Genomic DNA, 254,790 nt, shown 5'->3' with positions numbered 1-254,790 from the left:
CTTTGGAAGGAATGATGCTAAGGCTGAAACTCCAGTACTTTGGCCACATCATGCAAAGAGTTGACTCATTGGAAAAGACTCTGATGCTGGGAGGGATTAGGGGCAGGAGGAGAAGGGGACGACAGAGGATGAGATGGCTGGATGGCATCACTGACTGGATGGACGTGAGTCTGAGTGAACTCTGGGAGTTGGTGATGGACAGGGAGGCCTGGCGTGCTGAGATTCATGGGGTCGCAAAGAGTCAGACACAACTGAGCGACTGAACTGAACTGAAATACAGTTACTTCTTTTCTTGTCCCCACATGTAGGTAAATAAACCTTTCTCTGTGGTCAGTCTTTTGTCAGTTGAACTCATAGACCCCAGCATAAGAACCTAAGAGGAGAGAGAGGAAGTCTTTCCTCTCCAACAGTGGCAGCTCATGATGTGGACAGTGACAGCCAGCAGCCTAGACTCTGGACCCAGGGTCAGATCCTCGGTCGGCAGTGAGGGTCCTTTCAGGGACCACCACCCCCCCCATCTTCCCATGGGAACCCCATTCAGCTTCTCTGGAAAACTGCAGAGAATTTTAACTTAGAAGGCACAATTTTCTGCTGCCCATTACCCCAGTCCCCAAAGTGAACATGTTAAGCCTTCATCTGAGGTGGTTTACAGAGGGGGACTGATATAATAATCATAATAATAAGCAACTTTTTGCTTCACAGTCTTTACACACAACAATCCATACTCATCACTTTTTACAGCACCCTTGACCTGGAAGTACAGCTGTTAAAATCAAAGGGAAAGTGTCAGTGGCTCAGTCATGTCTGGCTCTTTGAGACCCCATGGACTGTAGCCCACCTGACTTCTCTTGTCCATGGAAATCTCCAGGCAAGAATATCGGAGTGGATTGCCACGCCCTCCTCCAAGGGATCTTCCCAACCCAAGGATCGATCCAGCATTGCAGGTGGATTCTTTGCCGTAACCTCCAGCAAATGAGTTTGTCACCGAGTCGCTGTCTTATCAATTGCTTGCTTCTCATTAAAACTTTGTAGAGCTTCCAGCCATGTAAACAGACAGTTACAACGAAGCATCACACTTCCAGGGAAGGTCAAGGCCTGGCCCCGAGGAGTAATTATGTCCTTGGGGAGGGGAGATGCTGGGGAGAGCTGGCTTCTAGCTCCTTCCTCTCTTGCCATCGCTCTCGCCTTTGGTTCCAGGAAGACCATTTGCTGTCCTGAGAAGGGGCCAGGGAGGTGGAACTGCCTTGGGGTTACTCCAGGGCTGGTTATCTAATAAATAAATTTCCTCGAATGGAAACCCCTTCAGGGTGCCTGGATTCTCAGTCACGCCTATGGTGTCTGTCCTTGGTCCTTTCCCTCCTTGTAAGCCGTCACTAAGTCAGATGGTGGGAGCTCTGGTCCCTGGGGCACGTCACCCTATCTGGGTACTAGCGGAGGTGTGCAGGTGGGGCTGAGTCCTGCTGGACAGACCATAGGATCAAGCTGGCGATTAGAGCAGGGAATTCTGAGCTTGATTCTGATCTGTCAGCCCGGGCTCCCCAGGAATCCTCCCCCTAGAGGGGTCCATTCCTGAGATCCCAGGTCATGCATGTTGATGACCAATCTGTCCTCCCATTGGTTTGTGCGAAAGAAACGTGTCTCTCAGGCTGGACAGCAGCAGGTGAGGGAGTAAGTGATGGGGAGACTCTGAAGCGATTGATCTGGGCCAGCAGCCTCCGCAGAGGGCGTGACAAGAGAAAGGAAAACAAAAGTTATACAGAGCTCCTAGGAGGTTTTCCCTCGCACCCGGCTGGAGGTGTTAACGGTGAGATTCTCTGCTCCAAACTGCTCTGGGCTTGGAGGCCCGGCTCCTGCCTTGCCTCTCCAGGCAAAGGGGCGTGGGGGGAACCTGAGGAAGGTGGGAACAGCTGGGAACAGCTGGCAGGCTGTGAGATGATGGCCACCCCACGTACAATCCAACCCCAGGGTCCTAAACTTGAATGGCGACTTCACAGAGCCCAATGCCACAACCTAGCAGGATGTCCCCCTCCCTCTTTGAAGCCAGTAGGTATTTTTTCTAGAAGAGAAGAGCCAAAGAAGTGACCCACTTCTCACCTGCACAATAGGGATGCTGGCCTGAGCCCCAGAGCGCAGACGGGCCTGGCCCAGTCAGAGGCGGGTGGGGAGGCCCTGCTGGGGTCGGTTTACCTCAGGGGGCTGAGCTTCCCGCCTCCCTCTGTCCGACCGGAGCCCTGAAGCAGCAGGAAGAGGCAGGGAAAGACAGAATGGAATCATGAGAGGCTCTGGCTTCCACGGGAAGGGACCCTGAGGAGGGCTTCACGTAGCTTCCCTGTACCTACTGCCTCGGTGACGTGAGTCCCAGGGGCCTCCCAGGAAATATGGCCCCTCAGAGCCTGAGCTGAGGGGGTGACGTGGTAGGTCGCCCTCACAGGGCGGCTGAGGGGGCTTCTTCAGGGCACAGAAGAGACTGGCTACGGCTGGGAGTCCTGCAGGATCCAGCCAGAGAAGAGACGAGAAGCGCCACTCCAGCGCTGTTGCTGCCACAGGCCGGCTGAACTGTCTGACTACTCGGCCTGGGGAACATGGCAGTTATCGTCTCTCAGAGGAGAAATGGTCCGCTTGGGCTTCACTACCATGGAGAGACCCACTACAGGGCTTCAGGGTAGTAACCAGGCCAGCCCAGAAGGCAGCATTTGAAATACTGAAGGCTCCCAATGTGGAAGGAGAGAAGGCCAAGTACTGGGGCCCCACGTTTCCAGGGCTTTCTGATCTGAGAGCTCCTCCTCCGAAATCCCCATCCTATTAGAGTCACTCTAGGTCTGACCTGGCTCGCCCTCTTCTGTGACAGATTATGGAGACTTTGTCCAGAAAATCTTCCCCCAGAGGCTCTTACCTCTGCTGGTGGAAATTCCCCTTCATTCTCAGCCCAGCTCAGCCTCCATCATCAGGTGCCCATTCTTCCTTCTGGTTTCCATCTTTCTTCCCTTGAACAGAGGTCTTGTAGGAGGGGCTAAACTTCACCTCTAAGCATCTTAGGTTTACATTTGGGACTCTAATAAAAGACTAACAGGAGAAAAACTGTTTATTAACATGCAGTGCACATCACATGCGAGAGACCCAAAATGATGATTCAACTGTGAAGAACTACGCAGAGATTCCTTAAAAAGCTGGGACTAGAACTGCCATATGACCCAGCAATCCCACTGCTGGCACACGCCCCGAGGAAACTAGAATTGAAAGAGCCACATGCACCCTAATGTTCTTTGCAGCACTATTTACAATAGCTGGGACATGAAAGCAAAACCTAGATGCCCATCGGCAGATGAATGGATAAGGAAGTTGTGGTACATATACACAATGGGATATTACTCGGCTATAAAAAGGAATGCATTCGAGTCAGTTCTAATGAGGTGGATGAACCTGGAGCCTATTATACAGAGTGAAGTAAGTCAGAATGAGAAAGACAAATACTGTACATTAATACATATATTGGAGAAGGGAATGTCAGCCCACTCCAGTACTCTTGCCTGGATAGAGGAGCCTGGTAGGCTACAGTCCATGGGGTCACTAAGAGTCAGACACGACTGAGTGACTTCACTTTCACTTTTCATTTTCACGCATTGGAAAAGGAAATGGCAACCCACTCCAGTGTTCTTGCCTGGAGAATCCCAGGGACGGGGAGCCTGGTGGGCTGCCGTCTATGTGGTCGCATAGAGTCGGACACGACTGAAGTGACTTAGCAAGCAATGCATATATATGAAACTTAGAAAGATGATACCGATGATCCTACATACAGGGCAGCAAAGGAGACACAGAGGCAAAGAACAGACTTTTGAACTCAGCGGGAGAAGATGAGGGTGGGATGATTTGAGAGAATAGCATTGAAATATGTACATTACCATATGTGAAACAGATGACCAGTGCAAGTTCGGTGCATGAAGCCAGGTACCCAAAGCTGCTGCTCTAGGACAACCCAGAGGGATAGGATGGGGAGGGAGTGGGGGCGGGGGTTCAGGATGTGGGAGGAACACATGTATACCTGTGGCCGATGCATGCTGGTGTGTGGCAAAAATCATCACAATACTGCAATCACCCTCCGATTAAAATAAATAGATCAATTGGAAAAAATGGTGGCTCAGATCTCTGATTTATATAGCATCTTCAACAGACGACAACGCATTTTAGAGAAATAACAGTCAGAGGAAGCAGTTTCAGGCTTCCAAGGGTGGCAAGTGGCAGGAAGGTAAACGAATGGGAGGAAATAGAGTGAGGTTTGTTTGTAGAATCCTCTGGTGCCTTCTCTGGGCTGTTAAGAGTCTGTCTCCAATAAAGGGAAAATTTACATCTTCTCTCTAGGCAGAAGGAGGACAGATAGGGAGAGCTTTCTTACACTTGCTGCTTCTTAATTGCCTTCAGTTCAATATAATTTTGAGGCCAATGTGGCTTATTTTGGCATGGTATATTCTGCTACCCTTCATTCCATCAGAGGCTGAGACTTTTCTGCTCATCTCACCCAAACTGCTCAGACCTCTCTCCCTTTCTCTTGGGCTTTGCTCTCAATCTAGCTGGCAAATGTGTTTCACCAGCTAGTGGTGAATTTAGCTGGTGCAACGTGTTTTTCCTTCCAGGTAACGTGGTGCATGGGAGAACGCAAGGACTGAGATGGGAGATGTTGGCTCTGGGACAGGCTGGAGTAGCAGGGTCAGTGAGGGGGGTTCTTCACTGCGGGGCTTTGTTCAGTCCATTCGGGGAACATCTGGCACGCTAGTGAGAGGTCTAGCCTTGACCGCCTTTTATGTATGACCAGGTCCCATTAGGGTTTTAAGGGATGACTTTCTGTTTCTATAGTCTTTGACATATGCAGATCTTCGTAATAAAGAGCTATCGTAATGAGTTCCCTTCCCTTTTGACCTAATTTTGCAAGCTCCTTGATGGCAAGGAGGTTTGCTCCCCCCATTACTTGGCACGTGGATGTGCCAAGTGGCTATCCTTGGCACAGTGCCTTCTGTTTTCTGATTCAGACTGAAATTTCCTCTATATGCACAAGGCAGACTCATCTCATTGTCAAGTCTAATAAATAAATCACAGCTCAGAGTGACGGGATCCAAATGTAAAATGCAGCGTCTGGCACCACTGGAGATAAAATAAATTACCTGTAATCTGGTAAGCAGGTCATTTTGATCCTCTGCTTTGTTCTGGTGACTTCCGTGATTGATTTTGCTAAACTCAGAAGAAGCAGAAAGACATTCAGATTCAGGACGTTGAGTGAAATGAAAGTGGTTGGGCCAAGAGATGAGATAATAACACTTTTGCAAAGGGAAGTAAAGAGAGAAGAGCTTTGATTCTCAGCTTCTTCAGGGCTTCTGTCTAGTCCTTCCTGAGGCTCAACTCTGCTTCCGGCCTTCAGATTTTGAGAAACACTATTGTACCTCTTTTTGCTGTTGTTCAGTCATTAAGTTGTGTCTGACTCTGCAACCCCATGAACCGCAGCACGCCAGGCGATAAATGCTATTTTTGTTTGTTTGTTTGTTTAGGGCAGTTTAAGTGGGTTTGCAAACAATCTTTAAGAGGCCAACACTTTTATAATTTGATTTGATTTGAAAGAGACCTGCCCCACACAGACTGAATGGTGTTTGGAGTTCTGCTAGAGAGTCATCTTTTTTAGTTTGAAAAGAGGAAGACCTCACTGAAATGAAATATTATTGTAAAAGAATTAAGGCCATAATCAGCTCATAGCATTCTAGAACTGTGCTGTCCAACAGAAGTATATAATTGAAAATTTTGCATTAGCCAGCTACTTTAAAAGAAGTAAAAAGAGAGGTGAAATTAGTTTAATATATTTTATTTAGTATGATTTCAAAATGTTATAATTTTAATATGTAATCAATGGAAATAGTTATGAATGAGATAGTCTACATTCTTTTGAAGGAGATACTAAGTCTTGGAGATCTGGTGTGTATTTGACACTTACAGCAGAGTCCCCAGCCTTTCTGGGACCAGGGACCAGTTTTGTGGAAGGCAATTTTTCCACAGATGGCTGGAGGAGATGGTTTCGGGATGATTCAAGCACATTACATTTATTTCTATTATTATTACATCAGCTCAGATCATCAAGCATTAGATCCTGGAGGTTGCGGAACCCTGACTCACAGCACATGGCAGCTAGGATGAGCTACATTTTAAGGGCTCAGTAGCCACATGTGGCCAGTGTCTACTGAATTGGATAGTGGCTGGAAATCATGCAGGAATAGGGCTTGCAGATGGGTGCTTCTCTGGATCAATGTCTGTTTTCTCCCAGGAAGAGTAAAGGTGATTGTGCAAAGGAGATAGGAGCAGATATGAAACCTGGGGCGGGGGGGGGGGGTCTAGAAAAGAGGGGACTGCAGGTATTTCTGAGAGCAGCTAACGTGTCCAGTAAACATCTCAGGAAATAAGTTAGAGGGACAGGATGACTAGAAAACTATAAGTTAAGAACACAATAAATAATGCAAGAAGGTTTCCCAGGGTGGCAGGAGTAGGTGAGGGTAATATATGGCTGTATCTACAAGAAAGCCCAAACTCTGTGGTTTGAAACTTTTGCTTGTATGTTCTCGGAAAAGTCAGATTCTTTGCAATAAAAGGCATAACCTTGAACAGAAATATGCCGCTGGGATCAGCCAAGAGTTTATCAAGCTACAGCAGCCCAGACTGCAACAGTGAGAGGAATGAAGCAGAATAAGATATGGAGGAATTAGGGACCTTCAAACAAGGCTTTATTCACTGGGATGCGTTCAGCGTCCACTGGGTGGATTCTAAGTCTTGTAACTGAAAACTAATTGGCTTAATCATAAGGATATTGTTTCCTTAACAAAAAGTCTGAAAGCAGGCAGTTCTAGGGCTGGTTCGGTAACCTAATGACATTATTATGAACTTGGGCTCTTTCTATTCCTCTTTTTCACCTCTACAGTCTGTTTGATCTTTTGTCCTTGGGTTTGTTGCCTCATGATCTTAAGATGGCTGTGGCAGCTCCAGGATTGCATCCAAAAATCAAAAAATAGGAAGCAGAGGTAAAAGGTTTTTGTCTCATATGTATTGAGAAGGTTCTCAAGAAATACCCTTTTATATCTCATTGACCAGCACTGGGTCAAATGGCCAAGGATTGCTTCCAGGAAGGTTGGAAAAGCAAAGTTCTCTGCCTCTAGGGACAGAGACAAAAGGAAAGGGTTTTGGAAGTGACTGTTGGGTAGCCAACAGTGAATGCCTCAAGCCCCAAGATAAGGCACCATGCTATAGAAGGAAGAGCAATGGATTATGAGCCAGGAGCCACCATCTTGCTATATGACCTTCCTTGGGTCAGCTGGCCTCTCTCATCCTACAACTTTATCTCTAGGGTAAGATTCGGTAGACGATCTCTTTCTGCCCTAACGCTATTGATTTTATTAAAACTCCTGGAGGGCCTTGAATGGGCTATCCAGTGCTAATGTAATTAATTTAATGAGATCCATTTGGTGAAAAACAGCTGTGGCTCTTTTCCTTCTTGTGGTCAGAGGACATTTGTTGGCTGGATAAACTCTCATGCTCACAGATTTTGATGAAACTGTAATTATAACAACATCTTAGTGTCCTTGATCTCTTGAAGTTTGTTCCTGATGAGAGTGGCAGAGAATGCTGTTCAACAGAAGTAAAATGTAGGGCACTTATGAAGTTTAAAACTTTTGTATTAGCCTAGTCAAGTTTTTTTTTTTTTTTTAACAAAGGAGATAGATGAAGTTAGTTTTAATGTATTTTATTTAATACAACATCAAAAATGTTACGGGGGCTTCCCAGGTGGCTCAGTGGGTAAAGAATCCACCTGCCAATGGAGGAGATACAGAAGATGGGGGCTTGATCCCTGGGTTGGGAAGATCCCCAGGAGGAGGGCATGGCAACTCACTTCAGTATTCTTCCTTGGAGAATCCCATGGACAGAGGAGACTGGTGGGCTACAGTCCATAGGGTCGCAAAGAGTCAGACTTGACTGAAGCGACTGAACAAGCATTCACGCACACACAAAACTGTTATGACTTTAATATGTAATCAATAGAAATATTTATGAACGAGATATTTTACATTCTTTGCAGGGAGAGGTACAAAGTCTGTGAAATCTGAATGTATTTGGCACTCACAGCACATCTCGATTCAAACTAGCTACATTTCAAGGGTTCAGCAGCCGCCTGCGGCCAGTGGCTAACAACCTGGACAGTGGCTGAAATCATGAGAGTAGAGCTTGCAGGTGGGAGCTTCTCTTGCCACTGACTGGCTGCTGCCCTGCTCAGGTCAGGGCAGCCTGAGGCAGAAGTCTGGAGGAGATAAAATTAGCCCTGAGGTCCTGCCAGAACTTCCCCTCCCACCCATGGTTTTCAGCATGCGTGCTAAGCTGCTTCAGGCATGTTCAACTCTGTGTACAGACCTTATGGGCCATAGCCCGCTAGGCTCCTCTGTCCATGGGATTCTCCAGGCAAAATACTGGAGTGCATTGCTGTACTCTCCTCCAGGGGATCTTCCCAATCCAGGAATCAAACCCGCATTTTTCATGGCCACCTGCTTTGGCAGGTGGGTTCTTTACGACAGCGCCCCCTGGGTTGGGTTCATCCAGTTCTGGCCCAAGGTGAAGGCTTTATCTAAATGCTTCCTAGACCCTCTCACCTGAAAGTCTATAGAGTTTCCTTCCTTTTGAGCAAAGCACTGCTCGCAGGAGACTGCTGTAATGAGCTTCCTGTGCCAAAACGTGAATGCATACTGGGGGGACAAGTCTCCCCCACATTCAGGTCAGGTGTGGGGGTTCAGCACGGGGCTTGGACAGGAAGACAGCTGAGTCAAGGCTTCTCAGCTGTGAGAGTCCACTCAAGGGAGACGCACATAAAGGGGTGTCATTCTCAGGTCACGGGGTAACCTAAGGGGACCAGGGACCGGAGGGTAGGCAGGGCCCCGAGAGCGACTGAAACTGGCAGAAACCAGCACTAGGGCAGTTCACTTTCTCTCTCCCTCCCTCCTCTATTGCTGCTGCTCTATTCCTCTCCTTCTGTGATTAAAGACTCATGGTGAACTTGTCATCTCACAGTTCTGAGGCTGCTTTGTCCTCAGTTCAAGCCACTCTGACAAAATGTCTCTGCATCTTAAATCTACATTCCCAGGAGAGAGAACACGGTTGGTCCAGTTTGGTTTGGGGGTGTGTACCCTGGTCCAGTCACCAGGACGGGGGTGGGAAGGGAGAGGGCAGAAGGTCACCATAGCTCCAACTTGAACGGAGTGGCCTCTCCTGTGAACGGGGGAGCGGGAGTACACTTCTCAGAGAGGGGAGGTTGTGGGCTGAGCAAATACTTCAAAGGGTGGGGTTTTGCGGCTGATTTTTGTTTTTTTTTTTTTGTTGTTGTTGTTGTTTTTTGTTATTATTTATTTATTTATTTTTACTTTTTATTTTTACTTTATTTTACTTTTACAATACTGTATTGGTTTTGCCATACATTGACATGAATCCACCATGGGTGTACATGCGTTCCCAAACATGAACCCCCTCCCACTTCCCTCCCCACAACATCCCTCTGGGTCATCCCCGTGCACCAGCCCCAAGCATGCTGTATCCTGCATCGGACATAGACTGGCAATTCAATTCTTACATGATAATATACATGTTTCAATGCCATTCTCCCAAATCATCCCACACTCTCCCTCTCCCTCGGAGTCCAAAAGTCCGCTATACACATCTGTGTCTTTTTTGCTGTCTTGCATACAGGGTCATCATTGCCATCTTTCTAAATTCCATATATATGTGTTAGTATACCGTATTGGTGTTTTTCTTTCTGGCTTACTTCACTCTGTATAATCGGCTCCAGTTTCATCCATCTCATCAGAACTGATTCAAATGTATTCTTTTTGATTTTTGTTTTTGATGGAGATGTGGATTTTCTACCTGTTTAATGTAGAGCAATATAAAAATCCCAGACAACAAAGAAAATTGAAAGTATCATTTATTAGGTACAAATTTTGGATCTGCCATTTAATAATCTTGTTTCTTTTAATTTACTCACCAAACACATATAAAACACTTTCGACATGTCAAACGCTGTATTGTACAAACACTAAGCGCTTTACGTATTTTAACATCTTAAATGTTTGCAATGATTCTATGAGACAGGTATTTATAATTATCCCCATTTTACAGATGAGGAAATGGAGGCATAGAAAGATGAACTTGAGTAAGTGATGAAAATGAAAAGATGAAAGTGAGTAAGTGATAGTGCTGGAATTCCAGCCCAGGCTGTCTGGCTCGATTATTCCTGGCTGAAATCCTTTGTTACACTGACCTTGGGTAAGTTACTTAACTTCTCTGCCCCTTGGTCTCCACGCTTGTAAAATGGGTTTGATGACATCTGCCTCCTCAGTTGTGGTGAGGATTAAAATGGATGGTGCCTGTCAAGCCCTGTGCGCTCACTAGTCAGGGCTCTCCAGAGAAACAGGCCAATAAGATCTGTGAGTGTGTGTGTGTGGGGGTGTGGGTGCATGGGCTTGGGGATCCCCAACACAGTCACTTGGCTGACAGTTCCATGGTAGGGGGTGGTGGTGGAGAGGGAGCGTTTAGGCAAGTGAACAGCACGAAGTTAATAATGAAAGGGCTGGACCTGGGCCTTGGCATGCCCACCAGGTGGGGAACTTGGAAGGTCTCTTATATGCACCTCAGAGGGTTTATATATTAGCCCCACTTATCCACTCAAACAATACAAATCTGCTGGGCCGGCCCCTTTCTGCCTCCTTATCCTCTCCAGCGCCTAGCAGAGGGCTCTGTGATGCGGATGGGACCCTGCCCAGACCCCCTTCAGCAGGGAGTCTGCCCACTGTCCCATGGCTGTGGGTTTGACCGCTGAGTGGCTCACAGCTGCTCCTAGAACTTCTTGATGAATAGGTCCTGCCCTTCACCACCAATCCCCACAGCCTGCAACCAAAGACTGGCTGACATGGAGGCACAAAAGGCTGTCCTCTCCTCTTCAAGGTGGGGCCAATTCCACAGTGCAATCTGCGCTGCAGAGCTCTCCGTGGGGTCAAGCTGAAGCTGGTTTCTCGCCTGAACCGTGTGCTTGCTGAGTACTCGTCCCCAGCCCTCCTCTGTGTCCCATACCCTCCTTCATCTTCCGGTATCTCCTCCATCAATCACTTGCTAAGGAATCCCCATCTTAAGATTCCCAAGAACGAAGCCAGGACAGTAGTGACCAAACTCTGATGGCCACTGGGACCCCCACAACCATATTTTGACGCATCTCTGCACAGCTCGCGGTGTCTTTGTGTCTGCAAAGGAATTTCTCAGTCATTTAAAGCTCTATCTTAGTACTGAGCCCATGAATTAAAGTGGAGAAGATGTTAAGTCTTGCTTTGATCCAGAGTTCTGAAAGACAGGATGGAACAATAGTTGAATATGCGGTTTGCCTCTCAGACACAAACTTCTCATTCACATGTTTTTTTTCTCCCACAGCAGAGCCTATTTTCGACAAGCCAGTCAACTAAGCTTGATGGAAGGGACTGGGGTGGGGTAGGTGCTCCAAGGGCCAATCTGATCCCACAGTAAGGACCTTGAGACTGATAATCACTCTAATGCTGCGAGTAGAAACAAAGCCAATCGCTATTCATGAAATAGAATGACCCAGAATATAGCTGAGTTGCCCAGCCAAAGCATTGTACCAAGGAGACTGCACCTGCAGGTGTCTGGTGGGCTGGGCTCTGTTTCCTGACCACGATTGTACTCAGAACCCTGCCATATTTCATTTCCGTGGGAATTAGCCACTGGGTGCTAAAAGGTGTCAACGTGTAAAGAGTGTTAACATACCTGTTAGTCAAGAACGTGCAGAGCAAGAAAGAGACATCAGCGGAAACCAAGGAACTTGAACTTTGAATGTTTTTCATGATCTTCGTGAAGTTCTTAGCAAAATTCACATCTCAAGGGTCAAAGCGGCCCTATGCACAACTCTTGAACGGACACCATAGGCTCTGCCAGTAGGGTCTGACACAAGGACCCCCACTGGTCTGACACTGAAACTTCTCAACAGTGACAGGGATTGCTGATCCCAGAGTTGGATTAGTGGGACTCGTGGCGGGGACACAGATGCTGGGCTTGGGGTGTTTAGGAGATTGAAATGAAAAGCCATGGGTAGCTTAGGTAGCAGTCACCTTAGGACCTCCAGCCTCTTTCACCTCGACGTACTGGAGTTTTACCTGCAGCTTCCTGCCCTGTGACCGGTTTTAATTCTTGGAGGCAGTCAAGAGGGGATAGGAGGGGTTGAGAAACCCGGAGTGTATTGCCAACACTAACAGGTGTTGTGAACCCTCTTCGCGTTAAATCCGGCTGCTGACGCCTGCACGTGTTGGTGCTTTACCAAGATCTACTTGGTCCTTGTCTTTCTGCGCTTGTCACCCCAACTTTCCCCTGCCAGCACCTGTGTCCTCATGTCTGTGGCCTTTCCTTGGCTGCTGGAACTGGTTCTGCTGCAGTGCAGGACAGGCCAGGAGTGCTGGGAAGTAACAGACCAAGAATGTGGTCCTCCTCCAAGGCTGCGCAGGGTGGCGAGGTGGATGTTCCTCTCTAATCGAGCGCCCCACTGGGATCGAGCTGCTTTGCCCACAGTGGTGGCATGCACCCTTGTTGGCCTCTTTTCCCTCCCCATCACTTCCCTATCACCTATCTGGGTCTCCTGAAGTCATTTCTCCCGCCCCTTAATTACTTGCACTTGACTCTCTGTCTCTGAGTTTGCTTTTGAAGGAAACTAAGCCAGTGCTTCATCTAGGAGGAAGCTGTGGGACTACCAACCAACCTCGGTCAGAAGATTTGGAGTTGGCTCCAAGAGATGGTTTGAGACATACAAGGTGGACACTGGGCCTGACCCAGGTGATTGTGGAATGTCTTCCCCTTTTACCAATCTTTGTAGATTCTCTCCTCACCTCCCCTTCAACTTGCAACCCCTCAAAACACCTTGCCTTCACAGGTACAGGGAGAATCCAGCCACGTTCCAATGACTCAACTGCTGTTAAAGACGGGATCAGATAACATGCAAATGAATAAGACTAAGTAGACGAACAAATGAATCTATGTTCCAATAAAACTTTATTTGGCCCATCCCGATCAAGTTTAATAATGTTTAATAGATATTTTTAAAACATGAGTAATAGCAATTCCTCTGTAATAACAATTATATATGAACTCCTTGTCAAGATCAGCAGCTTGTTCCTTTACCAAAAAAGTAAAGCCGCCCTCTGAGGACAAATGGCACGTGAGAGCGGTGAACATCTCCTTTTCTTAAAAAAAAAAAAAAGAAACCCCAACACTTCATATTTACATATTTCCCAGGTAAAAATCGGTCAGTACGGTTAACTGGTTTTAAATACAAGTTTCTAATGTGCTGTAGGTTTCAATGTACAGATCCTAGTTAGCTGATTAGACTTCAGGTGCTGTTGAGGTGAGGGTGAACACAGCCTACGATCAACACTGGGGGATCCTCTGTTTACAGATTGGCTCCTATGGGCATCTCTGGGGGGAGCTGAACGCCAGTGGTGGAAACGGAAGAGCGTTTGCTGGGGACTGGACTCCATGCCTCTGCAGAGGGCCTGCCATGCTACACACCATCCCCTGAGGCTCTGTGAACGCGTGCACATCTGGTTTGCTAAGTTACTTCAGTTGTGTCCGACTCTGTGCGACCCCATAGACGGCAGCCCACCAGGCTCCCCCGTCCCTGGGATTCTCCAGGCAAGAACACTGGAGTGGGTTGCCATTTCCTTCTCCAATGCATGAAAGTGAAAAGTGAAATTGAAGTCACTCAGTCGTGTCCGACTCTTCACGACCCCATGGACTGCAGCCTACCAGGCTCCTCCGTCCGTGGGGTTTTCCAGGCAAGAGCACTGGAGTGGGGTGCCATCGCCTTCTCCAGCACCTTTGGTTTGGCATGCTCCAAGTTCATCCTGGCCTAAGCTAGGGAGGACATGGTGGTCTCGAGTCCTTTCTTTTGTCATGGGGCCCCCATGCTGGTACCTGACCCCTGCGGACCCTTGATGTCAGCACCCCACTTTTCAGACCTTCCTGCCTTTCTGGATTCCTTGTCCCCAAGGCCCCTCGCTCTCCAGTACATTTCTTCAGGGCCTGCTGTTTGCTGGGGCTAAATGGATGATCAAACCAAGGGCAGAATTAATGAAGGTCAATGGGTCCTGTGTGAGAGCTTTTCTCCCAGCACATCAGCTCTGTTGCAGGCACTTCACTGCTTTCCTCCAAAGGGGCAATTTGGGCTGAGAAAACAAGCTCCCAAGGTAGGCTTGGAGTGGGGCTGTGTGTACTACGGGTGCGGGGCAGGCTGCAGGGATTCTTGGAATTGCTGTCTTCAAACTCACCAGGGTACGGCATTCCCTGGGGAACAAGAGCTGTCACTGTGTCTGTGCGTGTGTCAGGAAAATGCATAGGAAGTTCTGGAAAAGGTGTGTGCACAGGCCTGGGAGGATGGGTGATTTTACCCACAGATCCCAAACTGGTCTGATCTGAAGCCGAGAGTTCAGATCACACTGGGGTGAGGCAAATGGGAATATTCAGTACTTGAGGAGCCGGGAAAAGAAAATACACTTATTGACAACGGGAAAGAAGCTGGCTCAATGTCCAGTTTCAGAATTCACAGGACACGGCTCTGAGTAAAAGCACACAGATGGGTAAGCTGGTAATGGACAGGGAAGAAACATCTTGAACCAAGTTTTCTGAGAAAAAGGCCAGAGTGACCCCAGCAGAGGAAGACATTGTTTAGTGGACAGATGGACAGACACTGGCCTGGGGGCCAGGAGACTGGGATTCAAGGCTTGCCCTGACACCGACTAGGCCCCGATCCTATTAGCAAGTCACTTGGCTTCTCTGGACTTCACTGTGTTTCTCATCTGTCAGCTGAGGCTGCTTGGACTAGAGAGTTCCAACCCTCTCTGCCAGGTTCCTCTCCAGACAGCCACCCAGGTGGGGCCTGTTGACTGCTAAGACCTTTCTGCCCTGCGCACCACCACTGATAAAAACACAAGGGCCTCCTCTTTGCTGGGAAAGTGATCAACCCCGCCCCCCCCCCAAAAAAAAAACTAGACTCCTGTTCAAACACGCTCCCAGAGGTTAAAGGCTAGTTATTAAGGCAGTTTAAGAAATGGACATTCCTCTCGCTCCTCGGATCCTTCCTGTTCCGCTAACCCCAGGGCAGCAGAGATGGGGTGGAAGGGCTGGTGGAGGTGCCAGGGGGGCGGTCCCCTCTGGCCAGGGCTGGCTTTCCCCGGATGGTTTCCGGGGGCACGGCCTGGAGCGCCCCTCCACCCTCACCACCTTTCTTTGGAGAAGGCCTCGGTCTGCACGAGGTCGCCGGGGTGCTCGGAGATGCACGCGCCGTTGAGGTCGCCCAGTTTATTGTCCGGCAGGTCCTCGGGCTTGGTGCAGAGCTTCAGGGCGCGGGAGATGAACACGTCCAGGTCGAACTGCGGGCTGGCGCCCCCGTCGATGGGGGCCGGGCGGCCAGGTGGGGACAGGCGGCGTTCTGGGCCGTCGGGGGGCGGGCTGGCGCCGCGCTCGGGGCCGCCCTGCGTGCTCTTGACCCACTGCGCGATCTCCAGGAAGAGGCTGGCCGGCTCGTCGTCACGCGGCCCGGGGTCCGCAGTCACCGCGGCCACGCCGGCCACCCCGGCGGCGGGGGGCGCGCCGGCGGCCTGCTTCCAGTGCGACAGGTCCAAGATGAGCTTGGGCTCCGAGTAGTGGTGCGGCTTGCTGTCGCGCCACAGCAGCTTGTCCAGGTAGGACGGCGAGCCCACCTTGTAGTCGCAGGAGTGCCCGTAGTCGGCCTCGAAGGCGCGCTCCATGGACGAGTGCGACTGCTCCAGGAAGCGCTCTGAGCTGCTCTGCGAGTCCTTGCGCGGGTCCACCTGCACGTCCTCCACAAGTGGCGCCGACCCCGCGCGCGGGTCGCGCTGCCCCTCGCTCGCGTCCTGGCCCCGGTCGGGCCGCCACTCCAGGTCCGACGACAGGCTCACGGGGTACCTGCAGGGTAAGACGGGATGGCCGTTTGACACCCCTCTCTTCCCCGCCCCTCCAGCTGGGGTGGCTTTGCGGAGGGAGCCACCTCCTCATCACTGTCTGCCCCTCAGCAGCCAGGCTTTCCATTCCTTCCCAGTACCCCCCCCCACCCCCCGCAGCTCCTGCTGTCCCCCACCTCCAAGGTGGGAGGGACATGGGACAAAGGAACAGTAATGGTGAGGTCCCCAGAGCGCAAGTGGAGGGACTGATTGTTTCCTCTTGTATTCAAGGGGCTTCCCTCAGAGCTCAGTTGGTAAAGAATTCGCCTGCAGGAGAGCCCAGTTTGATTCCTGGGTCGGGAAGATCCGCTGCAGAAGGGATAGGCTACCCACTCCAGGCTCCAGCTACAAGGGATAGGCTTCCCTTGTAGCTCAGCTGGTAAACAATCTGCCCTCAATGTGGGAGACCTAGGTGCGATCCTTGGGTTGGGAAGATCCCCTGGAGAAGGGAAAGGCTACCCATTTCAGTATTCTGGCCTGGAGAATTTCATGGAATATATGTATAGTATTCATTCATTGTGTGCGCATGGTGAGTCACTTCATTCGTGTCCCACTGCTTGTAACCCTATGGACTGTAGCCCACCAGGCTCCTCTGTCCATGGGATTCTCCAGGCAAGAAGACTGGAGTGGGTTGCCATGCCCTCCTCCAGGGGCTCTTCTTGACCCAGGGATCAAACCTGCATTATCGGGCCCTTTACCACTGGGGCCTCTTTGGAAGCCAATTCATTCAATACCCTATAAATATTTCTTGAGCACCTCCCCTGTGCCAGGTGCTGAACTGGGCGTTACCAGACACAGCAGGGAACAAAATCCTTGTCACCTTGGAATGCATTTTCTAGTGGATCCACCTATGTAGTGCTCCTCAAACTGTGATGTCCACACAAATCACCTGGGGACCTTGTAGAACACAGATCTTGATCCAGTAGATGAGGTGGGGTCTGAGAATCTGCGTGTCTAACAGGCTCCCAGGTGACGTGATGCTGCTGGTCCACGGCCCACACTGAGTAGCAGGGCTCAGATTAGAATCACTTGTGTGTGTATGTGTCTGTGCGCGTGTATGTGTGCGTGCGTGTGTGTCGGGGGGGGGGGATTAAAAATAAAGTTCCATGCCCGCCCTGTACCTCCAATGATGATTCAGTATGTCTAGGTAAAGGCCCTGCAGCTTTGTGTTCGTCAGACCTCTCCAGGTGTTTCTAAGTTCCAACCAGAGCTAAGAACCCTGCCCTAGTGGTTCTGGTTGGAGGCTCTGCAGGACTTTGTGCAGATGTGAGCAGGTGGGGCGTACCAAAAGATTACAGGCACCCTCAAGAGAGGCCAAGAATCCTTGGAATTCTGCCCTCTGTTGACTGTCCTGGGGCCTTGGAGAGCAGCTACCCAGTGAAGGGCAGGTGGGTAGGCCATCAGCTTGGGCTGAGCCCTCTCCATGTCAGGTGTTCTATGCGGAATTTAGGGGACGGGGAGGCAGGGAGCCCAGAGGAAGCCTCTTGGAACAGGAGGCGGAGTGCTCACACAGGAAAAACCAAGGGCAGGCTAGTTTGGCTGTGTAACCGGGCGGGCAGGCAGCTGCGGTCCATGCCTTGTGGTTTGTGAAGCACAGGAAGGTACCAGTTCTGCCTGTTGATGCCATCAGGGCAGGAGTCACTCCTCGAGGTGAACACTGTCCCCTCCCATGACGGTCCTTGAAACGGCAGAGATTTCAGGAGGAAGAACTTGTGAAGAGCGTCACTTTTGGACGCTCTGTTAGTTCTATTAGAAAGAAAGTTCTATTAGTTTGAGGTTTCAGAACTCCCTCAAACCAGGACCAGTACCTTGGTAAAGGTTAGGCTGGGACCCTGGCCCACTATGAGTGTGTGCGGATGGCATTCCTGAGGATTCAGAGCTTCAGTGAACTGTGAGTGCTCCAGCTGCGTAACTCTCTGAACTGTCTTGCCAGTTTCTACACTGGCTGGACTGGGCATAATTCAAAAAGGAAAAGCTCATATTCATCCCATTCTTCTGCAGCTCTGTGATAGCATTTAATAACACCCCAATGGGATGTCGTCTGCTTTTGGCTGCTACATTGCTAAGGGCCAAGTGTACTGGGTTGGCCAAAAAATTTGTTCGGGCTTGGAAATGGAAAGCCCTAACAAACTTTTCAGCCAACCCGATAAGTTGTCTGCAGTCTCCAGAGCAACCCCGTGGAGTATTATCACCTCCTCCATAGGTGAGGACACAAGCGTTCAGAAGTCAACAGCTTTCCCAAAGCAGCAGGGCCTGTGGGCAGGGGTTTGTCACCGCCTTTATCATGCAGGTGTGATGGGGAAAGTCAGAGCAGAGGTGCCCCAGGTTTAGAAGTGGTCAGAGTTGATGGGCAGGGGTCAAAGAAACCCTGCTACAGTTTTCCTGGCGCCAGCCTCAGGCCATAGCCGTGCTGAGCATGGATGAACCCTGCCACGCAATGCGCTGTGCCCTAAACCCTGTGGAGTGGAGGCGGCGGGGCTGCAGGGAGCACAGTCAAGGGCAGGCCTAGCATGGGAGCAGCAGAGAGGGTCTTTGTTAATCTCTGTTTGCTGGCAACACTTGATAACAACCATCGACAACAACCAGCCTGTCCCAAAATAGCAAGGTGGCCCTGACCCTCCATCGCAGCCTCCTTAATCTGAAACCCATCATCTGTCAAATGACCAAAAAGGAGACACTGCTCATCTGTCACTTCTGTAACCAGCTGTCACTTTCTCGCAGCAGCAGGGCTCCCACTTCAGCCCCCTCAGAGTCCTAGCTGCTAAGCCCTCGAGTTCTGTTTCTAAACGGAGCAGCCACCATCACTCCCCTCCCAGAATTAGCAGGTGGTGATGCCTAAACGTTTAGCTGCCTGATCTAGAACATCAGAACGGGAAGGGCCCTGAGAGATCACTGTGTGCTTATGTGGAGTTTGTAAAACAAAAAACAAAAAAACGTATCTCCTCCCCAGCTGTGACTCATTGGTAGTGACTTCTGGGCACACTGGGTTGAGAAGGATTCTGAGGCCCGGCCCAGCTTAGGAGAGAAGGGTTCTGCGAGTGTTAGCGGTGTCTGATATGAGACAGGGGACTGCCCCTCATGGCCAGGTGTTAGCCCTGTGACACTACACCAGTCTCTAACCTCTCTGAGCTGTGGCTTCCTCGTGTATCAGTGGGCAATAATGATAATGGTGCCTCCTTTACTGGCTTCGCAGGAGACGCAAAGGATGTGAAGAGCAGGAAGGTGGTGTGTGATGGGGAATTGCACCTTGTTTTCTTACATTGCTGTGCTTTGCTTTTCTGGGGCAAATTCCCAGCCTGCAAGACGTGAGCTCCGGCCGTGGGTACGCATGAAATGCTTGCCCGACTCTGTGTTGAACCCAGGGTGTGCGGTGCACCTGGGGTGGGGAGAGAGGGTGCGGTGGCTGGGTGGCACAAAGGCAGGCCCTGACCACACGCGCAGGACGCGTCTGTTCATCTACAACGAGCATCTAGGGACAAGGAGAGAAGGGCAGGAAGCCGAGCTGGGGAAAGCGCCCCATGGACTTTAGAACTCAGGAGACAGAAGGAGAGTCACGGAGGATCAGAGGCAGGTAGAGATGGGGGGATGAGGTCGTGGGCCCCAACCTCCAGGGCCGGGGCCCCTGGAGCCGCACCTGTCCCAGTTGGAGAGCTGGCTCTGGCTGGCGGCCATCAGCAGGATGTCGTCAATCTCATCCTCGATGCGGAAGGGGTGCTGTGAGGTGGGCTCGTCCTCCGGGCAAGAGTACGGGCTCATGTAGGGGTGCTGCAGCCCCATCTCGGCGGTCAGGCGATCCATGGGGTTAAAGGTCAGGATCTTCTCCAGAAAGTCGATGGCTGTGGGGAGCAGAGCAGGACAGGATGGTCATTGGTGCCCTTGGCACAGTGAGAATGAGACTCCTCAGCCTGGGGATGCCCCCGAGTGTCTGTACTTTTCCATTTGTGAAAGGGCTTCTTACCCGTTCCCTTTCTCATGACCCTCACCACAGTCTAGGGATAAATTCAGAGCAGATGCTGCTTTCTGACTCCACAAAAGAATTAACGGAGGTCCAGAGGGCTTACCCTGGTAGCTGAGCTGGTAAAGAATCCACCTGCAGTGCAGGAGACCCCGGTTTGATCCCTGGGTTGGGAAGATCCCCTGGAGAAGGGATAGGCTACCCACTCCAGTATTCTGATCTGGAGAATTCCATGGGCTGTATAGTCCATGGGGTCGCAGAGAGTCGGGCATGACTGAGAGACTTTCACTTTCAGAGGGTTTACGGTCTTCCCAGGGGGTGCTTGTGGTAAAGAATCTGCCTGTCCGTGCAGGGGACGCAAAAGATGTGGGCTCAATCCCTGGGTCAGGAAAATCCCCTGGAGCAGGAAATGGCAACCCACTCCAATATTCCTGCCTGGAAAATTCCATGGACAAGAGGAGCCTGGCGGGCTACAGTCCATGAGGTCGCAGAGTCGGACATGACTGAGTGCCCACATACATACAATACACACAGAGGGATTGCAGTGACTTGTAAGATAAGGTCACCATTGGTTACCGGAGGTCAGGGCTAGAACTTTGCCTTTGGCTGGATTTCTGCAGAGACAAGGAATGGGGTGGAGGCACTTTATGTGGCAGCGACCCCAGGAAGCACTGGTGGGGGGTGGGTGGGGGGAGAAGCCAGCCAAGGACGTGCCAGTGAGCAGTTCCTCCTGAAGGCACTTGGGGCTCCGTTCCACTGGGTCCTCCAAGAGACAGCATGGGACGCATCTCAGAGGTGGTCCCACCTGGAGGGGGGAAGCAGGGACATCTCCATCCCCACCGTCAGGTGTCGTGAGTTGAGTGCAGCTGTGGGGGGAGCTGGTGGAGGACCCTCCTCCTATAGGACTCAGCAGTAGAAAGCCTGAGTGAGAGTGGTCACCATGGAGGAGGGCGGGGGGACAGAGCCTGCCAGCCCGGGGATCCTGGGTCCAGAGCTCTTTCTCCCACAAGCTGCCCCTGGAGGTTTGGCAGATCAAGGCCACCTTCTTCAAAACCTCCTGCACATGTGTCTGCTCTCTTTCCCGCCTCTGGCTTCAGCTGGAAGTTGGTGCCCGGGGGAGCCTTGGAAGCTCTCATTGAAGATGGCAGAAGGCCCGTGTCCTGGGCAGAAGCCCCCCTCTGTCTGGACTTGAGTTGATCGGTGCCTACATCGCTAGCAGGTAGGCCATGGAGATTTCAGGTCTATTGGCTATAGCACCGGCTTCCCCTTAACTCATAACCACCACCCTCACTCCCCAACTCTTTCTTCAAGTTCAACCTCCCACACGTTTTTGTGGGGTTTTTGGTGCTTCTGATATACTGAGGCTTCTGTGCAATCATGTGACTTTTATGTGGCCCCACTGGATTCCCAGCTGGGCTTCTCAGACCCCCAGGGTTTCTGGAAGGATTCTCAGGGAGGGGCGTCTCTGGTGATTGAGAGGCGGGGTGGGGACAGGGCCCCTCACCCCTGCTGCACCCAGAGCGCTCCTCTCCCTGTTTTGGGTAGAGGCTTCCTCATCGGCTCTGTCCCCTGCGGTGTAGTTGCTTCTTGTCAGCGGAGCTCAGGACTGAACGCCCTGTGGGTGAGGTCTCGGGGCTGCTCCCTTGTCCTTCAGCTGTGCAGTGGCGGCTGCTTGGGGGACACAGTCCACCCAGACTGTGTCCTTCGTGCCTCCGAGGGGGATAGTTAGAGAGACAGCCTCTTCTCAGGCCTGCAGGCCCTCAGAGGGACAGCCCCAGGTGAGCCGAGGGACAGCAGCTGGCTCTTTGGGGCAGGCGGGTGTGACACCCTTTCCCTACTGAAGTTTCGTTTCAACCGTACCCCTCTCCCCTGAGGCCAGGCTGACTGGGGTCACTTTTCAAGCCCAGAGACGGACAAGAGAACTGTGGTTGAAGCCGGCACACTGGGAGGGTGAAGCCAGCCCGGCTTTCATGAACCTCTGTTTGGCTCCACGATCCAGTCCACACACGTCGCCTGGGCATTCAGGGCCTTGTGGCCTCTTGGCCTCGCTCACCCCTCCGGCTTCCCTTCAGACAATCAGATCCTGCTGATCCCAGTCCTCACCAGCTCTCCAGGTCGGCTCTCTGTCCCTCTCTGTGCCCAGTGGCTCTCACGCCCTCCCCAAAGCCCCAGGGCTCTCGCTGACTCCTTAGGATGTGTTCCTTCATCTGCTCATCTCTGACAGGTGTCCGTCTTCCCGGGGAGACCATCTATCATCTCTCTGGTTTCTCTGAGGCAGGCCCACAGTGTTCAGAGGGGCTGCTGTGTGTGTGGTGGTTTGGGAAGAGACACGGATGACTCATCCCTGATCCAGAATTCCTGAGAATTCTGAACCTCCTGTCACATGGCAGGATTTCTACAGAGGCCCAAGAATCAAAGAAAATGTGGACGGGCTGAGACTTAATTTGTGGGGAATCAAATTGCCTCTCTCCCTTGATGACGAGGAAGCTAAGACAGTTTATTGATTGACAGGGGATCATGGCCAAAGACACTGTTAGTCCAAGTTCTTGGTTTCTTGATGGGGAGGAGTGTGGCAGAGACAGTAGCTGGTACCCATGTCTGTTCTCCTCTTCCATAGTAATGGACGTGGACACACAGTGGCAGTGGGGTAAGTTTCCATTTCATAGCCTCACTGCAGTGAGGTGGGGCCAGGTGGCTTATGCTCTGGCCAACAGGACATGAATGGAGGTGAGGTGTCCAAATCCTGGCTCATGACATTAAAGGCAAGGGGCTGCCCTCCTCCCCCACCTTCCTCCAAGGGGTAAGGGCAACACCCTAAGGTGGTAGAGATATAAGACAGAAGGGGCTTGGACCCCTGGATGACTGTAGACCAGGTCTACCTCAGTGGCCCTGGACTGTCTGCTTTAGATTCTTATATGAGAGAAATAAACTCTTTTTTTTTTTCTTAAATAAGAAATAAATGTTATTTAAGTTGTTGAGAATCTGGGTTTCTCTTACAATTGGCCAAACCTATATCCTGTCTGATATAGGAATTTCTTCAAGCAGAGGATGAGATGGTTAGATAGCATCACTGACTCACTGGACATGAATCTGAGTAAACCCTGGGGGAAAGTGGAGGACAGAGGAGCCTGGCATTACTGCAGTCCAGGCGGTGGCAAAGAGTCAGACACAACTTAGCAACTGAAGAGCAACAAGGAAGCCTCTAGCAAGTATGAGACTGGTGATATTCTAAAATCTCAGATAATGGAGAAACTATCCTATGTCAAGGACTTCACAAACTCTATTTTATGTACTCGTCACAATGACCCTATGTGGCATGTATTATTATATCCATTTTACAGTTAGGGAAACTGAGATGCAGAGAAGTTAAGAAGCTTGCGCAAAGCCAAACAGCTAGTCACTGGTGGAACGGGGAGCTGAGCCTGGATCAGACTTCGAAGCTGATGAAACCGTACCATGCCTTCCAGAGAGGAAAAAGTAAAGGGAGGTGGAGGAGAGGGAGGGAGGCAAGTGAGAAAGAAGGAAAAGGAAGCAAAATCAGGGTTGAGTGTGGAGGACCAGCAGTGACTGCCTTGAGGGTGGCCTGATGGCTGAACTCGGTCTGGAAGGAGCGAGGGCGAAGACCCGCTGCCAGGGGGTCCCCCGCTTCTGTGTCTAGGGACTCTGGTCCTTTTGGAAAAGACTGCCTGCCCCCTGGGCCCCAGGGTGAAGCCAGGGCGCAGAGCGCAGCCTCCAGACGCCGGCCCTTGCAGTCAGGCGGTGGTACCTTCACTGTTCACTTCCGGGAGCAGCTTGCGCAGCGGCCGCTTCACCTCCCAGGTACTGCTGACGAAGGAAGGCATCACCTTGAGCAGCTCGTCCTTGTCCTCCTCCCGGATCACGGGGACGGTCTCCAGGATGAGCTGCATCTGCTCCAGCTCGTGAGCCCCTGGGGAGGCAAATGCCAGATGGTTACGCGTACCACCCACCCGGCTGGTGGATGTGGAACCGCCAGCGCCTAGGACAGTGGGAGCCCGGGGACTTGGGTTCATTCTGCTGCTAACTGCTGGGTGACTGTGGGCAAGTTGCTTGCCGTCTCTGGGGCTTGGTCAAATGCAGAAAGAAGGGGTAGACTCTGGGGCCCCGTCCATTCTCGTAGCATTCTGTGCCTCTGGAATGGTCCAGCCTCATACAGCCTGAGTCAGCCCACGCTAAAATGATGGGAGCAGCCCTACCCGAGGCTTTCCAAGCGTTCCTTCCTATGCACCTCTGTGCATTTCCTTTACCAGGCTGGGGGAGGAAGAGATTTTAAGGCTAAAAATGAGTCTTACCTTTTGGGTTCCCATTAGGAGGAGAACAAAAAAATCAGGAATAGCAAATGAAGTTTGGGACATGTCATGAGTGCGCTGACTGGTGATCCTCCAGGCAGAGGGAGGAAGACAGGGCTGCCAGGTCTGTGGGACAGGACGGAATGGCTCATCCAAGCCCTCATTCACTCACTCATTCGTTCATTCAACAAAGATTTATGGAGTGTCCTCTCCCTGCCAAGGATCATGCTAGATGCTGGGAATGAATAGCATCTTCACCCATAAGAAGCTTCAGGCTTCTGGTTCTCGGAAACTCAAGTCCTCTTCCACACCCAGGCCATCGCTGATGCTGTTTCAGAGCTTTGATGCTGCTGGGATGGGTCAGGTCTGAATCTTTGCTGCCCTCTCTGGTGTCTGGGCCATCCTATTCCTTTTGTTTTCCCTTTTGGCATGAGTAGCCTTGCCATTCACCTCTACTGGGTTGAATCCAACCCAGCCTGGTCTTCCTTCCTGACTCATCCAGCTGCACAGAGCAACCCCCGCCATCACTGAGTCCCGTGGGGTCCCAGTCTTCCAGAAGCTGGAGGCCAAGGGCAGGGGTCTCCCGTGTTCCCCTGGCGATGCCTTGTATGGCACTAAGCTCATGCGAATGCTGTGAATGCTGACCCAGAAAGTGCCGAAGCATCAGCGTCTGCTCTGAAGGAGTCACTTGGCTTCTCCCTGCAGTGGACTCAGGTAGGGTCAGTTCAGGGGCTCTGGGAGCCTGGTTGGGTCCCCTCTCTGAATGAGCACTCCTGATTGACCTCTCACAGTGGCAGGGAGAGGGGAGAAAGGAGCTGAAAAGGTAGGATGGGTGTTTTCACGGGTTAATCTCCAGGTGTTTGAAGAGACATGATTTCTTGATTTTGGAAGTTTAGTGCTCAAGAAGTTTTTTTTCTTTCTTTTTTTTTTTTGCCTCTCCAGAATTTTGCCTGAAATAGTTGATAACAAGTTGCCTCCAAGTAGTGCCGTCAAAGTCAGAGGCAACCTCAAAGAGGAGAATAGCAGGTTTTGTGATTAGCGTGTTCCCCACCCCCCTTTTATTGAGCTGCAGCAGAGGGGCAGGAGGGTGGCCCGGGTAGCAGCTTACCAGCAAAGAGCATCCTGCCCGTGAGCATCTCAGCCAGGATGCAGCCGGCAGCCCACATGTCGATGGCTTTGGTGTAGTTGTTAGGGGAGAGGAGTAGGCGTGGTGAGCGGTACCACTTCGTTACCAGCCCTTCTGACAGGTAACCCTGGAAGACAAAACCCCAGCTTCCAATGATCAGTCATTTATGGACACCCTCCCTCCCACAGAGCTTCCCTGGTGGCTCAGCTGGTAAAGAATCACCTGCAGTGCAGGAGACCTGGGTTCGATCCCTGGGTTGGGAAAATTGCCTGGAGAAGGGAAAGGCTACCCACTCCAGTATTCTGGCCTGGAGAATTCCATGAACTGGTCCATGGGATCTCAAAGAGTCTGACATGACTGAGCATCACTCCCTCCCACACCTTTCTTCTTGTCCCTTTTCAGGGAGAAAAGACCTCTTTCACTCTCCATCCTTCCTGTTGATAACCTGTTTAGAGGGGTTCAGGCAGGTTTGAGGGGCTCAAAGAGTTTGGTGGGGGAATCTTATGAGCCCCTGGAGTTCTGTTCTGTGGAATGGGATCCAGGTTGCCACTATTTAAGGAGCAACGCTTTCCTAGCCCATCTTGATGTGACAACACATAACACTCTACCCTCATCTAGTAAGAAGATGGATAAACAGGAGCCGTACTCGAGTTCATTATCACCATCAACAGAGTAATGATGAGAAACTGGAATTTCATTTATTCAGTGGGCTGAATCTCAGAAATAGCTGGAAAATTGAAATCAAGCCAGTTGCTTTGGTGCTGATGATTAAATTATTTCTGTTACAATGCCAGACACCAGTCTTCTGCTGGGAATGGACGAAGCCAGCTTCATCATGGGTATGAGTGAAGGGCTTTGGGGAGCAGCCCTAAAAGGCAGACTGGACACAGCTTTGGTTGGCCCAGAGGGTTCTGGGAATTCTACAGAGTGTGGGGTGGGTGTTCTAGCTGGTTTCAGCCACTGCTCAGTGTGTGGCCTGGGGTGGAAGCCCTTCCTATGGGAAATAATGACGTCATAGGTGCTTTAGGGAAATATAGCCAGGCCATGTGGAAATTGTTCTCTGTGTAATTCAGAAAGCATGTGCAACAGTGAAATCTGCAAAATGTCTCTTTGCATTACCTGGAACAGTCTCTCTAAAGTGAAAAAGCAGACCTATTTGGTGGTCGAGTTCAGACAGCACCAGGGGTATCCAGTCAGGGAGTCTAGGGAACATTTTGTTATTTGCTGTTGTAATTTCCAATTTGGCATCTAGTTTTCCTTTTTTGCTAAAGTAGAAAGTATCACAGACCCAGGTTAAAACAGAGGAAAAGTTAGGAAGCGCAAGTCCCCAGGAGCTTTTAATCAGTTAATCTGAAATCTCTTCACTTGTTGAGCAAAGATTTATTGTGTTTAAAACCCGAGAGCCCTCCATTATGGCAGTTTCCTCTCCTTGGTGACACATGTTTCTTCCGAGCGGGACCTCAAACTGGCGGAAGAAAGGAACAAAAGACTAGAGCACCCCACTCCCCAGCCTCAAGGCTCCTAAATGAGCTCCTCGTAATTTTTAAAACGTGCCTCCTTCCTCTGTCCTTTGGGCCTTTGCGTGTGCACCTTCCAGGGATGGGTGTCTCCACACCCGCTGTCCTTCCTGGCTAACTTACTCAGGCCTGCTTCCTCTCAGAAGCTCCCCGGCTCCCTGGGGTGAAGTTGAATGCCCCCTGCCAGGAGCTCCACCATCCCTGTTTCGTCACTGTTTCTTTACTTCTCTGGGGCTTCCCTGGTGGCTCAGTGGTAAAAGACTGTCTGCAATTCAGGGGATGTGGGTTTGATTTCTGGGTAGGGAATATCCCCTGGAGGAGGAAGTGGCAACCCACTCCAGTATTCTTGCCTGGAAAATCCCATGGTCAGGGGAGTCTGGGGGGGGGGGAGGCGCTGCAGTCCCTGGGGTGGCAAAGAGTGGGACATGACTGAGCACTTTACTTCTCTGCAGTTCCCATCCCACCTGCCTCATCCATCCAACCCCCGGGACCACTGGACGATTCCCCTTTCATGGGCAGAGGCTGTATCTTGTTTCACAGCCATTTCTGCCTTGCTCGTTTCTGTCCCAGGTCTCCCTCCTAGGAAATGTCCAGTGAACACTGTCGAGTGGATGGACGGATGAATGAGTAAGCAAAGTCTTGCATGGTCTGAGCCCTTTCAAAATGGGGCACCTACTGGAGGAACCGCTGATCCCTTTCTTTAACAGACCTGATTTTACAAGCAGATCCAGTTCCCACTTTCAGCAGTGGGTGAGGAGTTTACAAAAGTTGATGGCTTTTGGCTTACGCTTTGCCTTGTTCCGGAAAGGATTGGCAAGTGTAATTTTTTTAAAAGCCAGGTTTATTGATGTATAATTTATAAACAGTAAAATTCACTTTTTAGTGTATAGCTCCATGAGTTTTGACAAAGTATAGAATTGTGTAACCACCGTCACAATCAAGATGTCTAACAATTCTATTATCTCACACAATTCCTTTCTGCCAGTTTCGGGTCACCCCCCAGCCCCAGTTCCTTAGAGAGCACTCTTTTCCATCCCATTAGTTTTGCCTTGTACAGAATGCATATAAATGGAGTCACAGTGTGTGGCCTTTTGAGTTGAAATTCCTTTGCTTAGCCTAATGCACCTGGACCATCCCTGTGGTTGTATGGAGAGTAGTTCGTGAGGAGTTTAAGTCTGAGTCTCAAAATGAGAGACAAGCCCAAATGCAGGTGCGCACATCTGGGCGGGTGGATTATAAATAAAGAATGGCCCAATGTTATTCTCCAGCCAGAAGGTAGGAGTGTCAGAGGAAGGCTAAAGTAGAGTGCTCATTGGGGGAGCTACTGAGGGGCGTTTACTCTGATGTGTCGGTGAGCAGGCTGTTATGAAATTCCCTATAATTAACACCTGTCTATCCGCAGATTCTGGGGCTGAAGTGGATGCAGGGGGGCTTCCTTCTGAAGCACCTGCCCTGAACGTAAAAGATGTTTGCAGAGGCAAGGCTGCCCCTGATGTGTTTTAGGAGCCGTAGGACAGAGGTAAAGAATCTGCCTGCAATGCAGGAGATGTGGGTTCGATTCCTGGGACAGGAAGATGCCCTGGAGAAGGGAATGGCTACCCACTCCAGCATTTCTGCCTAGGAAATCTCGTGGAGAGAGGAGTCTGGCGGGCTACCATCCATGGGGTGGCAAAGAGTTGGACATGACTAAGCGACTCACTCACTTTCTTTTGGTGGCTTCTGCCAGGCTCTGGAGCAAAAGGAGCCCTGGGGAAGGAGGGATGGGAACAGAGGGGTGCAGGCACTTCTGGGTCAGGGCAGACCTGGGGGTGGGGTTGGGATGGGAGGGGAGGTGGGTAGGACAGGGATTTCTGTGGAAGGTCCTGGGGAGGCCGGTGCCTGTGGTAGGGTTCCTGCAGACTCACTAGAGGGAGGGCCGTTCGTGGAGCCCTGGCAGTGGCTGCAGGAAGCCTGGAGAGGCTTGCAACTCAGGTGCTCTCTGCGTAGCCGGGGGTTAACAGGTTCAGGAAGGCCCCTGGGCACCACGCTTCCCTGGAAGAGGGGAGGAATGCACACATGGATCCCGTCTGGTCTAGAAGAAACTGGGTCAAGGGAAAGAGTTGTCAGGCTACAGAGAAGTAAGAACTTTTGAGCTTGAGGGGGTCAACAGGGCTGTGGCACGGATGCTGTGATTTTGTGGAGGTGCAAGTTCTCAGAAGAGCTCCTGGCGGATGTGCTGCAGAAATTAAAGGCAAATCACCCAAGGAATGGGAAAGACGGGGCGCTTAGAGCCTGGGGAACATTGCAGAGGGCATGAGAGCTGCCTCTGGACATACACAGGGCTGTCATACGGATGGGGAGTTAAGCTTGTTCTCTGAGGCTCTAGGGACAGACGTGAGCCATGGCATGAGGCAGAAAATCCAGGCAGTATAATAGCTCACGCTTACTGAGATAGTCAAACTTCTCTCATGCTTCCTAGGGATTAACTCTTTTAATCCCTGTGACAACTCCATGAGTTAGGGACTCTTATGACAGTCATTTGATAGGGAGGAATTGGAGGCACAGAGAGGGTAAGCAACCTATCCATGGTCATCCAGGCTGCAAGCAGCACAGCTGGGATGCAACGCCAGTTTGGGACGATGTAGTCCCTGTGATCCCAATAGATGGCTGAACTGCCTTTCGAAGAAAGAGAGCCCTCGAATCCACCAGGTTGTCCCAGGGTGGGGCTGGGCTCCTAGGCAGACAGGGATGGACAAGCTCATGAGAGATGAGCCAGCAGCAACCTGTGGGCCGCAGATCCTCGGACTCTGGCTCACATTTGAATTCTTGGGGACCTGGGCTGAACGTGCAGATTTCATTTCATCAGGCCAACAAAGTAGTACCGATGCTGCAGGTTGGAGGACCGCATTTGGACCAGCAAAACCCTGGATGATCTTTAATATCCTGCCCTGCCCAAGGGATTAGTGCCTTGCTCACAGGCCAGGCAGATTTCTCTAACTGAGCAGCAGACTGACCTGTAATAGGGGTTAATTCTTTGTGTTACCAGCACTCATCAAAAGATCATTTAGAAAAACACCACCTTCTCAGAGGCCCAGTTTAAGCAGAAATACACGGCCTCCCTCTCCACAGCCTCCTTCCTCCAAAGGTATAATTCTTATTTGTGCCAATATCCATATCAGGCATGTTAGAGGCCTTTTAAAGCAGAAAGAACACCACAGCGGAATCGCCTTTCTTCTTGCTGACTCCAAACTCACTCTGTTAAAACTCATTTCCATTAAGATATGCAGCAGGGACTCTCTCAAGCTGAGGGAAGGAACGCACAGTCTTACAAGCCCAGTGTACAACACAATCATTGGCAAGTAACCGGGTACGTTCTGTTTACAGCTTTCCTGGTGGTCCAGCGGTGGAGAATCTGCCTGCTAATGCAGGAGACGTGGGTTCCACCTCTGGATTTGGAAGATCCCCTGGAGAAGGAAGTGGCAGCCCACTCTAGCGTTCTTGCCTGGAAAATTCCATGGACAGAGAAGCCTGGTGGGCTACAGCCCATGGGGTTGCAAAGAGTCGGACACCACTGAGCAGCTGAGCATGCATGCACATTCTGTTTATGCAGCTGAAATACACACGGTGAACAGTGTGGTTAAATCAGCTGCCCTGAGTTTTCATTAACTTCTCAAGTGAAAGCGTTAGTCGCTCAGTCGTGTCCGACTCTTTGTGACCCCATGGACTGTAGCCCGCCAGGCTCCTCTGTCCATGGGATTCTTCAGGCAAGAATATTGGAGTGGGTAAGTCATTACTTTCTGCAGGGGATCTTTCCAACCCAGGGATTGAACCTGTGTCTCCTGCATTGCGGGCAGATTCTTTACCGTCCAAGCCATCATTAACCTCTAAAGTGGATGCCCCTTAAGTGCTGATCTGATGGCCTCTTTTCTCAGGGCTGCCCCCTCCCCACTCCCTGCTTTGGATCCTCTCCAGTGAAATTCATCTCTCCCTCGGTTTCCATGGAAATAACCAAAAGCCCAGGTAAGTTCCTATAGGCCTGCAGCCCCCATGTGGTCCTTCCTTTTACACTAAAAAAAAAAAAAAAAAAAAAATCAGAATTGCTTTAAAAAATGACTTATTTTTGCGTGGTAAAATACACATAAAATTCACCATTTTAACTGTTTTTAAGCACAAAATTCAGAGTATTGAGTACATTCATATTGTTGTCCCAGCAGCACCACCATGTGCAAAACCAAGTCAGGCATATTAAATAACAGCTCTCCATACTCCAGCCCCCAAAGCCCCCGTTGACCAGCACTCTTTCTGGCACTATTGAATGTGACTATTCATATAAGCGGGATCATACAGTATCTGTCTGTCTGCGACTGGCTTCTTTCACTCAGCATAATGTACTTCTCCCTGCTTGAAACAGCAGGAAGGTGGGAGCAATGGAGCTGAGCTTCTTTTTAAAAACCACTTTCTCAAAATGTGGTTGTCTTCTCACTCAACTAGAGCTCGCGTCACAGATAAAAGCTTTGCATGTTATCCCTCTGGGATCCTAATCATCAGCTCTGAGTTCTGTTACAGTGCAAGACATGGCAAAATGTTTCGTTTGTTTGGATCGCCAGTTCTAATACTGCCATCCTTGCCAGGACCAGGGCTGGACTGGGTGGACGAAGGCTTGGTGCAGCTGCTCCAGCCTCAGTTTCCCCATTTGCTTGTGCTGCTGGCCTCCAGGATTTCCTCTGCGGGGCACTAGAGTCCTAGAAATCTGTACCACAGTCACCAGCAATCTCTAAGTGAGGGGACCCTGCAGGGCCAAAGTGATTAATTCTTAATGGGCTGGACTGTGAGCGAATGGCCCCTTTTAGGAAGATGCATTAACCAGCAGGCCATAATTAGACACTTGTCTCTCGCTGACTTTCAAGGGGGAGATCTGGCAGCAGTCTGGAGCAGTGGCTCTCAAACCTGATACACATTAGAAGCACTTGGGCAACTTAAGACAAATCCCGATGCTTAGGCCACCAACCATGCTGATGACATTAGAGTCTCTGGCGGAGCACCCAGGCATCAGTCATTTTTAAAACTCTCCAGGTGACCCCAGTGTGCAGCCATATTTGAGAACCAGCATCCTAGGGATCCCTGGCTCATTGGCTTTGGAAAGGTAAGCAGTATTTTCACGGTTCCCCAATTAGCGCAGGCTTCTATTTCTAGCTCTACTCGAGATGAATTCCTGAGTGGCCACAGCAGTCTTCTCCAGACGGCTGACCCACAGGAAGGAAAATTTTACTGGAAAACAACCAATAATAACAACACCTGCCATTTATTGGGAACTTAGGATGTGCTCGGCACTGTGCCAAGTGCTGCTTTATTATCAGTGCATTTAATCATCAACATGACCCTATGAAGACAGCACAGAGAAGGAAATAGTTTGACCAAGGCCAAATTAGGTCTGAACTGGCAATGCTGAGATTCCATCCTGGCAGGGAGCAAAACAAAGTCCTTGTAGACATGCATTTGGTAGGAAAGACAGCTGAGGGAGTGTAAGAAATAAAAAAGCAGACTGAGGAGATACAGTGAGGGACGGGTGGGTGGTCTAGGAAGGCCTCTGTGATCGAGGGACAAGTGAACAGGGATCAGAGTGAATCAAAGGAGTCGCCCCAAGGCCTCCCTTTCTGTCTCCCCGTCCTGTCCCCAAACAGAAACACTCTCACCTTCACCCTCCCACCCAGCAAGCCCTCTTCTCAGGCCCTCGTTAACCCCAGGCGTAAACCACTGACAACAGGTTAGGAGGAGAAGGGAACGAATGTTTGCTGAGTCCCCGTTGGGCACAAGGGAGTTTGGCAGCATTAACTCAGCTGACCTCCTGACAACCCTGGAAGGTATTTATTTTTTTCATTTTCTCTCTGGGGAAATTCTTGCAGGTCCCTCCCCTCTGCTTGGCTTAGCTGGTAAGCCTTTGTGATCCTGGACCTCTTTATCTCCAGATCACAGCTCCATGGAAGGGGAGGCCCTGAAGGCTGTTTTTTCTAGGGTAGATGCTCACTTTCAACCCGATGACTGAATTGGATAAAAATCTAAGCCAAAGGAATGACTGATACGCCTGTGGTGGAATTTCAGACAGTGATCACCAGTCAAGGGGAGATTATTTTGAAGTTTGTGGGCCATGTTTGAATTGCGGGACAAAGGTAGCTGCCACGTTCAAGTCCAGCCCCCTGAAATCTAGGGGCTCCCTCAGATGTGAGGTGTGGCTGTGGATTTCTGTTTGATGTGACCTTGATGCTGGGAGCTGGGCCCTTGGGGGCCAACCTAGAGGTCAGATTCAGGGCTTTAGTGCAATCCCTTCTAATTCACTCTCAAAAAAGAAAGAGAATATTCACCCCCCAAAGCACTACTGAGTGATGCAGACAATAATCATGTTTGCCAGGAGCTGACCACGTCCTAGGTCCCACCTGAGTGCTGCGTCCTTTCATTTGATAATCAGTTTCATAATGGGGGGGCTTCCCAGGTGGCGCTAGTTGGTAGGCGCCCCTGCCTGCCAGCGCAGGAGACATGAGAAATGCGGTTTCTTCCCTGGGCCGGGAAGATCCCCCAGAGGAGGAAATGGCATCCTACTCCAGTATTCTTGCCTGGAAAATCCCCATGGACAGAGGAGCCTGGCGAGCTACTGTCCATAGGGTCGCACAGAGTCGGAGATGACCGAAGCAGCTTAGCACACACGTATACTCACAAGGTGGGTGTTGTTACTGTTCCTGATGGGAGGGGGTGGGAAGCTGGGGCAGAAGGTCGGGGACACAGTGCCAGGGTCACCAAGTCCCCCAGAGGACAGTTCAGTCTCCGAAGTCCCTCTCCTGCTCCCAGCCTCCCCCCCGCAACCTCATTTCTGCTCACTCATCCCCTCTTGGAAGGTTAAAATTCCCCCTTGTTCAGCTTGTGGGGAGGGCATACTCAGAAGAATGAAAGGCACTTCGTTGGGCAACTCCCCTTCTCTGAAGGCTCTGGGTGTAAACCACCACCTTTATTGCAGGTAACAAAGATGGAGTCAACCAGCCAAGAAAAGGAAGAGAGAGCCCTCGTGGTCTTGCTTGTTTCCATCCAGGATCAGGTGGAACTTAGAAGGCAGACTTGAGAGCATCTAGGTGGCTTCATTCCACAGATGACAGTGGAGGGGTCAGGCCTTGGGCTGCAGGTGTTAGAAATCCTCTCCTGGGTCCTGAGAAGGGGAGGAGTCAGGGGGAGGAGGTGGTGGTCATTCAGGGCTCCTGATGCAGGAAGGCCCCTGACCAGGGGAAGGAAGCCTGTGTGTCAGAAGGAAGTCGCTGCTGGTAGAAGTTGGTAGAAGGAGCCAGGAATGCCCCACGACTGCTGAATTTGACTACCTGCCTGTCCTGGTGAGTCTCGCCCACAGTTGCTGCTTGTAGTAAAGGCAGTATTTCCCCAGATGGGTCCACACCCCAAAGAGGCTACTAGGGGCAGGTAAGGCGTGTGGACAAACACCCTGGGACAGGTTGGCAGCGGCTAGGAAGTTTTTTTTACCGTCTCAGGGGCTAAGGATGCAGTCTTTGGCACTTCTCTTTGTCCATGTAACCACTGCTCTTTTCTAGGTGCATCTTAGGGACTAATCGTTCGCAGGATGTGCTGTGGGAAGTCCCAGGTAGGGTCCTTGTTAATGCGTTTACCTGGGAGAGGAAACACACTGGCCCATCTGCTGTCTTCTAGGGTTGCCATGGCCGCTGCTGAGTGTGCTGTGTGTGGATGGAAACGCACTTCCTCCCCGCTTATCTCTGAGCCTCTGAGGGCCGGGGCCATTGGACTTGCTGAGCCAAGGCAAGGGGGCTGCCTGTTACAAAAGCCATCAGAGGTGTGGGGAGTGCAGGCACTGAGCCAGCCCACTGCCCAGGGCACGCACAGGCGGCAGGGTGGAGGGGAGGTCGCAGACTCCAGCTCTTTTCCGCTGTTGCTTCTGGCAGGGTCTGAATGCAGGCTCAGTAACCCTGCCCAACCCTGACCTCGAGAAGGGTCTTCTCTCCTTGCCGACCAGGCAACCAGCTGGCTCATGTTATCCATCAGGGGCCACATCCTCTCTGCGGAAACCCTTCTCTTCCTACGAAAGCTGTAGGTCCCCGGCATGGGCCTTCTTTAGAAGTGTCCCAATGCTGAGAGGCTGCCCGGGTCACCTGCGCCAGGGAACACCAGTCCCATTTCAGACAGGTATTTTGACAGCATTGCTTCAGTGTTTCTGGTGGTGCTGGCCCTGGGCGTGATGCTCTAAGCTAGGGGACTATCCTCAAGGAGCTTACAGCCCAATTCTAGACAGTGGGTTTGCTGGCTTAACTGCAAAGACAGTCATTAAACCAGCAACAAGTCAACACTGGGCAAGGGAGGGAGAGGGGAGGAGGCAGTCACTGAGTGAAGAATGGAGCAGAAAGGGGGCAGGGTGGATCCATGCTCGGAGGTTGGTCCTTAGAAATTATGAACACAAAATTGGGTATGAAAGTGAATATTTTTGAATCAGAAAAGTGCAGCAAATTAAAAATTCTGAAAAGCTGGCAAATAGCACAAACATCACAACTTTCATAAAAATAACATTTTTACTAATTAGCTGCTTGGCAAACTGCAGGTAGCAAACATGTGAATGGATTTCATAATCTCTGATCTTGTCTATGACAGTTTTGTAATATTTTTTACAGGCAGAATTTAAAGCTAATTCAGTGTTTGAAAGATAATTGAAAAGATAACTCAGTCTTTCCTCTAATACAGTTGATTCTTTGGTTGGGTTGATAGTCTAGAAGTTTCTTTTACCTTCAAATCTAGTTATCAGCAATGTCATATAAAATTTCAAGATTATTGTCAAATTTGGGAAAAACCTTACTTAGGTATTCTTTTGCTTATGAGCTGTAAGATTTGGGGGGGCATTTCCAGTTTTCTTACATGGTGACTAAACATCTGTTCTTCGAATCCATGACGCTCATCAACCCAGCTGTCTGTGATGTCCTACTTGTTGTTATGTACTATGAGCTATAGGGTGGGCCCTGCTGTGCATGAGTTGATTTAGTGAGCCACAGAGGTATTCCTAGAAGTTATTCCTACACCAAGATGCTGGCACTCACTTAACTCTATGTAGAAGTAGCTGCAAACCATGTAAACATATCCACAGTTAAAACCCTGGACACTGAAAGTTAAGTAAGTGTCCCTGGTTGGTGATACACATCAATTGGCTGAGAGGCTGACCAAGAAGCTTCACATTTGGGACCCTCCTAGACCTTGCCCCAGAGAAGGCAATGGCACCCCACTCCAGTACTCTTGCCTGACAAATTCCATGGACAGAGGAGCCTGGTAGGCTGCAGTCCATGGGGTCCCTAGGAGTCGGACACGACTGAGCGACTTCACTTTCACTTTTCACTTTCATGCATTGGAGAAGGAAATGGCAACCCACTCCAGTGTACTTGCCTGGAGAATCCCAGGGACGGGGAGCCTCGTGGGCTGCCGTCTATGGAGTCGCACAGAGTCGGACATGACTGAAGCGACTTAGCAGCAGCAGACCTTGCCCCACGGGCCTCGTCTTTTGGCTGGTTGTGGTCTATATCTGAAGTTTATTGGATTAGCTTTAAAAAGTCCTATTTTAAGTATAGGGCTTTCCCGAGTTTTGTGAATTGTTCAAGCGAGGGGATATGGGAGTCCTCAAATTTGTAGCTAGTTGGTTATTTTTGCAAGTGGCCTGGGAAACCTTGAGTTTGTGGTTGAAGTGTAGGTAGTTCTGCGGGGGGAATGCCCTTAAACTGTGAGGTTTGTTCTAACTCCGGGTACAAACTGAATCACCAAGTTACCACATATTGTTTGATTGCTATATATATAATGCTATAATTAATATAGCAATTATATAATTGCTGTATATAATATATATACCATATGTATATATAATTATATATAATATAATGGTATATTATTTAAGATTATGTTTTCTGACTTCCCTGGTGGCTCAGACGATAAAGCATCTGCCTACAATGCAGGAGACCAGGGTTCAATCCCTGGGTCGGGAAGGTCACTTGGAGAAGGAAATAGCAACCCGTTCCAGTATTCTTGCCTGGAAAATCCCATGGGTGGAGGAATTTGGTAGGCTACAGTTCATGGCGTTGCAAAGAGTCGGACACGACTGAGCGACTTCACTTTCTGCTTTCAGCCAGTGTATAGAAATGAAGTTGAATTTTATATATTGATTTTATATTCAGTAACACTACTAAAGTCTTTTTATTAAATCTATTAATTTGGCTGTAGATTGAGGCTTTATTTACACAGTCAAATCATCTGTGAATAATAACAGTTTTGCCTTATTTTGCTTGCCAGGACTAGTGCAATGAGGAACAGTAAGTGACAACCTTAGCATGTTCCTAGCTTTTAAAAAAGGTTTTTTAACATTTCATTGTTAAATAAAACATTGTTGAGATTTTTGGCAGAAACAATTTTTCAGTGAAGGAAATCATTTTCTTCCTAGTTAGTATGAATTTTTATCATTCACAGATACTGAATCTTTTAGAATGTTTCTCGTATCTGTAGAAATGATCATGTGATCTTTTTTTTTTACTCTCTTAATTTGTTTCTGACTTTGGTAGCAAGGTTTTAATGTAGCAGGGTATTTCCTCTTTTTACGTTCACTGTAAGAGTTTGATAAAACTTATGTTATTTGAAAGTTTGCCTGTAAACTATAAGGCCTGAGGTTTTTGTTGTGAGCTTTTTAACTCCTGATTTAGTTTCTTTAATGGTTATTGCATTGTCTAGGTGTTCTTTTTGAGTCAAATTTTTATAAAATTATATTTTTCTAAGAACTTATTCACTTCATATTACTATTTAATAAGTATATGTATTTAATAAATGAACATTTATGGGCATAGGGTTCATAGTATACTCTTAATTTAGAATCTGTGGTTCTATTCTTTGCTATTTAGGGCTGTTGGGATGGTCTGACCCTGGAAGCCACTGGCCACTCTGTGGAAGGCTGACACTGAAACTTGCCAACCTGTTGCCCAATTTGATTTTATTTCCTGTTGATCTGAGATGTGCCACCCACAGGAGTGTCTGTGGGCAAGGCCCAGTAATGTAACCTAGGCCCTGACTAGGTTTCTGCCTTCAGGAGAATGAAACCATGATCAGCTGTCATTTTGATTCCCAGAGGGAAAGAGCATTATCGTCCTTTAAGGAGCTCTTGCTGTGGTTTAGCACTTCGTTGTGGTCTTGCTGTGGTTAGCACTTTTCAGGGTGACAGAGGAATATGGACGAGCTCCTGTAACTAAGTTAATTGGTCCGGACAAGCCCATCCCACAAAGCAGCTCTGAGAAACTGCTCACGGGGCAGGGCCCATGAACGCTGTACCTGTGGGCTGTCTGCCAACAGGGGTCCTCCCGTCGAGGAGTTAGGACCCAGACTCATCTGGAAACCTCCAAGCTGCTCAGGGGCCCTTGAGAACTCTCTAGCTGGCTGAGTTACGCTCTGTACTTGCTGGGCCCAAGACCCAGAGGTGACCAACGTTGTCCTTCTGTTCCCCTCTGTGGACGAAATGGCAGCCTACCAACCTCCTTTCTCCTCTGCATTTAGAGATTTTGGTGCACAGTTAGAACCCTCAGAGGCTGTGGACCTGATCTTCTGACTCCTCTCTAAAAGGGATGATGTAGGTCATTTCAACCAAGCCTCTCATTTTGCAGAAGGGGAACTCCTAACCATCACCATCATCTGTGTCTATAACCCGCACGATCATGAAGCACTTACTAGATGCCTGCCAAGCGTTGCATCAATACTTTACATGTGGAACTTCAACAAATACCTCACCACAGTCGTGTTGCATCACCAGTGTAGCAACTATCTACTGAGCTGTTATGTTTCAGCTCTGAGTCCTGGGGCAGAGCAGCGAACAAGGCAGAGAAGTTCCCACCTCTGCGGTCCACTTGCTGTGCCCATAGGGGAGGTGTTTTTATTCCTATTTTATAAATAAGTAAACTATGGCTTGGGCTTCCTTGGTGGCTCAGGGGTAAAGAATCCACCTGTGATGCAGAAGATACAGGAGACCTGGGTTTGATCCCTGGGTCGGGAAGATCCCCTGGAAGAGGCCATGGTAATCCACTCGAGTATACATGCCTGGGGAATCCCATGGACAGAGAAGCCTGGCAGGGACTACAGTCCATAGGGTCTCAAAGAGTCAGACAGGACTAAAGCGTCTAAGCAGCACAAAGTAAGGCTTTGATAAAGATACGGTGACCCAGCTAGTTAAGTGCTGAAGCTGTGAATGAGCCCTGTCTTGTTTTGAACAGCTTCGCGATGCTCTACATCAGCAATTCTCAAACTGAAGCAGGTATCAGAATCACCTGGAGGGCTTGTTAAACTCAGACTCCTGGCTCCACCCTCAGAGTTTCAGAGTCAGTGAGTCTGCAGCAGGGCCAGAGGATGCGCCTGTCTAAAAAGTTCCCAGGTGATGCTGACACTATTGGTCTGGGGGCCAGCCTTTGAGAACCACTGTTCTGTATACAGAACCAGAACTCTTGAGCTTCTCGTTGGTTCTTCCACACCCCACTTCTTCTCCTCCTCACCACGCCTCTCTTCCAAGCATGTGCCAGGGCTCCACGCCAGGCTGACTGCCTACACGTTCCCAGGACCTCAGCCTCATTGCGGCCAGCCAGTGCTGCCGTCACTGTCTGTGTCTATGTGGATAATCACCCCAATTAAACATGTTCTCGGTTACACTCCGTGTAAACAAGTTACACTGGAAAAAGGGGCTGTTCCTGCCCCTGACTTCCCAGGCTGCGTTATGGGCAACACACAGCTCACAGCAGCTGATGCTGGCTGCTCTGGCCCTCGGCCAAATGGGGAGGAGGGTTCCTGGACCCAGAAGAGACCCCAGTTTGGAACCTCATAGTCTTTCCCAGGGTGTACGGTTAGGCCACTTGAGATGCCTGTTCTCTTGCACGCCCTGCTCGGCCAGTCCCTGCTTCACGCGCATGACCGTCCGGTCCTCTTAATTATAAGGCTTAATAATCACCCTTGGTAACTGACCAGCCCACCTGACATCACTTCCCCCTATAAATGGTAGCCTCCTTCTCCCCGGAGTAGTCACGACGGCTACCATGCCCTGCTCCTCACACGGTGCTGTGTGGCTCCGGGACCCTTTGCCTCTGACTTGTAAGATCCGCGGTCTCTGTTGCTGTCTCTGGGCTCCTTCTTTGGTCTTGAGGCCGGGCAACTACAAGGCCTGCAGGCCCACATAGTACAGCCCAACATGCAGTGAGTGCAGGATAGCCACCGTATAATCCAACATACTGCTCTCTTGGACCTGCAGTTTCTGCAGGATGACTGTTGCTGCTCTCCCAGGGAAGCCCACAATGGCCCCGCGCAGGCTTTGAGGTCGGACTGTGGGGTTCAATGCCAGGGTGCGCTGTCTCATGCTATCCTCTTGACTCAAGTACCCAAGCCTTGTCCCACCACAAGGCCAGGACTTCATGGTCTGTTCTCACCACACTGCTCTGCTCATGGGGTCCCCCAGGCCAGGAAGAGAGCTATAGAGGCCCTTATGGCTGATCTAGCCTGGTGCTCCTTTCCTGTAGGTAATTCAAATAAAATCTACAGAAACTATAAATGTAAGGAAGCCTGTTGTAGGGTAAATTGTGTCCTCCAAGATTTGCATCTTGAAGTCCCGACCTCCAGCACCTCAAAAGGTGACCTTATTTGGAAATCGGGTCACTGCAGATGTAACTAATTAAGATGACATCATTAAGGTGGGTCTTAATCCAATATAGGAATATAGGTCTTCCCTGGTGGCTCAGACAGTCAAGAATGTCCCTGCAATGCAGGAGACCTGGGTTTGATCCCTGGATCAGGAAGATCCCCTGGAGAAGGTAATGGCAACCCACTCCAGTATTCTTTCATGGAGAATTCCATGAACAGAGCCTGGCAGGCTACAGTCTATGGGACTGCACAGAGTCAGACATGACTGAGAGACTAACACTTTCACTAATCCAATATGGCCAGTCTTTCTACAAAGGGGAAATCTGGCCATGCATGCATGCAGGGAGAAGATGAAGGCAGATGTTGGGGTGATGCTCCCACAAGCCAAGGAATGCCAGAGATCGCCAGCAACTAGAGGAGGGGCAGAGGGCAGATTCTCCTTCACAGCGCTAGGAGAAACCAAACCAAAGCTCCTTGATCTTGGACTTCCAGCCTCCAGGACTGTGAGACATTAGATTTCTGTCGTTCAAATTTGTGATGCTTCATTGCAGCAGGCCTAGCAAACTAATAGAGTGTCCCGTGAAGTTGCTCAGTCGTGTCTGACTGCGATCCCACAGACTGTAGCCTACCAGGCTCCTCCATCCATGGAATTTTCCAGGCAAGAGTGCTGGAGTGGGTTGCCATTTCCTTCTCCAGGGGATCTTCCCAACCTGGGGATCGAACCCAGGTCTCCTGCATTGCAGGCAGACTCTTTACCATCTGAGCTACCAAGGAAGCCCAATACACTGTCCAACGAGAGTCTAATTTTCTTCCCACAATGATGACTTCGATTTTCTTTTTTTTGCTTGTTGTTTTTAATAGCAAAAGTAAAATTCTTTACAAATCCTCCTAGGTGTTTCTGCCCTGCTGGGGCCCTGACTCTTGCACTGAAGTATCTTTGGGCTTTCTTAGCAGGAGAACCTGACTCCTCATCCAGGGCAGCCGGCACTGCCCCTCCAGACAAAGATTTCTCCAATGCTGGGTATCTGTGTTGAGAATGTGAGCCTGGGTTCAAATCTCGGGCCAGTGATGTACTTGTTGGTGATTCGCAGTAACTTTCTTAACCTCTCTGAGCTACAGATTCCTCATCTGCAAGACAGAGCTCACACTTGACCAGGTTGCCGTCAGGGCTCAACAGGAACACTGCAGAAGCTCCTCAGCTTTCCCTCTGTCAGTCTCCATGGTGAGAGGGACTTTAAAGGGTCTTTTTCTCTTGCGTTGTCTTCATACTCTATCAGCGTGCTTGGGTTCTTCCTGCCCTTCCCCTAGTCTCTCTACTCCCCTGGAAAGGCTCCTCCCTCCCTTCCTATTTACATCCTAACAACCCATAGGGCTCACTTCACACCCTACCCCCACCTCAAAACACCCTCTTTGACCCCTTCAGTTCTAAGTTCAGTTCAGTTGCTCAGTCGTGTCTGACTCTTTGTGACCCCATGGACTACAGCATGCCAAGGCCTCCCTGTCCATCGATAATTTCTGGAGCTTACTCAAACTCATGTCCATTGAGTTTGTGATGCCATCCAACCATCTCATCCTCTGTCCTCCCCTTCTCTTCCCACCTTCAATCTTTCCCAGCATCAGGGTCTTTTCAAATGAGTCAGCTCTTCACATCAGGTGGCCAAAGTATTGGAGTTTCAGCATCAGTCCTTCCAATGAATATTCAGGACTGATTTCCTTTAGAATGGACTGGTTGGATCTCCTTGCTGTCCAAGGGACTCTCAAGAGTCTTCTCCAACACCACAGTTCAAAAATGTCAATTCTTTGGTGCTCAGCTTTCTTTATCGGAGAAGGCTATGGCACTCCACTCTAGTACTCTTGCCTGGAAAATCCCATGGACAGAGGAGCCTGGTAGGCTGCAGTCCATGGGGTTGCAAAGAGTCAGACACAACTGAGCAACTTCCCTTTCACTTTTCACTTTCATGCATTGGAGAAGGAAATGGCAACCCACTCCAGTGTTCTTGCCTGGAGAATCCTAGGGATGGGGGAGCCTGGTGGGCTGCCATCTATGGGGTTGCACAGAGTTGGACACAACTGAAGCGACTTAGCAGCAGCAGCAGCTTTCTTTATAGTCCAACTCTCTTCATCCATACATTTTCTTCTGATACATTTCCCAACCCAGGGATCGAACCCAGGTCTCCCGCATTGCAAGCGGATTCTTTACCAGTTGAGTCACCAGGGAAGCCCTTCAGCTCCAAAACGACCTCTAATTGAGAGGGAGAGGAAATGGGGCCAGAAAGGGAGGCGGGGAAAGGAAAGTTTTCAACAAAGGATGCCATCTGTGTCACTCTCTCCACACTGGCTAGATGCCACCTTGTCTGTTTTGCTAAGATTTTAGTCTGTGTTGTTTTTCCCCTTGGATCGTCGGCTCTAGTCATAGTCCACACTGCTATTTATCAAGCACTTACAATTCAGACCAATTTCTGAGAGCGGCCAGGTGTAGGAGGAGTCATATAATTTCCCTCTTAAAACACCCAGCCCAGACTGTCCGCATTCAGCAAGGGTCTGCCTGTGGTCACGGTGGTGACACCGGAATGACCTGGGTGTCTCTCACGCTCATTCCTCCTCTCGGTGAGGTGGCTGTGGGTGACAAAGTGAGCTGGGCCAGCTCTTCCCAGGTGACTTAGTGGCCACCAGTATGGTGTCACAGAAGCCCTCTCTCTGCAGATAACGCTCCCAGGGACCTGTCGTGGGGCCCAATCGTCTTACCCTCAGATAAATGACATGACACGGCGGTACTCTGGGGGACGTGAGGCCACTGTTCACACACAGAAAGATAACTGTCCTTCATTCAACAAGTACTGCTGCTAAGTCACTTCAGTCGTGTCCAACTCTATGCGACCCCATAGATGGCAGCCCACCAGGCTCCCCCATCCCTGGGATTCTCCAGGCAAGAACACTGGAGTGGGCTGTCATTTCCTTCTCCAATGCATGAAAGTGAAACGTGAAAGTGAAGTTGCTCAGTCGTGTCTGACTGTTAGCGACCCCATGGAGTGCAGCCTTCCAGGCTCCTCTGTCCATGGGATTTTCCAGGCAAGAGTACTGGAGTGGGGTGCCACTGCCTTCTCCTCAACAAGTACTAAGTTGTTGAGATACAACGGGCGTGAGCCCCTATGAAAGAATTTAGGAGTGGCTTTGTTGGGCAGAGAGGACACCACGTGAAGTGATGGTGCTGGGTCAGCTGAGTATCATTGAGGAGTTTGCCAGATGTCGCCTTGAGGTGGGGAGGAAGAACTCGTGTGGCCCATGAGAGGGGCTGTAAAGATCCGTGATGGCCTTGGGTGGCCTGGGGACCCTGTGTGCATGCGTAGGGGATGGAGGAGGGGCGTGGAGAGTGCAGGCTGAGATCTCTCCATCTAAGGTCAGCGGCTGAGCCCACCTGGGTCAGCCCTCAGGGAACCTGCCTCCAGCAGGACTGGACATCCCCAGAAAAAGCCCTTCTGGCCGGCTGAGATTTCTGGAGAGCAGCAGGTCTCCCCTGTGTGCACACAGCCCCGTGACTTTCTTTTGATTTTAATTGGATAGAAATGTTCCCCAAATATTTTTGGCAGCATTTCACAGTGTTTGTTTCTTCCATTCTTTTTCTCCCCCAGGCAGCAGGATCATTTTAAATTTTTCATCTTAAGACTCCTGCAGACAAATTCTGAGCATCCTGCACTTGCATCCAAGGGCAGTGTTTCAATGTCTGTCTTTCTAGTTTTCTGTCTCCTTAACATGCACTGACTGGAACATGATCACATTGGACTCTAATTCTGAATTCTGTCTTCACGGTTGTGACAATTCCTGTCTTTTCTGGTCTTGTTGGCCTCTCAGTCTCACCCCTGGTTTGTTGCCTCTCATCCATGGTGGCCTTGAGAACCAGACAATGAATTTTGTGAAAACCACATGTAAAGTGAAGGCACACAGGCTCAGGTAAAGTGTATGATAGGCGTCACACACCAGCTATGTACCATCTGCTCAGCAGCTAACAATCCTTTTAGCTTCTGTCTTGCCTGTGCCTCAGATGAGAGAGGCTACATAACAGAAGGACTGCCGCCCTGAGCTTTCCTTACTTACAAGCCATCATTTCCAATCTTGTGCTGGGCTTGGGAGCCACCAGCCAACCCTCATGCACACTCTCTCGCTGCACAACCCATAGGAGGCCCTGGATCAAAGCAGTTGACAGCAATAGGTGTCCTTGTGCCAAGTTCTCACCACCTTTGGGATTTTTGGTTTTCTTTCCTCCCCTGTGCCTAGCTTTGTTCCACCAAGTAAGCACTCAGATTTCCTGAGGGCTTCCGGCCTGCCAGGCCTCGTGCCGAGCACTTTGCCTTCCTGATCACAATCCATCCTTAATACAACACAAGAAAAGAGAAGCCATTATGTCCTTCTTCCAGGTAAGAAAACTGAGCTGGGAGAGAATGACTAGGCTTCTCAGGGTCACACAACTTTTTAAATTAATTAATTTGGCTGTGTTGGGTCTTAGTTGTGGCATGCAGGGTCTTTCGCTGCAGCACGTGGACTCTCTAGTTCTGGCGTGCGGGCTTGGTGGTTCCGTGGCATGTGGGATTTCAGCTCTCTGACCAGGGATCGAACCCACGTCCCCTGCATTTCAAGGCAGGTTCTTAACCACTGCACCACCAGGGAAGTCCCAAGGTCACACAGTGCTCTTCAGAGTTCCCTCTCCTGGGCTCTCAACAGTGAATCCCAGGCCCTGCTGGGTCCTGGGTGTCCAGATTCTTTCCTACAAAACGTGAGTGGTCTGAGCCATAGACCTGACACGCCCTATTTAGAGAATAATGAAAGGAGAAAAATGAACAATGTGGAGAACAATGAAAAGTATCCTCCGGAGAGCAGAGGGGGCCCCCAGGACTAGGGGAGGCCCTGTACTGAGCCTCTGGGCAGGAAGACCCAAGACCGGGCAGCAGTCAGGTGGTGTGCTTTCTGGAGAAGGCACTGGCACCCCACTCCAGTACTCTTGCCTGGAAAATCCCATGGTGGGCTGCCGTCCATGGGGTCGCACAGAGTCGGACACGACTGAAGCGACTTAGCAGCAGCAGTAGCAGCAGTAGCAGCAGAAAGGTTGCTTGAAAAATACTGCCTCCACCTGCTAGCTGTTGCCTGGAAATTCCTTTCCCTGGGATTCAACCTTCCATTTCACAGTCAAGAGTAAAACTTAAGATATAAAGACCTCCTGTTTCTCTGGTGATATGTTAACATTCATACTAAAATGTAAATGACTGATACCAGCCCCCTTTAAGATCCGTGGAGGGTTTCCAGAGAAGGAAGAAGCACCCAGCGGTGCTCCTGTGGGTATAAGGAAGGATGGGAAAGGAGATGGGGCATCGCAAAGTGAGGAGGGAAGCTCTAATGTGAGTCAAGGGATGCAGAGAGGACACTAAGAGATACAGACCCTACTAGCTCTGCAGTTTTGGCTAAAACTAGTCCTGGTTCCACACACTCACTCTCTGAGACCATCAGAGGTGTCCTCTGCACAAAGGTACATGGGGCAAGAGCCTCAGTTGGAAAACTTTCAGTAGTAAATCCTGAGAGTGATAAAACCTATTGTGAAAAAAAAAAAAAAAAAATTAGCCAGGCTTAATCTTTTTTAATACTTTGACCTGAAGATTGGTTCCGGAAAACTGCCTCTACTGAATGCCACATGGGCATTTAAATGACCATGTGTGGGTGGGCAGGAAACCCCATACATACATAGAGGAGGCTCTTACACAGAATATGCTCCAGGATTTGTTAAGTTCAATAACACAGGCCTCCATCAGAAGGCAGAAAAAATGTTAAATTTCAACTGACCACGAATCCTCTCTTTACAAGTGAGAGTCAAATTCTCGCTCCTTCCTACCTCTCAGTTGCCCTGCCCTTCCTGAAGATGCTTTGCCTTCCTGGCAGATTCATTTCTGGAGCTTCCATTTTGCTGTCTTGCAAGACAGATTTTTGTTTTATTCTTTAATCACAAATTGATATAGATTTCACTTTAAAAATCTCAGCCGCTAAAGAAATAATCTTTCAAAGTGAGTTATTCCTTGATTCTCAAGGTACCACCCCCCCAACCCCATTCCCTAAAGGGAATCACTGCTGCTGCTAAGTCACTTCAGTCGTGTCTGACTCTGTGCGACCCCACCAGGCTCCTCTGTCCCTGGGATTCTCCAGGCAAGAACACTGGAGTTCATTGCCATTTTCTTCTCCAATGCATGAAAGTGGAAAGTGAAGTCGCTCAGTCGTGTCCAACTCTTCGCGACCCCATGGACTGCAGCCTACCAGGCTCCTCCGTCCATAGGAGTTTCCAGGCAAGAGTACTGGAGTGGGTTGCTAGCATAATTCTCATTTTTTCCTTTCCTCTCTCCATCCACACACATATATACTTTCTTTTCAGAAATGAAATTATTATACTTTCCCTTTGCCTGATTTCTTCACCTCAATTACAGATGACTTCTCTTTAAGATAAAAGGAGCTTTTTAAGTGGTTACATAGTGAGTGCCAAATTCTTTTGTCATTTACAATCTCTATTCAGAGCTCTTTAAATTTTTGTTCTGAATGTCTTGTTCTCATTGTGCATTTGGGTGCTCTGTAATATGTCAGCGAGGTTAACTCACTGTGTCAAGGGTTGTTAGCAGCAAGATGCTTTTCTGGAAGGAAATGAGGATAATTTATATATCAACTCACACCTGGATCTAAAAGAGTAGGAGTGGGAGAGGCTTAGAAATGTGAAAGCCCAACCTGAACAGTATCACTTTAAAACAGGAGTTCAGCGATTACTTTCCTTCTCTACTGCCTGTTATTAAGGGGCCCTGGAGGGAAGCAAGGTCACAGCTGCCCGGTTGCATAGGTCACTGAAACAGCAAGGCAGGCGAAGCAGAAGAGTTAGCTTGGGAGAAATGAGCCTTCAGGGGCTCTGACTCAGGCCTTGCATTTCTCCTTTCTGGGCTTTCCCAGTCTAGGCTTTGTGGAGAAGGCTGGGAGCTAGGGGGTCCTGAGTCTAAGGTGGGTTTGCCAGGGATCTCACATCCATCCTGTCTGGCTTCCTTGGTCTCGCTGCTCAAAATCTGTGACCTCAGTCCTGATTCTGCTCCTCTCTCCTCCTGTCAACCAGACTGGAGTTGACAAAAGCAGTACCCCTTTCTGGGATGGCTGTGGGCACCCACATCGCCAAACAACTGAGAAAGATGTCAAGGAAGTCTCATTGCACAGAGCAGACGTGTCCCAGAAAACCTGGGCCCACGCTGGCTGCAGGAAGGCCTCTACCTGCTTACCATGTACAAGCTTAAAGGGAAGCATGTTTGCAAAATGAACTTTGGGTTTGGAGTATGAGCAAACACGCCTTGCATTAGCTCTCCAACAGCACAGAGTAGGGTGGTTTGGTTTGCATAAATCAGGAGCCACTTCTGAGAAGAAAATCCATTGTTCAGGAAGGAAGCAGAGTGTTGAACATCATGCAGAAGTTTCAGTGCTTTTGTGGAGATGATTTGGTGTTCTGGCTAAAAGAGAGTTAAGCAGAAAAGGCTTTTTGTTTCCACCTCGGTGTCTGGAAATATCTCTGAAATGTCCCCATTCGATTTCCGGCCTCAGTGCCTAGCACCTAGGGAACAGAATTCCGTTTTTGATGACTGAGTGACATTCTTCGCTTCTGGGTCTTTCTGAATTTTCGTTCATTATGGCATCAGGCACCAGAGAGAAGCGTAGAAAATGTGGAAGACATATGGCATTTGGTCTACAGAGTATTCAGACTCGGAACCAATGGGAAGTTGATGGTCCAAAGGGTAAGGGAACTCATGATGCAACTTGCATTTGTTTTGTGGTTATCTGCTCTTCAGAGTCAAGTCTAGACTTTACCATCATCTCAGGCAAGACACTTGTGGGAGGGCCTCCCTGCATAGTGAGAGGAGCTGAAATCTAGGCTCTTACGTGGCCCTCACGTCTGTGTCCCTGAGAACCATGCCACTCTGGTTGCTTGAGCATTCCTGTTAATTGCTATTTTGCTGAGTGCCGCCTGCCCCGAGCTGGTTGGGAAATTCGTCAAGCATGGACACGCTGGCTCCAGCTGCAGGACTCCCTGTGAAAGCAGCAGGCATACATCACTGTAACAACAGAGCCCACGGCGGGGCTGGACACGCTGAGGGTCATCATCTGGCACCCCTCAGGATGATGACAGTCTTTAAACCCGGCTGCTTCTCCTGAACGCAGTCTGGGGGTGATGTGAACACAACTGACCTTCTTGGAGGAGCAGGGCAGAGACCCGATGATCAGGGATGAAGGTTGCTTTGATCCCATGCAGTCTCGCGGTTAGAATTCTGGGGTCTTTGTCTTGAGATGGACTGAGGGTAAGGCCCTGGGACGGGTGGGGGAGTCCTTGACTGCCTTGATCATCAGTCTCACCACTGGCGCTCTGTGGCCGCTGTGCCTCCTCATTCACACGTGGCATGTCCGCGTCTCTGAGTGTGTCCTCCTCTTTGAACTCTAATCTTCCCCACGGCAGCGTGCGGGAAGCGGGGACGCTCTGTCATTTGACAGCGAGGAGGCTGAGCCCTGTGGGGTGGGGTAACTTGCTCAGGGTCACACTGGTAACATGGGGAAGCTGGGCTGGGACTGGGGACCCTGACGCCTGTCCCTTGGTCTTTCTTCTGGTCCCTGAAAGCAGCCCACATTGCTTTCAATTCTAATCGTGCCTTTGTGTCCTCCGAAGAGTGGTCACTGTTCCCGTTTCCAGATGGGGAAACCAGTGCTATTTGCTCCTGGTCACTTGGTGAGCTGGGAGTGAAAGGAAGCCTAGAAACCAGACTGTCTGAATCTCAGGCCAGGGTTTTGCTCCCAAGTGAGCAACTTCCTTAGTCCTGTGCATTCCTGATGGGCTGTGGGATGCCCACCGCAAGCGTCCTGAGCAAGGAGCCTCCACAAAGGAATCCAGAAGGTGTGATGGGGAGGGGACCCACTGGTGAGCACAGGTGGGCTGGGACCACCTCCAGGGAGCCAGGCCTGCACATGTGACAACCCCGTGGGTCACCACTCATAGTGGTCCTGTCCCGTTGTCCCCAGTCCTGCCCAGAACCTGCTTCTCGATCCCTGCAACAGCTTCCACCCTATTCAGCTTCCTCCCAGGACCTCTCTGCTGATGGTCTCTAGAGCCCCCGGGGTGGGGGGGTCCTCCTCGGGACAGACCTTCCTCTCCTGCGTGGCCACCCTGAGGACGTGGAGCTGCTCTAAGGAACCGATCCAGCCCTACCTGGTGAGGGCAGAGAGCCGTTTCCCCTCCACGCCTCGTCTCCAGCTCTCCCAAAGACAGAGGCCACCCAAAGGAATGATAGGACTCAGAGCTTGTCTGAGTCGCAATGACAGAGCCAGTGAAAGGAGTTTAAGCAAAAAGAGAGGCTCCTTCAAGGGTGTTTGATGGAGGTTAGGGTGAGGAGAAGGTTCCCCAAAGACAGGAGGGACCACCAGGCCTAACCCCCTTCCTGCTGGTCAGGGTAGGAGCATGTATGGTGACCCAGAGGCCTAAAGGGGAACCCCCCGAGAGAAGGGAGAAAACCCAACCATAGTTCTTCCGGGGCTAAAGCCCAGCTCCATGCAGCCCTGTATCCAGCCCTCCTGCACTTCTGGGAGGGAGGGGACGACTCCACCTGGGGCTGAGAGGATTGTGTGGCTGAACTCAGGGACTATTATGAAACAGCTAGTCTACCTAAGCTTCACACTTAAATATAAACGCCATGAAGGCAGAGCCCTTGTCTACAGTCTTGTGTTTCAGTCTTGTATCCCTAGCACCCAGCCCATGGTTAGCATTCAAATATTTGTTGATAGTTGATACGTAAGTTACAGGTATATAACAGTGATTCACAATTTTTAAAGGTTATACTCCATTTGTAGTTATTATAAAATGTTGGTTATATTCCCCCTGTGGTACAATACATCCTTGTAGTTTATTTTATACACAGTAGTTTGTACCTTTTAGTCACCTGCCTCTATCTTGCCCCTTGCTCCTTCCTTCCCCGCACTCAACCACTAGCTTTTTCTCTGTACCTGTGAGTCTGTTTTCTTTTGTTGTTATGTTCACTAGTTTTATGGTTTAGAGTCCATGTGTAAGTGATGTACGTGTCTTTCTGTGACCTGTTTCACTTAGCATAATACACTCCAAGTCTGTTCATGTTGTTGCAAATGGCAAAATGTCGTTCTTTTTATGGCTGAGTAGTATTCCAATAGTATTCTTCTTTATTCATCTGTTGATAGACGCTTAGATTGCTTCCATATCTTGGCTATTGTAAATAATGCTTCCATGAACACTTGGGTGCATGTACCTTTTCGAATTAGTATTTTCATTTTTTCTGGATATATAGCCAGGAGTGGGATTGCTGGGTCAGGTGGTAGTTCTATTTTTAATTTTTTGAGAAACTTCCATGCTATTTTCCATAGTGACTGCACCAGTTTCCTTTCCCACCAACAGTGTACTGGATCCCCTTTTTTCCACATTTTGCCAACACTTTTTATTTGTGGTCTTTTTGATGGCATTCTGATAGGTGTTCCTCTGATAATTAACGATGTTGCATATCTTTTCATGTGCCTCTTGACTATCAATATGTCTTCTCTGGAAAAATAGAAAAGACTTTTCTATTCAAGTCTTTGGCCCATTTTTAAATTGCATTTTTTTCCCGATGTTGAGTTGTATGAGCCATTTATATATTTTGGATATTAATCCCTTATTGGTTGTATCATTTGCAAATATTTTCTCCCATTCAGTAGGTTGTCTTTTCACAGGGGTTTACTTGGGTGTGCAATAGCTTTTAAGTTTAATTAGGCCCCATTTGTTTATTTTTGCTTTGTTTCCTTTGCCTTAGGAAACGGATTCAAAAAAATATTGCCACATTTATGTCAAGGTGCGTCTGGCCATGTTTTCTTCTAGGAGTTTCATAGTTTCCTGTCTAACATTCAGATTTCTAATAATTTTGAGTTTATTTCTGCATATCGTGTTAGAAAATGCTTTAATTTCATTCTTTTGCATGTAGCTGTCCAGTTTCCCTGGCACTGTTTAATGAAGAGAATGTCTCTTCTCTTTGTATATTCTTGCCTCTTTTGCTATACATTGACCTTAAGGGTGTGGGTCTATTTCTGGTTTCTCTAGTCTGTTCCATTGATCTATATGCCTGTTTTTGTGCTAACACCATTAATATTTTGATTATTGTAGCTTGGTAGTATAGTCTAAAGGCAGGGAGCATGATACCTTCAGCTATGTTTTTTCTCAAGATTGTTTTGGCTATTTGCGGGCTTTTGTGTTTCCATATAAATTTAAAAATTATTTGTCCTGTTTCTGTGGAAAATGCCTTTGGTATTTTAATAGGGGTTACATTGAACCTGGAGATTCCTTTGGGTAAGTATGGTCATTTTAACAATATTGACTCTTAGTTCAAAAACAGCGTATCTTTCCATCTATCTTATCTTCAGTTTCTTTCATCAGTGTCTTAAGAGTGCTGAGTTCAGCTCTTTTATTTTCTTAGGTAGGCATATTCCTAGGTATTTTATTGTTATTGATGCAGTGGTAAATGGGATTGTTTGCTTAATTTCTATGATAGCTTGTTAGTATATAGAAATGTAACAGATTTCTGTATATTAATTCTGTATTCTGAAATTTTACCAAATTCATTGATGAGCTCTAGTAGTTTTCTGGTGGTGACTTTAGGATTTACTATGTATATTATCATGTCATCTGCAAACAGAGACAGTTTTACTTCTTCCTTTCCAATTTGGATTCATTTATTGTTTGATTTTGGGGGCTACGACTTCCGGTATTATGTTGAATAAAAGTGGTGACAGTGGACATCCAGGTCTTATTTCTGACTGTAGGCTTTTCACCATTTAGTAAGATGTTAGCTATAGGTTTGTCATATATGGCCTCTGTTATGTTGAGGTTCAGTTCAGTTCAGTCGCTCAGTCGTGTCCAACTCTGCGATCCCATGAATCGCAGCACGCCAGGCCTCCCTGTCCATCACCAACTCCCGGAGTTCACTCAGACTCACGTCCATCAAGTCAGTGATGCCATCCAGCCATCTCATTCTCTGTCATCCCCTTCTCCTCCTGCCCCCAATCTCTCCCAGCATCAGAGTCTTTTCCAATGAGTCAACTCTTCGCATGAGGTGGCCAAAGTACTGGAGCTTCAGCTTTAGCATCATTCCTTCCAAAGACATCCCAGGGCTGATCTCCTTCAGAATGGACTGGTTGGATCTCTTTGCAGTCCAAGGGACTCTCAAGAGTCTTCTCCAACATCACAGTTCAAAAGCATCAATTCTTTGGCGCTCAGCCTTCTTCACAGTCCAACTCTCACATCCATACATGACCACTGGAAAAACCATAGCCTTGACTAGATGGACCTTAGTGGGCAAAGTAATGTCTCTGCTTTTGAATATACTGTCTAGGTTGGTCATAACTTTTCTTGCAAGGAGTAAGCGTCTTTTAATTTCATGGCTGCAGTCACCATCTGCAGTGATTTTGGAGCCCCCCAAAATAAAGTCTGACACTGTTTCCCCATCTATTTGCCATGAAGTGATGGGACCAGATGCCATGATCTTCGTTTTCTGAATGTTGAGCTTTAGGCCAACTTTTTCACTCTCCACTTTCACTTTCATCAAGAGGCTTTTTAGTTCCTCTTCACTTTCTGCCATAAGGGTGGTGTCATCTGCATATCTGAGGTTATTGATATTTCTCCTGGCAATCTTGATTCCAGCTTGTGTTTCTTCCAGTCCAGCATTTCTCATGATGTACTCTGCATATAAGTTAAATAAGCAGGGTGACAATATACAGCCTTGACGTACTCCTTTTCCTATTTGGAACCAGTCTGTTGTTCCATGTCCAGTTCTAACTGCTGCTTCCTGACCTGCATACAGATTTCTCAAGTAGGTTCCCTCTATACCCACTTTCTGGAGAGGTTTTTTTTTTTTTTTTTATCATAAATGGATATTGATTTTATCGAAAGCTTTTTCCAAACTTAGGTAATCATATGCATTTTCTTCTTCAGTTTGTTAATATGGGGCCTCCGAGATGGCACAGTGATAAAGGATCTGCCTGCCAGTGCAGGAGACATAGAAGATGTGGGTTTGATCCTTGGGTTGGGAAGATGCCCTGGAGGAGGAAATGGCAAACCGGTTTTCTTGCCTGTAGAATCCCACGGACAGGGCAGCCTGGCAGGCTACAGTCTGTGGGGTCGCAAAGAGCTGGACACAACTGATGACTGAGCATGCATGCACTTGTTAATGTGGCATGTCACATTAATTTTGCAGATATTGAAAAATCCTTACACCTCTGAGATAAATCCCACTTGATCATGGTGTATGATCCTTTTTATGTATAATTGCATTTGGTTTGCCAATATTGTGTTGAGAATTTTTGCATCTTTGTTCATCAATGATATTGGCCTGTAATTTTCTTTTTTTGTGGTATCTATGTCTGATCAGAATGATGCAGGCCTTGTAGAATGAGTTTGGAAGCACTTCTTTGGTGCTTTTTTGGGGGGGAATAGTTTGAGAAGAAGCCATGTTAACTCTTCTAAATGTTTAGTAGAATTCACCTGTGTAGTCATTTGGTTGTGGACTTTTGTTTGTTGGGAGTTCATTTTTTTTAAAATCACTGATTCAATTTCATTACTGATAACTGGTGTGTTCATAGTTTCTCTTTCTTTCTGATTCAGTGTTGGGAAGCTGCACATTTCTAAGACTTTGTTCCTTTCTTCTAGGTTGTCCATTCTATTGGCCTATAGTTGTCTGTGGTAGTCTCTTATGATCTTTTGTATTTTGTTGCTATCAATTGTAACGTCTCCTTTTACATTTCTGGTTTGATCGATTTGGGTCCTCTCTTTTTTTTCTTTTGATCTCTCCAGCAAATCTGAATGAGAACCTTGCTCTCATTCAGGTAGAATTCTACTCAGGTAGAATATTCTTGGTTGTAGGTTTTTCTTTCATTTGCTGAAATATATCATGCCATTCCCTTCTGGCCTACAGAATTTCTGCTGAAAAGTCAGCTGATAGCCTTATGGGAGTTCCCTCGTATGTTATTTGTTGTTTTTCCCTTGTTGCTTTTAATACTCTATTTTTTGCCATTGACAGTGAGTCTTGTGTTTCTCTTTGCGTTAATTCTGTTTGGGACTCTTTTCTTCTGGACTTGGCTGTGTGTTTTCTTTCCCAGGTTAGGGAAGGTTTGCAGCTATTATGTCTTCAAGCATGTTCTCAGCTCCTCCCTCTCTCCCCTCCCTCTGGGACCCCTGTGCCATGAATGTTAGTGTGCTTGATGATGTCGCCGAGCTCTCTCACACCATCCTCATTTCTCTTCTGTTTTCTGTCCAGGTTTGGTGATTTCCACTACTGTGTTCCAGCCTGCGAATCCATCCTCCTATATCATTTGGTTTACTACTGATTCTTTCTAGTGTATTTTTCATTTCAGTTACTATATTCTTCATCTCTGTTTGTTCTTTATATTTTCTCTTTGTTTAAATCTTCTAATTTCTTGCTCTGTACATCAATTCTCTTGAGTTCCTTGATCATCTTTACAATCCTTACCCTGAACTCCTCCTTGGGTAGATTGTGTATCTCTACTTCACTTGGTTATTTTTCTGGGCTTTAAAAAATCTTATTTCTTAATCTGGAACATGTTCTTCCACTGCCTAATTTCACCTAAATTGCTGGGGTTTTTTTATTGTTTATTTTTATATATATGATAGGGTGGGATCTTTCTCGACCGTGGAGAAGTGGCCTTTTGTAGAAGGTATCCTATGATCTCAGCAGTCCAGCCCCCTCTGGTTACCCTATGAAGGCTGAATAGGACCCAGTTTGTTCACATGGATGTTGATGGATCTGGGTGGCTTCTAGTTTTTCTCTGTGAAAAGAAAGCTGCTATAAAAATGTATACACAAGTCTTTGTATGCACATATGCTTTCATTTCTCTTGGGTAAATATATAGAAGTGCAATGTCTGAATCATGGTAGATTCAGATTTAACTTTTAAAGAAACTGCCATATCATTTTCCAAAATGGTTATAACATTGATTTTCAAATATAAAGCCAAACTTGCTTTCCGGAGATAAAACATACTTGACTGATGCGCATTTTCCTTTTTATATGTTGCTAAATTCAATTTGCCAGTTTTGTTTAGAAATTTTCTACCAGTGTTAATGGGAGATATTAATCTGTTGTTTTCCTCTAATGGTTTTATCAGGTTTTTCTTCACAGTAATGCTTAGAATGAATTGGAAAGTGGTCCATTCTCTTCAATAGTTTGAAAGAGCTTATAGAATTGGTACTTACTTCCTTAAATATTTGGTAACATTCACCTATGAAGTTATTTGGGCCTGGGGTTTTCTTTGTGGGGTAGTTTTTAACTACACATTTAATTTCTTTAATAGATACAGTGATATTCAAATAGTCTGTTTTATTTTTTGAGATATAATTCATGTATCATAAAATTCACTATTTGAGAATCCAGTGGTTTTCAGTACATTGGCAAGATTATATAAACATCATTACTACCTAATTCCAGAATGTTTTTGTCACCCCAACATAAAACCGCATTCTTATTGGAAGTCACACTCCATTTTTCCCCAACCTCTAGCCCCTAACACCACAAATTTATTTTCTGTCTCTATGAACTTCCTTATTTTGTATATTTCATATAATGCATATGAAATGAACTCAAATATAAATGGACTCATACAGTATGTGGCCTTTTGTAACTGACTGCTTTCACTTAGCATTAACAGTTTCAAGATTCATCCTTATTATAGAACGTATCCTTTTTATGCCCTAAACAGACAAAACAATCTTGAAAAAGAACAATGTTGTCAGACTCACACTCCTGATTTCAAAACTTATGACAAAAATCTCACATCTTATATAAAAGTTAACTCAAAATGCCTCAAAGACCCAAATGTAAGAACTAAAACCATAAACCTTTTAAGAAATGATGGGTTAAATCTTCATGACTTTGGATTAGGCAATGGTTTCTTAGTTTTGACACCAAAAGCAAGAGCAAGAAAAGAAAAAGTACATCAACTGGGTATCATCAAAAAGAAACACTTTTGTGCTTCAAAGGGTAACACCAAGACAGTAAAAAGAATAACCCAAAGAACGGAAGAAATTTTTTTTGCAAACTGTTTATATGATGAGAGATTTGCATCTAGAATATGTAAGGAACTTGTACAATTCTATAAAAAAATTTTAAATGGATGGGCAGAGGATATGAACAGACAGTCCCCCAAAGAAGATATACAAATGGCCAAGACACACATGGAAAGATACTCAACATCATCAGACATCAGGAAAATGGAAATCAAGCCCACAAAGACACACCACTTCACACCCACTGGGATGGCAGAATAAAAACAAAATCTCAAGTGTGTGTGAATATTTAGAGAAATTGAACCCTCATACATTGCTGGTGAGAATGTTAAATAGTGCTGCCATTTTGGAAAACATCCTGGTAATTCCTCCAACGGTACCATATGACCCAATAATTCAACTCCTATGTATATAATTGAAGAGAAAGGAAAAGCTCTGTAAACACAAAAACTTGCACATGAATGTTCATGGCAGCATTAATCCAAAACCCCAAAGTGGAAACAGCTGACATATCCATCAGCTAAGGAATAGATAAGCAAAATGTTGTATATACGGTGGAAGGTAATTCAGCAGTAAAAAGAAGTACTAAAATCTTCCACCATGTGGATGAACCTTGAAAACACTAAGTAAAAGAAGTCAGTCACAAAGAATCACATATTGCACGATTCTATTTATGTGAAATGCCCAGAATAAGCAAATCTATAAAGAAAGTAGATTTCTTGCTTGCCAAGGATGGTGGGGAGGTGTGGAGACTTTGGGGGATGGTGACTAAGGTGGGTGAGATCTTTTTGGAATACGTTTGAGGATGTTTTAAAATTGATTCTGGTGTTTCATGCATGACTCTGAATATGCTAAAAGCCATTGGATTGTACACTTTAAGTGGGTGAATTGTTTATTTCAGCCGAATTGTTTTTAAAAGAGTTTAAAGGCAAATATAAGCCAGTATTCTACTGAAAAGGGATACCCTAGCTGGTAGCACTTTTGCAACTGGCTGAATGCTGGGGTAGCGAGCTCTGGTCCCTTGGTGGGAGTCTGTGTTCCCAAGAAGCAGGCCCTTGGCCTCAGTAAGTTTCCAGTGGGGAGAGATGGAAGAAGAGGGCCTGTGGGAGTGCTGGAGGACAGCAGGAGGGATGTGGGAAGGTGGGAAGAGACCCGCAGAGAGGAGGGCGGGCCGAGGACACAGGGACCGTCAGTTCCTGTCTTGGTTCCCTCTCTGCTCACCGTGGGGTGCGGAGGTCACAGAACTGCTCTGTTTGCCTTGTGTCCTCTTGGGAAAGCAGAATCAAGGGCCCCCTGTCTTATGACTCTTCCCTCATCATGGAAGGCAGCAGGGGAGATCTTGAGTTCTGAAGCTGAGCCCAGTTGCATCAGCCGCTCCTCATCCCCAGAGGCAGGCCTGGTCTACCACTGCTATTTATTAGCAGTGGGTCTTAGATGAACCTCTCAACCCCTGGGGCTCCCTAGTCCTCAGCTGTCAAGTGAGAACAGTAAGTAATGTGACGTGCCTCCCTCAGAGGAAGTGGGAGGATCCTCTGGTGGGAGGATCCAGAGTTATCAAGGATGGTAAAGAACTTCCAGGGTTCACTATTGCGAACTGCAGGAAAATTTTCAGGTTTGAAATGACAATATTGGTCCCCTAGCTATAGTAGCTGGAGAAGGCAATGGCACCCCACTCCAGTACTCTTGCCTGGAAAATCCCATGGACGGAGGAGCCTGGTAGGCTTCAGTCCATGGGGCCGCTAGGAGTTGGACACGACTGAGCGACTTCCCTTTCACTTTTCACTTTCATGCATTGGAGAAGGAAATGGCAACCCACTCCAGTGTTCTTGCCTGGAGAATCCCAGGGATGGCGGAGCCTGGTGGGCTGCCGTCTATGGGGTCGCACAATGACTGAAGCGACTTAGCAGCTGCAGCAGCAGCTATAGTAGCTATCACCTGTTTACTCTCTCATTAGCATCTGACCCACCCACCATATGCAAATTGGTTGGGGTCAGGATTGAGGATTGGTGACCACAGAGCCGAGCTCATATAAAAAGTCAAGACAACCAGACTTACAAGCTTAGTCTTCTGGCTTCAGACTCCTCTGCCTTCATCACGCAATGTACAGACAACCTCCTTCCTCCAGGGTGCTGGCCTGTGGAGCCAGGCCAGGACGGTCACTCTGGGCTCACTCTCTTACACAGGGAATTGTGACTCCAAATCCAAAATAAACAGTGTAGGGATGTAAAATGGGAAATATTGATCTCCAAGAAGATGAGTCCTGCAGATCACAACTGTTTAACTGAGATCACCTCCACGAGAACTCATGGTTTCTGCAGATGGCAGCAGTTCTGCGTAGCAGGTGCAACACAGAATAAAATCTTCATGGCCATACTCCAGAGGCCCCGACATCTTGGAAACCTGCCGTCCAGGTCTTCTGGGGACACAGGAGGGGCCAGCGTGGCCCAGCAGGGAGACTAAGGAACAGCTCCCCCCATGCCTGCTGTCAGAGGTGTGGTGGAGAGCGGAGGGCAAACACGGTGTCATCGACAAGAGAAGGAAGCAAGAGTGAGAACACAGGGCAGCTCTGGGGCCAGGGCTTGGCTCTCCATTACTGCTCTGCATGCCCAGGTGTGGAGTCGCTGGCAGATGTCTAAAGGAGCATCTCTGGGGAGGCAGGGCTCTGCCCTCCAGGCTTTGTAGGGTGAGGTGTGCAGAGGTAGGGATTTGGGTGCTCATAGCAACCAGGATCCATGCTGATTGGTCATTAGGTAAGGTGAAGTCACTCAGTCGTGTCCGACTCTTTGCGACTCTGTGGACTGTAACCTACTAGGCTTCTCCGTCCATGGGATTCTCCAGGCAAGAATACTGGAGTGGATTGCCATTTCCTTCTCTAGGGGATCTTCCTGACCCAGGGATCGAACCCGGGTCTCCAGCATTATCTATTTTGATTGGTTGGTCCTAAATCTTAGCAATTAAGTGTTTTGACTATCACTCAGTGTATAACCTCCGTACTAGAATCACTTTGGCTAAATGGCCAAAGTGTCAAAACTAAGGCAGGTGGCTCCCTATTCTCATCCCTCTTTGGGTTAAATACACTTCCCACAGTGCACTGCTTCCTAATCCATCCATTTTGACAAGTTCACTCAAATAAAGGCTTTCTGAACTTTTCCTCTTCTTCACTCCTTCAATTTGTATCTTAGAAGAGAAAATAAAACATGGTCAACTGTCTTAATAAACTTTACTGTTAGTGAAACTGAACAGGACCCTGTGGGGTTCCTGGCAGTGGAAGCCATTCTGTGTCTCCCATTTCTTATTTGTAGGAAATGGGCTTCAGCCTCCATGGCCTTCTTTGAGTTCTAAAGGGCAGGTTCAAAGAGTTGCTAATAGGGATGGGATGCAGAGACAAGAGAGTTGCAGTCAAGAAACACTAGTGCAGGCTTGGGGCAGGGTCCCGGTTCTGCCTCAAAGGACACACATGATATCTTTGAACTTGTCTACAGAACTGAAACTTCCAACAAGTGGAAGATGTAACTTGATGAAGCACTCTTCATTCCAGAAAGAAGGTCACAGTTTGATAACCTCAAGAACCAGAGACGTTTATCAGGAGACCACCTGAGGTCAGATTAAAGAAATGCAGTGAAAGTCAAAGTCGCTCTGTCCTGTCTGACTCTTTGCGACCCCATAGACTGTAGCCTGCCAGGCTCTTCTGTCCATGGAATTCTCCAGGCAAGAATACTGGAGTGGGTGGCCATTCCCTTCTGCAGGGGATCTTCCCAACCCAGGTCTTCTGCATTGCAGGTGGATTATTTACCATCTGAGCCACCAGACCCCACACAAACCCTGACCCTTATTGGCAACCTCCTCCCACCCCAACCACTGCTATAAAACTCCTCACCAAATCCCCCCTAGCCTGGGACACATAGATTTGAGAGCGTGAGCCTGCATGTTGCCGTTTGCCTGGCAAAGCAATAAAGCTTTTCTACTTCACCTAAAACTCTGAGAATCGATTCGGCACTGGTGCACAGAGGCTGAGTTTTGGCATCATTAGTGGTCAAATTTCAGGTATCTGAATTCCCTCCAATGGTGATTCATAATCATAGTTTAAAAAAAAGCCACTGTTTACTGAGTCCTTCCAAGATAGCTGACACACACATTACATGCATCATCTTCTCGACTCATGCATGGCCCTGAGAAGTAGAATCGATCATGAGAGGATGGAGTTAGCCATCAGAGGCTTGTGAGGAAGCTGAAGTAACTTGCTCAGGGTTCCATGGCAGCAGTTAGCATCTGGCCACCCTGCCTCTGAGGGGAGAGGTCCTGCTTCCCAGGGGATGGCACACCTAGAAGAGCCTGCCCCATGTTCCTGTGGAGCCAGTGGCCAAGGCTCAGCTGCCACCCTGGGTGGGGAGGTAGGATTTACACACTCGACAGCACAGGCACCTCCAGGCAGAATGCAGCCGAGGGTCAGCATGTCCAGCCTCCTGGGCCGGATGCCACGGTGCTTGACCCGGCTCTCTTAGAGGCCAAGTGATCTCAGTTTACCTATTTTTGCAATAAACATTTTTTGCAAGCTTACTCTTCCCACCCAGCAAACAAAGAGATCACTGGGACAAAATTATGCATGTTCAGGCTTTCCTGGTGACTCGGTGGTAAAGAATCTGTCTGCCAAGGCAGGAGACACAGGTTCAATCCCTGGTCCGGGAAGATCCCACATGCTGCAGAGCTACTAAGCCTGTGCTCTAGAACCTGGGAGCCACCACTGCTGAGCCCTTGCGCCACAGTTACAGAGGCCCGCAGGCTCTAGATCCCATGCTCCACAGCGAGAGAAGCCACTGCGGTGAGAAGCCTGCATGCTGCAGCTATCACTGTTGCAGCGAGCCCCTGCTCACTGCTGCTGCTGAGTCGCTTCAGGCGTGTCCGACTCTGCAACTCCATAGATGGCAGCCCACCGGGCTCCCCGTCCCTGGGATTCTCCAGGCAAGAACACTGGAGTGGGTTGCCATTGCCTTCTCCACCCTGCTCACTGCAACTGGAGGAAAGCCCTCGCAGCAACGAAGACCCAGCATAGCCACAAATAAATAAAGTATTTTTTAAAAGTGTGTGTGTATAAAATTAAAAAAATAAATAGTTCAATCAAATGAAAAAAAAAGTGTGCGTGTTTACACTGTACTTTTGGAATGACTGGGGAAAAAAACACAAAACCGCCATGTATAGTCCAGTGGTTAGCATTTTGGAGTTTTTACTTCTCGTCTGTTTTTTATATATCATTCTTCTCTCCTTGCTTTAAACTGTTACGATCATACCATCCATCCAATTCTGTATCTTCCTTTTTAAACCTAATCCTTATTACATATACAGTTTCTATGTTATTCTAAACGCTTCAAAATCACCATTGAAAATGGTTGTATATCTTTCTATTTAGTGGATGAACATAGTGTACTTAACCATGCCTTAACCTCCAACATAAATTTGTTAAGTTTAAATTTTCATGTCTCAGGTTTTCTTTAAGTAAAGAGGTAGTGTTTGCCAAGATCTGAGTTCCATGTATCTAGGAATCATAGTTGGTTACGCAGCTTGAATTGGGATTTTTTACTTGGGGATGAATTTGAAATTGTACTGAGGTAGAATGAGAGGATACTATAGACAATGTCCCTGAATTTCAATAAAGCATTTAACTCAAACTCTCAGGACATCTTTGTGGACAATGAAGAAACATGGGTCAGACCACTAAAAAATTATGTAAATTCACAACTGGTTGGACAGCTAAACCCAAAGAATTCTGGGTTAGGGTCATGTCACCCTGGAAGGAAGTAGCTGGTGACCATGAGACTAAGCCTTTCACCTAATCTCTTCACACATTTTAAAATCAGTGATATGGGTGAAGTCATAGAAAATTGGCTTTCGAATTATGAAGCTGTATGGGATAAGATTATGGGATAGAGCAAAAAGCCGAAAGATCTTGTCAAGCTGAAATATTTGCCGAAAGCCAAAGATGAGACTTCTTAGGGAGAAGGGTAAAGTTTTATACTTGGGTAAAAATCAATGATACGAATGTGAATAAACAAACAAACAAACATGTTGCTTAGTTGTGGCTCTTTGCGACCCCGTGGACTGTAACCTACCAGGCTCCTCTGTCCATGGGAGTTTCCAGGCAAGAGTACTGGAGTGGGTTGCCATTTCCTTCTCCAGGGGATCTTCCCAACCCTGGGATCGAACCCGGGTCTCCCGCACTGCAGGCAGACGCTTTACCCTCTAAGCCACCAGGGAAGCCCATGAATGTGAATGAAAGTGAAAGAAAGTGAAGGCGCTCAGTCGTGTCCGACTCTTTGTGACCCCGTGGATTGTAGCCCACCAGGCTCCTCTGTCCATGGGATTCTCCAGGCAAGAATGTTGGAGTGGTTTGCCATTTCCTTCTCCAGGGGATCTTCCCAACCCCGGGATCGAACCCAGGTCTCTTGCATTGCAGGCAGACACTTTAACCTCTGAGCCACCTGGGAACCCCTGAACGTGAGTAGGGAATACCAAACTTAACAGTTAGTTGGCTATAACCTCAATATGAGCCGATAGAGTAACATGGCTGCCCTGCAAAATATCAGCACAACTACTTCTGCTTCATTGACTAAAGCCTTTGACTGTGTGGATCACAACAAACTGTGGACAATTCTTAAAGAGATGGGGATACCAGACCATCTTACCTGCCTCCTGAGAAACCTGTATGCAGGTCAAGAAGCAACAGTTAGAACCAGACATGGAACGACGGACTGGTTCAAAACTGGGAAAGGAGTACGGCAAGGCTGTATATTGTCACCCTGTTTATTTAGCTTATATACAGAGTACATCATGCAAAATGCCAGGCTGGAGGAAGCACAAGCTGGAATCAAGATTGCTGGGAGAAATATCAATAACCTCAGATATGCAAATGACACCACTCTAATGGCAGAAAGAGAAGAGGAGCTAAGGAGCCTCTTGGTGAAGGTGAAAGAGGAGAGTAAAGAAGCTGGCTTAAAACCGACATTCAAAAAACTAAGATCATGGCATCCAGTCCCATCACTTCATGGCAAATAAAGGGGAAACAACTGAAACAGTGACAGACTTTATTATTTGGCTCCAAAATAACTGCAGATGCTGACTGCAGCCATGAAATTAAAAGATGCTTGCTCCTTAGAAGAAAAGCTATGACCAACCTAGACAGCATATTAAAAAGCAGAGACATTACTTTGCCAACAAAGTTCTGTCTAATCAAAGCTATGATTTTTCCAGTAGTCATGTTGGATATGAGAGTTGGACTATAAAGAAAGCTGAGTGCTGAAGAATTGATGCTTTTTAGACTCTTGAGAGTCCCTTGGACTGCAAGGAGATCCAACCAGTCCTAAAGGAAATCAGTCCTGAATATTCACTGGAAGGACTGATGCTGAAGCTCCAGTACTTTGGCCACCTGATGTGAAGAGCTGACTCACTGGAAAAGACCCTGATTCTGGGAAAGACTGAAGGCCGGAGGAGAAGGGGACGACAGAGGATGAGATGGTTGGATGGCATCACTGACTCAATGGACATGAATTCGAGCCAACTCCAGGAGATGGTGATGGACAGGGAGGCGTGGCATGCTGCAGTCCACGCGGTCGCAGAGTCGGACACGACCGAGCGACGGAACAGCAACAGAATACCAACAACGTAAACGGAGAGTCATTTATGGAGCAGAGATTCACGTTTCCACTGACTCCACAAGGTATCTGTTCTGGAAGACTTTAGGTCAGTCAGTGAAAGGACAGTCAGAATATGTGACCTCTGGAAACACTGTCATCTAAGTAGCCAATAAGGCAGTATGCTCAGTGGATAAAGCATGACCTCTGAAGGCACCATGAGGTGGTTATTCTATTAGGCTTTGAAACTTTGAACCCCAATTCTGCCATTTACCAGCTGGGGGACCTGGCACAAGTTACTGTCTGTGCCTCACTGTATTCATCTGATGAATGAGATACCCTTTCCTAAGGGTCCTACTATCTACTGGGGTAGAGGCATCATCATAAACATTTTAGATAAATAATCACAATGGCATGGGGTTAACTGTTATGGACAACCAGAGGAAGGTGTGATTAACTCCCTGAAGAGCTTTTCAGAATTGGGGCTTTTGAGTGGAGTTTGCAGGGATAATTAGGTGTGTTTGTGGGAGCAGAGGGAACAGTGTGGGGGACTAGACCCATCACCAAGTATTTTCCAGCAAATGGTGAGAAGTCAGTGATACAGCACAAGACGATTGGGTGGCAGCAAATGAAGCTACAGATAAAGGTGGTTCTCTCCCAGCTCCAAGTGTAGTACTGATCGAGAAGCTACCCATGAAAGTAAGGATAAACATAGCAATCTGATGTTCCCCTTGAGCCTTCTGTTTCTATACTGCTGTCTTTTCAATAGACTACTACGGTAAAGGATGAAGGAAGAAATCACATTTCAGGAGAAAATGAAAAAGGATTTGATCCAATTTTCTAATCCTTCTTCAGTATAAACATAGACATAGCTGCCTATAGAATAAGACAGTGTGTCATGTTCCTGAGACATTTATAACCTTGGAGTCCCTAAGTAGAGAGGCTGGAGTCAGTACTGGAGCAATTGGGATGCTTCCCACCCAGACTGAAGGGATAGAAGATGCTATCTGGAAGGATTTCCCTTCCCAGCACATCTCCTAGGCAAAATGAAGGAGGAACACGTTATTCAACACTGATCTCCCAGACTCTCCATTTCATTATATGTAATAATATTCATTAAGCATGCTACAGGGATGTAGACATAAGTCATCAACACTTCCTCCAAGGTGCTTGTGTGCCAGCATTAAAAGATTCACAGCCACACAGAGCCTTGCATCACTAAATGTCAGGGCTGGCCATTTCTGATCATGATGGAGCAACCAGTGCTGGATTTGCCCTCCTGCTGAAATCAAGTATAAAACAAAACAAATACACACAGCAGTTTTTAGGGATTCAACAAGAGAGTCCCTTGGACTGCAAGGAGATCCAAACAGTCCATCCTAAAGGAAATTAGTCCTGAATATTCATTGGAAGGACTGATGCTAAAGCTGAAACTCCAATACTTCGACTACCTGATGGGAAGAATGGATTCACTGGAAAAGACCCTGATGCTGGGAACGATTGAGGGCAGGAGGAGAGGGGACGACAGAGGATGAGATGGTTGGATGGCATCACCTACTCAATGGACATGAGTTTGAGTAAACTCCGGGAGTTAGTGATGGACGGGGAGGCCTGGCATGCTGCAGTCCATGAGGTCACAGAGAGCCAGACACGACTGAGTAACTGAACTGAATAGGCTGTACAGGATCCTTGAGAGAAGGGAAAGAAACACATCAGGTGAGCTTTGTGTTCACCTGGCACTCTGCCTGAGTAGATTTCCAACCACCACACAGGAAGGTGGAACAAAGCAGAGTACGGTTGTCCTACTGAGTTGAGAAATTAGAGGCTGGGGTCTGCAGCTGCAGAAGCACTGGAGCCCTTGGGGCAGGATTCTGGAGAGGAAGCAGCTTCATAGGGTACATGCTCAGGAGTTTGTAGAGGGGGGAGATCCCTCCAGATCTCTGGCAGAAGGCTGGTCTGCACATACACAGGGTGAGATCCAGCAAAGAGTAGTTACTTTGGAACTTACAGCAGAACACAGAGAGTAGAGGTTGCAGAAACCCTGGACACGTAGGCGTTTCAATCCAGCCAGAGGGGGAAACTCCTTATTCACATTCCAGACATTCAGGTGAGACAACAGCAAGGTCATACCACAGGAGTAAGGATCACGCTCTGGAGTCGGGTCCACTCTAGGCCTGCCCTGTCGAAGCGTGAAAGCAAGCTTCAACAGGATCAAGGATCCTGTAATTTACTACGGGTGAATCAACTCTCCGTCGGAACAAAATTCAACACTTATTAAAGGAAGACAATATAATTCAAGCTCCTTTCAGGGTAGCAACTCTAATACCCACAAACAACCACAAATTATTAGAAGTGTGGAGAAGCAGGAAGAGTCACCCAAATTCAAGGAAAACAAAGTCAATTGGAAACAGATGCCAAGATGTCCCAGATGTTCAAATTAGTAAAGACTTTAAAGCAGGTATTATATGTTCAAGAATGTAAAGAAAAATATCTCAGTGAGTGAAAAGATGGAGAAATCTCAGTATATAAGTGGAAACTATGAAAAAGAACCAAATAGAAATTCTAGGAAAGTGCAGCATCCAAAATGAAAACTTCATCCAATGAGCTTAACAGCAAATTAAAGAAGAAGAGGTCAAGGAAGTTGAAGACAGAAACATAGACATTATCCATTCTGAAAAAGAGGGAAAAGATTGGAGGACAAACTTTTGCAACACACCAGGCTGAGTAACATACATATAATCAGAGCCTGGAAGGAGAAGAGAAAATGGGAACAGGAAAAAATGATTGCAGAAAACATCCCAAATATGATGGGGGAAAAGACGCATATCTGAGAAATTCAATGAATTATCTAAATCGGATAAGTACAAAGAAACCCATACCTGGGCACACCACAGTCAAGCTTTTGGAAGTTAAAGATCAAGAAAGAATCTTGAAAGCAGTTAAGAGAGAAAAAGACATTACATATGGAGGAGCAATGATCCATATGAAGACCTTCTCTTGAGAAACATTAGGGATAAAGCATGGACATTTTTAAGTTCTGAAAGAGAAAAACACAGATTCAGAGCTTTCTGTCCTGGGAAAACAAACTTTTTAAATGAGAGTGAAATAAAGACACTTTCTAGATAAAAGAATTTGTCCCCAGCAAGCCTGAACTACATAAAATACTAGCCACTCTCTAGCATTCCTAGCAAGAAGGCTGACTTCCTGCTTCTTGAATTCTTCTGAAGCTTTGGAGCTCACCATAGGAGATGGCAGCTCTAAATGTGAGTAGGTGAGTGAGTAGGCTGGTGTTGACAGGAAGGAGGGAGGTGGTGATCTCTGCGCTATTTAATCAACCATTCACCCCCCAGTGGAGAACTGGACCTACAGGTGTATGGGAAGGACAAACTTTGACATTCAGAGAAAGGCAGAAAAGGATGACAGGTACCACTGGTACAGTTAGTCCAGCTGTCAGTAATGAAATACCCGCAGACTGGTTGGGAAGTGATCACCTTGGCCTCATTCCCAGATACTCCCATAAGTCCCTATGATCGAGCAGTGAAGGGTCAACTTCTGGCAAGCAGGGCACCTCCAGGACTCTGCCAGCTTCCTTTCAAATTGGTTGGTGCCTGGGCCATGCCAGTTATTAAAGGTTTATAATGTCACCACTGGAGCTAAGTGGGGTTGCTTCCCTGTGTGTAGCGTTCTGGCAGTGGGTAGAGAAGGACCCCAGGAGGCCTAGGGACAGAATGAAGACTCTGCTCCTGGGGCGGGGGGCAGTAGGAACCAGGGAAACTCTGAAAGCCACCAAAATGAGCTTTCCCAGGTCAGCCTGAGGGTTCAGGGACACTTGGCTCTAGAACAACCTGTTCTAATCCCCCAGGTCATAGTTTTCCATTTTAAAATGAGATATTTCATAGCCTTTTAAATAAACCTTTTCACCTCCACTGACTGAGAATAATGTTCTTAGCAGCTTAAGAACTTCTAGCTGAGGCCCCAGCAAGTTGTCCTTCAACGAGTCCACTCTCTCATGAAACCTTGGACCTCAGGAGTGGCAGGGCCCCTCCCAGTGCCTGCACTGTGGACCCCAGTCCTTTTCTGGGATGCCAGGCAAGCCCCTCCTCCCTTCCTGCGCCTACTTATCTGCATCTGCAAGGTGGAGGCCATACAAAATACAGGCACAGAGAACAACAAATGGACAGTGTCTTGATCAGCGACAAAGACTCTATTTCAGCCACAGAAATGGACATTCCTCCTCCTAGGTTCAGGTTCAAAGGAATCTGTGTCTGCCTAGGCAGGCAGAGGAGGGTTATCTTGGCCTAGACAGACAAGAAGCCATCAAAGGCAGGCAGAGTGACCCAGAGGAAGAGGAGGTGGGGTGGGTCAACACAATTTCACCAGCAAAAACACAGCTAATCAAAGCTCTGTGCACAGCCTTTGAAAGCTGGCTGATACATTTTCCATCATGTACCTCTTTGCCTCCTTTGGGACCTTGAACCACAAGTCTTAACAAACTGCAGTAATTTGCTGAGCCCTCAATCAAACAGTCTCACTGAATTGTGAAAGCCATGTCTTGTCTTTAAATAACATCTAGTGAGGTAGTTTACACAGGATAAAAAGCATGTTTTCTAAAATCATTTCTCGTATCTCCTTGGTTTTTTTTGCGAGTCTGTCTGACTCTTTGTGACCCTATGGACTGTAGCCAGACAGGCTCCTCTGTCCCTGGGATTTCCCGGGAAAGAATATTGGAGTGTCATACCACTTCCTTCTCTAGGAGATCTTCCTGACCCAAGGATCAAACCCATGTCTCCTGCTTGGCAGGCAGATTCTTTACCATTGAGCCACCTGGGAAGCTCCAGTATCACCTAACGCTCGTTAAAGTCAAACCTAAACAGAACCAGCACTCCTGATGGACTGTGTTTGTGCAGTTTTCCACCAAGGTCAAGGGATGGTGGACCAGGCGGTTTCCAAGTGATGTGACTGAAGCCTTAAAAGTCATCCTGCCTAAAACCATCTTCATAATTCCCCATCACAGTGCCTGATATCACCACCATTAAGTACCCCTTTTGGTTAAGGTACCTACTTCAAACACACCTATGTTACCTGGGAGGAGTTCTTAGCCTTCTTCATTGAGCTCAAGTCTGAGAACCTCAGCTGCAAGCATCAGCAGATACACCAGGAGTGTCCACTTTCTGGGGACTTCCTTGGTGGTCCAGTGGTTAAAAATCCACCTTGCAATGGAGGGGACATGGGTTCGATCCCTGGTTGGGGAAATAAGATCGCACGTGCCTCGGAGCAACTAAACTCTCGCGTCACAACTACTGAGCTCAAGTCCTCAACTGGAATTGGTGAAGCGGAACAAGAGACCCCACATGATACAATGATGATCCCGCGCCCCAACCGAGACTCGACATAACCAAATAAATAGCAAGTATTTAAGAAGAAACTAAAAGGAACGCTCGCAAGATAAAAGCAGCTTGCTCACAGACTAGCTACTCCACATCTTCAGATCAGTGATGCTTTAAAGTTCACCCACATGAGAATCACCTGGAGGCGTGTTGAACCGCAGCTTGCTGGGCCCCCACGCTGAGTTTCTGATCCAGCAGGTCTGAGATGGAAACTGAGAACCTGTATCTCTAACAAGTGCCCAGGTAAGGCTGATGCTGCTGGTCCACAGCCACGCTTTGAGAACGATGGTACTAGTTGATCTCTAAAGAAATCTTCATGAGATATGGAGGCAGAGTGTGAGAGCATTCCGACCATGAATTGTAAGGTAAGAAGACGGATGGTTCTGAAGTATTGGGTTGGCCTTTGAAAGCCCAGGTTTTTCCATAACGTCCTATGGAACTGTCTGGATCTTAAGAACCTTCTGGCCAAACCAACAGAAAGGGGTCAGGACCCAAAGGCAGGCCAGCCTGGCAGAAATCTTGGACTTGCTTGAATGACCCACCAAGATATATACTGCTGTTGCTGCTGCTAAGTCGCTTCAGTCATGTCCAACTCTGTGTGACCCCAGAGACGGCAGCCCACCAGGCTCCCCCGTCCCTGGGATTCTCCAGGCAAGAACACTGGAGTGGGTTGCCATTTCCTTCTCCAGTGCATTAAAATGAAAAGTGAAGGTGAAGTCGCTCAGTCGTGTCCGACTCTTAGTGAACCCAATGGACTGCAGCTTGCCAGGCTCCTCCGTCCATGGGATTTTCCAGGCAAGAGTACCGGAATGGGGTGCCATGGCCTTCTCTGAGACATATGCTATGGGCCTCTTACTCTTGCTTTCTTTCCTTTGCAGCTTTCTCTGCTTACTGCTCCCAGGAAAGGCAGGTCCGCTGGCAGCCTCCGGCAAGGACAAAAGATGGTTCCCTCTCCCAGGCCCTTGCCTGGAGGGACGTGTTCACACAGCTAATCAGGCTGTCAACGCCCTGTTCAGCCTTCAGCACCCTCTCCTGGGGGCTCCTGACATTTCTCAGAATTTACACAGAACTTAGTGAAGTCTTAAACTACATTTTTTCCCCTCTTTTGAGCTCATCTACTCCCTAATAGGATAAATTCAAAGGGAAACATGCCCTTCCAGCTGCCTCCTCTTGACACACACACAAGGAACTAATTAGCGGGCTTGCCGAGGAGGCGGGCAGAAGAGGGTTCATGACAAGAACACAGGCCGGCAGCCGCCCTCAGGAGGTGGGGGCTCCTGACTCGCCCTTCGGCCATCACGTCAGGTTGTTCAGTGGCTCGGTCATGTCCGACTCTTTGCCACCCCGTGGACTGCAGCATGCCAGGCCCCCCGTCCCTGGGTCCATATGTCGGAGGAGGGGAAACTGACATCAGGGTTTCTGCCTGGTGTTACCACGGCATCTACTGGGCAAGTGGTTGTGTTAGTGATTTAGCCTTTCGCTCATCAGGAAAGCCTTTGACAGCCCTGCTTTCACTGATGCTATCAAGGATCCTATGAAATAAGCAGAAGGGGAATGATGGCCCCATTTGACAGATCAGACAGTTGAGAAGGAGCTCAGAAAAAAACAGCGGACATGGTACTCTAGGCTCAGCCAGTCCTTGTATGGTCTTAAACAGATCTCTTTCCTAGGCCTCAGTATTACCATTTGTGAGATGAAAGAAACGGACCAGGTGATTGGGAGGTCTCCTTACAGATCTCTTATTCTGGGAATGACCTACACAATACAGGAATTGAAGTCACATGGTGAATGACAGAGAAACCAGGGGTCCCCCATGCCATGCCTGATGAGTGAGAGCTGCCAGAATACCCTCATTGCTACCCACTGCCACATTCTACGGTCAGTGTAGGTCAACCAGGGCCTCTAGTTGCCCTCTGCCTTGCAAAATCAAAGACCCTTGGGGTGGTGTGGGAGGGGGTCATGTGCCCATAATGTTGCCTGACTGAAACTTGATGCTCCAAAGCTGTCAGCTACTCATTAGAGAAGAGGAGGCCTTTTCCTCCGTGAGACAAACACAATGGACACCTACCCTGGGCCAGGCCCTGTACTAGATGTGGGGGATGTGGACGGGAAGGAGACTTGCTGTCCACTCAGGACAAAGCTACAACGAGGACAAGGAGCACCAGCTGGTGCATCCATGTCCAGCTCCTCCCCCCGCCCCCTCCCCCGCCATCAGATCACAAAGCCTGTCCCTGACCCTGGGCTGTAACCCACACAAAGGCACTGGCTGCAGGCCAGATGCGCAAGAGCTTCTTCGGGGCAAGCGTAGGATCCTTGAAGCTTTCAGAGGGGTCAAGTTTAGAGCTGCTCCAGTGAAGGCAATTGTCCTCCAAACACACCGGGGAGAGCAGGTGCATACTTCTGACTTCCGTTGGCTGGAAGAATGCCACGCTGTCTCTCTGAGAGTCAAACCTTCTAAGCACATGGAATCAGTGACCCCAACTAGCTTGCCACCTGCAATGTGCTGGCCCATGACAATGCTTCCATTTGTTCACGACAGTCCACACAATCAGCTGGGCCATATCTCGGGTACAGGATTAGACTCCCTGGAGGAAACCGATGTGAACGTGATACAGCCGTCAAGAACCACAGAGCTCTTAGCCTAAGAGAACACAGAAGACAGCGGCAGAAATACCGCAAAGCAGACAACGGTGGGTGCTAGAAGATCCAGGTTATGGGGGGCGGGGAATTCGAAGGAAGGAAAGACCCAGACAGCCTCCATGGAGGAAATGGCGCATGGAAAGACCATTCATCAAGATGCTAGAAGGCCAAATTCTTATGCCCCTTCTGCCGCAGTCAGCCAAGTAATCTTGAGAAAGCCAGTTCTCTCCATCTTAAAATGGACCATTTGCCCAAAGTGCCTCACGGCATTATGAGAATTAAATGAGAACTGATTTAAATGCAATCAGATAAAGGCACCCAATATAAAGCTTTCGTCATCACTTGGTGAAGAGTAGGGAGGAAGCTAAAAGCAGAGAGCATACGAGGGAGGAGGCAGGTGGGGGTGGGGGACGCCTGCCAAACCCAGGGCTGATGTAAGCACCTACTGGGCCTGTCACTGGCTCCAGTGATTTTTTTTTTCTTTTAAACCTCCCACAGTTAATTTTATTGAAGAGAGCCCACAAAAGTGTAAGTCAGAGCATCTAAATTCCTCTGCATCAGGAAAATCAAAGTCCCGACCAGAGAGACGGTGTCTTCCCACCCCTGAGGGACAGGCGCACAGCAACCGTTGGTGGTCAGTGAACCTGGGGCTCCTCCGTGGCCCCCAGCGTAGCTCCTGGGCCCCGTGTACTCAGCCAGCACTCTGAACAGGGCTGGGTTGGGGGGGGGGGGCTTCCTTACTACTTTCTAAGGGGCTTTGCTTTTATGTTCCATTTTGATTCATAACCACGAGCCGGGGGGCAGGCAGGGCACATACGATCACCGTTATCAAAGATGGGGAAATAGAGGCTCCCGGGGGTGACTGTGTCCCAGGCGACATCCCCAGAAGGGAGCCTGGGTCTCCGTCTCCATCACAGCATCACCTCCTCACACCTCCTTCAGAATCACTGCCACAGACATTGCTTGCGCCAACAACCCCCTGCCTTCATTTTCCTGAAAGCCCCCACCACGTGCTGTTCTGCGCCCGTTCCCATGATAGCACTTCACTTGCATCGAAGAAAAGCTCCTTTTATTATTTCCAAACGTCCTGGTTTATTCCAATTCAGAAGGTGGTTTTGTGCATCCAGAAATAACAGTGTCATGGATTCTCTGGTCCTTTTACCAAATAAGGGCAAATTTGGGTTAAAATTTTCAGTTCAATTGTTTGGAATCACTGCTCCTTTGAAAAAAAGAGAACCAGCACAGGGAATTAGGAAGACAGAAGGGCACGGGATTTTTTTTTTTTTTTTTTTTTTTACTGTGGACATTCCTCCCTACAGACTTGGCTGTCAGGTTTGACAGATGGTCTGGCTGCAGGAGTGGGGACAGAGGGCAAGCTCATGGTTCAGGCGGCACCAGGCAACAAGAGCCAGCTGGGCTGATGCAAGGTCTGAAATCTGAGCTGGAGCCCAGGTTCCAGCCAGGGAGGGTGGGACAGGGAGCCCTACCCCCCAGCTCCCTCCCCATGCCACCCCACTGCCACTGCGCCAGGCAGGTTGGCACCTTTTCTCAGTGTCTGTGACCTTCTGGCTAGAGGCAGATAGGGTGGCAAGGGAGAGCAGAGGAACAGGGCCTCAGAGAGAAGGCTGAACATGTTCAAGGTCAGAGATGCCCTCCCCACTCATTGCCCACCCCAGCCCTGTGGCTGGTAACAGGGCTGATGCACCCACTTCCTGAGGAATGCACTTATTCTCTTGGGTCGGCCAGAAAGTTCATTTGGGTGTTTCTGTCTGATGTTACAGGAAAATCGGGATGAACTTTTTGGCTAATCCAGTAGTAAAAATTCATGATTGACAAGTTTTGGCAGGAGGCCAGAAGTCACAGCCACCCCACAGCTCTGTTGAGGGGTGGCTGCCTGAGATGCTTAGAGGCTCCCCTAAAGTCAGAGAAACTGGGGTAAGGAGAACAGAACTTCAGAGAACTAGCTCCTGAAGGGCCCAGTGCCTTGAAAACGAGTGTCAGTGTGGCCGGGGCTGCTCTGATCTCTGCAGCTGCTGGGTGTTTAGCTGACCACCATGTGAGGTTTCAGCACCAACCAGACCCTGTGGCTTCAACATCACACTGCAGGCCCAGGGCATCATGGGACCTGGGAGAGCTGAGCCCTTAGCTGGATAAGGTACGCCGAGAATGAGTTTATCAGATTCCCCGTTCGTGCCTCTGTCCACAGACAGAGAATGGAACGCAGAGTGGGGCAACTTTGATGGAAGGAGGAGGCAAGATGAGCCAGAGAGTAAGACTCAAATCCTGGGAGGCCTCCTGGGGAGTCCTGAATAGAGGGTAGAGAGGGGAGGAGGTTAGGCAGACGGCGGGGATAATACGGTGCTAGAGGCAAATTCACCAGCAGCTCATTTGTTTTTTTTTTTGGCTGTGCTACACGGCTTACGGGATCCTAGTTCCCCCACCAGGGACTGAACCCAGGCTGTGGCAGTAAAAGCCCAGAATCCTAACCGCTAGACCACCGGGGGAGCTCCCCAGCTGCAGAATCATAAAGCCACGGAGTTTAGAGCTGGATCATCTAATCCAACCGCCTCCTGTAGACCAATCACTGGTCATGGCCACGTGGCAGAGGCAAGACTAAGAACTGGACTGCCCCTCTTTCTCGCACCCTCCAGCTTCCCCCTAAATACTGAGCCCAGTCCTCTGATTCCACTGGAGCTAGGAATACTCTCTCGAACACTGAGTGTTCTTGAGGATTCCACGGACCGCCCTTCTCAGCCGTTCCAGCCAGACATACCTTATGTGAATAATGCTGATCAACGATCCTCGCCAACCCAAAATCCCCAATCTTGAGCACGAGGTCCTCAGTGCTGATGAAGATGTTGGCGGGCTTCAGGTCTCGGTGCAGCACGTTGGCAGAGTGGATGTACTTGAGCCCCCGGAGCAGCTGGTACATGAACAGCTTGGCGTGCTCCTCGGTCAGCGTGCCCTGCTCCAGCAGGCGTGCCAGGTCGGTCTCCATGTACTCCTGGACGATGTAGGCCACGCTGAACTTGAACAGCTCGCCCTGCAGGTCGGTGCCCTGGGGCCCCAGCACCTCGTACACCTTCACGATGTTGTCGTGGTCCAGGCGCTGGATAATCTTGATCTCCCGGAGTGCGTGCTTCCTGCTGCGGGCGTCACTCAAGGTGATCTTCTTCACTGCCACCTTCCGGCGGGCCCTGCTGTCCACGGCCGACAGCACCAGCCCGTTGACGCCAAAACCCAGGGGCTGGAAGTCAACAAAGCGCCCGCCCAGGTCATACCCGTAGACACTGGCGAGGCAGCCGCCCTTCTCGGCCATGGTTGGCTCAGTGGTCAGGCGCTGCCCGTGGGACAGAGGGGCAGTTAGGAAAGACCGAGTCCCAGCTCCTGGTTTCCCCAGCCCTCCTCATTCTGTCAAGTCCCAAGGCTGAAGGATGCCTTTTCTCCTGGTGATGTTACTGCCACCAGCTCTCTGGAGACAAGAGTGGCATCTGTCCACACCTGCTGAGCTGCAGAAGTTGGAGGCTCAGGCTGTCCCCTTAGCCTCGCCCTGGGAAGGCTGTCCACCAACTCCTATATGCTTTGAGCCTCCCTGGAAGCTTAGAATGGCTCATGATTCTTTCAAATACAGTATCTTGGAAAGAAAATCCAGTCCCAGTATCTATGTGAATGGAAAGTTTTCTCTCATGATGGACCACAAAGTAAAGATGCAGAAACTCTCCCCTTTAAATCCTGTGTTATAAGAGGTTACTACTTCTGGCTTAAATGTGGAGCCGTCGCTGAGCTATGTTCCTTTCCTTTCGATGGTCCAAAGTCTAGTGGTATCGCAGCCTCTGGCAGCCTGGGAGCTGCCCTCCAGGTCCCAAGCAGTATGAAGGGATCCCAACAGTGGATTTGAGAGGCTTGTAGGGACTTCTCTGTACCTCTGCCAGCTTTCCTTTCTACTAGCTTCTCTCAGATTCTGAAACCCAAACCAGTCTGTTGAATGCTGGTGAAGAAAGCTGGAGAAATTCAAGCACCTTTCATGAGCTCTACACCAAGCTGCACCTGAAGTCCCAGACCTGGGTCTCACCTGCCTGGCCTGGATCCTCCGGAGACTTCAGAGGCGGGCAGCGTCCTCTGTCACCCCCTCATCCACGTCACCGTGAAGGAGACTGTGTTCTGCTGGACCCAGAGAGGCTGGCGGAATGCAGCATCTTTCAGACCGAGTCTCCTTCCCTGTCAAAGAGACAATGTTGGGTAAATTTCCACACTTCGGCTTCCAACACCTTCCCACTTGGGTGCCTTTTGTTAACCAGCCCAAGTGTTATTTGATCTGTCCAGCCAGCTGAAACATTGCTTGCTCAGGGGATTCCAGGCTTTGCACTGCCCAAGCCACCCAGCCTGCTGTGTGCAACGCTCCCCTGGAAGAGAGAGAAGATGGATTGATTTGATAAGATCATCAGCTAGTGTGCCTTTAATGTAAATGCCTTCTCCCTGAAGGTTAACATGCACAAGCTGTGGGTGGCAGTGATCAGCTCTGACTTTTGCAGAAATCATTCTTTATGCCCTCCAAACACACAGCAGCAGCACTAGTGGAGAAGGGTAACAGTAAAAAGAAACTCATCGCAGAGGGAAAATAAGGGACCAATAAATTTGTTTTTCTACTTGGACCCCTTTGCTTCCTTCTTTTGCAAATGTCTTTGAATATTTTGAGAGAATTTGCTAAACACCGGTTTAATTATTTGTATCTCTTGCTTTCCATGTAATAGCACGAGAATGCACACACACAAACTATAAGGAGATTTTATTGCCACCCTAGAAAAGGGACTTTCTGCACAGCAAAGCAGGACATAGGCTTCTTAGCAGGACAGTGGGATTGGCAGATGAATTGTATCCTTTTGATAATGGGGACCTAGCGGAACCAGAGATCAAATTGCCAACATCCGCTGGATCATGGAAAAAGCAAGAGAGTTCCAGAAAAACATCTATTTCTGCTTTATTGACTATGCCAAAGCCTTTGACTGTGTGGATCACAATAAACTGTGGAAAATTCTGAGAGAGATGGGAATACCAGACCACCTCACCTGCCTCTTGAGAAATCTGTATGCAGGTCAGGAAGCAACAGTTAGAACTGGACATGGAACAACAGACTGGTTCCAAATAGGAAAAGGAGTATATCACGGCTGTATATTGTCACCCTGTTTATTTAACTTATATGCAGAGTACATCATGAGAAACGCTGGACTGGAAGAAACATAAGCTATAATCAAGATTGCCGGGAGAAATATCAATAACGTCAGATATGCAGATGACACCACCCTTATGGCAGAAAGTGAAGAGGAGCTAAAAAGCTCTTGATGAAAGTGAAAGAGGAGAGTGAAAAAGCTGGCTTAAAGCTCAACATTCAGAAAACGAAGATCATGGCATCTGGTCCCATCACTTCATGGGAAATAGATGGGGAAACAGTAGAAACAGTGTCAGACTTTATTTTGGGGGGCTCCAAAATCACTGCAGATGGTGACTGCAGCCATGAAATTAAAAGACGCTTACTCCTTGCAAGAAAAGTTATGACCAATCTAGATAGTATATTCAAAAGTAGAGACATTACTTTGCCGACTAAGGTCCGTCTAGTCAAGGCTATGGTTTTTCCTGCGGTCATGTATGGAATGTGAGAGTTGGACTGTGAAGAAGGCTGAGCGCCAAAGAATTGATGCGTTTGAACTGTGGTGTTGGAGAAGACTCTTGAGAGTCCCTTGGACTGCAAGGAGATCCAACCAGTCCATTTTGAAGGAGATCAACCCTGGGATTTCTTTGGAAGGAATGATGCTAAAGCTGAAGCTCCAGTACTTTGGCCACCTCACGCGAAGAGTTGACTCATTGGAAAGCACTCTGATGCTGGGAGGGATTGGGGGCAGGAGGAGAAGGGGACGACCGAGGATGAGATGGCTGGATGGCATCACGGACTCGATGGACGTGAGTCTGAGTGAACTCCGGGAGATGGTGATGGACAGGGAGGCCTGGCGTGCTGCAATTCATGGGGTCGCAAAGAGTCGGACACGACTGAGCGACTGAACTGAACTGAACTGAGCTCTTGAAAGCAATGAGTCAGATCATATCCTGATTGCCCCCTGGTGGTTCCTGACTCAAATTACAGGCAAAGGACTTCAGTGGGGAGAAAAAAGAAATGGCAAAAATAGCAATTCACATCTCTGTTCAGTTCAGTTCAGTCGCTCAGTTGTGTCCGACTCTTTGAAACCCTATGAATTGCAGCACACCAGGCCTCCCTGTCCATCACCAACTCCCGGAGTTCACTCAAACTCACGTCCATCGAGTCAGTGATGCCATCCAGCCATCTCATCCTCTGTCGTACCCTTTTCCTCCTGCCCCCAATCCCTCCCAAGTAAAGGCAATATTATAGCTTCTTAGGGAGTGACAGATTTCATACATTTGTTAAGTCTGCATGTATACAGAGAACAAATACTGCATCCTGTGCAGAGGAGTGAATCTAGCCAGGGCTGCTTCTTCATTCTCTTCATATGTAGGGTCCCCTATAGGGCTACGTACACATCTGAACTTTGCAAATGGTAAATGAAGCAAGACAATTGTCAACTCAATGCTCTAAAATTAAGGGGACAAATTAGAGGACACAAGTGATCTGAAATGGGAAACAATCAGATGCTCTCTAAAGACTTCTAATGAAAGGAATTTGCCAAGAATCTGAAACATAATAATTGCTCAACAGGTATTACCTGTTGTTGCTACTCTTAAAAATTCCCTTTGCTTGAATAAGATGTACCTGCTATTCTGATGTTTCATCAACCTTCAGTAATTCTACTGTACATGTTTTTATTGGGCCTAGCCACAAAATAATCAGAACTTCAGATTGGGAAGCAATTGTAGCAAACAAGTCCAGTGGTCCTTAACTGAGGGTGGTCCTGCCTTCTTTGGCTACTCTGACAAGGAGTCACCACAGGCCTTTAATGGGCAGAGCTGGATTTGCTAACCATCCTGACGAGCATCTCCATCAATGAATAATGCCAGCATCTCCACTGAGAGACTGCAATTCTAGTCCGAGTTCCCACTTTGCAGATAAGGGCACTGGGGCTCAAAGAACACCAGCTTAGTGCTTCTAGCACAGACAGGGTCAATAAACACTTGCTGCTGCTGCTGCTGCTAAGTCGCTTCAGTCGTGTCCGACTCTGTGTGACCCTATAGATGGCAGCCCACCAGGCTCCGCCGTCCCTGGGATTCTCCAAGCAAGAACACTGGAGTGGGTTGCCATTGCCTTCTCCGCAATAAACACTTGAGGAATTGATAAATACCATTCACTTTGAAGATTCCAAGCCAGTTAGAGACCACCCACTGAGTCAGTCTGTGGCCTGTGCAGTGAAGTCCACTTGGTCACCTAATTCAGGGGAACAAAAGAACCACCTGGGGCCCCATTCCATCCCTCCTCCAATTCCTGCTGCCCAAGTCAGGGAATAGAAACTAAACTGGAACTCCTTTCACTTTCCACCCATATACTTGGCCTGGTTCTCAAGGGCACAGCAAACAGAGGCGATTGTATATTTTGCTTTATGAGGGGAGATGCTGAAGGCTTCTTCCCTTTCCGGCTCCCACTGGGCGGTAAACAGAGATGGGAATGAGCACCTAAACAGGGAGATGACATCACCAGCAAGCTGCAGGCAGGATTTGTTCCAGATCAGCTGCAGTGCAGATAATCTGTGGATAATTAAGAGGGACTTTATTTATTTTTAAAACTCTTTCATCTTCCTCTCACAGGCAGAGGGGCTATCATGTGCGTGTGTGTGGTTGTGCGTGAGTGGTCTGCTCAACAAACTATTGGCAGGTACCTCTTCACCTTGGGAAGGCTCTATTCCAGCTACTGCCTTGTTCTCATGGCCTGTAAACACACTCTTAACTCCTGCCTTGCTTCTCTGCTTGCATCTTCCCTGTTCCCGAAATGTTCTGCTTCCTGCCCACTTGTTGAAACCCTGTCCGTCATTCTGAATCCAGATGGAGTCTCACTTCCTCCCTGAAGTTTCTTCAGTGACATTCCAATCTTTTCTGAACTCCTGTACATCCGTGTGTATATACTTTATTTGACATTTGCCATATACTAATCTGGGCTGTTATTTAACTTTTTATACATGTCCATCTCTCAACTTGACTTTAAGCTTCAAGTCCAGGACACAAAGCCGCACTTAGAACATAACGGTGGATTGGAGTTACCTTCGGTCCATTTGTTACGTCTACAAAACCGCAACGGCCAACTTCCTGAGACGGTCTGCCTGCCCCTCCCTTCCGTCGCTGCCCCAGTGCAACGTGTTCACTGCAACAGGGCTCTTCACACAAGCCTCAGCTGCTCAGACAAACCAATATTTCTGAACTTAGATGCTGCCTCTCTCAGCATTTCAACACAAACCAGGCAGCCCTCGTCTGACCATTTCTCTGTTCCCATTTGAGTTTACTGTGATTCATCCCTTCTCAAACCTCCTATTTTCTAAGTTTTCCCATATCATTCCCCTATAATTTCTACCATAAATCCTTTGCCTTTCCCCACAGGTGGACTTATTATGAAACACTGATTACCTAAGCAGTCTCGGATTAGTGGTTCTTTTCTGGCGTGGGCCCATCAGCCCTGGGGAGTCCCAGACCCCACACCTGGATGTGCCCTCCTGGGCAGAGGGTGGATGGCAGCTCTCGACGTGATGAAGCTTCTAGAGCAAAGCACAGCTGTTCCCCATTTGGAGGTGGTGGCTCAGAGCTGCTCTGAATCACAGGTGTGATTTAGAACTAGGGAGCTGGCATTCACCTTGAGAGGTGGAAAGGTCATGGCCCAGTTGTGCTCAAATGACACTCAGGGAGAAGAATGCATGTAATTCTTCCAAGGGCAGCAAGGCTCCCATGATTCCATGGGGAGCGTTTTAATAAAACACACAAATGGAAATCTCTACCCCCGGACTCCGTCCAGAGGAGCCTCTCCTCTCCACTGATTTCTCACCAACTTTCCACCAATCCCTTATTTGAGGCCAATTAATTATCCTCTCATACATTCAGCTTTTAACATGTAGAGGCAAACCAGAGACGAGCTGGTGCGTGCCAACTGCCCCTTTCGAGGACTCCTGGGGCTCTGGTTTACAAAGTGGCTTTGGAAAGTCTAAATTTAGACTCACCTCCTCTGATCCTCCCCAACCTCACATTGGCAGCTTTCAGCAGAAACTATGGCCCCCAGCGAGGTGCTGACATTTCCCAGACACTGCTTTTTTCCCACTCCTGAGCATCTAAAATCTTACAGGAAAGCCTCCCCCAGCGGGGCTGATGTTTACCATTGAACAGGCTATCCACTGCACAATTCCAGGTGCTATCATTCATATCACAGTCGAGTCTGCCTGACTCAGAATTTGGTGATCCTAACTGCTATAGTCTATGTGAATGAAGTGCCCTAGCAGAGACTGACAATTTTTTTTTTTTCCCTATAAAAGGTCAAGAATAAATATCTTAGGCTTTATAGCACTGTCCCTGGTACAACTACTCAACCCTGTCTTTGTATCAAAAGAGCAGCCACAGGCAATACCTAAATGAATGGCATGGCTGCATTTCAGGAACACTTTATTTACACAAATAGGTGGGGGGGCTGGGTTTGGCCAGGAGGTAAGTTGCTGACCCCTGTTCTGAATCATGTAGGAACATCTTCTAGCTTGTTCCCAAGGAGGCACTGAAGTATGCCATAACCAGGCCCTTCCTACCCTACCTCATTGCCCCTCGGAGGTGCCCTAGGCCCCAAGCCTGCCCTCCCTAGGAGGTTCCCTGGGCTCTGGACTCCATCAGGCTTAGTTCAGCTCATCTATAGGTTGCATGCTCTCAGGACCCAGCTTTCCAACAAACTACCTACCAACCCTTTGATGATTCTACAGTGCTGTGGATGGGCCTCACTCCCAAATCCACATGCATTTTCACAGAGGCTTTCTGGGGAAGCGGCGAATACAACATGAAGAAGACGGGGTACTTACACACAGGGAGGGTTCACGCTGGGCCAAGGGGCTGACATTAGTTGGTTGGGTCTCACAAGAGACCCTTGGGATTGATATCATTCTCCCACGAAGCCCCCGAGGGAAATAATTTTCCCAAAGCCACATGAGCAGCCAGTGGCGAATCTGGGGGCATAAACACAAGTCTGCCTGCCACCAAAGTCCACACTTTTCGTCCCTGAAACATATTAGCTGAGTCCAAGTAAGTGATTCCCACCAAGAACTATCTAGACCCAGTGTGACTTTCCAGGATTAGTGAAGGACAAGTTTGGGGGAGGCACACCTTGTGGTTCTTAAAGCATAAAGCAGCCCCCTTTTCAGCATGTGTTCAGCTCCAGTATGGAGACCACAGGTAATCAGCCCACTTGGTAAAAAGAAAAATGGAGAAGTAAAACATTAAAATGAGATTGGGTGAAAGAAAACCAAACCAAACACAAAGCCAAACCAATAAATTAACAAAACTTCTGCTAAGTTCAAACAACCATAACCCTGCCTTCCAACCAGTACCTGACCTCTTCTCTAACTGTAAACCTCAGATGCCAGAGCCCCTGGCTGCCGAGATTGGCCATCCTAGAGGGAAGCTGAGCTGAGCATCCTCCCAGCTGGTCTCATAGCTGCCACTGGCCCCCTGCCCAGGAACCACTCCCACTTCCTCCAAAGGAACAGAGACCAAGTCTGGGTCAGCCACTGAGCGGCTGAGCCCAACTCAGGGATGACCCATGGTTGGATGGGGGTCTACAACAGAGCTTCTCAACATCAGCACAATTATGATTAAGTCATTCTTGGGGCTTCCCTGAAGGCTCAGAGGGTAAAGAATCTGCCTGTAACGCAGGAGACCCAGGTTCAATCCCTGGGTCGGGAAGATCCCCTGGAGTAAGGGAATGGCAACCCACTCCCGTATTCTTGCCTGGCAGACCACAGTCGCCAAGAGTCAGACACGACTGAGCAACTCACATTTGCTCTTTCATTCTTGGCTGCAGGCCTGGCCTGTGCATTGTAGGATATTTAGCCCCCTCCCTGGCCTCTACCCACTAGATGCCAGTAGTGCCCCCTAGTTGTTGCAACCAAAATACCTCTAATCATTGAAAACCATCACCAGTGGAGGAGGCACAAAATCACATCCAGTAGAGAACCACTGGTCCAAAGCAGCACTTTCTAGCAGAGACAGCATTGTCAATTTCACAGTAGAGTTATTTGTTTCACGGAGCTCGGGGGGCCTCCCAGGTGGTGTTCAGTGGTAAAGAACCTGCCTGCAAATGCAGGAGACATAAGAGATTTGAGTTCAACGCCTGGACCAGGAAGATCCCTTGGAGAAGCACATGGCAACCCACTCCAGTATCCTTGCCTGGGAAATCCTTTGGACAGAGGAGCCTGGCAGGCTCACAAAGACATGACTGAAGCGACTTAGTGCAACAACATGGTACAGTATTACCAAAAATTTAGCAACCCTAGCTGTGCCCTACTAAGTGCCAACAGCACCCCTGGTTCCTATGACAGCCTCACTGCCAAAATCCCAGAGGGTGATGACATCTCCCACACCCATCCCCACCGAGAGCCATAAGTCTAAGTCAATCATGCTAATTCAACTCCCATTTGACAGTGGGTGGTTTAGAGGTGTCATATGATCTAGTTCTGGAGAATAGCCTTATAGGAAAGATCACTGGAGGGACTTCATTGAAAAAGTTTTCTCTCCTTACTCCCTGTCCTTAGATGCAGTTGTGGGATATAGTTGTGGTGTTGGTGCCACAGCAGCTATCTTGAGACCATGTGGGGACAAGGCTGGGCACAAAGCCAGCACACTGGAGTTGGCAGACGAGCATGGGGCCTTGCAGACATCGCTGAGCAGCTAAGCTAAGACTGGAAATGCTTGCCTCCAGCTTTCCTGCCAAGTGAGACGGTCAAGTTCTATTTTTGTTTAAGACATTTTTTACTGGCTTGTTTTTAACCTGAAATACCTGATAGAAAGTATATGGTTGGTCTAAGTGGGAAATAAAGAAATGTGCAACAAATCGCTCCTGACCTCAAGGAGCTTATATTCCTACAGGGAGAGCAGGCCCACATCACAATTACAGAAACGGTGCGAAAATACTCGGGGGCCAACTTGGGGCTTCTCCTACAAGGGGAGTAGGAGGTAGGACCAGGCGGGTCAGCCAGAGAAGCCTCCTGCAGGAGGGGAAGGTCCCCACCTCTCGGCTTCAGGCCCTGTGCAATCCCCTCCCCTAAACGCGTATGGACTTAGTGGCTCACTTTAAAAAAAAAATTATTTTTTGGCCACAACAAGGCATGTGGGATTGAACCCCAATGTTCCCCAACCAGGGATTGAACCCGCATCACCCTGCAGTGGAAGCACGGAGTCTTAACCACTGGACCAACAGGGACGCCCCCTGACTCATTTCTACGGAGTATGGTGGGAGTAACAGGATGTTACTTCTGAGATCAGGATACAGGAAGACTGTGGCTTCCAGCCCAGGTGAAGCCAGAGGCTGCCTCGTGAGGCGGCCCCGAGCAGGGGCCCAGGTGCGATCTTACAGTGGGATCTTCTGAGGCCTGCCAGCTGTCACATGAGTGAGATGGGAGATGGATCTTCCCCCCGGTGAGCTTGAGGGGACTGCAGCCCTCCCCGGAGGCCACGGCCCCACTGAAGTCTCACCCAGACCTTACACCACAGGCGCCAGCTAAAAGCTGGGCCCAGATTCCTGACCCAGAGAAACCGTGTGATGTCAAGTGCTGCTTAAGTTCGTGAAATGTGGGCGTGTTTACTACAGGCAGTAGGTGACCAACGGAGGGGAGGGAGCTGGAGGCCTCAGTTTTTGACATGGCCAAGCCGGAAAAGGGGCAGACTTGGCCTGAGACTGTCTACTGGGCAGGGTTTCCTGGGTCAGAGCTGGCTTAGATCCCGTAAGATTCCAGAGCCAGACAGGACCCTGGAGAGGCAGGGTTGCTGGGGAAACTTACCTTTCTTTATTCACTGACACAACCCCACGGGTGAGTCCAGTGTCTGACACACAGTAAGGATTCCAGAAATAAATGCCAGTTGACATAGGGATGGCTACCTGCTTGCAGTAAGATTAGGGTTAAGACAAAGTATAACCCATATGGAAAGACCACTGCCCCTGAGCCCAGATTAGAAACCTTTTTGAATCCCTCCAGGGAGGAGTGGGCAGAGTAAGCTGGTTAGGGCTAGGGTTAGGGCGAGCCACAGTCCATGGGGTCACAAAGAGTCGGACACGACTGAGTGACTCACACACACACACACACACACACACACACAGAGGTGGTGAGCTAGGGATAGAGGCGGGGCTCAAGCAAGGATGCCACACAGACCTCAGAAAAGAGGAGACCACATGGCCTCACAAAGGAAGGGCTGCTGATCCCGAGGCAGTGACCACTGGGTTCTCTCTGGTTTTTAGCACTAAGCCTCTATGCGTCTTGCATCAGGCAGCAGCCGCGGAGTGCCCGGGAATCAAGGGGAACCACTCTTCCTGGTCTTTTCATTCTTGAAGTACCACACCCTCGACCCAGGAGTTGAACAGGCTAGGAAGCGTTCACGGGTAGAAAGGTGTCCGAGCCTGGAAGCCCTTTCTGTTTGTGGGAACCCACGTGCAGGGGCAGCTGGCTCTCCCCAGGGTCGACACCCATGATGTGGACTCAGGCTGCAGGTCCTACGCCCCAAACCTCTCTCACCCCCAGGACCTCTCCAGCCAAGGTCTTCGGTTACCCCTTCACACACTAGCCAGCAGTTCAGCCACCAACCCCAGGCCCAAAGCATTGCCTGGCCTAAAATACATGTATGTCCCAAGCGGGGAGCCACTTGACAGGCACTGGTCCCCAGGCCAGGCCCTAGTGAGCATCCTCCCCTGAGATGTGCAAACACCTTCACGTCCCTGCGAGGCAGTGATGCCACCAGCCCTGGCTGGTTCCCTGTTTACAGCTTCCTCCAGAACATGCCAGTGGGGATGCCAAGTAAAAGAAACAGGAGGGGAACCTGTTTCATCATCATCTCCTTGAGGGGGGATGGGAGGAGAGCTCCAGAGGGGCTGGAAGGATAAAAGGAGTGGAGGGGACATCAGATTCTGGGGTTACCGCCTCCCCCAGAAGCAGACTCTGGAAGCATTCAGTTCAGTCTTTCCTCTGCCTTTTCTCTTGAAAATTATGTAACCAGTCAGGGAGAACAAAGGCTTCCCAAGCCTCCCAACAATACTGAAATAGCTCGGAGAGAAATTCCAGCGACCTCATTGGAGCTCCAAAGCCCACATCGGTGCAGAACTGGGGGTGGGCAGTCTGGGTCCTCGAGTTGTGGGGAGTGGGTGCTGGTCACCACGGGAACAGCATGGCGGTAGGAGCTACAACTGCCCAGGCTCGAGGCTGCAAGTGTGATTTTCGGATCACAAGTGTGTGAGGCTGTGTGTGTGTGCCAGCACTGAAATCCTTCTGATTTGACACAACTCCTCCATTTGACCTTTATCGACGCAAAGGAAAAACTTCTCATTTTTTTTTTTTCCTAAGGAAGAAAACCTGGGATCACAGAAGATGTTGGCCTCTTTCAAAATCTAAATCAGGACAGCTATGACTTCAGTGGCTAAATAAGGTGAGCCCTTTGGGGCTTGCTTTGTTTGGACTGTGTTCTAAAGGGCAGAGATCCCAGCCAGGGTCTCAGCCTCTCCAAAGCAGAGCCTGCCTCTTTCATTTCTCCCACACTCACACTAGCACCCACTGCACGGTGCCCACGGGCCACTGTGCTTTCCTGAATTCTGGGACTACTCTCTCTGAGCCCAGATTTCATGAGCTGTTCAGTTCTGATTGTTCCTGCCAAACGTTGGGGCCCATACGGGGAGCCACTTACTCCCTATCTGTAGGGTCAGTGCATGGCAAGGATGCTGAAAGATCCCTGGTTTGTAGCTAATGGATACAGCATTAAGTCATCTTGACTTTAGATCAGAAATAGCAACTTGGTCACGTGTACTACTATCAACCCCTTTTTGCACCCACAGCAGACACTGATAACCAGTGATCACCCCTCTTTCCTGATGAGCCAGGAAGACGAGAACCCTTCTCCATCAGCATTCTGAGAGGCCCTGTCGACGGCCCACAGCTGGTGCTCAGGGCAGAACCTAGCTGCGTGGACGGGCAGGCTGTCTCTGAGCTCCTGCCCCCACTGGGATCAAGCCCCCATTGTGTTCCCCAGGCACACAGTCTGATTGCTGGTGTTTATTGAGGACCTACTAGGTGCTGGGCACCATCACACACGTTCAACAATGTTTGAGGCTCCATGGCACATGGCGGGGAAGGCATAATTATTCTCGATGTGAATGAACACGGCGCCAATGATTTGTGCAGGGCAGGCACCTGTCCCCTCCCCTCCCTTCCGTGTTGAGAGAAGTGAACTGACTTGCTCAAGATCACACACTAGATGGGGTTGACCCCACTTCCTGATCCAGGCTTGGTTGCAACCCAAGTGCATTCTCTCATCTCCTATGAGGGCTCCTGCCATGAAGTTTCCACCGCCATCCCTCTCACATTTGAGGGCTCACTTTTGTTTCTTTCGTCTCCCCACTTCCTTGGAGGAGAAGCATTTGCCTTGCTCCTTTAAATCACCTTGGAAACTGGCATCCCTTCTAACGGTCTCAGACTCTGACCTCATAGCTTCCTCGATTCTACTCACCGGCCATCCAATGAATACGTCATCTTCTCTCTTGCCTCTGGGCCTCCATGCATGCCGTTTCCTCTCTTCCTCTGGCTAATTCTTACTTCTCCTCTGGGTCTAAGCTTAAATGCCCCTTCATCCAGGAAGCCTTCCCTGATGCTTTGTTCCCTCTCCAGCCTAGCTTATCTGTCAGGCTGTATTCTCCCTCTCATACTACTTTCTGCCTTTTAGTCTGAGCTTTAACCCCTTGTCTTCAGTGTTTGATTGGAAGCTTGGAGAGGCAGTGGCCCGTGTGCATCATTCTGGCCCCAGTGCCTAATTCTTAACTTACTTAAATAATATTTGGGCAGAACAATCCACCTGCAATGCAGGAGATCCCGCTTTGATTCCTGGGTCGGGAAGATCCCCTAGAGAAGGGACAGTCTACCCACTCCAGTATTCTTGGGCTTCCCTGGTGGTTCAGATGGTCAAGAATCCTCCTGCGATGCAGGAAGATTTGATCCCCGAGTTGGAAAGATCCCCTGGAGGAGGGCATGGCAACCTTCTCCAGTATTCCTGCCTGGAGAATTCCGATGGACAGAGGAACCTGGTGGGCTACAGTTCATGGGGTTGCAAAGAATCAGACATGACTGAGCAGCTAAGCACCACACAGGGCAGAACAAATGGATTCTGAGTACCATTTACAAATTCATATTTGTGATACTCACTTTTTTCCTCCTCATGAGAGATGCCATCCAGATGCAAGAATTTCACAGGTTTTCTCCTGATTTGAATCCTGTGTGCGGTACAGTCCCTTTAATAATTTCTTTGAGTTCTGACTTCCTTTCACTGCTCTGCTTCCCACCCAGGCACCTGGCCCATTGTCCAGTGGATGTGCCACAGGCTACCCCTACCTATTCCCATGGAGGCTAATCATTTCCAGGGGTTGTGCTCAAAGGTACAAAGAAATCATTCATAGCGCAGAGTGTTCTCTCTCCTGGTGATTGCATCCCCATGTCCACAAGTGACAGAAGAGCTGGATCTTGACAGCCCAGATGACAGCAACAATCGCCGCCCCACACAGCACTGTCGCAGCGAGGAGGAGAGCTGTGGGCTGGGAGCCGGGAGCCTGGCTTCAAGTCCACTCTCTGCCTGGGAGCTCTCCAGCAAGGAGCTGCTAATCTGTGAAACGGGGAGACCAGACTTCCCCACCTTCAGATCGCAAGAGACAAACCTCAGGTATTTATAAGCTACTCAGCCTACGGTACTTTGTTTTAGGAGCCCAAACAGACTAAGACAGCTCAGTTCAGTTGCTCAGTCATGTCCAGTTCTTTGCAACCCCATGGACTGCAGCACACCAAGGCCTCCCTGTCCTTAAGCATCTGCCAGAGCTTGCTCAAACTCATGTCCACTGAATTGGCGATGCCATCCCACCATCTCATCCTCTGTCATCCCCTTCTCTTCCTGCCTTCAATCTTTCCCAGCATCGGGGTCGTTTTCAATGAGTTGGCTCTTTGCATCAGGTGGTCAAAGAATTGGAGCTTCAGCTTCAGCACCAGCATCAGTCCTTCCAATAAATATTCAGGACTGATTTCCTATAGGATTGACTGGTTGGATCTCCTTGCAGTCCAAGGGACTCTCAAGAATCTTCTCCAGCACCACAGTTCAAAAGCATGAATTCTTCAGTGCTCAGCTTTCTTTATAGTTCAACTCTCACATCCATACATAACTACTGGAAAAACCATAGCTTTGACTATACGGACCTTTTGTCGGCAAAGTGATGTCTCTGCTTCTTAACACCAGGGGGCTAACCTGGCCCATCACGGGGAGGCCCCATGCGCTCAGTGACCTCCATGTGTCCATTGCGCTCTCCTCCACTCTCCCTGTGAACACCTCCTTCACGGAAAGGTTATGAGACTCCAAGACTCAGAATCTCATGCCACAGAGATCGCATTGTAGGAATGTGACCCACTGGAAGGGAAACGTGCTGATGGGTGCTTCCTTTTTCATTTTCCTCCTCACTCTAGCAGGATACATACCAGCGAGTGTCACTGGCCTCTTAGAAGCAATGAGGCCCCGCAAGCCTGTGAGAGATTCTATATACAAATAGGCCTCTTATGTTTGATGGCCAAGGTCATTAAAACCTACTGGACAAGGAAGCAGGAGGGAAGGAAGTGATCAGCCTTTCGATTGTGAGAACTCCCTGGAGAAGAACGGTTCCACTGCCTGAGAAGGGAGCAGAGGAGACTGGGGGGAAAGGGACGGGAGCAAGAGAGCAAGAGGAAGCAGGGAGGTCGGCAGGGGACCACCCCCCACTCCCCCGCAACTGCCCCTCTCCAACCCTGGGGTCCTCAAGGTAACTGAGGCAAAGAACAAGAGCCCAGATGGTGATACTGGGTTTTCCAGCTGGCACGTGTGTTCTTACCTGGCTTCAGTTTCATTTGGAGAAAGGTGTACATCCTGGGTGTCAGAACACTGCCAGTTCAGCTCATACTAATTGCCCTCACCCTTGCCAGGTGGCTTAGCCGGCAAAGAATCTGCCTGTAATGAGGGAGACGTGGGTTTGATCCCTGGGTCAGGAAGATCCCCTGGGGGAGGAAATGACAGCCCACTCCAGTATTCTTGCCTGGGGAATCCCTTGGACAGAGGAGCCTGGTGGGTTACAGGGTTACAGTTCATGGGGTCACAAAAGAGCAACTGATACCTTCACTTTGCCAGATGAGGAGACTGGGACCCAGAAAAAGGAAATGAGTCTTCAGGTCACTTGGAGAGGTGGGAACCAGGCCTTGTAGGGTGCCCCAGGCTGCCGGTTTGGGGCACAGGCATCTCCAGTGGTTTCTTGGGCCCCAGGACCACCATGCAAATGGACAGGACAGCCTCCATCAAAAGAATGGTGTTCTGACCAGGCTGCCAGAGAGCAGCCCGCGGCCAGGACTGGCGGGCTGGGAAGGAGCAGCCCCGCCTCCTCAAATCATTAAGTAATTATTCAGCAACGGGGAAAAGCGTCGCATATGGACTGCGTGGCAGCAGCTGTCAGCCTTCCAGACTGGAATCCTCTCCCCTCACCGACACCAGTGCTGGGAGCCAGGCCGGGCTGGGGGAGGAGGAAGGAGGAGGGGATGGTGACTTGGTCCCTGTCCCCACCGAGGATGCTCAGAGCTGGTGCCCAGCACGGTGCTGGAGGGACCCTGGAGGGACAGAGCCAGTATCTGTGGCGTTGGGAAGGCTCCAAGTCCATTTTGGACCAGGGAGAGCTGAGCCCCCATAGGCCAGGAGCAAGAGCCCCCTCTGTCTGTTCACGTGAAACCAAGACCAGGAAGGAAACACAGGGATGTGCGTGGTCTTAAGCCTCAAGGTACCAGTGAGACAGTGGGCACTCAGAATCCTGAATAGAGGCAAGGTGGGGCCCAAGCTGGCCCAGCTCCTCTGAGCAGGGCTGAAGAGGAGGAACAAGGTGAAGGAGGAGACCAGGGAGAAGTGAGGAGAGAGAGAAGGGGGGTAAGGGAAAAAAGAGGGACCCCCGCCCCACCTCACCCACAGACGCCACTTCTGCCTCCTAATTGAGTCGCTGGGTGGTTGTGAGCACTTGGCACCCAGACCGTCCTCGTTGCCCAGGAGCCTCAGACACGCAGATCATTAAAAGTCCTCACTGCAGAAAGTGCTGGAACCTCGAAAAGGGCAGCAGCATGACCAACACAATATAGACATAATCGCGCCTCGGCCACCAACTCCACGGCTCTCGCAGGTACAGGGTGTCCCGGGAAGGGACGGATTTTTTTTTTACCTGCTGGGCATCGTTAGCTGGAAACCTGGATCAGGCTGGTAGCTGGGCCAAGGTGGCCTGAGTGCCTGGGCGGAGCAGGGATGCAGGGAAGCATTCCTTCATCTGCCCTTTCTCTATAGCTTCCAGATACACCAACCTCAGGATTTAATGATTCTGAGCACCAGCACAAACCAGGCTCTGTGTCCTCATCATGCTGGAGTTCTCCGGTGCAGGGAACAAGGCAAGGGTGTGGGCGGGGAGCTGCCTAGGGAAGCGCCCAGCCACTCCCAGGCTTAAAGGCAGATCCAGTCTCCAAGCTGCATCTTGGGAGGAAGGCTACTGGGTAGATGTTGCCCTCAATACCTATAATGCTCTGAGGCCAGAGCAAACTGGGGCTCAAAGGGGTAGGTAAGGCAGTTGACTGGTGTGTATCATAGACAGAGCTGCCTTCCAGAACAGCTTCTAGAAGGGGTGGGCTGGAAGGAGCTGTCCTCTCCAGCACTGGTCACCTCTCACTTGGAGTAGGCAGAGAGAGATGACCATCATCCCCCAGGGTCTGTGGTCCAGGAAGTCCTGTGGATACCAAAATCTAAGGGTACTCAAGTGCCTTATATAAAATGGGACAGTATCCGCAAGTAACCTGCACACATCCTCCCATATACTTCAAATCTTGAGACTATGTACAACCCCTAATACAATAAGGGCTTCCCAGGTGGAGTTAGTGGTAAAGAACCTGCCTGCCAGTGCTCGGAGATATAAGAGACACGGGTTTGATCCCTGGGTTGGGAAGATCCCCTGGAGGAGGGGATTCTTGCCTGGAGAATCCCATGGACAGAGGAGCCTGGCAGGCTATTGTCCAAAGGGTTGCACAGACTCAGACAGGACTGAATGACTTAGCACTAATAAAATAAAAATTGCTACGTTACTAGGTGCTGGGACATGACAAATTCAAGTTTTGCTTTTTGAAACTTTCTGGAAATTTTTTTCAAGCAGTTTTGACCTGCAGCTGTTTCAATCTGCAGATGTGGAACCTACAGATACAGAGGACTGACGCCCCTACTCACTGAGGGTGGTGGGAGCAACCCCTACCATCAGTGAGAACCTTCTAGATGGGAAGGAGTTTGCTGTTAGAGTAAGACTTTATATTACCAATGACAAAATCATTTTCTGTTTTTGAGCAACGATGTGACTTGTTTTTGGTTTAGAATCTGTTTTAACTACCAAAACTGCAAATTAGGATCCCAAGTGTAGGTGGCTAGAGAGTCTTGTGACGTAGTGCCTGTGCCCACGAGGCGGGGCCCCAGGAAGTCTGGAGAGACAGTGGGGTGGGTTTTGTCAGGCTGGAGCCAAGGGGCTGTGCAAGAGTCCTGACCAACTGGAACTGAGGCGGAGGGCCCGGGACCCACGGTCCTCTCATACCCCTTTGTTCAGTTTTATATTATTAAAGTGAGCTTTTCTCAGAAATAAAGCAAAATGCAAAGCAAACACTGACTTTGATCATCCTCTTTTTGACCCGTGGATCGATCTGTTCCATCGCTCTTCAACACCACTGCAGACAGGAATGGGCTGTCGGCTTCTACCCCACGCCCACAGGCTCCAAAGAGGCTCTGATTTCTTTTGGGTTGTCAGAAACGGCAACTGGGACAAAGGCCTGGAAAAACCTCAGCGCCCTCCCACCGCCTGTGCCCAGGCTCAGGGTGTTTTCTGAGCCTGGACTTGCCTTTCTCTTCCCACTCCCTGCCGGGTTCTCCAGTGGGATCACCTCCCAGGGGAAGCTGGTGAGGGCTGTGACCGGAGAGAATAGGGGTGAGGGGGAGATGTGGGGGAGATGACTTTTTCTTGGAAATATTGCCACTTGTCCCCTTTTTTTCAGCCACACAGCCTCAGCTTAGGTCCTGGATATCCTGACACGTTCAGAGCCTGCATTGGACCTCCTCTAGCTTTCGCCCCGCTGCAGCAGCCGGGCACGAGGGCCATTCACACTGGCTTCCCTGCATCTGAGAGCTCTGTAGCACTGTGGCTTCTTTCATGAGCAGGATTAGAGTGAGTGAATGAATGAAGCCTCAACAGCCTCCAGATGCTCTCTCCACCACCTTCCTGCATCCTCTCCAAGCCATCTTCCTTTCTTCTTCCAGTGATCTCTGAAATGCATCTGATCATTTCATTCTCATTTCATAAAAGATTTTCAATAGCTCCCCACTGTTCAGAGATTGAAACTCAAGCTTCTCCCACAGCCCCCACATTGGAGCTGATCTATTTTCCTGCCTCACGTCCAACCACTCCCCAAACTGCACCCCATGACACAGAGACTAGGGCAGTAGTCCCTGACTCGCCATTTTCCCAGCACACACAGCCTTTATGTCAGTGATCTTGTCCTCTTAGGGTCCTTGGAGCAGTGCCACCAAATGTCTACCCTGCCATCCTCAGAGTAAGCTCTCCCTTCTCCAGGATGGTGGCGCACAATGCCTATACCCAAGGCGTCATCTCATGGGGCTGCACCTCCCTGTGGGTCATCCTTCCCACTTCCAGATGTCCCGAGAGCCAGAGCACGGTGGGTCCTCCTTATATCCCCGATCGTGTACAGTTTCTGATATGTAGCAGGTACTCAATAAAAAGTTGATGAACAGATGGGTGGCAACAGAGCAAGGGACTTGAGAGCGGAAACTGTTCGGAAGGGGCACTTGGGGAAGTGATTCATAACGGCGACTTGCCTGGAGGGGCGGTGTGCTGGTGGAAGCCAGATCAGCTCTCTGGACAACAGGATGTTCATGGGGAACAAGGGGGCGGCTGAACAGTGAGTGCTGAAGATCAGGCTGGGCTTACAGATTGCGCTGGGACAACACCCACCAAGGTGTGAGGGACAGTGAGGTCTGTGGGAGCTGATCGGAGGTATGGAGGCAGATAGCCGATTTAGTGGGAGTGTTGCAGAGAGTCCGGCAGAACTGAAAGAAGCTGGGACCAGAGCATGGCTTCTGCTAGCTGGTTCCTAGTAACTGCTTTCGGGCATCATCGGCATGGTAGGAACAGACCAGCTCAAGCAAAAATAAACCCAGACAGCGACTGCAAGCCATTCCCTTAGGTGTTCATTTTTTTCCTTCTCCCAACTTAGAGATCATCACACTGACAAACTCAGGATGCTAAATTCGGGTTGTTTACCAAGACTCCCTCCTCCGGCTCACTTGTCTACTTTCCTTCTTCAGAAGCAGACATGCCAAATAGCAGGGACTTCCTACGAACTGTCCTGCCTGATTTATCTGGGAGCCTCAGCTGCGGCAGACCACTCTCTCCTTGCGTGGTTGCCCCACAGACAGCAGTAAAATGAAGATGAGAACACATTTGCAAAGCAACTTTCCATTGTCCAAAGCATTTGTGTGTATTTTTAAATATTTAATACTTCCATGGAATATTTATTGCATCGTTTTGTGCCGGGCAGTGGGTGGGGAGGGGCCCAGGGCGAATTAAGCAGACACGATCCCTGGCCCCAAGGAACTTACAGTCTGGGGTAGAGAGGCACGTATGACACAGATACTGGCACAAATAGAGCCTACGCTCATTGTGATGAGCGTGTGATGGGCCGGGGGGGACAAGGAGACTTTGATGAAAATGGCAGATTCTCTGAAGAAGAGACATCTAAGCTGAGACCTGAGGAGTGAGCAGAGGCTCTCCAGCTGGGGGAGTGGAGATGGGAGGGCTCTGGGCTGGATGTCCTGGGGACAGTGGCCATCACAGGCCCTCCGAGAGTCCTGGTGTACGCCCCTGGCTCTCGGGTCCCCCTTGACTATGCTTGGGCGCTCTGAGAGGGGTGGGGGATTTGCTGAGGTGCTCAGGCTCCATCTCCTGTTCCCAGAAGCCTCCTACTCTGACCAGCTCTAGGTGTGTTCCCAGGTGCAGAAGATGCAGGTGAAGAACCAAACATCACCCGACTCTCAGGAAACAGCCAAGGGAGACGTACTCCTGTGATGTCCCTTTTCTTTTTATGCAAAGCTTCACATGGATTTTTGGGGACTGCCTGGAGGAGGCAGCATCTCCCCTGGAGAAGGTGCCTGTCAGGTGCAGTGGAGTGGCGAGCCTCTGACTTATGAAAGAACTCTGGGTTCACGTCCGACCTCTGCCACTCACAGAAGACGTGACCTTGAGCCTCAGTTTCCACATCTACTAACCGGAATATTAACACCTTCCATATTATATCTCACAGGGCTTTTGTGAGAGTTAAAAGCAGTAGCCCTGAAGGCAGCGTGAAAAGTAAATACCACATTAAAATACGGCCCCATAAATACTATTCACCTCCCCACACCAAATGACAACTGATAACGATGTACCCCATCTCATTTAAACTTCACAAGGATGTTCCCAGGTACGTATCAGTGTTGACTCCATCTTACAAATGGGAAAGCGAGGCACAGACTGGTGAAGGAACTTGCCCAAGCTTACCCAGCTGGGAAGTGGCAGGGAAGGACTTCAAACCCCCAGCAGTCCGCCTCCAGACCCCACGCCCTTACCATGAGGCTATTCGACCCCATGGACTGCAGCACTCCAGGCTTCCTTGTCCATCACGAACTCCCAGAACTCACTCAAACTCATGTCCATTGAGTTGGTGATGCCATCCAACCATCTCATCCTCTGTCATCCCTTTCTCCTCTTGCCCTCAATCTTTCCCAGCGACAGGGTCTTTTCAAATGAGTCAGCTCTTTGCACCAGGTGACCGAAGTATTGGAGTTTCAGCTTCAGCATCTGTCCTTCCAGTGAATATTCAGGACCGATTTCCTTTAGGGATGGACTGGTTGGATCTCCTTGCAGTCCAAGGGACTCTCAAGAGTCTTCTCCAGCACCACAGTTCAAAAGCATCAATTCTTTGGCACTCAGCTTTCTTTATAGTCCAACTCTCCCATTCCATACATGACTGCTGGAAAACTCAAAGCTTTGACTAGACAGATCTTTGTTGGCAAAGTATTGTCTCTGCTTTGACACGACTGAGCGACTGGACTGATGCTGTCGAGTGAATTAAATGCCGCAGGGCACTGAGTGCTGAGAGCCGTCCCAGTAAACAGCCTATGGAGCCAGTGTGGAAAGCAACACCACAAAATTGCCACTAACGTGCTATGTGCCCCTTGACAAGGGACTGTCTTTCTCTTGCTTCCCTTTCCTTTTGTGACCAGGGACAGCAATCACATTAATGGGCTCATGGTAGGAAACCCCAAGAAAGGTGCCTAGCTCCTGTTGCGAGTATCAGGTAGCTATATATAGCGTCTAATAATCACTGGGCAGCAAGATCCTACACAGACTCTCACAAGCCCATCCTTCTTCCAGCCGCAGGCTGGTTAGTCTCTGCCGCATTGGAGAGCCTGTGGTGCTCTGCCAAGTTCTAGGGCCATTTTGGATGGCTTGTCAGCATTCACCACTCATCTTTAATCCCATAGCTTGAAATGTGTGGCAGAAGGCTCCTTGGCCTTCCGTCTTCGCTCTCTGCACTCTTTCCCGGCCATCCCCTTGATGAACACTGCTCTCTCCTGCTGCCCCATCTTCCATCTAGAGCATTCTCCCCTGCCCGTCCTCATCCCACCCCATATTCTGCACTCCGACTCTGATCAATATCCCCTCAGAACAGCCACTTGGGAGTTGAGAAAAGAGGATGGGGGGCAGGTACGAGCGGGATGGGAGGATAGGGAACATCCAATCACAGGCAAGCGGTGAGGCAGCATCTACCTGGATGATTCCAAGGTCACTTCCTGTTCTTTTCTTCCTCTGCAGTGTCCTGTCTACTGCTTTTTTTCAAACACCCAGACCCCTCCCCGTTCTCAAATCCTCCAGAAGAATTTGAGTCTAGCCATCTAGTCTTCTCCGTAACTAAGATACCAGGTTCCCTCTCCCAGGGGATCTATATTTTAAGCCTTAAAACTAACTATGGAATGAAAACCTGTGTCCTGGTTAGGAAAGGTTAGACATCACCTTGGCTATTTAGGGGAATGGTAAACTGACATCACAGAGGTCATTTCCTCAGGTGCCAAGAAAAAGGAGAAGAGAGGGTCATGGAGCCTCTTTGAGGAGACGGGTAATGATGTAGTCTTGTCACCCCAAAACACTGCTGCCTTTTGTCCCTGTTCAAACAGCTCCTGAGTCTTTCGCTTACACGACTGAACAGGTTTGGGGCCTTCCAGATACCAGCGACAGCTGTTACTCAGTTCTCAGTCATCTAGCTGATTTTAGCCACTGAGTGGCTCCAATCTGGTGATTCCCTTCCCTTCTCTCAACCCCGTCAATCTGCAGACACCAGCTCTCCCCTCCTCCCTCAGCCTCCCAAGCATTATTTACAGAGGGAGGCTGTTACCAAGGCAACCGAATGTGGACATTATTTTACACTATCATATTCTGTTTTTCCCTTCACTCTTCCCTCCCCTCCACCCACCCAAATGAACAGTAATCTAAGCAAGGTCTCCTTTCCAAAGCAGAAATCCCAAATCTTCTTGTATTTCAGTCCTGCTGGGAGGCAGCTGCAGAGAGAACAGACAGCACCTCAGATGCTGCTCTTGATGTGGGCCAAGCAGGCATTTGATGTCTCCCTTTCCACTGAGATGGCATTAAAATGCTCGGAAGGAAGTCTTTAAATCAACTGTTGTTGTTTAGCCACTAAGTCATGTCCAACTCTTTTGCAACCCCATGGACTGTAGCCCTCCAGGCGCCTCTGTCAACAGGATTTCCCAAACAAGGATACTGGAGTGGGTTGCCATTCCCTTCTCCAGGGGATCTTTTTGACCCAAGGATCGAAATCAGGTCTCCTGCATTGGCAGGTGGATTCTTTACCACTGAGCCGCCAGGGAAGCCCTTTGAATCAATATAAACCCTTAAAAGTGGAGACAGCAGGAGCATAAAAATCACAAGACAAGTGGTTTCACCACATTTCTGAAAGGGTGGGACTTTGGAAGTCTCTGCTCAGGAGGCATGTTGACGGCGGGGCAGGGGCAACAGAGGAGGGTGCTCTCCAGTTCCACCGACATCTGGACTAAGGGTAACAGGCAGGTGGGAAGTAATTCCCGAAACTGGAATTCTGTGAAGGTTTGCATGGGAAACCACTGGATGCCCTTCCGTATCACCCCAGGGCTCCCCCTCCCCTTCCCGCTCTCTTCTTAAACCCCAAGTTCTGGGAACATGGTTGTCACTCGCAGTGGATCAGAGTTACTGGGGAAGGGGACATTATTTTCACAAATCCATAATGCAAATGAATTTGACATCTTACTGGTTTTCAATTTTTAGAAGTCAATCTATAGGTGCGTATGTCACAAACAAAAGGTAAATATCATCACATTTGACATGTACAAGAAAAGATTCAGTAGCAAATAAAATTTGGAAGGTGGAAGGGAAGAAGGAGGGAAGGAAAATAAATACATTCTCAAACCAAGTTGAAAGCTAGTGCTGAACTCTAATGGTAAGAGAAAGGAAGTTATAGTGACTATAAGGACTGGAAGTTAAAGGATAAAATATAAGCTCTTTAAAAAGTGATAATTACTATCAAAGTCAAGTATCACAATGCTTATTTTCTAGTGAGAGAGGAATTAAGGATTCACCAAAGAATAAATAGTACCCTAACAATATCAGGTTATTTCATAGGCAGACAAGCAGATTTTCACTCTCTAAATTACTCCCTTTGTTCTTTTTTTCTAACAACAAAAGTGAGCAAAACCAGAAAAGCCACAGAAGAGCAAGTAAAGTATATTCTTTAAAAGATATAACACTAAACAACAAAACAACTAAAACAAGAAACGCTTGAGAATTTGCAGTCAGAGATGGGGAAGGCCATGGTAGCTTTTCATTATGAATCCCTTCTGAACTTTTTAAAAAACCATGGCTTGCAAAGTGAGAAAGACTTGCAAGTCATCACTTACGGTCAACCTCACGGTCACCAGGGCAAAGCAGAAAGGATGTTCTGAAGATGGAAAGTTGCTTTGGTTCCGTGGGACAAGATGTTGAGATGAAGAGAGGGCTTTGAGAGCTGCCTAGAGAACCATCTCTCGAGAGCGTGGGTCTCTTGTCAGTGACTTGGCTTCTCCCTCACTGCCCACCCTATCTTTCTCCTCACCTTCATCAGGTGCCTTGACATTTAACCCACTGATTCTCAAACTCAGCAGCATATTAGAACCACCTGGGAAGTTTTTAAGCTCCCGATGCCTGGAGAGGATAAGAAGATAAGCCCAAGGCTGGGAAAAAATATTTGCAGAAGACATATCTGATAAAGGACTATTATTTAAAATATTCAAAGAACTCATAAAGCTCAACAATAAGAAAACAAATAACCCGATTAAAAAATGGACCGAAGATTTAAATAGACATCTCGCCAAAGAAGAGACACAGATGGCAAATAAGGATAAGAAAATATGTTTCACATCAGCATACAGCCAAGAGGAGCTAGTTTTTCACCGCTACAGACAGTTGTAGAGTGCTGTAGGGTAGATGCGTGTGTGTCCACGTGTGTGAAAGCAGCCGCCATTCCTGCTGCTTCAGCAAGCCCATCCACATACCATTTTCTGTCAGCAAGAAGACGACTGTCCAGAACCAAAGCCAAATGAATACTTAGGGCATAAGCCCAAGCTTCCTCTCAGGTCAGTTGGTATGACGACAACAGAAGTCCCCAGACCCAACTCCGGAATGCCACCCTGCCTGGGTGAGCCATGACCCAGAGCAGCGGTGCTTAAACTTGAATGAGACTCAGAAAGACCTGGAAGGATCCTTCAAACCCAGATGACTGACCCCACCCCAGAGTGTCTCATTCAGGAGGTCTGGGATGGGGTGAGACTGGAGAAGCTGCCTTTCTAGCAAGTTCCCAGGTGATGCTGATGTTACTGGTCTCAAGACCAGCCTTTGAGAACCACTGGCAAAGGGGAGACTTGGAAGATGGAGGGAAGGGGCAGAAACCTTTTTCCCAAGGCAATACGAAGCCATCAAGAAAATGATGGCACAGTAGCTGATCTGGTCTCACTTGAAGGCTCAAGACTGAGGCTGATTGGTTACCAGCCACCCCCTGCAGGGTGCTAATCACAGAGGAGCATCTGAGCTTTGAACAACTGATGTACCTGGCTATGCTGTTCTCTGTCCGCATATGCCATGGTAGATCTCATGCCCAGCACCATTTAACCCCTTACAACATCAATAGCAATCACATGAGGGGCATCCGTTCTGTCCAGGGATATCAGCCGTAAAAAGGAGTTCTATTTAATACTTCACTGAATTTATATTATACGGCAAAGCTGCCCCTGAAAATAACTTCCCAATAGTCCTGCCTACTCGAGTTTAGGCAATTTCTTGGACTCTACTTATAAAATAAAGGAAGGAAGATGGAATGCATATACCAGCAAGTTTTCTCTAAACCACATTTGGAGTCAGTACTTAGTAATTTAATTTAGAATAATCAATTGAACAGTTGTCCAAAACCTATTCCTTAAAGTCCCCTGGGATGGAATTCTTTAGCACTGGTGCATAGGCTAGTCTTTGCAATCTCCAAGTAAATTTCCTCTTCCCCAAAACACAATAATGCGTTTCAGCTGACAACCAAACAGCAGCCAAGCAGTTGGGAAAATAATTTGCAAATTCACTGATTATGATTCTGCTTACAGTTCCTTTATAATGGTTATCATTTACTTAATTTAATTAGTTATTTTAATCCCCTTTCACTAAAACCGTTTAAGGACATTAGTGTATACTACAATGTTTGGAAGGCCACAAATACATTTTGTTTTACATATAAAAATGTAATTTATATAGAATGTCAGGTCTGAGGGGTTCTCAGAGGTAATGTTGCAGAACATTTTTTTAAAAAAAGATCTCACAGAAAACCAAACACAAATGATGGAGAAACACTAACATTCTAAGTAACTACTAACAATATCTATAAGACAGACTCTGAACTATACTGTTTAATTTATTACATTTTCAGTATAAATTCTACTCATTATAAAGACAATGAGAACATTGAACCTGACTCTTATGTAATACTTGTTCAGTTTATGTCTAAATTTTATTAAATTTATATTATTGAAAAAATCCTGATTCACAGAGATGTTATAGTAATTGTGTAAATGGCTTTTTGAAAGAGAATATAGTTCACTCTGACAATCTCAAATTATTTTTAAGTTAAAAAGAGATGGCAGAATAAACTTTCAGGTGAGCTAAAATCAAATTAACACATTGAGTATGCTATACACAACATATGTGAATGTGACTGGGGGTTATAATTCTTAAAAGAAATTTAAAATACATTTTAAAAGAAGTTCAATGCAAATATCTATGCAACACCAAAGTACCTTCAAACACAAAAGATAAAATCTATATGAATTTTCTTTTTTTTTTTTTTACAGATGAGGCAATCAGGGGGAAGACAGACGGGGAGACTTGCCCAAACCCTACAGAGGGATTTAGTGACCAGGTTAGGTTTGGACCAACTTTTCCTGACAACACGGTCAGGCTGCTTTTGGTGTCCCATGTTTCAGAGAGAGAGAACACTTGAAAGAGATTATTTGCAGAAAGTGACTCCTCCAGGGTCCTCAGTGACTAGTGAAAAGACAAAGAATGGATGCCGATTTTGTGCTACCAACTGGGCTTCTTTTTCAATGAACAATTTTTCCAGGTGGCAAATCATATGATCCTCCTGAAATTGACAAATAATAATCTCGGGCAATAGCAAAGTGAAAAAACAACACCAATTTGTCAATTTGTAAATAATTTTTGTTTGCTGTCAGACATTCATCTTCTCCTTTTCTAGATACATTCACAGAAGCTGGCTCCATCTGCAGGTCTGTAAGACGTTCCCTCTCTTCCTCCCCTGGCTGCTCAGCTACAAACACACAGGCGCGTGTAGGGTGTGTGTGTGTGTGTGTGTGGATGTGTGGGTGTGTGTGAAGGCCAACAGAAGGGTTGGAAGCAGTCACAATTCCTGTTCCTATGCCCAAGATCATTCCTAATTTGAGACTGGGGTATAAACCTGTTTCCTTGGTGTGATCCCCCAGGTGGCCAAGCATGGCTTCTGAACAGCCATGCTGCTGATGGGAACCCAAGAGGGCTGCTGCTGCTAAGTCGCTTCAGTCGTATCTGACTCTGTGCGACCCTATAGACAGCAGCCCACCAGGCTCCCCCATCTCTGGGATTCTCCAGGCAAGAATACTGGAGAGGGTTGCCATTTCCTTCTCCAATGCATGAAAGTGAAAAGTGAAAGTGAAGTAACCCAGTTGTGTCCGACTCTTAGCGACCCCATGGACTGCAGCCCACCAGCCCTGTCCATGGGATTTTCCAGGCAAGAGTACTGGAGTGGGGTGCCATTGCCTTCTCTGACCCAAGAGGGCAAAAAGTCCATTTTGTAATATGTCTTTGATTGTCAGTCTCCTTCAAACCATCTCATATCTCATTGTAATAGGAACTTTCCTATTCCCAATATGGTGGTCTTTGCCAGTTGCCCTTTGCTTTTATGTATGTGTATATATAAAGATCAGGCTTACCCAGTGGCTCAGGGGTAAAGAATTCACCTGCAGTGCAGGAGATGCAGGAGACGCAGATTCAGTCCTTGGGTTGGGAAGATCCCCTGGAGGAGGGCATGGCAACCCACTCCAGTATTCTTGCCTGAAAACTCCCATGCACAGAGGAGCCTGGTGGGCTACAGTCCATGGGGTTGCAAAGAGTTGAACACGACTGAAGTGCCTGAGCATATATAAAGGTCACATATGTGAGTGGACGTATATAATGAACACTGGGTTGTGCCCACACTGCCCAAGATGAATCATCTTTCAGAATTAAAGCTTCGTGACACATTCGAACTGTTCCTATTAGGAGGACAAAAGAATGTGAAGTGGCTAAAAACAGCAGATACTGACACTAGTTCAGACCTCTGTTAGTTGATATTAGAGATAATTACTAGAGAAACTGTATATAAATAGCATTGATTTTCCAAAATAGACACTTTGTCCTGCTATTGGGAGGTCCCTAATGGTCATCTACCAGGTGAGCTAATCAAGGGAAGAAACTCTCAATGAACAAAAGGACTTAATTAGATTATGGTACATCACCCATTAGGGAGAAAAACTTCCATTCAAAGAGAACAACATTTAAAGAGATTAGAAAATGTGCAGGATATAGTGCTAAGTGATAAAGGGTTAAAAGTATGATCCTTTTTTGGGTTTTAAAATTATATAGAAAAGAGATTGGAAAGGTGGTCTTTAAAATTTTTGATTGTTATCTGAAAGCAGTAGATTATAGAAACTTTTTCTCCTTATAATTTCCTGTGTTATTCACACTAATTTCCTGCAATAACCATAATTTTACAACTAGAAAAAAATCGGTAAAGGAAAGGTGGTTTGACATTGAGAGTACAGTTCTTTCCCATTCTTCCCAACCTCTCTTAATGAAACACAAAACTTTCAGAGGTCACTCAAATCAGCAACCAGGGAATAAAGTCCTTTTGGTGTGTGAACTAGTCACCTCTCCATCTGCACAGGGCCTACCTCCATAGATACCAAGAGCCAACTATAGGACTTAAGCACCTGGGGATTTTGGTATCCGCAGTCTCCCACAGACACCGAGAAAATGCAGATGACAAGTTGCTGTCTTGGAATTTAGCTAATTTGGCTCGACTGTAAGAGTTTCTGCTTTCCAGGTTCACTCCCTTTCCAGTCATCAAGCTTGGCATCCACCCTGAAGGAATTACTTTCGTTTCTTCAAGACAGCTTGCTTACTCTCCCCGTAGGCAGAGGTTAAGCTGTATTTTTGCTGTGATTTTCTCCATCCCCTGGATATCTGAAGGGGCGAGTTCATTTTAGCTCTGGGCACTAGGCGCTCCTCTGTGACTTCAGAGGCAGCTCTTCTGCACCATCTATCTGGCCACCCACGTGATGGTCCCGGGCCGTGCCCTGGGAGCCCCTGAGCAGGTTCCCTCCTCTGGCTTTGGACATTGGCTCTGCTGCTTAGGAGCTAAGACACCGTGGGTGAGTTGTTTAGCCTCCCCAAGCCTCAGTGCCATGTTTGAAGAAAGGGGATCATCAAATCTACTCTGAGGGCTGAGATAACATACCTATGGGGTTTTGCTTGGTGCTTGGCATAACAGGCTCTCAGCCCATCAACAGCAGTTGCTATTTTTCAATGATGCTGATGTTTCTGCTTCTTGGTTCTTCCTTCCAGGGAAGAATCTGGTCTGTCTCTAAAGGCTCCCACATCTCTTTTTTTAAAAAACCATATTAAACTTTTAACAGAAATGCTAATTATAGAGACTATCAATCAGGCATTTCAAAAAATTAAAAAAATTTTTTAAATTTTATATTGGTGTATAGCTTATACATCACTGTGATAGTTTCAGGGGACAGCAAAGGGACTCAGCCATACACATACATGTATCCATTCTCCCTTAAACACCCCTCCCATCCAGGCTGCCACATAAACACTGAGCAGGGTTCTCCATGCTATACAGTAAGTAGGTCCATGTTGGTTATTAATTTTAAATACAGCAGTGTGTACATGTCCATCCCAAACTCCCTAACTATCCCTTCCCTCCATCATTCCCCCCGTCCAGTCCCCCCTCCCCTGCAACCATAAGTTTGTTCTCAAAGTCTGTTTTGTAGATAAGTCCATTTGTATCATTTCTTCTTAGATTCCGCATGGAAGGGATGTCTTTCATGCCCACGTCACCATGCTAGCGCATCTTCAGTAACTCAGCAGCACTAAACTAATGTTTCTGTTCTCCTGGCTCCTCCTCTTGGCCAGCTCACCTCCTACCTTCTGTGACTTCAGAAAGGTAAGCTCCCCAGAGGAAAAGGAGGCCAGAAGCAAACACAGGAAGGGCCAGGGTACAGCAGTGGGGAGCTCCAAGATTCCTCTTGTTTGTATGCGAAGTGTTAATACCTCAGTTATTCACCTGCAAGAGGAGGGAGGCACTGCCTTACTGGAGGCAGAAGGAGAAATTAACAGATGAAAGGCCAGCTACCACCCTTGGATGAAGTACGTCATGCAAGTTGGAAGGCTTGTGACTTATCATAATATTTTTCTAAGACTTCAAGGCCTCCAGTGTTAATTCAAGGACTGTAAACTCTGCCATAAGTGATCTAAAATGAGGGAAAGATTTTTTTTTTTCCACTCTAGAAATAGCTGCCAAAGAGACAGATTCCAACCCAATGCTCACTCACATGCTGCCAACAGAGCGTCAAGTCTCATCATTACCCTGGGATGAAAAGATGGACGTGGAGTCAGAACCGGCAGGGAGAGAAGAAGGTCCGGCATTAACTGAGTGTTTAACTGAGGTACTCTATCCGACACGATGTCCTTGAAGCTTCACAAAACTCTCTTTGGGGCTGTTTTGGGCTGGATTGTGTACCTGTAAATTCACATGTTGAAACCCTAACTGCCAGGATCACAGAATGTGACTGTATCAAGTAAAATGAAATCATATAGGTAGGTCCTAATCTTGAGAGTCCCTTGGACTGCAAGGAGATCCAACCAGTCCATTCTAAAGGAGATCAGTCCTGGGTATTCTTTGGAAAGAATGATGCTCAAGCTGAAACTCCAGTACTTTGGCCGCCTCATGTGAAGAGTTGACTCATTGGAAAAGACTCTGATGCTGGGAGGGATTGGGAGCAGGAGGAAAAGGGGACGACAGAGGATGAGATGGCTGGATGGCATCACCGATTCGATGGATGTGGGTTTGAGTGAACTCTGGGAGTTGGTGATGGACAGGGAGGCCTGGCATGCTGCGATTCATGGGGTCGCAAAGAGTAGGACACGATTGAGCAACTGAACTGAACTGAACTGAATGGACACCAATACAGCTGGTATCCTTATTAGAAGAGGAGATCAGGACACAGACACGCAGGAATACAGAGGTTAGACCACGTGAGCACACAGTGAGAAGTGCCTGCAAGCCAAGGGGAGAGGCCTCAGCAGAAACCAAAGCTGCTGACACCTTGATCTTGGACTTCTAGCCTCCAGACTGTGAGAAAATAAATGTCTAGAGTATTTTGTTATAGCAGCCCAAGAGACCTGGGCTGCTATAGACCTACTACAGGTACTATCCCCATTTTCTACATAGGGGAAAACAGGTGTACAGAAGAGCCCATGCTGGAATCAGACAGCTGATAACTGGCAGAGTCAGTCCTCAAACCAGGTCAGTTTAACCCAAAGCCTGGTAAGCTTTACTTTAGTGATTTCTACCTTAGCTGGTGAAGAGTGAGGGCTTTGAAGCCAATGATCCTGGGTGGTTTGAATCCTAGCTCTGCCATTTCCTGGTTCTGTGGCATTGAGCAAGTTACTTAACTTCACCGTGTCTGAGTTTCAACATCTGTAAAACTGAGCCACAGAAAGAGCCCTACTTGGTTGTTTGTAGAGGGGATTAAAGAATCTAAAACGTGTGAAACAAAAGGGAATATATATATATATATATGTCTCTGCATTTGGCACCTGCTAATATTTAGTCTTTGATCTTGCTTCCTGAGATAGAACTTTTATACTCTTTGGAATTGCTTGAGTGATAAGAGCATCTTTTGTTCTATTGAGATGACTCTTGGTGGGCTCCTGGATGGAGGCTGATCATCAGAAAGACTAACCCATGATAAGATGCTTGGAACTTTCAGCTCCACTTCTCATTTTCCAGAGAGGAGACAGGGGCTACAAGTTAATAATCGATTACTCCTCCATATGGTGAAGCCTCCATAAATCCTTAAAATATGGGTTTGAAAAGCTTCCAAGTTGGTGAATAAGAATGCATCCAAGTGTTAGAAGGTGGTGCACCCCAAACTCCACAGAGACAGAAGCTCCTGTGTTCAGGACCCTTCTGGACCTCACCTTATGTATCCTTTAATATCCTCTGTGATATACCAGAAACCTAGAACATAAACTTTTCCTGGGTTTTTTGAGCCATTCTAGCAAATTCACCGAATCTAAGTAGGCAGTCCTGGGAACCTCTGATGGATAGCCCATCGCTCAGAAGCACAGGTGACAATCTGGACTTGCAGTTGGTGTCTGAAGTGGAGACAGTCTTGCAGGACCAAGCCCTTCACCTGCAGAATCTGATGTTAACTCTAGGTAGACAGTGTCAAAACTGAATTGCAGGACACCCAGCTGGTGTCACAGAACTGGTCAGTGTCAGAGAAAAGCCCACACAATCTGGTGTCAGAAGTGTTGTAAGAAAGAACAAACGAAAAACACAGCATTTTCCCAAGACAATGTAAAATACTGACACATAGTGCTTGACACATGGTAAGTGTCCAATAAATACTAGCTAATATTATTACTACAATTTTGACTGTAGTATTACTATTACCATTATTATGACTGAAGGATGCTTAATAATCTTGTCTTAACTTTTCATTTCATGAAATCAGTAAAGTGAGCTCCAGAAATGGGAAATGTCTTAGGTCACAATAACCAGTAATCAGGATCGAGGCTAATGTTCTATCCATTGATGTTCAAAGAAACAACTGTTTGGAGGCAGGCCTTAGTTTCTAGTGGTTTTTAAAGTGGGGCGGGGGTGGGGGGGTTGTGCAGTGGATTAAAGACAACCAGGAGGCTGTGATGGGAACACAGAGACTGCAGTCCTGGACCCTGTGTTTCTCTTCTATAAACACAGATCCTCTGAGCATCACTATGAAGCCACAAACACATGTAAAAGCACACGGATGATGTAAGACGCTCTGGCATGGGCTCTAAAATAAAAAAAGAGCAACTCCTGAAATCCCTTGCGGCCCAAAGGGCAAGACAGAAGATACACCTTAAGCCCAAAGAATTAAGATTTGGGAAAGTTCTAAGGAGATTCAGAAACATCAAAAGATTCCCATAGAAAAGCAATTGAGGGAAAAAAAAAAAAAAGCAATTGATGGACGTGGATATTAATAGATCTTTAGGAGACTGCTGAAAATAGGGCAAAGCAGATGCATCACATGGAATCTTTCATACGACTGTGCAGCTAGTAACCAGCATAGGGTCTCAGGCAGGAGAAGCAGCCACTGCCTAACAGAAGAGGAGGCAAGGGATGCCGCAGCTGCTCCCGGGCACGGAGCTCTGGGACAAAAGAGGCCACGCACGTTCAGTCCACAGGGGCGTACTGAGCACATTCTAGGTGTTCTGCCCTTTGCAGAGGGGAGAGAATGAGCAAAATCAGACACAGCCCTGCCTTCACGTGGCTGCAGTCAGGCGGGTCAGAAAATCACTCAGATGGAAGGTGAGCTACACACTGAGATAAAACCACTCATGGAGAAGTGAGCCTGAGGCCATAGGACCATGAGAAAGGAGTTTTTAACAGGTTTAAGAAGGGATAAGGGTGCTTAAGCTGAGAACTGAAGGAGCAGCAGCAATTAACAAGGCAAAGAGGGAGGGGCATGTGGGGAGAGCCTTCTTTTAAATGTAGAGGCCCCAAGACTGGAAGGAATGGAAGACTCAAGGAAGGAAAAGAAAGCGAGAGTGGCTGGAGAGCAAAGATGTGGCAGAGTGTGGACTAAACCGAGACTGCGAAAGTGGGTCAGACCCTGGGGTCTAGTGGACAGGCCACAGGGACGCGAGGACCAGACTATGGGGTCTTGTCCACAGGATTAAAGAGTTTGGTCCCTAACCGCAGTAGCACGTCACTGAAGCGCTTCAATCAACAGGCCACACAACCATATTTGTGCTTGGTAAAGATGATTCTGACTGGTGTGGGCAGTGGATTGGTGAGGCTGGGCTGCATGCAGACAGCTGGCTGGGCAGTTCTGAGCTAGTTCAAGGGACTGAGGGTGGGACCACGGATGAGGGTGTGGGTGAGGATGGAAACAAACGCGTAATTGTGAGGCAGATTTAGTGTAAAATCCCCATAGTAGCGCTAGTGGTAAAGAGACCGCCTGCCAACGTAGGCGACATAAGAGACATGGGTTCGATCCCTGGGCCCCGAAGACCCCCCTGGAGAAGGAAATGGCAACCCACTCCAGTATTTTTGCTTGGAGAATCCCATGGACAGAGGAGCCTGATGGGCCATAGTCCCTGGAATTGCAGAGAGTGGGACACAACTGAAGCGACTCAGCTTGCGCATCTCATTAATGAAGGGCTGGGAAGCTGGGGAGGGCTGGGAAGGGCATCAGAGATGGACCTCAAGCTCTAGCTTGTGCTACTAGACAGATGGGGATGCAAATGCTGAGATGGGGAAGCCCTGGAAGAGGGACGGGCGGGTCTTAGAATCACACTGTTTGAAGTTATGTGACACCCGTGAGGAGATGGTGAAACAGGAGGCACTGACACGTGCTGAATACTCTCTCTGTGCCAAGCATTCTAGGAGACCCCGGAGATAAAACAATGAATAGATTCCCCTCCTTCAAACGCCTCATGCTCAGCTTGGCCTCACGCTGGAATCACCTGCAAGTGTGACAGCCACTGATGCTTAGGTCGCACCTGGGGGGTCTCAGCTACTTGGGCATCAGGGTTTTGGGGAGTGGTCCTGGGTGACACTGTGGTGGAGTCAGGGTTGAGAAACACTACTGCAGAGCATGCAAGACCCAGCACAGCCTGAATCTAGTCACACAGGAACGAGAAGCAGCAAAATGACTCAAGATCTTAGGCCTCAGAGATTTAGAACAGAAAAACTAAAACACATGGGTATAATAGGGATAATAGTCTTTGGATATTGAACCAATACATTTTCATCCTTAGTAATTGCTGGTTCCTAGATGCTCCCTGGCTCCCTCATTAAGAACCGGGCTTGGCTCTCTTGGATCACAGAGCTTCTCCCAAGACACAGAGAAACACGTCTCATGGTTATGGGAGAAACAAAGATGGACGACAGATGATCCCTTCTCTGAAAGAGCTGATCCTATAACACAAGGTGGAAGTCAAGGGTAACGTAAGGCGGGGTGTGACCCATGCCAACACCTAGGACAAAGTAAACGCCAAGGGACATCAGCCTGCTCGTGTTGTACTCCTCTTTCCAAATCACTACAATGGACCACTCAGATTCCTCACTTCTGGAACCGAACTCACCTTGCCCTTGAACTCACTCTCAAAGCAGACATTCCTCAATTTTCCTTGAAAGAAAAGAAACGGGCAGCCAGGCTGAAAAGAAGAAGCATGTGCCAGGCAAACCCCATGTCAGCCACAGAGCCCAGAGCTCGCATCCTGCCGCCTCCAGGAGCAGTGCCCAGAACAGCTCAGAACCTTCCCACTCACCTTTGCTTTGGGCTGATGGGAAGGGAGGGCCCAGGTTTCATCAGGCCTGCTTGAAAAGGAGAAAAATGAGGTACCTGGGAGATATGAAACTGTGGGAGTGGCAAGGACTCAAAAATACATAAACCTGAACTTCAACCTCCAACAAAACTAGTGTTCCCCACTCTGCCCTGACCTCACACTGCTCAGTGCCCAGTGCTCCCCGAATTCTTCCTGATGCCTCCTGACTAGAAGCAAAGTAACAGCCCACAGTGAGACCCTGACAGTGCCGGACTGTGCTTTCTCTGAATACCTTAGGATGGAGAGTCAGCTGACAGACAGAACTCTCTAGAGTCCTGCCATTCTCCAGAAGTGACCGCAGATAAAATCAAACCAACACTCAGCATTTTATCACTGTCCATCTCCACTGTTCTGAGGACACTGGTAAGGAGTATCAGAGGGAGGCCCGGACCTCAGGGATTTCACAGTAAGGAGTTACGGTTTTATCCCTTCTGCAGTGTGAGGTCACTGAGGGTTGAGAGGATCAAGGTGTTTAAGTGAGATAGATCTAGCTGCGCAAGTGGCTTGGCCTGGTGAGTCATTAAATAAAGGGAGGAGGTGAGAAGAATCACACCTTCAGAAGCTCAGTGTCCTCAACTATCCTAGAGATGCACTAGAACATTCTCTAAGCCAGTACATGTGACAGTATTTCAGTCAACTAGGGCCCCTGCTCACCGCTCCGGAAGCAGGACTCCTGGGCCCTCTGGCCACCAGGGCTCAGGCCACTGGACCCGGCCCCAGCTGCCTGGGAATAGCTGTCCCTTCCCAGGCAGCTCCTTGTTTCCAGGCAACCATTTTCAGAAAGAAGGATGTCATTTTTCCCTAAAGATCCCCCATGAAAGGGATTCCTCAGTGTCCTTCTCATCTTGACCAGGACTTCCTTGTGTCCCTCCCACCTCTCTCAATCAGCCCCTCCCTCACCACGAGGTAGAGAAGAGCTAAGCTGACGCTTCCCAGGCACAGACACCCTGGGACAGCTGAGAACCTGACTTAGTCCATTTCCTTATTGCCCCAGGGACCCAGGTATAAAACTGTAGTCTCTGTTAAGGTTTCAGTAAATGACTCCATCCGTTCAGTAGATAATTTATGACTTTCTCAGTATTGTACTCAGCACAGTTCAGTCCAGTCGCTCAGTCGTGTCTGACTCTTTGCGACCCCATGGACTACAGCACACCAGGCTTCCCTGTCATTCATCAACTCCCAGAGCCCACTGACACTCATGTCCATCAGCACAGTAGTATGTTTAAAAACAAAAATCAGATCCAATCTCTGTCCTCAAGGAAGATTAAAGACCAGAAGATGCTTAATATTATTCACAAATGTCCATAAAGAGAGTAAGCACGCGACAGAATGTGAAAGAATCCAAGAGAAGCAGTTGAGGGAAATACAAGACAGAGGGCACCCGTGAGCGGATGCTTCGAAATCAAAAGATTAGGACAGCAGATTGTGACAAACCACAGAGAAAACCCCCACAAATCTAACTATGTGGAAGTCAAGGCAATGGCACCCCACTCTAGTTTTCTTGCCTGGAAACTCTCACGGACGGAGGAGCCTGGTAGGATACAGTCCATGGGGTTGCGAAGAGTCAGACACGACTGAGCAACTTCACTTTCACTTTTCACTTTCATGCATTGAAGAAGGAAATGGCAACCCACTCCAGTGTTCTTGCCTGGAGAATCCCAGGGATGGGGGAGCCTGGTGGGCTGCCGTCTATAGGGTCGCACAGAGTCGGACACGACTGAAGTGACTTAGCAGCAGCAGCAGCAAGCAACAAGAAGAAAAACTGACTTCTCTCAAATGAATAGAAGAAACACGGGCTGATGTACCACCCACCACAGCAGCCACGGGCTCTGGAGAATCCCCGCAGCCCGGGGACAGGGTGGCCGAGCCCCAGAGGTAACCACTCCAGGCCACGTGAAGGTGGACAGGGATGACGTGACCTCCAGAGAGCAGGTGGCACTTCCGGTAGGCAGCAGCCTGGGAACATCCACCCCGGGCCATCTGAAATCCCACTTTCTCCCCTCAGCAGCACGACGTCCCTGGCAGGTTGGACACGGTGGGGTCCTGGCTGGGATAGCACCAAGTCAGGCTCTTCAGGCTATGCGGGTGCCCCACTGGCCTGGAGTTCAGGCAGCCCACGACCCCCAGGGGTCCCTCCCTATAGCCACCCACGATGCCAACAGCAAAGAACACTCGCATGGCACTTCCAAAGCTCACTTTGTGCTTTTCACTAATATCTCTGATTCTGCCACAGCCCTAGGGGGCAGACGCTCTGCGGTTTTTCTTGCAGCTCCTGATTCTGTTGAATCATTCCCCGCTGGGTCTAGCATCTCTCTGGAAGCACAAGCCACTCTAACAATTTTTCCACCTTTGGCTTCAGGACATCTTCACTGGGAAGGACAATGTGAGGGCCAATGGTTTTCTGCCCTCAAGGGACTTAGTGTCCATTTGGGGGTCACAACTGGAGGGTCAATACTGAGGGGGCACCAGAAGGCAGGGTTTGGGTGAGTACTCAACAAAATGCACAGACCCTGATGCAAAATCAGCTCACAGGACAGAGAAAGAGCTGGTCTGGATCAAGCAGGAAGCGACAAAGTACCAGAGGGGTTTGAATGATCTCTGACACTTAGTAGAAACCCAAGGTTTTTGTGGCGGGCAGGGGCAAGGTTGATTCTCATTCTCCATTGTTGATTCTCCGTGGTAGTTATGTCCTTTATGGGCTCCCCAGGTGGCGCTAGTGGTAAGAACCTGCCTGCCAGTGCAGGAGATATAACAGACAGTTTCGATCCCTGGGTCAGGAAGATCCCCTGGAGGCGGGCATGACAACCCATTCCAGTGTTCTTGCCTGGAGAATCCCATGGACAGAGGAGCCTTGGTCTCTATAATCACTGAATTAGTTACCTCGGAACCACTGCTCCCAGGGCAAATAGAGGGTCAGGCTCCTCGGAGCCTCCCTTGGTCAAAACAGTGGAGCCACTTGACATACACTTTGCTGAATTTCCTCTTCCTTTTTCTGGATGTACCATATTGTGGATTCATTAACACTGAACCCTGGGTCGGCAGCACCATAACACACATCTGAAGGATGCTTATCAAATGTGTGCTACACGCATATTCTCCTGAGGGCACATCACAGTCTTCTTGTCCTTAGGAAAGCTAGACAGCCCTTCAGCTCTCCACTCAGGAGCATTTTAAACAATGAAGTCACCGACAAAATGCACAAAGGTGGCACTAAAGAGACACAGAAAGGATGCTTGTTTAGCCTCTGAGAGCTGAAACAAGAAGCCAGTGTTACCTTTGTTGGATCTCAGCTGGGAATGTGAGCAACTCAAAATTTTGCCTTTCTGCTCTGACCATGAACAGCAGTGAAAGCCGCAGAAGTCCTGAGCTGGGGGCTTACAAATCAGTGTTGGTGGGTAGGAGTGTTGGCAAACTCAGACTCCATGAACAACGAGAATCAGTTGCACTCTGTTACAGAAGGGCTGTGAGGAGAGACACTCGGTCCCCACCTGCGGATTGAATCTGACTGTAAACACAGATGAAGGAGGCTCTCAGGTGGGGGAAATGATCGAGGCTGATAAAGCGAGGGTGGGAAGCTGGTTCTGGGGTAATGTGGTGATGGGAGGGGGCGTGGCCAGCAAGACAGTGGTGGTCAGATAGGGGGAGGGCTTTGACGATTGGGACAAGGGATCAAACTTTACCCAGCAGATCACAGAGAACCTGGCAAGGGCAGGACTGGAAAAGAGCATAATTTTAGGACCTTGTAGGATAGGTCAGGAGAGGATGCTCTGGTCACAGAGACCACGTGAGGTCAGCACCGGGCCACCCCTGGATCCTTAGAATGGCGCTGAGAGGCTGGTCTAGAGTGAGTGAGAAGAGGAAATAGCTCTGTGGTGTCAGACTCTCAAGTCTCGGTATCCATCCAAAAGGAACAAGCCAGGATCCAGGCAGGCCGAACGCCCAGAGGGCGGCCTTCCCCGACCCCATCCGCCGTCTCCTTCTTGCACGTGCCCAGGGCTCTCCATCACACATCACAGCTGTTTACCTGCCTGTCATCTTTGCTGACATCCGTTAAAACCCTTGAGGTGTCCAGACACTTGCAGATGATAACTCGTGATGAGCATGGTCCTCACGTCAGAGGTGGGTGTTATTACCATTCAGCCCATTTACAGATGGGAAATGCACAAGGTTAGTGGAGCTCTTAAAACTCTCTGAGCTGACAGGCTGACACCAGAGCCCGCAGCTGTAACCACACACCCAGCAGCTCTTGCTTGCTTACGGCTGAATCCCCGCAGCTTAAAAGTGACTTGGGGCATCCAAGTGACTCCAGAAATATAATCTGAAAGCCTTTCATCTCTGACCTTTCAGGCAGCGCCACTTGGTACACAGACCCCTCCTTAGCCCAGAGCTTATAACCTCCCTTCTCTGGGGCTTCAAGGGCTTCCAGCCTCTGCGACCTCACGGGTCCCACCCAGGCTCAGAAGGACCTTGCACTTGGTTTAATGCGCTGCTGTGGCCGTCTTGAAAATTCTTAATTTTCAAGCAAGGGGCCCCATCTTCCTATCGCACTGGGCGCCTCAGATTCCACAGCCAGTACCGCCCCTGACTCCCCCATCTCCTCTCCCACAAGTCACTGCATGCGGCCTCCACTTTGTTGAAAACTTTCCATCCCAGATTAACATGTACATTTCTATTCTGGTTATGGAGCCAACTAATGCGTGTAACTTAATCACACTGTTGTTTGTTCAGTCTGGCTGTAAACCATGTAAACTCCATCCTCCCGGGAGCTTTCGCTGCCGCTTGGGGAATTAACAACACACGTCAAGCTCGTTACATGACTCTCCCAGGGTTCTGCTCCGATGTCTGCTCTCAGAATTTCTAACCCTGAGCAGGCTGCATTTCAGCCCTGAGAGATGCCTGCCCTTCAATTACTGAATGTGAGCTCCTACCCTTGAAGTCCCCTCAGATCAGAAAGAACAAACCCAAACAAAGAAACTCTAACCACGTACTGTTTCTATCTCTGCTCACAGGTAAATGATAAGACTTAAGACCTGAAATCTGTCTCCATAAAGTGTTTCCAGAAAGATAAGAAAAGTGGATCCTTTTCTCCTCCCTGCTCTAATCTGGATATAAAATGAAATTTAAATCAACAAATAGGTGACTGTGCCTGAGCCTTAGTTTATTAATCAAACAAGTGGGTTGAGCAACTTATCTAAATTTAATACCTTGGCCAAACAGAACTGCATTCAGCTCTCAGCCGTGAGAATCATAAGATAGAAATATCCAGCACTGCTGAGCAGCTCATCTGAGCCGGCTTCCCTGGTGGCTCACATGGGCTGAGAGACACAGGAGGTTCCAAAGGAAGAAGTGCATGGGAGAGGGAAAGGTTGGTGGGGTTACCAGGAGACCCTGGATCTGGCCCCAGGTTCTGCTACTGGCTAGCTCTTGGAGTTGGGTTGATAGCATTTCACTCGCTGGACTTTGATTTCCTACTCTAAATATTTTAGAGTAATTGTCAGTATTTTACTGACATAAAAACATTTGGTGATAGTGAGATTAAATATGACCATCAATCCGAAAACCACTTTGTGAAACCTTAGAGTTTTATTCTAAAATATGAGATGCTCTTGGGACAAGATCTTGCATGTCCTAAAGGGCCTTCACAAGGTGCACATTTGACTCAAGCAGGTCCCAGAGCCACTGCCTGGACCCCGAAAGGGTTTCAAGAAACCCAGGCTCCAAGGAGGCCAGATGAGAATGCAATGGAAAGAATTTTACTCCCCTGGCCTCCTAAAGCGATCAGCTGCTGGATTTGGAAACAGTCAACCTGATAGAATTCTTCACACTTCTAATTACTTCATGATTTGTACACATTTTGGCGGTCGCTTCAAGGCTGTTTTATTAATTCACAGATTTTCACTATTTTTGCTTCTCCTTCTCTTGCCAATTAGCTGAGCTGGCTGCAACTTGGCATCTGGGGAGCGCTTCAATGGGAACCAGCCTCCCCGCCCCCCGTCCCCCGGACCCCACCCCCTGGAACTGCAGCTCAGCGTGAGAGTCACAAGTCACCATGGGGCCCAGATGGGTGGGGGTGGCCTGGGGGAGCTAATTCCCTGGTGACTAAACCTCCGCTTTGGAGAGAAGAACCTGTGTCAGCTCACCCACTCCCCAGCCCCGTGGCTCCACTCAGAACCTAACACCGCTGGGGGACGCGGCCGTCACCAGGCTTGTCTCACTGACCTCATGAAGATGCTTCCTCCAGGCCCCAGGAAACCACGAGAGAGCACCCCATGCAGCCAGGTCTCTGGGGTGGCCTGTAAACACCCTCCAAAGGCATGGCCACAGGAGACCCTGCCCTCTGCGCCATTCCTGGGTAGGCCGTACGGGGCTCAGGATCTGGTTCAAGTCCTGCCACTCAGGGGCCTCGCCTGACCTCACAGAACAGGGGTGATCACATGTCGTGTCCTCCTCATCCGGGTGCCGTGAGGGACAGAATGCTCTCAGTGCCAAATGCCGCCGAGGGGCCATCACCACCAGCCCAACCTGCTTTGAATGCACCCTGGTGGTGCGGTGCTCTGGTTCCACTTTTCAAATCATTTTCAGGTCAGAAAGATCTCATTGCTGACTTCTGGAAGGAGGAGAAAGCGTGGTTGAAGCCTCTCCTTTCCCCGGACCCCAGGCCGACGCCAAAGCAGGTGGCAAGGAGCAGGAAGGAATGTTCTGGAAGGTGCTGTTTTCTGCTTCCTCACTGCTATCCACTGGACCCTCCTGGATGATTTTTGTCAGCTTTGTGCTTCTAGAGCCCCACCCAGGGAGGTCCATGCAGGATCTAACTGAGGAAACACAAAGGGAGATGAAATTGAAGACACTTGGCCAAGACTTAAGGGGGGAATGAGAAAGTGCATTGGAAAGAAAAGTTGGAATGCTCTACCCTCCTGTAGGTACAGGGCCGAATGAAAACACCCATCTGTCCTGCAGATTGATGGCGGGCTGGGGAGAGCAAGGAAGCTGGTTTCTCTGTGCAGGGAACATGCAGAGGCTCCCTTAAATTACACCTACGTGATAAATGACATCACACACCAATTAACACCCGCAAAGAGCCACTTGGGCACCAGGTGTGGGAATACCAACAACAAAGGCTTTCTCTGAACATCACAGAAGCCTGGGTGTGTGAGTGACACCATGGACCGAGGCTGTGGCTCATTCTGAGAATTTGGAATGAAGCTCCCTTGGTCAAGCTTCTTGTGACCACTGGTGAGCCAGACGGGCCTTGTCCTGTCTGAGGTTTAACCTGAGAGAGGACAGCAAGAAAGATAGGAAGGCAAAATGGAGGAGAAAGAGGACAAGTAAAAGGAAAAACAGGTTCTCATGGTGGGACGGTATGGGGGCAAGTAGGCCACAAGAAATGGCCTTGACGACTCCTTGAGGCAAAGGTCACCAACCCCTTTAGCCAAGCCAGCATCCTTGCAGCCTCTAGTGAGATGCCACCCCAAGCCCCTCCTGTGGCTTAATATTCAAGGACAGTGGGCCCCGTGAAGCCCAAGGATGGTCCACCCTCACCTCTCCCAAGGAGCTTTCTCTGCCCGCTCTGTCCACACCGATCCTTTCCTCTGTTGACCTCACATCCAGAGATGGATATACCAGGTGAGATGGGTAGTTTTATATGCTAACTTGGCTGGGCCATGATGCAAGATATTAGGTCAAATAATAATCAGGAAGTTTTAGTAGGGGTGTTTTGGGGTAGGATTTACGTTTAAATCAGGACACTGAGTAAGGCAGATCACCCTCCATAGTATGGGTGGGTCTCATCCAACAGAACAAAATGCTGGCCTCTTCCAAGCGAGAGAGGATCCTGCCAGCAGACACCCTTTGGAGTTCAGCTCCAACATCGGCTCTTCCTGGGTATCCAGGCTATTGGCCCACCTGCAGATTTTGAACTTGCCAGTCTCCACAATCAAGTGAGCCAATTCCTTACAATAAATCATGCATTTCTCTCTCTCTCTAAAGATATATGAAATCTGTGTGTGTGTGTGTGTGTGTGTGTGTGTGTGTGTGTGTGTACACACATCCTATTGGTTCTGTTTCTCTGGAGAACTCTACCACACCAGGAAACTAACAAACCTTAAGCCAAGGCCTCCTCACTTGCAGGGCCCCTTTCAGAGTCCTGGGAGGGGGCCTAGTAGGTTCATCTCTCTCGTTTTTTGAGAAGGCCTCCAATGTGGCACAATTTTTTGGCCTCTCCAGGATCCGGCCTAGCCTTTGAACTGGGCACTTACTCCTCACGTCCACCCTGGCGTCCACATCTTCACTCTGCCCTGCCCACATGAGCATGTCCACCCTCTCTCCTTCTAGTGGAAGCTCCACGATGGGGAGACAGTTCTGCCCCTTGGCCTCTGCTGTGTGTGTCACGGTCCTGGCGCCTGCTAAGTGCCTGATGCACATTCATTTGCAGAATGTTGGTCCTTGACTTTGGTGGGTCTATGGAAGGAAGAGGCCAGACAGGGGCTCTCAGAGAGGAAACAGGGCCTGGGAGAGGAAACAGAGGCAGGGTGAAGGGAGGCAGGATCAGGGGCAAGATCAGGGGCAGGGTGAAGCGAGGAAGGAGAAAAATCTCACCATTTCAAGCCCAGCACCCTTGCTCTCCCTTAGCATCCCAGGACTCTGGTCACCAGAGGCTCAGTCTCCTGAGGTCAAGACCCCAGGCCTCCCCGATGTGGACCCTTTCCGAGGCCGGTCTCAGCTCCCCCTGACCTGCACCCACTCCACACCTTCCTCTGCACTCCAGTCCACTCAGGGAAGCACAAAGCCGGCTGAGTGTGTAGGGTGGCCTGAGCTTCAGCCGCTCATGCTGGTTCCCTGGGGAGGGAATCAGAACGGAATTGGACAAAGCTCTGGCTCAGCTGTGAGCTCTGACAAAACCTACAGCTGACTCAGTACTCCTTCGGCAAGCTGTTCTCAAGAGTCATTTTCTGAACACAACAGGTTCTCTGGAGACCCCGAGGCAGTCACAACTTCCCGGGAGGCCGCACCAGGAGAGTGTAGCAGACGAGGCCCTCCAGGAAGGGATTTTTCTTAAAACAAGATTGTCAATAATGATATCACTTCCACCACCTCCGCAAAACTCCTGTCATAGCTGATTCATGAAAAGCAAGTAAAACCAAGGTATGAAAAGTTGGATTTAGGTTAAAAAAAAAACCAAACCTGATGCTCATTCTTTATTCCATGAAAGGATTCACCATTAGTATGTTTAAGAAGAAAAACAACAAAAGCAGTTGCTGCTTTTAAAAGAATGACAGGATTTCCCTGCTGGTACAGTGGATAAGAGTCTGTCCACCAATGCAGGGGACACAGGTTCGACCCCGGAGCTGGGAAGATTCCTCATGCCTCGGAGCAACTATACCTGTGTGCCACAACTGCTGAAGACCGTGAGCCCTGGAGCCTGTGCTCTGAAACAAGAGAAACTACCACAGGAGAAGCCTGAGCACCTCACCGAAGAAGAGACCCTGCTCACTGCAACTAGAGAAAGCCCACACACAGCAATGAAGACCCAGTGCGATGAAAACTAAATCAACAATGAAAAAAAATTTACAAATTCACCACATAAAAATCAGATAATAAAAATAAGAAAAACAAAGAATGACTTTAACACTCTGGATAATCCTGGCTAACACTTCGATAATACCCTTCTAACCTTTGCTGTATAGTTACAGTAATATTTTTTAAAATTTATTTACTTTTAATTAAAGGATAATTGCTTTAGAGCACTGTGTTGGTTTCTGCCAAACATCATTATGAATCAGCCATAGGTATACACATGTCCCCTCCCTCTTGAACCTTCCTCCCCCCCTCCCTCCCCATCCCACCCCTCTAAGTTATAAATAGATATAGTAACATTTTTTAAAGGAAAAACGGATCATATAGTATGGGCTGTCTTATAAGCAATGTACTATGAAAACATCCTAAAAGGAGACACTGCATCATCTAAGAGCTCTGGGCATCATCACACAGAGTACTACCATTTACTCCTGTGTTGGTTTCCTATAGATAGCGTATCCTCCTTTAATAAAATATTTGCAAATTATAGCTTCATGTACAAACCGCAAGGAATATCATTAGGAAATCATCATTTGGCTGGTGCTCTTGTATTCTGCTTCCATTTGTACATCAGGCCCTGGAAAACTTATACGTTTGCCTGTTCATTCATTCTTTCACCATACGCTGATTATGTGCCTTCTGCGTTCCCATCATTGTGTCAGCAATGAGATATAACAGTAAACCAGTAAACTAAAGCTTCCTGCTCTAATGGAACTTACATTGCAGTGAGAGAAGACAGATAATTTTTTTTTAAAATAGTGATTTTTAACAAAAACAGATTGTGATAAGGGCCATGAATGAAAAAAATAGAGAGAGACAGGTGATGTAACAACTATCTCAGGAAAGAGGGTTATTTTAGCTAGAAGGCCTTTCTGAAAAGATACTGTTTGGGTTGAGGCAATGCAAAAGAATGCTCAAACTACCACACAATTGCACTCATCTCACATGCTAGTAAAGTAATGCTCAAAATTCTCCAAGCCAGGCTTCAGCAATACGTGAACCGTGAACTCCCTGATGTTCAAGCTGGTTTTAGAAAAGGCAGAGGAACCAGAGATCAAATTGCCAACATCCGCTGGATCATGGAAAAAGCAAGCGAGTTCCAGAAAAACACCTATTTCTGCTTTATTGACTATGCCAAGGCCTTTGACTGCGTGGATCACAATAAGCGGTGGAAAATTCTGAAAGAGATGGGAATACCAGACCACCTCACCTGCCTCTTGAGAAATCTGTATGCAGGTCAGGAAGCAACAGTTAGAACTGGACATGGAACAACAGACTGGTTCCAAATAGGAAAAGGAGTACATCACGGCTGAATATTGTCACCCTGCTTATTTAACTTCTATGCAGAGTACATCATGAGAAACACTGGACTGGAAGAAACACAAGCTATAATCAAGATTGCCGGGAGAAATATCAATCACTTCAGATATGCAGATGACACCACCCTTATGGCAGAAAGTGAAGAGGAGCTAAAAGCCTCTTGATGAAAGTGAAAGAGGAGAGCGAAAAAGTTGGCTTAAAGCTCAACATTCAGAAAACAAAGATCATGGCATCTGGTCCCATCACTTCATGGCAAATAGATGGGGAAACAGTAGAAACAGTGTCAGACTCTATTTTGGGGGGCTCCAAAATCACTCCAGATGGTGACTGCAGCCATGAAATTAAAAGACACTTACTCCTTGGAAGAAAAGTTATGACCAACCTAGACTGCACATTCAAAAGCAGAGACATTACTTTGCCAACTAAGGTCTGTCTAGTCAAGGCTATGGTTTTTCCTGTGGTCATGTATGGATGTGAGAGTTGGACTGTGAAGAAGGCTGAGCGCCAAATATTTGAACTGTGGTGTTGGAGAAGACTCTTGAGAGTCCCTTGGACTGCAAGGAGATCCAACCAGTCCATTTTGAAGGAGATCAACCCTGGGATTTCTTTGGAAGGAAGGATGCTAAAGCTGAAGCTCCAGTACTTCGGCCACCTCATGCAAAGAGTTGACTCATTGGAAAAGACTCTGATGCTGGGAGGGATTGGGGGCAGGAAGAGAAGGGGACGACTCAGGATGAGATGGCTGGATGGCATCACGGACTCGATGGACATGAGTCTGAGTGAACTCCAGGAGTTGGTGATGAACAGGGAGGCCTGGCGTGCTGCAATTCATGGGGTCGCAAAGAGTCGGACACGACTGAGTGACTGAACTGAACTGAACTGAAAGAGAAGGAGTCATCCATATGAACAGCTGAAGGAAGAGTAAGCAATGCAGGGAAAACAGCAAGTGCAAATTCCCTGGGGCAGGAAGGAGGCTGGTATATTCAGGAAGGAGGCTGGTAGGGCTGAAGCAACAAGAACAGTGTGGGACAAGGTTGAAGAGCAGGGTCCCACAGGGTCTTATACGTCATAAGAAGCAGTTTTAATTTCATTCCATTGTACCAGGAAGCCATGAAGTGCTCAGGTAGGGCAGCGATATGATCTAATTTGCACGTTTATAAGCTCCCTCTGGCTGATTCCTGAAATGCAAGGAATATATTCAAGGGAAGTAAGCATGAAGACAGGGATACCAGTAAGGAGGTCCAGGTGGGCAAGGATGCTGACTTGGATGTCAAGGTCAAGGAGGAAGGGTTGAGAGAGATGCAAAGTGAATTCTAGAAGTGGAACCAATATGTGCTACTAGGTGAGCTATAACGAATGAGGACAGGGAGAACTAAAGTAAGATTCCTCATGATTTTGCTTCACTGACCAGGGGCAATCATTTACATGAATTAGAAAGTCTAGGGGACATGCAGATTTGGGAGGAGTCTAAATGAACTGGTAGAAAACTACACTGCTGTACAATGTTTATAAATCTTCTGTGATCCAAGGACTCTCCAAGGAACTTGGTGTTTCAAGCACTGAGACCCAGGTGGTCCAGGTTCTTCAGGGAATTTTCCTTACTTTATGGAGATTCCCCATCTTAACAAAATATATAGAATAAGTGTTTCCTTCCTAACTCCTATGGCTCTTTTAAAGGCTGAGAAATTATACCCAAAGTATTTCAACTGGAAAGGATGCTTACCATAAATTATTTTGTTTTTTAGGCTGGCTCCTGAATTAACTAATAGTTGTGTACACAGAGATATTTATCTTACTCCAAGGGCTCTCTGTCTCTGAAAACATATCTTTGGGGGACAGTATCTGAAATAATACCATTTATTTGACTGTACAAGTCACTAATTCCTCCCCAACCATCACTAATTGGCTTGGGAACACTGCCTTCCCTCCCATTACAAATGAGGCTGGTATTTTTTTTTTTAATTTTTATTATTTAGTTAGTTAGTTAGTTAGTTAGTTTTTTATTTTTTAAATTTTAAAATCTTTAATTCTTACATGCGTTCCCAAACATGAACCCCCCTCCCACCTCCCTCTCCACAACATCTCTCTGGGTCATCCCCATGCACCAGAGGCTGGTATTTTAAAGCCCAAAACCTATACACTAGGCCATTTGTGGTGGCTGCTATTCAACCCTTCACAAAATGGTCTTTCTTGGTCTGGAAAATTATTATTTTTTAAACAAATGTTGCAATTCCAACCCTACTCTGTCTGCGTTACAGCCACAAGCCAGGGACCCAGTGCCATGGAGACAGCTGCTCTCAGTCAACATGTCCATTGCACATGGACCTGCCCTACTGCTCGGCGCCCCCTTCAGGTAAGGAGGACTCACTGCACCAGCACCAGGGACTGCAGCCCCGACTCAGAACGGCCTCCTCTGTTTTCCTCCAGAATACAGCTGAGGCCAGGCTCCCTCCCTGGGGCAGCCTACATCCGGGGACAAACTGACAGGTGAGCAGAAAGGCCTCTGAGTCAGGGCAACTCTGAAGACCATTTCAGCTACACAAGTCCCCAGAGTGTCAGACGAGGCTGTCACTGGGATGGCTTCACAGCCCAACTTATCCTCAACTCTGCTTCCCTCTTTCTTCTTAACAAACTCCCTTTACACAAATCTGTGTCACAGAGCCTGCCTCCCAACAGCCACCACCTCTGACGTGGAATGCAAGGGGCAGCTCCCCCAGGGAAGACGTGGTGGAACCCCACGCCTGTCGCAGGTGCTATGGTCTGGGCAGGGAGATAGACCTGCTGGAAGGACCCTCACTAAAGCCTCCTGCGTAACTCCAGGCCTTCCACAGAGCCCCCTTTGAGGCCTGCCTTCTCCAGAAGACAAGCCCCTTATGAACCCCAGCCCACGCCAGGCCTCATAACCTCTCCTGCCTCCTATTCTTTGGCTCACTTTGGGTCTGTCCTCTTAACTTGTGGCCTCCATCTTCCTCCTTTTATAATAAAGTCCACTGAGATCACAGTGAACGCTAAGGGCTGTTGATTGGTATCATGAATGGGTCCTGTCTCCCCAGACAGGCCGCAAACACCCAACGGCAGGGCCTTAACCTGCTTTGCATGCCTAGCACAGGGCAGTGCACAAGAGGGTAACTGTCACACGTGAAAAGATGCTCAACATCACGAACTCTTCAGGCAAATGCAATCACCTCACACCTGTCACAATGGCTATTATCAAAAAGACAACAAATAGCAAATGTTGGTGAGGATGTGAAGAAAAGGGAAGCTTTGCACACTGTTGGTGGGAATGTAAAATTAGTGCAGTCGCTGCAGAAAACAATGTGGTGTTTCCTCAAAATATTAAACCCACTGGTGGTGGGTTAGCCGCTAAGCGGCGTCCAACTCTTGAGACCCCCATAGACTGTAGCCTGCCAGGCTCCTGTGTCCCTGGGATTGTCCAGGCAAGAATACAGGAGTGGGTGGCCATTTCCTTCTCCATGGGATCTTCCCAACCCAGGGATCGAACCAGGGTCTCCTGCATTGCAGGCAGATTCTTTACTGACTGAGCTACAAGGGAAGCCCATATAAATCACCAATTCCACTTCCGGGTATTTTTCTGAAGAAAACAGAAACGCTAATTTGAATAGATATATGCACCCCTGTGTTAACTGCAGCATTATTAAAACTGCAGCCAAGATACGGAAGCAAGTTAAATGTCCATCAAGAAATCAATGGATAAAGAAGACGGGAGATACACACACACACACACACACACACAGGAATATTATTCATCCATATAAAAGAACGAAATCTTGTTGCTTGTGAAAACGTGGATGGACCTGGAGGGTATTCTGCTTAGTAAAATATGTCAGAAGAGAAAGACAAATACTGTATGGTTTCAGTTATATGTGGAGTCTAAAAAACAAAACAAACAAAACAAAACAGAAACAGACAGAGGTTGCCGGAGGGAAAGGGTAAAAGGGAGTGAAGCAGGTAAAGCGAACCAAGAGCTACAAACTTGCAGTTACAGAATAAATAAGTCACAGGGATGAAACGTGCAGCATGAGGAATATAGTCAATAATACTGTAACGGTGGCGACATGGTAAGCAGATTTATCGTGGTGATTATTTTATAATTTATAAATGTATCAAACCACTATGTTGTACACCTGAAACTAATATAATATTGTAAGTGAATTATACCTCAAGTTTTAAAGAGACAGTAAATGCCAGTTGATGCCACTGACAGTGGTGAGTAGTACATGAAACGATGGCGTGTCTAATGCTAAAGTCAAATGAAAGCACTGTGGAGAGTTGGGGAAGAAAGAAACTGGAAGAAACTCCAGGGAAATCACAAGAAAACTTTTCTAATAACTAGCTCACTGGGTACAATGGAGATTTCATTTCTGGGAAGAACCCTGCTCCTGGTAGCTCCTATACCCTGAATTATTAAGAATGTAATCCTCCAGCTTGTCATCCCTTTTCCCTCTCATTTGGGGTCCTGTCTGTGCTGATTAACAAACAGCTCTGCAGAGAGAAAGTGAAAGTGAAGTCGCTCAGTCATGCCCGACTCTGCGACCCCAAGGACAGTAGCCTGCACCAAGCTCCTCTGTCCATGGGACTGAGTCAAATCCCAAATCTGTAGTGGCTCTGGCAAAGGCTCTACTTGGGGAGTCAGCCGAAATGGATGGCTTTGAGCAGACTGGGGCTGGCTGTGACTTTTCATTTCACTGAGTTGCTCCCTTGCCCCCAAATCTACAATAGCAGCTTCCACCATCAAGATAAAGTGTCTTTTTCCTCCCTTGCATTCAGAAGCTTCCAATCCAGTCAATATTTCCCTATACTTCCTCCCTACAGCACCATGTATCTCTGGCACACGTTTTAGAAATTAAATACACTTGTTATTGTGGTCCCCTGGTTGTTTTCTGTTTAGGAATGTCTCCTTTCTTCACAGAGACGAGAACCTGAAGTTCAGGCATCTGTCTTTTGTCTGCACGTTTGGAAAGCAGTGTGGTGAGGAAGAGCATGGGCTTTGGAGTAGGAGGGTTTGAATCTCAGCTTTGCTTCTTAACCAGAAAACTTGATACAAGCCATTTAGCCTTTCTAAGCCTCAGTATTCTTATCTGGAAAATGGGGACGATAGAACTTTCTTCATAAGGTCAATGTGATTAAATGAGTGAATTTGTGTAAAATACTGAGTACGGTGCCCAGTAATGTACCAGATGCTCAATAAAATTCATACTATTTTTCTACTTTAATAGCTCTGGAGAGCCTCATTTCTTACGGAGTCAAATAACAAAGCCTATGGCTCAAAAGAAGTAAAATTGACATAACAGAATTATTAGGTTGATAGATAACCTCTCCCAAGATGACAGGGTAGGTAGGTAGATAGGCTGATGGGGAGCTTGACTATGGGTGGATTTCTTCTACTTTCTATGTTACTTCAATGATTTTATCATGTTCTTTGTGCTGTAATTTTTTAATGAGTAAGGGTATATGACAGTCTTCATATTTAACTGAGTAGCTTCACTAGGTGAATGGAAGTAGAAGGTAAAGGTTGATAAGCCACACAAGACATTTTAGATCACAGAGATGCACATTCAACAGGCAGATTCCACATCAGAATTTCTAAAGAGGGAAAACCAAGACTGCATTTTATTAAATAAGTTCCTCAGGTGCTTATTGGAAAAGACCCTGATGCTAGGAAAGAGTGCAGGAGGAGAAGGGGATGACAGAGGATGAGATGGCTGGATGGCATCACCGACTCGATGGACATGAGTTTGAGCAAATTCCAGGAGACGGTGGAGGACAGGGAAGCCTGGCGTGCTGCCATCCATGGGGTTGCAAAGAGTTGGACATGACTGAATGACTGAACAACAGCAACTGCAGCTGCTTATGTTATTAAATAAGTCCCTCAGGGGCTTACGTGCTCCCCAAAGTTTGAGAGGTTCTAGAAAGACCTCTGGATTTGGAATCAGAAGATCCAAGCTCTAATCTTAGCCTGGCGGCTAACTGTAGACACAGTCATGTGTCTTCCCGGGTCCCTTTTTGCTTTTCTGCTCTAATGCTGCCAAGTCAATGAGCAATAAGGCCCCTTCTGAAGGGAGAAGGGGGTCAATCACATTCCCCTCTGGGAACTTATGCCAAAGGAGAAAAGCTGGCTAGAGAGTCTGGATTCCTGAGGAAAACTAAATAATCTTGGGGACAAATAAATATTCAGCAAGCGATAGGGCCCCAGCAAAAAAGTGAAGCACATGACTTGTGTTGCCAACCCAAACAGAGAAGCTGCACGGCCTGCGTGTCCTCAGAGAGTCAGGCCCCTGGTTCTGTTCCATGGCCAGCAACCCCGCAGCACAGACCAGCACCCTACCCATGCCAAGCCCCCTGTGGACTGGCAAAGGCTGTGCTTCCTCTCTCACCAATGCTGCAGAGAGAAAGGCCTGCAGAGGAGAAGGAAAGCAACATCAACTTGGTTCATGGTACTCAGGTTTGGTAAAAATGACCAAGAGGTTAAAAATAAAGCCTAGGAGATTTCCATGGTGTAAGCGCGCTCCCTGCTTGGGGAAGGAAAGATGATGGCAGGTGAGAGGCAGTCGTCAACGATAATTCAGATCTGCTTGTCTCATTGGGTAAGTCAAGGGTTCTAGGTCTAGTTTAATGTAAACTCCTGAATTTTGATAAGGCAGTTCATATGACTGGGTAAATATGTAATGACTCATAGGAAAGCACACCATGGCTGATCATTTCATTTTTTCTGATGAATATTTTCATCACTTTTTCAGACAGCATAATTAAAATGATACATTTTTCATATCTCAGTTTCCATTCTCCTTCTTTTTCTTTTTTTTTTTTTAATATAGTATGTAATGACTTTGAGCCACATGTCTTTAGACGTGCTATAGAGAGGCTGTTACATAAGCCAGGAGCCTGAATCTTGGAAGTGTCAAATGCCCAACACAGTGACACTCAGACAGTATTCTGCAGAGCAAAGTGCATTTTCTCTCCAGGTGTGGGATGGTCTTGTTTACCCTGATCCATCCCTTCAAATGAGAAGACCCACTCCATTATGATGAAGACACTGTTATCAACAGAGCAAATGCTTTCTCATCAGCCTTGCAGATGGTGCCTAAATGCTAGTGATCTCTAACATTTCTAAAGACAGATTTTTAAAGTACCTTAATACATTTTAGAGGTAATTAAAAAACACAAGCACAGGTATCCTCAAAGCCAAGGGCAATGTAGTAAATGAATAAAAGATGCAGCACTTACCCTCCAGGTTGACTATGAAGGTCCGAAGTACAGGAATGGCCACTGGAAAAGGTCTGAGAGACTTGGTAGACCTCAGGTTTACATCTGACTCCTTATGACAAAACCATTTTTAGAGCCCATCTTGTTGCAGAGATATATGCAGAGAAATAGAACTTAAGGGCCCATATATATTCCTCCTCTTATTTTCTCCAACATTAATCAAGTCATTATGGGGGGTATCACGTACAGCTTCTAAAGTGAAGTGGGGAGGGACTTCCCTGGTTGTCCAGTGGCGAAGACTCCATGCTCCCAATGTAAGGGGCTGGGGTTCAATCCCCGGTCAGGGAACTAGATCTCATATGCAAACGAAGAGTCTGCATAGCTGCAACTAAAGATCCTGCATGCTGAAACTAAGACCCAGCACAGCCAAATAAACAAATATTTTTTTAAAAAAATAAAGTGAAATGGGGGAAAATGGAAAAAGGAGGAGTGAGAGTTGGCACAGGGTATGGTAACTGGTTTGGTTCAGTCACTTTAACAAACACACTTTCATCAAAACCAAGGAAGCCTGGAGGGTATGATCAGGTGGTCAGAGGCATCAACATATGAGGGATACTGAGAGCATATGAAGGTTGGAGATGGAAGTGGATTGGCTTCATATATTTGAAAGACCCACCTGCAAAGAGGGATCAATTTTAAATGGGGTTGATCTGGAAGGTGAAAAAGGCTGTCAGATATATGCATACATATACAATACACATATACCAGAAAAGCAAGCTTCAGGGCAAAAGAAAAATTTTCAAGTAAGTTGGCTCTTTCCTCCAAAGGAGTGGCTGCCTCCTAACAAAGCTGTGAGCTCCTCGTCATGGGGACACAGTCAGGAAGGAGCAGTAACAATCTGTCAAAGATGATATGAAGAAGACTCTGGCATTGCATAAACTCTGAGCATCACTTCAGTGCTCAGATTTTCAGGTTCTATAAACAAGAATCGTTACAGAGCTAGAAAACAAGTTGGCTGGGGTGTAATCAAAGGCCTTACGGTTATAAGTCAGAGGAAAGATTTAACAGTCCCCAACCTTGGCTCCCTGGTGGCTCAGATGGTAATGAATCTGCCTGCAATGCAGGAGACCCTGGGTTGCAGGTTCAATCCCTGGGTTGGGAAGATTCCCTGGAGAAGGGTATGGCAACCCACTCCAGTATTCTTGCCTGGAGAATCCCCATGGACAGAGGAGCCTGGCGGGCTACAGTTCATGGGGTTGCAAAGAGTGGACATGACTGAGCGACTAAACACCACACAGCATTCATCTTAAGATTTAAAATCCTCTCTCGCACATTCCTGTTAAATCTTTTGAAGGTGAAGTGTTAGTCGCTTAGTTGTGTCTGACTCTTTGTGACCCCATGGACTGTAGTTCCCAGTTTTCTCTGTCCATGGAATTCTCCAGACAAGAATATTGGAGTGGGTTGCCATTCCCTTCTCCAGGGGATCTTCCCCACCCAGGGATCAAACCCAGGTCTCCTGCATTGCAGATGGATTTTTACCATCTGAGCCACCATAAGATGACTGGGTGGATCCAAAGACCCATTACATTTCTTCCACTTGATTCTGGGTACAACATCAGTTGGCCCACAAGGATGGCTGCAGTCCATGACCTCCAAGTCTCAGCTCCAGGATCACACGGTTCTGCACTGTTGCTTCATCAGCTCTGAAATGTGGAGACTGTAATGTGACCCCCTCATGTGGAACTGCTGAGTGGAACACACTGGAGTTTGTCAAGGGTTTAACAAACTGGAATAAGCAGTGGTCTAAACTCAAAAGCAGCTTTAATCCCTAGAAAGTCAAGATTGACAAAAAGTCATATCATGGGATTTTTCCTGCTTATCCTTCTGGTTAACTATTTAAAGTGCTAGAAGCTCTGCATTTTATTTCCTGCCATGTGCGGACTTGATTCATTTTCTCCTTGAATTAAAAGGCTGAAATTGTTTTTCTCTGTTGAAAAAAATTATTTAAATATTGCCTCTGAAAAGACAGAACTCTACATCTTACTTATGTCTAAATTGTTTTACCCAGGATGGGCTAACTCTAGTGTGCCTCATTTAGAGAAAACCTGCAAAAATCCAGGTGTAAAGAGAAAAACCCGTGGGTAGCCATTTATTTCATAGAAAGGTCCTTCATTATGTGCATCAATTCACAGAAACACAAAGCTTTAGAGCCCAAAGCTGAAGCCTTGGAGATGAGGTCGGTGACGGTGACAGTGATAACAACGGTTCCCATTCATTAGACGCATCTGTTACCCCAGATCCTCTAAAGTAAGCCCTCTCAGATATATTACCTCACTTAAGCTTCAAGACAGTCCCAAGAGGTAAATAATAGTAACGCTATTTTATAGATGAGGAAGCAATACTTGAGACTCAGGAAAGGGGAAGACCTCAGTGTAAGGTATCAGAGAAAGTGTCAAAGTTGAGGTTGAAATGCAGGTAGTCTGACCCTTCAGTTGTTCAGTAGAGAAGTCATGTCTGATTTCCCGTGACCCCATGAACTGCAGCACGCCAGGCTTCCCTGTCCTTCACTATCTTCCTGAGTTTGCTAAAACTCATATCCATTGAGTCCAACCCCTCTATCCTACTATATCCACTAGGCACCCCAGTGTGTAGGCATTTTCAAACTTTCATTTTGGCAATAGAAGCTCCCTTTTTTAAATCACACAACCAATACAAATTAATACATAGGAAATTAAATTAATTAGAATTAATACATAGGGAGGAAAGGTTCAGGGCCAATCCCTAGCTTCTGAAGTGACTCTGAGGATCTCTCAGGTTCCATGGTACCCAGTTCGTAAACCAGTAGTCTAATACAAAGCCCTCATTTTACTGAAAAGTAAACTGGGGCCAACAGATGTAACTGGCTCAAGGTCACCTTAGTTGTTTGTGGCTGCTTTTGGATCTGAACCCAGTTCAGTTTTCCACCGACTCAGCTTAACATTTCAGGCAGCCTCCAGCCTGCAATGTGCTTAAAACCATCCAAAGCTCTTTCCTAGAAGTCTGTTGTTTTGTGAAATACAACTGAACTTGGGCAACCTTGTATCTGTGATTCTAAATGATCATCCTTCCAAACTTACATAAAAAAATACATACTTGTGACAGAGATTACTGGCTGTCACCCAAACTGTGTTCTCCCCTTCGCTCACAGAAGACTAATTTTTAGCTGGACATGAGATCATCCAAGAGAAGACCACATTTCTGAGTCGTCTGTCGACAGTGGGATGTGTGCAGAATTGGTGTGTGCATCTTCAGGGTCAGACTCTTAAAAAGAGGGACAAGCCCTGCTTCTCGTCTTCTTCCTTCTGGCTGAATTAGAAATACAGTGGGAACCATTTTGAGCCATGTTGATGAGGGCAACAACCTAGGGAAAAGGGAACAGCCAGAGAGAAAGAGCCTGGGTCCTGGAGACAGTGAAGCCGCTGAGCTGCCATCGCATCAAGAACTATTATTTGTTGCTGTTCACTTGCTAAGTTGTGTGCGACTCATTGTGACCCCATGGACTATGGCATGCCAGGCTCCCCTGTCCTTCACTATCTCCTGGAGTTTGCCCAAATTCATGTTCATCGAGTCAGTGATGCTATCTAACCATCTCATCTTTTGCCACCCCCCCCTCTCCTTTTGCCTTCAGTCTTTCCTAGCATCAAGGTGTTTCCAGTGAGTCAGCTCTTCATATCAAATGGCCAAAGTCTAGAGCTCAAGACTACTACGCTTGCAAACTATTGTGAGAAGGAAGGCAAGTGTTATACTGATTAAAAAACTAATATTTGGGGCAGCAAACACAACCTTGGACTCAAACAAGAAAGATGCGTGTACGGGGAGCCACACTTCTGAAGCAATGGGTCTCTCTCTCTCTCTCTCTCTCTCTCTCTCTCTCTCTCACACACACACACACACACACACACTTATTAAAGAACATGTAGGTGCTCCAATCACTTGGGACCCAGCGCTGACACGGCGTGATCAGCACCCGAAGCATCCGCTTGCATGATGAACATCACTCAAGCCCCAGGGAAACATTTCTCCACATCTCTTGCCTTAGTCCTCGAAACAAAAGGCCACTGTGTCCAAGGGCTGTGAAAGACTGGGGACTTCGCCACTGCCAGGATCGGGGACAGATGCAGCCACGGAGGATGGAGAATTTGATCAGTGCCAGCATGGGGGGATTAACTCATCAAATCTTTCTTCACAGAGCATCAGTGCAACAGATTTCTGCATAATGAAGAGGTATTGTTTCCCAGAAGGCCAGAATATCTGTGGGTTTGGGGGTTTTTTTTTTTTGCTTCTCTTCTAGTTCTTGATTTCATCAGTACCACTGGATTGGTATGCAACAAGAGTTGCATATAGAAAGTGGAGCGATAGTTTGCAATAATAATCTGAGACTAGAAAAAATATACATGAAATGTGACCCTGATTCTTTACATTGGTCCCTAGGCGAACTTTAAAAGCTACAATTACAAGTGGTTTTCTTTTTAAAAGAATATTTAATAAGACCTTAAACTAAATGTTTAAGAAACTGAAAATTCAGCTGTATTTACAAAGCTAAGTTTTTTTATAATTTATAACTGGTGTCTTTGCTTTTTAGTTTTCATAGATTTGTGAATACTTTGGAAAAAATTATTTGAAAACTTTCACTTAAATTTTAAATTATTCACTACTTTAAATTTATATTTTGATAAAAATAAAACATTCAAATTTGGCAGAAAATCTATTTTTTAATCCTTTAGAGTCTTACTGTCAATTGAACATCCACTATACTAAACAAAATAATTAGTGACCTTTTCTTGAAATGGAACCAAGAAAACATATTTTATGGAAAATACAATAATATATGAATTAAACATTTTGTTACTCTGTTCAAATATTTTCCAACAGCTGAATAGCCAAGAATGCAAAATAATAATTATATTTCATTATCTTTAATGTTTTGCCATTCTTCAGTGATATAAAGACCTTGACACATATATTATTATTACAATACATATTTGTCACCATAGCAGAACATATTACATATAACAGTGATTTATAACTTTTCGTTCTTTAGACATATGGTATGCCATCCATTTGCATTCTTGCCCCAGACCCTACAAATGTTAGAAAAGGGGCTGGTTGATATGGGGTCTCTCTCAGAACAACTAAACTTATGTCCTATACAATGCCCTTATTTACTTCTTAGAGAAGTCAAAACCCACAACAGTGTGAAAGTAAAATGCTGTTATAAACAACAATCCTTAAAGGAATTCATCGGCCACTTCTATATTCACTGACTCAGTGGACAGGAGTTTGAGTAAACTCCACGAGTTGGTGATGCACAGGGAGGCCGGGCGTGCTGCAGTCCATGGAGTTACGAAGAGCTGGACGCGCCTGAGCAACTGAACTGAACTGAACATCCTCTTTAGGGCATGCAGGACTCAGTATCTGCAGAGCCATGTGTCCACTGAGGGGTTATTTTGATACAACAAATACTTGCAGATAAGTATGTGTATTAGTTATCTATTACCATGTAACAAATTACCACAAAGTTATCAGCTTAAAGTAACACATGTTTATCATCTCACAGTTTCTGTGGGTCAGGCGTCTACTCTGCTCAGGCCTCAAGGTGTTGAATGGGCTGCATTCTCATCTGGAGGCTTGACCAGGGAAGAATCCAAGCTCATTCATGTTGTTAGTAGAACTCATTTCCTTGCAGCTCTAAGCCTTGGAGCCCCAGCTTCTTACCAGCAGTTGGTTGGAGGCCACTCAGGTCCTTGAGGCCACCTACAGTCACCTGTCATGTGGCCCTCTGCACAGACCTTCTCACAATCTGGCTGTACCCTTTTTTCAAGGCCAACAGGAGGCTCCGTCTCTAGTCTGCTAAGGCAGAGTCTTATGTAACATAATTATGACAGTGACATACTATCATCTTTCCCACATAATGTAGCCTAATTAAGAGAATGACCCCACCACATCCCCGTCACTTTTGCCATATTCTGTTGGTTAGAAGCCAAGTCATAGGTTCCATCATGCTCAGGAGGAGGGGGTTATACCGGGTATTATAAAGGGGTTATACTCATTGAGGGTCACCTGATGACGTCTCCCAATGTGTATTCTTATGTCCTGACAGAAGGGAGAGAGCTTGGAAAAGTTCCTACCTATCTAGAGAAGCAAGCTGATGAACATAATTTCCAGAAATTCATATAGGGCCCTATGTTTACCCGAGCTAGAAAGTCCCACTCCAGGAACTCTGCTGAAACTGTCACTGTGGTTTACCATGGATCTTTCGGTGTCTAATCAAATCAGGGAAGTAACCCATTGCTTTCTGCTTTCTGCCTACTTAGAAAGTTCTAGGTGTGCTAGTCACACTCTTAGAGAAGACATGTTGTAATGTTTGGAGAGTTTTGGGTCACGAATGCCTGTTAGCTCTATGAATGCAATATCCTATAAGCGATACACAGATGATGACCCCAACCCTACCTGTCTTCTTAAATTCTGCAGCCCTGTTGATAAGAAAACAAGAAAGATGAAATTCTGTTCTAATGCCATTTCCTCCTTCCTGAGCCCTCCAGGCCTAGTCACTGCCTCTTCCTCATCTGCCTCTGCCTCTCCATTCTCCTCCAGGTATCTGCATAAAGACACAGCTCCCGGTCTACACCCTCTACACCTTAATTATCCGCCTGAAATATTTCACTCCCATTACAGTGGGAGATCTTTGAAGGCAGGGTGATTTTACTCATATCTACATGTCCAGCACCTGGCACCATCCCTGACATAGAGTCATCTTTCAACATGAGTTTGCAAGGATGCATGGAAAGACAGATGGATGCATGGTTGCAGGGTAAAAAGCTGTGCAATGGTAAAAAGTACAGGACTGCAGATGTCAAACCGGCTTCAAGCTATGCCACTTCTCTGAACTGTTTCAACTTTGCCCAATAGTAAAAAAAAATTAGAATTGTACAATACTTAGCAAAAGAAAAAGACAAAACTGAATATATTTTCCATGATTCCATTTATAGAAGAGTCAAAGCCAGACAAAGCTAATATTTAGTGGAGAGAACTGCCTGGGAGTGAGGGCATGAAGAATTTTAGGGAACTAGAAATAGTCTATAGTCTTATCTGCTTGTATAGTGTAGACATATGGAAAAAAAAAATCCATCAAGCTGTACGTTTAAGATTCATAAGCTTTACCCTATGCAACATACTTCAATATGTAAAAATTTAAATGAAAAAGAGGAGAGTGTGCCTGAGGGCTCTGTGTGAAGAACACAGCCCCATTCCTGCACAAGAAGTCGGGCAAAGTGGGGTCAACAGTGTGATCATCTCGAAGGAATCCAGCATCAGAGAGTCCTCCTCAGTCGTTTCATCCAGTGCCCATCCCCACGTCGTGCTGACGTGGACAGGGGCCTCTGAAGGAATGCTACCTTCTCCTCTGGGCCACTTTATCCTTCTCTGCAGACCTTGAAGATCAAGCGCTGCTTCATTAAATGAGTCCCTGAAGCCTTCCCTTGAGGCCAGGGAACACTGCCCCAACTGTCAGCTCTCCCTGGGGTGACATCCGCAAGGTAACACTCTGGGCCAGGCCCGGATGAGGAGCTCCGAGAGGTCTTCCAGCCAAAAGTCCTCTCTGCTCACTCATTTGGTGGAGCTTTGCAGGGATGCATCCAGGGCTGCTCCCGAGGGAATCCCTCTGAGGCAGATTTTCTGTGCTGAACGTTCTCCTGGCGTCTCAAACATTCATTTTTCTAATGTAGGATGTTGCAACTATTGTGCTCACTGTGGGATGGTGATGCGGAGGAAAAGCTCAGTACCAGCAATGCCAGATGCTAGAGGCGGCAGAATCAGTAGCTTCTCCCAACACACATGTCTTTGGAGTAATTGTGTCTCCAGGCGAGTACACGAGAGATGGGTAAGAAACCAGATCCTCTTGAAAACCTCCTGCTCCAAGCAATGAGGATCTCTATCCGTTCCCTGGACTCAAACTCCCCCTGAATCTACTAAAACTTGAGACTTTTCATTGGGGCTTCCCTGGTAGCTCAGAGACAGTAAAGAATCCACCTGCCATGCAGAAGACCTAGGTTCAACTCCTAGGTCGGGAAGATCCCCTGGAGAAGGAAATGGCAACCCACTCCAGTATTCTTGTCATCATAAAGGTAAAAACCTGCTCTGTGCTTACTGGGTTTATCTCACTTTATAACAAGACTATAAGCTCATTCACCACCAGGCCATGCCTCCTGCACAGTCTGCTTCCCTGGCCCTGCGCTGGATATAGTTATTGACTTGGTGACTTGCATATATTAAAAATCCAATAATTAAATATCTCAAGCATACAATGAGTGTCCCCTATAAGCACTGTCCTTGGCACTAGGCAAGAACTGGGAGCAGGGGAGGCATATGAGGCCTCAGAATGCTTACTCACCACTGAACGCAGACAGGGGAGGAGCGAACTTGACTGGCTACATCTTTTGCTGTGACTGAAGCCCAAGAGAGGGTCGAGTGCCATTCGCCACCCTGCACATCGTGTGCTCGATCTCATCACTTCATAAAGAAAGAAGTGGGGGCAGAGAGGGTGCACCTGTTGTGAAGCGCTTATCTCTCAGCTCTGAACCACCTGTCAGTTCTCTGCACAGTGCTGTTGGGGTGAGAACCAGCAAAATGAGATTCACAAGGCTTCTTTGAGAACTGGCACCCTGTCAGTTTCTGCCAACAGTGGGCACTAGAGGGAAACTAAAACTAAACGGCAAGGTGGGAGGAGAGCTGTTCCTGGCAGCACGACCCCAGCAAAGGCCCTTTGCCTAGGAGTTATCACTGTAGAAAAGGAAGGGAACCTGCCCAATCTCAAGTTCTGATTGAGCACAGTCTTAGATGAAACACAACAAGAACCTCCTCCTAGGATGGGGCCATCAGGGGCTCTCAGTTTCACTCTCTGGCTTGCCACAATATGGGCACGTGAAGTCTTCATTATAACTTAAATCTCATCTACTTCCAAGAAGGATTTTCAGTAACCTACAACAGCATGTTACACGATTTAAAACTTAAAGTCAGAAACAGCGATCTGGACTCAGAGGTGAAGGAGGAGGGGGGAATCGGTAGATAATCTACTCTGATCCTGAGTCCAAATGGGTATTATCTCCAAGTATCAAATAAATCCTGCTTCCCAACAGCCAAGGTAAAAAGGGAAACATAATCGCTTATGTAATTCTCACTGGTGATTAGGACAAGGGATCATTTTAACGAGAGAAAATTTTCCATGACACTAAATAGAGAAATTTAATTAAGTGAGACTTTAAATAAGAAATATTGAATAACAGAATGGATAGCGTCTTCAGTGGTAGTTCTTCAGAAGTTATAAGAACTCATTACGTGGCTTCTTATTACTTGATCAAATAGAGCTAGGCCTTTGTAACACCAGATTGGAAAATTATCTGCCAAACCATTAAAGATGGCAGTCAGAGCTTGATAGCTTTGTCAGGCCAGGAAGGGGAGTAACACAATTTCTCAAGACTGTTTCGGAATATAATTTTTTTTAATTGCTTCAAAGAAAGATAAGAACGTGGCTGAGCGAGGAAACAGGACAGCGTGCCTGGGAGATGACTGACAGAAATACAGGAAATACAGTACTGACAGCCACTGCTCAGAGCTGCCAGTCCCCAAAGCGGTCCTCCTCCTGGGAGCATCTGAGGTGCCAACCTGATCCATCCCTCTGGTTAAGTCCATCTACCTCCTCCACTGCTCAGACCAGCGCTTTTCTGGAAGCAAGGGTCTTTCTTCCCTTCTCCGCCTGCTGCTAGAGCCACCGCAGGTCCTGTCCAAACAGGATAGATTGCCAGGAGCAGTGATCAAAGAGGTGAAGGGATAAAAGAAAAGAATAAATCATAATCCAAAGACCTGAACCCGAGGCGGGATACATCGAAATTAAGAATTTAGAATTTAGAAGAGCTAGGCTCAAACCCCAGTTCCCATACTTAACCATTTGTGAGACAGCGGGCAAGTTATTTCACCTCTCTGAACGTCCCTTTCTTGTTCCTGTGAAAGGTGGCGCATGGGAAGGAATTACTGAAACCAAGTTGGCACAGTCCCCCAGGTAGGGCTTGCAGACACCAGCTGTGACAGTGAGGACCCTGAGGAGGAGGATGTTGATGGATGATGGTGACACTGTGTACGCAGGGAAGATGCCGGATCACTCATCATTCATCACAGACACAGGTTATGCTACAGTAAGAACACCACCAGTCTCCACCGCTTCACACTGCCAAGTTTATGTCTCATTCATGCCATGTGCTCACTTAGGGTCCCGGACTGGAAGAGGCTGCACTTCCACATGTGCTTCCGATCAGAGCTTTTCTCACTCACAATGGATTGGTTCAGGGGTTGAGAACTACAGCCCTCGGGCCAGCTGCCTGTCCTTGTACCTCAAGTTCCACGGGAATACGGCGGCATCTGCTCCCATGCACGCCCTCTGCTTCCACACCACGGCAGCAGAGCTGAGCAGGCGCGGCAGTGACTGCAGGACCCAGGGGCTGAAAACACGTATTCACTGTCTGGTCCTTCAAGAGAAAGCTCACTGACCCCAGCCCGGGTCTCAGCAAGTCACTCAGCCACACCCAACTTTGAAGCAGGAAAATGTACGCCTGCTACGGTCCCAGAAAACAGAACTGGAACCACTTGGAGCGCAGCACTAACGTCTATCATAGTGACACACCAGACCACCAACGGGGCAGCATTTCCGAGATGGCTGCAAGCTTTCTCCAGGAGCAGATTTGAATGGGAACTAATACTGCGGAGCTCATCTCACTGGAGCACTATTTCATCGGGTGACATCCCTGCTCAGGAAACTTGACTGGATCCCTAATATATAAAATTCCGACCCCTCTGCCTGACACTCAAGACTTTCAAAAATCTGGTGTACACACACACACACACACACACACACGCAGTCAGTCGTGTCTGGCTCTTTGCAACCCTGTGGACCGTAGATTTTTCAGGCAAGAATGCCAGGGTGGGTAGCCATCTCCTTCTCCAGGCAATCTTCCTGACCCAGGAATCAAACCTGCATCTACTCACGTCTCCTACACTACAGGCAGATTCTTTACCACTGAGCCATTAGCGAAGCCCATGTGTGTATGTAAACTATTATCCACCCTGTAACATTTTCCACTATTCTTAACAGGGATTCCTTGGCCTCTGTCTATCTAATCGCCCTCAGAAATCAAGGAAACGTCCACGGCTACACAGTCAGGGAGACATGGCATCCCCATGTCCGTCTGACACCAGGGCAGAGGCCAGTCCTCTGCCAGCGCTCTTCTGTTACCAGGAAACCTGTTCCTTGCTTCCCCCATGAGAAACACAAGCCCTCATTTCACACCGCAGCCCAGAAAGCCCTGTGTTTCGGGACACTTGCAGAGCACCGGGACGAAGCAGTGGTCTGCCGCACCTCTCCTGCCCTTTGAGGTCATGGCCCTTTCCCTGACCTTTCCCTCTGACCGCCGCTCACGAATGGACAAGAGGATCCGGAGGAACTGGGTTCAGGCTGAGCCCACGGACAGAAGCTGCCATGTTCCCTGGGGAAGCAGGGGGGCAGTCGAGTCAGCTAGAGAGAAGAGGAACAGAGGGCTGGACCCCAGGAAAGCAGGCATCCTGCCTGACGGCCCAGCCTCCGGAAGGAAGCTTGCGGGGCTGGTTCTCTTCCTCTCTACCTCCTGGGAGACATCCCCCATGAAAACAAGGCGAGGTCTGAACTGAAAACCTAAGGAGATCAGCAATGAAGCTGCCCCATTAGAGGTGACCCTGAACAAGCCCCTGAGTCGGGGCGCATTGGCTGTGGGAGCGGGGGCACAGAAAGCGTCCTCCAGGCGGCGGGCGGGACACTCCTGGCAGTTCCTGTGCATTGCTCTGGCCCTAGAACAGACGGCCCACTCCACAAGGAGGGTTCAGACCAGGCAGTGAGCCTGAGGCCCCATCTGAATGGCTGCGTATCTTCATCCCTGGCATTTCTCTCTTAGAGCAGAACGTACATCCTCCCAGGAGCCCTCTCCTGGCCCCTCTCTGTACACCAAGACCAAGGTCGGGCTGGTCCTGGGGGAGGGGGTGTGCCCAGGTGCTCACCTCGTGGTTAAAAGCACAGCCCTGCCATCTGTCCAGAGGCAGACAGATCTGGAGCTCAACTTTGGTTCCTCCTCTTCTGGGCTGTGTGACTTTGGCTAAGACACTAAGCCTCCCTGAGTCTCAGACTCCTCACTCTACAAAGTTCCGACCCTATGGGGTTGACAGCAGCTGAGTTGAAGCGTGGATTTGTGCGTGGTGCCCGGCACGCAGTAAGAGCTCCATACAAGGTAATGGCCATGGCAATGATGTCAGAAAGTAATTACCATCCTCTTTCTTAATGGGGAGCAGGTTCAGCAATTTCAAGCTCTGTCTCTTTCCATATCATCCGTCACAGACCTTCAAATCCCTTACCTATTTAACCCGAGTATTTAGCCCAGACTGGGTCAGGTCTGAGTCACTGCTGGGGCAAAACCCCCACTCTGGGCCCTCTACCCTTGAGAAAAGCTGCTCCCAAAAGGCCAAGGCAAAACTTGGTGACGAGGAAAGTCTTTGCAGCCAAAGCAAAATATTCCACAGGCCTTTCCCTGGTACCTCTAAAATACATCTGGTCCCAACTTAGCAAAACATAACAGTGGATAAGGCCTTCTAGGGCAAGACAGAAAGCAGAAGTTAAAAATAGAAATTAGGAAAGGGCTGCTTTATTTACAGGCTTCAGTCTCTTCCTCAGATCTATGATCCTCCACACACTGTGTGTTCTCACGTGTGTCTATAAAACTGCAGATCTGGAAGGAGTCAGATTTGGGGTTGTTTCTCTAATAGAGTAACTGAGCTTGTGTCTCATGAATTAGGGGATATTTTAATAAACATTAACAGCCATAACTACGTAAAGTGATGCCTCATTTATCCAGCACGATCGGGGCCCTGGGTATGTTAATACAAATCGCCTTAACAAATAAAATGATGATTTATCACTCTCATTTACCCCTTTGCTGGAAGTTCTGAAGCTTGTCACATACTTTTTGGCCTCTTTAAACAAAGCATGCTAAAAATCATTAAATCATCTCATCATTCAGGGCCATCATTACAAGCATCAACCATTCCAGTGGGCTTTTAAAACAATGACACTATTCAAGAACTACTGAGGTATGGGGCTATTCTGGGTTTGTTTCTACCCCCAAAGATTCCAGAATTTAAAAGTTCTTTTGTCTGATTTTATATTTATATGCCTCTTCCTTCATTCTCAGCAGTCTTTTCTTGCTGCTTTGAGGACGCCAGCCACAGATTCCTTCTAATGGGCCTTTTCTAATCTTCTATGAAGTTGGAAAGTAAATCAAGCTTATTAGAACTCCATGCAAACCAAGAGCAAATAACCATAAGTAAGGGCCGACCAAAAGGACTCTTTTCTGAGTAAAGAACTGAACGTTAGTACAAGGTCTTGGTGACATATATCTTGTTTCATAGATAGATGTTTAGTAGAAGTCTGATCCAAACTTCCATGGAGGAATACAGCTCATTCATTCCTCACTAGGGTGACAAGTCCAAGTGTTAAGAAAAAGTTTTAATAATTAAGAATAAAGAAGGAAAGGAGGAAGGAAGAAAAGGCAAGTGGAGTGAGGGAGAAAAGGGGAGAGGAAGAAAAAGTGAGAGAGAGGGGAAAGAAGCAAGGGAGGGAAGGGAAAGGAAGGATGAGCAGGCATGGTGTACAGTGAGCTGGGCAGTGAGTGCTCCAGGACCTGTGCCTGTGTGAGCTAGTTTCCCTGCAACAGGCCCACCAAGGGGACCCTATTATTATACCCATTTTCCTGGTATAGACTCTGAGGCACAGCGATGATAAGACTAACACAGGAGCCTGGGGGTGAAGGACTGGGTTCTGGGAGGAGTGACAGCGTGCCATCTGCTGGTACAGGCTCCTACCAGAACCCTCAGAATGTTGGGGGGTGGAGCAGGAAGACACGGAACACAGGGCACCTGCAGGACCTAGTGAGTGAGTGTCTGGTGCAAAGGTCCCCTTTTTGTGGTCACGAGGGGGCAGGAGATGTCGGTGTCCAGGTTTAGAGGTCCCTGATGCAGCTGCATTCACTAAGGGGGACAAAGGAGATGTGCGAAACACACACATCACTGCAAAGCTTGGGGCGGCTGATGACTCCTTGCCCGGCTCAGCATCACGTCCAGTACCAGCACCAGAGGGGTGGGGGTGGGGGTCTGAGCTTGCTGTCACCTGTGGGGACTGACCCCTCTGCTGACTGCCCAAACTGTCTGCGAGACTCTTCTGGGAACTCAGCAGATGGCATCACTGACTCGATGGACATGAGTCTGAGCAAACTTCAGGAGATGGTGAAGGACAGGGAAGCCTGGCAAGCTGCATCCATGGGGTCACAAAGAATTGGACACAACTGAGCGACTGAACTGATCTGAACTAAAGGGCCCCTCTCCACCACCACCTCCCTACCAGCTAGTATGATACAACTGAAGCAAGTCTTTGGTGAAATTCAGCTGACTGGTTAACACTTCTTAGCTGGCCTGCAAACCCAGCCACAGGAATAGTGCCGACAGCTCAGGAAAGGCCCCAGCTTGGCCCTCCGACGCTGAGGCCAGCACCTTGCTTCTCAGGAGGCTGTTTCGAACACAGGCAGCCAGGGTCCTCCACGGAGCAGGGATCTAATTAGCTAATTAGCCCCCAGGGATAGACACCAGGTATGCCTGGGATGCTGGGTAACTATCTCTAGAATGTTGGTTCCTGATTAGGGTATCTCAGATATTACACACTTAGCCCGAGCAGGCGGACTGGAGTTAAACTGCGTCTACACTCCTGCTGCAACTTTTATATGGAAATATTTGAGAGTAAGCTATCACATAGACACTCCTGCGCACCAGGCTCTGGGGGTAGGGTGGGGGGCATCCTACCGCAGAGATCGGGAGGGAGGGTATTCTGGGTAAGGAAGCCCCAGAGCTGGGAATTACAGGTGGCAGAGCTCAAACGGGTTCAGGGAATTCTAAGTTCTCCTCAGTGGGATCCACAGGCCACTTAATAAACTGGGGAGGGGAGGTACCAAGGGGAAAGGGGGTTGAGGGCTGTTACAGTCATATAAGTTCAGCAGTTGCTTTTAGTCTTTATACAGGATCATTGGGATCTATACTGTATGGGACCAGGGCTCCCTGGAGGCTCAGATGGTTAAGAATCCACCTGCAGTGCGGGAGACTTGGGTTTGTTCCTGGGTCAGAAAGATCTCCTGGAGAAGGGAATGGCTACCCACTCCAGTATTCTTGCCTGGAGAATCCCATGGGCAGAGGAACCTGGTGGGCTACAGTCCATGGGGTTGCAAAGAGTTGGACACGACTGGGTCCAACAGCTTCTTTCCTAATGTATGGGGTCTCACTGAGAAGGTCTGTGAAATTTCTCAAGTTACTTAGTCTATGGAACCATTTTTCTACAGAGCATTTTAAGGGACTATATTCCAAGGAAGATAATGTAAGAAACATGGTATAAAAATACAGGGGCTAGAGCTGAATCATACCAGCTGGGAAATACTGGGCTGCTGGCTGGAGAGAAAAAAGAAATTTACTTACTGGGCTAAGGCTTAAGATACCAAATTAATGGCTCTTTTCCAGAGGATGGAGGGAAAACAAACTGATGGGTCTGTGGAGGTGGAGAGAACTTTCGTCGTAAACCCTCACAGCGAGCTACTGCGGAGGCAGCAGGCAAGACCAAGGATGAGTAGAGTGGAGAAGTGCCTTGTGACCAAGCAACTATAGGAAAAGGTGAGGAACAATAGTCCTGGGCTTGAATTCCAGGAAAAGACTCTGATGCTGGGACAGACTGAAGGCAGGAGGAGAAGGGGAAGACAGACGATGAGATGCTTGGATGGCATCACCAGCTTGATGGACATGAGTTTGAGCAAACTCCAATTGGTGTTGACGATGGACAGGGGAGCCTGGTGTGCTGCAGCCCATGGGGTCACAAAGAATAGGACACGACTGAGCGACTGAACTGAACTGAATTCCTATGGGTGTCAGCTTGCAGAGCCTGATGAATAAAAGTTAACGCCATGAAACAGCAAACAGGATCTCCAAGAAATCATGGGGGAAGCCCAAGGGTGGACAGTAGTGAAGGGCGTGTCCTATTCCCAAGACAGGGAGGCTGAAACTAACCCTGCCTCCAGGAAAGCAGTTCTGTGGACCCCTGCCCGCAACAGCATGGCCTGAGGAGAGAGGAGGGATGCCACGTGGGAGGGCGGAAGGGACTGAGAGCAAACAGCTTTTGGAGGAGAGAGCTGCAGGAGTTTCGGAGGAGGTGACGAATCAAGATTACTTCACAACACCAGCTCCACGCTCCAGGCACACTAGCACAGGACAGATCGGTCCACTCCACCCCAAATATTTTATTTCATAGCATCAAACATGAACAATGTCAAGTTTGTACTATCATGTAATGAATAAGTTTACGGGGGAACAAAAAAACTGACTAGGACCAAATACTACATATTCTTTAAAAATTTCTAACTGGTTTGAAATGACTTTCCCAAAGTGAACTAGTGTTTCTTGTTCAATCATAATCTCCTTTTCCAAAGAGGACCTGTGTCACTAAAATCAATCAGGAAAAAATATTTATGGATAATTCTGCATTATCCATAAACACATGATGTATTTAGGATTATTATATACATTATTATATTAATACATTATATTAATTATATATTATATAATTAATTATATTAATACATTATTATATATTATTCAGGATGCCTTTAGCTGCAAGTAATGAGAAACTTGGAGAAGGCAATGGCACCCCACTCCAGTACTCTTGCCTGGAAAATCCCAGGGACGGAGGAGCCTGATGGGCTGCAGTCCATGGGGTCGCTAAGAGTCGGACACGACTGAGCAACTTCACTTTCACTTTTCACTTTCATGCATTGCAGAAGGAAATGGCAACCCACTCCAGTGTTCTCGCCTGGAGAATCCCAGTGACGGGGAGCCTGGTGGGCTGCCATCTATGGGGTCACACAGAGTTGGACACGACTGAAGTGACTCAGCAGCAGCAGCGGCAGCTGTAGACAATCAACACCAACTACAAAGGCGAGAAGCCAATCCCTGCAAGAGACAAAGCCATACGTCACAGAGTACACCTTTAAAACATTTAGGGTATGACTGGGGAAATGCACAGATGCACATACATGGAAAATAATTATAATAGACGAGGCGATACATTTAAGGACCAAATACAATACCCTCTACTGGATAGAATCCAAGACAGATTCATCCTAAACCAAACTGTGTTCTATTAGAAACCAAGTCATAAAGAGACTGGGTTGTTTTGAGAGTGAAGATATTACATAATTAATGGCATAATCGGCTTTGCACTCCTTAGAAAAAGGTGCTCCATTTTGAGTTCGTAATATAATAAACAGATTAAAATCCAAGGCTATTTTCATGAACATATTCTTTGAAATGACTTAGGATAATGCTTTACAGGAAAGCAGAAAATAATGAGTAAAATATCTGCGGAGAGTTATTCATGCTGAGACTCTGTAGATAAGCCCTTTAGAAACTCACTTATAGACACAGACTTCCTTGACATACATCTAGGCTTAGAAGTGAAGACAGATGGGTTTTTAGAAAAATTGTTCTATGTACAGATCAGTGAAATGAGAATTAGTGAGATTCTGCTATAATGGCTAATTAGGATTAATTAGCCAATGTTCTCAAAGCACAGAGCAAGGATGAAACGTAGTGCAAGGTTGAATTGTACTGTGGTAAAGGCTGAAAAATAATTCTGTTCAAGAAACCTTCACCCAATAGGGAGACTGGGACTGATACATATACATTATTGGTAACTATGTAAAATAGATAACTAATGAGAGCCTGCTATATAGCACAGAGAACTCTAGTCAGTGTTCTACGGCAACCAAAATGGGAAGGAAATCCAAAAAAGAGGGCATATATGTATTGTTGTTGTTGTTCCGTCACTCAGTCGTGTTGGACTCTTTGCGACCCCATAAATCGCAGCACGCCAGGCCTCCCTGTCCATCACCAACTCCCGGAGTTTACTCATGTCCATCGAATCGGTGATGCCATCCAGCCATCTCATTCTCTGTCGTCCCCTTCTCCTCCTGCCCTCAATCTTTCCCAGCATCAGGGTCTTTTCTAATGAGTCAGCTCTTTGCATCAGGTGGCCAAAGTAGTGTAGCTTCAGCATCAGCCCTTCCAATGAATATTCAGGATTGATTTCCTTTAGAATTGACTGGTTTGATCTCCTTGCTGTCCAAGGAACTCTCGAGAGTCTTCTCCAACACCACAGTTCAAAAGCATCAATTCTTTGATGCTCAGCCTTCTTTATGGTCCAGCTCTCACATCTGTATATGACTACTGGAAAAACCATAGCTTTGACTAGACCTTTGTTGGCAAAGTAATGTCTCTGCTTTTTAATATCCTGTCTAGGTTTGTCATAGCTTTTCTTCCAGGGAGCAAGCGTCTTTTAATTTCATGGCTGCAGTCACCGTCTGCAGTGATTTCTACCAAGGAAATAAAAGTCTGTCCCTGTTTCCACTGTTTCCCCGTCTATTTCCCATGAAGTGATATATGTATACATAAAGCTGATTCCCTTTGCTGCACAGTAGAAACTAACATGACATTGTAAAGCAACTATACTCCAAAAAATTTTTTTAAAAAACAAACAAAAAATTCACCCAAATAATATACGTAGATACTCTGCTGCAGCAGGTAACTCTTATAGTGTGCCAGAGTGAATGGCCCACTTCCAAAGAAGAGAACATATGAAGGGGAAAAGAGTAGCTTTCTATGGCAGAAGAAACTGTGGGAAACACCTCCTCAATCAAGGTTAACATCATCAGTGCTGTCTGTGAATGTCCTGCACCTCAAGATGATGTGACAAGAAGGTCACTTCATCTCTGTAGTGTTCTTTCCAAAAACGTACAGCCCTAGACTGGCCATGAGAAGAATGTCAGATAAACCCAGACTGGGGGACAGGATACTGAACCAGTACTTCTCAAGACTGCCAAGGTCACGAATAAACATGGGATGATGGAGAAGTTATCACAGACCAGGAGAGACTGGAAATACATAACAACTAAGTGTGATGCCTTACTCTAGACTGGCTCCTGGAACAAGAGAGAACATTAATGGACAAGCTGGTGAAATGCAAATAAAGTGTGGCATTTAGTTAAAAAAAGAGAGAGAGAGAGAGAGAGACCTCGGGACATGAATGATGAAGATAAAGGTATGTGGAAACTTTTAAAACAAAAACCATCCATAAATTGAGAACACAATAACCACAAGTTTATTTATGTCTCTTTCAATAGATAAGAGTAATTTATTTTGGTCCTGTCTTAGAAGTCCAGGAAAGGATTTTTTTCCTTGGCTAGGCCATTCTTCATTGCAGAAAGGAAACTCAGGAATCATTTAATGTATGAAAAAGCAGAGACTCGGACAGATCAAGATGAGCTAGAAAGAAGACCGGTAGTGTTAGTTAGTGAATAAAACAGAGAGGCATGACTTGCTTGAGATTCTTCGCCTCATGTAAGGGATTTGACCAAGCTGTAAATTCCTGGAAGGCAGGAGCTATTTCTTACTCATTCTTATAACCTTCACAGTGCTTGGCATACAGTAAATATTTAACATTAAAGTCAGTTGACTCGATTTAGATAGAGTTTCAGAGTCTAACATTTCTCAGGGTTTTGGCTGTGAGGGGAGGGAGTCTTAAAGGATGAATGACTAAGGGTGAATTTTCAAATACCCAGGGGCTGAAAAAGTTGTTTTACAGCCCCAAGCCCAACTATTGAATTGCTTTGGTTTTCCACTAGCTCAGCTTCTTCAAGGAGTCATAGTGATGCTTCGACAGACCAAGCTCCTGAATGTCACACGGCTTTTACACATTTTCAGACCCCTAACGGCTTCATATCTCACTTATCCTTTACCTATAATCTTGAGATAGAGACACCACATTAATCCCGATTTTCAGTTGAGGACTTTGCAGTGCAAAGAAACTAAGTGTATTTGCAGAGCTGACCTATGATGAATTTCATAGGAAAACTGAGGTCTGCCTCCTTTATCAAGCATATGCACTAGGCCAGCAGTCCCCAACCTTTTAGGCACCAGGCATCAGTTTCATGGAAGAAATTTTTTCCACAAGTTAGGGTGGCGGGGGGTGTTTAGGGACGATTCTCATAAGGAGCGTGCCACCTGGATGACCCCAGGTCAGGGTGGCGGGGGGTGTTTAGGGGCGATTCTCATAAGGAGCGTGCCACCTGGATGACCCCTTGCCTCACGGTTCATGGTAGGCTTTGCACCCATAGGAGAATCTGACGCCACTGCTGATCAGACAGGAGGTGGAGTTCAGGCGGTAACACAAGTGAGGGGGAGCGGTTGTAAATACAGATGAAGCTTCACTCACCCGCCAGCCACTCACATCCTGCTGTGAAGCCCAGTTCCTAGCAGACCGTGGACCTGAACCAGTCCTGCACTGGGCTGTGGCCCAGGGGTTGGGGAGCCCTGCCTACGCATCTCTCCCAAACACATCACCCTGTGTCCTGTGGGTGCCTCCTGGCCCAACATATTCTCATGTCTTCTTTCTGACTGAGTTTAAGGCCAATTTGACATAGCCTATTAAGAAAGCAGATCATTAAAAGGTCTAAATAAGACTTGTATCTCACCACCTGGAACTTTCTAGGTAATTCAGTGCTTCCTTTGGCATGAAAAACCAGAAACCTATGCTTTCATCTAGCAGGACTCCCTGGGACCTGGTCTAGGAGGAAAATGAGCCAGACAGAATCATGATTTTAGCACAGGTGAGTGTCCTCCAAGACTGGCTGTGAGTTGTGGACAGCAGCGTTCCCAGCTGGTAAGATCAAATCCGCCCCTGCAACAAGCCTTCTAGCCTATGACACCTCTTTCCAAGGGACGCTTCCTCTGGGTCTGTGACCATAAAGTGCTTGGTAAATGTTAGTAAACAAAAATTCCAATCTGGTCCAGAAGACCTCTGCTGTCTGGATCAAAATATGCTTTTGGTGAGGATGAGTGGGAATGGACTTAGAGAGGGAAATGAGGAAACTTTGGGGGTAACAGGAATATCCTGTATCTTGATTGTGATGATGGTTATATGGGTGGACATAGTCATTAAGCTGAGTTCAATGATCCCTGAGTCAGGAAGAGAAAAGCATGGCAACCCACTCCAGTATTCTTGCCTGGAAAATCCCATGGACAGAGGAGCCTAGCAGGCTACAGTGCATAGGGTCGCAAAGAGTCGGACATGATTGAAGTGACTTAGCTCATTGATTAACCTAAACACTTGATGTCTGTGTAAAATCTTCCTAAATGTTAAAATGTAATAATAATGACATCTGAAGTTGAACATGTTAAGATTTATTCTAAACTGGGACAAGTGCTTTGGGACTATTATTCCGTATTTTGAACGTGTGTGCCTGCTCAGTCACTCAGTTGTGTCTGACTTTTTGCCATTCTATTAATGTGGCTTGAGTTTGATTCCACTTTAATTTTTTGGTAAGCAGCATCATCACACTCTTGCCATTTATGGAATTTGTGGCTAATGATAACTGCCAAGACTCTCTTCCTTTCAGGCATGACTTGCTACCCGGCAGTGTGTCCCAATCTGACTTTATGAAATTGATGTCTATTTGGTTAGATATGTAGAAAGCAGCATGCACCTTCAAGGCTAATTGACGGTATTTAAGGAATTCTTTGAACTTGGGTGTGTGGAGAAAGACTTCAAAGGCTGGGCTTGGAATAAGGTCTGGAGATCACAAGGGACATCGTGTTCAGCTGATCACCGTGTTCAGCTGATCACCGTGTTCAGCTGCCCCTTCACAGACAGGTTCTCATGTAAGAGTCATGTAAGGAATTCATGAGGTGCTCAGGGTATGATGTTCCTTAGGGAAGTAAACCTAGATTGAGCTATTCCAAGAAGACTAACCAGAGACAGAACAGGTCAAAGTATCAAAATATCAAGCAGACCCAAACCAGGGGTCAGGCAGAGTGCTCTTAGCCCAGGGGCTAAAAGCAGAGTTTGGGGCATCAGAGCTACCAGGATGTGAATTCCAGCTCCATCCCTTACTGACCACGTGACCTTGGACCAGAAGTGGTTTACTCCCACTGTGTCTCAGATCACCTCATCCCATGAAACGGGCATAATAATAACATCTCTCCCAGAGAGGGGCTTCCCTGGTGGTTCAGACAGTAATGAATCCACCTTCAACGCAGGAGACTCAGGTTCAATACCTGGGAGAAGGGAGTGGCTACCCACTCCAGTATTCTTGCCTGGAGAATTCCACGGACAGAGGAGCCTGGCAGGCTACAGTCCATGGGGGCACACAAAGTTGGACATGACTGAGGGATTAACACTTTCACTTTCTCCCACAGAGCTGTTCTGAGAGTTAAATTGACAAACGTGTGTAGAGCCCCAGAGAGTGCCCAGCAGTCAGCAGGACCTCATTTTAAGTCATTGTTATGATTTACAACATTACTCCATCTTCTGAAATATCTCCTTTGTTTATCTAAGTTCAATTTACTCCTTCAAGGGCTACCTGTAGACCCACTTAGATAAACAAAAAAGGCATTTCAGAAAGGAGCACTGCTTGGTAGAGATTCTTGCTGAACAGAAAGAGAGACTTGGCAGTTTTCATTAGCCACAAATTCCATAAATGGCAAGAGTATAATGAAGTTGCTGCTTAAAAAGAAAAAAGTAAATACAATCTCAGGCCACATTAATAGAAGTAGAAAGTTTAAATCATAGAAATAAAAGCACTTGCTACTCTTTAAATCATTAACATATTCAATTTCAGATAGCATTATTGTTCTTAAATGTTTAGGTAGAATTTATACAGCTCTTAAGTATATAACACGTCGTCATGACTATGTCCACCTATATAACCATCACCCCAAGCAAGAAACAAAATGTTTCTGTCCCCCTGGAAAATTTCCTCTCAGCCTCTTCCAGTCAATTGCCACCCACTCCTGATAAAGGCAAACACTCTTCTAATTCCTATCACAGGTTATTAGTTTTATCTGTTCCTGAACTTCACATCAATTATTTAGGAAGTACTCTTTTTTTTCTGGCTTTTCCCTCCACTCACTATGTTGTTTTCGAGACTCTGTTGTGTGTATCAGTATTTCCCTCTTTCTTATTGCTGAGTATTATTCCCTTTTCCATGATCATAGCACAGTTTATTCATTCATTCCCTGTTGATGAGCTCTTAGGTTGATTCCAGTTTGGGGCTAATATGAACAAAGCTGCTACAAACATTCTCATATAAGTCTTTTTATGGACATATGTTTTCATTTCTCCTGTGTAAAGATCTATTGATAAGAGTGAAACAGCTGGGCCATAGATGTATTTTGACTTTATAACAACTTACAAATAGTTCTCCAAGTGATTATATCATTTAACACACCCAGCAGTATTGTACAAGCATCTCAGTTGCTCCATTTTCTTCCCAACATTTGATATTCCCAGCTTTTCTGATTTTTGTTATTCTAGCAATCATGAATAGCATCTCATTTAATTTGCAGTTCCCTTATGACAAATGATGCAAGCTCTTCACTGGGTTTTGCATATCTTCTGTTCAAGTCTTTTGTGCATGTTTTTCATTGGGTTATTTGTCTCCTTATTATTGATTTGCAGCCTGGACAATCCCATGGGCGAAGGAGTCTGGTAGGCTTCAGTCCATGGGGTCGCTCAGAGTCAGACACAACTGAGCGACTTCACTTTTACTTTCACTTTCATGCATTGGAGAAGGAAATGGCAACCCACTCCACTGTTCTTGCCTGGAGAATCCCAGGGATGGGGGAGCCTGGTGGGCTGCCATCTATGGGGTCGCACAGAGTCGGACACAACTGAAGCGACTTAGCAGCAGCAGCAGCAGCAGGAGTTGTTTATTACACTTTCAGTTCAGTTCAGTTCAGTCGCTCAGTCATGTCCGACTCTTTGCAGCCCCATGAATTGCAGCACGCCAGGCCTCCCTATCCATCACCAACTCCCGGAGTTCACTCATGGCCATCGAGTCAGTGATGCCATCCAGCCATCTCATCCTGTCGTCCCCTTCTCCTCCTGCCCCCAATCCCTCCCAGAATCTGGGTCTTTTCCAATGAATCAACCCTTCAAGTAAGTCTTATTTATATGGGTTTCCTAGGTGGCGCAATGGAAAAGAATCTGCCTGCCAATGCAGGGGATGCAGGAGACGTGGGTTTGACCCCTGGGTCAGGAATATCCCCTGGAGAAGGGAATGGCAACCCTCTGCAGTATCCTTACCTGGAAAAGCCAGAGGTCGCAAAGAGTCAGACATGATGGAACAGCTAAGCATGCACGCACTTATTTATAAGTGTTGTAAATAGTTCTTCCCAGTCATAAGATAGTCTGTTCATTTTATTAATAATATTTCTTCAGGAATAAAAATATCCAATTTTGATGAAGTCCAATATATCCTTTTTTTTCCTTTTATGGTTAATGTTTCTTGTGTCTCAATCTCTGACTAACCACAGTTCTTAATCTCCTGCATTGTCTTCTTGAAATTTTATGTCTAGCCTTCACATTAAGTCTATGATCTAACATGCGTTTCAATGTGTACACTGGAGTCGGGGTCAAGGTTCATTTTATTTAGAGACAGATACCCATTTTTTTCTGGGCTACCCCAGTGGCTCAGCGGGTAAAGGATCCAGCTGAAAGGTAGGATACACAGGAGACACGGTTTGATCCCTGGGTCAGTTCGATCCCCTGGAGAAGGAAATGGCAACCCACTCCACTGTTCTTGCCTGGGAAATCTCATGGACAGAGGAGCCTGGCAGACTACAGTCCAAAGGGTCACAAAGAGTCAGCCATGACTGAGCGGCTAAGCACACGCACACACACCCATTTTTTCCAACACCATCTGTTAAACAGCCCTTTTTGACTTACCTCTTTGTTAAAAAAAAAAAAAAATCAATTAATTGTAGATATGTGAGCCTATTTCTAGACTCTATTCTGCTTCATTGATCTATGTTTTTCCTATGTCAGAATTATACTATCTTTGATACTATAGCTTTATAGTAAATCTTGAAATCAAATGGAGTCCTCCAACTTTGTCCTTCTTTTTCACTATTGCTTAGCATTTTCATATAAATTTAGATTGGCCTATCAGTTTCTTCAAATGAGCCAGCTAAGGTTTTGATTGAGATTGTTTGACTCTACAGGTCAATTTTAGATGAATGAATACAGATGTCATTATTATAGTTGGACAGTTACAACAAAGCAACATGTCTTTTATAGAGCTCACACTGTGAGTCCTACCCCTGCTCATCTTTACAATGACCCAGGAAGCTTATGTAGTCTAATTTCACAAACGAAGGGCTCTTTGCTGAGAAAAACTGACAAAATATCTGCTCAAGTTTATATAGGCAGTAAGTAAGGAGGCTGAGATTTCAGCCTAAGTCAGTCTCATCTTAAATCTCAGGTGCTTTTCACCAATCCACCTGCAACCAGAGGAAGGACCAAGAGCACACGAATCATATGAAAGGCCCTGGAACAGAAAATGCAAGGGACCAATTTGATGCAAAATAAGAAACAAACAGTAATTACTCAAAACAAACAGTGATTACTCTGATAAGTAACTGCTTATCAGAGAGGTAGCTAAGTTGGTGGTTAAGTGTACAGACTATGGAGTCAGACTGCCTGGGTTCCAGTCCTATCTATCTCTGTCACTTACTTGCTGTGTGACCTTAGGTAAGTTACTTAACCTCTCTGTTTCTCAATTTCTTCATTTATAAAATAGGGATAAAAGTTGTGTTAGCCCCATGACTAAGCAAGGACCCACACCAGTCAGTGTCTGGCACATGGCAGATGCTATGTCAACATCAACAGGTTAAAAAATGAGACGGAAGGGGCCGTCTCCTGAAACAGTACAGGCATAGACTGGAGATATTGCAGGTTCAGTTCCAGACCACAGCAATAAAGTGAACATTGCAAAAAAGTATCGATTTTTCTTTTGGTTTCTCAGTGCATACACAAGTTGCATTCAACTATACGGTAGCCTACAAAGTGTGCAATATCGTTATGACTAAAAAAAAAAGTATACGCCCTAATTAAAAAAGACTTTATTGCGTAGAATGCTAACCATCATTTGACTATGCTGGATTGTCACCAACCTTCAATCTATAAAAACTGCAATATCAGCAAAGTGCAATAAAGCGTAATAAAATGAGGTATGCCTAGAAATTCTGACCTCTGAAAAGAGTTCCCAAAATTTCTGAATTGCCATCAATTTATGTAGTTGCAGAAAAGTTGAATGTACCTGCATTTGATGAAAAGTTGAACTACCCAGTTTCCAGGGTTCCTTTTTTGAGTTCTAACATCCAGTGATTCTAAGTCAGCTCCTTCCAGAGTTAGGAACTGCACAAAAGGCATGACAATTCCCTCCTCTCATTCAATCAGCTCTTCTCCCTTCACTCCATCAGTAACTCCCAGCTTACTTGTAGACAAAGCCTCTAAACTGGTATGAGGAAATCTGTATCAGTCAGTGCCCTCCATCACGCAAAGGAAACAGAAAATAGAACGGAAAAACTAGAACAGCAGAGAAATAAGATGAAAAGAAAGCAAAAGGAGGAGCTACAATGAGTTTGCTCCCAACATGAGCTGGTTGCTTTCTCTGGTGCGGCCTTGACTCTCTTACTGAGGTCTTTCAAAGTCCATGGCAAGGGGCAAAGGCATGATTCTAACTCAGAGCAAGTGAGTATTTTGGCCCTCAGTTTCTTCTCTAGCTATGGTCTTTATAGATTTGCACAATATTTGTCTAAAATTCCTTGCCCCTTGAGTCCTCCCTGATCCATATGAGAAACCAAACACAATTTCCCTATGGAAGGAGCCACTGGCCTATCTTGAATCCTTTTCTGGGCCTTTAAAAAAAATCTTCTCCAACCTTTGTGGGCCTCCAGCATTTTCCCATTTCTCCCTCATGACAGGCAGGGTCTGCAAGCCTTAAAAACTCTCTCCTTCCTAAGTCCTTTGCCTTCTCTGCTTACCTTCTGTTCACTTGGCTTCATTTGAAAATGAGCTGCTTTAATTCACTTCTCACCAGTGTGGCATCAAGAAACCAAGCTTGTCCTTCTTCGTAGAGGAGACTCCACCTCAGCCTCTCACGAGGTGCTCATTCAGAGCCCTGAGGCCCCGGAGTCAAACCATCTCTCCCGAGTTTAACCACATGCTCCAAAATCTCCACGAAATCAGGAATGCGAGGCCAGGAGGGGGGTCAACTGTCAGAAATACTTGAGCTCTGAGCCAAGCACTGCCTTTTACTTGCTCTGTCTCCTTGAGCAATCCACTTGATCTTGTTGAGCCTCCCCCCTCCTCTGTTAGGGAAAAATGATGATCGTAAGACCTCTCACCTGTGCTTTACGCTTCTGATGCATCAAACGGATGCTGCAAACAGGGCAAGAAAATTACCTTGCAAACCATAAAAGCTCTAAACAAATAGAAGGCTTGTTTAATGACAGTGCCCCTTGGCCACACGAGATGAGTAAACTAGCAACAACGCACGTTCCAGAGTAACCCATTCCTTGCTGTCACCTAGGCCAGCATGTTCCAACTTCACTCATTTCCCTGGGTCTTCAGCTTTCCTGGGCATTAAGAGAAACATCTTAAGCCAACATGGCCAAATATAGCCATTGGGAGCCTCTGCGAAAGGCAGGATTAAGACAAGGTGGGAAAAGTCTCAGTTCCGGTTTCTGCAGTATTATTCAGTTGTGGGATTCTCTCTATAACTCTAGTTCCACTGAAGAGGGCTGCTGTGAGATACAGCATGCATGAGAAACAGTTTACTAAGTTATCAATACAGTGGATGATATTATTACAAGAATATAACTGATTCCTCTATGAAGAACCAGAGACACTTTTTCTACGTGCTCAACAGAATCCAAAGCCAGCAGAGGTCAAGCCTATTACTGTGCCAAAAGGAATTCAAATAAGCGTTTTCACTTTTAAGAAGAGGTCAATCAAGGGAAAAGCCCTTGTTTCAACTTCTAGTGTCAAGAAGCGGAGAAGGCGATGGCACCCCACTCCAGTACTCTTGCCTGGAAAATCCCATGGAAGGAGGAGCCTGGTAGGCTGCAGTCCATGGGGTCGTGAAGCATCAGACACGACTGAGCGACTTCCCCTTCACTTTTCACTTTCATCCATTGGAGAAGGCAATGGCAACCCACTCCAGTGTTCTTGCCTGGAGAATCCCAGGGACGGGGAGCCTGATGGGCTGCCGTCTATGGGGTCGCACAGAGTCGGACACGACTGAAGTGACTTAGTAGCAGCAGCAGCAGCAGTGTCAAGAAGAACAGGTTCATTAAAAGCACAAAATAAAGCTGGGGGTAGGAGGTGGGGGGAGTGTGTAGGATCAACTGGGAGATTGGGATTGACATAGATATTCTATTGATACTATTCCCAGGTGGCGCCAGTGGTAAAGAATCCAACTGCCAATGCAGGAGACACAAGAGACGTGGGTTCAATCCCTGGTTCGGGAAGATCCCCTGCAGTAGGAAATGGCAACCCACTCCAGTATTGTTGCCTGGAGAATTCCATGGACAGGGGAGTCTAGTGGGCTACAGCCCATGGGGTCGCAAAGAGTCGGACATGATTGAGTGCACACACACACACACACACAAAATAGACAACGCATGAGAACCTACCATAGAGCACAGGGAAATACTCAGTGCTCGGTGGAGACCTAAATTGGAAGGAAATTCAAAAAAGAAGGGATATATGTATACATGTAGCTGATTCACTCTGCTGTACAGCAGAAGCTAGCACGGTGCTGTAAGGCAACTATACTCCAATATAGATTAATTAAAAATAAAATAAAAAGCACAAAATACACACCGTGTGGTCACTTCCCTGCATACGTTACTGGCTTGGCAAGGAAAGGGACTAACCTTCCCTGGGTGCCTACTCAGTGCTGAGCTTCATGCTTCAGGGGGCTATATAATTATCACCCAAACAGAACAGTTCTGAGACTAAAAGGAAACATACCACATAATAATTACGTGAGGATAAGAAAATGTACTGAGACTATCTCGCTGGTCAACCAGAATGCACGCACCCCCCCCCCCCAATCTCTGCACAGCTCATAACACAGTCTTGAAGAACTCCAAAGACAATAGGCCCACTAACCCACCCTGGCCTTTCTGCATATGGCAGAACATCATTATTCCACGCCAGTGATATACCTGTGTTTATCTTTCAGCTCTAATTTTAGCACAGCAGAAAAGCCCATTCACTGCTATCGAGAAAGTTTCCTCTTGAATCTGCATGTGGGGCTCTGAGCTGGCTTGGTGGCTCCACAGGGGAGCCAACTCCTGGGCAGTAAAGATCCGAGTGGGCACCGTGGAAGCGCTTCAGCCCCTGATGAGCACCCTGCCCTTATTCCTGTCCTGTGTGACGCTCAGGTCTGTGAGGGAATGAATGAGCTCAAATCCCCCTCCAAAGAGAAAGCCACCATCAGGGCCGGCTAACACGTTTCTGCTGTTCCCTTCACTGGCTGCAAAAAGCAAGTTTTTACACCATAACTGAAATTCTACTTAAAGATGCATATGTTTACATCTTAACTTCAAGACCAAGGCTGTTGTAAAGCTTCTACCAAATGTTTTAGTCTAAGAACTATTCTTTCATCATGACTGGTCACCATGCCCTGGGCATTAGGGTAAGACAGATTATAAGCTGGATATGTGGAATAGAGGAGAAAACACTGAAAAAAGGACATAAATCTGGCTTTGCCACTTCTTGACCAAATTTGTAACAATGTATTCACCAGAGACATATTAGTACATTTTTTGTTACCTGAATGTTATTGACTGGAGTGTTTCAATATGCATTTATATAACAAATCATCAGCCACAGGCATTAGTTTCTGCAAAAATCCACCGCCCCCACCCCGCCCCCTGCCATTCAATAATGCGTTAATATCATTGGACTTCTTTTTCCTTCTTTCTGCCAGGGAGCAATCTTACTCAGTGTTATCTTAGGGTATTGCCATGAAAATTAAAATGTAATAATGCATCTGAAAGCTCTCTGAAAAAATAAAGAGCTCTACAAATACATTGGCAATGCAAATTTGCAGGTGAGAGGACAACCACACAGAACAATAGAAGCTCCAGCTGGGAATTCTGTTAATTGCAATTTGAACGCCTGCATCCTATTCTCTCAATGCAGTTAAGAGCTAACAAAAAAGCTTGCTCAGGAACGAAGACTGTGGTTGGGTGGATGGAGGGAAAGACAGTGAAAGAGAGGGACCATTTTCTAGACATAAACAATTGGAGAAGTACGTATTTGAGCATATTTGAATGTGAACCATAATTCAAATCCAAATAAAAGGGTTTGGATATACCATTATCATGACATGAAGAGTTCATATTTTTCTACCATCCAACAAGCCAACTTTTAAGGCCATATTTTCAAGCTTTTTCCTCTATTTATAAATATCTACCTGAACTGAGTTTGGGTTAGATGCATAAACGTTTTTTAAAAAATTTATTTATTTTAATCGGAGGCTAATTACTTTACAGTATTGTAGAGGTTTTTGCCACACATTGACATGAATCAGCCATGGGTGTACATGTGTCCCCTATCCTGAACCCCCCTCCCACCTCCCTCCCCATCCCATCCCTCAGGGTTATCCCAGTGCTCTGGCCCTGAGCACCCTGTCTCATACCTCAAACCTGGACTGGTGATCTATTTCATATATGGTAACATACATGTTTCAGGGCTAGAACAGACTTTTGGATTCTGTGGGAGAAGGTGAGGGTGGGATGATTTGAGAGAATAGCGTTCAAACATAAAGTAATCTTTAAGACCAAGGCCATGATTCCTGGAACTACCTGCAATCCCAGAAAAGAGCCCCTACGAGAGCCTGGTCTGCCAATAGGCAAAGAGAGGACCCATACCCCAGGGCTGTTCCTCCATCTAATCTTCACATTGTGCTGAACTTTTATTCCTGAATTTTCACAAATGCCTTATGCACACTTCGTGGCTTTAACAGATAGTTTTCCCTCGTGCTTGCGGATGGTGGGTTTTCCTTAGCAAGTGGACACACGAATGTTTTTGTAGTAGACAGAGGCCTAATTTGGCCACCAGCATCTCCTCCCACCATTGTCTGCATGCCACCCTGCACACCAAGAAGTGGAGTCCGTTTCTCCTCCCTGTGAGTCTGGGTTGACCTTGTGACTAACTCTGACCAGCAGAGGGTGATGGGAATGATGTTCACTCTGGGACTCTGGAGCCTGGGTCTCAAGAGAACCATCAACTGCTGCTTGCTCCCTCAGGAGCCAGCCTCTCCGTAAGAAGTCTGGCTACCCTGAGACAACCATGCTGTGAGGAAGCCCAAGCCAGATGCGGAGAGGGATCACAATGGAAGAACACGAGCTGTGAGGCCTGTGAGGGAAGCCTTCTTGGACCTTCTGGGCCAACCCAACCCAGTCAGCAGCTGACAGCAGCGAAACCAATAGTCCCATTTGATGCCGCATGAAGCAGAATCATCACCCAGCCAAGCACTGCCCAAACCACACAATCATGAGAAATAACAATAAGTCACTATTGTGTGAAGACATCAAGTTTTGGGGTGGGTTTATTGTGCTGTGCGCTCAATTGTGTCCAGTTCTTTGCGACGCCATGAACTGTAGCCCACCAGGCTTCTCTGCCCATGGAATTTTCCAGGCAAGAATACCACAGTGGGTTGCCATTCCTTCTCCAGGGGAGCTTCCCTACCCAGGGATCAAACCTGCATCTCTTGGGTCTCCTGCATTGGCCAGCGGAGTCTTTACCACTGCACCTCCAAGGAAGCCTACAGGGTGGGTTTGTTAGGCTGCAGTAGAACAGAAGCAGCAAGGTCTCTTCATTCCACCACGAAAAAAGAACACTCAGCAATACTGACATAAAAGACATCATCAGCCACGTAGACAGAGAACTGCAAACCCTTCTGTGAAGCCAACAGCTGGAATCTTGTGTTCAGCAGCAGTCTTGGGGAGTGAAATGTCTTCCATGTGCCCCTCCTTCCCCCTTTACTTAACAAACCCTCTTCCGAAGCATCTGCCACCCGCTCTGCTGGTGTAGACTTGGAGGCCTAAGTTCCGGCCCTCGCTCTTGCTCTACTGACTTACTCCAAGCTTTGGGCAACGCTTCAGTCTCTACCGCCTGTTTCCCATCTACAACGTAGAGATGATAACTCCTGCTCCATTTACTCTACAGAATTTTTGTTGTAACTAAGTGAGGTAGAGTTTGTTAAATGAGCTTTGAAAGGTATGATGGAAATTTTCTCCCAGCTGTCATTTCATAACTATCTTTTCAAATTGAAAGTATTTTAAAAGATATAAAGGGAAAGTGTCACTCAGTTGGGTTTGACTCGTTGCGACCCCATGGACTAGCCCACCAGGCTCCTCTGTCCATTGAATTCTTCAGGCAAGAATACTGCAGTGGGTAGCCATTCCCTTCTCCAAGGGATCTTCCCAACCCAGAGACAGAACCTGGGTCTCCTGTAGGGCAGGCAGATTCTTTACCATCTGAGCCACCAGGGTGCATGTCTCAAAACACCCTGAAATTTACAGGTGTCACCACCAGGTAGCAATCCCATCCCAAAAGTAAAGATTTAAATGAAAAATGAGCTTCATATTCCCAGGAATGTATAGAAGCACTTGCCTGCAGTGATTGTACTGATATGCCTGCTAGTCAATAACTGTTGTCAGAGTAACTCTAAATTCTGTAACTGGGTATCCCAACCATTTTTCACCCTCAACAGCTCATGGGAGTTCCCTAGAGCAGGCTCCAAGGCACCCACCCGAAGAAGTGAGCTCTTAGCAGAGAATGGATTCAGCCACCCCTGCTCATCCCCTTGGTCAGACCCAGGAACCCACACACTTCACGTGGTTTAAAGTATGTTCAAAGGGAGGAACTGAGGCCTCTAGGCAACAGCCAAACATGAACTTGACCCCTCCTTCTCCCACCCAGGGCAAGTCTCCAGATGTCTGCGACCCCAGCCAACATCTTGACTACAACCTCACCAGAGATCCTAAACTAGATACACTCAGCCAAGCCACTTCCAAATTCTGGACCCATAACCACTATAAGATAATAAATGCTTGCCATTTTAAGCTTTCAAATTGTGGGATCATTTGTTGCACAGCAACAGACAATTAATACATCCTGTTTCCTCACTTTTTAAGTAAAAACACTAGAGCATCTTGGTATATTGAGAAGACCCAGAATGAATATGCAGACCACGACCCTTATTACTCACAGAGTGGAGGAGGAATAAACGCATCAAGCATTCCTATCGAGCCAGTATAAGGCAAAAGGCCCCATGAGCAGCATAAAGGCAGACACATTCCGATAACACATTGACTCGGAGCCAAAGGGAACCCAGGCACCTAGATCAAGCATACAGGTAGACAAAAGCTGCTGTGTGATGGAAAATGGAAAGCAAGAGGGCGGCAGGAAAGGTCAGTAATATGTTTATGTTCCTGACTTGAAGATTTATTAAGCCTCTGACTAGCACAGTCAATGTCATTAGAGAATTAAACAATTTGTATTCTAGCACTGGTCCACTGGGGCCTCCCAGGTGGCACTGGTGGATAAGGACCCATCTGCAGCAGACGCAAGAGATGTGGGTTCGATCCCTGGGTTGGGAAGATCCCCTGGAGGAGGAAATGGCAACCCACTCCAGTATTCTTGCCTGGAGAATCCCATGGACAGAGGAGCCTGGTGGGCTATGATCCATAGGGTGGCAAGGAGACACAACTGAATCGACTTAGCACGCACACAGGTCCATTGGGCAGGGCCGACAGTAAACACCATGAAAGAGAGAGAAAGCAGAGCCCCCTCAAGTGGCCTAAGTACAGACTTCCAAGATGGTAGCCACTATATGGTGAGTTTCCTTCAGAGACAAACAGCAGATGGAATCAGGAAAAAAGCAGCTCTGCCTTAACTAGCCAAGAGTCAAGGAAAATCTGCTTGGACATTCGGCAAGCCTTTTTAGCAGCCCTCCAGCAAGAAGAACCCCAGTTGGCCATGTCACCAGCAAAAAGCCTGGGACAGCCCTCATTGAGGAATTCAGGCTGTGCCTCTTTGGACAGCATCCAGTGGCCAGAGCAAACACCAACCGAGGGTCACGCCAGTCCTTTCTGCTCTTACTCTTGCAATCTGAGGCAGGCTGCCAGCAACTCATTCTGCAATCAAGTCTCACATCTACCGTGCTGGTGTGAAGCAGCAAAGCCACCTCGGCATTGATGACCTGTAAATCTTGATGCTATTACCTCAGAGAACAGACTGCTCACTGACGCTGGTCATCAGTCTACTTAAGGGGACCGCTGCCTCCCCAGCAGCAGCCCACTCAGAGCTTCTGAGGGAGCCCCTCACTCAGCCGATGGTAAAACCCCACAACCTGCAGGAGGAAGGGGTGCAAAGGGGAGAAGGAGCCTCCAACATCCCTGGCAGGCTCTCTGGGTCCTGACGAGACTTGTAGGAATTGATTTCCTCAAGAGCCACTTGTTGGAGGTGGATCAATTACGCTGAGTTGAAGAGCCCTATGAGAGGAAACCACAAATCAAACTTTCATTACCAGATGAAGTATGAAGGACCACAAGCAGAATCCACCAGTGTTGTTTTTTTTTTTTTAAGATGGGTCAGGGACAGATGAGAGCGTGCTCTCTACCCAAGCACTCACTGCAGCCCTCTTTGGGGTTTCCTTCATGCACAATTCCTTAACTACTGCAGGGGGCATGCGTGGGTCTTATCGCTCTGAACATCTCTTTTCCTCCATGATGCCCAGCACTCAAGCCATCTCCAGGGTACTAGGAATTTAGGAAACTGCCCTGGGTAAGTCCCCAAACCGAAGGGCAGAGAGGTGGAGGAAAACAGCTGACAGCAGGTGGCTGGACTAAGACTCGGATTCAGAATCTGTTCTCAAGGTAGGAGCAAGAGAGGGAAGGGTGACTCCCAGTTAGAACCAAAAAGGAAAAACTTGGACCACAACAGACAGACAACATGCAGAGACCATCCCTCCCTGACCTCATCCAGACTAAACAGTTGGAAATGTCTGATCCCTTCCACACAGGCCCTTCATGTGGGGCTCAACTGTTGCCCTTGACGTTCATTTTAACTTAATTTTCCTTGAAACACAGCATCTCCATAGGGGAGGCCTAAGACTGATTGCCTGGTTCCACTCTAAAAGCACACACAGCAGACACTCAAGAAATCAGCTAATACACCCACTGGAAATGACTTTGAGTGTCTGAAATACTGAGCAGAGGCAGAGGGTGATGCAAGGACAGGTGATGTAAAGGTCACGTCCCCTGTGGCCTCATCACTTCCCAGGGGGACTGCCGTGACGGTCTCTTGTGCCTCCTGCAGGCGCTTGCTCCCTGCAGCCCGTTTTTCAACTTGCAGGTTAAGCTGATGGTGTTACTCACCTACCTAAAACCCCTCAATGACCGTCCTGGCTTTTGGATCAGCCCAGACTCTTCCATGTGGAAAACAGGCACCCCCGGGATCCAGCCCCTGCCTGTCTGTCCAGACTAAGCTCTCTGCTCCCCATCAATCACCCTAAACCACGTGGGGCTCCCCACACCAGGCGTGCTCATCTTCCTGCTCATCTTTGCTCATGCTGCCCCTGCAACTCTGCCCCACATTCTTCACCTGGCAGTCCCCTAGTCATCCCCCAGGATCCCACCCCAGAATCACCTACTCCTGGAAGCCAACCCTGAGCCACACTCCTCCTGCTCACATGTGCCCCAACGGAGCCCAGGCACTCCCTCCACTAAGTGGTCAGTATTGTGCTTGTCCTTTACTGCCGCGTCACGTACCCCCCAAGACAAGCTGCTCAGTGAGGAACCACATCCTCCTCTTCCTTGTAGCAACAAGGCTTGAACAACACCTAGCATGTAGACATAATTTTTAAAAATCAATTAACCTATCAATCTTATAGTTGGAGGTCATTTCAATTGATCCTGTGACCATTAGGTAAATTTGCAGCAATCAAGTAATGTCCTTTTGCTAAATCACACAGGTGCCATCTGGGTCCTTCCTCCTATATCACACATGCAAGTTCTTGGCCCCATGCCTGCCCGACCGAATCAGAAAATCTGGGAGCTGCCCCAGTGATCTGTAGTTTAACACGACTCCAGGGGATTCTGATCCACTCGAGTTTCAGCATCAGTGCCCTAGAGCCTTCAAAGACCAACAGGAGGGAGGGTTCAGATTTTGCCCTGTAAGCAGCTGCAGTGAACTCCCTGCCTGGCAGTCTCCCCCTTTCCAGGGTGGTGGAGCCTCTCCACGGCTGAAAGCAGCTGCATTTACCGGGGCCAGATGCGGAAATACTTCCCCTCCCAGTACCCCTTGGACTAATCAAGAATCACCTAGGGAACAAAGGAAACCAGGCAACTCTGTGCTCTGGGCTCCAGAGAGCTCTCCCCAGCCCTGGGCTGGGAGGGCCCTCGCAGATGCTGGCTGCCCGGGACAGAGTTCACCTCAGGCTGAATCCAGGGCTGGAGCACTGAGATCTGACAGAAGCCAGTTTCTGGTTGTTTTTCTTTAAAACACAACGTGGGACACATCAGGAGTGTGACAGGCAGATCGCCCCGCCCATCACAAGCAGATATAATGGAGTAGAGCAATTAGGAAGATCTTGGCTGTCAGCTTCAGCTGGAAGTTTCACTGGCGGCCACAACAAAGGCTATGGTTGTGAGCTGAATTGATGAGGTTTTTGACACCCCACTCTCCCCCCAAATCACTGCATCATATATTCAGGCCTCCAGAAAGGCCCGAGGAACAAGGAATGCACAATTTTTCAGCACTGACTTTTCTTACAAATTCTTCTATGTCGTTTTCATTTCAGAGTGAACCATTTTTCTTGAGAACCTACTATGCACAAGGTAGCCAGGTCTCGCTCACTAACCCAGTAGATTGCAGCCTTGACTGCATATTAGAATCGCATGGCAGGGAGAAGGGGGTTGAAAAGATTCTGATGATTAGACAAGACCCCAGACCAATTAAACCAGAGTGTCTGGAGTCAGACCTAGGCGTCAGCAATTTGGTGAACCATGACTTTAAATAATATGGATGTCTGGACTCCACCTCAAACCACGTAAATCAGAATCTCAAGAGCTGGAGCCTGGGCATGTATGTATAAGGGCTAACAAAGTGCCAGTCACTCAGCTGTGTTCAACTGTTTGCAACCCCACTGGCTGTAGCCCACCATGCTCCTCTGTCCCTGGGATTCTCCAGGCAGGAATACAGGAGTGGGTAGCCATTCCCATCTCCAGGGGGTCTTCCTGGCCCAGGGACCAAACCCGGGTCTCCTGCTTTGTAGGCAGATTCTTTACCATCTGAGCCACCACAGAAGCCCTGTATGTATATTATGCATGTGGGTATATGACCATGCATACACATGCTTATACACACATGCATTTGTATACACGTGTGCATATGCTTATGGTTATATACACGTGCATACACATACACATACATATGTACAGACAGACATATATAGTCCAGGTGATTCTAATATAGTCAGTCAAGGCTGAAAACCACTCCACAGACCACTAATTCCCAAATTTGACTCCACTTTTAGAATTCTCTTTTCAACTGTTCCAAACCTTAGGCCACATCCCAAACCAGCTGGATCACAAGCTCGATCGGGGGTGGTAGACTGGACACAGACCTCAGTGATTTTTGAGGGTCCTTAGATGATTCCCACATGCAGACAAGTTTGGAGAGCACAGACTCCAATCTCCAGAAAAGCTGGGCTGGTCTTCTGCGATTTTTACCGTAACTCTCCTACAGCACCTACCGTAAATATTTGTTGAACTGAAATGAATTTTTAAAGATGTCTGTTCCCCTGATGTCTTTCACAACGAGACCTTCTGGAGCTGGTGCCTTTGAGGACTGTATGAATCCAATAGGAGGTGGCATGAAAAAGAACGTACGTCATAAAAAGGCATTTTGTCTCATTAGTGAATCCGACGCCCAGGGCTCCCCCGGTCTTCACACTTTTGATACTGTCGCCCTATTTGGAATTTATCCTCCTGTTTCTCCTCTGCATAGCTTCAGACAAAAAAAAAAAAGTCTTTCCAGCTCCCTTCTCAGCATATTTGAAAACTGGGAATCACTTTCGAGCACTCAGGAACCCAGAGATGAATTTAGGAACTGGAGGACATGTCACTCCTCATTTAAGAGGAGAACAGGTGGCTTATTCACCAAGCCAGGAATGGCTCGCATTTTAAAAAGTCAACAAGACAGAAAACACTATTAATTCCTCATTCACAACTTTGATGCTATGCACCCAGACTGGCCCACAAGCGAGGGTGATTTGACTCTATTGTAAATGCTCAAGGTGGGAATTACTTACCATCTAAAAGATTCCTACTCCCAATCCTTTTGTGGAAATGCTGGCATGTATACACCAAGTTTGCTTGAAAAGGAAGTAAACTGCAAAATCATTCACTAAAACATGGAAAAATCAGCTCAAAACCTCATCTTCTTTTTGCAGTTGCCACTTCATGGTTACTGCTTCAAGTGTGACCTCTCTTTTGCCGGCACTGACCATTCATCTAAATGCCTGATGACGAGAAGAATACGTGTCTGTAATGATTGCTGCAGCAGGAGCCAGGCTGGGCTGAAAAAGAACCGTCCTCTGATACCAAGTCACCTCTCACTCCTGTGTGATCTTGAGCCACTTATTTGATCTTCAGGTTCCTCATTTCTAAAACAAAATAAATACTCACAAAGATGGTTTTCTTCCAGCCAAACATTATGTGGCTTGAATTCTCTTGTGGACAATGATATAAGTCTTGTGGAAATGGCTTTTACTATTTTGTTTTCCTAAAAATGGATTATTATGTAGGAGAAAGTACCTTGAGTATCCAATTCCATAAAACAAAGATTAAAAACTAATATATGCATCAAATGGACCAGACACAGAAAGGCTAGGGGAAAAAGACAGACAGCCTAGGGTGATAAAAATTAATGAGGAAAACAATTACACATCTAACCATGATATAAGACAGAATGAAATAGATGCTATGGCATGAAACCGGAGAGGAAAGAGCTTAGAATATTTTTTAATGTCCAAAATAAATGGCCAAGTTCTTTCTACGAGGGTAAAAGGCACACTGAACTTGACTTCTAGTTCTGAACTTCATGGGTAGTGAACATGTCACCTCTGATAAGTCACCTATCTTTCTTAAGCTTCAGTCTTTTCACCTGTAAAATGGGAATCATATAACACCAGTCCAACATACTGGACAGTGCCATTGTGAAGCTCAAAGGAAACACAGGCATGAGAGGGACTGAAAATATGCTACATTAAGATAAGTTACACAAAACCATGGAGGATGACATAACTGAGTTGATATAGACTCATAAAAGCTAGAGTTTCTACTGAGAAAGGAATCCAGAGGTTAAATTCAGAGCTGCAGGATCTCACATACAGTGGCTTATTTTCTGTTTTGTACTTTCTTAATTTTCCCCCATATTTACTTATTAAATAAAAATATAGGTTCATGGTAAAAATTAAATAGTATGGAAAACTATAAAATTTAAAAATCCCTTCCCTCACCTCTACTTCTGCTTCACTGACTACGCTCAAGCTTTTGACTGCGTGGATCACAACAAACTATGGAAAATTCTTCAAGAGATGGGAATACTGACCACCTTACCTGCCTCCTGTGAAATCTGTATGCAGGTCAAGAAGCAACAGTTAGAACTGGACATGGAACAACGGATTGATTCTAAATTGGGAAAGGAGTATGTTAAGGCTGTATATTGTCACCTTGCTTATTTAACTTATTTGCAGAGTATATCATGTGAAATGCCAGGCTGGATGAAGCTCAAGCCAGAATCAAGATTGCAGGGAGAAATATAAATAACCTCAGATATGTAGATGACACCACCTTTAAGGCAGAAAGTGAAGAGGAACTAAAGAGCCTCTTGATGAAGGTGAGAGAGGAGAGTGAAAAAGCTGGCTTAAAACTCAACATGTAAGATTACGGCATCCAGTCCCATCACTTCATGGGAAATAGATGTGGAAACAATGGAAACAGTGAACAGACTTTATTTCCTTGGGCTCCAAAATCACTGCAGATGGTAATTGCAGCCCTGAAATTAAAAGATGCTTACTCCTTGGAAGAAAAGCTAAGACCAACCTAGACAGCATATTAAAAAGCAGAGACATTACTTGGCCAACAAAGGTCTGTCTAGTCGAAGCTATGGTTTTTCCAGTAGTCATGTATGGATGTGAGAGCTGAACATAAAGAACACTGAGCGCCTAAGAATTGATGCTCTTGAACTGTGGTGTTGGAGAAGAATCTTGAGAGTCCCTTGGACTGCAAGGAGATCCAACTAGTCCATCCTAAAGGAGATCAGTCCTGGGTGTTCACTGGAAGGACTGATGCTGAAGCTGAAGTTCCAATGCTTTGGCCATGTGATGCAAAGAGCTGACTCACTGGAAAAGACCCTGATGCTGGGAAAGATTGAAGGCAGGTGGAGAAGGGGACGATAGAGGATGAGATGGTTGGATGGCATCACCTACTCAATGGACGTAAGTTTGAGCAAGCTCTGGGAGATGGTGAAGGACAGGGAAGCCTGGCATGCTGCAGTCCACGGGGTCGCAAAGAGTCGGACGTGACTGATCAACTGAACACCACCACCTGTGTGACCAGTTACTTCTTCCTTTGCCACTACTCACAATGTCTCATGTGTCCTTCCAGAAGCAAAGCTTATGATTACCCCATAGTCAAAACTATGTATGTATATATTCCTGATTCGACTCCCGGTATCTGTAACTATCCACCTCCTTTTCTAGGTATCCATTACTGGACAGGAAAGATCTTATTTCAAACAATCTCAGGTTAAGACGATATAGTTTTAGATTACTGAAATCTGACATAGCTTCGAGTGGTGATAATTAAATAATAATGCTCTTATTATTTCTTACCAATAGGAAAGGTGGAACAGAAGACGAGAAGGTTATTTAATATATTGTGGTGGTTTAGTTGCTAAATCCTCAACTAAGGAGTGCAGAGCAAAACAGTATTGTTTGTTGGTGAAATAAAATTCAGCTGCTAAGGGACCTATACATAGATCTTTGGTTCTGGGGATCTGTTTCTGAATAAATCAGAGAGAGAAGTCAAAGGATTTTTTTTTTACCTTCTCTTATTCTTTAAATGCATTTCAGGTTCAAAGACTGCTCATAAAAAGGGGGTTTTCAGGATTAACAAATTCAGCGAATGACTCCTGAAGAATGAATGCACGCACAAAAATTTAGAAATAAGACAGCAAGCTTATAACTAAAATAATAAACTATAAGCATTTTCCTGCTGGACTCCTACTCCTTACTGCCCTTCATCTAGAGACCTAACAAAATTAGTTAAGGATCTAAGCCTTCTATTTGTCTGTAATTTCCATTCAGCTCAAGAAAACGGTAAAGTATAGGAAAATTTTTACAGTTATTTAGGCCATGACATGCCCAGAACTATTTACTAGACAAATTCCCACAGTGCAGAAAAAGAAAATTCTCTCTCTCTCTTTACTCTGTACACCCTAAAGTTCTCCCTGTCCATTTGATGGGCCGTATTTCACTGGCTTTATTACACAGCAGATGTGTGGGTTGTTAGAGTAATTGGTCAAGACATTTTTCATTTTCGCTCCTTCTTTCCAGAAAGCTCAAAACAGTCAGTGTGGTTATTCTATTGTTAACATACTTCTCATCTCTTCTAAGTGGTTTACTGCAATCATCTTCCTTATTCTCTTCTTACCAATAAAATCATTGCAGATTTCTGAATTTCTCTGTCCCTTTTATTTCTGTTGAAAGAGCTATCACATTTTACTGTTCTGAGTCTTCTAAAAGTTCTATTTGGTAAAAAGTTTGGTAAAAGGTACTATGGCTGCCGGGGCTTCCCAGGTGGCACTAGTGGTAAAGAACCCACCTGCCAATGCTGGAGACATAAGAGATGCAGGTTCGATCCCTGGGTCAGGAAGGTGCCCTGGAGGTGGGTAGGGCAACCCACTCCAGTGTTCTTGCCTGGAGAATCCCACGGACAGAGGAGACTACAGTCCATAGGGTCGCAAAGAATTGGACACAACTGAAGCGACGTAGCTCTCATGCACGCTACCACAGACACATTCTGAAGGCAGTGTGCAGCTCTCTATGACAAGTACAGAAATTTGCTCAGCTGACTCTATCTGAACTTCCTGTGGTTCTCACACATGTTATTGAAATCACAGCATATTATCTCTTATTAGCAGACAAAACGGTCTCAAAATGGCTGGGAAAAACCTCAGCTTCAAATAAATGGAAAATCTGATGTTAGAGATATAGAATATGGCCTTGATGCCAAAATAATTATACCTATTTAGAAAAATCAGCTTAAGAGTCTAAGTTACTGGTAAATAAAGGAAGCTGGCTTGTACCTAAAATGAATCATGCCAGAGGAATTAATTCATTTCCTTTCAGGCTGAAGAGTTTTCAGACGTCTTGGTTCATAAGTTCTTATGGTTGGTGGGGTTTTCTAGCAGTTCTGCCTCCAAAAATAATCATGGGGGGCACATTTTCTGGGAGAATAGAAAATTTGCTTCTTCAAAATTAATTAAGTCATTTATCATTTCTTCCAAAGGGATCAGTTACAATCTAGAATTACTTAGGAGTGGAATGACAGACTTATTGCTTAAGGACAGTTATTCTTTTAATTATCTTTTTAAAAATATTTGTGTATTTATCAGTTTATCTGTTTGGCTGCTCTGGGTCTTAGTTGCAGCATGCAAACTCTTAGTTGCAATGTGTGGAATCTAGTTACCTTACCAGGGGTCGAACCCAAGCCTCCTGCATTGGGAGTGCAGAGTCTGAGCCACTGGACCACTAGGGAAGTCCCTAAGGACAGTTATTAAAAGCTAATTGGAGGGTTTCCATCTCTAGCAATATGCATAGTTATATGCAATATGTTACAATAGTTATACGTAATCTTTCCTATGTGTGAAATATTGTAAAAGTAAATGAAAATCCAAATAAGCTGAATAAATCATCATGGAATACACAAAAGGTAAAAAGAGATGGTCTCCAAACAGGTGGTGGGGATACCCTCCCCTCCCCACAAACAAGCCTTTCTAGAAAGACAGATCCCTGATAACATACCTTTCATCATTACACCCAATGGCTACACTCCTGACCTGCAGTCCCCTGGGCAGAAGCAATTTTATGAGAGGACAGTTCTAAGGTTTTCAGGGGAAAAAAAAAAAAAGATCCCCAAATAAACACAAGAGCCCTCTCCCTTCAAAAAAGCCAGTGGAGGCTCTGGTTTGGTGGGAGGGAGGGCTTCCTGCCATTCTGTGCTCCTTCACCCAATCTTTCCAAACTCAATACCATGAGTTTGAAACTCATGGTAAATTTCTCTGGCTTCATGAAAGCTGCTGGGAAAACCTCTATAAGAGTTGGACTGAGGCAGGGGGAAAATACAATTGGCAGCTGATTTTGAGAAAACATAGGTAACCATATGCCTTTGAGAAGCCAGAAGGGAACACAGAGCTTCTTTTGAAAAATAAGATTTAAGAAGAGTCCTCTGGAAAGGCCACCCTGAGCCTTGTGGACACAACAGGTCAGTTTCTGCAAGGAATAGCCTCGGCCAGGGGTGAGAAATTCCGCTCTCCAAATGGAAATGCCTGGGCCCATGCTGAAAGGAAGAAACCTCACCTAGCTCAAATATGGTATAGTTTTTTGTTTTACTTCCTAACAGTTGCTGGAACACAAAGCATCTTGCTCCCTCATCGGGGTCCTTGGTCCTAAACCCCATGTCTCTGCAGGACAGTATAAACGAGAAGGAAGAAGCCGGATGGAAACTGACGACTGATGGGGATCCAGAAGCAACTCCTAGAACTGCTTTCTCTGCCAAGTCACCCACCTTATTAAGAAAAGCCTGCGGAATTCGTCTCTTTTATATAGGGAAATAGATCTATATTTAGCTATGTCCAGTTTGTGGAAATGTATTCATCCCAACCCCCACTTTCCAGTTACAATCCGGATGACAAACTAGGAGTGGAGGGAGGAAGCTCCCTAACCATGAGCTAGCAAAGAGCAGCTGGTATTCTAAGCTCTTCTGTCAGTCTCTGAGACAGATGAGATTCACTACTGCCTCCTCCGGACAGTGATAAACTGCATAATTAGAACCAGCCTTCCCAGTGCCACAACAAAGAAACCCAGATGAAATGCCTTAATTATTCCTAGAAGTTTCCCAGGTGGCGCTGCGGTTAAAGAATCCACCTGCCAATGCAGGGAGTGTCAGAGACTGGGATTTGATCCCTGGGTCAGGAAGATCCCCTGGAAGAGGACACGGCAGCCCACTGCAGCATCCTTGCCTGGAGAATCCCATGGACGGGGAGCCTGGCGGGCTACAGTCCAGGGGGTTGCAGAGGGTCGGACACAACTGAGCATCTGAGCACACAACACACAAAAGTATCAAAGAGCTTTCAAGAGAGAGGGGGATTCAGGCTTCAGATCTGGAATATGAGCCTGAGATGTGGCCCTAGGTCTTAGAAGCCACTCTTAGCGAGTTGGGGAGAATCTGTCTAGCAGGAAGAGAGAGCTGGAAAGCTGAGCATCACCTTCACAGCCTCACAGGGTCAGGGACCCAGAGCATCCGCAAGGTTAAAGCCTGACAAGCCACTTCACGCCTGTGGTTGGGACCTCAATGACTAAGCCCTACAAGTAAGACAAAACAAAAAGTAAATTTTCAGTCATCTGGATGGCCTAGAAAATCTCAAGTGCCGGAATGATCTGGGATTGCTGGTACCCGGAAAGCCAGCAGAGGTTGTTTAAAAGGCTCTCTAGAACCCTTGTCACATTTATCATCATTCAAAGTCTCAGATTATTCCACTTCATCAACAACCTTCAGTCCTGCTAATTATATGATGCTCTATTTTTTTTACAAGAGCCAATGAAAAAGGGGAAAATGCTTACCAATCATAAACGTACATCTTGATCAACTGTAAATTACATCTGAATTTCAGAGATTAAAATCTGAAAAAATGTACTTAATTGATTGAAGTACATCAATTGTACTTAATTGAAATATGGTATTTATACAAATATTTTTGTATTATTTATACAAATTTTTTTTTCAAAACCACATCTAATACACATTCAAAGGTAACAAGGCACACGAGGAGGTACAATGACATAAATACGAACCAACATGAGAATTAGGACAAACACCAAACAGAAGAGACAGACATATCCCAGATGGAAAAATTACCAGACACAGAATGTAAGACAACGATACAGTACATAACTATGCTCATGGTGATAGAAACTGGGCTTAAAAATTTCAGAACAAGGAACCAGGACTATATAAAGTAACATTAAAGATCTGAAAAAGAGCTAAAAATTCTAGAACTGAAATTCAGTAACTGAAATTAAGAATGCAACAGATGGATTTAACTGCAGATTAGACCCAGCTGAAGAGACACGGTGAGACTTAGAAGATAGGTCAGAAGAACTACCAGATGTAGCTAGGAGATATAAAAAGGATGGAGAAGCAGAAGAGAGGCTAAGAGACATAAAAGTTAAGAAGATGTTTAAGGTAGCAAATTTACCTTACACCACAAAGTTCTCCTAGTAATCGGCAATGGAGTTCAGAAAAAGTTGCTAGTTTTCCTAAGCCCAGCTTTCTCAAAGACTAACGGAGGCAGGTCACTGCGGGGAAGACTCAGAGGCTGGAAACAATGGTTGAAAGTTGTAATGCTGTGGATTTCCCTGGTGGCCCAGTGCTTTAGAATCCACCGCCAATGGAGGGGATACATGTTCGATCCCTGGTCCAGGAAGATTCCATATGCCATGCGGCAACTAAGCCCGTGTGCCACAACTATTGAGCCCGTACGCCCTAGAGCCTGTGCTCCTCCACAAGAGAAGCAACAAGAAGTCCATGCACTGCAACTAGAGAAAGTCGACACACAGACCCAGCACGGCCAAAAATAAATAGATTCAATGTTGTGATTTACAAGGAACATGTATCTGCCTGTTCAGATGAACAAAATATGTTTTCCATATATATGGTCTTCCTATCAATGGTTCCTGGCTCACAGCTCCCCAAACCCTTGGAATTTCCTGAGCCATATATGCAATGGGAATATCTTTTGTTACAATATTGTCCTTTGTCCTCAGATCCTGACATTGCTTCAGAGCCACAAAGGTGAAATGGGTATCTCTGTATTCATAATAAACCCCATTCCAGCACACCTGGGTTTATATTCATGATGCGATTTTGGAAAGTACCTAGGGATGGGGGCTGGTTGTCAAGAAAACCAACCGTGGAAAAAGAGATGGAACTTTCAGTTCCACTCCCTGATTTCCAGGTTGGGGCAAGGAGCTGGAGATTGAATCAACCGCCAGTGGCTGGTGATTTGACCAATAATGCCTTTGTAATGCAGCCTCCATAAAAATCCAAAAGGTTTGGAGAGCTTCCAAGTTGGAGAACAAGAATGCTTCCACATGCCACCATCCTGGGCCCCAAACTCCACGAGGACAGAACCTCCCATGTTAAGGCCCTCACCCTGGCTAGCTCTTCATCTGGCTATTGATTTGCATACTTTAATATCCTTCATAATAAACCAGTAATCTAGAGAGTAAATGGCTTTTCCTATCTTTGCGACCACTCTAGCAAATTAATTGAACTCAAGGAGGGAGTCATGAGAACCTCTGATTTAACTTCCCTGGTGGCTCAGACAGTTAAGAGTCTGCCTGCAAAGTGGGAGACCCAGGTTCAACCCCTGGGTTGGGAAGATTCCCATGGAGAAAGAAATGGCAACCCATTCCAGTATTCTTGCCTGGAGAATTCCATGGACAGAGGAGCCTGGTAGGCCACAGTCTGTGGGGTCACAAAGAGTCGGACACAACTAAGCGGCTAACACTTTTCATTTTTGTCAGAGACACAGGTGACAACCAGGCCTGAGACTGGAGCTGGAGGGCAGTCTTGTGGGGCTGAGCTCAAAACGCATCAGATCTGATGCTATCTCGGGTAGAGGGTTAGAATCAAGTTGAACCGCAGGACACCCAGCTGGTGTCACAGAGGATTTATCAGATGGTGTGGCAAAAACCCCATGTGTGCTGGAATTGGTGATCAGAACCCTTTAAAAGGTGTATGGGACCATGGTTATTTCACCTCTCTGTGCATCACTCTCCTCGTATCTAAATGGATACAGTAAAACAGTACCCACTTCACAAAGCAAGGATTGAGAATTCAGTACCTGAGAAGCACTGAATAAGTGCTCACTGCCTGCTGGCTGGATGATGGAGCTCCCTGTCCACCCGAGCTTGCTTCAGGAATGGAACAGGCAGCTCCATCACTGTGACAAAAAGAGTTCAGCCTGAAATACAGCCCGTGAAGTATTGCAACTGTGGAACATTAGGGTTAGATGGAACCCTTCATAATATTCATGCAATCAGAGGTTTATTGTTTTCCTCTTTAAAAATGGGTTTTCTACAAGCAGATCAATTTTTTTGGTAAAGCACTAAACCCAAATAGAAAAGTAGACAATTAACAAAAAATACAAATAGGTAACAATTCTTACAGAGAAATGTTTAGCCATGTTGGTAACCAAAATGCAAATGAAAGCAACATATTTTTTACCTTAAATAAATAGTTGAAAAAATAAAAGACCCTATGTTGTCAATGATGTGGTAAAATCATTTCCAGTTCTAGAAAGCAAGGTATTAACATGGTGCTTTCCCCTGGCTGACTAATTTCACTATCTGGAAATATTTACTAAGAAAACACTCCTAATTGTAGAAAAGTATAAGTGCAAAAGTATAAGTGATCAGAATTGGGAGAAAATAATGCCCACTAATAACAAAATATTGTAGTAAGTTAACAGGGTTCCAAAGCACTGAATTACATAGTCATTAAAAATATGTTTACAAAGCATTTGTAATAACATGGAAATTGCTTATTACAATACTAGCTGAGAAAAAGCAAGATAAAAAATTAAAATTATATGCATGGGCTTCCCAGGTGGCGCTAGGGGTAAAGAACTCGCCTGCCAATGTAAGACACTTAAGAGATGCAGGTTGGATCCCTGGGTCTGGAAGATTCCCTGAAGGAAGTGACAACCCATTCCAGTATTCCTACTGAAAGAATCCCATGGACAGAGGAGCCTGGTGGGCTACAGTTCATTGAGTCGGACATGACTAAAGCAACTTAGCACAACACAACACAGTGTCATCTCAATTGTGTTTAAAAATGAGCTGAGGAAAAAACACTAGAAATAAACATAGCACAATATGACCAGATCAGTCTATCATAGGTAGAAGGGTCATCTTCATTCACCTTGCTACTTTCCATAATGAATCCGTATTCCTTTCCCCAATAGGGAAATAAATGTTTCATTCTATTTACTGTAAAGACAATATAAAACAACATTAAAGAAAGTTAAATTTTTTTTTCAAAAATTTTATTGAGATGTAATTGACATGTAACATTATATTAGTTTCAGATGTAAAACAATGATCCAAAATTTGTATATATACCAGGAATGTTCACCACAATAATTCATCACCATGCAAAGCCGCTTACTCCTTGGAAGAAAAGTTATGACCAACCTAGATAGCGTATTCAAAAGCGGAGATATTACTTTGCCGACTAAGGTCTGTCTAGTCAAGGCTATGGTTTTTCCTGTGTTTATGTATGGATGTGAGAGTTGGACTTGAAGAAGGCTGAGCGCCGAAGAATTGATGCTTTTGAACTGTGGTGTTGGAGAAGACTCTTGAAAGTCCCTTGGACTGCAAGGAGATCCAACCAGTCCATTCTGAAGGAGATCAACCCTGGGATTTCTTTGGAAGGAATCATGCTAAAGCTGCAACTCCAGTACTTTGGCCACCTCATGCAAAGAGTTGACTCATTGGAAAAGACTCTGATGCTGGGAGGGATTGAGGGCAGGAGGAGAAGGGGACGACAGAGGATGAAATGGCTGGATGGCATCACGGACTCGATGGACGTGAGTCTGAGTGAACTCCGAGAGATGGTGATGGACAGGGAGGCCTGGTATGCTGTGATTCATGGGGTCGCAAAGAGTCAGACACGACTGAGCAACTGAACTGAACTGATGCAAAGCTACAGTTTTTTTCTTGTGATGAGAACGTTAAAGATCTACTCTATTCAGTTCAGTTTAGTTGCTCAGTCGTGTCTGATTCTTTGCGACCCCATGAACTGCAGCACGCCAGGCCTCTCTGTCCATCACCAACTCCCGGAGTTCACCCAGACTCATGTCCATCAAGTTGGTGATGTCATCCAGCCATCTCATCCTCTGTTGTCCCCTTCTCCTCCTGTCCCAATCCCTCCCACCATCAGAGTCTTTTCCAATGAGTCAACTCTTTTCATGAGGTGGCCAAAATACTGGAGTTTCAGCTTTAGCATCAGCCCTTCCAATGAACACCCAGGACTGATCTCCTTTATGATGGACTGGTTGGATCTCCCTGCAGTCCAATGGACTCTCAAGAGTCTTCTCCAACACCGCAGTTCAAAAGTATCAGTTCTTCGGCACTCAGCTTTCTTCACAGTCCAACTCTCATATCCATACATGACCACTGGAAAAACCATAGCCTTGACTAGACAGACCTTCGTTGGCAAAGTAATATCTCTACTTTTCAATATGTTATCTAGGTTTGTCATAACTTTCCTTCCAAGGAGTAAGCACCTTTTTATTTCATGGCTACAGTCACCATCTGCAGTGATTTTAGAGCCCCCCAAAATAAAGTCTGACACTGTTTCCACTGTTTCCCCATCTATTTGCCATGAAGTGATGGGATCAGATGCCATGATCTTAGTTTTCTGAATGTTGAGCTTTAAGCCAACTTTTTCACTCTCCTCTTTCACCTTCATCAAGAGGCTTTTAGTTCCTCTTTACTTTCTGCCATAAGGGTGGTGTTATATGCATATGTGAGGTTATTGATATTTCTCCCGCAATCCTGATTCCAGCTTGTGCTTCTTCCAGCCCAGCGTTTCTCATGATGTACTCTGTATATAAGTTAAATAAGCAGGGTGACAATATACAGCCTTGACAAATTCCTTTTCCTATTTGGTACTCTATTAGCAACTTTCAAACATATGATACAGCATTGTTAACTATAATCACTGTGCTGTACATAGGAAGTTTTATGAAACAATCTTGTTCCACTAATCCAACTCTTTCAGTTTTTATTCAGCGAGACCTGTAGGTGCACACACCTTTGGGCAGATGTAATCAGTCTGAATCAGTGATTAGTTTTATCAGGATTAGGCGACACGGAAATGAGACAAGTTATCAAGCTCTTTTCCTTCCTGGCTCTTCCTCCACCAACATTCACCTGGAAAGATGGAAAGCCTGAAATATAGAGGGGTTTTATTTGTTTATTAAGTTTTTAAGTACTCGAGTTATTTCCCCAGTGGTACTGAGTGTCCAAGAAAATGGGACGAACTCCTGACTCCTTGCCCAGCCATGGCCCTGACCTCTGCGTGACCTTGGCAAACCACCTAACGTCTCTCAGCCTCAGTTTCCCCATTTACACAGTGGGGCAAGGAGAGCTGGTCACTGACCCCCAAGATCCCTTGCAAGTCTATGTTCTTCGATACTGTGTAAATTTGACCCCAAATCTCCAAACTGATCTTGATTCTTGAAAAGTTTTATAAAACTTGAATCACTTCAAACAGAAACAGAAAAACTACTAATTTTTCAAAGAATCCCTCCTACATCAAATTTTCTAATAAGAGTCTTTATTTTTGTTAAATGTAGACAATGGCAGTATTGGCAGATCAGTTTCATGCACATTTAAATAAAAATCATAGCACTTTCTCTTCCTCCTTGAAAACAGGTCAGTTTAGATTAAGGAAAAACACTGTAGGTGAATGAAAAGCCTGAAATATAGAGGGGTTTTATTTGTTTGTTTTATTAAGTATTTAAGGACTCGAGTTATTTTCCCACCTTGCCCCCAGAAGGTATTTCCTATCTGGCCTGTTTCAATGACAGGAAAAGTCTCACCTCACACTGGGGTGGTCCAAAATAGAAGTCTGAATCCAAATCTTACTGTAAACTTTTCAAATACGATTATAGTGACCCCAAAAAGAGTTTCAGTCACTTTCGGGAGCAATAACTTGGGCAGCAGACCAATCTCACTTACCAGGTCCATTAAGTTACTTTCATTCACTGGACAGAACTCAAGAATCTTGCTTCTAAACTTGAACTAGCCACTCCCCTTCTTCCATCCTACAAAGATGCAGTTGCTGCTAATGCTGTGGAAGTTCTACTTTTGAAGGCAGATAGGAACAGAAGTGAGAGTTGGACTATGAAGAAAGCTGAGCGTCAAAGAATTGATGCTTTTGAACTGTGGTGTTGGAGAAGACTCTTGAGAGTCCCTTGGACTGCAAGGAGATCCAACCAATCTGTTCTAAAGGAGATCAGTCCTGGGATTTCTTTGGAAGGAATGATGCTAAAGCTGCAACTCCAGTACTTTGGCCACCTCATGCAAAGAGTTGACTCATTGGAAAAGACTCTGATGCTGGGAGGGATTGGGGGCAGGAGGAGAAGGGGACGACCGAGGATGAGATGGCTGGATGGCATCACCGACTCAGTGGACGTTGAGTTTGAGTGAACTCCGGGAGTTGGTGATGGACAGGGAGGCCTGGTGTGCTGCAATTTATGAGGTCGCAAAGAATCGGACACGACTGAGCGACTGGACTGACTGAGGAACAGAAGTACTGGCTACTCTGTGCTCAACCATCCTGTTTTGATCCCTGTGCTCTCCTGAAGTCAAGTCTTTGAGAAGCTTCTCTCAGTTCCTGACAGTCACGGGTAGCACCAAGCCTCTACGTTCCTGTTTGTGCAGCCACTGCCATCAACGATGCCCAGAGCCAGCTTCACCTGAAGCAAATGAAACTGAAAACTCAGAGCGCCATCCAGGGCCAGTGAAGGGCCCCAGCACACACTCACATGGTCATTGTCTTTCGTAAACAGGACTGCTCAGCTTACACAAGCATCCTATCCCACCAGAACTGGATCCTCGCCCACTGCTTCCCACCTCCACTACCACCCACCAGCCACTGTCCGAGCAGTGGGCTGGGAGGACCCTGTAGGCAATTGTAGTTCCCAACAGTGGTTCTACTACTTGAATTTCTGCTATATAAATCAAACACATGCTTGGGGAAGAAGCTGAGAGGTGTTTTGTGGGGGTTTTTTTTGGGGGGGGAAGGATGGTTGTTGTTGCTTTGTCTCAAAAGATTGACTGATGACCAGATTAGGATATGTGACCTGCAAAGGATGTTTATTCTGATTTAGGAAATTATTCACATGGAAAATGCCACAATGTACATTACACACTTGTGGGCCTCCCAGGTGGCTCTAATGGCTAAAGAACCGGCCTGCTGATGCAGGAGATGTAAGAGACCCAAGTTCGATCCCTGCATCAGGAAGATCCCACGGAGGAGGGCATGGCAACAAACCCCAGTATTCTTGTCTGGAGAATCCCCCGGGCAGCGGAGCCTGGTGGGCTACAGTCCATAGGGTCACAAAGAGTCAGACATGACTGAAGTAACTCTGCACACACACACCTTATATTTACCAAGTCTCCTATCTTGAAAACCAAGTTACAAAAAAGGAGACCTCTTCCAAAAAGTGGGAATGGTTATATAAGCACTGCACAGAGTAACCAGTACCCCTCAGAACAGCTGCTCACAACAGGGGGTGATTCTGCTCCCCAGGGGACATCTGATAATGACTGGGGACTTTTCATTGTCACAACTTGGGGAGGGGATGTGGGGTGCTACTGGCATCTAGTGGGTAGAGGCCAGGGCTGCTGCTAAACATTCTACAATGCACAGGACAGGCCCCACAGCGAATGTTCCAGCTCACGACACCAAGAGTGCTCAGGCTGAGAATCCCAGCCTTAGAATAAGGGCACATGTGGGGAAGGAAGAAAGAATCCTGTCTGGAAAAGGATTAACCTGTAAAGAACAGAGCGAGTAAAGGCCGGGATAGCACATGCAGGACTGCTCTCTGACCTCGGCCACCACGCCAGCCACCAAGCAACGAAGGCTCCAGACTTTTGTGGATCGTGGGCCCACAGGGACCTTTGCCAAGACTGGCTACATGAGGAGGTGGTAGCAGCATCATTTCAGAAGCAACAGGAAAGGCACTTCGCCTCCCCAATTACCTCCAACAGCCACTTGTCTATGCCTGAAATCTCATGGTGGATAAAGCCTTTCGTTCTATAATGAGGTACAAGGACCCCTGGAAGACAGAACAGTGACCTACACTCCAAGTCAAGAGAAAGGGGTTGATGGCAGGTTGGTTTTGTCCTGAGTTTTCATACAGTGAAAGGCTCTGAGGAGCTGAAAGTGGTAGAGAGGGAGAAAGGTCAGGCCCTGAGGAAGTAGGGAAAGGTGGAAGGAATGGAAAACCCAGGGTTCTGGAATAAAAGTCACCTACCCTGCAGACTACGCCCGAGCCTCCAGGGAGGGAAGGATGTAGAGAAAAGACCAAGTCACAGTCTTGGCTTTGAAGATTACAATCAAGTTCGGCTCAGGTGAAAAAAACCCTAGGAATGTTGGAAAGAATGGTAGGGATGAAGTGCTCCCTGCAGCTGGAACAGGAGACAAGGGTCCTCACCAGCCACCAGCCATGGGAATTAAAGTGAACGCCAGGCCGGGCTGGGTGAAGCCCCCGCCTGACACCGCGCAAAAAACTGGGCACAGAGCCAAACGATCAGGCAGCGCTTCAAACCTCTTCCAGATGAAGAGCTATCAGATTTCTAAAGTGCTCAAAAGATGGTTGGTTTCCATCACCCTTAGGCTGACATCCTTTCCCTCAGTTTAGAAGGGAGGTCTTTGTTCATCTTCTTTGCCTATCTAAATCACACTCTGTCTTTCAAGGCCAGTTTATATTTTTCCCTGTAATTCCTGATTTTGACTTTTTTTTTTCAATTAGAGGATAATTGCTTTACAGTGTTGCGTTGGTTTCTGCCATACAGCAGTATGAATCAGTCGTAAGTATACACATGTTCCCTCCCTCGCGCCCCTCCTTCCCCACCCCAGCCCAGATCTCTAGGTGGTCACAGAGCGCCAGTCGAGCTCCCAGTGCTCCGCAGCGACTTCCACTGTCTGTTCACATATGACAGTGTATGTTTCAGTGCTGCTCTCTCAGTCCACCCCAGCCTCTCCTTCCCCCGCTCCCAGGTCCACAAGTCTGTGCTCTGCGGCAATGTCTCTACTCATGCCCTGAAAATAGACTGATTTTGACCTTTTTTCCCTCCCTCCTCTTATAAGTACAGGGCCTCCAAGTCATTCATCTAGTGCTTACTATATTTCCTAGGTATCTTTCATAATGGGGCTACTTCCAGAAAAGATCTGAAGGGGGCTTTCAAGTTCATAACAAAAAATTAATAACTTGTAGTTTAAAAAAAAAAAAATTTTTTTTTCCCCCAAGGGCGACTGGAAATGATTTGGGAAGAAAAAGATCAACCTACCAAGAAGCTAGGGAAAAGCAGTTACCAGAAACTGCTGGAGGCCAAGTTAAAAAGACTTAGGTCACCTGATGCGAAGAACTCACTCAGCAGAAAAGACCTTGATGCTGGGAAAGATTGAAGGCAGGAGAAGGGGATGACAGAGGATGAGAGAGCTGGATGGCATTACCAACTCAATGGACATGAATTTGAGAAAGCTCCAGGAGTTGGCGATGGACAGGGAAGCCTGGCGAGCTGCAGTCCATGGGGCCGCAGAGTCGGACACGACTGAGCGGCTGAACTGAGCTGAAGTTAAAAAGACAACCATACTAGACACAGAGAATTTCTCACTGTCTCATAAAAGGAAAGGCACAATTCCATGAGCATAGAATTTTGTTTTTGACATTAAATTCAAGGAAGACTTTGCTGCTAGCTTTCCAGGTATGCTGCCCAAACAGCCCGTTTATGTGTTCATCACAAGAACTCCTACTAGACTACATCATACCTACTAGTCCACATTTTCCTGATAACAGCCTATATACAACAACTCTATGCCAAGAGGCTGAAGACCCATGGTTTTCTTCCCAATCTTGATATTCCAGTGTGTCTCAAGACCCTTTCAGAGTAACAGACTCATCTAATCTCTTAGTAGGTAGGGCCCTCAGACCATTTGATTCTGCCTCTACGTCCCCAGCCACCAGAAAGATAGAATTTTAAAGCCACTCTCAACAGGGTCGCGGTTTGGAGCCAGCGGCTGGTGGGGTCTATCTTGGCCCTCTCTTCATGCCCCACCCCACAAGCTTCCTGGCTTGATTGTCTTTTGTCTTTCTGTCCCCACCATAGACTTCCCCCCTCTAAGTGTCAATGCTTTGCCTCATTAACCTTTGATTCCCTGCAATAACTACCACCGTGCTTTGCACAAAGGGAACCACCTCCTCCCTCCTTTCTAAAGTGAGGAAACTGAATTGCAAAGAGGTCCTTTTCATTATTCTGCCCTGCCCCCGTCTGATAAACCCCTCAAGCTGGAGTGTACAGACCAGCTCTTCCTACACCACACAGCAAGCAGTCCGGGAAAGTTAAAGGCAGGTTATCAAAAGAATTGAAGGGTTCGAAGACATATTTTGGCTTCCTTGCCTCCACGTGTCCCCCGCCCCCAAAGACACACTGGGCAGCCCTTCAGAAACAAAACAAACAAAAACGACCTTGTACGCGTAGTAGCTCAGTAAATACCTATTAAGATACGGTCAGAGCATCGGTAACGTGAATACAGCAAGTACTCAATAAACTCCGCTAAAACGAAAAGTTAGTAACACACCTGCTTTGCACACAGTAGGCGCTCCATTAAGTATCTCTTAGGATAATCGTAGGGCTGCTGCCTTGCACACCGTAGGCCCCTATAAAAGGCTATTAAACTGAATAGAAGCAGACGCTCCCTCCTCAGAGAACCCGGGCAGAGGTGACATTAATCAAGTCCCAGACACAGATCCGTGGATGGCGATGCGCGTTTCGAGGAAGCGTTTCCGAGAGTGCGGGAGCGGCGCGTGACGCCGCGCGGCAGCGACGGACATCCCACTCTTAGGCAGGCGGCCGACCCACTGCCTGCTCCCGAGCATTGATCAGTGATCGGGATCTCTTTCCCACTCGCGGGCGGGAGACAGCTGCTGCCTCCTATTGTCACTTTGGGCTTGCACCTGGAGCTTCCTCCAAGGTCCCCCTCCCGGGGGTATCGGCCCGCCCCGGCTTCTCCCCGGATTCCGAAGAGTTCCCGGCAGAACAAAAGCAAAAAAAAAAAAAAAAAAAAGGCAGCCGGGATTCCTTTTCTGACTGAGGGCAGCCCGGGAAGAGGCTGGGGGAGCCGCCGGGGACCACGCTGTGATGTCAAACCTCCTTCTCCGCCTGCGGTCGCCCGCCCTCCCGCCGCAGATACGCGTTTGGGGTTCCCCCAGCCGGGAACGCGGCGGGGCTTCCTCCTTCCCAGACGTCCGGAGCCCCCGCCCTGGGGCCGCGAAGGGGCAGAGTGGGCGCTTCGGTGGGGTGGGGCGTAGGGGGCGCTATATTAACCATGAACAAGACAGGGAGAAGGCTGGAAAGCAGGGTGCGAGGGGACTGGGGCAGACCCCATAACCGAGATCCAAATCTGAACTTGCAGTGCGAACCGCCCCTCGGCGCTCCAGAACGCGCCGAGCAGTCCTTGGAGATGAGGGTCCCCTCGCGGCAACCGGTCCGCACGACCTCCTTCCTTACACCCCCCGCCCCTCCGCCCCGGGGGAGCCCAGCGTCCACTTTCACGTCTAAACCGCCGATCCAGGGTCTACACTCGCGCGCTCAGTCGGCGGAGCAAGGGGTCACAGAGGGCGGCCGCGCCGATCCCACGGGAGACGTCCCACCGCTCGGAAACTCGCGAGTGTGAAATCGGCTAGGGTTTTTGTTCAGGAATTTTTTTTCAGGTGTAATGAGGACTGCAGAGAGAGCCGAGAAGTCTCATTTCTTCCTTTCTCTGCGGCTCCTCGGGAGCCCGTGGAACTCCGAGAGGAGCAGGCAGCCGGGAGAAGAAAGAAGGCGCAGGGGGGAGCCACTTACCCAAGGCAGAGCCCGAGAGCGCGGCGGCCCGGGAGCGAGCGGCGTCTTTGTCTGCGGCCGCGGCGCCGGCGCGCTCTGCCCAGCCGGTCCCAGCCCCGGCGCGCGGCGAGCTCCCGCGGGCGCCCGGACAGCGCGGCGCGCGGCTCCGGCTCCGGCTGCCTCTCTGGCCCCGGCCCGGGTCCTCGCCGCCCCGCGCTCTCAGCCGCGGCTCCGCCCCGAGCCGGGCCCCGCCCCCGACCCGCCGGGCCCCCACCTGCTGCGGCTGCGGGCGCGCGGGGGAGACCGGCCTTGGGCGGCAGGGGGCGGCTGCCTCCCCCGCGCGCCCGGCGCCCTCCTCCCGCAAGCCCCGGGGCCGCTCCGCCGCGCTGTTCCGGGGCGGAGCGCGCGCAGTGTAGACCGGCCTTCTCTGACCCAGCCCTCTCGGAGGCAACCTCACCTGGAGGGCCGGGGACCCGCGTTCTCTGAGTCGAACCCAGCTCCCCGGGGTAGCCTGCCTTTCCTGCCTGGGAACACGCTCCCCAGAATCCTCCATCACCTTTGGAGCTTGTCCTCACTCCTCCCCGGGGGAGGGGACCCCATTGAGCTCTGCCCGCGAGGGATGGGGCGGCGGGAAGCGGAGTGCTTCTGCGCTCGGCCGAAACCCTGGCCTCTCTACCGCGTCCGCCCTGCTCTGATGCAGCGGCCGGAGGCGGGGGCGCCTGGGAGGAGAAGGGGCCAGCCCGGACTGGGTGGCGCGGGAGAGGGGACCCCGCCGAAGGTTGAGGGGGCACCGATCGCACGTGCACCGGTCCAGAGCCTGGCACCGGGGCTGTGAATCTGTGCTCCTTTGCACGGCCGGGATAAAACTAACAGAAGGGAAGCAACACTTAAGAAGCCAGAGAAAAGGAAAGCAGAAGTCACTAGACCCATAAACTAGTAATAATTAGCGTTTAGGTGGTGCCTTCGGGCAAATCCAAAGTGGTCCACACTGATTAGGGGCGTCGCTTAATGCGTGCGCCGCAGTGGGATGATCGAGAAGCCGCTTTTCTAGGCAGAGAAAAATACGATAACCTAAATATTGTATAATGAGGTCACTAGTGGCTTTAGCTGCCTTGAGTGCTCTCTTCTCCCAACTTCCAAAGCAATCAGTGCGGGAACCTCACTTCAACACTCTGGAGGGTCTGCCATGTACTCTGGTTCTGCTTCACGTCCCCCTCAGCCTCCAGGGCCTCGTACAATTCCAGGTGTGTAATAGGCGCTGGATAACTGTTGAAAGAATTACTGTGTGAATCATATAACTGTGCTAATTGTAACATGGGCAAAAACAAAAAAATTTAAATTATGAGATTATATTAGAAAAATGCATTAAGTGGTTAGAATAGTGATGTCCATGTGAAGGATAATAAATGGTAGCTGTAATTACTGTACAGATACAATTGCTATTAATTATATGTGTATAGTGAGTGAACTCCGGGAGTTGGTGATGGACAGGGAGGCCTGGCGTGCTGCGATTCATGGGGTCGCAAAGAGAGGGACACGACTGAGCGACTGAACTGAACCGGACTGATAGGTTTAAGTGTGTGTGTTTAGTTGTGTCCAGCTGTTTAGGACCCTGTGGACTATAGTCCACCAGGCTCCTCTGTCCATGGAATTTTCCAGGCAAGAATACTGGAGTGGGTTGTCATTTCCTTCTCCAGAGGATCTTCCTGACCCAGGAAACGAACCTGTGTCTCTCCTGCGTTAACAGGCAGATTCTTTACCACTGCTGCCACCAATAGGTTTAGGAATAGATTCTAGAGACAGCAGTGATCTGATCCTCATTAACCTAAAAAAATACACTGGGATAAGGAGAGAGTGTGCAAGAAGCAGATACGTGTACATCAGTGGTGAGACATTCCAGTGTATTTTCCCCAAAGAAAACATTTTAACATTTTGCTTCTTTAATTTTCATTACAAGTAAGTGTTATCAATTCAGTGGGTAGGCATAAATCTGAAATGCTCTGTGCTGATTTATTCCTTTTATAACATACTTCCTAGGAAGGAAGAATAAGAGGGTTCAAGGATGCTCATTTTACCCAAAAAAGCTGGAAGGGCAAATGTCCCACCTCGTCTGACCAGGAAGACCCCAGGAAATCTCACTCTCCCTCCTGGGTGCTTTAGATCAGTGTCTTGGGTCTGTGGAACTGCTGTGGAAGCAGTGTTCTTATCCACGTGAGATAATTTATCTCTTTCATTTGGCAACTGGGAAAATGTAATTTTCTCTGTGTGATGAGCATGAGTGAATGGCTCATGCATAGTGAATGGCCATCCTCCAAATCGGGGGACAAGGGTGTGAAATATGCATTTTAATATCGGAGTCCATTACTGCACAATGCCAGGGGAGTGAAGAGGCACTAGACTCCCTCCATCACATTGATATCACATGCTGTCATCCTCCTGTGGATGCTGCTACCAGGAGACAGGTTGTTCCTTATTTTTCCCCTCAAGAGAAGACACCTAAAGAAAAAGCTGGCCTAAGTAGGGGTGAACCAGCAGAAAATAACCACACAGAGCTTAGGGGGTGGGAAAGCCACCAGGTTATTTTGGACTTCTTTTTTCCTGAGGGAAAAAAATATACCAGCATTTTCCCACTGTCTACAACTGGATATGCAAGTTGTACCTTGTTGGCTAGGCCAGGGTGCTGATGTCTGCAGTGGTCCTGCAGGACACAAGCAGGAAGTTGCTGCCTTAATCAGGAAAATGCCATGCCCACCTTGCTTAGGGTGGATAGATACACTTTTAAAAAATTATTGTGGCTATAGAATGAATGCTTGTGTCTCCTCAAAATTTATATGTTGAAACCTAATCCCCAGTGTGATGGTATCTGGGGACTTTGGGAGGTAATTAGGTCATAAGGGTAGAACCCTCAGCAATGGGATCAGTGCCCTTATAAAATGGCACAGGTTGAAGACAATGATCTAAGAACCAGGAAGCTGGCTCTCACCAGACACCAAGTGTGCCAGCCCCCTGATCTTGGACTTCCCAGCCTCCAGAACGGTGAGAAATAAATGTGTGCATCAGCCACTCCATCTACGGTACTTTTGTGATATCAGTCCAAAGGGACCGCAACAACTGCTAGCTAAATCAGTCTCTTGTGACACCCATTTTTGATTTGGGCCTAGGTGGAGGAGGGGAGGCAATTTAGATTTATTAAACAATTTCCCCGCACCCCACTCCTTCTATTCCAAGGAGAATTTGGCATCAGGGTTCATGACTTTGTGGCCTCTCTCCTTGTGGTATGGACTGGTCATGTTTAAGGAACTGACTGGACTATGGCTTCTAGAAGGTGGAGTCCCAGTAGAAGGGACATAAAAGTAAGCCTATGCTGGCCCAGGTGTCCTGCTCCCTCTTGGGGTGCTCTGTTTTGGGAGAGATCTGACCTATCTTCATTCTGTCTGCCTGTCTGTCTATGTATCTGTCTATCTAATCTGTCTATCTAACTCCTCTCTATTCTCATATGTGCAGTTTGTACAGTTAGGAAAGTGAACCTGGCATAGGGTGGTTCTCACAGTGTGGGACCTAAGGTTGACAAATTGAGGCAACTCACTCCTCACCATCACCCCAGGATGCTCTGGATATGCTCTTTTCTCACCAGCAGAAAACTGAGACACAAGCCTAGAGTTGGAAGAGAGGAGCAATAAGCCCTTTGGTTTGCTTGGTTTTAACTATAGGCCAGTGACTCCAAACCTACATGTTCACTAGAATCACCCAGAAAATCTTTAAATACACTGAGCAAAAGAAGTAATAGGAGACTACAATGACCCACTCCCCAATGTCTGTCCCCATTTGTCCTCTTCTGCCTTCACCTCTCTTATTGTAAATAAGCTGTCCCTGCTCCATCTGAAGTCACCTCCCACTTACGTGCAAGACCCATCCTCTCACTTAAGGACATGACTTTATAAATGCTCCCCACTATCTGCGGTCACTGGAGAAGGAAATGGTAATCCACTCCAGTATTCGTGCCTGGAAAATTCCATGGACAGAGGAGCCCTGTGGGTTAGAGTCCACCCACAAAGAGTTGGACACAACTTAGCAACTAAGCATACTCTTTGATCATTAGTTTGTCCTCATAAAGAGGTCATAAGCAGAGGCTTCCCCATAGGGTTTAATGTCTTGAATCTTGAAAATAACAATACAAAACAAAAACTCTTTTGACTCTGTTCCTTTGGCAGCTCTCCCAAGTCTCTTCCTTCTCCTATAACAAATCTTGGCAAAACAAAACTTATCTCTGCTTGGTGTCTCTAATTCTTCTCTTCTGTTCTTTCTTTAACCAATTCTAGTTACCACTGTATGGAAACTGCTCTTGTCAAGGTCATCAGTGACCTCCATGATTTTAAATCTACCGACCAATTCTCAGGCTTTGTCTTACTTGACCCATCCAGCATTGGACATGGTTAATCACTCCTGTCTTGAAATGGCTCCCAGGACGCTTCTGGTTTTCATTCAACCAGTAAGGTCTCTCAAGGAAAAATAAACATGAACTACTCAAAATAGCACAGCAAACCACATAAAAAATAGAAAAATACTAAAGCCATTTCCACCAAATTCAGCAATAAGAGAGAGATGTGTGCTATCATCAATGTTGTTAACATTGTTTAAGTGGCTAAAATAAAGCAATAACACATGAAAATGAAATAGTAAATACAACTTTTCAAAAGAAAGATACAAAACAGTCTTTATTATAGATGCTGTAACTGTTCAATGAAAAACCTTGGGTCTCTAGCTGTTTTTTTTAATATAAAACTACTAGAGATAATAAGAGTATGTGATTCAGTGGCTAGAAATAGTAGAAAAAAATAAAACCAAAACCTGGTTATTTAAGAGGAGCAATAAAATTGATAAATATTTCAGAAGTCTTGGGGAAAAAAGAAAGAAATATATAATTAAAAAAGTAATGTAAGCATAGATTTAAGAGATATTTTATTCATTTCTTTACTCTTGGCTGCTCTGGGTCTTCCTTGCTGCTCACGGGCTTTCTCTAGTTGCAGCAAGCTGGGGCTACTCTTGAGCTGCACTGTGCAGGCTTGCCATTGCGTTGGCTTCTCTGGTTGCAGAGCATGGACTCTAGAGCATAAGCTCAGTAGTTGTGGCGCATGGGTTTAGTTGCCTCCTGCATGTGGGATCCTCTTGGACCAAGAGTGTAATCCATGACTCCTAACCACTGGACCACTAGGGAAGCCTGAGATATTTTTAAGAAATGGAGTGCCATTCCCTAGTAAGACATTTAATTTAAATTCATTGTCTTAACTGTTTTTTTTTTTTTTATCAGTTACTGTTGCTTTCATGGAGATCATAGTCTAGTGGGGAGACATATATTTAATTCATGCTTACACAAATAATTGAATTTCCTGGTATGGAAGTTCTAATTGGCAGATCTAGTTTCATTCCAATATGTGTGGAGGATGGGATCAAGACAGAATTCATGGGGCAGCAAAAATTGGGTTGTGTGTGGAATAAAAAAAGTGGCTCAAGGGGAGGAAGAGTGCAGGGAAGGCCAAGGAAACAGCAAGAGCATTTGAAAGGATCACAGGGTGCCCAGTAGGGTGGGCGGAAGGAAGAGCAGTCAGAGAGAGGGTCAGAACACAAATCATTAAGGCTGTGTGGCCTGTGGCAAAAATTTAGGCCTTAATCATAAATGTCATGGAAAGCTGGTATTTTAAATTGGGAAGAGTTGCGTCTCTACACGGAGAAGGCAAAGGCACCCCACTCCAGTACTCTTGCCTGGAAAATCCCATGGACGGAGGAGCCTGGTAGGCTGCAGTCCATGAGGTCACTAAGAGTCGGACACAACTGAGCGACTTCACTTTCACGCATTGGAGAAGGAAATGGTAACCATTCCAGTGTTCTTGCCTGGAGAACCCCAGAGACAGGGGAGTCTGGTGGGCTGCTGTCTATGGGTTCACACAGAGTCAGACATGACTGAAGCGACTTAGCAGCAGCAGCATCTCTATAATGTAAATTACCTCATCTGTAAGGTCTGCAGAGATTATAACAACACAGCAGGGCAGCACTTCCCACCGATTTCTGGTCCCTAGAATCACTCAACATCCATTGGATCACAGAAAAAGCAAGAGAATTCCAGAAGAACATCTACTTCTGCTTCATGTACTATGCTAAACCTTTTGACTTTAGTTTGTTTCCCAGACAACAAACTGGAAAATTCTTCAAGTGATGGGAATATCAGACCACCTTACCTGCCTCCTGTGAAGTCTTTAGGCAGGTCAAGAAGCAACAGTTAGAACTGGGCATGGAAAAACAGACTGGTTCCAAGTTGGGAAAGGAGTATGTCAAGGCTGTATATTGTTACCCTGCTTATTTAACTTATATGCACAGTACATCATGTGAAATGCCAGACTAGAGGAAGCACAAGCTGGGATCAAGATTCCTGGGGAAAATATCAATAACCTCAGATAGGCAGATGAAACCACCCTTATGGCAGAAAGTGAAGAAGAACTTAAGAGCCTCTTGATGAAAGTGAAAGAGAAGAGTGAAAAAACTGGCTTAAAACTCAACATTCAAAAAACAAAGATCATGGCATCTGGTCCCATCACTTCATGGCAAATAGATGGGGTAACAATGGAAATAGTAAGAGACTTTATTTTGAGGGGGCTCCAAAATCACTGCAGATGGTGACTGCAGCCATGAAATTAAAAGACTGTTGCTCCTTGGAAGTAGAAAGTCAAGAAACACCTGGAGTAACAGGCAAATTTGGCCTTGGGGTACAGAATTAAGCAGGGCAAAGGTGAATAGAGTTTTGCCAGGAGAATGCACTGGTCATAGCAAATACCCTCTTTGAACAATACAAGAGAAGACTCTACACATAGACATCACCAGATGGCCAACACTGAAATCAGATTGATTACATTATTTGCAGCCAAAGATGGAGACTCTCTATAGTGTTAGCAAAAACAAGACTGGGAGCTGACTGTGGCTCAGATCATGAACTCCTTATTGCCAAATTCAGACTGAAATTGAAGAAAGGAGGGAAAACCACTAGACCATTCAGGTATGACCTAAATCAAATCCCCTACGATTATACAGTGGAAGTGAGAAATAGATTTAAGGGACTAGATCTGATAGAGAGTGCCTGAAGAACCATGGATGGAGGTTCATGACATTCTATAGGAGACAGGGATCAAGATCATCCCGAAGAAAAAGAAATGCAAAAAAGTAAAATGGCTCTCTGAGGAGGCCTTACAAATAAATAGCTGAGAAAAGGAGAGAAGTGAAAAGCAAAGGAGAAAAGGAAAGATATACCCATTTGAATGCAGAGTTCCAAAAGAATAGCAAGGAGAGGTAAGAAAGCCTTCAACAGTGATCAGTGCAAAGAAATAGAGGAAAACAACAGAATGGGAAAGACTAGAGATCTCTTCAAGAAAATTAGAGATACTAGGGAATATTTCATGCAAAGATGGGATCAATAAAGGACAGAAGTAGTATGGCTGTAACAGAAGCAGAAGATATTAAGAAGAGGTGGCAAGAATACACAGAAGAACTGTACAAAAACATCTTCACAGCCCAGATAATCACAATGGTGTGATCACTCACCTAGAGCCAGACATCCTGGAATGTGAAGTCAAGTGGGCCTTAGGAAGCATCACTACGAACAAAGCTAGTGGAGGTGATGGAATTCCAGTTGAGCTATTTCAAATCCTAAAAGATGATGCTATGAAAGTGCTGTACTCAATATGCCAGCACGTTTGGAAAACTCAGCAGTGGCCACAGGACTAGAAAAGGTCAGTTTGCATTCCAATCCCAAAGAAAGGCAATGCCAAAGAATGTTCAAACTACCGCACAATAGCACTCATCTCACATGCTAGTAAAGTAATGCTCAAAATTCTCCAAGCCAGGCTTCAACAGTACATGAACTGTGAACTTCCAGATGTTCAAGCTAGTTTTAGAAAAGGCAGAGGAACCAGAGATCAAATTGCTAACATCCTCTGGATCATCAAAAAATCAAGAGAGTTCCAGAAAAACATCTATTTCTGCTTTACTGACTATGCCAAAGCCTTTGACTGTGTGGATCACAATAAACTGTGGAAAATTCTGAGAGAGATGGGAATACCAGACCACCTGACCTGCCTCCTGAGAAACCTATATGCAGGTCAGGAAGCAACAGTTAGAACTGGACATGGAACAACAGACTGGTTCCAAATAGGGAAAGGAGTATGTCAAGGCTGTATATTGTCACCCTGCTTATTTAACTTATATGCAGAGTACATCATGAGAAATGCTGGACTGGATGAAGCACAAGCTGGAATCAAGATTGCTGGGAGAAATATCAATAACCTCAGATATGCAGATGATACCACCCTTATGGCAGAAAGTGAAGAGGAACTAAAGAGCCTCTTGATGAAAGTGAAAGAGGAGAGTGAAAAAGTTGGCTTAAAGCTCAACATTCAGAAAACGAAGATCTTGGCATCTGGTCCCATCACTTCATGGGAAATAGATGGGGAAACAGTGGAAAGTGTCAGACTTTATTTTGGGGGGCTCCAAAATCACTGCAGATAGTGACTGCAGCCATGAAATTAAAAGACGCTTACTCCTTGGAAAGAAATTCATGACCATCCTAGACAGCATATTAAAAAGCAGAGACATTACTTGGCCAACAAAGGTCTGTCTTGTCAGGACTATGGATTTTCTGGTAGTCACATATGGATGTGAAAGTTGGACTATAAAGAAAGCTGAGTGCCAAAGAACTGATGCTTTTGAAGTGTGGTGTTGGAGAAGACTCTTGAGAGTCCCTTGGACTGCAAGGAGATCCAACCAGTCCCTCCTAAAGGAGATCAGTCCTGAGTGTTCATTGGAAGGACTGATGCTGAAGCTCCAATACTTTGGCCACCTGATGCGAAGAGCTGACTCATTTGAAAAGACCCTGATGCTGGGAAAGATTGAAGGTGGGAGGAGAAGGGGATGACAGAGAACGAGATGGTTGGATGGCATCACGGACTCAATGGATATGAGTTTGAGCAAGTTCCAGCAATTGGTGATGGACAGGGAAGCCTGGCATGCTGCAGTCCATGGGGTCACAAGGAGTCAGATGCGACTGAGTGACTGAACTGAACTGAGCATCACTCAGTGATACTGGCCACCAATATCCCCTACATGCTCCCTATTTTAGTTTCATGGAAATCCTGCAGTGCCTTCAAGGCAAGTCAGTCCAGGTATGAGGTATCAGATGATTTGGGCAAAACTTGATGCTGGCCTGATTCCCATAGGCAGGGCTGAATACTCAGGGTGCTAACTTCCCAGAAGTTTCTTCACTGCTTGGACCATCCCAGCATTCTCTTCTTCCAGCCTGCGATAAGACCTCACTGAAATTCTAACTGCATGTTCTCTGCTCTGTCCTTACTTCACCCAGTCATCTGCCTTTCAAACTATAGGCCATAACCCCAATAATTATGAGCTATGAAATCAATTCAGCAGATCTTGCCAGCATTTTTGAAACAATGAAATGGAATTGAAAACTTCAGAGTTCACTGGGATAAGAGCATCACTTGATGCTAATTTAATTTCAGATATATATGTTGTATGAGGATGACAGTGTGTGAGCGTACACACTCACAGCGTTAAATTATTTTCTTAATTATGGGTCACAATCAAAAAAAGTCTGAGATTTACTATTTTCCTTCCTCCACCTCTGCTTTGTATAGAAATTTGAACTCAGAGAGTTGATTCTTCTACTTCACCTCATTTCATTTCTCCAAGTCATTTTTATTCATCTCCTAACCTGTTAAAACATCCTGTTCCTCTCAAAGAATCCACTAGTATTATAATATATTGGCATTTATCTCCTAATCTTGCTCCTTAACTCGAGTTTTATCGTTATCAACAGGGACTCGTGCTTATCAAAGTGACCCATGGTTTGATGAGTAGCTCACACCCATAAGGACAGAAAACTCATCACCTGTGCCTCATTAGTACCCGATTGAGCTTGCCAGCCCTAGAATGGTCCATGAACTTCAACCTTCGATCCCTGAAATCTTTATTCAGAATACTCTATTGTGCTAGATTCGTAACAGATATTATACCAAGCTAGTAAGGTCCTAGCACCCAGGAATCTACTGGACAACTGATCTAACATTTGCCTCAATCAATTATTGAGTGCTTACTACATGCTTAGACTAGCGTTCTATATTTAAACTCTGATTATAACCCACAGGACAAAGACTCTGAGTTGTCTAACTTTTAAAGCTTCATCTCTTGTTCTCTTCCTGCCCTTCTTCCTCTCCCCACCTCCAGATTGGTATTATCATCACCCCAGTTTTTCTGAACCTGAATGTGGACTTCACAGATATGGGGGTGGGGGGAAGCCACACACCACCTCTGTAAGCACTCAGTAAATGTGGAATTGGATCTCTAGCCCATGAATCCCAATCTCCCAATGTCAGAAGGAGATACACATGACTACGATTGCAAACGCACCCCAGTGGTTTTGTAGTTGAATGAAAAAATCTCAAGGGACATTTAGGAAGTTTTTTCTTAAGTGCTGAAATCATTTTTGCTTCACCAGAAATTGTCTCTGGCTCTATGAGACCATTATAAAATGTATAGGCAAGAAGAGACTGTAGTTTCTATGATCCCAGCACTCGTCTAAGCCAGCCTCTGTCCTAGGCATCAGGAATTTTGCTAGTAATGACAGATACAATGAGCAGCCCAGCTTATGTGAATAATTTTCATGGAGAAAGAAAATTGCAGTTGAGTAGATTACACAAAAATGTGTTTTTAATATTTTTAATATAAACAACACACACAGACACACAAGTCTCCAGCGAAAGCATAATGAGTTCCAGTTATTTCTCCAGGGCAATCAGTCATCTATCAAAGATCAGAATATACATTCTATTCAACTAAGTCAAGAATATAACGACCTAAATCTCTCAGGAAGTACCATTATTTTGTGAATAGAATTTGCAGCACAAACTGAGTCCACATAAAGGGAATCTCATGGCCAGGATATACGTTCGCCAGGAGGGAAAGCAAAGATCAGTGAATGTATTCGGAATGTGTGCTTGCACTTTGTAAACTAGTGTCTTTGTTTTCACAGTTCTGATGTGTGAGTTACTCGTTGCTTGTCAGTTACTGGGACTGTGCTTGAATTCTTGAAGAGTGAGTGAATTCCTTCAGCATCATTTCCTAGGAGGCATTCAACCCCAAGAAATCATTTCACAGTTGCTATAGACTGAATGTTTGCATACCCCTGTACCCCAAATCCGTAAACTGAAGCCTAATCTCCCAAAGTGATGGTATTGGGAGGTGGGGGGCTGTGGGAGGTGATGAGGTCACGAGGGTGGTGCTCTCGGGAGTGGGATTCATGCCCTTATAAAAGAATGCCCAGAGAGCCCCTTCATTCATTCCACCCTGTGTGGACACAGTGAGAAGAAAGCATCTATCAGTCAGGAAGCATCTCCCACCAGACGCTTACACTGCCAGCGCCTCGATCTTGGACTTCCCGACCTCCAGAATGTGAGGGGAGCATCTCTGCCGTCTGTGAGCCACCTGACCTCCAGAATGTGAGGTGAGCGTCTCTGCCGTCTGTGAGCCACCCAGTCTCTGGGATTGTTACAGCAACCTGGGAAGACTTGGACAACAGAGTAACAGCTCTCAGGAAGGCCCAGGCTTTCAAAAGAGGTAGTGAACGACCGTCTTTCTCTGCAAACTAAAAATATGACTCATTTATTGTGTGGTAATAAGAAAGGGTTGATCTTTGTCCCTCGTTCCTGGCAAGAAGCTCCTCAAACCCTAGGCATTTCCTGAGTGTCAGGAGTGTCTTTTTCTCTTCACGAGGAGCCCCTCTCATCACACCTGAGTTTATGCTAATGAGGGGACTTAAGGTGAGGCCACTGCATAACCTCAGGATGGGGATGGTCACCAGAAAAGTGATCAGAGCACTGGAACTTTTAGGCCCAACCACAGCCTCTGGGTATGGACAGGGGGAATGACTATAAATTAAGCTCTATAAAAACTCATAGAACCCAACAGAACATTGTAAAACAATTATCTCCCAACTAAAAAAAAAAAAACTCCTGAATGATGAGATTAGATGAGCTGCTCGGTAGGTGACCACTCCCACATGCCAGGAGGGGTGGCACACCCCAGTTCTATGGGACAGAAATTCCTGAGCTCAGGAGCCCTCCCGGCCTCACCCTGTATACCTCTTCACCTGGCTGTTCCTCTGTGTCCTTTCTCAGAAACCAGTTGTTGTTCAGTTGCTCAGTCATGTCCAACTCTTTGTGACCCCATGGACTGTAGCCCACCAGGCTCCTCTGCCCATGGGATTCTCCAGGCAAGAATACTGGAGTGGGTTGCCATTTCCTCCTCCAGGGGATCTTCCTAACCCAGGGATGGAACCCACGTCTCCTGCGTTGGCAGGCGAGTTCTTTACCGCTGAGCCACTAGGGAAACCCTTAATAAACCAATAAATGTAAGTGAATGTTTCTCTAAATTCTGCGAGCCACTCTAGCTCTAGCAAAGAAATCAAACCTGATGAGGGAGTCATGGGGGCTTCTGATCTACAGCTGTCCTGTCATAAGCACAGGCAACAACCTAGACTTGTGATTGGCATCCGAAGGGGGTGAAGTTTTGCGGGACCAAGCCCTTACCATGTGGGATCGGAGGCTATCTCCAGGTAGACAGTGTGGACATTGAGCTGCAGGCAGGACTCTCAGTCAGTGTCCACTGAGAGCTGGAGAACTGCTGGACGATGTTGAAAAACGCACACTGTGGATTTCTGAATGATTAATACCTGCTCCTCAGTTTGTTTTTGTGTTCTGGAAGAAAATCTATTTATGATTATGTTATAGTTATGCCTGATTTGTAACCTGTCGATTACAGAGAGGGACAGGAGGCACTTTGCAATATTAAAAGACATATGATGCTATAAAGCACTCTTCTAAGTTTTTAGTACACCAGTCTCGGTTTACAATTATTCTCAGGATTCTATTAAATAAAGACAGCTGCTATTCAATTTTGGCTAAGATGAGCAAAACCCCTGCCTGATATGGACAGATGTGGCTGATCATAATAGACTTCCACTTAGCTTTTACAGGGTTGCTTTCTCTAAACTCTAAAGACAACTGGCTGACCAAAAAAAAAAAAAAGTTCCAATTACGATGTGCACATGGTCTGTGATGGATGGAGTTGGTGCCAAAGTCACTTGGGAAATTCAATTCAGAAGGATCAGAGCTTTGATTACACTTTCTTGAATAAAGAGGAAGAGGAGCCCTCCAAATCATTCAGTGACCCAGGACATGGTAAAAGAGCACAGGCTTGAGAGTCTGGTGTGCAGCTTCTGCCACTCACTGGCCATATACATTGGGCAAGTCTTCTCCCCTTGCTGAGTTATAACTTTCTCATCTGTAAAATGGGAGTGCTCATCCACTTATCACGCTCTCCCCAGCCACTGCCTCAGGTCCTTGTGGTCTCATTTTATTCTGGCTGCAACAGGGGCTGTCCTTGCTCAGGGACTTTGTCAATGGAATTTTTCAGGCAAGGATACTGGAGTAGGTTGCCACTTCCTTTGTCAAGGGATCCTCCTTGACAACGATCAAACTCCAGTCTCGAGTCTCCTGTATTGGCAGGTAGATATTTTACCACTAGTGCGACCTGGGACTGCTACTGCTACTGCTAAGTCACTTCACTCGTGTCCGACTCTATGTGACCCCATAGACGGCAGCCCCTGGGAAGCCCCTCCTAATAAAGTATTGACATAAGTTTTTGTCTTGGAATCTGCTTTGGGGATCCCAAGCTAAGACACTAAGATAAACGATTCCTCAGTGTCCTGAAGATTCTCAAAGGAGCTTAGTCCCCACTCCCACCCACTCTGTGCAGGCAGAGGAGGACTATAAGGCAAGCATGTGAAGTTCATTTAAAGCTCAGACATTAAAACACATTTGAAAGCTCTTGGACTATTTAATGTTGGGCAATTTGGGAGAAGACAGAGGGTGACATGAGTTTCTGATGGTGGGTTCTGAATGCACCTGCAGGGAACACTATGGCCTAAGGAATCTTAGGAGAAAAATGAGGAGGGTAGCTGGACTCTGGATTGGAGAGACAGGATTTGAACTTGTCATCACAATGTGGGTAGGAAAGAGTCAGTATTTGAGTTTCAGGTTCCCAGAAAGCAAGTCAAATGGACAGAGGGTCGAGGAGAAACTCTAAATCACCAATGCAGCAACTCTCTCTATTGACTATGCAAAGCCATTCTCCGCCTTTCTGTCCCCATTTTTCCTACTAAGACACTAGTTTGTTCAGACGGGAGCTTGAGATCTCTTGATCTCAGGAGCTTAATCCTTTCCCAGACCTCCAGAGGATGAATCATGATTGATTTAAGGACCAATATGTGTCCCAGTTCTGGCTAATGAAACTTAGCAAGTAGTCTGCTAAAGAGAACTCCCTTCCTGAATGAAAAGGTGGCAAAGAGACAAAAGTTGCCACATTCTTCCTGTCTTGAATACAGATGTGATGCCTGGTTCTACAGCAGTTGCATTGTGATCTTGAGGCAACAAGCATGGGAAGAAGGCCAAGGGAATCTCAGGGATGTTGGTCCTAGCATCTTTGAGCTACTAAGCCGGTTTCAGCAGTTGCACTTCATCTTTTTTGTGTGCTTATTTACTTCAGATTCTGTTAGTAGGGTTTTCTGTTATAGCAAAAATCACTCCTGAGCCTAGAAAGATGTGATGGAGAAACCAGAAAGACAAAGATGTAGAAGGCACAGTTTGAGGAGGGGAGAGTGACTGCCAGTAAAAATGCTATAGAAGAGTCAAAAGGAAGATGAGACTGGAAAACAGGCGTATCAAGTAAGAAGTCACCGGTGAACTTCACAAGAGCCGTTTCAGAGAGGCTGATGTGGCAAAAGCCAGATTTCAGTGGGCCAAGAGGAGAAGAACACAAGGATGGATACATCAAATGTAGACAGTTCTTTCAAGAGGTTTTGACTGTGTATGTACCAAGAGCCTTCAAATGTTGTTGAGCTTTGACCTAGATTTTTCACTTCTAGAGATCTATTCAAAGAAAATGATTAGAGATACGGCAAAGATTTAAGCATAAGGATAATTGCAGTTTTATCTGTAACAGAGAAACATCGGCAACAACATAAATATCACACAATTGGAAAACTGTTAAATAAATTATGATATGCTTCATTCTGGAATACTGTTCCAGCCAATATATGTAATATTTTGAAAGAATTTTTTAACAGGGTGGAATAATATTCATAATGAATCAAGAAAAAAAAGAGCAGGCTGTAAAAATATGATTATGAATTTATGTGTAATATTAATATACTATTTATATGCAAAGAGAAAGGCAGGAAACAAAAACATTAAACTATCAAAAGTTACAGGAGAACCTCTTAAATTTATACTTCCCTCTATATGTTTCTAAATTAGCATTTATTTTCTATGCAGCCTTTGTTCCCCACCCACCTTCCTAGCAACACCACAGCCCCCTCCAAGTCCAGGTGCTTATGCCTTAGGTTAAGTTATTCAGGACCTCAAGAAGGCATGAGTGATAAAAGTTATTTTTCCCTGGATAGATTTTATTATAGAACATTATCTGGATTTCCTTAAGAACAAATGAGGAACACGATTATTAGGTTGTCACCCATCCTATTACATTTAAATTTGATTCTTCTCCAGGCACACAGAGGCCTGTTGTGATATTCCTCACAGCAAAGGAAGGAATCCACTACCCAGCCTAGAGATCTTCCCACTTCCTGCCACACAAGATGTTTCTGGATGTACGTCACAGTGTGGTTATGGGGGGCCACATGAAGTTACTAATATGCAAAATCTTTGTGAACCACAAGAAACCCCATGAGTGCTGGTCACTGTTGCCACTGCTCTATGGGGAAGCCAAAGTCTAAAGTGAATACCCTGTCCCACTTCACTTTCCTTGACTCCACGCCATTCAGAAACTCCTCAAGCAAAGAACTGATCCTGGAACCTGGGTATCTCAGAGGGAGAAGCAAAGAAAGTGTGGACCATAGGCGCTGAGTGCAGGAAAAATGGTGCTGTCCTAGAGCTGCCATCGACAAAAAGGAGATGGTTAGTCAAAAAAAGAACAAATGGGCTCCAAATGCTGCTTGGATATGAGTGAATCAGGGATGTTCTGAAGCAGCACGATGAGAAAACAAAGCATAAAGGACTTGCTTGGAGTCAAAACACGTGACAGTGATCTGTGTTTAGTAAAACGGCTGCCATATCTTGAAAAGAGCTGGAGTTAGTTGCTTATTCATCCCACAGGTGTTTCCTGGACCCTTGCTATGTCCATAGTAAATTCTAGACACAGGAGTGAAAATAAAGTGATCTTTGCTCATGGTTTCACACTGCAGGCACTTGGAAGTCAGTAGAAAAGCCAAACGGTTTGACATATCAGAAAGATAAGGTCACAAGGCAGTAGGGGACAAGTAACAAGTAAAGTCTCAACAAAAGCGCTAGAATTTGAAAGAGGGGGAGGTGATTTGAGGCTAGAGTTCAGGGGAAGCTTTTGTTCAGGAGATGGCTTCCCTGATAGCTCAGTTGGTACAGAATCCGCCTGCAATGCAGGAGATCCTAGTTCGATTCTTGGGGCCGGAAGATCTGCTGGAGAAGGGATAGGCTACCCACTCCAGTATTCTTGGGCTTCCCTGGTGAATCAGCTAGTAAAGAATCTGCCCGCAATGCGGGAGACCTGGGTTCAATCCCTGGGTTAGGAAGATCCCCTGGAAAAGGGAAAGGCTACCCATTCCAGTATTCTGGGCTGGAGTCGGACACGACTGAGCGACTTTCACTTTCAGGGGAAGTTTTGTTCAGGAGATGCAAGCTCACCTTGAACTTGAAAAAGGCATAGAAATTAAACAGTCAGAAAAGAGGAATAAACCAGCGGCAGGGCGCAGCACCAGCAATGACAAGGAAGCAGGAGTGAACACAGGCGGCAGAGGCAGCGGTGGCCTCAGGGGTCAGCTCCGAGTGGGGAAACAATGGGCAGAAAGGTCAGAGAAATAACTGACATCTCGATGGCCTCCTGAAGAGGCTTTCAAAATGCCGCCGAGGCTAATCCCGCGCCTACGCTCCGAGAAGCTCGGACTCCTCCGGACAACTCTACAGACCACGTGTGAGAAGCAGCCGCCGGGAGCCCAGGAGCCCCGGGTGTGTGTTTACAGCTCTGGTCAGTGGGAGCGGCAGGGCCTCAGGCAGAAAGAAACCTGAGGGAGATTCTTCAGGGGAAGCAACTTACAAAAGTCACTTTCCGGGAGAGGTCTGGCTGCGGGGCACTGCAGACAGAGATCTGAGGAAATTCTCTCAGGGTTTCTGGGCTTGCAACCCCAGCAGACCCGGAAAATAATGTCAAGCTGAAAGGAAGCTGTGGGAAACGTGAGTCTTCCGTCCCCGGCGCCCCCCAGGTCCTGCAGAACAGCTTCCGGTGGGGAGGAGACGGCCACGCCGCCAGGCGGAGGCGCTGACCGAAGGCTCACGAGCTCCTAGGTTTTCAGAGATGGTTCACTGTGCTTCTGGGTTGATACCGGTCCTAACCCTTCCTTTACCTCTCAATCCCCTCTACTTTAGGCAATAACAGGAATGTTCTTTCGTTCTTTGGGGTCTAAGGGAGATTTTCAGCTGGTTCTATTTAAGTCACACACAAATCCAAATGTGAGTGTGGGAACAGGTCAGTTTGGGGTAGATGCTTTTTCCCTCTCTCGGTGACCCAAAGTCAGGCACAATATCCACCCTCAGCTCAGGCAGTACTGGAGACCCACAAAAGGACACCCGCTAATCCGCAGCTGTGCTCTCAGATTCCACGTGACTCTGGAGCAGTTGATGCCAAGACACCATTTCTCACCTATCACTGTGGAAAACACCTAAATACTGGACAAGCCCTTGTTGGCAAAGCTTTGGGAAAAGTTACTCCCATATGGCTGAGGGAGGGCAAAGTGGTATAAACCTACAGAAGAAAATGAGGCAAAATCTGCCAATATTACATATGCATATATGCTTTGCCCTAATAATTCCACTTTCAGGAATTCATCTAGAGTTGATCTTATACACATATGAAAGAGTGGTTATCAAAGAGGCTCACTGCAGCCTAGTTTGTGAGAATAAAAGATGGAAAACAACCCAAGTCCATTCAAAAAGCTGGATGAATAAACTAGGATACATCGACCCAAGGGAGAAGCATGTAACTTTACAAAAAGGAATGAAAGGAAGTTACATCTACTGATATGAAAAATATTTTCAAGAGGTGATAAATAAAAAAGAACTAGGTGCAAACAGGGTGAAGTGTCTCCATTTCCAAGAATGACCTAATAGAAACAGTAACTCCCCATTTCAGTAGCCAAGACACAACCAGAAGCAGTCATTTTTCAACATGTATGATTGGGTAGATGGAGAATCCAAAGACATCAAACCTGTGGGAAATAGTAGAAGTTAATTTAGCAAGGTTGCACAATACATGATCAATATGAAGATTCAATTGTATTTCTCTATAGTAGCAACAAACATATGGAGAATAAAATGGCTAAAAATTACTATTTATATCATCAAAAAGCATAAAATACTTAGGAATAAGCTTGAAAAAGGATGCACATGACCTTTACACTAAAATCTATAAAATACTGCTAAATAAATGGACAGGTCCCTGGAGAAGGAAATGGCAACCCACTCCAGTATTCTTGTCTGGAGAACCCCATGGACAGAGAAGCCTGGTGGGCTACAGTTCATGGAGTCACAAAGAGTGGGACACGACAGAGTGACTGAACAACAAAATGGAGAGACGGAGATAGAGTGATTGGAAGACCCAGTAATGTCAAGATGTTAGTCCTTATCATGGCCATGTTTCCCAGAGATGTGAATGGGAAGACTGTCTCCATTTTACCCACATGAGACTTTCTCTCTAAGCTTGGTTGTGAATTTGTGAGACTTAGGAGGACAAATCTGAGAGATAGACTTTTGGAAAACCCAGAACCACCTCTGCTCTTTGATAGTGAGCCACTGTTGAGCCAGTTTTGTGCCCGACCTTTACCCTCAGAAGGAGTTCTTCCCCGGGTGACACCTTTATCTCTCAGGCAAACTGTGAGGAGAAGGCCTTTAAGGAGATCATGTGACCAAGACATAAAGATATAAATCTTGACCCGACAGCGCATAAACTGAATGTTAGCCTTATATTGCTCATCCCAGCAGTATATGATTTTCTTCAAGGAATTTTAAGTTTCTCAAAAGGAGGAAATTGCATTCTGATTACATTTTCCACACCCCAGCCCAGCCCTATCCAATAGGACTTCCTGCAATGGTAGCCATGCTGTACATTGATACAGTAACCAGTAACCACAAGTAGCACTTAAACATCTGAAATGTGGCTGGGGGACTGAGAAACTGAATTTTAAATTTTCTCATTTTACCTAATCAAAATTTAAATTTAAAAAGTGACATGTAGCTGCTGCTGCTGCTGCTGCTGCTGCTGCATCGCTTCAGTCGTGTCCGACTCTATGCGACCCCATAGACAGCAGCCCACCAGGCTCCCCTGTCCCTGGGATTCTCCAAGCAAGAACACAGGAGTGGGTTGCCATTTCCTTCTCCAATGCATGAAAGTGAAAAGTGAAAGGGGAGTCGCTCAGTCGTGTCCGACTCTTAGCAACCCCATGGACTGCAGCCTACCAGGCTCCTCCGTCCATGGGATTTTCCAGGCAAGAGTACTAGAGTGGGGTGCCATTGCCTTCTCCAGATGTGTAGCTGGTGGCTCCCAAATTGGAGTGCACAGGTTGAGTCCTTTCAAATCCCAAGAAGTGCCTATAAATCCTAATCACGTCACAGCAACCTTTGTCCACTGCCCCCCAACTCCCCACATCAGTTCCAGAGCTGTTCAAGGCAAATGAATGACATCTCATCAGCAGAATTAAACATGTCCTCTGAGCCCAGATATACTTTCCTCTTTCTCTGGTCTCCTAAACAGTGCTTAGCTAGACCAAGCTGCATAATATTTAACAATTACCATTTATTAAGGTAGATGATATGAGGGAGAAGTAAGAGGAAACATTTGACCAAAGTTGGATCTTCCCGTGCTTATCTTCTTCACCCCATCCATTATGTGTCTATTCAGTGACTCTGCTCCTCCCCTGTGCCCTGGTCACACTCCATGGACATTGCCAGTCCTAAGCAAGCTAATGACAATGTTTAGCTTCTCTGCCTCTTGTGTTTCTCATCAACCATCACAAAGTGTGCCAGCACTCAAAGCCTGTCATTCTTTTAGGCAAAGACTGTTAAGATGCCCATGAAATGGTGTAGTAGGAAACTCCAAGAGACCATCCCTCTATAAAAACAGTGAATAATGTCAAATCAATTTTATTGGGACTCTAGAGATGAGTCAAAGGTTTATAGCAGCCAGATGAATGCTTAAACAAGAGAAAGGTGGCTGAATCTTGGTAGGAAATCTTTGTGACATTGTAGCTTATCCTGGCTTCATCCCCACCTCCTTGGATTGCCTGCAGTCTTAAAGATGGAGCCTACATTGCTGCTATGGGCTCCTGGTGCTGGTGGATATAGAGCAGACCCAGTGCCCAAATAATTATGGTTGTTTAGTTTGACCTGAATGGTGGCTCCCTCTTGTTTATATTTTACTTAGACTGGAACTCTCACAGAGTCGAGAGGCAGCTGCCTGCAAGGACATTTGTCAGAAATACTTAAAGGCAAATGTATTAGCCACTGCTGCCAGAGGAAGGGATAACAGTTGGCACACGGTATACATACCCAAGAGCTTGAGAAGAAAGGATGAAGAGTGAGATTCTTTAGGAATAAGGGCTTTGAAAACCCATATTCCTAGGGATCTAGAAGGCCACACACATGTCCAGGGTAGGGCATATGCTTTGAAAAGACCAGAGAGGGCTTTAAGCTTTCACCTCTGGTTAACCTGCATGTTCTGCAGAAGCAGGAAGTGAAGGCTAGGGCAGAGTTGTAACCTGCCCAGTGTATAGTGGGGGGCATGCCCCAACACACACATACACACACGTCTGCACAGACCTGGATATTTTTCTGTGTTTAGTTCTGGGCATTTTAGGAAATCTGTTGAGTCACTTCAGTTGTGTCTGACTGTTTGTGACCCTATAGACTGTAGCCTACCAGGCTTCTCTGTCCATGGGATTCTCTAGGCCAGAACATTGCAGTGGGTTGCCATTTCCTTCTCCAGGGGATCTTCCCAACCCAGGGATCAAACCCAAATCTCTTATGCCTCCTGCATTGGTAGGTGGGTTCTTTACCACTCATGCCATTTGGGAAGCTAGCTGACAATTAAGCAAATCAAACAGACTTCAGTGGCCATACGTGATAAAGAACAGATTTTTTAAAATTGGTTCAGGAAAAGTCACAAAACTAAAAACAAACAGTAACCACAAGCATCAACAAGAAACCCTGAGGAAGGAGGAGAATCTGGTTTCTAGAGCTGGCATTCAAGATGTCTAGGGTTCAACAACAACAAAAATGCTGAAGCCTGCAAATAAACACGGGTAAGAGGAAACAGGAAGTGAGTACCTAAAGGGCACAGGGTTTTTTAGGGGAACATTATGAAATGTTCTAGAATTAGATACTGGGGATGGCTGAATCACAATCACAACACTGTGATTATACTGGAAACCATACTACTATACATTTTTAAATGGTTAACATGGTGACTATTATGTGAATTTTACCTCAAAAAAAAAAAAAAAAGAAAGAAAGAAAGACACAGCAAAATGGATTTTTAAGCAGTATGCTGCGGCTTTGCTTTGATACAGTTTAATGAAGTCATTTTGTAAATTTCCTCAGTCGTTCCCTTATTGTCTTCAGACACACACCTCAGTAATCCCAGGTCAGCCAGCATCACTGTATAAATGATCTGTAGTTGAAGGCTTATTTCTGGGTGGCATTTGCCCATAGGTCCTGATGGCTGTTCCAGACTGTCACATGAGATGCACGGTTTTATCCCAACATCTCCCCAATGCAACATATCCAAAACCTAGCCCTGATTTCTTCCCATACTTGTGTCCCTCCATCACTCTACATCAGCAAAGGGTGTTTCTCCATGCTATTTCGGATAGCTCATTTAAACCTTATCCAATTAACCCCCACGTCTGGATATTTAACCTTCTAAACAGCTTTCAAATAGATTTACTTCTCTTCATCACCACTGCCACCACCTTTGTTCAATATGCCCCCATTCCTTATCTATGCTGTTTAATAATAGACGCCCAGCTGGCCTCACCACATGTTCTCTTGACCCTTTTCAGTCTATTTCCCCTACTCTATCCATTTGCATTTTAAAAATGCAAATCTAATTATTTCACTCCTCCATTTAAAGCCTTTAATTGGCTTCTCATTGCTCTTCGAATAAAATCCTCAAGCGTTGAAATGGTCTGCAAAGTCCTATGTGACCTGGCTCCTGCCCACCTCCCCAGCCTCCCCATGGAGTCACTGTACTCCACTCATGGAAACTTCTGTTTCTCCCTTTGTTGTATAGTTGTATAGTTGCTAAGCTGTGTCCAACTCTTTTGCGACTCCATGGACTATAGCCTGCCAGGCGGCTCTGTCCGTGGAATTCTCCAGGCCAGAATACTGGAGTGGGTAGCCTTTCCCTTCTCCAGGAGATCTTCCCAACATAGGGATTGAACCCAGGTCTCCTGCATTGAAGGAGACCTGAAGGAGATACCTAATGTGGAGATACATTACTACTGAGCCATCTGGGAAGCCTGTTCCCCCTACTTCAGAGTAATCATATACACACTCATTTCTTTCTAGAACATTCTGCATCCTTGTCTCTCTGCACTTACCCAGTCCTACCCATTTTCAGAACTCAAATGAAAGGTCACTTCATGAAGGAAGTCTTCCTGGCTCCTCAGGGTTAGGGAAAGTCCCCCTGAAAAGGCTAAGTGCCCAGGGCTTCTCTTCTATAGTACATCTTACTCTCATCATTCCTGTGATCAAGTGCTCCATATCTGACTCCCAACTAAATATGAGACCCATGACGACAGGTACTGTCTTATTCAATGCTATAGCCCTGGTACCAACCACAGTGCGGTGTGTACAGCACAGGGTTCATACTTGTGAACTTAATATTACAACATGCAATTCGTTCTCACAGATAGCACCTTACTAGTCAGTTGGCGCCTTAGTAAAAATGACTTGACAGCCTGCCAGGGCAAGAATGCAACCCAGGTGTGCTGCTAGCTCTATGCTACTTGTCGCAGGAGCAATGTGGGGCCATGGGAGTGAGGATGAGGCATCCATGAGCAAGGAACCCTATTCTGAGCCAGGCAAGCATACTCAGGATCCTAGAAGGATGTATGTATGAGCAGTCCTTCATTTCTCATTTCATTTCCACAGCCTTCCCCGACCAGTGGAATTTAGGGAGTGGGGAGTATCCCTTCTGTTCAACTGACCTGCCAGACTGTTCAATCAATTCAGTCTTTTCTCTAGACTCTCAGATTCCCCAAATGGCCACCCGCTTGTCGGGAGCAGAGAAACATCTGGTCCTGGAATCCTCCTTGGTTCTCCTGTACCTCGTTTCCCTCAGCCTCTGAGTCATTGTTAACTCCTTTGTTCCTCCCATAGTCCCCATCCATCCGCAGTCCACTCTGCAGCCCCATGTCCTCTTGGGCTAGGTTGCCAGTGTCAGCGGTCAATCATTCCGTTTCATCCATTATCACTACCAAGCGGAGTCCAGCAGTAGGGAGAGAAGAAGAGAGGAGGGGAGAGGTGACAGGCCCACATCATGATCTAACCTCAGGGAGAGATACAGGTGAGCAGTCAGATTTTCCATTCTGCCAAGGTCAGCCCCCTGCCAATTTATTTCCTGGAGATTATAATGCTAAAGTGAATGTCTGTTTCCTACATCACTTCTAGCTCTGTTACCGAATACCCTTCTGTTATTTTAGCTTGAGTGTGTGCCAGGCAGGATCCCCAAAGGTAGGACAGAAAACCCACAGAGCCTAGGCACCAGATGGAGTGGCCCCAGTCGGGGGGAAGAGAGAGCTAATACAGAAGATGGAGGGCAGCTACAGATAACCTTCATCAACATCACAGGTTTTCTGAGAATCTGACATAACTCTGGTTTCCCTGCAGAAAACAAATATCAGGGAGGGATACTGCAGAATTGTTTCCCTAAGCTGTCTGAAACTAAAAATGATGTGCCAGGAGTGACGTTGAGCAAATAGACTCTTAATCCTTCCCCATGCACTTCAGCTTTCTCCATCAAAGAGAACAAGCCTCGGACTGCAAAGGACAGAACCAACATGCGTGAGGCCAGGCGGTCAGAGATGAGTGAACAGCATATCTGGAAAGTGATGAACTGGGCCAAGCACATCAAGCCTCCCAGCCTAGGTGGGCTGCCTCCTGGGGAAATGAAAGGGCTCATGAAGGAGATGGATCGGTCACAGCTGTAACTTCTGAGGATGTGCAAGGAGGGACGAGGTGCTGGAAGACTGGAAACAGGTTGTTTGATGTTGATTCAGATGATGAAAGAGATGGCTTGTGGGCATTGAGTGTAAAGGAAGGAGTGACCACAGGACCTGAATGGAAACCCTAACCTCATTTTCTACCTTAGTAGGGATTCTGGGCTGGGAAATAGGATTACACAGTTGGTGATGGATCTGGGTTGCTACAAAGTGTTGGACACTTTGAACATCTAAGAGCATCCATGCAAAAGCATCTGCACCATCCCCACCTGGAGAAAGAATTCCAGAGACATTCCTCAGGGCTTTTGCTTCAGCCCGCTCTGGTCCCCAAACTGTCACCATGAAATTTAGCTATCCTTGCACTGAGCCCATATTTGCTTATATTTTCCAAAGGGCAAAATTGAATAAAATTAAGCAAGGAGATCCAGCCAGCCCATCCTAAAGGAAATCAGTCCTGAACATTCATTGGAAGGACTGATGCTGAAGCTGAAACTCCAACACTTTGGCCAGCTGAGGCAAAGAACTGACTCATTGGAAAAGACCCTGATGCTGGGAGAGATTGAAAGTGGGAGAAGAAGGGGACGACAGAGGATGAGATGGTTGGATGGCATTACCAATTCAGTGGACATGCGTTTGAGTAAACTCAAGGAATTGGTGATGGACAGAGAAGCCTGGCGTACTACAGTTCATGGGGTTGCAAAGAGTCGGACACGACTGAACTGAACTGAACTGAATATAAGGTCCTATACGTTGGTCTGAAAAATCAAGCTGCACAGCTATAACATAAGAAAAGATGTTGTTTAGCTAGAGTGGCACGTTAAACCTTGAGAGTTAATGATGATTTGCTTTGTTCCAAAAGGATCCTCACAGCAAGTGCTACTGTTGGATGACGACTCAATGTTGCATGACCTCTGTTCCCACTTTGATGAGGGTCTATTAAATTTATCATCAGGTATCAAGGGATCTGCAACCTGCTCTCAATTCGCATACAGATTGTTTCCCTGAAGAGCTTCAAAGTGAGCTGATCTCCTTTCTCAAGGGTAGGAGTGTCTTTGTCTTACGCATTTGCGATTGTCATCCAGTGACTAGACCAGAGTTCAACAACCAAGCATTTACACAAGAGGCAACAATGGAGAGAAGCCACATCTAATTAGGCCCCTTGTCTTGGTACCTTTCCTAAAAGCTTCAAAGCACTTCTCATCCATCTCACTTGAGCCTCCTCTTGTGCAATCCTATGAGATAAGCCAGGTAGGTTTCTCCAGCTGACTGATGGGGAATCACATAACCTGAGAAAGGCAAAGGCTCTCCAGCTTCTCACTGTCAGAAGTGGGCCCAGAAGCCAATGGCAACATCAAATCCAACTTGCTACACGTGAAACTGTGCTGCAGATATGTGTGCTTAAAAGAAAGAGTTCAGAACTTATTTACAGAACAGAAGCAGACTCACAGACATAGAAAACAACCTTATGGTTACCAAAGGTGAAGGGAGGTAGGGATAAATGAGGAATTTGGGGTTAACAGATACACACTACTATACATGAAATAGATAAACAATAAGGACCTACTATATAGCACAGGGAACTATCCAATACCTTGTAATAACCTATAATGGAAAAGAACCTGAAGAAGAATATATATATAACTGAATCACTTTGCTGTATAGCTGAAAATAATACAACACTGTAAATCAACTATGCTTCAAAAAAACACTGTGAAAATAAAAATAAATAACAGTTTAAAATCAGATCGTCTTATGAAAGCATTCCCTGTGTATTTAATTTGAAAACTATTCATTATTCATATTGCTCATGCTCAGTTGCTCAGTTGTGTCTAATTATGTGACCCCATGGACTGCTGCCTGCTAAGCTCCCCTGTCCATGGGATTATCCAGGCAAGAATACTGGAGTGGGTAACATTCTAATCTTCCCAATCCAGGTATCAAACCCAAGTCTATTGCATGACAGGCAGATTCTTTACCATCTGAGGCACAGGAAGCCCTATTCATATTGAATAATTGTTAACTGTTTATAAGACTTTGCCAAAAAGGTCTGTCTAGTCAAGGCTATGGTTTTTCCAGAAGTCATATATGGATATGAGAGTTGGATTGTAAAGAAAGCTGAGCACCGAAGAATTGATGCTTTTGAACTGTGGTGTTGGAGAAGACTCTTGAGAGTCCCTTGGACTGCAAGGAGATCCAACCAGTCCATCCCAAAGGAAATCAGTCCTGAATATTCATTGGAAGTACTGATGCTGAAGCTGAAACTCCAATACTTTGGCCACCTGATCAGAATAACTGACTCATTGGAAAAGGCCCTGATGCTGGGAAAGATTGAAGGTAGGAGGAAAGGGGGACGACAGAGGATGAGATGGCTGGATGGCATCACCAATTCAGTGGACATGAGTTTGAGTAAAATCTGGGAGTTGGTGATGGACAGGGAGGCCTGGCGTGCTACAGTCTACGGGATCACAATGAGTCGGACACGACTGAGCAACTGAACCAAACTGATTTATAAGAATGCATTATGTGTAAATCACTGATCCTTAGGTGTGGGAGGTGAAATAAATAGGAGTAGATGGAATCTCGGCCTCAAAGGCCCTCAGGTGTCAGGAGCTCAGATGGTAACAGTGCCGGGTCCTGAGTGGAGACTGTGAGCTGAGGGAGGACAGAGGTCACCAGTGCAAGGCAGAATTGGAGTTGGACAAAACTTATAGACTTTACTCTGGTTGAATTCTTTGCAAGTTCAGAAGGTAATGCCCAGAGGTCTTCTTGTTGCTTTAGATGGAACCATACCACTAATATTTCAGACAGCTGACAAGGCAATGGAAGAAATCTTTGGTCTCAGAGACCCTTTCTCAAATGTTCCTTGACTCCAAGTGCACAAGCAGACCCTCTGTGTCTCTCTGGTCTCCCTGGCTGACTGAGCAGAGGACCAGTCTTGTCCTCCTCTTTCTGCTAATTGAGTCAGTTTGGGACTTCACATCCTTGGCATCTTCCTCCTCAGGACCACATTGGTGTAAGCTTTTCTTGTTCCTGACCCTAACCAAGTTTAATTCTGTTTTTTCTGAAGGGCACTGATGCACCAAGTTTGTAAAACGAAACTCCAAACTCTTCCTCACCACTGTTTCAGATCCATGGTCTTCAAAGCATGGTCCTCAGACCAGCAACATCATTGTCATCTAGGAAAAGGCTAGAAATTCAAATTCTCAGGTCCCATTCCCAGCCTACTAAATTGGAAATTCTGGGTTTGGGGCCCAGGAATCTGTGTTTTAACACAGTTGTAATACAACTTGTTAATACAAGACCTCTAGGTGATTCTCATGCATGTTCAAGTTTGAGTCCCACTGGTTTTGGAGAACTGAAAAGTCAAGCAGAATGGCTTTCTTTTCTTCACCTGTTTTCCTGTCCCTTTCTTTAAAAGGCAAGTCATGCATGCATGGTTCCTCTTGTCTCTTGTCCTGCTGGCTTCCTTTGGCCTCATCCTCCGAGCACCACTCACTGGATTTGATCCCGCATTGTCTTGCCTTTTCTTCCTCATCTATGTGCATGTCCGTCTTGGCTCTCACGATCTGGCTTGCTGGCTGGGTGCTGGTGCTCCAGTGTAAAAACCCGGTGTCCCACATTCGAAGCATCTAGAAGGAGCGCACGGCCCACACCCCCTTGGCTGTCTTTTTTCTGTGACATCATCTGGTTTCAGCACTTGGCTTTCCTATAGCCAAGGACACACCATCTGCCCCAAGACAACTGCTCCATTCTACTGCAGAAACTTATGTGAGTTCTTCCCTGCTCCTTGTTTGACTTATCCTCCTTTCACCCAGGAAATGTGTGTCATTCTCCTGCACGTCATAGCCCTGGCAGGAAACCCATCTTCCTGCTCTGTTTGAGGGACAGATTATTCCTGATCCTGCTGGAGGCATCTTCTCAGTATACCACCTGACTACATGGCCCACCCGCATGTTCTAACTATTTCGGCCAATGACATCCTCTTCTTACCCGGCTGACACTATGTTCATGTTTTATTCTATTAGGTTGGCCCAGAAGTTCATTCAGGTTTTTCCATAAGATGTTACGGGAAAACCAGAATGAAACTTTTGAGCCAACGCAATATCTCCTCCTCTGCTGGAATTCAGGATATGTGTCCTCAGTGAACTCGCACCCTGTTCTCCAAACCTGAATCCCTCCTCTCTTATCTGCATAGTCCTCCACCCACACTTCATCCACAGAATGTCCTTGAAGGTTTTCAGTGGGCTCCCCCTTTCTGATCACCCTAGCAAGCCATTAATGATTATGCAGACGTGTAATCAACTATGGTTTGCTTGTCTGTCCAATTTCCCTTTGTAATCTCCATCAAGTCAAAAACAATCATCTATAGACCAAAGGCTGGAGAAGAAAATGGCAACCCACTCCAGTATTCTTGCCTAGAGAATCCTGTAGACAGAGGAGCCTGGTGGGCTGCCGTCGATGGGGTCGCACAGAGTCGGACATGACTGAAGCAACTTAGCAACAACAGCAGCAACGATAGACCTAAGGTATGTATAGGTCTGTATACCTAAGGTACTTATACACATGTATAAATGAATCTTACCAATAAAGAATTTTTTAAGCGTGCCAATTGCCTGTTTTATCTACTCCAGGCACAGAATTGTGCATGTAATAGGGTTCACCAAGTCCAGATAGCTACACTCAACATTCCAGGCTGGTTTCTTTAACTTGAGGCTTGACATCAAAGGGACTAGCATCATACTCTATGAAGAATACAAACTTACAGATGAACTGATATACAGATTTTGGTGCGGCTACATACAAAAGGACTATGAAGGGAACCATGAGTCCTGATACCATCCTGTAGATCTTTCTCACAAGAGCTAGGCTTTAATCAGTGCAGCCAAGACCATGTCCTATTGGGCCAATCTGAGGCACTGTTATGCATGTCTGCTCAACTGCTATATTGAGATGCCTATTTCATGCCTTAGGCTAAGCCCTTAGCAGTAAGTTTCCCACCATGACATGTGAGTAGACTTCCACTTAAACTTCATCAAATGGTTTCTATAAAGACTGTTCCCACCAGTACCTTCCAGGAGATGCTGGCTGCCTGCTCCTTTAATAAACAAAGTAGTGCCTCTATGATTGTCTAATATGGATGATTTGGCTCTCTGTATTCTTGGCTGGCTCTTCCTCTCTGCAGGACCAGCATTTTCTGCACATGATGGTAACAGAATGAATGTTCAAAATCTCTCTTGGGGAGAAGAATTTCCTGGATTGGAGAGGGGTCCAAAATTTGATCCCCAGTCACTCAATTCCAAGACACTTTCTGTGAAACACCATTAAACATCCCTAGGGGTAGCAACAAGGCAATATTGTTTAATTACTACTTGCCTTATATTATGAGGATTCTGCTGGATTCCTCACTTAAAGAATCCAAGTCTAAAGATCCTATGTGATTTGTTGAAGATGACCAAGCTCACGTGAAGCCAGAGCAGGGTCCAAATCCACACGCCTACTCAGACATACTGGCTCCAAGCCTTGGTTAAAGGAGGCATCACTCTGCTCCTCCATCAGCTGAGCTCAGCCTCAGCCTCAGCTGAGCACTGCTCCTCTTTGACAACCAGTCCCACCTGAACCATTTTCACCTAGAGCTCGCGATGGTCTATATTCTTTCCATGTCCATGGTATTCTCAGAGTTGACTTACTCATTGGGAGGGCTGGAGTCGCACAGAGGTAGGTGCACAGAGGCTGGACCCAAACTCTATAGGTTCAAGTACAAGCTCTACTATTAACTGGTAGTGTGGCTAAGCAATCTGACCTTGGACAAGCTAATTACCTTGTCTGTGCTTTGGGTTTCTCATTTGTAAAATGACAAAAATATTAATAATCGACCACCTATCTAATATCTGACCACCTACCCACCTCATCCCTGGAGAAGGAAAAGGCTACTCACTCCAGTATTCTGGCCTGGAGAATTCCGTGGACTGTATAGTCCATGGGGTCACAAAGAGTCAGACACGACTGAGCGACTTTCACTCATTCACCTTCCTCATAGGATTATGAACTGCTAATACCTTTATAGGTAAAGCACTTAGAAGACTGCCTGTCACACTAGGGTGCGTGTGTACACGTGTGTGCATGTGTATATACATATTTGCCATGATTTTCAGTCGTCATTTCTTTCCTTTGCCTCCCCACCCTCTGTGTCTCTGTGCTCGAGGCCACTCTGTTTCCTCCCTCTAGTGCTCTCATTCACCTCCTCTATCCATAGGATCTTCAGACCAATTACCACTGGAAGGACTGTATTCTGATCCTCTTCATGAATTGTGAACACAAGGATCAACTCCCTTCTTTTGTTTTTTCCTTCTGTGTTTAACTACTCTTCCTACACAAGAATGGGTGGGCATGGACCACAGATGGGATGGGTAGAGAGACCTCAGTTCAGTTCTGACTCTGCCACTTAGAGATGCTGGATCTTGGGTAAGCTATTTAAATTCCTCAACCTCTGAACTCAGAGAAAAATAAAATCCCATTACCACGTGACTGGTTGCCCAGCCTTACTGCTGAGTTGCAAGTCTGTTTAACTAATGGTTGATAGTGGCCTTCTGAATAGCATGCCTTGGCCCAGCCTCTCCCGAAGACTGTATTCACTCAGCTCCCTGAAGCCTCTGAAACATGGCAACATGGCAGCGAGAAAGTCTGAGGGACACGCCTGCCTTACATTTCACTGCTGTAATCCTACACATCAATGCTGTTTCTCACTGTGGTCTTTATTTATCAGGCTATATCACAAGCCTTTATCCCTGACCTCCACCAAGCTCCCTGCTGGGAGTCACAGGCATGATATTTGGGAGGTAGAGAGGAAATCAGAACCCTATAATAAATTGCCTACCACACGTCTATCCCTGAAGGAGTTCATTCTAATTTCTGTTTTCTTAATATCCAGCTGAAATCTGAAATGTGCTTTTATTGCCATTTCCACAAAGGTGAGGTGCCATTCTTGTTACCTGGGAGAGCTGTTGGGCTGCAGTTAATTTAGGGAACCAATTCCCTTTGTTTTTAGCTCCCAGCTTCAAGGGACCATGGGCCTCTGCCTTCAGGTGAGCTGGGGATGTACTTCTGGGAGCAGTAAGCCTTGAGGATACCACTCTTCAGCTCAGCCACTGGCTGGTGTGGCTTATTCCCCCTTTGCTCTTTATTTGTTGCCATGGACAGTTTCCAGTGAAACTTCATGCATAGAATTCCACTGTGGCTACCTGAGTTCCCCAGAAAGACTGCTCTTCCCATGACAATGTATCTAGCAGACCCCTCAGTTTCAAGATACAATATGATTTGGGGTGGGGTGGGATGGGGCTGATTTCTGTGGTAGTCCAGTGGCTAAGAATCTGCCTTCTAGTGCAGAGGACACAGGTTTGATCCCTGGTTGGGAAACTAAGATCCCACATGACCCGGGGCAGCTAAGCCTGAGCCTACCACTAGAGAAGGGCCCATGCAACTAGGATCCAGCACAGCACCCCCCAACCCCGCAAAATATACAATACGATTCTTTAAAAGAGCATCTTCTAGTAATTTTAGAATTAAGCTATGTCATTTGGCGTAAGGTCAAATAATCATGGCATAGATGCAGAGAGACGAGGTGAGAAGATGCTGACCATGGGTTTGACTTCTCAGCCTTGGAGCTCAGGCCTGTGGTGGGCCAACTAGAGGAGGACAAGGATGAGACGGGGAGATCTGGAAACTTCGGTTCGATGGTTTCTTTCAGCAGCCAAAAGAGGTGTGACAATGAGGTCGTTGTTCAGGGGACAGTCCAGAAGGCCCTGTGGTGGGTGATGAGGAGGAAGGGGCAACAAGAAACCATCTGCAGCTTGGATGAGTGGAAATAGGGCGCTCAGTTCCCACAAAAGTTACTGAACAAAGGCCTCAAAATTTTGTATCTGGGCCCTAACGATCTCAACAAAATGTCTCATTCAGCTGCAATTAGTCACCTAATTGGATAGCTAAGTTTGAGGGGAAAAAACAAAAGGTATGAAATAGTCACAGAACATTTTGACTACAGTGCATTTTCAGATTGTTCACGTGGTTCCTCATTCCTGAAACTAAATTATTGTTCCCTACTCCCTCTTCCCCTTGCCAGCTAAATTTGTCTCATAATCATGTAATTCATTGCTCTAGTCCAGTCGTACTGGGCTCAGCTCAGCAAATCATTTTAAATCAGTTTTTCTCCTAAAAAGTGTCATTCATAACACACAAGATAAGATTTTAAATGACTGACATACACAATTACCCAGCATAAGGATTTTTGTCTTTTCTTGTTTAATCAAGCATCAGCATCACCTGTAAAAATATTGGAAATTGCGAAGTCTAGGGCCACCCCAGACCTCCAGCATCAGAAACTTTGGAGGTGCGAGCCAGCAATCTGTGAAAGCCTCTTGGGGATTCTGATGCAGGCTGGCATCTGAGAACCACTGTTCTAAAAGATCTTCCCAGCATGCTGTGCTGGACAAGTTGTGTTGGCAACCTGGAAAATCCTCACTGTGAGGTTGTAGCCTAGGAGATGTGTGGAGGGGTACTGACTGAACAGGAGACCATCTCCTTGGAATTTCATTCTTAAAAGAGTCACAGGTTGGAAGTCATCACGCTGATTTCTGATCTGAACTTGGTCCGACAGCTTCAGAACCTTGAAAAAGTCACAGCTTCTCTTTGTTCATCCACTTTTTCATCTGCAAAATCCAGGAAATTGAAATGGCTCATCCTTTCTTATGCTAACAACCTTTCACTCCTATCTCTTTTTGCATGTGGAGTTGCCAGATTTAGCAAATAAAAACATATCCAGTTTTTAAAAATAAGTAGCCAGTAAAATTTGAAAGTTAGATAGTTTTGAGCTTACATATATATACTAAATGTATATGTGTGCGTGCTAAGTAGTTTCAGTCATGTCCGATTCTTTGCAGCCCTATGGACTGTAGCCCTCTAGGCTCTTCTATCCATGGGATTCTCCAGGCAAGAATGCTGGAGTGGGTTGCCATGCCTTTTCTAGGGCCTCTTCCCAACCTAGGGATCGAACTCATGTCTCTTACATCTGCTGCACTGGTAGCTGGGTTCTTTACCACTAGTGCCAACTGGGAAGCTGACATATATGTCTATATATATATATACATATATATATATATGAACAAATCCATTTTTAGTATATATGTGAAAGTGAAAGCAAAAGTCGCTCAGTCTTGTCTGACTCTTTGTGGACCCATGGTCTATACAGTCCATGGAATTCTCCAGGCCAGAATAGTTGAGTGGGTAGCCTTTCCCTTCTCCAGGGGATCTTCCCAACCCAGGGATCGAACTCAGGTCTCCCACATTGCAGACGGATTCTTTACTAGCTGAGCCTCAAGGGAAGCCCACTATATATTGTGCAGATGATATAAAATTGAGTCCCTGTTGAGGGGACATGACTGACTTGAGATGGAGTCAGGATCAGATTCCTTTTCTCGGGTGCCCCCCACCCAAGAAGGAGTCCCTCTGAGGCACTTACGTTCTGGGAGGGATTTGGATCAGACCTTTCCTTTTGATGTAACCTCTGATTAAATTTGGCATTCAAATAGAGTTGCTCAATTCAGCAAATAGAAATAAGGACATCCAGTAAACTTCGAATATCAGATAAACAACAAAAGTATGCATAGGACGTACTTATACTAAAAAACTTTTGTTGTTTATCTAATATTTGAATTTTACTGGGTGTCCTTATTTCTATTTGCTAAATTGAGCAACTCTATTTGAATATCAAATTTAATCAGAGGTTACATCAATAGGAAAGGTCTGATCCAAATCCCTCCCAGAATGTAAATGCCTCAGAGGGGCAGAAGAAGGCTCCCAAGGGTGGGGGGCACCCACAAAAAGGAATCTGATCCTGACTCCATCTCAAGTCAGTCATGTCCCCTCAACAGGAACTTGATTTTATATCATCTGCACAGTGAGAAGTATTGGACCAAATGATCTCTAAAGTCCTGTCCAGCTCCAAATGTCCGTATTATTTTTGGCTTTTTCTCTGCTCTTTGGATCTGTGAAAGGCATTTCACTGGTCTTTTTCTGATGTTTTCCTTGTGGGAGAAATGGATTAATCCTACGAAATTTAGAAAAATAAGTATTCTTGAGCTATAAGCTGAAGTTCTTGAAAATGGCTTTGATAGGATCAGGGACCCTAACTTTGATATGTAGAGTCTGCCTTTAAGAGCCTCATAATTCAGTGTTCATAATTTAACACTTAACATCTGAATTACTTTAAATATCATGAGTAAAGCTGTAATGGCCATTCTTGTTTGTTTGTTTGTTTCAATTGTTTATTAACCAGATTACAAAAATAATCCTGGTAGATACCTTAGTTCATCCTTCTAATAAGCCTGTTGATCTGGTCTTCCCTGTTGCCAGCATCTCCACCTTCTACAAAATGGGTGGTCTTTTTTTTCATTCCACCTCGTGGAGAAGACAATTTAAAGGGTCATAGGAAGTTGTTTGCTTCTTTGAAACGTTTTCCAACGGTATAGATCTCATGAATCAGATCCTCCATGCAGGTGATTCCATATTTCCCAAGAGATCGAGCAATCAATGCATTGTCTGTCAGGGCAATTCACTTTTTGTTGATTTTGCCATAACCACGCTTGTAGATCAATTCATTTACAGACTTCAGATTTGGGTACCCTCATGCAATGTATGGCTCCACAATTCTCAGCATGTTAATTGATGCCTTGTTGAGCTTCACAAAGGTGCTATTGAAGATCTGCTGGAGGTGAAGGAGCTGCAGCACCTTTCGAACCTTTGGGCTCACACGGTTGATACCTCTGATCCTGATGACAAACGCCAATTTGGGTTCCATGGGTACATAGAAGTTGCCGGCTTTTCGTGCCATCCTAGCCATTCGAATTTCAGTTCTGTACATCTGCCTGTATTCCTTGTGGGAATGCTTAGCTTTTTCATAGATAAGCTTCCTCTTTGCCTTTTGAAGCATCTTTTGGGCAAACTTCTTTCTCAGTCGCTTGATCTTAAGCTCTGCGAAATTCTTCCGCTTTCTCTTAAGGGTTCCTGGCACAGCAGAAACCTTCTTTTTCTTCTCTTCTGCACCCTCCATGGTTCCAGCTGGGAAAAACTGTTATGGCCATTCTTACAGCCAAGGCTTTCACATGTGCCTGATCATTTCCTTAGATACAGTCCCTGGAGTGGGGTTGTTGGGTCAAAGGTGAAGGTCTCTTGGAGGAAAATGTCCTCTCCACTTCTCTCCCCATCCCTCGCATTTCTCCCGTCATCACCCCCAAGAGGAAGAGGGCTCTGTATCCATCAGATCTCAGGTCTCTTAGGGGCCTTGTTTTCTGGGCCAGCACAGGTAGCTGGGGCTTCCCTGGTGGCTCAGTAGTAGAGAATCTGCCTGCTAGTACAGGAGCCCTGGGTCAGGAAGATCCCCTGGAGAAGGAAGTGGCAACCCACTCCAGTATCCTTGCCTGGAGAATTCCGTGGACAGAGGAGCCTGGCAGGTGACAATCCCTGGGGTCGCAAAAGAATCAGATGTGATGGAGCAACTAAACAGCTGGTGGCTGGGGTGGAAGGCCATGCAGTCCCCACCAACCGCTGGACCCAAGGCTACTGCCCACCAGAGCAGGGTGAGCCCGGAGCCTCAGTGGCCCCTGTCCTGACTCCTCTCTCCCCTTGGCTCCAATAAGGGCAGCTGTCACTCCCCTTGGGCTCAGGACTGGAGGCCCCAGATGATGCAGTTTATAGTCTGCTTTGGTTCAAAGCCGTTTAAGCCCAATTATTTTCAGAAAAAGGAGCATTGCATGTGATTTAGCAGAAGTCTAGAGTCAGACTTAGATCCAGAACCCCTCCTCGTGGCAAGGAGGCCCTTCCTGGCCTTGTTTCTTTTGTGCATTTCTCTCCCGTGGGCACCATGTAAAGAGGAAGATGTTCTAGGTTCAGACACCATTCGTACAACCAAATGCAACATCAGACATCTCCAACAAAAGGGTTTTAGAGCTATTCTTATATGTTGCCAGGTTCTATCATGAACATTTATTATTTTATAAAAAGAAAAAAATTATTTTTAAAAAGCCTTATAAGTAGTGCCAACTGTTCATTTTCCCAGCCATGCGTTTCTGGGGTGAGTGGAATACAATCCATTGCTCCTTGATCAACTTGCTTTGTGTAACAGAGTGTGTGATTACTAATTGGCCTGATGATATTTAGACAACAACAATAAAGACAGGTATAAATGGGTCATACTTGCTCTTCTCAGGAATGAAAGAAAAGGAGAAAAGTGGTAGACCCAAGGAAATGACACAACTAAGGAAAAAATAAAGGAGAAGCAAGGCATAGAGCTCAGTTCTCAGGGAGTGCATGGCTGTAACTGCCTGGTGATAACTATTGGTGGTCCAAGAGTAAGCAACTGGGGGACCAACGTGGAGCTGAGAGCCAGCATGCGACCCCCAGACTCAACCATTCATGCAGAACCAGTGATTGCCTTGACAAGTGGGTAAGGAGCTTGCTCTGTAATTACTTTGCTTTTGTTTGTGTATGTGTGTGATGTATCAAGAACTTTAAGGTTTAGATTGTGAAAGGATGTATTGATACTAGCATTAAAATATCTTTCTATCAGTTCAGTTCAGTCACTCAATGTCCAACTCTTTGCGACCTCATGGACTGTGGCATGCCAGGCTTCCCTGTCCATTACCAACTCCCATAGCTTACTCAAACTCATGTCCATTGAGTTGGTGATGCCATCCAACTATCTCATCCTCTGTCATCCTCTTCTCCTCCTGCTTTCAATCTTTCCCAGCATCAGGGCCTTTCCCAATGAGTTAGTTCTTTGCATCAGGTGGCAAGTATTGGAGTTTCAGCTTCAGCATCAGTCCTTCCAATGAATATTCAGGACTGATTTCCTTTGGGATGGACTGGTTGAATCTCCTTGCAGTCCAAGGGACTCTCAAGAGTCTTCACCAACACCACAGTTCAAAAAGCATGAATTCTTCAGTGCTCAGCTTTCTTTATAGTCCTACTCTTATGTCCATACATGACTATTGGAAAAACCATAGTTTTGACTAGATGGACGTTTGTTGGCAAAGTAATGTCTCTGCTTTTTAATCTTTGTATAGTTTATTAAGTTTGTTGCATTTCTTTTGTAAAGACTTTCCATTTTTAGAACAGTTTTAGATTCATAGCAAAATGGAAAGTACAGAGATTTCCCATATCTGCCCTTATGCATACGTTGCCACCCTTCACCCTAATCAACATCCCAGCCCGAGCAGTGCATTTGTTACAACTCTTGAACCTACACTGACACGTCCTCATCAACCAAAGGTCCTAGTTTGCCTTAAGCTGTAATGCATTCTCTGGGTTTGGATAAATGTGTAACCAGATAACAATGATTATCCATTCATGATAATCTATACCAAGTATTCTCTAATTAGCTTCTATTTTTCCTGTGTCATAATAGTAACTTTCTCACCCCTACCATAAAAACATCCAGTCACTAAGTCTGAAAAACATGCATGGGTGAGACTTGCAGGTTCTTCAGTCTCCCTCCCTGGAGTAAGGAAGAGAATTCAACCAAAGTGATGACAGCCGAGAAGAGCAGCTGAAGGGGTGTGAAGCAGTAGGAGAGCCAGAGAAGCTATTCTGGAAGGTGTTTCTCTTCCTCAGCTGAAGCACTACAGCCCTGAGGCTATTTACCTGAGTCTGGTAAAGATCTGATTCTTGGCTTGCAGAGGAAGTCCTGCAAAACGTCAAGAGCCTCAGGGCGGTAACCCTGAAAGTAAGTTCAGCTGAGGTTCTCCCTGCAGTTTGTTCACAAGAGAGAAACTAGAAGTCAGCTGGGTCCTTGGCCTGCTTGAATGCGTGAAGGGAAATTAACAACCAGAAAGGCTTAAAGGAATTCCCAATTTTGTGTTTCTTTAGACCATCGTCAGATCACCCACTGAGCAAGAAAGAACATTCAGGGTTTAGTAATTCTTTTCTGAGGTACATCGCTAGATCAAATAGTCCTTAGCAAACGAAATACATTTGTCTTTACAATCTAAATATCATCAGCTCAGTTATTCACCTTTATTTACATAATTCTATATGCTGAAAAATATCATTGATATAAATTATCTCTTCTAATGTATCTATTCTTATGATATAAAAATATCACTGGTATAAATTATCTCTTCTAATTTTTCCAGGGGTCTTATGAGGTGAGCAGTGAAGGTCCGTCACGCTGTTTTGCAGATAAGGAAATTGAGGCTCAAGGTCACACTGTGAGTTAAGTGGCAAATCTGAGACGCAAGGATGGAAGTTTTTACTCCTGGTCTAGAGTCCTCTGCATCTCTGAGATGATCAAGTCTAGGGCACACTCAACCCTCTTGATGTCGGTGGTAATGGTTAGAAATGTTGAACTTGGATAATATTTGTGTAAAACACAGCCTTACACAAGAAGTACATCGTAATAGAATTGAGCCAGAGAAGTTCAGCAAAAATGCTTATGGAGATCGAACCATTCTCTCTCAAAGACAGACTGAGATGAATACAACTATTAATTGTAATCAAATACAACTGATTTGCTCAAAGTTGCAAACTGGATACCAGGCAGGATGTTGTGGGGCTCCTGAGCACAAAAGCCTTCCTGTGTCCCTCAGTTCTCTGATTCTCCATTCAGCTTCTATGACCTTCCCTGAGTTCCAACAGGCAGGTTCAAACAGTTGCTAATGAGGGAAGGGAGAGAATGGGAGACAAAGGAGGAACAGTCAAGAGGAACTACAGTGCAGCTTGGGGCAAGGTCCTGGTTCCCCATCAAAGGACACATGTGCCAATATCTTTTAGCTATTTTGTAGATACTGAAACCCCCACCAGATGGGAGAAATTAAAGGTTAACAATGGTATGCTGCCCACAAGCGTGTAAATCCCAAACCAGTTGGAAATGGAGGGTTTGAAGATGCTGACTCTGACTTAACCTCACCACCAACCAATCAGAAGAATGTCCAGGAGCTGATCATGCGCTCTGGGAACTGATACTATAAAACTTCTCACTATCCTCTCCAGGTGGGGACACACAGTTTTGAGGACATGAGCCTGCTGTTGCCTCCCTTTGCCTGGCAGAGCAATAAAACCATTCTTTTCTACTTCACCCACCACTCTGAGATTTAATTCAGTGTCAGGGTTCAGAGGCTGAGTGTGGCTTCAAATGGGAACAGGCTGAAGGGGACTGATGAAAGGCATATCGCTTTCATGTCGACATTAGAAAACAGACATGACATCCTTGAAGTTTGCGCAATGTTGTTCTAGGATGAGCACAAATAGTAGGATTGTATGGTTCATATCAGTCGAGGTAGCCCTGCCTGTTAAGAGCTGGAGAAGGTTTGCTCCAATGCCCATTCCACTACTTTTAAAAGTCTAAGCTCTTACCACCAATTTTTACAAATTCCCGGAAGCTTGGGTTTTCATGGTCACCTCTGGCTCTAATTTCTTTCTTCTGATGACATGCTTGAGTTAATGAACTTCACATTATTCTATGCTAAACCCATCCCCGTAGGAAACTAAACTTGTTTCTTTGATTATCTTCACCTTTCTCCTACAAAAAATAAACACAGTCTGATCATAAAGGTTTCTGCTTGTGCATCAATGTTTACGGGGAAATCAAATGTGTTTATACTACAGAATACAAACTGTTTGAAATTTTGTGTTAGGTCTCCCTTTCCTAAAGGTCATCTTGGCTACTGTGCCACTGGACATTTCACTAAATGTGCTCCCTACATTCAAGGCACTATGCCAATTAGCTAACTCTCTTTTCCTTATCCCTCAGTCTCTTTTCTTTACTCCTCCTTCCCCAATGCTGTCCCCAAGAATTAAAAATTCTTGTTATTTATTAAGACCTGAATGTCAATTCTCTAGACCTGAATGTCAATTCTCTTCAACCCCTAGTCCTTAACCCATTCAGGCCCATATCGAGTCATCAATTGAAAAATAGGGCTCATTAGCATACGACAACTTCCCAAATGTTGCAGTGGTAAAGAATCCTCCTGTCAATGCTGGAGATGCGGGTTTGATCCCTGGGTTGGGAAGATCCCTGGAGAAGGAAATGGCAACCCACTCTAGTATTCTTGCCTGGAGAATCCCATGGACAGAGGAGCCTGACATGGGGTCACAGAGAGTCAGACACAATTGAGCACACATACACAGCATATGAGAAGCCTGACAAAGACTCTGCTATGTCCGACCATGATGCCCACTGTGATTTTGAAAAGCATTTTCCCCTTCTTTGCAATATTATCTTCTCAAACTATCAAAGAGTACCAGCAGGCTTTGGACTCAAAAAGTTGAGAGCTAATGATTACCCTGAGCATCTCAAAGGTCATTCAGTTCAGTTCAGTTCAGTTCAGTCGCTCAGTTGTGTCCAACTCTTTGCGACCCTATGGACTGCAGCACGTCAGGCCTCCCTGTCCATCACCAACTCCCGGAGTCCACTCAAACTCATGTCCATTGACTTGGTGATGCCATCCAAATATCATCCTGTCATCCTCTTCTCCTCCCACCTTCAATCTTTCCCAGCATCAGGGTCTTTTTAAATGAGTCAGCACTTTGCATCAGGTGGCCAAAGTATTGGAGTTTCAGCTTCAACATCAGTCCTTCCAATGAACATTCAGGACTGATTTCCTTTAGGATTGACTGGTTGGATCTCCTTGCAGTCCAAGGGACTCTCAAGAGTCTTCTCCAACACCACAGTTCAAAAGCATCAATTCTTCAGTGCTCAGCTTTCATTATAGTCCAACTCTCATATCCATACATGACCACTGGAAAGACCATAGCCTTGACTAGAAGAACCTTTATTGCCAAAGTAATGTCTCTGCTTTTTAATATGCTGTCTAAGTTGGTCATAACTTTTCTTCCAAGGAGTAAGTGTCTTTTAATTTCATGGCTACAGTTACCATCTGCATTGATTTTGGAGCCCCTCAATAATAAAGTCTGCCAATGTTTCCATTGTTTCTCCATCTATTTCCCATGAAGTGATGGGACCAGATGCCATGATCTTTGTTTTCTGAATGTTGAGCTTTAAGCCATCTTTTTCACTCTCCTCTTTCACTTTCACCAAGAGGAACTCAAGAGTCTTCTCCAACACCACAGTTCACTCTTTAGTTCCTCTTCACTTTATGCCATAAGGGTGGTGTCATCTGCATATCTGAGGTGATTGATAGTTCTCCCAGCAATCTTGATTCCAGCTTGTGCTTCATCCAGCCCAGCATTTCTCATGATGTACTCTGCATATAAGTTAAATAAGCAGGGTGACAATATACAGCCTTGACGTACTCCTTTTCCTATTTGGAACCAGTCTGTTGTTCCATGTCCAGTTGCTTCCTGACCTGCATATAGGTTTCTCAGGAGGCAGGTCAGGTGGTCTGGTATTCACATCTGTTTCAGAATTTTCCACAGCTTATTGTGATCCACATAGTCAAAGGCTTTGACATAGTCAATAAAGCAGAAATAGATGTTTTTCTGCAACTCTCTTGCTCTTTCCATGATCCAGCGGATGTTGGCAATTTGATCTCTGGTTCCTCTGCCTTTTCTGAAACCAGCTTGAACACCTGGAAGTTCACGGTTCACATATTGCTGAAGCCTGGCTTGGAGAATTTTGAGCATTACTTTACTAGCATGTGAGATGAGTGCTATTGTGCGGTAGTTTGAGCATTCTTTGGCATTGCCTTTCTTTGGGATTGGAATGCAAACTGACCTTTTCCAGTCCTGTGGCCACTGCTGAGTTTTCCAAACGTGCTGGCATATTGAGTACAGCACTTTCATAGCATCATCTTTTAGGATTTGAAATAGCTCGACTGGAATTCCATCACCTCCACTAGCTTTGTTCGTGTGATGCTTCCTAAGGCCCACTTGACTTCACATTCCAGGATGTCTGGCTCTGGGTGAGTGATCACACCATCGTGATTATCTGGGCTGTGAAGATCTTGTTTGTATAGTTCTTCTGTGTGTTCTTGCCACCTCTTCTTAATATCTTCTGCTTCTATTATGTCCATACCATTTCTGTCCTTTATTGATCCCATCTTTGCATGAAATGTTCCCTTGGTATCTCTAATTTTCTTAAAGAGATCTCTAGTCTTTCCCATTCTATTGTTTTCCTCTATTTCTTTGCACTGATCACTGAGGAAGGCTTTCATATCTCTCCTTGCTATTCTTTGGAACTCTGCATTCAAATGGGTATATCTTTCCTTTTCTCCTTTGCTTTTCACTTGTCTTCTTTTCACAGCTATTTGTAAGGCCTCCTCAGACAGCCATTTTGCTTTTTTTGCATTTCGTTTTCTTGGGGATGGTCTTGATCCCTGTCTCCTGTACAATGCCACAAACCTCCATCCACAGTTCATCAGGCACTCTATCAGATCTTGTCCCTTAAATCTATTTCTCACTTCCACTGTATATTCGTAGGGGATTTGATTTAGGTCATACCTGAATGGTCCAGTGGTTTTCCCTCCTTTCTTCAATTTAAGTCTGAATTTGGCAATAAGGAGTTCATGATCTGAGCCACAGTCAGCTCCCAGTCTTGTTTTTGCTGACTGTATAGAGCTTCTCCATTTTTGGCTGCAAAGAATTTCCAGAGACTATTTCTGGGATACGTGGACCATAGAGTTCTCTCAATGTGGATTCTTTATCCTTAATTTGTTGTAGAATGTACATGAGGAGGAAGAACACAGGGAGGTTTCTTTTTTGCATTGTTTAGTAAATGGTCCTCAAAAAATAACAAACCCTCCCTACCTATTAGGGACTAATCAGGAGTTAATTAGGTTAATTGTATGTTGAAAGAGTATGTGTGAAATGGGCAGGAAAGAGTGAAAAACTTAGATCTCATATCCATTTATCACACAAGATTTTGCTTCTTATCTCATAATGGTAATTTGAAAAGAAAATTCCTATTAATTTACTTTACGCTGAGTTTTGAAAGTGTGAGAATATTAATGAGAAAAAGGCAGAAATTATTTAAGCAGGAAATACTAGGAATAAACTGTTGTCTAGAAATACTAAGCCAAGGAAACCTAAACGGCTAACTTAAGAATTTTATTTTTTTAAGTCTCTTAATCACAGTCCAAGAACTTATTTATATGCAGTATTTGAGACATTAAGTAAATATATTAAGTTGGTAGTCAGAGCCCTTTGTTAATCAAGTCTGTTCCTCCCAGTTAAAATATATCTTAACACAAATCACATCAATATTAGCAACTTCAACTGTATTTTATTAACTTAGTAAAAATTGGTAGAATATTGTCTAGCATTCTATGTGTGTGGTTATTGTGATTATAGCTAACAGGTTTGAGTGCTTCCTAGAAGCAGAGGCAGATGCTTTACAAAGGCTGTCTTTATTTTCAGCTTTTCATTATGAAAAATTTCAAACACACACAAAAGTTGAACACCTCCTTATACCAAATGATTGATTTCTGTTATTCTTTTTTCATGCATTCCCCCAATTTTTTTCTTTTTTTAGTTAATTTATTTTTAATTGGAGGATAATTGCTTTACAGTGCTGGGTTGGCTTCTGCCATACATCAACATGAATCAGCCATAGGTATATGTGGGTTGCCTCTCTCTTGAACCTTCCTCCCACTTCCTACCCCATCCCACCCCTCTAGGCTGTCACAGAGCACTGCCTTTGAGCTCCCTGAAGCATACAGCAAATTTCCACTGGTCATTTGATTTTGCATATGGTAATGTAGATGTTTCAGCGCTCTTCTCTCCCTTTGTCCCACCCACTCCTTCCCCCTTTGGTCCACATGTTTCTTCTCTATGTCTGCGTCTTCACCGCTGCCCTGCAGAGAGGTTCATCAGCACCGACTTTCTAGATTCCATACGTTTTTAATAAATTACTTAAAAATAGATCCCAGACATCATATCATTTCATCTCTAAATACTTCAGTGTATGTCTCTAAGAGATAAAGACTTTCTAAAAGACCACAAAGCCATGTTACAACCAATGAAATTTATAATAATTCTTCAATATCATCTAATCTTCAGTCCATATTCAAGTCTTCCTGATTGTAGCAAAAATGTCTATCACAGTTAGTTTGTTCAATGCAGGATCCATATAAAGTCATACCTTGAATTTTGCTATTACATCTTGTCTCTTTTAATCCACAGTAGTTTCCTACGTGTATGTGTGTGTGTTGTGTTGTCTGTGTGAGCCAGTTAATTTTTAATAATGTGGGGTAGAATTTGGGGTAGACTTTAGAATTTCCCACCCTTGGTCTTGATTGACTATGTCCTCGTGGTATTGCTAAATATGTAGCACCATCTCCTGTATTTCTCTAGTAGATCTAAAACTTGACTGGATTTAGGCTCAGTTTGTGAAGGGCAGGAATACTTCTTAGCAAGTGCTCTGTATCTGACTGGATCAAATTAGGAGACACTCAATAACTGCATGTCCACTTTTAATGATGTAATGACTGACCAGTGGGTTCTGGTGAAGCCAGCTTAATCTCACCCTTTTGGCGCATGCAAATCTTAGATCCATCTGAACATTTTTTCACTCTAAAGAGTGATATAAGGGAATTCCCTCATGGTGCAGTGGATAAGAATCTGCCTGCCAGTGCAGGGGAAACCAGTTCGATCCTTGGTCCAGGAAGATTCCACATGCTGTGGAGCAACTAAGTCCACGTATCACAACTGCCGAGCCCACGCTCTAGGACCTGCGAGCCGCAGTGACTGAGCCCGGGTGCCGCAGCTACCAAAGCCCACATGCCCTAGGGCCTGTGCTCCGCAAGAAGAGAAGCCCCCGCCCCGCAACCAAGAGGGGACTATTCGCCACAACTAGAGAAACTCCATGTAAAGCAATGCAGACCCAATGCAACCAAAAATAAAATAAAATAAAATAAATTTTAAAACAGAGTGATGTAGGGATCTAATTTTAAGCTGTTGTTGAGTAAATAATTCATCTTTTCTCCAATGATATAAAAAGATGTATTGTTATGTACTATTTTCATGAAATAAAGACATTTTAGTATACTCAGAAAGTTCACCACCCACAGACCCTCACAGAGAATATTCTCCATTAAGAAGGGAAGTGAATCCAGAAAGAAGTAAAGGGATGGAAGAAGTAATAACACAGAGACAAAAGTAAACTATATAATCAGTTTTACTTATAAAAATATTATTTTAAAAAATAATTAAGTCTAAAATTCTAGAAGATAACATAGGTAGGTATGTGTAAGGCTGTAGAGGCACCAGGGGAGAAGAAAGAAATAAAAGTATGTTAATATCCTTCTCCTGTCCCAGGGGAAAAAACATACATTTTTATATATACTTATTAATTTGAGACTTTCTGAGAATAACGTACATTAAGTATGCATGTGACAACTTTATAATCACACCAAATCCATTGGCTAAATTCTAAAAGCCTGGCAATACCAAGAGTTGGAAAGAGTGGATGGACAAGAATGCTTGAACACTTCCAGGAGTAGTATACATTACTATAATCACTTTGAAAAACTGCTTGGTTCTATCTACTAAAGGTGAAGAGTCTCATACTCTGTGACTCAGCATTTCTACTCCTAGTTATGTATACAAGAGAAACTCTAGCACATATGCACCAAAACACATATACAAGAAGAGGCTTGTGGTAGCAATGTTCTTAATACTCAAAAGCTAGACACGTCAAAATAATCGACAGTAAGACAGAAAATACATGGCAATATATTTAAATGTATGAATATTAAATACAGTTTGGAGGGGAAAAAAGCCAGACATTAAAAATATGTACTATTTCATTCCATTCATATTAAGTTCAAAAATAGGTAAAACTAAACTATACCGTTCAGATATATAAACTAAGTGCCAGAAATTGTTTACTATAAGAGTTTGGATGATGGCTACATTTGGGGAGAGGAAGGAGATTATGATTAGGAGGGCATAAAACAAATGTAAAGCAATAAATTATAAAGCAAATGCCCTGGTATCATGTAAAATAGAAGATATGTATATTGGTCTTTGCCCCTGTTTTCTGGCACAGAGCTACTAAACTGTTGTGATTTCCTAAGTGCTAAGAGTAACATTTGGTCTTTGACCTCAGTTCCTGACACAGAACTTAATCCCTTGGAATTTTCTTGGTGATAGGGATGTGTTTTGTTCTGATGAAGCAGATCTTAGTGGGCTCCTGGATGGGGGCTTGTCACCAGAAAGACCAAGCCATGATTAGAAGCTTGGAACTATTAGCTCTATTCCACTATCATCCAGGAAGAGGAGAGGAGCTGGAGATTGAGTTTATGCCTACGTGATAAAGTCTCCATAAAAACTCCCAAATGTAAGGATCAGAGAGCTTCTGGGTTGGTGAACAAGTCCAAATGCTTAGAGGGTAGTATATCCCAACTACACAGGGACAGAAGCTCCTGCACTTGGGACCCTTCCAGATCTCACCTCATGTACCTGTTCATCTGGCTGTTCATCTGCATCCTTCATTATATAATAAACCAGTAAACATAAGAATTTCCCTGAGTTCTGTGAACCTTCTAGCAAAGTACTGAATGCAAGAGGGAGTCACAGAAACCTGATTTATAACCAGTATAGATAATAACCTGAGACTTGAGACTGGCATCTAAAAATGGCAGCGGGGAGGAGCATGTCTTGTGAGAAGGAGCCCTTCCTGTGTAAGGTCTGAAGCTATCTTCAAGTCGATGGTACCAGAATTAAGTTAAATTGTAGGACACCCAGTTGTCATCAGAGAACTACTTGATGTGTGGAAAATCCACACATCTGGTGTCAGAAGTGAAGCAAAGTGTTGGCAGTGGTATAAGCATAAAGGAGAAACACAGAGGGGTTTCCCCTTTATACGGCACCACCCAGGTCCGTAAATAGAACCTTGCCAGTATCCTGCAAGTCCCCATGTGCTCTCCCCCAAATTAAAAGAGCCAGAAGAAAGAATTGCAAATGTATCAGTAATTCAAATATGAATGAGTTAATAAACTCATTTATTAAAATATGTATCAACTGAGGGAGTATTGACAGCATTATAACACTGAATCTTCCTATGTAAGAATTAGTTATATTTTCCCTTCAGTCAAGTCTTCCTTTATGATCCCCAGTAGAGTTTTAAAGTTTTCCTCATTCCCTCGTGTACCTCTTCTTGTAGTTGATTTTTGCTTCTTCGGTGTTTTAAAAAATGTTTAAGTAGGATAGTTGGCATTTATATCTGTTAACTTTTACGCTTTGGGTTTTTATCTGTAATTCCATTCTGTGCTTGCTTCACTCCCATGTCTATCTTCACACATATCACTGATATAAAATGGAGGCCCAAACAGAGCTTTATCTCTGTGCCATGCTATAAAAACTTCCCTCCCAGAATGACACATGATCCATTAGTCAAAAGTATCTAAGAGCAGTTGTGTAAACATCTGTTTATATTGTTATATAACAATACTGTTCTATAATCTGTATGTCTCCATTTTAACTTCAAGGATATTATGGAAAAAATTTAGAATGCCTTTCTAAAATTCAAATAAAATATATCTGCCAACTGAAGACAACACAAACCAATGGAAAGATGTTCTTGAACTGAAAGAGTCAGTATTGTTGAAATTACACTACCCAAAGCAATCTACAGATTCAATGTAATCTCTATCAAAATACCAACGGCATTTTTCACAGAACTAGAACAAGTAATTTAAAAATTTGTGTGGAAACTCAAAAGACAGAAAACAGCCGAAACAATCTTGAGAAAGAAGAACAGAGCTGGAGGACTCACATTTCCCTGACTTCAGACTATACTACAAAGCTACAGTAATCATAGGGTATGGTACTGGCATAAAAAAACAGACACATAGATCAATAGAACAGGATATAGAGCCCAGAGATAAACCCATGCACTTATGGTCAATAAATCTACAATAACAAAAGCAAAATATATGATAAAAAGATAAGTCTTTCAATAAGTGGTACTGGGAAAACTATATGGCAACATGTAAACGGATGAAAGTAGAATGTTCTCTAATATCACATGCAAAAATAAGCTCAAGATAGATTAAAGACCTAAATATAAGACTGGTTTCTATAAAACTTCTAGAAGAAAACATGCAGAATGCTCTTTGACACAAGCTGTAGAAGTATTTTTTGGATCTATTTCCTAAAGTAAAGGAAACAAAAGCAAAAATAAATAAGTGAGACAAAATTAAACTTAAAAGCTTCTGCACAGTAAACCATTGATAAAATAAAAATACAACCTACTGAATGGAAGAAGATGCTTGCAAGTGATATGACTGATAAGAGATTAATACCCAACATAGATAAATAGGTAATACAATTTAACAGAAAGAAAACCAAACTACTCATTTAAAAAGTGGGCTGAAGAGGAATTTCCAAAGAGGAAATTCAGATGGCCAACAAGCACCTGAAAAGATATTCAACATTACTAATCAGCAGGGAAATGCAAACCACAACAAGATATCACCTCACACCTGTCAGAAGGCTATCATCAAAAAGAACACAAATAACAAGTGTCAGCGAGGATGTGGAGAAAAGGAAACGCTCCTACACTGTTGGTGGCAGTGTAAATTAGTGCAGCCCCTACAGAAAATGCTATGGCTGTTTCTCAAAAAGCTGAAAATAGAAGCATCATATGATCCAACAATCCCACTCCTGGGTATTTATCTGGAAAAAAATGAAAACACTAATTTGAAAAGATATATACACCTCAATGTTCAAAGCAACATTACTTACGATTACCAAGATATGGAAGCAAATTAAGTGTCCATTAACAGATAAATAAATAAATGTGGCATATATACACAATGGAGTACTACTCAGCCATAAACAAGAAAGAAAATTTTGCCATTTGCAGCAATGTGGAAAGACCTGGAGGGTATTATGCTAAGTGAATGAGTCAGAAAGAGAAGGCAAATACTGTATGATATCACATATGTGTGGAATCTAAAAAATACCACAAACTAGCGAGTATAACAAAAGAGAAGCAGATTCACAGATTCAGAGAACAAGCTAGTGGTTATGGGGGAGGGGACTATAGGGACGGGGGAGAGGGGGGCACAAACTATCTTGTATAAGGATATATTGTACAGCATACAGATCAGCGTGTATAGCATAGGGATAGAATGCAGGCCACAGGGATGTATTGTGTGGTGTGGTGCACATAGCAGACAAAAATTCAGACTGCCTTTCTAAAATCTAAATTAAGTAAAACTGCCACATTCCCTGGATTTGGTTGTAAAGCGAATCTAAAGGAGAAAAAAGATCTGAAATTAGATTGACCTGATTTACTCTTAATGAAGTTATACTGAAGACCTGCCATTCTCTTTAAGTACTCCAGAACCACCCATTAAGGAATCCCATTTGAAATTTACTGGGAATCATTATCAAGTTTTGTTGTTGTTATTGTGCTGTTGCTAAGTTGCGTCTGACTCTGCAACCCCATGGACTGCAGCACCACTCTCTCCTGGAGTTTGCTCAAACTCATGTCTATTGATGCTATCCAACCATGTCATTTTCTGTCATCCCTTTCTACTCCTGCCCTCAATCTTCCCCAGCATCAGCATCTTTCCCAGTGAGTCAGCTCTTCCCATCAGGTGGCCAAAGTATTGGAGTTTCGGCTTCAGCATCAGTCCTTCTGATGAATATTCAGGGTTGATTTCCTCTAGGATTGACTGGTTTGATCTCCTTGCAGCCCAAGGAAGGGGTACTCAGGAGTCTTCTCCAGCACCACAGTTCAAAAGCATCAATTCTTATTTTCCATAACCAACTCTGTTATAGCTTGGATTATTGCTACTAATTCTCCACTCTCCTACATTGGAATAACATATCCACGTCTTTTTCTGTGTGACGTTGCAGGATTCCCATGGGAAACGGCAGATTCTGTTTCCTCCCAGCACTGACAGTGGTGTGGCCATATGGCAGCTCTGGCCAGTCAAAGGAAGGCAGCAGAAGAGATGGGGGAGATGCAGAGATGCAGGCTTATAAAACATACAAGAGGCCCTACACATCCCGTCCCTCCTCAGGTGCTCCTACCATTCACCATGAAAATCACCTGTGCCAGGGATTGCTGGCCCACAAAGAATGAAAGACATGTATTGCTGATTTGAACCAGACCCAGAGTGTGACTCAGAGCTGCCCTAGCAGACCTGCACACCTGGCAGTGAGAAAAATGAATATTTGTTGTTATAAACCATTGAGATTTGGGGATTGTTTGCTGTGCAGCAAAAACGAATGTTTTCCTTTTTGAAAACCAGTCCATCTACAGTCCTTCAACAATTCTACCCAATGATTAACGTGAATTCTTAAAGGTTACAAATAGTATATATATACAATGGAATATTATCCATCCTTAAAAAGGAAAGAAGTTTTTTTGATAAGAGCCATCCTAAGAGGTGTGAGGTGATATTTCATTGTGGCTTTGATTGGCATTTCCCTGATGATAGTGATGTTGAGCATCTTTTTATGTGTGTGCTGGCTATTTGAACACAGTAGGACATTTTGAGGTGATAAAAATGTTCTATATCTTAATTGACGGCAGCCATTCCACAACTGTGTCCATTTGTCAAAACACGTTAAACTGTATAGCTCAAAAGGGTGACTGATATATATGGTAACTTGTACCTCAGTATATCTGAATTTCAAAAAAAAATGTAATTCTGACAAATGCTACAACGTGGTTGAAATTTGAAGGCACTATGCTAAGTGAAATAAGCCAGCCACAAAAAGACAAAATAAATGTATCATTCAATTCATATGAGTTTCTTGGAATAGTCAAATTCATAGAGACACAAAGTAGAATGGTGGTTACAGTGGCTGGGAGGAGGCGAAGAATGGGGAGTTGTTAGATAACGGGTGCAGGCTTTCAACTTGAGAAGGTGAGAAATTTCTGAAGGTGGGTGGTGGTGATAGTTTCACGACAATGTGAATGTACTTAACGCCGCTGTGCATTAAGGTGAGGAAAATGTTCTGTATCTTGATTTATGGGGCAGGTCCACAACTATGTTCACTGATCAAAACCCACTGAGCTTTATAGCTCAAAGGGGTGAATGTTTCTATATGCAACTTGTATCTCAATACATCTGAATTTTTAAAAAAGGAATGCAGTTATGACATGACACAACATGGATGAAACTGGAAGCAGCTTAACCTTAAAAGTGGTTGAAACGGTGAATGTTATATTATGCATATTTACCAAAAAATAATTACCTAGTGGAGCCTTCATTTGGGTTCCCGGAAAAGCAGATTTTGAGACAAGGACTTCAAGGACTTGGGTTTAGGTTGTCTGGGAAGTGAAGTCAGGAGGCTCCAGGCAGGAAACAGGGAAAGTGAGATGGAGAAAGCCAAACGCCTGTGCAAAAAAGCGCCAAGGAGCAGCCTCCACCTGTGGGCAGTCATTGCCTTACCCTGAGTACCAGGTGGGCCGTGATGTAAGAGCATCTCTCTGGAGAATGGGGGAGGTTGCGGCATCTATCACTGGCTCCTATTTCCCATTTACTTCCCAGAGACTTGCCTCTGAGGGCATTAACTCCCCTTTGACTTTCTGGGTTGTGCCTGGGAGCAGTCCAATGATGCCTGGTGAGGACGGAGAAAGCCTTCATACAGAGAAGAGAGGGTCAGGTGCTTGAGCTGGGAAGCCGGCAGCACGCAGAAACTGCTCACCGTAGCTGCAAACTCGGGTGGTTTCCAGGGATATGGGACAAGGCATCAAAACATCTGCTAAGACGCTATGCCCATCTTAACTGCCTGGAGGGTACTTTATCTGGGCAGCTAGGAGCTCTCTTAATTTCTTCTCACCTATCTTGGACTTTAGGCACAAAGGTATTGTTTATTCCACTTGATTCAATTTGATTTTTCCATCTCCTTGATAAAAAATGGTGGAAAGAGTAGAATTATGTCCTGTCCCCATGATTTATTCATATTATGTCACCCACCTCAGGCAGTTGAATCCTATTCTCTCCCTAACTCATAACTAAGAAGTGCAAGATGCTTCATCTTTTTGTGGTTTTTCTTATTCTTCCCAAATGTACTACCCCACCACGGCCACTTGTTTCTATAAGCGAGAGAGACCATTTAGAAAGTTGGAGTTACTAATTCCAGTCTGCTTTGACAGCGACGGTCCGGTGTGGTGTGTGTGTGTGTGTGTGTGTGTGTGTGTGTGTGTGTGCCAGAAAATGCTCCTGAGACTCCTCAACTCACTATCATTAGACAGACTTGGCTTCATAGAATTTTTAAATTTTGAACTTGGATTCACTGACCTGGTAGGTGAGGGGAAAGTCCTCACTTTGGAAGACTTTTCCGAGCTTGCACACCCTTCTGGGGACTCGTTTTGTGTGTTGGTCACTCCTGGGGCAGGGGGTGGACCGAACATTTTATAATTAACCTCCCATGAGAACAACTTGTTCCTTAAATTCAGAGGCCAAGAAACTTTGAATAGAATCAGTTGAGAGGGACTGGGTTGTTTTTTTAAAAAATTCAAGTGGAGCAATTCTTATTCAGTCAGAACCAAAATCCTGTCTAACTTTATTTGCATCACACTTGTTGGCACAGATCGCCTGGTGATGAAAATAAAAGAGTCTGTGTAAAGATCTGGAAATAAAAACAGACATGAGAGAAGAGGAAAAGGAACAGTGAAAGGAGAGAGTGCCGAAGAAGCAGAGCAAGAAGGGAGAAATGGGGGCGGACAGGCAAAGGGGGAGGGAAAGGGTGTCCGCAGAGAACGTTTGCGTTGCAGGTTGCCTTCAAGAATGGTACTGCCTTAACCGCTTATCTTAATGGTGAGATCACTAAGACACAGTGTCACCCAAATACTTAATGAAAGACCCTGAGCCATGGTCTCCCAGTGCCTGTTCAGTTTTCTTTTCTTCGATCATTTCTCTCCCTCCACGCAGGTTCATTCATTAATTTTTTAATTGAGCTGACTCAGAGTGAGAATGCAATCACCTCCTAGAAAAGATCAAAGGAAGGTCTGGATGTATTCAGAAGACCAGGAAAAATCCAGGAAATTTTCAGTCAACATTTGACTGACAGATATTGGTACATAGTTATTTACTCATCTGAAAACTGAACTTTGAGTTTCCTTCTGGTTGGAAGCTAGTTCCCCCAACACAGCTTCTGTGTCCAGCACAGAAGCCCCTTCAGGGCAGAGTCCAAAGCTCCAGGCAGTGGCTCTGGAAACTGGTTATTGTCCTCAGAAATCTTGCTGTGATCCATTCCCAACCTGGAGCCAGAGGTGTGCTGGGATTTCCAGAAGGGAAAAGAGTGAAGCTGGCAGGGGTTTCCATTCTAATCTTCTAATCCTGATGTGGGTCAACGTCTCACACATACAGTCACATGAAACAATTTGCTCAAGGATTTTATCCCTCTTCACCCATATCTACCTCTTGTACCAACAAAAATATGGCTGCAGGAGGGAGACAGTACCATTTTAATTCACAAAACTTCTGGAAACCCCTTCCCTGAAGTAAAGGTCCACTTCCCAGAATGACTGTAATAGGGTGATGTGAGTTTCTCTGACACCCCATGATGGGTGTTCAGAAGCTGGTTGTATCTAACTGGTGGAGGTGTTGGAAGTATGCTGCTGCTGCTGCTAAGTCGCTTCAGTCGTGTCTGACTCTGTGCGACCCCATAGACAGCAGCCCACCAGGCTCCCCTGTCCCTGAGATTCTCCGGTTGGAAGTATAATGGAGGAAATATTAAAGCAGAAAAGACCTTGGGGTGCCGTCTGCATGAGGGAAGTCTAGGAGACAAGCATGGTTGCTGAAGGGCCTGAGAGCCACAGCCAGGGTGGATCTGGGCGGGAGATTTCTGTCTGGGACACAGTGTGGGTCTCGATGGACAGAGACGGGAGGGAACGCAGACGGGAGTGGGGAGTGTCAGCATCTGAAGTGCCCTGTTGTTCTTCGAAGGCTACTGTAGCCTAAGTAGTGCAGGGCAGGCATGCTTAGTTGTGTCCAACTTTTTGTGACCCCATGGACTATAGCCCACCAGGTTCCTCTGTCCATGGGATTCTCCAGGCAAGAGTACTGGAGTGGGTTGCCATGCCCTCCTCCAGGGGATCTTCCTGACCCAGGAATTGAACCCACGTCTCTTGCATATCTTGCTTTGGCAGGCGGATTCTTAACCAGTGAGCCACCTGGGAAACCCGTTGCCTGTAAGGGGTGGTCACTGGTCTACGAGAACAGACTTGGCAGCAGCCCCAGTGGTGGCATGCTGCCCTCAAGTGGTTGCAGGGCAGGGGCGCTCAACACGGAGACAAGCCTACTTGGTCTGAGACTCTCTGAGACCAGAATTAAAAGGAGGACACTGCAAATCCTGCGGCTGTACAGGCACTGATAGCAACGGTGGGCTAGCAAATTCCTGTGTGAATGTTAGCATCGGGTGCGCACCTGGAGGAGACGCCCAGGACAAGGCCTTCCTCTCCTTCCTCCTCCGACACCCCTGCTCCACCCCTCTCCTGCATCCCTGGATTCCTGCTCCAGATCAAGCAGACCATTTCCCCATATTTCCAACTCCTGCTCCCTGTAAGTGTACAAGCTGTATATCTCTCATGTTTGTGCAAGCATACTTTACACAACTGTGGGGAACCATTTACCCCATAGATGTCATAGAGTTGTACCATTATTGTGGACACTTTGCGACCAATGGCCGTGAAGTGACTTGATGTTCAGGCACTTAAGTTACTGTATAGGCCAGTAGAGTTCCTTCAGGGTAGGCTTCTGTTCTAGGAGTGGGAGCCAAGGCGGCACCCAGGTAGATAGCTTCAGGAAAAATCCATCACCAGGACTGAAGCTACAATGGAAGAACTATTAGATTTCCTGAAATGATCACTTAGCAGGATGGGTTATGGAAAGCGTAGTGAAAAAAAGAAAGAATCAGTGGATTCTTGGCAATTTAACTTCAAATTATGAGATGATCCACAAAGATGAACTTATCCCATACAGGTACTAATTCTGGACTAAAAGCTCTGAGGACAGAAACCATGCTCTATTCATCTCCATTTGTGAGGTCTCAATGTAATAATACCCATCACCTAGATGTTTGTTGAATTGAATTCCCCTTTCAACAAAGGTTATCAATAAGCATGTCAATAGCAGACAAATTAGGAGTTTTATAACCTCCCATTAGACCATGGTTCTGGGGTATAATGCCAATGGTTTGAGTCTTTTCTTTGAGTCTTCCTGGGTTGGAAGACTATCTAAGGGAAAGGAACATAATAGGGAAAAAATGAACACTTATTGATCACCTACTATGAATACTGAATACTCTGCTTTCATCATAATAAGGATTAGGTGTAAAGGTTTGAGAGTTCTAGTCTTTTATTCCCCTTCCTCCCTTACCTCTATAAACAACCAAATTTATTCACTGGGTGAAAGTGAAAGTGAAGTCCCTCAGTCGTGTCTGACTGAGGCTCCTCCCTCCATGGGATTCTCCAGGCGAGAGTACTGGAGTGGGGTGCCATTTCCTTCTCCAGGGGATCTTCCCAACCCAGGGATCAAACCCAGGTCTCCCGCATTCCAGGCAGATGCTTTAACCTCTGAGCCACCAGGGTACAATAACCAAATGGTAAACAAAGAAAAGCTTTAGAAACAGCAACCTCCATCTAACTCCAATACTGAATGAAAGATTGGAAAACTGAACTTACAGAAGGGTCTTTTGATTCTTCCTCTCTTGAGTCTAAGATGGTCAGTTCCCTAGAGCAGACCCAATTTGATTTACCATTTAGTTCCTAGTAGAGCTGCTGGAGCAAAGAGAGAATGTGTGAGTTAGGGTTCTTTCAAGGTCTCATACATCATGGAAATAGGAAATAAAAAGAAAGAAATGGCTGGTCCACCCAAAGGACCTAGACCCTTCTTTTGAATTAACTGCATTATATTTGCCATCTACTACAAGCTACCCTGATGGCACAGATGGTAAAGAATCTACCTGCAATGCAGAAGACCCAAGATCAATCCCTGGGTGGGGAAGATCCCCTGGAGAAGGGAATGGCTACCCACTCCAGTATTCTTGCCTGGAGAATTCTGTGGACAGAGAAACTCTGTGTAAGTTAATGCAAAATTTAGTGGCTTAAAAACAACAACATTTATGATTTCACAGTTTCTGTGAGTCAAGTATGCATTGGTTGGGTCCTTTGGCTCAGTTGCTTGTGGGCCATTGGACTCTGATTTGTTGGCCAGGGGCCGCCCTCAGTTCTTGATGGTTAGGCCTCTCTATCTGTATGCAACATGGCAGCTTGCTTCATTAGAAAAAGCAAGAGCTTGTACAAACAAGATGAAAATACTAGGTTTAAAAAAAAATGTTTATTTTTTATTGGAGCACAGTTGATTAACAGCATGAGACTAACAGTATTAGTCTCAGGTATACAGCAAATTGATTCAGTTATACATATGCATGTATCTATTATTTTTCAAACTCTTTTTCCCATTTAGGTTATTACAGAATATTGAGCAGAGTTTCCTGTGCTATATCCTTGCTGGTTATCCATTTTAAATAGAGTAGCGTGTACATGTCAATCCCAAACTCCCAACCAATCCCTCCTCCTGACCCATGCTGTCAGGAAACCATAAGTTCATTCTCTAAATCTGTTCATCTGTTTTCATTTTGTAAATAAGTTTATTTGCATTATTTTTCAAGATTCTTCATATAAGCAATATCATATGACATTTGTCTTTCTCTAACTTACTTCGCTTAGTATGATAATCTCCAGGTCCATCCATGTTGCTGCAAATGGCATTGCTTCATTCTTTTTATTTAATAAAAATTATATTTATTATATTATTATACTTTTATTTTTATTCATATAAAACATTGTATCATATTTACTGTGTTCATCCTTTTTTGAATGCCTGCTTCATGGCCTTAAGTGAATTTGTCTTTTTCTTTTTATATATGTATAAATTTATTTATTTTAATTGGAAGTTAATTACTTTATAATATTGTATTGGTTTTGCCATATGTCAACATGAATCCACCACAGGTATACACATGTTCCCATCCTGAACTCCCCCCTCTCCTCCCTGTTTCATTCTTTTTTAGTGGCTGAGTAATATTCCATTGTATATTTGTAGCATATTTTCTTTGCCATCTGTCTGTCAATGATGTTTAGGTTGCTTGCCTGTCTTGGTTATTATAAATAGCACTGCAATGAAAATTTGGGTGTTTGTATCCTTTTAAATCATGTTTTTCTCCAGATATGCCAAGGCGTAGGATTTCTGGATCATATGGTAGCTCTATTTTTAGTTTTTAAAGGAACCTCCATACTGTTCTGCACAGTGGCTGTATACCAATTTGTGAAAATTTGTGCAAACAATATAGAAGTACCAGTCTTTCAAAACTCTAATCACAACAGTGATATATTCTCAATTTTGAAATATTCTATTCATTAGAATATGTAAGGCTTTAGGAAATTCAAAAATATGTGGGAAAACAACATACTCCTACTAAATAAACCCTGGTGGCTCAGACAGTGAAGAAACCATCTGCAATGTGGGAGACTTGGGTTCGATCCCTGGGTTGGGAAGATCCCCTGCAGAAGGGAAAGGCTACTCATTCCAGTATTCTGGCCTGGAGAATTCCGTGGACAGAGGAGCCTGGCAGCCTACAGTCCATGGAGTCGCAAAGATTTGGACTGAGTGACTTTCACTTTCACTTTCAAAGCAAAAATCAAAAGGGAAGTTAGAAAATACTTTGGTGATTAATGAAAATAAAGATACAACATACTAAAACTTAGAGAATGCAGCTATTCCAATATTTAGAGGAAAGATCTCAAATCAGTAACCTAGCCTTCTACCTTAAGATACTGGAAAAAAACTTATAGTCAACAGAAAGCAAGAAATAACAAAAACTAGAGTGGAAATTAGTGAAATAGAAAATAGAAAAATAGACAAAAAGCAATGAAACCAAAAGTGGATTCTTTGAAAAAAATCTATAAAATTAATAAACCTTTAGCTAAATTGACCAGGAAAAAAAGAGAAAGAAAACTCAACTTAATAAAATTATAAGCAAAAGAGGGAACAGTATTACCAATCTTACAAAAATAACAAATTATAAAGGAAATGTATGCAAAATGAATGGAATTATATGCAAAATAATTAGATAAATTGGATGAAATGGGCAAATTCCTAAAAAGACATAAATGAACAAAACTGACTTAAGAAATAAACAATCTGCAAAGGCAAGGGAAGAGATTGAATTAGTAATGATATTTTTTAAACTGCCTACAAAGGAAAACAAAACCAGCTAGCTTCTCTGATGAATTTTATCAAGCATTTAAAGAATAACTAATTCCAATTCTTCACAAACTCTTCCAAAAAGAAGGAGGCAGAACACTTCTCAACTCATTCTATGAGGCTAGTATAACCCTGTCTTATCAAAGTAAGGCAAACACTAACAAGAAAACTACAGATCAATAGCTCTTCTGAATATGTATGCAAAAATCATAAACAAAATACTAACAAACCGAGCGGCATATAAAAAGAATTCTAAACTGTGACTAAGTCTATCCCAGGAATTCAAGGATAGCTCAACACTAGAAAATCACTCAAAGCAATACACATTAATGGAATGAAGGGGGGAAGATCACATGATCATTCCAGTTGATATAGAAAGAGCATTTGAGAAAATTCAACGTTTTTTTCATGATAAAAAACATTCAACAAATGAAGAACAGAAAAAAAACCTTCCTCAAATTTATAAAGGGTATCTGAGAAAAACCCATAGTTGAAATCATATTTAATGGTTAAAGACTGGAGACTTTCCCTCTCAGATTAGTAACAAGGCACAATGCCTACGTTCAGCACACTTTTTCAGCATTGCTCTCTCCCGCTAGGGCAATTAGACAAGAAACTCCATTTCACCTCAGTGAGTCACAAGTTTATCACTAGCTACAGGAAAGCTGGGAAAGTATCTGGGAAGAAGTATGGGATTATCATATCTGTACTATCATGAGTTATCCCCAGGGGATAAAGGAGGGATTGATCTTACTGAGTTTACCATGCAACTGAGTATATCAGAGTTCACTCAGCAGGAAAAAGGTGAGTGAAATAGCTGCTGGGTAGGCAACCGACCGAGTTTACCAGGCTGTGCTATCACTGGAAAAATACAGATAAATAACACATGACTCCACATGACTCAATGCAGACCTTCCTCTCTTGTGGCTGTAGGCCCTTCCCTCCTCCTTCAGTAGGATAGGGCAAGACAAATGGCACAACCCCGAGCTGCCTCACCAGCAACCACTGGCAATTTCCAAAAGAGGAAGACACTCTGAACTGGACTACAGTCATCCCTTTGCTGATGCGCAATCTCACCCCTCACATCCACTCTTCCTACCTGTAGCACATACTGCTTTGAGCTGTCAAAAAGATCTCTTATAACATAATCATAGAAGAATAACAAAATCAACCCTACAACCTGCTCAAAACTTTTCCATGGATGACTTTATTTTTAAGACAAAGATCAAAATCCTTGACATAGACAACAAGGCCCTGCATGGTTGACCTCTGCCTATTTCTCCAACCTCATTACATACTTCTTGGGGATATCTTCCCCCAAGAGTAGGTCAGGACTTTTAATTATATGTTTCTAGAACCCACTGAAATTTCTCTTTACTTCACTTACTGCAACGTGCAATTTTAGTGTTATTTTCATGATTGTTGGATTACTGTCTCGTTTCCCTACTAGAGCATAGCATCATAAAGACAAGGACTGTTTTGGCTCCTATGGGTAGCAGAGATTGCTAATGACCTTCCAATATCTGGTCTCCACTTTTTTTAATTAGAAAAACAATCCTAAATTTATTGAAGGCAGCAATGCATCCCACTAAAATATTACATGTTCCAGCTTCCCTACATGTTCCAACTTTCTTACAGGTCCCAGCTTCCCTTGCAGCTAGATGTGACTATGTGGCTAAGCTCTGACCAATTAGATTTAAGCAGAGTGTGGTGTGGTAGCTCTAGAAAGTCTCACAAATAGGGAGAGTACGAGCTCCTCTCTAGTCCTCATTTTGGCTTGCTTGGATTTGGACATTAGAGCTGAAGATGCAGCAACCATCTTAGACCCTGAATTGCCATGCCAAGGATGATAGAACAGCAAGCTAGAGCAACCTGGGTTTCTGATGACTCTGGAGCTACCATAGAGATCCTGGAGTGCTTACTTCTGGACTACTTTTCATGTGTGCTGCTGCTGCTGCTGCTGCTGCTAAGTCGCTTCAGTCGTGTCAGACTCTGTGCAACCCCTGTGTGAGAGAAACAAATTTCTGTTTTTTATTTGAGCCACTATTTTTTTTCTGTCATATTCAGCAAAACTTGATCACGTGCTGTGCTCAGTCACTTTAGTTGTGTCCAACTCTTTGCAACCCCATGGACTATAGTCTGCCAGGCTCCTCTGTCCATGGGATTTTCTAGGTAAGAATACTGGAGTGGGTTTCCATGCCCTCCTCCAGGGGATCTCCCTGACCCAGGGACTGAGTACATGTCTCATGCATCTCCTGCATTGCAGGCAGATTCTTTACTGCTGAGCCACTGAGGAAGTCCCCAAACTTGGTCATGACACAGTACTGAATCATCTGCCTTGCCCATAATAGAATCTTGATCAACATCTGTAGAAGAAAAGAAGGAAGAAGGTAGGAAGGAGAGGAGGGAGGAGAGGGAGGGAAGGAGGAAGGGGAAGGAAATGCTGGTTTAGAACGATAGGTATCATGCATGAGATGTGTAAGCAAAAGCCTATGAGATTCCAGAAGACAGAAAAATTGACCCCAGTTAAGGTGGTCAAGAAAATTCCTAAGTTTAGTTCCGGTAACTCGTTTCATCGCTTCCATTACTCACCGTCTATATCTTTTTGATGGCACTGCCATGCTGTGTTGTTGTTTTATTTTATAAGTAATGCTTGCTCATTGTAAAAAGAATGCTTTCTGAACATATGGAGGGGTATAAAGTGGAAAGTAAAAATCTCTTTGCCTGTTTCCCCAAAGCCAAGCCTCCAGAAATAACCAGTTATCCTCTATGCTTCCAGAAATGTTCTCTGCATATATAAGCATATATGTCTCATGTCTCTCCATATGTATAAATAACTCGTTATTCAGATGGGAGTGGGTATTAGTCAGGTGGTCTGTTCCTAGCTTTTTTTCTCGTCATCATGAATCTTTGGCCACTTCTAGGCTGCTTGGGATCTTCTCTGGTGGCTCAGATGGTAAAGAGTCTGCCTGCAATGCAGGAGACCGCAATGCAGGGGACCCAGGTTCAACCCCTGGGTTGGGAAGATTCCCCTGGAAAAAGGAATGGCAACTCGTGCCAGTATTCTTGCCTGGAGTATTCCATGGACAGAGAAGCCTGATGGGCTACAGTCTATGGGGTAGCAGAGGGTTGGACACAACTGAGAAACTAACAACAACAAAAAAAAGGCTGCTTACAACGGTCTGTTTGGGGGGTTATCATGTACTAGACAACAAGCCTCAACAGACATGAGTTCTGTGTTTGCTCATCCTGGAAGTTCTGAAACCTAAAACGTGCTTAATGTAAGTGCTGCTGAATGAATACTTGAATGGGGCTTGAAGTTGACACAGGGCAGCTGGCAGAGGTGGACTTTTCCTAACCGTTCTTTTAACGTTTTTAATTTTTATTCATATTGGAGTCTAGTTGATGGCCAATGTTGTGTTAATCTCAGGTGTGTGGCAAAGTGATTTAGATACACATACACATGAATCTATTCTTTTTTTCAAATTCTGTTCCCACATAGGTTATTAAAGAATATTGAGCAGACTTCCTCGTGCTATGAAACTGTTCCTCGTTTAAAGACAGCCTTGTGGTCACTAGACACACATCATTCTTATGTCCCTGAGTCCTCTCAGGACTTTTCAGTGAACCAAAGCACTGGTGCTTCAGAATGGAGAGCTAAACTCGTCAGCTGGAGTGCTCAGCATTGCCCAAGACCCAGAAGGAAAAAAATAAAATTAAAAAAGCCAGTCTCTTAAATGAACCTGAGTGCTGGCTCCCTGCATCCCCAGAGTCATCCCCTGGGGTCTCATTAAAATGCAGCTCCAAATGCAGGAGGGAGGGAGGCCCCTTCCAGGCCAGCCCTGAGGAAAACAACCCAGATTTTTTTTTACCATGAAAAGGTGCTAAAAAGAGATTCACGGCCAGTCTCAGAACTTTGAACTGTGGGCACTTCCACCGAGAAAATTTGTGTCTGGAAATAAAACTGAGATGCAATAAAAGGGAAAATAGAGCTACTTCTAGACCCTTTCCCAAAATCCTGTACCATTTTTAGTTTTTTTCCTACTCTCAGTTTTCATTTATTAACACCCAGCTTTAACACACTTGACGGGGCACCAGTTTTGCTTCATGAAATTCAAGTGGGTTTGAATAGAAATCCATTACTATCACATATAATGGATGTGTTTGTAATGACTTTACTGGCTCTCTCTTCTTCTTTGCCCCCCTCTGGCTCCTCAGCACCCTCAACACCTTGACCCACCAGCTCTGAGACCAGCCCTGCTCTGAATCAGGAAGGATAGAAGGCGGCTCTCCTCTAGCTGAACTTGAAGTCAACCCTGCCCTTGCATGTTTCCCAATGTTTTGCTGCCCTCTGAGAGGCAACTAGAGTTCGTTGCCTCTGTTTGCTTAGTGCTAATGGGGGAAACGCGCTTCAGCGGAAACTGTGGATTTATCCAGACTGTAAAGGACACCCCTGGGGTACCCTGATGCTATGGAAGCAATTTTACTTCTTGAAAAATTGTAGATATTACTACAAAATAATTCTTGTCTATAGACATGTAAACTGTGTCCTTTCAGATAGAGGTTTCATTGACATTCAAGTGAACCCACCATTTTATTGCAAGCAGTAAGCAAGACAGCCCTTTGTCCAGGAGGAAGATATCCTTCAGGTAGTCTGCTATCAACGCAATCCTGAAAAATGACCTTGCAATTTTGCGCATGCCCAAAAAGACCTGTAGGTGCACAAGAGACCCATGGGGAACTCTCTCTCCACAATGACATCTGGTTGAGTGAAGAAAGCAAGACATAGAACTGAATGTAAAGTAAATCCCATTCTTATAAAATTGTATATAGATACCTGAAAGGGTATCTAGCAAGAAGTTGGTGCTTGTCATTGGATGGTATAAGGTCAGGTGGTATTTAAATTTCTTTCTTGGTACCTTTTTGTTTTGTATGAATTCATTTCAATGAAAATGTGTAATTAAAAAAAAAAACCCATAAAGCTATTCATTTTAAAAAACTAGATGGGATCAGAGCTCAGAGTGAATTGTAAGATTAAATCATACTTAGGAAGCTAGGTTGATAAAATCCAGAAGCAAACCACGGAAAAGAGATTGGACATCATCAGGAATGGGGGAGTGGGAGGTAACCAGGAAGCTGGGAGATGACACACGCTTGCTGGTTTTTAATGCCAAAGACAAGGGAACAGCCAGGGACATGATCAAATTCTTTTTGACATTTGGGAAGCCTGAATCCGTGGCAAAAATCCAGGAATAACCAGGTCCATGTGGACCACTGCTCTGACATCATCTTAGCAGATCATGTCCCTTCAAAATGACAAGTCCAAACTAAGCAGAGACAGGAAAAATCAGGGTTCCTCCCCTTCAGTCAGTGTCTTTCTATATCTCTGGGCTAAGTGAAGTCACTTTTCAAATATAGCACCACCCTGTTACAATACGGCTGGTTAAGATATGCAGTGAGTTAAAACATGAGCCATGAAATAAAATGGCAAAAGCATCATGATTCCAGACAAATGCGGGAATTTCACTGTACAACTGGTGCCCTTAAAATGATATCAGGTTTATTAGCAAATAGACATCTGAACTGTAATCATTTTGATTGCTAATGAGTAAATTCACTTGCTTTGAAAATGACAGATTGAGGCAAGGGGATACTCTTTTGGGAGGACCTGGATTTCAGAGGATTAAAGCTGTTATTAAACTGGTTGTTCCTGTGGCAATTGTTAATATGAAGTTTCCAGAAGGCTCATACCATCCCAGAAAAATAGTAGCTAATAACTCCAAGCTAAAGCACAAATGGAACCATCCATGGGCCTTGGAAGGGGATGGGGGGCCAGGTGCAGAGGGCAGGAGATGTTTCCTAATGACCAGATTTGGAAAAGAAACAACTGGAGATGGAGTTGTCAGGAGGGTTGTTTGTGGAAAGCTGGCAGGTGATCCAGCAGACCGAGCACCAGGGGAAGGCAGCCAGAGGTCAGGGAGAGAATCAGAAATGGGTACAGACTCCAGCAGCTCAGACACAGGTGCAGGCACAAAGCACAGCAGGCCAGCCAGGAGCAGCACTCTCCAATGGGACTGTGCCAGCCCCGGGTTCTGGTTTGCTCAGTGGCCACACGCCTGGCAGTGCTGGTTCCAGTGCAGCTGCACAGAGAGAGAAGGGACCAGGGATGTCCTGAAGCCCCTTTCAGCACTCACATCCGCAGGCTGGTCGTCAAGGCTCCCTCTATGAGCAGGGCCCAGGAGCATCGCCAGGCCAGGGCTGTGCAGCAGGGCAGATCCCCGGCCGCTGCTCTTCCCTGAACCAGGACACGCATGACATACCCAGTTCCCTAGGGAAACAACCTGGACCCTCACCACCGTTTCTGCTCTGCTGCTTTGTTAACGGAAGGTTAATAATTCCATTTTGTGGTTAATGTCAGGTTAAAAATCAAAGAAGTCTTAAGTCGCTGTTCTCATCGTTTTAGGTTTAGGAACACCGAGCGCCTTCCCCAGAGTAAATACTCGATATTTATTTTTGTGAAATGACCAGATGAAACATCCAGTGTGTGCTGGTAAGAATGACCCATTTCCCTGTAGTGTGGCCAGGAGGATTCTAAATCCTTGCATGACCCTTCATCTGAAAGGAGGACAGTTTGCCCAGTCAATGGTCCTTGCCTAAAAGCTAAAACTTCTATTTCCAAAGAAAGGAAAGGACACTTTTCAAAAGTTTTTACTAGTTTTAGGTAATTCAAGGCATCCAACAGGGATGAATGGTTCTGGCTGGCAAGACACTGAAGTGACCCTCATTTTCTTAGACCACACTGAATCTCAGGCATTGTCTATAAGCTGGGAAAAAAACACCAAAACTGCTCTGCATAGCAATAGAAAGGGCATGATGGGAAGGAGGGGTGGGATAGATTACGGCATACTCACAAAAAATTTTGTCTTTCCTAAAGTGGCTTAATGCTACTACACAGTCTCTAATAATTATTGTTTGCTCACTGAAAGAACAGTGTATGTACACATGCACACGTATACAAGCATATACACGTGGAGGTTTCTTATGGCATTGGAAATGTTTTCCAAGTGTTGCATTTTAATTAACTCTGACAACTAGACTGTAGGAACCTTGAAGCAGAATCAGAGTTAAAACGCACCACACTTCTACAGTCAGGCGGACAGAAACAAATCACATGGCAATTAAGGTTAATTCCCCAAAGACAAGTCTTGTTTTGCCTGCTCTGCTCTGATCAGAGCAGCAGTTCAGTGGATTAGAGCAGCGGTATCCTTGCCAGGGAACCTGGGCTGAGAAGTGAACCACAGCGACTTTTCCTGAACGCTGATTCGCTGCAGCCCGGTGGATCCAGGAGGCGAAGGAAAGGCTGACCCTCAACTCCGCTCAGAGTCACTCTGTGCTGGACTTCTAGAAGAAGGCAACTCAGAGTGACTGATCGTTTTTCCTACTAAACCTTCTGGCTAAAGGGGGATGAAAAAGGTTTATTTTAATTAGCCCATTTTCCTTTCTGTGTGCCCACCATCTGGGATTGTCAGTATAGTAGGTACATTAGGAGAACAGTAGGAGGTGGCATTTCCCTGGGCAGTGACAGTTTGCACTGGACAGGGGTCAGGAGACCTGGCCTGGGATCCCAGCCTTGTTTACCAGCCGTGTGACTTTGAGTAAGTCACAATGCATGTTTGCAACTGGGTGATCCAAGAAGTGGCCCAACACGTCAACACACAATCCCCCAGGATCTCTGAATGTGAAATTCTAGACCACAGGTTGGCAAAGCATGGCCCACAGACCAAATTCAGCCCACCACCTGCTGTTTAAACAAGTTTTGTTGGAACACAGCCAGGTCCATCAATTGCATATTATTTCACATTGCAATGGCCAGAGCTGGGAGGTTGCTACAGAAATCACATGGTTCATGGTCTCTATTTAGTCATAAATATTTACTATTTGGCCTTTATAAACAAAAGTTCATGCCCCCTATTTTAGACTCATAATACCTGCCCCTTGTTCTAAGCTCATGTCCTGACTCCTGTTGACCTTGGAATTCCAGTCCCCACAAACCATTTCCTTATCAGAAAGCCTGGGATGCCAGAGAGTAACTAAGCAGGTGCTTTTGAAGTAGGTCATCGCCTGTGAGCATCATCTCACCCTGGAGAGCCAAGGAGCTTCCTTCGACAGAAAGCCCACACTCCCTCAGCCCCGCAGAGCAGAGGGTGGGCACCTGCCTACAAAGTTGAATGGTCCTCACTTATTCTTTTTATAAATTTTAAAAATTCTTACTGAAGTATGGTTGATTTACAATGTCATATTAATTTCTGCTGTACAACAAAGTGATTCAGTTCTATATATATATTCTTTTAATACTCTTTGCCATCACACCTTATCACAGGATATTGAATAGAGTGCCCTGTGCTATACAGTAGCAACCTGTCATTTATAATATATATAATAGCTTATATCTGCTAACCCCAAATTGCCATTCTGTCCCTCCACCAAAACCCTCCCCCTTCAGTTCAGTTCAGTTTAGTTGCTCAGTCGTGTTCAACTCTGTAACCTCATGAATCGCAGCACGCCAGGCCTCCCTGTCCATCACCATCTCCCGGAGTTCACTCAGACTCACGTCCATCGAGTCCATGATGCCATCCAGCCATCCCATCCTCGGTCGTCCCCTTCTCCTCCTGCCCCTAATCCCTCCCAGCATCAGAGTCTTTTCCAATGAGTCAACTCTTTGCATGAGGTGGCCAAAGTACTGGAGTTTCAGCTTTAGCATCATTCCTTCCAAAGAAATCCCAGGGTTGATCTCCTTCAAAATGGACTGGTTGGATCTCCTTGCAGTCCAAGGGACTCTCAAGAGTCTTCTCCAACACCACAGTTCAAAAGCATCAATTCTTCAGCCCTCAGCCTTCTTCACAGTCCAACTCTCACATCCATCCATGACCACAGGAAAAACCATAGCCTTGACTAGATGGACCTTAGTCGGCAAAGTAATGTCTCTGCTTTTGAATATACTATCTAGATTGGTCATAACTTTTCTTCCAAGGAGTAAGCATCTTTTAATTTCATGGCTGCAGTCACCATCTGCAGTGATTTTGGAGCCCCCAAAAGTAAAGTCTGACACTGTTTCCACTGTTTCCCCATCTATTTCCCATGAAGTGATGGAACCAGATGCCATGATCTTCGTTTTCTGAATGTTGAGCTTTAAGCCAACTTTTTCACTCTTCTCTTTCACTTTCATCAAGAGGCTTTTAGCTCCTCTTCACTTTCTGCCATAAGGGTGGTGTCATCTGCATATCTGAGGTGATTGATATTTCTCCCGGCAATCTTGATTCCAGCTTGTGTTTCTTCCAGTCCAGCGTTTCTCATGATGTACTCTGCATATAAGTTAAATAAGCAGGGTGACAATATACAGCCTTGACGTACTGCTTTTCCTATTTGGAACCAGTCTGTTGTTCCATGTCCAGTTCTAACTGTTGCTTCCTGACCTGCATACAGATTTCTCAAGAGTCAGGTTAGGTGGTCTGGTATTCCCATCTCTTTCAGAATTTTCCATAGTTTATTGTGATCCACATAGTCCAAGGCTTTGGCATAGTCAATAAAGCGGAAATAGATGTCTTTCTGGAACTCTCTTGCTTTTTCCATGATCCAGCGGATGTTGGCAATTTGATCTCTGGTTCCTCTGCCTTTTCTAAAACCAGCTTGAACATCAGGGAGTTCACAGTTCATGTATTGCTGAAGCCTGGCTTGGAGAATTTTGAGCATTACTTTACTAGCATGTGAGATGAGTGCAATTGTGTGGTAGTTTGAGCATTCTTTGGCATTGCCTTTCTTTGGAATTGGAATGAAAACTGACCTTTTCCAGTCCTGTGGCCACTGCTGAGTTTTCCAAACTTGCTGGCATATTGAGTGCAGCACTTTCACAGCATCATCTTTCAGGATTTGAAACAGCTCAACTGGAATTCCATCACCTCCACTAGCTTTGTTCGTAGT

General features: G+C 46.2%; 2 protein-coding genes across 2 annotated transcripts; both read right to left on the bottom strand.

Moving 5' to 3' along the window:
- Positions 1-13,085: 13,085 nt before the first annotated feature.
- On the bottom strand, positions 13,086-186,384 carry MAPK4 (mitogen-activated protein kinase 4). The gene is made up of 6 exons (XM_027960753.2): positions 186,220-186,384; positions 75,173-76,617; positions 25,441-25,585; positions 23,792-23,953; positions 19,705-19,906; positions 13,086-16,035 (listed from the first exon to the last, which is right to left on the bottom strand). The coding sequence occupies exons 2-6, from the start codon at positions 75,716-75,718 to the stop codon at positions 15,324-15,326; spliced, it is 1,767 nt and encodes a 588-aa protein (XP_027816554.2). The 5' UTR covers positions 75,719-76,617; positions 186,220-186,384; the 3' UTR covers positions 13,086-15,323.
- A 34,547-nt stretch (positions 186,385-220,931) lies between these two features.
- Positions 220,932-221,751, bottom strand: LOC101117292 (large ribosomal subunit protein uL30-like). The gene has a single exon (XM_042239323.2). The coding sequence runs from the start codon at positions 221,730-221,732 to the stop codon at positions 221,307-221,309; it is 426 nt and encodes a 141-aa protein (XP_042095257.1). The 5' UTR covers positions 221,733-221,751; the 3' UTR covers positions 220,932-221,306.
- Between the last annotated feature and the right edge of the window lie 33,039 nt (positions 221,752-254,790).

The sequence above is a fragment of the Ovis aries genome, chromosome 23 (assembly GCF_016772045.2).
Source record: "Ovis aries strain OAR_USU_Benz2616 breed Rambouillet chromosome 23, ARS-UI_Ramb_v3.0, whole genome shotgun sequence".
Taxonomy (NCBI): Eukaryota; Metazoa; Chordata; class Mammalia; order Artiodactyla; family Bovidae; genus Ovis; species Ovis aries.
This window is presented reverse-complemented; position numbering and strand designations above follow the sequence as displayed.

Coding starts and splice junctions, on each gene's coding strand:
- MAPK4 (XM_027960753.2), bottom strand. CDS start 75,718: ATGGCCGAGAAGGGCGGCTGCCTCGCCAGTGTCTACGGGTATGACCTG. Junction 25,586..75,172: donor ATCAGCATTATTCACATAAG/GTATGTCTGGCT, acceptor TTTGTCTTCCAG/GGTTACCTGTCAGAAGGGCT. Junction 19,907..23,791: donor CCCGGAAGTGAACAGTGAAG/GTACCACCGCCT, acceptor TGCTCCCCACAG/CCATCGACTTTCTGGAGAAG.
- LOC101117292 (XM_042239323.2), bottom strand. CDS start 221,732: ATGGAGGGTGCAGAAGAGAAGAAAAAGAAGGTTTCTGCTGTGCCAGGA.